Source organism: Ranitomeya variabilis, chromosome 6 (assembly GCF_051348905.1).
Source record: "Ranitomeya variabilis isolate aRanVar5 chromosome 6, aRanVar5.hap1, whole genome shotgun sequence".
Classification (NCBI taxonomy): Eukaryota; Metazoa; Chordata; class Amphibia; order Anura; family Dendrobatidae; genus Ranitomeya; species Ranitomeya variabilis.
Window position 1 is genome coordinate 370508025 of NC_135237.1, and position 288358 is coordinate 370796382.

Consider the following 288358-nt stretch of genomic DNA (forward strand, 5'->3'; position numbering starts at 1 on the left):
ACACATTTGGTGACATCATGTCGGTAAGTTGGGCAGACAAACCCTTTACACTGGTCACCCCGATGTCTGACCCGTCAATTTTGGGACCCACAACTGACTTAACTTATGCCCCTGCAACAGTAATGAGACTTCCATCCTCCAGCTGTAGAGGAACCCCCTCCTCCCACAAGTATGAGGATAACTTACAGTCCGGCCTACTACCCAATGATGCATTCACCACCGCCTTTTTTCCACCATCCCTATTCGGGTTACCGCCCCTTTTTGGGACTCCACCCCCTTTTGGGTTACCGCCCCCTTTGGACTCCGCCCCTTTTTTTGGAAACCACCATTTCGCAGAACTCCACCCCTTTTCTTGGAAACCACCATTTGGCGGAACTCCACCCCTTTTCTTGGAAACCACCCCTTCCCTCGGGTACACCCTGTGGACTTCCCACAGTACTCTCAGGCCCCAGTTCGCACAGCACACCAATGTGACTCTGGCCCTTTAAGAGTCTGCACGCTCTAAACCAGCAATGTCTTTTTTTTTTTCTCTTTGCTGCAACTGCAGCTAGGCTTCACAAGGCTCTGCACCGCAAACTTCGTGGACCCGCCGATCCACAGCAAGCCGCTTGTCACCTTCGTGGACCCGCCGATCCACAGCAAGCCGCTTGTCACCTTCGTGACCCCACCGAGCCACAGCAAACTTCGTGACCTCACCGAGCCACAGCAAACTTCGTGACCTCACCGAGCCACAGCAAGCTGACTCTCAGGAAAAAAAAACTCAGTCTCTCACTGACCCCGGTCAGAACAACACAGATTTCAGTCTGTTACACACCCGGCTTTAACACAGCCCAAATAGAGTTTCTCACTGATCCCGATCAGCATAATACACGGTTTTCAGACCGTCACCCGTTGGCAAATTCACGGGTTCCTGGACACCCCTCGGCCTCAGAGGTGCCCAGACACAACAGTTTTCTCACTGACCCCGGTCAGTATTTATTCACGGTTTTCAAGTCCGTTACCTGTCATTACCACACAGGTTCCCGGATCCCTCTTCTCCTCAGAGGTATCCCACCAATAACAATTCTCACTGACCCCGGTCAGTATTTACTCACGGTTTTCAAGACCGTCTACTCTTCTGGCTCAGACCAGCCAGCGCTGCAACATGTGCTCTTCGGATCTTTGCCCGCATCCGAAACACCAATTGTAGCGTTTCACCCGCTACGGGTCTTGGGGATACTCACTTGGCAGCAGGATAAACACTTCAGGCACGATATCTCACACATATCAGTCCATATGGTTTATTCAAACTCCGCATAAACCAGACAGGGTACAGTCCATTTCATTACAGCCACGAAACATTAGACAGTTCACGTAGCAGATAGGCTTCTCTGCTGTATATTATAATCCCGTTGTCTGGGGTTACCTCTCAGTTTCCAATCCTCACACTGACTTCAGGTCAGTCCCAGGTCCTCAACACAGACCGTCCAGGTCTACGGTCTCCAGGTGCTTCCAGGATGACTCCACTCCCAGGAATCTCCAACACCAACCGTCCGTGCTATGTCCAGCACGCAGGCTCTCCAGCCTGAAATGGTCTCTGTGTGCTTCCAGGACGTCCCCACTTGGAACCGTCCAACACACAGGCCATTCTGCAGTGTCCTGCCAGGACACAAGGAAGTGTGTCCACCCTGACAGACACTCACTCACTCTCTCCCACCATGTGCTACACACACCTCCTTTACATAGGTGTAACCACACCCAGGTACCTGTCACATGGCTAGTCAGGTGAGCGTGACATCACCACAGGTCCTTACACACAAAACCATCTTACGTGTTCAGACACGCCTCTTTGGCTGGGTTTGTAGGTGACGGAACCTACCCATCTCTCCAATCACCTGGAAGCCTTCCCAATGTAAACAAACCCCTCAGCAGTAGATCTGCTTGAGCAAAACATACCCAGGCTTCCATCATAGGGCCACCCACCTCTGCGATACATACCATCCATCATTCACATGACCAGTCGCTATGCTACAATATATATATATATATATATATATATATATATATATATATATATATATATATATATATATATATACACACACACAATTTCTTTTATTGTTCGTGGTGTGCCTGTGTTTTAAACCATTGGGGACAGTGCTGAAAATGTGAGAAGTGAAATGTGCCTTCCCTGTAATCTCTGCAGCCGAGTCCTGGTTGGAAGTTGTCATGTCAGTTTGGGCCAGATGGAAAAGACGTGAAAAGTGAACGATTCCTTCAGAAAGAAGGTCACCCGTAAGTCACCATCTGTAACTGTACTGTGATCTCTTGTATGTTCTGTAGGACTGGTATCTACCACTGACCATATCAATATTGGTCTTTATATAGAAATTATTTTCAGCAACAGCGTAGTCATCAGCTGAGGTTCTCCTCCATTATTAGGGTGCGTCACCGAGTTGTAATCAAGGTTACCTGGTTAGGGGCCCGCTGAGAAGTTTCACCTCACTTGAACCAAAACCCTAGTTACGCCACTGCATTCAGACTGGCAGACCATTCCTCGTGGAAACAATTAATAAGTTCATTGATTGTATGCCAAGGCATGTGTGTATACTTCCGTGTGTGACGCTCATACACAATACTGAATAAATCAAGTTTTGAAAACTTTGTTTCCAATTATTATTTACATATCATGAACATGTCTATCATTCCTATGATTACTATAATTCCACAAATTTTCCTTCTTGGTGTTGCAATTTCAATTTTGTGAATACACATAAGCCAAGTAATACAGCAGCACACTGAACTCTGATGGAACCTTGACCTTTGTCTCCAATAAAAACATTTTTATTTTAAAAAACACCACATTTCGGCTGCTAACAGCCTTCCTCAGGTTTTTGCAGATAAAATGAGGTCAGTTCCTCATTTTATCTGCAGACACCTGAGGAAAGTAGCTAGCAGCCAAAACGTGTTTTTAAGCATTTTTTCCTCATGTTCTCTCCCTCTACTAACCTACATTTGCCTGACATTGCCATCTCCGTGTGCGGTTCCACCATTACTCCAAAGCAACATGCCCGCTGCCTTGGGGTCATCCTTGATTCAGAGCTTTCATTCACCCCCCACATCCGATCACTGGCTCGCTCTTCTTATCTGCATCTCAAAAACATTTCTAGAATTCGCCCTTTTCTTACTTTCGACTCTGCAAAAACTCTTACTGTTTCACTTATTCATTCCCGTCTGGACTATTGTAACTCTCTACTAATCGGCCTCCCTCTTACCAAACTCTCCCCGCTCCAATCTGTCCTGAATGCTGCAGCCAGGATCATATTCCTCATCAACCGTTACACCGATGCCTCTACCCTGTGCCAGTCATTACACTGGCTACCCATCCACTCCAGAATCCAGTACAAAACCACCCTACATTTCCTCTCTGGTCTCAGTCTACCACCCTACCCGTGCCCTCCGCTCTGCTAATGACCTCACGTTAGCATCCTCAATAATCAGAACCTCCCACTCCCGTCTCCAAGACTTTACACGTGCTGCGCCGATTCTTTGGAATGCACTACCTAGGTTAATACGATTAATCCTCAATCCCCACAGTTTTAAGCGTGCCCTAAAAACTAATTTGTTCAGATTGGCCTACCGCCTCAACGCATTAACCTAACTATCCCCGTGTGGCCTATCATAAGAAAAAACCAAAAAAAAACACCATAATCAGGTTCCTCGTATCATGTTCTCATACACTTTATGCAGTTAATAGCCCTCTGTGTCTGTACTGTTACATACTTAGGCAGTTAACTGGTTCATGCAGCTTTACATGAACACCCAAGACTTACACTATGGCTGGTCCAAATAACTAAAGCAATTGTTACCATCCACCTCTCGTGTCTCCCCTTTTCCTCATAGTTTGTAAGCTTGCGAGCAGGGCCCTCATTCCTCCTGGTATCTATTTTGAACTGTGATTTCTGTTATGCTGTAATGTCTATTGTCTGTACAAGTCCCCTCTATAATTTGTAAAGCGCTGCGGAATATGTTGGCGCTATATAAAAAAATTATTATTATTATTATTATTATTATTATTAAATAAAAAACCTTTTTATTGGAGACAAATTTTTGTCATGATGTTATCACCACTTGTCTTGGGAGTGCCACATACCTGGATCATGGAACTCTACTGGAAAAACTTCCTGCAGCGCACCAGGTCGGCTGCACCCCATATTATCTTGAACAGACCATTCCTAGAGTTGTGCCTCAGCTAGCACAACCCATTCAGGTGAGCACTTCCCATGTATTTCATGTGATGAATTAACCTGTACTTACTACGCTTAGATAGGGAAAGGAGATAAATGTTGGCGCTAAGGGAATTCCATTCATCTCAAATGAAAGAAGAAATTATCAAAAATTAGAAGTGGAAGTCTGCATGGTTAGAATAGCTGTTCTTATGCAGAGGATCATACTATGCTAGAGTTTTTCTTGAGTTGGATAATGCAATAAACTTTGCATTGCAGACCTCCTGTATCTGGCCAACGTTACACTAATGATTTAATCGTATACCTCACCAATTGTTAAACTGATGCCTCTACCTTATGCCAGTCATTACACTGGTTACCCATCCACTCCAGAATCCAATATAAACCTACTACCCTCACCCACAAAGCACTCCATGGCTCAGCACCACCCTACATCTCTCTCGTCTCAGTCTACCACCCTACCCGTGCCCTCCGTTCTAATGACCTGAGGTTAACGTTTCAATAATCAGAACCTCCCACTCCTGTCGCCAAGACGTTTCACGTGCTGCGCCAATTTTTTGGAATGCACTACCCAGATTAATTTGATTAATCCCCAATACCCACAGCTTTATGTGTGCCCGAAAAACGCATTTCTTCAGACTGGCCTACCACCTCAACGCATTAGCCTAACTATCCCGGTGTTGCCCATTCAAAATTTTTACCATAACCAGGTTCCTTGTATCATGTTCTCACACGCTTTCTGCATTTAATAGCCCTCAGTGTCTGTACGGTTACATACTTAAGGCTCCTTTCCACTTGCAAGATAAACGTCCGTGTCTCGCATGTGAAAACCAAGCTGTGGTGCCGGCACTCCAGAGTGGAGAGTGTGGCTGCATAGCAACACATGTAGCCGAACACTCCGCTCCCAAGTGCCGGCGCCACAGCTTGGTTTTAACATGCGAGACACGGACGAATTTCTCGCTAGTGAAAAGGAGCCCTTAGGCTGATAACCGGTTCATGCAGCATTACATGAACACCAGATTCATACACTATGGCTGGTCCTAACAATGAAAGCAATTGTTACCATCCACCTCTCGTCTTCCTCATTTCATCCTTACAGAAGATTGTATGTTGCGAGTAGGGCCCTCATTCCTCTTGGTATCTGTTGATTTATGTGATTATTGTTATGCTGTAATGTCTTTTATTGTCTGTAAAGTCCCCTCTAAAATGTAAAGCGCTGCGGAATATGCTGGCGCTATAGAAAAAAATATTATTATTATTATACCAATTATGCTCATTTTTATAATCATGTAGCTGGTAAAGTATCAGTTATTTCATTTGTTATGTCAGGGGATCAAATGTATTTTCAGAGGTGTGGAAGAAAGATGAACGTCAATGTTTATTAAAGACACAGAACACTTACGGTACCTTGTGAACCATTACTTTGGATACATGCTCTGCATAAAGGAAAACGCAAAGCAAGTACCACGTATCTTTCATTGCATAACCGAAACCATAACTGCAATTTTACTAAAATATTTGACATTGGTATGGGTCCATTAACAATCTGCAAACACTAAAACAAAATAAGCACAAGTACTTAGCTGAGTGCTGCTCTCCTTCAAGACTGAATACAGAGTCAGACTTTATCAAACCAGACAAGTCTCAGCTTATCCTCTAACAACTGATCTCAATAGTCAAACTCCCACAGATCAAGATATCTGGCATGTCAAAAGTTGTCTAAACATGTAGTACAAAGTGGTGCATCATTTCTTAAAAAGGGTGACAAGAGTCTCAAAATTTGCAAAGACATAAAAGAGCAGTCATCTAACTACACGAACCACCTTTGAGAATAGTACTATTTGCCTATGATGAACAAAAGTCTTTTTTGACATAAAACAAATAGTAACACACACCAATATATACAAAATGATCTGTTTTATTAAATGAAAGAAAATCTGTTTTGAGGGTCAGATATGAAATAGAATATACAAAAACTTTACATTAGTCCTCTCATTATGAATAAAACCCTATTGCAAGTTAAGCTATAGCAATGAATTCATCTGCCTAAAGAACATCCAATTTCATAAATTTCCCTGTCCTTGAAGCACCAGAACAGAGAGTCAAGCGTAAAAAAAGCTAAACACTGCTTTTCTAGCAATTCCAAACTAATGCACAGAGGAACGTGTAAAAACAGGAGATTTACTCAGTGAAATTAGTTAGAGGCAAGTGACAAGTCAAGTTTACAATTTCTCATATCACATTTTCTACATCTATACAAATATATATATATATTGTATATATTTAAAAAAAGTTTTATTTTGATATATAAGGAAAGAATGTGTTTCCTTCCATGTGATGGAACTTCAGCCGCCAGTGGACAGCTCCTGCTCTACTTCTCTGACTAAAGTCAGAAAAGCAAGAGACACATAAAAATGTAAAACAAAAACAAAAACCCAAATCTCTCAAAATCTACAAAGCTTTGACAAAAGCATTATGTCTTTGGCATAGCACAAATTTCCCAGTTAATACTTGTTTCCTTTGCCTTAAAGAAGATGAAATAGTATCCTTATGTAAAAACACCCTTAAAATAATTAGCTCAAAATGTGTAAACCAAGTTGTGTCCCCAGCAAAATATACAAATATGCTACTGTCAAGAAAAAAGAAAGTGAAAACAAAAAATAGACAAAACTGAAGTAGCAACACAACAATTGGTTTCAGTTATGTGTGCAATTACACAATTTCCTAAGGTTTTCCTTTCGGCAGATGTGTCAAATGAAGTCGTTGAGCTCTGCTTCAATGGCTGCTGCCATTTCATCTGCCTCCGAACTGCTTCCCTCTTCATTACTGGATTCTTCTTCATCAGCATCATCTTCATCCTCCTCCTCCTCTGCATCCATCTTTCTCTTCTGACCTCTATAAAAAAAAACAAATGACCTGATCAATTACGGTTTATCAATCGGTATGATCACAAAGCAGGAATCTGGATAGAAAACAGGCTTATTAGCTCTAATGTTAGAAACCAATTTCAATAAGCCACATGGAACTTAATAAAGCAGGTAAACAATTAAAACAAAAAAAAATACTGGCATGGTGCAGATGCGGAAACTTTGGAATAAAACAAAACAAAGCACATAAGGAAGACTACTTTAAATTTACAATATATCTTGACCTAACATAATAACGTCATTTCAAGAGGCGAAATTACTTCACCCAGTTAAATATGGCAGCCTACTTACTAACTGACATATGGGATATGTCAAACTCTGATAACTAGCCCTCAGCTGTACCAGGGGGCTTCATTAAATCACTTACCTTGTCCCAGTCTATACAGCAAAGTTAACCAGTGAGCAGAAGAAGAAATAGTGGTCTTTTGCTGCTCAATGGCTCTTTGCTGTATAGACTGGGACTGAATGGGAGATTTAATGAAGCCTCCTGGACACGGCTGAAAACCTAGATAAGGCACTGCATATGCACATACATACACATTGCTCAGCATAAATGAGTACACCCACTTTGAAAAGTACAATTTTAATTAATACCCAATTAAAAACAATGTCCAACATTTTGACTTTTTTTAACCCATAACATGAAATCAAGGTTATTTTAACTCATTACAAAATCTTGAGTTTTACCCAAAATTGTTAATGCAAACATTAAACCCTTCACGACATGTCTCCCCCTTTGATGTGGGCTCTGGTGCTGAGCCCACATCAGCTGACATGTGCCCCTAACAGCTGAGGGTGGAATAGTGTTCCACCTATGGCTGTTAACATGATAAATGCCACTGTCAATCTCCAACAGCGGCATTTAACATGCTCGCACCGGAAGCGCATCACATGACCGCGGGTCGTCGAAGGGTTGGCATGACAACCCGGGGTCTGCGAGAGACCACTGTGGTTGTTATAGCCAGATAGCTATGATCGCCACCCAGCGGTCGGCACTCATAGCAAGTATCATTTTAGCATAGCCAAATCTAGTTATTTAGCCAAATCTAGTTTAGCATAGCCAAGCTAGTACAAAAAAAGTTAAAAAATAAAATAAATTGTAAATATACATACATACTGTATATGTGTGTATATATATATATATATACACACATATATATATATATATATATATATATATACATACACACACACTGTATATGTATATATACATACTGTATATATATATATATATATATATATATATATATATATATATATATATATACACACTCACCGGCCACTTTATTAGGTACACCTGTCCATCTTCTTGTTAACACTTAATTTCTAATCAGCCAATCACATGGCGGCAACTCAGTGCATTTAGGCATGTAGACATGGTCAAGACAATCTCCTGCAGTTCAAACCGAGCATCAGTATGGGGAAGAAAGGTGATTTGAGTGCCTTTGAACGTGGCATGGTTGTTGGTGCCAGAAGGGCTGGTCTGAGTATTTCAGAAACTGCTGATCTACTGGGATTTTCACGCACAACCATCTCTAGGGTTTACAGAGAATGGTCCGAAAAAGAAAAAAAATCCAGTGAACGGCAGTTCTGTGGGCGGAAATGCCTTGTTGATGCCAGAGGTCAGAGGAGAATGGGCAGACTGGTTCGAGCTGATAGAAAGGCAACAGTGACTCAAATCGCCACCCGTTACTACCAAGGTAGGCCTAAGAGCATCTCTGAACGCACAGTGCGTCGAACTTTGAGGCAGATGGGCTACAGCAGCAGAAGACCACACCGGGTACCACTCCTTTCAGCTAAGAACAGGAAACTGAGGCTACAATTTGTACAAGCTCATCGAAATTGGACAGTAGAAGATTGGAAAAACGTTGCTTGGTCTGATGAGTCTCGATTTCTGCTGCGACATTCGGATGGTAGGGTCAGAATTTGGCGTAAACAACATGAAAGCATGGATCCATCCTGCCTTGTATGGAGCATCTTTGGGATGTGCAGCCGACAAATCTGCGGCAACTGTGTGATGCCATCATGTCAATATGGACCAAAATCTCTGAGGAATGCTTCCAGCACCTTGTTGAATCTATGCCACGAAGAATTGAGGCAGTTCCGAAGGCAAAAGGGGGTCCAACCCGTTACTAGCATGGTGTACCTAATAAAGTGGCCGGTGAGTGTATATATATATATATATATATATATATATATATATATATATATATATATATATATATATATATATATATATATATATATATATATATACCGTATTTTCCGGCGTATAAGACGACTTTTTAACCCCCGAAAATCTTCTTAAAAGTCGGGGGTCGTCTTATACGCCGGGAATCGTCTTGTACGCCGGTGTATATGGTGGGTGGGGAGGGGGAGTGATCCTGATGACGAGGGGGCGTCTCACAGGAAAGTGAGTAATCCCCATTACCTTATCCTAGCGGTGCAGCGTGGGGGTGTCAGTGCTGGGAGCGGCGGCGGCTGCTGTGTTCTGGTGCGGCGGCTCCTCTTCTGTGTGGGGCCTCTGTGCTGTGGGGTGGCGGCGGCAGCGGCGTATCTTTATCTAGTTGGGGCTCCTCCGGCATCTCCTTAGCCCTGGAGGCCCCGCCGCAACTCCATCGGTGCAATGTGGTGGCCTCCGGGAAAATGGCCGCTGCTCAGATTCAGATCTCGTGTCCCGAGATTTCGGGACGAGATCTGAATCTGAGCAGCGGCCATTTTCCCGGAGGCCACCGCATCGCACCTATTGAGCTGCCTCCGGGAAAATGGCCGCTGCATTGCACCGATGGAGTTGCGGCGGGGCCTCCAGGGCTAAGGAGATGCCGGAGGAGCCCCAACTGGATAAAGATATGCCGCCGCCACCGCCACCTCACAGCACAGAGGCCCCACACAGAAGAGGAGCCGCCGCACCAGAGCACAGCAGCCGCCGCACCAGAGCACAGCAGCCGCCGCCGCCACTCCCAGCACTGAGACCCCCACGCTGCACCGCTACGATAAGGTAATGGGGGATACTCACTTTCCTGTGAGACGCCCCCTCGTCATCAGGATCACTCCCCACCCCCCAAAAGGCACATATTCACCGGCCCTATAAGACGACATAGGGTGTATAAGAAGACCCCCGACTTTTAAGAAGATTTTATATTTTAACTGGTAAAGTTGGGGGGTCGTCTTATACGCCCAGTCGTCTTATACGCCGGAAAATACGGTATATATATATATATATATATATATATATATATATATATATATATATATATATATATATATATATATATATATATATCTTTAAATCACCCCCCCATTCAACTTAAAACAAAAAAAAATTACATTTTGGTATCCCCAAGTTCACAGACGTCCAATCTATCAAAATATAAAAAAATGAATTAGATCAGCAAACGTCATAACGAGAGAAAAAAATCTAAACGCCAGAATTATAGCTGTTTGGTCACTGCAACATTGCATTAAAATGCAATAACAGGAGATCAAAACATCATATAAACACCAAAATGGTATCAATACAAATGCCAGCTCGGTGCGCAAAAAATTATCCCTCACCCAGCCCCAGATCCTGAAAAATGGAGATGCTACGAGTCTCTAAAAATTCTGCAATTTCTGTTTTTATTTTTAACAAACTTTGCAATAAAAAAAAGAACCTAGACATGTTTGATGTTTGTGAACTCGTAATGACCTGAAGAATCATAGTGGCAGCTCAGTTTTAGCATTTGGTGAACATGATAGAAAAAAATCCCCAAAACAATTGTGTAATTGCATTTTTTTTTTTGCAATTTCATGGCACTTGGAATTCCCCCCCCGTTTTCTAGTACATTATATGGTAAAATCAATGGTGTCGTTCAAGAGTACAACTTGTCCCGCCAAAAAAAAAAAAAGTCCTCACATGGTCATATTGATGGAAAAATAAAACCGTTATGGCTCTGGGAAGAAGGTGACAAAAAACAAACGCAAAAAACGAAAATGGCCTGGGGTGAAGGGGTTAATACACCCCCACCAAAAACTACTACAGCTAGTATTTTGCATGACCTCCAAGAACAGAACAAAGTCTTCTAGGCATGGAATAAACAATATTGCAATATTTTTTCCATTCTTCAAGAACAATCTCTTTCAGAGCCTGAATCCTGAATGAGAGTGATGCTCAACTTGTCTCTCTAGATAAATGAACGGGTTAATGTGGATATAACCTGCGCTGCTGAATGATCGTATGTCCAGACGCATTTCACAAAGAAAGGTGGTTTATTCATCGCGTTTCAAAGTGTAAGTGACTTCTTCATCAGGAAATACCACACGAATACGGAGTCAGAGCTCAATTTAGCTCAATTGTGGAATTTGCAGCATTAGGAGGTCACATTCACTGAACAAAAAAGCTATTTAAATCCAAAACATCCTAACAGGCCAAGTTACATATTAACATAGGAACCCTTCTTTGATATCACCTTCACAATTCTTGCATCCATTGAACTTGTGAGTTTTTGGAGAGTTACTTTTTGTATTTCTTTGCATGACGTCAGAATAGCCTCCCAGAGCTGCTGTTTTGATGTGAACTGCCTCCCATCCTCATAGATCTTTTGCTTGATGATACTCCAAAGGTTCTCTATAGGGTTGGGGTCAGGGGAAGATGGTGGCCGCACCATGAGTTTATCTCCTTTTATGGCCATAGCAGCCAATGACTCAGAGGTATTCTTTGCAGCATGAGATGGAGCATTGTCATGCATGAAGAAGATTTTGCTCCTGAAGGCATGTTTCTGTTTTTTATACCACGGAAGAAAGTGGTCAGTCAGAAACTCAATATACTTTGCAGAGGTCATTTTCACACCTTCAGAAACCTTAAAGGGCCCTACCAGCTGTTTCCCCATGATTCCGGCCAAAAACAAGACTCCTCCACCTCCTTGCTGCCTTGTTGGGACATGGTGGCCATCCACTACTCCATCCATCTGGACCACCCAGGGTTGCTCGACACTCATCAGTAAACAAGACGGTTTGAAAATTAGTCTTCATGTATGTCTGGGCCCACTGCAACCGTTTCTGCTTGTGAACACTGTTTAGGGATGGCCGAATAGTAGGTTTATGCACCACAGCAAGCCTTTGAAGGATCCTACACCTTGAGGTTCGAGGGACTCCAGATGCACCAGCAGCTTCAAATAACTGTTTGCTGCTTTGTAATGGTATTTTGGCAGCTGCTCTCTTAATCCAATGAATTTGTCTGGCAGAAACCTTCCTCATTATGCCTTTATCTGCATGAACTCTGTGCTGTTTCAGTCACAAATCTCTTTACAGTACGATGATCACTCAAGTTTTCGTGAAATATCAAATGTTTTCATACCTTGTCCAAGGCATTGCACTATTTAACGCTTTTCAGCAGCAGAGAGATCCTTTTTATTTCCCATATTGCTTGAAACCTGTGGCCTGCTTAATAATGTGGAACATCATTTTTACGCAGTTTTCCTTTAATTAGAAAAACCTGGAAAACTAATTATCACATGTGTTTAAGATTGATTTCAGTGATCCATTGAGCCCTGAGACACAATACCATCCACGAGTTTATTAGAAAATCAATTAAATCTTTATGACACAAATCCAAATTGCATAATAATTTGGAACACAGTGTACTTCCTGTCCATAGTAGTCCATTTAATAACGAGTGTCCCACGGCGATCTCACTTGTAGAACAGTCACATCGGGCTATGTCTGGTGTCACATCGGACTACCCCTCCCATCCGGCTATATTTGGTGTCACATATAACAGTGAGAGCATGAGCCGATGATGGGAGAGTAGTAGTCCTATCATCCGGTGACTGTGTTCAATTGTAAAACAAACAAAAAAAACACATTCATACTTACCAAACACCTAATTCCTGGACGCCCTCGATTTCCCGCAATAAAAATAAAATAATAAAACCAACAGACATACTCCCTGTCCGCCGTAGTCCATTTAATAATGAGTGCCCCATGGCGATCTCACTTGTAGAACAGTCACATCGGGAGACATGACCGCACTACCAAACTTCCGGTGATACAGTGACAGAAGGTATCCTCCTGCAGTGTATCACAGCGCTGCCGTGGAGGTCACTGGAGCTCGTGCTGTCACTTGCAGAACCGCTGCATGAGAAAATTCTCAAAGAGCGGCAGTGCCGCGCGTGAGAGCATGAACTATGGTGAACTCTGTGTATCACCGGAGGCCGTGTAGTCCATGTGACTATTCTACACGTGAGATCGTCGTGGGACACTCGGTAAATGGACTATGGCGGACAGGGAGTATGTGTGTTAGTTTATTGTTTTATTTTTGTTGCAGGAGATTGAGGCATTCGGGGATTAGGCGTTCAGTAATTATGGTTTAATTAAGATTAATAAAGGACTTTATTCTGGTTGTGTCTTTATTTACTAAATAACTACAGGATTAGTAATGTATAGGCGTCTTATTGACTCTTCTAAATTACTAAGCCGTGGGCTTGATGTCACAGACAATACACAGGTGACATCAACCCCACAGATATTACCCACATGCCACCGCTACAGGGCACGTGGGAAGAGAGAGGCTAAGTGCCAGAATTGGTGCATCTTAGAGATGCACCTTTTCTGGGGCAGATGAGAGCTGATGTTTTTAGCCTGGGAGTGCCATTATAAATGGCCCCTTCCCAGGCTATTAATATCAGCCCGCAGCTGTCTGCCTAGCCTTTGCTGGTTTGATTTTATAGGGGGGACTCCATGTCAATCTCTTTCTGGGGTTCCCCTGTAAACTAGCCAGTAAAGGCTAAGCAAACATCTGTGAACGGATATTAACAGCCTGGGAACCTTTATGGCTATTGGCTTCTTCCCAGAATATTAACATCAGCCCTCGGCTTTCCCTCTGCTGGTTATGGAAATTACACGGGAGCCCACGCAATTTTTTTGAAAAAACAGATATTGAGTTTCACACAAATTGTGTGTGTGTGTGTGTGTCTTATTTAACTCTTTATGTACCATTTTATTAATGAGGGTATCTGGCTATATATATATATATATATATATATATATATATATATATATATATATATATATAAAGAAAAAAACTTTTTGTTTATCCAGCGATCAGTCAAATGGTAGAGTAAAATATACCTTTTATTTATCCCCCCCCCAAAAAAAGTTCCAGATTTCTTCAATAACAGTATTGCATACATTCAATCCCTTATGGATGACATGTTTCGACACCACGTTTCTTCCTCCACATGGACCTGGAGGAACATGTCATCCATAAGGGATTGAATGTGTGCAATACTGTTATTGAAGAAAACTGGAACGTTTTAAAGGATAAATAAAAGGTATACTTTACTATTATTGAAGAAATCTGAAACTTTTTAATGGATAAATAAAAGGTATATTTTACTCTACCATTGGACTGATCGCTGGAGAAACAAAAGGTTTTTTCTTTACATGTGTGGATTCATCCCAATCCGTGCGAACTGTAACCACAGGTTGGATGTATTACTGTTTTTTCAAAGCGGTGAGCTGGCTTTGACAAAAACTCTTTTGTGTGTAATATATATATTATATATAATCACTTAAACTTGTTTTGTGTGTAAACATATTTGAACATGAAATGTAACGATATTATGGTCTTCAATGAAGAATGTAAAAGAAGAGGTTGGACAAGGAAATTACATAAATTTTTTTTGTTAAATAATATATTTTTTTAGCTTGCAAATCCGCAGAGAAAACCGCATGAAAATCCACATCAAAACCGCGCAGATTATCTGCCAAGAGAGGCAGAATCTGCGCAGATTTTTACAAAGGCAAATCCGCAACGTGTGCACATACCCTAATATGTACAATGTATCAGAGCAGGTAAAGTATCAGCCTGGATATCAGACGACTATTTTAACTCAAGGAATTCTACTGAAGCAAAAACTTAGCTGTGGGAAGCTTAGGTATTCTGGCTACATTTTCTTTTTACAGCCAACAATAAAAACAGACATAAACCCAAAAAATGCATAGAAATTGCATAATTTCGCTGCGTAGACCTAGCTAGTGTGGAATCGACCCATAATACGGGCTGTTTGGTAACTATTACCAAAGTATTTTCCATTGTTGCTACATTTCAATTTACGGTATATTCAGATTCTCTTTCCCTTGTTATATAATATCACAAGGTCACAAATCAAAGTAATAATACAAGTACAAATATTGTGTCACATTGGTGCAGACAAAATTCTTTGTTATCAAAACAAAAAAAATAAGAAAAGGTAAAGTAAAAGATATCTCTCCATCATTGTATGTATTAAAAAAGGCATATGGTGCAGAGGAAGTGAAGTGTGACTGCCGTTTAATTCCAATTAATGCTCTATGTTTGCTGGTATTTTTGTTAAGAGCTGTGTGTATACTCTATAGTGGGATGATGCTGCTCTAAACAAGAGCAAGGTGCACTGTAAACACTTTAATTACCATTCCAATTAACATTTGCAGCAGGAATCCAATTAGTCAACATACTGCAACAGTCCGCCTTTCCTTACTACAAATTATCTTGGCTTTTAGTCACAAGAAAATAATATATATATTAATGTTCATTGGCCTGGTCACCTGTGAACTGCACAGTGTGATCCGATCATCTAAATCTACTGAACAGATTGAAACAATGTAGAATTCCTCATGAATACAAAAGCTGTTGCACAAAAAGGACAACCAGAGCAATCCAAGAGCAATGCTCTCCGGCATCTCATGACATTGTCTATGACTATGTTATGTGAGTATTGGATCCTATCAGCAGCCACTGATGAATTGCAGCATTCACATGGCATCGTTATGAGATTGTGAGACAATGCGGAGCCAACCCAGGGAAAAAGTATGCTTTTCTTATTTTATTAAGCACACTAGGGCATTCATAATAGGTATGAGTCATGATTATTGCTGTTAAGTGCTACCTGCTAAAGGTAGAATTTAAAGACGTTGTCCGGTCTAAGGGTATGGGCACACGATGTAGATTTAGTGCAGAATTGGAGCAGATCTGCAGCAGATTTTTCTGCAGCAGAAACGCTGCAGAACTGCACTGTGATTTACAGTACAATGTAAGGCTACTTTCACATTAGCGTCGTGCACTGCACGTCGCAATGCGACGTTACGGCGCACCGACGCATACTGTGGAAGTGCCGCACAACGGGGGCAGCGGATGCTGTTTTTCAACGCATCCGCTGCCCCTTTGTGAGGTGCGGGGAGGAGGGGGCGGAGTTCCGGCCGCGCATGCGCGGTCGGAAATGCTGGACACGACGCACCAAAAAACGTTACATGCAACGTTTTTTGGTGGCGACAGTCCGACGCAACCGTCGCATGAAGGTTGCGACATGTGGCAATGCGTCGCTAATGCAAGTCTATGGAGAAAAAACGCATCCTGCAAGCACTTTTGTAGGATGCGTTTTTTCTACAAAACGACGCATAGCGACGTGCAGTGCACGACGCTAGTGTGAAAGTAGCCTAAATCAATGTGAAAAAAAAAATCTGTGCACATGGTGCAGAAAAATCTGCGCAGAAACGCTGCAGATTTCAAAGAAGTGCATGTCACTTCTTTTGTGCAGTTCTGCATCGTTTCTGCACCCCTCCATTATAGAAATAAAATCTGCACAAAAAACGCACTAAAAAACGCACTAAAAACGCGCTAAAAACACACCTGCGGATTCTGTCAGGAGATGCAGATTTAGTGCAGAAAATTCTGCACCACATTTCCTACGTGTGCACATAGCCTTAAGCTACCCGTCTACAGTAACTATGTGACTGCAGACTTGTGAATCTTCACATCATGTGCACTGTGAGGATTCTCTAGTGCCGACGCTCAATGTAAGTGTATTGAGCAAAGCAGGAAACCGTCTACTCAGAATGTGGCCGGGGGTCTTTACATTGCATACTTGCAGTCACATGACTGCCCATATTCCTGGCGCCGGAGACTCCTCACAGTGTGCAAGTCACGTCATGTGAAGATTCACAAGTCTGCAGTCACAGAGACTGACTGCAGACTTGTAGCTTAAGACTGGACAACCCCATTAGGAACATTTTTGTTAAAGAGAACCTGACAGCTGGGTCCTGACCTGTAAACTAATTATATGCTGCAACGGTCTTTAAATGTTAATTAACGACAACCTCATTATGTAAGGAAACTTTACAGTACATAGTGATACTCACTTTATCAAACTTCATTTGACGCAAATCCAAATGACTGACAAGTTGAAAAGGTGCGCACTACACATCAGCCAATAACACATCCACTGAGGCATGACCAAGATCCCTGACGCAGCTGCACACTTTCCTCCCTGAACATTACATCTTGTGGCTCCTTGTAAATGCCACAATTTCAGGCTCGCGCAGTAATACACAACCTCACAACGTAATGTATACAAAAAAAATCCAAGAAAAACAAATATTCCTACCCCACCCGCAAACCCTCCACCCAGCCCAACTGCATAATGAAAATCTTGGAGGCAGGAAAAAAAGTGTTACATAAATATAGCAATGTGAACTGCGCAATAAAAGGAAAATTGCACAACAAATCAATTGTCTCTCGTTTGTTTAAGTTGGAGATAAAGTCCAGAACGGTTTAGGCCGAATACACCATGTTTAAAGTCACACCTTCAACCGTAAGGCAAAAGTCATTACAAACCAAACCATGGAGACCACAATTTTTCAAAATAGGCACATAATTGCTTTTAAGAAATATTCCTTATTCCATTTGAATAAGAGAATTTACTTGGTTAATGTATTCACTGTGAGATGGAGGACTTTCAGAGATTCAATATTTAGCAATTAATAGTGTTGTGAACCTGCCTGGCGCCGGCACTTAGAGCCATGCTGACAGGAGGAAACTAGCTTTATTCCTCCAGGCAGCATTCCTGACCTGACTGACAGAAGCCCTAATGCTGAGGTTCTGTCAGTGTGGGGGGCATAGTTACAGCGGCCACGCTGTACACATAGAGCGGTGACTGAACCCATGCTGGCATCGCCCCCGACTGACAGCAATACACTGCCGGGTGGTATAAAGTTTATTTCCTCCCGGCAGCATGAGACTAAGAGTGAGTGCCAAACAGGTTCACAACACTATTAACCTGCAGATTAACCCTATATCTGCAGGTTAATAGCTTTTTTCGGGTGACAGGTTCACTTTAAGTTTCTCCTATTGAGCATTTAGTATCCAGGACAACATCCTTCGAAATTCACATTTTCCCCAACTTAAAGGGTGTTCTCACAAACAAAAGTTAATTTTAATTAATAGATCTTAGAATAATAATCAGTTCCACAATTGGATGTGTTTAAATAAAATGTTCCTGTGCTGAGATAATCTTATAAATGTGTCCCTGCTGTGTACTGTGTAATGGCTGTGTCTGACTGTACAGGAACAGCTCCTGGAAAAAGGAGGATGCAAAAGAATATACAGAGAGGATAGCAGGGGTTCAACAGCTGATTATTTCTCTGAAGTAAAACATTGTTTAAAAATAGGCGGGGAGATGTTTTACCTAAAAAATAAAAAAAAAATCAGCTGGGATCCCGTGCTGTAATGTCTGTATACTCTCTTTTGCTTCCTCCCCTGCCCAGGAGCTGTAGAATGATCAGACCATGTTCCTGCACGGTTAGACACGGCCATTACACAGTATACAGCAAGGACACATTTATAAGATTATCTCAGCACAGAACATTTTATTTAACACATCCAATTGTGGAAATTATTATTATTCCAAGATCTGTTGATTAAAATTAACTTTGATTCATGGGAAAAGTCCTTTAACCCCTTAATCCCATATGAAGTACTATCCCATCGAGGAGACCTGGGACTAAGGGTATGTGCACACGTCAGGATTTCTTGCAGAAATTTCCTGACAAAAAACGGACATTTCTGCCAGAAATCCACATGCGTTTTTTATGCATTTTTGCGTATTTTTTGTGCATTCTAAATGATAGGATACATATGTATGTGTTTTTATAGCATTTTTATCGCGAAAAAACGAGAAAATTCCTGAATGTGTGCACATACCCTTAATTCCCAGTGAAGGGAAAGTACGTCATATGCAATCGGCCGCGCTCCCCCCGTGACTATCGCAGCTGACATCCGGCACTGTGCTAGGAGCGGTCACGGACCACCCCTGGCACATTAACCCCCGGAACACTGCGATCAAACATGATCACAGCGTTCCAGGGGCATAGGGAAGCATCGCGCAGGGAGGGGGCTCCCTGAGACCCTCGGTAAAAGGCGATGTGCTCACCTTGTACCGAGCGTCTCCTCCTTGCAGGCCCCGGATCCAAAATGGCCGCAGAGCTACTTCCGGGTCCTGCAGGGAGGTGGCTTACAAGCGCCTGCCCCGGGACGATGTGATAACGTTAAAAAAAAAAATTTAGATGTGTAAAAAAAAAAAAAAATCCTAAATAAAGAAAGAAAAAAAATATTGTTCCCATAAATACATTTCTTTATCTAAATAATAATAAAAAAGCAATAAAAGTACACATATTTAGTGTGAAGGAACAAATTATGAAAGGTTCTCCATTTTGTGCTAGATTCTCCATTTTGTGTTTTGACTCCATTTTCTTGTTGCTTAAAGATAAATTCTGTTATTTAATTAGGTAAAAGGTTACAGCTGCCATAAAGTAATTTTATTTTGTTGTTCACAAGCCTGGTATGCAACTAGGCTATGGTTCATAATTGGTATAAAGACCTTGAGTCTTCTGACTCGAGCCAGATAATAGATTCGGGGGTGTATCACTATACAAGACTGAGGCATCTGTTAGAAAAACACATACTATGCCAAAAAGACATGACCATATCTGTAGTTTCCATTTTTCCTGTATCCTCATGGGTTAAGTTTTTCCTGCATTCTTATAGGTTAAGAACTGTGAGCGTGTTCTTATGCTGATTGGTTGAAGTATAATTTCTATGACTATGAAAACTCATACACAATAAAACGGGGGCCAGAGATCTGCTCGATCCCCCATACAGAGGCACAAGTCTCCGTCTGGTCATTTTCAGTTGCCGGCAACGCCCTGTAGATTAATTTGGAAATCACTGAGTTAACCGTGAAGGATCAATTTAGATCCTCCCTCAACAGTTGGCGCCCGAGAACGTGGGGCCCCAAGCAGGAACGCCTCTGCCCCCCCCCCCCCCCGGAGGACAACAAGACAAATGACCCTCGGACCGGACACAGGCACTGGAAAATTGGGACTGATCATCCCCCACAACAACCACGGTAAGTTGGCAGTTATACTGTCCAGACTGACCGTTTGGTGTGGTTTTCCTGTGTTTGTTGCTGCAAAGAGGATCTGAGGTTTGTCCCCGAAGGTGGGATGATTTTTGGGTGGAATCATATAGAGGTGTAGTTCCGTTGGGAGCCCAGTGCTCGAACCGTACCTCATAAGGGACGGACACCCCGGATTGACCAGTGATGTAATTCTCTTTACAGTCAAAATATCCTGAATTCCTGATCACTGTTAGAATCAGGCGCGGTGAGGTGATCGAAGATTGGGTAGGATACGTAACTCAGGTATATATTGATTTAAATATATCCAGAGGTGTCCGGAGGGAAGTCTAAGACGCCTTCCTCCTTTCACTGAATACCGCGTTTTTGGGTTGTTTCAGCGGGGGACAGAGAGACCCAGTGGAATAAAACCGTAAGGCCGTCGGTATTATGCACGACTAAGTAAGGGTATTTAGCTCTAAAGGAGAATCAGTTTCCGTGGAAAAAGATTTTGAATTGTGTGATGAATTTGATATTGTTAGCTCAAAGATGGGGAAAGAAATCTGTCAGGAATGCAGGGAAAATATTCTCAATTATTGTTTTTTTTTTCCTAAGGTGTTCTGGTATGTGAATTGTGCGATGAAGATTTTGTACAAATTAATTAAGTCTGAGAACTGATGTAATCCGTTTCTGTGTTTATCTCTAAAATATCCGATGGGAGGGGTCGAGCAGCTGCGCTGTTGCTTTCTCCCTTCTGCGCTGAGGAATGCTGTGATTTTCTTATCTATGCTGTGTTTCTGGTGTGGAGGGGGCACGCACGTGGCTGCGCTCTTGAGTTTCACTGGATTTTCTTGGTGTAGTACGCGCTGGTAGATCTGTGTTTTGTTTAAAGTGACAATATTGTTTTGAAGTACAAAGAAATATTGTAAATTGAAAGTGAAATCTAGTGCCTAGTTCTAGAAGGAAACTAGTAAGTGATTGTTTGATTAACAGTGTAATTGAAAGATTGGTAAAAGATTCACCTGTTTCAAGTTGAGTGGTTGATATATAGCAAATTGAGGATCAACAGAGGAAGTGAATTCTGATTGTTTTGTCACGTTGGAAAGGGAAAGTTGTCTATTACTATGACAAAAAACTGGATGTTTTGTGGTGCAGGAAGGAATTGAGAAAGTGATTAAGGGTAATGTGTTAGAAAGACAAATAATTAAAAATAATAATCTGAAACAGGGGGGCTCCCTGTTAGATGATATGGTCCCTCCCCAGGAAATTAAGCCTCTACTCCCGACTGTAAGCCCTATGTCCCTTAAAGCCAAGGCACCAATATATCCTGGACTGCCGAGAAGTTCTATGGGCGTTTTATGGTAGTATTTAAAGATCTGAGATTCTTATTGTAACAAAAAGCCCATTCTGTATCAGCAGGGAAATTGAAGGTTAAATCAGCAGCTCGCTCTCTAGCCCCCACCGCAGTACAAGGACGAAGCTTCATTCCTTATCAGTGGCCCATGTAACAGATTCCAGTTTCTGCCCTCCTCCCACCTTACACAAATTCAGTTCTCCAATACGCTTTTTAACCCTATGTATGGATCTCACTCCCTCCCAAGCCCCGTCATGTCAATTCTCAGACCAAGAGTTTGTTTTAATCGGTGTAGATGGCAGACCTAATAAATATACTCTTATAAAACCTATCCCTGTGGGACCCTTTCCCTGAAGTTACTGCTCAGTTCATAATCTCTCCTATATGTCCGGTAAACTTACTGGGGGCAGATTTATTATCACAGTTCCGCTCCAGAATATAATTCCAAGATGATGGTCAGATGGTCCTTACGTTATATAACCCCTATGCAGATGAATATAATGTGGCTGATCTTTTGTGTGTGCACAAACAGAGCAGGAAGCCATTGCTGCCACTGTTAGGGTACCGTCACACATTGAAATTTCCATCGCTACGACGTTTCGATTCGTGACGTTCTAGCGATATCGTTACGATATCGCTGTGTCTGACACGCTACTGCGATCAGACACCCTGCTGAGAATCGTACGTCGTAGCAGATCGTTTGGAACTTTCTTTCGTCGCTTGATCACCCACTGACATCGCTGGATCGTTGTGTGTGACAGCGATCCAGCGGTGTCTTCGCTTGTAACCAGGGTAAACATCGGGTAACTAAGCGCAGGGCCGCGCTTAGTAACCCGATGTTTACCCTGGTTACAAGCGTAAACGTAAAAAAACAAACCGTACATACTCACCCGTCGGTGTCCTTCAGGTCCCTTGCCGTCTGCTTCCTGCTCTGAGTGCCGGCCGGAAAGTGAGAGCAGAGCGCAGCGGTGCTGCGCTCTGCTCTCACTGTACGGCTGCACTCAGAGCAGGAAGCAGACGGCAAGGGACCTGAAGGACACCGATGGGTGAGTATGTACTGTTTGTTTTTTTACGTTTACGCTGGTAACCAGGGTAAACATCGGGTTACTAAGCGCGGCCCTGCGCTTAGTTACCCGATGTTTACCCTGGTTACCCGGGGACTTCGGCATCGCTCCAGCGCCGTGATTGCAACGTGTGACCGCAGTCTACGACGCTGGAGCGATGATTATACGACGCTGCGACGTCACGAATCGTGCCGTCGCAGCGATGAAAATTTCAATGTGTGACGGTACCCTTAGTCTTCTCAAGTATCTGGCAGATCTGAACTGTCGGGTTTCGGCCTCGAAGCTTCAGTTCTGCCTTGGTAAAGTGATATTTTTGGGTCACTGTCTCCTTCAGGGTGTCAGACACCTCTCAAAAGAAAGAAAAGTAGCCATCAGCTCCCTTCCTTTTCCAAAAGATGAGACTGAACTCCAGCGTTTTCTTGGACTATGTACTTATTGTTGTCAGTGGATACCGGACGCATCCCGCATAATGCAATCTCTCTATAATGTCCTGAAAGATGGTTCAAGATATGCTGATGATTTTGGCAGATTCCACACCGGATACGCTGTTACTACGGAAGATACTGTAGTGCACGGAGCTGCACTCCCTCCCTCCCTCACTGTCAGCATAAGAAGCAGAACTTCAGGCTCTGTCTACTGCATGTGTTCTGGCCAAAGACAGGCGGACTAATATTTACACAGACTCACAGTATGCATTTGGTATTGCTCATGATTTCGGAGCCCTATGGGCCAATCGAGGGTTTATTACCACCGCCGGGACTCCAGTGAAGAATGCTGAAGCTGATAAAACCCTCATGGACTCAATCAAATTACCTACCCAGGTGGCCATTATCAAAGTTAAGGCGCATGGTTCTAAGAACAGTCCACAGACTGTTGGTGACGCCTTTGTGGATATGCAAGCAAAGGCTGCTGCTTTCCTACCCGTTGAACTGAACATACCGACTATGGTGACCACACGCTCTCAGCGTAAACAGTTACAAGAAACACTGACTCTACAGGAACCTGATGATCGACGACATACTGAGGTTTTCTGTCGGACCCCGCGAGACCGCTTAATGACGATGCAGAGAATGTCCCCAAAAGGAAGAAGTGAAGCAGTGGAAGGCTGATGGAGCACGTATGGACAATGGTCTCTGGAAAAAGGACCAACTTGTGTGTCTCCCTAAGCGGATGTACCCCGCTATTGCCATGTGGGCACATGGGCCCACACATCGAGGAAAAAAACAGGCCCTAGCCCTGGTACAAAAATTCTACTGGGCTCCAGGTATTTCTACAGTCTTGACAGCACTCAATCGTGCATGTAATATCTGTCAGACCTGCAATCCCGGTCAACTTCAACATGTACCCCCGAAGCACCTTGCTAAGCCCGACTATCTGTTCCAAAGGCTCCAGGTGGACCACATCACGTTGCCCAAGTTTGGAAGGTATGAATATTGTCTGGTGGTTGTCGACATGTTCTCCAGTTGGCCTGAAGCGTTCCCCATTACCAACGTGACTGCAAAGACTACAGCGAAGAAACTGGTGATGGAAGTTATATGCAGATATGGTGTTCCAGAAGTCGTCGAAAGTGACCAAGTTCCGGCCTTTTCTTCTCATGTGTATCAGGAGGTTCTGACAAGGTTTGGATCCACTGTAACCCTCCATACTCTATACTATCCACAATCCAGTGGGAAAGTTGAGAGGCTGAATGGCACACTGAAGGGACAACTGACCAAAAAGATGCAGGAGACTACGGCTCCATGGCCAGAGCTCCTACCCATTGTACTGTACCACATTCGTACTACCCCTAAGGCAAAACATGGCCTGTCCCCATATGAGATATTGTTTAGTGCTAGGCCCTGCAAATTTCTAGCCTCAGTAGTTATCAGAAGAAACTGACAGTGCTGTTCAATATGTTATTCAGCTTAGTAAAAATCTTGCTAACATCTATGTTTTAGTTTTTTCCTTCCCTTCCAGATTCAGCAGAAACCGAACACTTGTCACAATTTAAAGTCTGGTGGTTTCGTGGTCGTGAAAAGCCATGTCAGAAAACTCGGACTAGAACCCTTGTATGACGGTCCCTACCAAGTCCTCAGTATCACTCCTATGTCAGTAAAGCTGGAGGGAAGGTCGACGTGGATCCACGTATCGCACTGCAAGCTGGTCAAACACACTAGTAGCAAATAAGGGGACAATGTTCAAACGGTGGTTCCCCCCACATATGGTGTATCGGCGTACTCAGGACAAATTGGACAACAACTTTTGGGGTCCAATTTCTCCTGTTAACCTTGGAAAAATACAAACCTGGGGGCTAAAAATAATTTTTGTGGAAAAAAAATTATTTTTTATTTTTACGGCTCTGCGTTATAAACTGTAGTGAAACACTTGGGGGTTCAAAGCTCTCACAACACATCTAGATAAGTTCCTTAGGGGGTCTACTTTCCAAAATGTTGTCACTTCTGGGGGAGTTCAATGTTTAGGCACATCAGGGGCTCGCCAAATGAAACATGGTGTCCCATCTCAATTCCAGTCAATTTTGCATTGAAAAGTCAAACGGCGCTCCTTCCCCTCCGAGCTCTGCCATGCGCCCAAACAGTGGTTTACCCACACATATGGGGTATCAGCGTACTCGGGACAAATTGCACAACAACTTTTGGGGTCCAATTTCTTCTCTTACCCTTGGAAAAATAAAAAATTGGGGGCAAAAAGATCATTTTTGTGAAAAATGATTTTTTTATTTTTACGGCTCTGCATTATAAACTTCTGTGAAGCATTTGGTGGGTCAAAGTGCTCACCACACATCTAGATAAGTTCCTTCGGGGGTCTACTTTCCAAAATGGTGTCACTTGTGGGGGTTTTCCATGTTTAGGCACATCAGGGGCTCTCCAAACGCAACATGGCGTCCCATCTCAATTTCAGTCAATTTTGCATTGAAAAGTCAAATGGCGCTCCTTCCCTTCCGAGCTCTGCCATGCGCCCAAACAGTGGTTTACCCCCACATATGGGGTATCGGCGTACTCAGGACAAATTGTACAACAACTTTTGGCGTCCATTTTCTCCTGTTACCCTTGGTAAAATAAAACAAATTGGAGCTGAAGTAAATGTTTTGTGAAAAAAAGTTAAATGTTCCTTTTTGTTTTTAAACATTCCAAAAATTCCTGTGAAACACCTGAAGGGTTAATAAACTTCTTGAATGTGGTTTTGAGCACCTTGAGGGGTGCAGTTTATAGAATGGTGTCACACTTGGTTATTTTCTATCATATAGACCCCTCAAAACATGACTTCAAATGTGATGTGGTCCCTAAAAAAAAATGGTGCTGTAAAAATGAGAAATTGTTGGTCAACTTTTAACCCTTATAGCTCCCTAACAAAAAAAAAAATTGGTTCCAAAAATGTGCTGATGTAAAGTAGACATGTGGGAAATGTTACTTATTAAGTATTTTGTGTGACATATCTCTGTGATTTAAGGGCATAAAAATTCAAAGTTGGAAAATTGCGAAATTTTCAAAATTTTCGCCAACTTTCCGTTTTTTTCACAAATAAATGCAGGTAATATCAAATAAATGTTACCACTATCATGAAGCCCAATATGTCACGAGAAAATGTCAGAATCACCGGGATCCGTTTAAGCGTTCCAGAGTTATAACCTCATAAAGGGACAGTGGTCAGAATTGTAAAAATTGGCCCGGTCATTAACGTGCAAACCACCCTTGGGGCTTAAGGGGTTAAAGCACCTATAGAGCTCAGCGTAATTTGAAAGTATTGAAAGAGGCTAATATTAAGCAGAAGGTAGTCATCTTGAAAAGTTTTAAAGGTTTTAAGTATATCATTACTAACCAAGTGACTGACATAATACCAGCACTGACAAAATAAATACCAGCACTCCTCCAATTTTCGAAGTCTGTCAGTTGCAAAAACTCAGATATACAGGTTGATACACCCAATGGGTGGATAAACTGTCAGGTGATCCACCCCTCTAATTTGTTTTACCTTTGACTATACTCCGAATTAGATTTATTGTGGGAAATAGAGATGCTAGACCCATAAACCTATCCATCTCAAGTGGTCCTTTTCCAAAAAACTGAATAGCAGCATATGATGAACCTCCTAATGTATCTTCCTTCCATCTCTTCAAATGGTGACATTCAGCTGACAGAAAATATAACTGAGTTGGGGAGTAGTAGGCAGACTTCTCCTTGGGTCTCTGTAATGTCTCCAACCTAATCTTTGGCTGCCCCTTTTGCCAGATTAAATCAAATTAAATAAAGTATTAATTTTATGAAACCTATTTAATCGTAACCAAATGGGGGTGTTCTCAAGGCTATATTAGATCCGAGGCATAAGTACCATTATAATGAGAATCAGCCTACCAACCATGGATAACTGTAATTTAGACATTTCCAATAGGGGAAATAGGTTTAGTTTTTCAAAATCTTTCATCAAAGACACGAGTAGACTCAAGTAGTATTTAAATTGTTCGACAACCTCAAGTGGAATATGCTGAATATCATAATAAGCAATAGAGCCATCTTGTGAAAATAGCACTGATTTTCCCCAGTTTTCTTGTAGTTTGTTTTTTGTGAAATTAAGCTTAACCCCTCTGTGACCTTTGACGTACTATCCCGTCGAGGTGACCTGGGCCTATCTGACCCTTGACGGGATAGTACGTCATAGCCGATCGGCCGCGCTCACGGGGGGAGCGCGGCCGATCGCGGCCGGGTGTCAGCTGCATATCGCAGCTGACATCCGGCACTATGTGCCAGGAGCGGTCACGGACCGCCCCCGGCACATTAACCCCCGGCACACCGCGATCAAACATGATCGCGATGTGCCGGCGATGCAGGGAAGCATCGCGCAGGGAGAGGGCTCCCTGCGGGCTTCCCTGAGCCCCCCGCAGCAACGCGATGTGATCGCGTTGCTGCGAGGGTCTTACCTCCCTCCCTGCCTGCTCCAGACCCGGATCCAAGATGGCCGCGGATCCGGGTCCTGCAGGGAGGGAGGTGGCTTCACAGAAGCCTGCTCAGAGCAGGCACTGTGAAGCAGCCTGCACCTCTCGCAGATCGGTGATCTGTCAGAGTGCTATGCAAACTGACAGATCACCGATCTGTATTGTCCCCCCCTGGGGCAAAGTAAAAAAGTAAAAAAAAAAATTTCCAAATGTGTAAAAAAAAATAAAAAAAAATATTCCAAAATAATGAAAAAAAAAAAAAATATTATTCCCATAAATACATTTCTTTACCTAAATATAAAAAAAACAAAACAATAAAAGTACACATATTTAGTATCGCCGCGTCCGTAACGACCCGACCTATAAAACTGGCCCACTCGTTAACCCCTTCAGTAAACACCGTAAGAAAAAAAAAAAAAAAACGAGGCAAAAAACAACGCTTTATTATCATACCGCCGAACAAAAAGTGGAATAACACGCGATCAAAAAGACAGATATAAATAACCATGGTACCGCTGAAAGCGTCATCTTGTCCCGCAAATAACGAGCCACCATACAGCATCAGCAGAAAAATAAAAAAGTTATAGTCCTGAGAATAAAGCGATGCAAAAATAATTATTTTTTCCATAAAATAGTTTTTATCGTATAAAAGCGCCAAAACATAAAAAAAATAATATAAATGAGATATCGCTGTAATCGTACTGACCCGAAGAATAAAACTGCTTTATCAATTTTACCAAACGCTGAACGGTATAAACGCCTCCCCCAAAAGAAATTCATGAATAGCTGGTTTTTGGTCATTCTGCCTCACAAAAATCGGAATAAAAAGCGATCAAAAAATGTGACGTGCCCAAAAATGTTACCAATAAAAACGTCAACTCGTCCCGCAAAAAACAAGACCTCACATGACTCTGTGGACCAAAATATGGAAAATTTATAGCTCTCAAAATGTGGTAACGCAAAAAATATTTTTTGCAATAAAAAGCGTCTTTCAGTGTGGGACGGCTGCCAATCATAAAAATCCGCTAAATAACCCGCTATAAAAGTAAATCAAATCCCCCTTCATCACCCCCTTAGTTAGGGAAAAATAAAAAAAAAGTATTTATTTCCATTTTCCCATTAGGGCTAGGGTTAGGGCTAGGGTTGGGGCTAGGGTTAAGGCTACAGTTAGGGTTGGGGCTAAAGTTAGGGTTAGGGTTGGGGCTAAAGTTACGGTTAGGGTTTAGATTACATTTACGGTTGGGAATAGGGTTGGGATTAGGGTTAGGGGTGTGTCAGGGTTAGAGGTGTGGTTAGGGTTACTGTTGGGATTAGGGTTAGGGGTGTGTTTGGATTAGGGTTTCAGTTATAATTGGGGGGTTTCCACTGTTTCGGCACATCAGGGGCTCTCCAAACGCGACATGGCGTCCGATCTCAATTCCAGCCAATTCTGCGTTGAAAAATTAAAACAGTGCTCCTTCCCTTCCGAGCTCTCCCGTGTGCCCAAACAGGGGTTTACCCCAACATATGGGGTATCAGCGTACTCAGGACGAATAGAACAACAACCTTTGGGGTCCAATTTCTCCTGTTACCCCTAGGAAAATACAAAACTGGGGGCTAAAAAATAATTTTTGTGGGAAAAAAAAGGATTTTTTATTTTCACGGCTCTGCGTTATAAACTGTAGTGAAACACTTGGGGGTTCAAAGTTCTTACAACACATCTAGATAAGTTCCTTGGGGGGTCTAGTTTCCAAAATGGGGTCACTTGTGCGGGGCTTCTACTGTTTAGGTACATTAGGGGCTCTGCAAACGCAATGTGACGCCTGCAGACCATTCCATCTAAGTCTGCATTCCAAATGGCGCTCCTTCCCTTCCGAGCCCTCCCATGCATCCAAACGGTGATTCCCCCCACATATGGGGTATCAGCGCACTCAGGACAAATTGGACAACAACTTTTAGGGTCCAATTTCTCCTGTTACCCTCGGGAAAATACAAAACTGGGGGCTGAAAAATAATTTTTGTAGGAAAAAATTTTTGTTTTATTTTTACGGCTCTGCATTATAAACTTCTGTGAAGCCCTTGGTGGGTCAAAGCGCTCACCACACATCTAGATAAGTTCCTTAGGGGGTCTACTTTCCAACATGGTGTCACTTGTGGGGGATTTCTACTGTTTAAGTACATTAGGGCTCTGCAAACGCAATGTGACGCCTGCAGACCATTCCATCTAAGTCTGCATTCCAAATGGCGCTCCTTCACTTCCGAGCCCTTCCATGCGTCCAAACGGTGGTTTCCCCCCACATATGGGGTATCAGCGCACTCAGGACAAATTGGACAACAACTTTTGGGGTCCAATTTCTCTTGTTACCCTCGGAAAAATACAAAACTGGGGGCTGAAAAATAATTTTTGTGGGAAAAAATTTTTGTTTTATTTTTACGGCTCTGCATTATTAACTTCTGTGAAGCCCTTGGTGGGTCAAAGCGCTCAAAACACATCTAGATAAGTTCCTTAGGGGGTCTACTTTCCAAAATGGTGTCACTTGTGGGGGGTTTCAATGTTTAGGCACATCAGTGGCTCTCCAAACGCAACATGGCGTCCCATCTCAATTCCTGTCAATTTTGCATTGAAAAGTCAAACGGTGCTACTTCCCTTCCGAGCTCTCCCATGCGCCCAAACAGTGGTTTATCGCCACATATGGGGTATCAGCGTACTCAGGACAAATTGTGCAACAACTGTTGGGGTCCAATTTCTTCTCTTACCCTTGGGAAAATAAAAAATTGGGGGCGAAAAATAATTTTTGTGAAAAAATATGATTTTTTATTTTTACGGTTCTGCATTATAAACTTCTGTGAAGTACTTGGTGGGTCAAAGTGCTCACCACACCTCTAGATAAGTTCCTTAGGGGGTCTACTTTCCAAAATGGTGTCACTTGTGGGCGGTTTCAATGTTTAGGCACATCAGGGGCTCCCCAAACGCAACATGGCGTCCCATCTCAATTCCAGTCAATTTTGCATTGAAAAGTCAAACGGTGCTACTTCCCTTCCGAGCTCTCCCATGCGCCCAAACAGTGGTTTATCGCCACATATGGGGTATCAGCGTACTCAGGACAAATTGTACAACAACTTTTGGGGTCCAATTTCTTCTCTTACCCTTGGGAAAATAAAAAATTGGGGGCGAAAAATAATTTTTGTGAAAAATATGATTTTTTATTTTTACGGTTCTGCATTATAAACTTCTGTGAAGTACTTGGTGGGTCAAAGTGCTCACCACACCTCTAGATAAGTTCCTTATGGGGTCTACTTTCCAAAATGGTATCACTTGTGGGAGGTTTCAATGTTTAGGCACATCAGGGGCTCCCCAAACGCAACATGGCGTCCCATCTCAATTCCAGTCAATTTTGCATTGAAAAGTCAAATGGCGCTCCTTCGCTTCCGAGCTCTGTCATGCGCCCAAACAGTGGTTTACCCCCACATATGGGGTATCAGCGTACTCAGGAGAAATTGTACAACAAATTTTGGGGTCCATTTTCTCCTGTTACCCTTGGTAAAATAAAACAAATTGGAGCTGAAGTAAATTTTTTGTGAAAAAAAGTTAAATGTTCATTTTTATTTAAACATTCCAAAAATTCCTGTGAAGCACCAGAAGGGTTAATAAACTTCTTGAATATGGTTTTGAGCACCTTGAGGGGTGCAGTTTTTAGAATGGTGTCACACATGGGTATTTTCTATCATATAGACCCCTCAAAATGACTTCAAATGAGATGTGGTCCCTAAAAAAAAATGGTGTTGTAAAAATGAGAAATTGCTGGTCAACTTTTAACCCTTATAACTCCCTAACAAAAAAAAATTTTGGTTCCAAAATTGTGCTGATGTAAAGTAGGCATGTGGGAAATGTTACTTATTAAGTATTTTGCATGACATATCTCTGTGATTTAAGGGCATAAAAATTCAAAGTTGGAAAATTGCAAAATTTTCAAAATTTTCGCCAAATTTCCATTTTTTCTGCAAATAAACGCAGGTAATATCAAAGAAATTTTACCACTATCATGAAGTACAATATGTCACGAGAAAACAATGTCAGAATCGCCAAGATCCGTTGAAGCGTTCCAGAGTTATAACCTCATAAAGGGACAGTGGTCAGAATTGTAAAAATTGGCCCGGTCATTAACGTGCAAACCACCCTTGGGGGTGAAGGGGTTAAAATAGTAATTAAAATGTATTAATGCAATGTTTGCAAAAATTTCTATATGAAAAAAAAAATATATTATATATATTATATATATTTTCTTACAAATATATGTATTTGCCACTAGGGGGAGCATTTTCCATTTTAGACCTCAAGCAGCTATAGTAAGACTTACCAGCTTTACTGTTAGCAGCAAAATTGGGGCAGTAACTGCTGACATCACCATTTCCCTCCCCTTTTGGGTGGTCTAGTATCCCTGGGGCAGAATGAAGAGTAACATCACAGTGCAGCGCCATTTTGTGGGTGACTGCCCTGTGATCTGCTATCACCAGCAGGTACTGTCTCTCTCACCCAGATTACATGATTCTCTCACCCCCCCTCCACAATGCCTGTTGACATAATCTAAGCTATTTTCTAATATACTTGCATTAAAAATTCTCTACCGTTCCTTACTAACAATGTCTAAGTGCCATTTTATTTTTTTTGTTCACTTCCTGTGTAACGACTATTCGTTTGGGTATCCCATTGCATGCTGGGAATGGAGCAACATCAGAGCAGCGGGCTGCGGTCACAGTAATTGCCCCTCTCTGAAATGAAGTGTCATCAGTCACGTTTGTTGCGGGGGCAGTGCTCGTCCCTGCTGTGTCCCTCCCTGTGCGCTGTGCTATCTGCACAGTGACTATGTCGACTCTGTTGCTGGCTCAGATCAGTAATAATCAGCCAGCACTTAGAATGAAATTTAGTTTGACTTCGGACCACGTCATTAACTTTTGGAAAGTTCTTTTCCCTTCCGCTTTTTGCAGGAGCAGTTGATTGGCAAGAGATCGAGGGCATGTCAGACGATTTTGACCAGCTAGTACAGGGTTTTCAACCAAATTATTTTTGGCGTTTCTAAGTAATGGAAAAATTGCCTGATCCGTTTTAGTTTTACAGCTAGATATTTCTCTGATGAATAGGTCCGGTAAATACACTTTGTAAAGATGTTCAGATTACATGATGAATAAAACTCCCTTTATTAACAATGTAGAGAAATCAGACATACAACATGACTGAAAAAATGTAGCAAAAAAACACAGCAAAATATTTAGCTATTTCTTGCATTTTACACGTAACGTTCTTACTGCAAAGAGTAAAGGTACTGGTTGCAAAAATGCCAAGTGTGAACATAGCCCTGATTGTACTAACACTGTAAAATAACTAGGGACAGCAGCACCTAGCTTCTTTCTCTGCAGGGCAATAAATTATATTTGTAGAACACTATAGTTTTTACTTATAAATTGCAGGCCTTATATTTTGCTATAATTTTCAGTTCAACCACTTTGCTAGGTAAAACGAAGGAGGAATTTTCTATCATAGCATACCTTATGTATTGGTAAGCGTGCCTATGCTGAGCGAAACATGACTCGGGGGCAACAGAGCAGATATCAATATTCTATTGAAATGGCAGTGACTACAGCGCCTTGGCCTTTGCTATAAAGAGAAGGGCAGCTCTTAAGCACAATCTGCTGTTCTAACAAGTGACATGCTGTGCCTACAAACACTGTACAGCACTCTGATGAGTACCGATACTAACAAATCGCTCAAGGACCAAACTGTTATATAGAGCAGATTGCTATGTCAGAGGACTTCTCGCACTCGCTTCAATTAATTATTTGTGAGTCTCCGGGAATCCCTTTAACCAGCTTTATTCACTGTTAAGTGAAAAATGCTCTCATTCAATAATTACAAGCAGAAATGATGCTTAATACTGCTACCTTGACTAAAGAACAAAAAAAAACCTTTAACAGGCAGAACAATGACCTTATTAGCTCATATAGTTATAGACTGGAAATGGTGAAACAAGAGACCCCTTTTCTATCAGTTATCACTGGGACTAATTACTTCTAATTGTTATCCTGAAAATTGGAAAGACAGCATTGACAGCTAGCTGTTCCGACATTTAACAATGTCAACAAATCCATAGCACTTGTCAAGGCTTCCCGTCAGCAAGCCAAACATACATTTACAGATGTCAAAATTCTAACTAATCCATTATGCGGATCATGCAAATAGATGTTTATTGCTCAGTGTATAATTTAGAAAAATGATGCAAAAACCGTTTCCTAATCTGTTGGATGTGCGGACCTTCGTGGCATTATTTAAATACAACCATGGCGATAAATGCTCATAACTACAGCTTTTCACTACGATACCTGTCCAAAGCGGTCCTAGGATCTTCATTAAGTCAATAAATTAAGACTCTTAAGCTGGTAATTGCAACACAGTGAAGTCAAAAAGACAAAGCAATTCAAGCAGAAGCATATTATTAAATATAATTGCACGAAAATTCTGTCTGCTGTGTATGAAAACTTTTTTCCTCCACTAAAAGTACCAATCCCTAATATATCATTACTTCCACCAGTTCTGTGTTTTGTTAGCAAAGGCCAAGCTATAGCGCTGAAACGGTAGGGGGAGGCACATTTTGTTAAGCACACTTCACAGTAAAGAGCTATTTTAGGGAAGTCAACCAGAAATTTGTCTCGCATTGCAAACACGAATATTTTGAACATATTAATTAATTTTTGGAAATTACACTTCCATATTCAGAAACTGAATTGCTTAAATGCCTTATTCTTACTTGCAAGACAATGGAATTTTTATTTGCTACTTTGACAAGTCACAAAATAAAAAAAAAATTAACGTATACAAAAAAGAAAATATTGAAAGGTATTGGGAAAAAAGAAATTCAGAGGTAGTTAAGGTATTATATTTATTGACATAAATTGATATATATCTTTATATACCAAAGGCAGCACTGTGCGCTGCCGAGATTTGCCGGTTTCTGAGCCGGGACTGCAGGGTCGGCATGCGTTACATATACTCCCGGCCAGAGCCTGTCTAGTGGACTTGGCCTCACCTATTAGATGGCCACGTCACTAGTCGGTGCGTGGCTTCGCGCTATACAAGTATATGGAGAGAGGCCGCTCCCACTGGACAGGCTCTGACCGGGTGTATGTATAACTCATACATACCCTTCGATGCAATCTCAGAAACCATTGAATCGCCGCAGAGAACAGTATGTGCGCTTGGGTGATTCATAAGTGTGCTGGGGACAACCTCTTAAAGGGAACCTGTCACCCCGTTTTTTCGATATGAGATGAGGGAACCTGTCACCCCGTTCTTTCGATATATGAGAAGAGATATGAGACACCTTTAGGCTGTGTGCACACGATGCAGATTTTTCGCTTTTTTTCCCTTTTTTTGCTATAAAAACATGAAAAAAAACACATACATTATGCATCCCATCATTTAGAATGCATTCCGCAATTTTTGTGCACATAATGTGTTTTTTTCCGCGAAAAAAAAACGCATCGCGGTAAAAAAACGCAGAATGTTTATTAATTTTGCGGATTTCCCACTATATTATTGCATTGGCAACCTCCGGAAAAATCCACAAAAAAACAGCAGCTCACTTGTCTACGGGTTGCAGCTTGGACTCTCTATGGCACCAGCATTGCCCTCCAACTTCTATCACCCCCATCCAAAATGAATAGCCAGCAGGGCGTGGCGATAGAAGCAGGGCAAGTGACACTTCCTGATGACAAGCTATACAGTGCCACTAGTGTCACCCTGCGTCTATCAACGCCCCTGATGATGGAGTCTCCTTTCACAGCAGAAGCAGAGTGCCAGCGCGTGAGTGACTTCTCCTACAGCTTATGTAATCACCATGGATCCAGGACATCTTCAGAGGGTGGCAATGAAAAACTGTAGCAAAGGACTGCAGTGATGCCCCCTAATGACAACCTGATAGACGCTGCCAAGAAGTGAGTGCAGCCCTAGCCAAATTATGTAAAAAACAAACAAAAACATTTAGGTAATAAATTAGCAGGATAGGGAGAAGTGAAGGGAATTTTTTAATAAAGCAAATGACAAAGTGCTTAGGGTGTAAAAATAGATATTTATAAAGGACATTTTAAGTACCAGACAACCCCTATAAGTCTCCTTGAACATGGGAATAATGAAAACATTATTTTTAAATATTTGTGTTAATAAAATAATATATGTAGAAAAAACACAAAAAAACAACCCAAATACCAGTTTTCCAAAAAATGGTCTCATCTGGAAAAAAAAGCAAATGCTTCCTCCCAAAATATTAACACATATTTGCTAGTACTGTATTTGTAACAACCCATAGTATAAAACTATCAATACTTATCCTGGAAAACAGAAGCCAAAACATTTAAGAAACTCTGAAAAACACTGCAAGAATTGCTGCTTTGTTTATCCTGCTGCACAAAAACAAAGATCAAAAACTTGTATGCATCCCAAAATGGTACCAATAAAATCTATTATTCGTGATGCAAAGAACAATCCTTAAATGAAAAAGTTATGGCTATCACAATATGTCCAAAAACAAAAGCTATTTTCTTAAACGTGTTGTTCAGGCAAAGAATAAAGTTCCCCAAGGTCTAGGAGCTGTTAAAAAATAAAGTACTGTATATACATGAGTATAAGCAGAGATTTTCAGCCCAATTTTTTAGGCTGAAAGTGCCCCTCTCGGCTTATACTAGAGTCATTGTCCCAGGGGGTCGGCAGGGGAGCTGCAGGAGTGACGGCTGTCACATCAAACTCACCCTCCCAGATGGGTCTCTGCCCTTATCTGCTTCTCAGATGGTCTCTGGCGCCGGCAGCTCTTCCTGTGTTCAGCGGTCACGTGGTACCACTCATTACAGTAATGAATATGGACGCGACTCCACTCCCATAGGCGGAGCGCATATTCTGTAATTCTCATTACTTTAATGAGTAGTACATTGTGACCGCTGAACACAGGAAGAGCTGCAGGCGCCAGAGACAATCTGAGAAGCAGAGACTGCGCCAGGATGGGGTGAGTATTACGGGGGAGGGTGACCCAGCGATATTCACCTGTCCCCGTTCCACCACAGGGCTGTCTTCCGCATCCTCTGGCTGTTAGGTTCAAGTCAGAGGGTGTGATGACGTGATTAGTGCGCACTCTCTGCCTGAACAGTCAATGCAGAGACCCGGAAGACACCTGGCCCCCATACAGCGCTGGTGTCCCCGCCTGCTCGGGACAACGGCACCAGGCCCCCCAGCGATGAGAGGTGAGTATGTCATTTTTTATTTATTTTTTTTTAAATCAAAGCAGCAGCATATGGGGCATATTATTTTATGGAGCATCTTATGGGGCATATTTTTCTAGGGCGCATCTTATGGGGCCATCATTAACCTTTGTGCAGCATTATATGGGGCATATTTTAATATGGAGCATCTCATGAGGCCATTATTAACCTTTGTGCAGCATTATATGGGGCGTATTTTGTATGGAGCATTTTATGGGGCACATCACGAACTGTATGGAGCATTATATGGGGCGTATTTTGTATGGAGCATCTTATGGGGCCCATCATGAACTGTATGGAGCATTTCATGGGGCGTATTTTGTATGGAGCATCTTATGGGGCCCATCATGAACTGTATGGGCTCCTGATTCAATATGGATGTTCAAAAACATTTAACCTACTGATGTCTCAATTTTATTTTTATTGGTATCTATTTTTATTTTTGAAATTTACCAGTAGCTGCTGCTGCATTTCCCACCCTAGGCTTACACTCGCGTCAATAACTTTTCACAGTTTTTTGCGGTTGTGGCAAAAGTAGGGGTCTCTGCTTATACTCGAGTATATACGGTGCGTGAAAAACTATTAGCACTATCCCTGATGCAGGACAAGATGCTGCATGGTCTCGGCAGACACAGAAAGAGGAGATATCACCATTCCAGCAAAAGGACTGCATCAATCCATACTTTAACTATATCATTATTTATCATGCAAGATGAACGCTGTAGAATTAAGTAAAACCATGGCAGAATTGGGAGATTTTGTTCATCTTGCTTCCTTGGTTCCATAATGCAATTACTATTACTTTTGTAAATAAGACAAAATACTAAGGCCAGGGATAGGGTGCAGCATCAAATCAACAAAAGTGGAACAAGAGAAAGAATGCATAGCTGGATCCCAATAAGGTGAGTAAAAACAATGTTTTATTTCACAGACCTGCAACAATTTTTTTTTTTTACTGGTGACCTTTAAAGGGAACCTCTAAGCAGGATTGCGCATAGTAATCTACAGACAGTGTCAGGTTGGCGCCGGTGTACTGATTTACATTTATTATGTAAACTAGGGGGCAGGTCAGTGAGGGATCAGTGACCTGTCAGAAGCCATACTGATGAATACATAAGCAGAGCACCACATGAAGACCCCCCTCCTAACCCCAACATGCCGCCCAGACGCACGAGCATATCATTAACTCAAAACTGAAAATAAAGATTACACAACAACTACAAGTGAACCTGTCAGAAGGATCGTGCTCAGTAACCTACAGACACTATCAGGATGACGCTGTTGTACTGATTAAAATGAAACCTTGGTTGATGAAATCCATCTTGTGGTTATTTAATCTTTATTTGCAGTTTTCAGTTAATAAGATTCTCGTGCTCCGGGGCGGCCTGGAGTGGGGTTTTATGTGCTGCTCTGATTAGGTATTTATCAGTATGGTTTCCTCAGTGACCTGCCCCCTATTTTGCATATCAGATTGTTATTACTGTTCATAATATTCTTCATATGTAATATAGTTGGTAATGCATATAATATTGTGGCTATTGCGAGGCTTAGAAAAAAAAAATTACATCCAGAAAAATGGCACCAGCAGTGGCACCTTTGCAGAAGCATCTATCTCTTACCAATAGATTCTACTGCACAAGCGCCACTGCCATTTCTCAGCAAGCAATAGATGCTGCTGTGCATGTAACACTGCCATTTTGCGGCAGCCAATTTTTTTTTTTCACTCCAGCAAAATGGCACTGGCACATGCGCAGCAGCATCTATTCCTTGGCGATACATTCTACTGTGCAAGCCCCACCATTTTGCTGCAGCCAAATTTGTTTTTCCTTTCATCACCCCAGGTATCACTTTAATCAGTATAACGGCACAGACCTGACACTGTCTGTAGTGTATTGAGCACAATCCTGCTGACAGGTTCACTTTAAGAAAGCACACCAGTTTAAATCGCAGTCACTTTTACCCACTAAAATTAAGATTAAACCTGAAATAACACTGAGAAATGGAAAATTCTTGATAGTATGAATGAATGAAATATTAATGACTGCACTTAGCATTATGAATATTGAATGGTGTTTCTAACAAACATTCCCACAAATTGCATTATTTTACAGATCATCAATCAACATTTAAACTGTTCTTGAAAGATGACACAAAACAAAGACAAATCTACAATCTAAATACCCATCCCAGCATTTTGTCAGATTCACAAGTTTGCTAACCGTGATTTCATTATATTATGTATAGGTGAATGACACAAATAAAAATATGTGCAATAACATTTATTAGTGATTGATTAATAGACACCTGAGACAGAATCAACGATTATTGTTAAAAGAATATCCCAATGCACGTTATGGAAGTGTGGCACTTTTGATAAAAAGTAGATTAGTAGGGTATATATATATATATATATATATATATATATATATATATATATGTGTATATATATATATATATATATATATATATATATATATATATATATATATATATATATATAAAAATTGGAACAGCACAATGCTCACCAGTGGGTGCCCAGCCTCCTGGGTAGAATGGTCCACTCATCTACCCAACAGGCTTGAAAAAGGCTTAGTGTGATCACTATTTTCTCCTCATACAGAGGAGGTGGGCAAGTTGAGAGGTCATATCGTGCCACTGCAGGAGACCTCATTTTTTAGCCAGTATAAACTTCCCCTGATGAACCCCCCAAACGCGGAGGGGAAACGCGTAGGGAAGACACCTTTTGTTGGGGTGGCTATATTTGATCATGGGCATCACTAAACAGGCTCACACTTGGGTACTGCCCTTGTAAGGGCGGGAGTTGGTTACAGAGGGCACGACAGGGAAAATAGGCCCTTTTCTCCCCCCCCCCCCTTTTTTTTTTTGCGGTCCTTTATTCTCCCAAGTTCCTGGTCGCAGACTTCATTACGTTACAGAAAACTTCTGAGTACCAGGAAACAACAACTTGGGTGAGATTGTGCCATTTTATTACAGTACACTGGTAATCATGAGCACTTTTTATATGGTTATTTATGTCTTTTAGGTATACATAATAAATGTTAAGTTTTAATGTTTAATTTGTACTGGCTTTGCTGGATTTGGTTGTTTATAGAGTCAGTTAGATTCAGGTTGTATCCTCTGAATTTTTTTTGGAACTGCTGCAGATCCCGTTAATATTTTGTGGAATAACCTTTGTTTGCAATTACAGCTAATAATCGTCTTTTATAAGACCTGATCAGGCCGGCACAGGTCTCTGGAGTTATCTTGGCCCACTCCTCCATGCAGATCTTCTCCAAGTTATCTAGGTTCTTTGGGTGTCTCATGTGGACTTTAATCTTGAGCTCCTTGCACAAGTTTTCAATTGGGTTAAGGTCAGGAGACTGACTAGGCCACTGCAACACCTTGATTTTTTGCCTCTTGAACCAGGCCTTGGTTTTCTTGGCTGTGTGCTTTGGGTCGTTGTCTTGTTGGAAGATGAAATGACGACCCATCTTAAGATCCTTGATGGAGGAGCGGAGGTTCTTGGCCAAAATCTCCAGGTAGGCCGTGCTATCCATCTTCCCATGGATGCGGACCAGATGGCCAGGCCCCTTGGCTGAGAAACAGCCCCACAGCATGATGCTGCCACCACCATGCTTGATTGTAGGGATGGTATTCTTGGGGTCGTATGCAGTGCCATCCAGTATCCAAACGTCACGTGTGTGGTTGGCACCAAAGATCTCGATCTTGGTCTCATCAGACCAGAGAACCTTGAACCAGTCAGTCTCAGAGTCCTCCAAGTGATCATGAGCAAACTGTAGACGAGCCTTGACATGACGCTTTGAAAGTAAAGGTACCTTACGGGCTCGTCTGGAACGGAGACCATTGCGGTGGAGTACGTTACTTATGGTATTGACTGAAACCAATGTCCCCACTGCCATGAGATCTTCCCGGAGCTCCTTCCTTGTTGTCCTTGGGTTAGCCTTGACTCTTCGCACAAGCCTGGCCTCGGCACGGGAGGAAACTTTCAAAGGCTGTCCAGGCCGTGGAAGGCTAACAGTAGTTCCATAAGCCTTCCACTTCCGGATGATGCTCCCAACAGTGGAGACAGGTAGGCCCAACTCCTTGGAAAGGGTTTTGTACCCCTTGCTAGGATTGTGACCCTCCACGATCTTGTCTCTGATGGCCTTGGAATGCTCCTTTGTCTTTCCCATGTTGACCATGTATGAGTGCTGTTCACAAGTTTGGGGAGGGTCTTAAATAGTCAGAAAAGGCTGGAAAAAGAGATAATTAATCCAAACATGTGAAGCTCATTGTTCTTTGTGCCTGAATTACTGCTTAATACTTTAGGGGAACCAAACAGAATTCTGGTGGGTTGAGGGGTTGAATAATAAATGACCCTCTGAAAAGACTTTTCACAATAAAAAAAAAAATAAACAAAGAAATAACATTCTTTTTTGCTGCAGTGCATTTCACACTTCCAGGCTGATCTACTGTCCAAATGTCACAATGCCAAGTTAATTCCAAATGTGTAAACCTGTTAAATCTGCAGGGGGTTGAATACTACTTGTAGGCAATGTATGTATGTATGTATGTATGTATGTATGTATGTATGTATGTATGTATGTATGTATGTGTGTGTGTGTGTGTGTGTGTGTGTGTGTGTGTGTGTGTGTGTATGTATATATATATACACACATATATATATATATATATATATATATATATATATATATATATATATATATATATATATATATATATATATATATTTATATCTATATTACACACACTTGTATGGTGCAATTTCTCCTGTTGTGAAAAAATAAAAAATTTGGTGGGAAATTTTTTTTTTTTTTTTTTCATAGTTCAACGTTACAAACTTCTCTGAAGTACCTTAGGGTTCAAAGTTCTCACAACACATCTAGCTACACTCCTTGAGGATTCTAGTTTTCAGAATGGCACCACTTGTGGGGGGTTTCCACTGTTTAGGCACATCAAAAGCTCTTCAAACATGACATGGTGTCTGTTAATGATTCCAGCAAATTTTGCGTTCAAAAAGTCAAATGGAGCTACTTCCTTCCGAGACCTGACTTGCGCCCAAACTGTAGTTTTCCTCCACATATTGGGTATCAGTGTAGTCAGGAGAAACTGCACAACAAGCTGTAAGCTGCATTTTCTCCTGTCACCCATGTGAAAATGCAAAATTTTGCGCTAAAAGTTTTCTGTCGGAAAATGTGACTTTTTATTTTCATAGCTGTGAAGCACTTGGGGTTCAAGGTGCTCACTATTGATGAGCACAAGTGCTTATTACTTGAGTTTGCAGAGTATCCGAGTGACGTGTGTGGTCAAATGACATGTTTGAGTCCCTGTGGCCTCATGTTTCGCGACTGTTAAGACACTGGTCAGAATTGTAAAATTTGGCCTAGTCATAAAGGTGAAAACTAGCTTGGAGGGTGGAGGAGTTACCGTATTTTTTGGATTACAAGACACGCTTTTTTCCTCAAAAAATGTGGAGGAAAATGAGGGGTGCGTCTCATAGTCTGGATGTACTGGCTCTGGTGTGTAGGTGGGGTAGCGGCAACGGGGGAGGAGCGAGCCAACTCCTGTGCCCGCTGCTAAAGATAAATGAATATTTACTGCATTCTGCGCCCTGGTATGCATGGCCCTATCCTTATGATTGGCCCCCACCCACCCCCATCCTGGTATGTATAGCCCCATCAGAAAACATAAAAAAAAAAATCATTACACTTACCTTCTTGGCGCTCCCTCGCAGCATCTTGTTTTCAGCAGCTGCTTTATGCTTGTAAGCAGCACATGGCAAGGACGTCACACACTGCTTGCAAACCGAAGAGCAGTTGCCAGAATACTCACCGCTCTGCACGCTGGGACCGTGTGTGCGGAGAGCAGTGAGTATTCATTGCTCTTCAGTACAGTGTCAGCCAACGGCTTCCTGCAGCTGCCAGCGGTCACGTGTGAAGCTCCTTAAGAGAAATGAATATTCACCTCTCTCCACGCCCAGAGAGGTGAATATTCATTTCACTTAAGTAGTGGCAAACCTGACTGTCCTGCATGGGGGTCCTGCATACTAGGATGAAATGGAGCCCTGCATACCAGTTTAGGAATGGGGCCATGCATACTAGGACGAGATGGGGGCCCTGCATACCAGGATAGGGGTGAGGGCGTTCTTTCCTTCCAGGATAGGGATAAGGGGGCCATGCACACCAGGATAGGGATGAGGGGGCCCATGCATACCAAGGTAGGGATGAGGGGGTCATGTTTATCAGGATGGGGATGAGGGGACCATATATACAAGGATGCATTTTATGTAGGTTGCAATACAAGGAAATTGAAACGCTACATAAGCTGAACACGCTGGTGAGCTGGAATGTTTGTTATAGTCACAGAATAGTTATAGTAACAGCCTGTTAAAATAGTTCGCCTGGGCATTAGGTATTTTATGACATACACACAGGAAAAGTCATCGATCGCAGATTGGTATGGGTCTGACACCTGGCGCTCCCACCAATAAACTGATTTTTGCTCTGAAAGCAGCTATAGTTTAGAGGTGACTTCTAGGTTCTGCAGTACAGCTTCGATTCAGAAGAACAGCAGCTTTGCCGCAGTAGCTGGCAACGGTCAGCAGCGACTGCTAAACTTGGTATGGTAGACAGGTCATCAAATATCTGAGCCTGAACAACTATTTTAATCTTTTGCAATCACTTCTATATGGGAATAAAAAAAATAATTACATTTTCTCAATTGACATGCATACAAAAAAGACAGCATGTCTCTTTCAATACATTTTAAACAGGCAGTCATAAAACCTGAAGTCATTGCAAGAAGTGACTTCGGATGAATAAAAGGGATTATTAACAATAATTTTTATACAGTGACACCTTTTGATCTCTTATTATGCTGATTTTGCCTATCATTAAAAGCATAAAACTGGTAAATTAAGAGTTTAAGGTTATTTTATTACTGAAATAAGATGCAGGAATAAAAAAATGTAAAAAGGCAAAACAACTTACAATTTTTAATGTTGGAGGAACGTTTTGATTATATAAAGGCAAGTCGAGAAATACAAGAAATAATATTTTGTATAACTTTTGCAAAGAATAGCCTTAAAGCTTCAATATTCTTAAAGGGGGTTGCACATATTTTAAAAATTGAATGAGTGCACAAAAGCCAAATATAAGTCTATATTATAATCACACACGTATATATACCCATTGAGAAACTAAAAGTGCTCAGGGAAGAAGAAGCTGCTCACACTGCTGTACAATCTATCTAGCTGATCTAATACAGCCATAGTGGTGAAAAGCTTAGAGATTGACAAATTTAGTTTTCAAAAAGTTTACTGCTTCAATTTTTAGGCTGTGTGCACACTTTCAAGATTTTTAGCGTTTTTTTTCGCTATAAAAACGCGATAAAACCGCGAAAAAAACACATACATTAAGCATCCTATTATTAGAATGCAATCTGCACTTTTTGTGCACATGCTGCATTTTTTTCCGCGGCGGAAACACATTCCGGAAAAATACGCAGCATGTTCATTCTTTGTGCGGAATTGCGGGGATTCCGCACACATAGGAATGCATTGATCCGCTTACTTTCCGCATGTGGCTATGCCCACCATGGGGGAAGTAAGCGGATCATGTGCGGTTGGTATTCAGGGTGGAGGAGAGGAGACTCTCCTCCAGGCCCTGGGAACCATAGAAATGTAAAAAAAAAAAAAAAAAAAAAAAAGAATTAAAATAAAAAATCATGATATTCTTCCAGCTACTCGCGATGCTTCCGTTAACAATAATGCATTGAAAAAATGACCTGTGATGACGTAGTGGTATCACGAGACCACTATGTCACGTCATCTGGGGGTTTTGCCTCATTGCATCATTGGGACTGAAGCATCGCGAGGAGCGGGAAGACTGCCGGGGACGCCGGAAGGTGAGAATATCACAATTTTTTTTTTTTTTAATTATTATTTTTAACGTTCTATCTTTTTACAATTGATGTTGCATAGGCAGCATCAATAGTAAAAAGTTGGTCACACTTGTCAAACACTGTTTGACAAGTGTGACCAACCTGTCAATCAGTTTTCCAAGCGATGCTACAGATCTCTTGGAAAACACTAGCATTCTGCAAGCTAATTACGCTTGCAAAACGCTAGTGTTTACCGGGAATACGCATGCCAATTCCGCATGCGATATCACAGCTGCAGGAGTTGCGGAATTGCCGCGGCAATTCTGCAACGTGTGCACTTAGCCTAATAGTGGCAATTTGTATTAACATTAGATAATAACGAACAGTGGTCAGGTTGAATAGCAAATAATTGCAGTCATTGCTTGCCATAAAAATTAACAGCATCACAAAACCCCCATTTCCACTTGACTCCAAGCCAAGCCATATAATTTCAGTGATCTTTTTAGCACAGGAGAAAGTAAAGGGAATCTGTCACTATCCTGTCGTACCTGTGTGCCTCATATTAACGGTCTTGTTGCTGAGAAATGTTATATTCTTTCTGTATGCTAATGATTTCTTCCAGGCTCCGGGGCGTAAAGTGCCTGGAAGAAATCCCTACTTCCCCTCTACATTATACTATCCACCTCCCATGCACATCAGTTATGTCCCCGGAATCCCTCAGGTGCGCCCTCCACTCCCTCAAAAATCCATACTGCTTCCTCTCTTCTATTGGCACTGCATTCAGGGATAATCTGCGCAGGCGGCAGCAAGTCACTGTGATCCACCAATTCTGGGGTGGCTGATGGCTGGTATTTTTAGGCTGGGAAGGGCCCAATAATCATGGGCAGCTACCTGCTTGCCCTTAGCTGGTTATTAAAAATGCGGGGGATCCCATGCTGTTTTTTTATTAGAGTACAAATACACAGAAAGCACTCTCTCAGTATCTATCATTTATCTATCTATCTATCTCTGAAAGAAAAATTAGAGAGGAGACAAGGTGCAAATAGGGCTTATCTGGGTAACAGTGTTGGAGGATACACACAATTGTGCTCACATAGTTGTGTTGTGTGCACACAACCATCGATAGGGCTTAAGGCTGCTGTAGACCCACGAGGAGAGAAGAGCATAAAAACTAGAAAAATAAATGGGCTATTCTGCACTGCTGTAGAAGAAAGGATGAAAGATACCAATCCAATTGCAGGTGGTTTATTTACCAAAATGTTTCGAAGTATACAACTTCTTCATCAGGACAAACCACAATCTGAGGTAGATACTGTTGTATGTAATTAATTAAATAAATATATATTAAAAAACGGAGAGGGGTCCCCCCTACTTTAAAAAAAAAAAAACCAAAAAAACCCAGCGCAGATAAAGCAGACAGGTGCAGGCTTCTATTATCAGGCTGGTACAGTTCATGGTTATTGGACAGTCCCAGCCAAAAAAAAATTAGAAGAATGCCGCTGCCCCAGAATTGGTGCATGACATTAGATGTGCCAATTCTGGCACTTTACCTGGCTCATCACGAGTACCCTGGTGCGGTGCCAATCAGGGTAATATATAGGATTGATGACAGCTGTGATTTGTCAAAAATCACAGGACCTATGAAGCCCTGGGGTTAGTAATGAAGAGGCGTCGGTCTGACACCCCCATTACTAACCTTATAAATAAAAATCAATAAACACACACAGAGGAGTAATTTTTATTTTTTTTTTTTTTTCTTCTTTCTTTAAATAAAGACACCCTCTTTCACCAATTTGGTCCTGGATCCATTAGACTACGGCAGACCGACGGAGGATTTTTTTGGGGGAAATAGATTGGTGAAATACTTTAAAAAAAAAAATAAAGGACTTTTCTGTATGGTTTTATTGATTTTTACTTACAGGGTTCGTAATGGGGGTATCTGACTGACACCTCTTCATTACTAAGGGCTTGGTGTCAGTGCCAGCTGCTGAAATCAACCCCTAATCCCCTCACCCCGATTGCCCCCACAAGGCTAAGCGCCAGAACTGGGGAGACAGGGATGCGCCCAGGGGTCTCCCTCATGCGTTTACATTCCATTTCAGAGGTGTTTCCATACAATTCGGTGATCCCCCTCCCCCCCAATAGGGAAAAGTGAACAATAAAGTTTAGTTAGGCCATGTGCACACGTTCAGTATTTTTCGCGTTTTTTCGCTATAAAAGCATGATAAAAACACGAAAAAAATGCTAACATATGCCTCCCATTATTTTCAGTGTATTCCGCATTTTTTGTGCAAATGTAGCCTTTTTTTCCGCGAAAAAAACGCATCGCGGAAAAAAAAGCAACATGTTCATTAAAATGCAGAATTGCAGGGGATTCCGCACACCTAGGAGTGCATTGATCTGCTTACTTCCCGCACGGGGCTGTGCCCACCATGTGGGAAGTAAGCAGATTATGTGCGGTTGGTACCCAGGGTGGAGGAGAGGAGACTCTCCTCCACGGACTGGGCACCATATAATTGGTCAAAAAAAAATAATTAAAATAAAAAATAGTCCTATACTCACCTTAGATGTCTTGTAGAAGCGCAAAGCACAGCGCGAAACAGCTGTCGTCTCTCGCTTGCTCACACGGGCTTCGGCTCTCTCTCTTCCCCGGCCATGTGTTTTAACTGGATCGTGTTGCAATAAAGGACTAAGAACGTGAAAGATTGGTGAGTGCCCTCATTTTCTTCTTTTTCATTGCTACATATTTATGGACACATTTTCATTGAGGTGCACCACCAAGTCACCACTGTATGGTTTGTCCATCCGAAGTCTGCACAAATGCACCTTGACTAGAGCCTATGAGAAGTCGTTAAGACACATGCAGTGCCGCTCTTCTCCTTTTTTCTTTTGATTTTGGATATTTCACCTTAGATGTCTTCCCGCCTCTCCGCTGCATGTTGCCGCTTCAGTTTCTATAGCTGGTGTGCGGTGAAGGACCTGCGATGACGTCACTGTCTTGTGATTGGTCGAGACCGGTCATGTGACCGCTCACGTGACCGCGACGTCATGGAAGGTCCTGAACCACTCCGGCATCTATAGGAACGGACGCCTGCAGGTGAGTATAACCATTTTTTTAATTTTTTTCATTATTTTTAAACATTCTATCTTTTACTATAGATGCTGCATAGGCAGCATCTATAGTAAAAAGATGGTCACACTTGTCAAACGCTATGTTTGACAAGTGTGACCAAGCTGTCAGTCAGTTTTCCAAGCGATGCTACAGATCGCTTGGAAAACTTTAGCATTCTGCAAGCTAATTACGCTTGCAGAATGCTAAAAAAACGCGAAAAAAACGCGAAAAAAAAAGAAACGCAAAAAAAAAAATGCGGATTTCTTGCAGAAAATTTCCGGTTTTCTTCAGGAAATTTCTGTAAGAAATCCGGACGTGTGCACATACCCTTACTCTTTAACAACTTGAGACAAGGCCTTTAAACAAGGACAAGCAATTATGCTGTCCAATTGTGGCAGCTGACAAACTGCAAATCGAGGCCACCAACTGTTTTCAGTTTCAGTTAATTGCTGGGATGTAATGTTTAGAGGGGGATGGCAAAGTTTTGAATATAAGGGTCTCATTTTAGATTCCATATTTTGGTCAATATAGAACCCTATGGCTACGTAGAACTGTAAAACGGAACGTATTGTATTTCAAATGCAACTTCACACACCTTAAGAATAAATAATGGTCCTTGGTCTATGAAATTGCCAACTCTTTAGTCTTTCTCCTCACCGCTGGAAAAAAAATTGCAGCATAAACAAGCAAAAAAACAAGCAACACAAAACGCAAAGGGAAAATTGTCTTAAAACCTGAAAGTTTGTGTTTCTAGAACAAAACAGATAATCCTACCGGCAGTGATTTACCAAGAAACAACGCTGCACACGGCTACGGTTTTGCTTCTAGTAATGAGCAACAACTGGTACTACTAATTAAGCCATCACTTCAGTAAAACTGCACTGCCTCCAAACATCTATTAATCAAAAAGCAATCCAAAGAAATGGAAGGATTCTCTCACTACTTATAAGAATCAAGAGTGCTCATGGACATCCAGAACATACATTCATTCCCAATCTGCTTAAGTTTTTTTTTCTCGGGTCTGCAAGACAGTTATTGCAAAAACTGAGAAAAAGCAAGAAAACCCTGCAGAAACTGAATATAAATAGCATCAGCTGCAACTTCTATTGGATGGCTTAGGGACCTTTGTACTGATTGTTTGCCATCTTCTATTCATGGAGTAATTTTCAGTGCCATAATGAAGTGCACATCCCCAAGATGGAAACACTATACAATGCCCAACATAAAAGAAAGTCTTCCTGGGCATGCGCACTGCACTGTGCTGTTCAGGCCCTCCCCCATCTCGGACGTTCTCCCTTGTCTGACGTTCCCCCTGCTCCCCCGCCTTCCGGCATTGTTATTTTAGGCTGCCAGAATACAGAATGCCAGCCCCGCAATGTGCATAATGAATAACACAGTGCGGGGCGGGGATTCAGTAACAGGGCGGCCGCACTGCCCGCACAGGCGCAGTCAGGCACCCTGCGTCTGTGCTGTGACTCACAATAAACACTGCGCAGGCCCCAGGCAGGAAAGAACAGCGCAGGCGCCGGATTTCAGACGATAACAGCGCTCAGGGGGCGGGGACCATCGGCCCTGAAGAGATGAGTGACGGCAGTTGGGGGATTCATACAGGACGCTTCGGACCGCCTCCCGGTATAATATCTGGTATGTGTGGCCAATTTTTAAAACGCTTTTTTGAGGTAATAAATGAATCAAAAACTAAAAGAGCCACCTTGTTAGACTGCAGCATTACTGCTGCACAAGGTGGCTCTTTTAGTTTATAACGGCTGGGGGGGGGGGGGGGGTGACAGTGGCCCTTTAACCCTCTAATGCTGCAATCGATATTGAGCTCAACATTCAAGAAGCCAGACGAGAGGGCTACCTCTTTCTTCTGATCGGTGCACCCAAGACGTCATCGCTAGGGTCCGATCATAGCAACTTGGTCATTATGACAACCTGCAGGTCTGCCGGCTATGGCACGCCTGTAAGACCATGCTGAGAGTATGGTCTAAGAGGCTACTGTCAGTGTGGCACTGACAGATATAATACACTACAATGCTGGGGTACTGCAATGCATTATACCAGCAAACACAGTAATGAAAGTTAAAGTTCCATATGGGGATTATATAAAAAAGTTTAAAAAAAACAAAAAAACAGTTTAAAAAAATATATATTCTACACACACACACACACACACACACACACACACACACACACAATAAAATAATTATACCAATAAATGCATATATATGTAAAAACAGATACAACTGAAAAAGTACACATATTTGGTATTGCCACATCTGGAATGACCCAATCTACAAACCTGTCACACTAATTCACCTCTTTGTGAACACCGTAAAAAGAAATTAAAAAAAAAAGACAAAAACCTATGGTTATTCTTCATACCAGCGAACAAAAAGTGGAATGAAACGCAATCAAAATGTTGAATGTAAATAAAAATGGTATAGCTGAAAACGTCACCACGTCCCGCAAAAAACAAGCCGCCATACAGCCACATAATTGCCAAAACACAAAAAATTATAGAAATGTGTAATCGTACTGACCAGAAGAATAAAGTAGTCTCATCACTGTGAAAGGCATAAAAAAATGAATTCCTGAATTGTCTCTGTGTAATCACATGCACCTTTGTTATCTAACCCTCTGAAAAGACCTTTCCTGTCTTAATTACCTGTCCAATCTATAAACCTTTGTCTACATACAATAGACAGCCTCGTTGGCACTGCCGGGGTCTATCACTTCAAAAAGGAGCTGCCTGCATGTTAATGAAGATTGTCACATCTCAACTATATGTATTTTTTTTACTTTTTTATGTCCATGGTACCAGTCTAATTCTACGAAACTCAGACTGTCGGCTATTTTTGCTACTGCAATTCCGTGTGAGAGGAGGAGTGAGGGTGAATGCCCCCCTCGCTAGTGGCTCGAGTGATTTTAATATTTTCTATGACAACCTAGTATTGATTTTTTCATTCTGCCTACCAAAAATCGCAGGCTTGGTTAACTTTTCCTGCGCTATAAGCTGAGCATTTACACTGAGGTTTCAATGTAAAACTCTGAAATAGATTCAGAAAGAAGATTCCCTATAATGATGGAGACGGTGTGGATTCCATCTGGCCCATAATTCAGCAGTGTCTGTCTTTTTAGGCACACACAAAAGTGCAGTCAGACACCATTTTGTGCACCTCTGAAATGAGGAACACAGCTGAGCAGAAGCCAGATTGAGTCCAGAGCAACTCTGCTGCCTAATTATAGTGAATGGATCCCACGGGGCTTTATCCGAGTCATGTCATTCGGAGATTTAGATGGAAACACCAACGTAAGTGCTCAGCTCAGACCACAGCTTGAATGTGATAGAAAATGTATGTAAAATATTCCCAATAAAAGCTTCAACTCAATCTACAAAAAAGCAAGTCCTCACTCGATCATTTGTCAATAGCAATGTAGGAGGCTTCCACATTACTGGTAGCACAAAGGCTCTAGGAAAACGAAATGGCTCCTCGCCCCCAAAATAGGAATCCAGCAATTTCCGCACTTCCAAATCCTAATGCCTCTCTCCATCCAGAGCCCCGCAGTGTGCCTAATCGCAGTTAGCATTCACGTTTTGGCATTTCTGTAGTAATGAGAGCCTGCCTAATTTATGGGGTCTATGTCTCCAGAAGAAAAAGTTGGGCACTACGACGGCAGATTTGCAATATCACTCAGCAACATCCATTGCTACTTGCTTCTGGAAAACACCAATTGGTCAAAATTGTCACTACACCTATAGATAAATTCCTAGAGGGGTGTAATTTCCAAAACGTGGTCACTGAGGCAGGGATTCTGCTCTTCTAACATTTAAAGGCTCTGCATATGTGGTTTGCAAACTACAGTCAGGGTGAAAAAAGTGTTGGCACCCTTGAAATTGTTCCAGGAAATTAAGTATTTCTCACAGAAAATTATTGCAATTACACATGTTTTGTTATACACGTTACATCATTTTTCTGTGTATTGGAAAAAAAAAACAAAGAAAAAAGTCAAATTGGACATAATAATACACAAATCCTTGAAATGAGATGGACAAAATTGTTGGCCCCTGTCCAATATTGTGGGTAAACAACTGTTTCAAGCATGTGATGCTTGTTCAAAGCAACCCGTGGCAAGTAACAGGAATGGGCAATATGAAAATCACACCTAAAATCAGATAAAAAGAGGAGAAGCTGACTTAATCTTTGTATTACTTGTCTGTGTGTGCCACACTAAAGGTACCTTCACACGAAACGACTTTGTAACGATATCGCTAGCGATCCGTGACGTTGCAGCGTCCTGGCTAGCGATATCGCTTAGTTTGACACGCAGCAGCGATCAGGATCCTGCTGTGATGTCGCTGGTCGCTGAATAAAGTTCAGAACTTTATTTGGTCGTCCGATCGCCGTGTATCGTTGTGTCAGACAGCAAAAGCAACGATACCTGCGATATTTTACACTGGTAACCAGGGAAAACATCGGGTTACTAAGCGCAGGGCCGCGCTTAGTAACCCGATGTTTACCCTGGTTACCAGTGTAAAATGTAAAAAAACCAAACAGTACATACTTACATCCGCATCCCCCGCCGTCTTCTTCCCACACTGACTGAGCGCCGCAAAGTGAAAGTGAAAGCACAGCACAGCGGTGACGTCACCGCTGTGCCCTGCTACTGCCGGCGCTCAGTCAGTGCGGGAAGCGGACGCCGCGAATGTAAGTATGTAGTGTTTGTTTTTTTTACATTTTACGCTGGTAACCAGGGTAAACATCGGGTTACTAAGCGCGGCCCTGCGCTTAGCAACCCGATGTTTACCCTGGTTACCCGGGGACCTCGGCATCGTTGGTCGCTGGAGAGCGGTCTGTGTGACAGCTCTCCAGCGATCAAACAGCGACGCTGCAGCGATCGGCATCGTTGTCGCTATCGCTGCAGCGTCGTTTCGTGTGAAGGTACCTTAAGAATGGAGAACAGAGAGAAGATAACTAAGGACTTGAGAACAAAAATTTTTGAGCAGTATCAACAATCTCAAGGTTACAAATCCATCTACAGAGATCTTTATTGTGCCATTGTCCATGGTGTGCAACATAATCAAGACATTTGCAACCCATGGCACAGTAGCTAATCTCCCTGGACAGCAGAGAAAAATAGATAAAAGGTTGCAATGCAGGATAGTTTGGATGTAAATAAGCAGTCCCAATCAAGTTCCAAAAAAATTCAAGCTGTCCTGCAGGTTCAGGGTGTATCAGGGTCAGCGTGGACTATCCGTCAACATTTGAATAAAAGGAAATGGTACGGCAGGAGACGCAGCAGGACTTCACTGAGGACACAGACATAAAAAAGCTAGACTGCAGTTTGCCAAAATGTACGTGAGAAAGCAAAAATCCTTCTGGGTGACTTGACTGCGTGCAAGGGCATCATGAAACCTGAAGATAAATTAATTGATAGGTGTAGTTTGTAAAATAGGGTCACTTAAGGGAAGTTGTCCTGTTCTGGTACCTCAGGGGCTCTGCCAATCTGACATGGCAAAAGCAACCATAACAACAAAAGTTGCACTACAATATGGCGCTCCTTGCCTTCTACACTTTGCATTGTGTCTCAGAATTATTTTTCAACCACATATGGACTATTGGCGTACTCAGGATTGCGTAACAAACTGTACAGTTTATTGCCTCAGATTATCCCTTTTGAGAATGAAAAACTTGAGCCAAAGTTTTTCATTCTCAAAAGGGATAAAAAAAATGGCAATTTTCCATTGATTCTGTCCAATATTAAAGAAATACACCCCTATATAGATTTCTTAAGAGGTATAGTTTACAAAATGGGGTCACTTGTGGGTGGGGGGGACTCTGCTGTTTTGGCACATCCGAGGCTCTTCAAATGCGACATGGCATCTGCCTTCTATTCCAGTCAAATTTGCAATCAATAATTCAATAGGCACACCAATCCTTTAGATATTTTTCTGCTTCACCTCTTTCCTTCGCTTCAGCTCCCTCCATCCAGCTTACAAATACTCCCCTCCTTCTATGACGTGTATTATTGCTATACAGATTACTGGCTCTACTTCATTATATCCGGTATGTTTTCTAGGTCCTCCTTGACATAAAAGATCTTACGATTTACGTTATTGCTCTACTAGATTTCTGCCTACTTGCACTCGCAACAGGTGATAGCAATTAAGTCTTCACTGGACCTCTTGCTTATTGTTCCCTTCCCCCTCTCTATTTGATCCATGTACTTACTTTTGCATATTCATTTTGCATATTTTTTTTTTAAACATATTCTTATGTATATATATCATCTGATAATACGATTTTATTTTGTAATTTCATGCACTTCAGATGTCCATGATAGAGACCACTTCCGGGTCAAACATTGGACCACAACTGTTTTTGACTCCTTGAAGGATCAAACTAAAATTTACACTGCAGCAAGACCTAGTGTTTCATTTTATTCTGTGGTGCTGAAGGTCCTACCTCAACCAAGTACATGTCATAAAAAAACAAGTCTCTGAATCACTGGGATATGTTGAAGAGTTCCAGAGTTATTACCTCAAAGTGACACTGGTCAGAATCTAAAAATGGCTTGGTCAGGAAGGTGAAAACAGGCTTTGGGGTGAAGGGGTTAAACCCATGATATATTAAAGTCTCAAATATTGTTCACGATGAAATAAATTGTGATTAATATCAGTGGGAGGACTTCAGTCCTCCAAGAAAAGAACAATCTTTTCTATTAGAAAATGTTAAGTTCTGCCTTAAAAATTAGAATATTCCTTGTGAGCAAAGTCATATCAATCATACCTAGGGCACCATTTCAATAAATATAACACAATTGTCGCAGACGGGAAATACATATATCCTACAACACAGCTGATGAATATTTATATGGAAATCTGTATATATTATACAATGTACCGTACTCACCGTGATGTACCATCTAAGATGCTCTGTTCACTCGAAGACGACGATTCAGTTTGCGATTCTGGGATTTTCTCTGGGCTATTTTGTGTTGTATTTGTTGATTTTTTAACTTTCACAGACTTCTTTTTCTCACTATCGCTCTCATCACTGCCTTCACCCAAAATGTCGTCAACCTGAAAAACATGAGGTTTTAAAGAGGCTTATAAACAAGGCTGCTTCTCAAAGGAAAAAAAAAAAAAGCACAGAGGGGACTAGACCTTAACATCAAAGGCAAGTTTGCATGTCAATAATGAGACTCCGTGAGTAAAGTTCTCTATATTACCTCTGTGGACAATATGTTGTGACACTCACATAATATCTGATCCTCCTCGACCTACTTTTACCTTCTCCAATACCCTGTAAATTATAAGCCTGTGATTGTTGGGTCCTCTACCCCACTGCACCTGTCAGTCACTGTTTGTTTTAACAACACTTTGTATATTATATAGTATTATATGTATGTAACCCTTTAAGTGTACCGCACAATGGAATTAATGGAGCGTTAAAAATAAATAATTGTTAACAAAAGAGCCAGCGGATTCAAATGTAGCTAGTACTGATGACTGAGCGTGCTTTGATAAGGTGTTATCCAAGTGCGCTTGTGTCTTAATTAGAGTTGAGCTAATTTTTCAATATTCTGCTCTGGTTATGATTGTTTTTGCAATATTCGACAAACGCAGCCGAATGTCATTGGGTCAATGGGAGTTGAATGACCGAATATGTTCGGAACCAATCATCAAACATAAATTTGGCACAAATAAGGTAACAATATGGCACGAATCTGGCAAATTCAGATTCGGTGACCGAGTCTGAACATATTCGAACTCTAGTTTTAATAGAGCATCTTCGACGTGCTTGAATACGATGTTCGAGTCACCACGTCTGCATGTGTTGCGGCTATCAAGCAGCCACGATGACTCAAACATAGTATTAGAGCACGCTGAAGATACTCTATTAAGACACGTGTGTACTTGGACAACACCTTATCAGAGCACGCTCGCTCATCACTAATAGCTTGTTAATAATTAAAAAAAAAAAAAATTACAATGTAATTAGACCATATAAGTTTATGGAAATGTAGTTCGATAATGTAGGTCATTTCCATCTGAATATTTTTGCAAAAACTAAGGAAATTAGCCAAAATATGAATAATTTCCTGCATTTTTCCTTTCATGAGAACGTCCTTCTGTATACCTGACTAATGAAACCTTTGTAAGAGTATGTAATAAGATGCTCAGCACCCTGCTGGATGAGAAGAATCATCTCAGTTGGATTTGCAGATGTGAAACTTGTAGTCTGAGGACATTTTAATCTAATTCTGTACTTTTTGTAATGGATTAAATACACATTAATGAGTTATACATCACTGTTAGAAAAATGTGGCAAGAAAGACATGGTCAGTCAAGTGTATACATGTATCAAATGAAAATAAATGGAAATGGAATAAGTATGTAAAAAGCAATATTTAGGTACCGTATTTGTCCTTAAAGGGAATCTGTCAGTAAGATCACCCCTCCTAAGCAGTCTAAATGGGCATGTAGGTCATAGGAAGCTGAATAAAGTGATACTTTGGTAACTGCGATCCGATGTCTTATTCCAGAGAAATCCACGTTTTTCTTATATGGGAAGGCCACTGATCTGCATGAGAATCTGCCTCCTGCGCTTGTTTTTAGCCCCTTCATCCTGGGCGATTTTCCGTTTCTTCCTCCCCATTTTTTAAGAGCCATAACCTTTATTTTTCTGTCAATATAGCCATAAGAGGGCCTGATTTTTTGTTTACTATGTACAGCAAAACTGACCATGAACATGAGTCTCCAGGGCAGCACAAAAACGCAGATAACAAACATGTATTAGTTTTTTGTTTTTATTATTGAAGTGGCGAAAAAAAATTGGAAATTTTTATTAAATAAAAACACCTTCTGTTGCCATTTTCCGAGACCCGTAACGTTTTCAAAGTTAGTGCTATAGTGCTGTGTGATGGTTTATATTTTGCGCCCTGAGCTGACGTTTTTACTGCTACCACTTTGGGGTAGATCAATGTTTTGATGGCCTCTTATTGCATTTTACTGCAATGTTGCGGTGGTCAAAAAAAAAAGGAATTCCGATACCTCAATTTTTTTTTCTTCTAACGTTTATCGATCTGATTTATTATCTTGATAGATCGGGCTTTTATGATACAGCGATACCAAATGTGTATTTTTTTTTAATGATTTTATTTTTAATGGGTCAAACTGAGATGTACTTGTCTTTGTTCATTTATTTTCTTCTTTTACTTTGTACTGTATTTAATAGTCGTCTGATTGCTTGTGATATTATGTATGTATGTATGTGTGTGTGTGTATATATATATATATATATATATATATATATATATATATATATATATATATATATATATATATATATATATATATATATATATATATATATATATATATATGTGTGTGTGTAAGCATTGCCATGTATAGGTAAAACCACGATCTCCTATGAATGCCAGCTACAGGCTGGCTTTCACAGGAGATTCATGATGACAAGCATGGAGGTCATCAGCAGACCTCCAGCTAATATGGCAACCCAGAAGCGTCCAGTGATAGCATGAATCTGTAAGAGATTGATTGGTGGATTCAACAGGTTAACAGCTTAATCCGCCATCATCTGCCAGGAAAGAAGTAGGCTCTGTGGGCACAACATATGAAGTACATGTACAACATATTGTCGTAAAGGGGTTAAATGAAAGAGTGATATGTAATGACTGCTCTTATATGGACACACAACTCTACAGTGAAATCAGAACCAACACTGTAATGAGACAATGTTCACTTCTGTTGTACCAACACATTAGCATTGCAGGTTCCTCTCACATTGCTTCAGCTTCCAACTCACAAGCAGTCAGCATAGAGAAAGGGGGGAGCAGAGCAGAGGTGACATCACTGCAAATGTGTTTGCTATGAGAAGGTTCAAATCTGCTGTACTGTGTTAGTTATTATCAGGCACAGCTCTGCAGCAGAGCTCACAGCACTGACAGAACAACTGCTGCAAATATTTGTAGTAAGACAAGTTCACTCCTGCTGTACTGTGTTCCTTCTGATCTCACTGCAGAACGGTGTGTGATTGAGAGCAAAGTGTCAGTCATTATTTGGTTCACACTGGTAACCCCCCATTCATTTAAAATAAGCTCCAGAGGCAGATTCTTATGCAGATCTGTGTCCGGTCCATAGAGCTTAAGAGCTCATTTAGATATTAAGAAATACATGCATTTCTCTGTGATAAGACATCGGATTGCAGATATCAAGAGGCCATTTTATTCAACTTTCTATGACCTACGTGCCTATACAGACTGTTTAGAAGAAATTACAGACTCCCTTTAAAGAATTCCAATAGGAAAATGATTAGGGTTCACTTGATCCATAGATAAATGTAACATTTAATAACAGGGCAACCCCTCAATATTGCATCAATGGCTTTATATAATACATAAATTCACTTCAAGTAAAGCAACCCACAACCACTCGACATTAAAACATCAAGGAACTCCAGGTCGTCTTAAACCAACTTAATGTTAAAAAAAAAAGTAAAACAACAGACGATTAAATTTCTATGGAATATTATAATTCCATATAAATGCACACACAAAGCAATTAGAAGATAAGTTCAATATTATTCAAGCGTGGCATCTATAAAACCTCATGCTTTAACGCTCAAAACAATGCTAATATACTGCATTAGAAAACCACATATATAGAAATAAATTAGAAGCGAGATTATATCATTTTATGAATTATCAATATTCCAATCTAACACATCATCTACAAAAATCAGTTACCAAAATACCTTAAAATTACAGGTCTCATTTAATTCTCCTTGACTAACTGTGACTAGTGTATAAATCCAAAACTTTTCACATTGAAATAATCAAGTCTTAAATTTCTGAACTGCTCATCTTTACCAGTCACTTCCTCAACTATAATCCATCTATGATTGCACATTCAATGTCTTGCTTCATGTAAATCTTTTCTTTAATTCAGCACGTTTTAGTTTTATCTTTTTCTTCATCCATCCGGATTGTTATACAATTTTCAGTTACCGTAATCTAATCTTACTTTGTTTTGAAGTTTGTCCCACATCTTCATTTTAATACACAAATTACATCTGAAATATAACTAGTTATTTTATTTTGATTCTATTGAACACTCTTATTTTTTTATATCGACTAAAAAGTCACAGACCTCCGGGCCATGCAAACAACATGAGCCATAAGAAGGCAAAGTATGTATTTAATGCTGTGGAGGGAACAAAAAAGTCTCTTTTTTTTGCCACTGCCACGGCAGGAGACCTTAAAATCCACGATTGGCTGCAGCACCAGTTGTACTTGTGAAATCATCTCTGCTACCTGTCAATAAAGACAGGGACAGCTGAGAAGCATCACTGGAGCAGCCATGCCTGTATAACCTTTCCTACAACACCTGGGCATGCTCCAGATGAGGCGGTGGATGTTTTCCTGAGGGATCTCCTCCCAGACCTGGATTAGAGCATCAGTCAACTCCTGGACAGTCTGTGGTGCAACGTGGCTTGGTGGATGGAACAAGACATGATGACACAGATGTGCTCGATTGGATTCAGATCTGGTGAACAGGCAGGCCATTCCATAGCATCAATGCCTTCATTATGCAGCAACTGATGACACTTCAGCGACATGGGGTCTAACATTGTCATGCATCAGAAGGAACCCAGGGACCACTGCACCTGCATATGGTCTCACAATGGGTCTGAGAATCTCATCCTGATACCTAATGGCAGTCAGGGTACCTCTGACTAGCACATGGAGGGCTGTATGGCCCGCCAAAGAAATGCCACCCCACACCATTACTGACCCACTGGTCATGCTGAAGGATGTTGCAGGTATCAGAATGTTCTCCATGTCATCTCCAGACTCTGTCACATCTGTCACATGTGCTCAGTGTGAACCTGCTTTCATCCGTGAAGAGCACAGGGCACCAATGTCGAATCGGTCAATCTTGATGTTCTCTGTCAAATGCCAATTGCCCTGGATGGTGTTGGGCTGTAAGCACAACACCCACTTGAGGTGTGTGTCTCTGAGGCCGGCGTCACACTAGCGAGTTTTACGGACGTATGAGAGGTGCAGAAAATAAGGATTGCATACGGTACAATGATTCTCTATGGCCCAGCTCCTATCTGCCGTATTTTACTGATCCGTATTATACGGTCTTGTACGGCCGTAGAAAATTGCAGCATGCTGCGTTTGTCACCGTATTGGGCAAAAAAAAAAAAATCGCCAATGAAAGTCTATGGGGCGAGAAAAATACGGATTACACACGGACCATGCGTGTGACTTGCAAGAAATACGCACCGGTGTTCTCTAGAAAAGCCGGCAATTCAGTGCGGTATACAGTAGAATAGGTAGAATAAATGTCTACACATAGAATAGGTATATATGTGTATATATATATATATATATATATATATATATATATATATATATATATATATATATATATATATATATATATATATATATATATATATATATATATATATATATATATTACCCACGCTAGAGTTCATGAGGACATCCAGCAGAGGGCGCATCGCCGCGACTCAAGGTAACTACAGGTCACCCTGCTTTCCATTCACTCACTGTATTTTTACAACCACAAGCACAGCTGCTTTAGCAGAGCTCCTGGGTGTAAAATGATTTAACCCCTTCAGATGGATTTACATCGTGGGACTTGCCAGAACGCCGGAAGGTATGGGATATTGTTGATTTTTTATTTTTCCTTTTTAACAGAACGAGGGTCTTCAGGTGGATTAAGAGAATAATAAAATATTACAACACCCTGTGTCTTTATTTCATTAAAGTACTTTGTAATAATGTGTGTGTGTGTTTTATTAACCATTTCGTACTATTGGATTAATAATGGATAGGTGTCATAATTGACGCCTCTCCATTATTAATCTGGCTTAATGTCACCTTACAATAGCAAGGTGACATTAACTCTTCATTACCCCATATCCCACTGCTACACGGGAGTGGGAAGAGAGTGGCCAAGTGCCAGAATAGGCGCATCTTCCAGATGTGCCTTTTCTGGGGTGGCTGGGGGCAGATGTTTTTAGCCAGGGGGGTCCTATAACCATGGTCCCTCTCTAGGCTATTAATATCTACTCTCAGTCACTGGTTTTACCACTCTGGCGGAGAAAATTGCACGGGAGCGCACACCAATTTTTTCCGCGATTTAACCCTTTAATTTAATAGCTAGTGAGCCCAAATTTTGCACATACACACTACTAACATTAGTAGTGTGGAATATGCAAAAAAAAAAAAAGGGATATGAGATGGTTTACTGTATGTAAACCATGTCTCATATCATGTCGGGTTTGGGAAGGAGAAAGCAAAAGCCGGCAATAGAATTACCGGCCTTTATGCTATCTAGCGCTGAATTAAATATAAATACAGTGTATATATATATATATATATATATATATATATATATATATATATATATATATATATATATATATATATATATATATATATATATATATATATATATATATATATATATACACATACACACACACACATATACACACACACACTGTATTTGAGCACATACCGTATATACTCAAGTATAAGCCGAGATTTTCAGCCCAAATTTTTGGGCTGAAAGTGCCCCTCTCGGCTTATACTCGAGTCACGGTCTGTGGCAGGGTCGGCGGGTGAGGGGGAGAGGGCGCTGAGGCATACTCACCTAGTCCCGGCGATCCTGACGCTACCCCTGCCCGTCACACTGTCTTCGGGTGCCGCAGCTCTTCCCCTGTACAGCGGTCACGTGGGACCGCTCATTAGAGAAATGAATATGGACTCCACTCCCATAGGGGTGGAGCCGCATATTTCTCTAATCAGCGGTGCCGGTGACCGCTGATAGAGGAAGAGGCTGCGGCACCCGGAGACCAGCTGTCCGGGGGAAGGAGCGGGACGCCGGGAGCAGGTAAGTATCGCATATTTACCTGTCCACGATCCACACGCCGGGCGCCGCTCCATCTTCCCGGCATCTCTCTCTCCGCTCTGACTGTTCAGGTCAGAGGGTGCGATGACGCATATAGTGTGCGACTCGGGTCGGCTTATACTCGAGTATATACGGTAAATCCATTAGATGTCGGTTTTGCAAGCCTGCGAGAAAATATCGCAGTACAGATGCCATACGGATTACATACGGAGGATGACATGCGCAAAATACGCTGCCACACCCTGCCTACGGATGACATACGAATCACTATTTTGGGAACATTTCTGCGTATTACGGCCGTAAAAAACGGACCGTATTTTCATGCGCTGAGTGTGACGCCGGCCTGACAGTTTGAGCAAACACATGGAAGTTACTGGCCTGCTTGAGGTAATTTTGCAGGGCTTTGGCACTGCTCCTCCTGTTCTTCCTTGCACGAAGTAGGAGGTTGCGGTCCTGCTGCTGTGTTGTTGCCCTCCTATGTCCCCATCCACGTCTCCTGGTATCTGCTCCATGCTCTGGACACTGCTAACAGATACAGCTGCCCTTTTTGCATGCAAAAAGATTGAAGCATATATTCCAAAAAGAGAACAAGAAATCTTTAACAGATAATTAAATACATACAAGGCAATACATTAGTAAAAGACCATCAATAACAGAGCTGTGTAAAAAAGAGATCGTGTGCACAAGAAAAAAAAATGTGGTGTAACACCACAGATAGACTGGAGTCACACTAGTGAGGAATACGGATGAGTGCTATGAGACAAAAAAAATTGCATAGCACTCGGACGACTGTTAGTCTATGGGGCAGCTCTCCACCGTTTTTTTCTCGGCTGTTTTACACGTGCGAGTGAAATCGGAGCATGTTGCAATGTGCAGCGTACATCGGCCGAGACTCGCCGCCAATACAAGTCTACAGGTGCGAGGAAAAAAAAAAAAAAAAAAAAAATCGCACCTCACACGGATCATCAGTGTGACTTGCGAGAAATACACACCGGTGCCCTTTGAAAATCTGACAATTCATGTGCGGTGTATAGTAAAGTCACAGGGCAATGGGGCTACTCGATACCGGGTCCTTCGGTTCGGGGTATGTCAGGGGATGTCACGGTGGCCTGACCCGGTCCGTGGCCCTTTGAGGGGCGTCCAATTAAAGGTGTAGTTTGTATAAGGTTCGTGACGCCACCTGTGGTATTCGGTCAGGATGACCTGCTTAGATGTTATGGCAGCTAGATGGTATACCTTCCCACAGGTGAAGTGTATCCCCAGGGCTTCCCACAAGTCTAGGTGGTGATAGCAGACGATGTAAGGCGCGGTGAATCACGAGGACACAAGGTTGCAGTCTCTTTACCTTTTACTGGAAGCTGCAGCATCCACAGTCCAGGGTGTGGATCACAGGGCAGGCAGAGTGCGGCCGGTCCGAAAGCAAATCCAGAGTTCCCTTATCCAGGTGGAAATCAGTAACCTTCCTACTAGCGCCTGTGTGTTGTAGTACCTCCCTGCTGAGCAACTCGGTAAGCTCCTCACAACTTTCGTGGATGTTCTAGATGTTCTTTCTTCCTCTCTGTCCCCCAGATGGTATGGATAGGACAAACCCATATGACTGATGGCCTGAGGCTTGTTTATAGGGACCCTAGAGACGCCCCGACCCCCACAATTTGCCACTGTGTCTTCATAGGTATTTAGGTTGGGCAGCCAACTTGGAATTGACTGTCCTGCCGGTCTCTGAAGTAAAACGTAGAGTCAATTACTCCCTCGGTGTTACGGCCACCGGCTACGCGCATCAGAAGGAGGCAGCCTTTACAGGGCAGAACTCCTCCCGGTGTTTTCTCCTTGTGCTGTGACTTCGTTTCTCACTCTTTACAATACACTTCTCTTCGTGTCCTTTCTTAGGATACTGCCGCATAGCTTTCTATCCCTCTAGGCCTCTGTCAGGATCCCACCTCTGACAGAGACCCTCTGTCTGCAGCTCCGATGTTCCTCCTTTCTCCGTCTGCCTGACAGGTGTTGTCTGGGCAAAGCCCAGCCAGCGTCTCTCTAACTTTCTACCCAAACCACCAGTTTTACCCTTCTGTGAGGAGTGCCCTACTAGATTGGAGCATAGCTCCCCCTGGTGGATTGGAGTGTGAAGTGTGGTGTATGTTTGGTGATACCTGGAAGGATGAACTCCTTTATTACCTTCAGACGTAATATCACTCCCCCTGGTGGAAGAATAATATTACTGCAGCAACCAGGACTCTGGGGCGCTGCACGTGTATGTCCGGGATTGGCATCTGCACTGTCGCAGCTACAGCCACAAAATTTTGCAGAGTCACACGTCTGGACCCCGAGAGCGTCATAGGCTATGTTGTGAGGCGAAATTTTAACCCCGCGCTTTCCAATTCAGCAAACAATTTTGCACCTATCTACATAATGGGGAAAAAGTGAAAGGAAAAGTGTTGGAGGCGAATTGACAGCTGCCAGATGTGAATAAGGGGGACTTAAAGAATGAGAGCGATGGCGCCAAAGAGTATATACCATACAGTTACTAAGGTGGGGCCCCGACATGGGATACTCACCACACACGGGGATATGAACACACACACACAAAATGCGCCACACACTACCACGTGCTTGAACACATATTACCCTCAGCACACATTTCACCACACATACACCAACCTCGCCACATAAAAGTCGAAACACAAAAGTCACCGCTCAAAACTCACCTCACGCAAAACTTGCACACGTGGAAAAATTGCCACATGCACAAAAGTTGCCTCACACAAAACTTGCACATACTCAAAACGCACCACACATAAAACTCGCCACGCGCAAAACTCTCCATGCGCAAAACTTGCTGCACACAACTTGCTACACTAACCTGTCACATGCAACTCGACACATAAAAAGTTGCTACTCACGTCGCCACACAAAACTCATCTCACAAAAGTCGCTACATGCATGTCGCCACACGCAACTCAACACACACGAAACTCGCCCTAAAACACACACAAGTCTGGTATTATCCTTCAAAAATAAATTATTAATAAGCAGACAAACTACAAGAGCAACAAATGTACCATATAGGAAATACGGCAGTTGTCAGTCACATGACCTGTCTATTATGTGTATGTGTGAGCTAATATATACTGCCAGGGGGGAGGGCTTCCTGTTGGCTGGGGATTTATCAGGCTGCCAATTTAGCTTACAAATACTGAGGTAAAAATACTGACCACATAACATGCGAACGAGGTCTAATACAGGAGGAGAGGACATACAGGTATATACAGGAGCAGATGACACAGGTATATACTATATACAAGAGGAGATGACACACAGGTATATACTATATATAGGAGGAGATGACATACAGGTATATACTATATATATATATATAGGAGGACATGACACAGGTATATACTACATACAGAAGAGATGACATACAGGCACATACTATATACAGGAGGAGATGACATAGGTATATACAATACACAGGAGGAGATGACATACAGCAGATATATACTATTTACAGGGGAGATAACATACAGTTATATACTGTATACAGGGGAGATGACATACATGTATATACTATATATAAGTGAGATGACAAACATGTATATACTGGGAGGAAAATGAGAGGTGAAAATGAGAGGTGTGAGGGAAAATAGTGGAGTGATCGGAAAACGACAGATGTGAGGTTGAAATTACAAGTGTTAGGGGGGAATGAGAGGAGTGAGGGGGGAATGAGAGGCGTGATGGGAAAATAAGAGAAGTGAGGTGCTATAAGTCTACATTCACATTTGCGGTCTGCGCCGCAGCGTCGGGCGCCGCAGCGTCACCGCATGCGTCATGCGCCCCTATATTTAACATGGGGGCGCATGGACATGCGTTGCACTTGCGCTTTGCGACGCATGCGTCACTGCGGCGCACGCGTCCGGGCGCAGAGGACGCAGCAAGTTGCATTTTTGCTGCGTCCAAAATCAACCAAAAAAAGGACGCATGCGTCGCAAAACGCAGCATTGTGCATGCGTTTTGCTGCGTTTTTGTTTGCGTTGTGCGTTGCGTCGCCGACGCTGCGGCGCACAACGCAAATGTGAACGTAGCCTAACTAACCACAGATTTATATATATAATCGTCTAAGGGGCACTTCTGTCTGTCTGTCACGGAAATCCCGCATCGCTGACCAATCAGCGATGCGCACAGCCCGGCCGAGAATTAGTCCTCTCCCTACTTCCAACCAGTCAGTGCCCGGCGCCCGCTCCATACTCCCCTCCAGTCAGCGCTCACTCAGGGTTAATGGCAGCGTTAACGGACCGCTTTATGCCGCGATGTAACGCACTCCGTTAACGCTGCTATTAACCCTGTGTGACTAACTTTTTTACTATTGATGCTGCCTATACAGCATCAATAGTAAAAAATCTAATGTTAAAAATAATAAAAAAACAAAAAACCTGCTATTCTCACCTTCTGTTGTCTGCCGATGCGCGTGCGGCTGCTGCCGCCAGTTTCCGTTCCCAGAGATGCATTGCGAAATTACCCAGAAGACTTAGCGTTCTCGCGAGACCGAAATGACTAAGTCATTTTTACTATCGGGACAGCTTCGCTGGACGCCGGAGGGTGAGTATATAACTTTTTTATTTTAATTTTTTTTTTTTTAACAGGGATATGGTGCCCACACTGCTATATACTACGTAGGCTGTGTTACCTACTGCGTGGCCAGTGTTACCTACTGCGTGGCCAGTGTTACCTACTGCGTGGCCAGTGTTACCTACTGCGTGGCCAGTGTTACCTACTGCGTGGCCAGTGTTACCTACTGCGTGGCCAGTGTTACCTACTGCGTGGCCAGTGTTACCTACTGCGTGGCCAGTGTTACCTACTGCGTGGCCAGTGTTACCTACTGCGTGGCCAGTGTTACCTACTGCGTGGCCAGTGTTACCTACTGCGTGGCCAGTGTTACCTACTGCGTGGCCAGTGTTACCTACTGCGTGGCCAGTGTTACCTACTGCGTGGCCAGTGTTACCTACTGCGTGGCCAGTGTTACATACTGCGTGGCCAGTGTTACATACTGCGTGGCCTGTGTTCTATATTGCGTGGGCTGTGCTACATATTGTGGGCTGTGTTACATACTGCGTGGGCTGTGTTACATACTGCGTGGGCTGTGTTACATACTGCGTGGGCTGTGCTATATACTGCGTGGGCTGTGCTATATACTGCGTGGGCTGTGCTATATACTGCGTGGGCTGTTATATACTGCGTGACCTGTGCTATACATTACGTGGGCTGTGTTATATACAGCGTGGCTGCTATATACTACGTGGCTCCTATATACTACGTGGCTCCTATATACTACGTGGCCTGTGCTATATACTATGTGGCTGCTATATACATACATACATATTCTAGAATACCCGATGCGTTAGAATCGGGCCACCATCTAGTATATATATATTTATTCTCTATGTGTATATATGTCTTTATGTTTCACAGACAGATAGAAGATTAGCCTTTAATTCATTTGTCGGCTTCTGTAAAATCAATGCAGGAGCCAACAGGATGGGAGACATGGTTTACATACAGTAAATCCATGCAGAATAGTTAGATATATAGATGTGTGTGATCAATACAATTAGTACAGTGTGTGTGCAAATTAGGGGACATTAATTTATTTAATAAAATATTATTTTCGGGGGGAAAAAAAGGCGTGGGCTCCCATGCAATTTTCTGCGCCAGAGAGGGAAAGCCAGTGATTGGGGGCAGATATTATTAGCCTAGGAAGGGACCATGGTTATTGACCCCCCCCCCCCTTTATTAAAAACATCTGCCCCCAGCCACCCCACATGGCAATGTCAAGATGTTAGCATTAAGATGCAAAGCTGCATTTAGTTTCTTCAATATGCAGGTGACCTTTGAAATAGTATGATACCACTATATAGTAAATAAATTATAGCTACAAATCCAATATAGTCTCAATATAAAACCAAGCCCATTGAAAACCCTGTGTAACATGACAATATCGCCTCCTATAAAATACATCTTCAAGTGCGCACAGACAGGTAGTGAATATATTAATGTCAAATACCTAGACTACAGAAACAAGCATTTCCACTCACGCTGAAAAATCTATTGAAGCACTTCATGTAACGTGAAATACAGAATATAATCAACAGCAGATGAAGCATTAGTTGCACAATGAAAAAGTAACTCGTATGTGGGTATACATACACATCTAAATATTTTCCAGTATGTGCCCTGCGTGACGTAAAATAAAATGTGGCAGAAGACTGGAGAAGTGTTAGAAAAGCGGTTCCCTCTTCGTTTTATCCCACCAAAAATCCCCATAAAACATCCACATTTGAACATTCCACACTCCTCTGATGGCCTAACATGCCCGAAACCCGATTTTGAGTGACCCTTAACATAAGGCCTTTCCAATTGACACCCTTTAAAATAGGTACAACCAATTACAGCATACTGTTGAGTGTGCTTCTCTGCTATGGAAAATAGTTTTTGGAACTGTAATGTGTTTAAAGGGATTGCCTTATTTCAGAAAATGTTTTACCATATGCTCAGATTGTTGTAAAAAAAACAAAAAAAAAACAAAACAACCCCCTACCTCCCAAAAAAAATAATTTGGGCTTATTGACCCTCTTTTAGTCCTGCATTGTGTCTCTGCAACTGCTCAGGTCTCTTGATTGTCTGCAGCGGTGACATGACTGACAGATGTGCAGCCAATCATTGAACTCAGCAGTGTGTGTAGTCTACATTGGTAGCTAGAAATTGGCTGCAGCACTCAAGATATTGCGGCAGTCAAACAGCCTCTGGAGACACAGAACTGGACTCAGGGAGAGCAAGTACAGCAAAAGTGTGTTTTAATTTGGCTCAAAATGAAGGATGCACAAACTTTCCATCAACACCAAGGCTATGTGCACACGTTACGGATTAGGCTTAGGAATTTCTGGTGCGGATTCTGCCTCTCCTGGCAGAAAACGCACCTGCGGATTTATTGCGTTTTTTGTGCGGTTCCGCAGCATTTGTGCGTTTTTGCTGCGGTTTTCTTGCGGATTTGCGGCGTTTTTTACCCCTGCGGTTTTCTATAATGGAATGGGTACAAAAACAAAAACGCTGCAGATTCACAAAAAAGAAGTGACATGCTTCTTCTTTTAAACCGCAGCGTTTCCGCAGCGGATTTTCCGCAAAGTGTGCACAGCATTTTTTTTTCTCATTGATTTACATTGTACTGTAAATCAATTGCAGATCTGCAGCGTTTCTGCACCGCAAAAAACGCTGCGGATCCGCAGAGAATCCGCAACGTGTGCACATAGCCTAAGTGGGATGGTGCACTTGTTTGGCCACGCCAATGGTTTGAACAGTCACTTTGACCTGCCAAACTCCCTTTTAAGTTCAACAATAAGAACACATGGAACAATGTTCCAAGATTCATTAACTAAAACTAATGTTTAATTTTTGCCATCCCATTAAAACCACCTATTTTTAGCACATATAAAACCTCATCTCCACTTTTTCATGCAGGGTTGAGATATATTTATACACCGGTATATATCATGTAAAAATATAAGCTAAGAAATGAGATGGTGGGAGTAGAACAGTGGAGAGGAGAAAGCAGAATAAAAAGCCATTAATTATTTTGTGAAAGCATTAAAATACTGTAAACCAATTTCAATAACAAGGTTATGCTTTAAAATGAAACCTGCTGTTCCTTCGGTTATTCAGCTATTTTTAGGTTCTTTATGAGTGTACGTGCTCAAAAGTGCCACCACAGGGTACAGAAGTAGTTCTCATTATTACCCACTCGATGCGTGGTCAAATGTTCTGTACTGCGCACCCAGAGCGGAACGTGCCCCCCGCTGCGCCCTCTTTGTTCACAGCACACAGGTGAACTGTTAAGACAGGCAGATAAAAATACTCGGAAATCACAGGGAGAGAGAGGAAAAAAACAACATTAAGCCCAAAGGGCTCAGCCTTCTAAATGACACATTAAAATTGTGAAGGCTAATTGCTCAAAATCATAGGCATATACACATCTATTTCTCCCTTTCATTCTACGAACAATTACTTTCTTAGGAATGTAACTAGCATGTACGCCAGCGCTTACATTATAGAAGCCTGCAGAATTACACAGGCAGGCAAGAGCTGTCATTCAGCTTTGACTCTGCTGGTTTTGACAGAACAGCGGTATGACTACAGCAAGGAACTTCTGAAATGTTTTATACGTAAAACTTCTAACACAGTAAAACGCAAGATTAATTTATATTCAAGCAGCCTCTCCCAACTCTTCAATATTCTTAATTGGGAGGGTAATTACATTTCTTTTTCATTAATAATGTTGCTTCCTAGTGATATCATTAACGACTATATATTTGTCGCTTTCAACATTGGAGATTTCAGAACTACGTATAAATTATAAATAAAGCGCCCCAAACATTTCTGTTTCTAGGTTAAGGAGCCAGTTTGTCGTCAAAATGTAATTACTGCCCTAATTGGGAATGCTGAAGTCCCCACTTGTAAATGACGGAATTGGAGCTACCTTCTTAGAAACAGAAATGTTTAGGGTGTAATACAAGTTCGGAAATCTAGTGTTTAGGTGTGTTCACACATTGAGCTTTTGCAGTATTTTTCCCTGCCCTGAAAACACATCTCTTAGCAGGAAAAACACAGTGTTCAAGATCTGTATTTTTTTAGATGAGTTTTCTCCAGCATTTTTCACCCATTCAAATTAATAAAAACGCTAAAAGCATTGACATGCTGCAAACTTAGAAGTAGAAAAAAACCCCAAAAAACATGGCTAAATAAAAATTACGCGTGTGTGTAATACCCATAAAGGGAGGAAAATTATATAAAAAGGGTCTAAAAAATAAAACCCACACCTTGCATTCATTTTTTTTTCCAATTTATATACATACAAGAGAAGGAAAATATTGGACATGAATTCCATACAGTCAGGACGCATAGTACACGGTAGATCTCCCTGCAGCATGTACATATCAAATTTATACTTGGTTCATGATAAGAAGTAGAGAAAATATCCCTACAACAAATCCCCTCCTCTCCCTATACAGAAACAATGTTTTTCCTATTAGTTGAGATTTTAACCTTCCTTATAATAAACGTGGCCAGCGGTTGGGCAAAAAGCTGAAGACAATTATTTCTCTCAGCTGGTAGTCTATCAGAAATGTGTGGCTGGGTCTGGTCCTGTCTAATAAAGCAGTTTAATAGCAGATGTGCAGATCCAGGAGCACTAGAAGGGGCAGTTCACACTAAGTATACTTAATAAGGGTTAGCAGCACAGCATACCACTGTTTCCTACATTTCTGTATGGATATCCCCCATTTAAGCCCACAATCTCCCCCGTTAACCACCTTCTCCTTCCTGCCCAGTCTATGCCATCCTTGCCACCCTTACTCTGAATGAATACAGCTTGTGTGATATGCCATCCCGAAGACTTAGGTGCCTTTCTCCCTCTACACACAACCTCATCTCCCTCCCTGCTGCGGTCTCAAACACTTAAGGTACCTTCACACTAAACGATAACGATAGCGATCCGTGACGTTGCAGCGTCCTGGTTAGCGATATCGTTGTGTTTGACACGCAGCAGCGATCAGGATCCTGCTGTGATATCGCTGGTCGTTGATTAAAGTTCAGAACTTTATTTGGTCGTCAGATCGCCGTGTATCGTTGTGTTTGACAGCAAAAGCAACGATACCAGCGACGTTTTACAATGGTAACCAGGGTAAATATCGGGTTACTAAGCGCAGGGCCGTGCTTAGTAACCCGATGTTTACCCTGGTTACCAGTGTAAAATGTAAAAAAACAAACAGTACATACTCACCTTCGCGTCCCCCGCCGTCCGCTTCCTGCACTGACTGAGCGCTGGCCGTAAAGTGAAAGCACAGCACAGCGGTGACGTCACCGCTCTGCTGTTAGGGCGGGCACTCACAGTCAGTGCAGGAAGCGGACGGCGGGGGACGCGAAGGTGAGTATGCACTGTTTGTTTTTTTACATTTTACACTGGTAACCAGGGTAAACATCGGGTTACTAAGCGCGGCCCTGCGCTTAGCAACTCGATGTTTACCCTGGTTACCCAGGGACCTCGGCATCGTTGGTCGCTGGAGAGCGGTCTGTGTGACAGCTCTCCAGCGACCAAACAGCGACGCTGCAGCGACCGGCATCGTTGTCTGTATCGCTGCAGAGTCGCTTATGTGACGGTACCTTTAGACTAGGTTAGTTACAGAAAGTGTATAGGCTTTAGAGCTATGTCAGAAGCAGCACAGCCCACTATATAGAGGGAGTTGCACAGATTCTACTTTAGCAAGAAAAAAAAAAAAAGGATTGGTCTATTTAGCCTAATTTGTAAGATAGTAAAAAAAGTGAATAACACAATACAGTGTTGTAAAGGTGTCCACTGCTTTAAAAGCAGTTTTTCTTGAGCAATTATAATTTGCCAATGAGGCATGTGAATCTCATAAAAAGTACCATCACATGGGTATTAAAGAGGTACACAAAATGCAATATCCAATAAATGTTGATATTAACCCCTTAATGACAGCCAATACATCTTAACGGACCTGAGATATATGAGAATAGCGTCCCCATGCAGGTCACAATCCAGCAGATGTCGGCTGCCCACTATAGCTGACAACTTGCTGCATTAGCCACGATCAGTGTTGGCACTGTCCAAATCTGTTTAACCCCTTAGATGCTTCTGTCAATAGTGACTACATCATATAAATGGTTAACAGAGTGTGGGGGCTCCCTCTTTAACCCCATCGACACCCTCAGATCATGATTGTGTGGTCCTCATGTTTGCCATGGCAATTCATAACCAAATACCGGCCTTAGGCTGTGTGCACACGTTGCTTTTTTTAGCGTTTTTTCACTACAAAAACGCGATAAAAACGCAAAAAAAAGCATACATATGCATCCTATAATTTAGAATGCATTCTGCAATTTTTGTTCACATGATGCGCTTTTTCCGTGAAAAAACGCATCGCGGTAAAAAACGCAGCATGTTCATTAATTTTGCATTTTTTTCGTGTTTTTCCCGCTATATAATGCATTGGAAAAGCTCCGGAAAAAAAACGCGAAAAAAAACTCATGTGGTTTTCTTGCAGAAAATGTCCAGTTTTCTTCAGGAATTTTCTGCAAGAAATTCTTACGTGTGCACATACCCTTAGAGTCTGTCGGCTGTTGTAACGTGTTCAGAAGTTAACGGCATTTAGGTGGTATAAATACACATTTTCATTTCTGTCAGGGGGTGCCGTTTTTAAAATGGTATCACTTTTGGGGGTTTCCCAATATATAGGACCCCTATACGCACTTCAAACCTGTATAGGTCCCTAAAAAAATAAATGTTGCAAATTTTGTTGAAAAAAAAAGAAAAATTGCTGCTACATTTTTAAACCTCCTAAAAGGCTAACAAAAAAAAAAAAAAACATTTTACAAATGATGCTTATGTAAAGCAGACATGAGGGAAATGTTATTTATTAATGTTTTTCTGTGGTATGACTATCTGAATTAAAGAGATAATCAAAGTTTGAAAATTGCACATTTTTTTTTTTTTTAACATTTTTTCTCAAATTTCAGATTTTTTTAGAAAATCAACACAACATATCAACCTAAATTTACCATTATCATAAAGTATAATGTGTCACGAAAAAAATAATCTCAAAACCACTGGGATATGTTGAAGCGTTCCAGAGTTATTACCTCATAAAGTCACACTGGTCAGATTTTAAAAATGTGGCCCCGTCACTAAGGGGTTAAATGTAATTGACTTGTTACGGTAACCATTTCTTTTGGGGGGGTAATTGAAAGTTAGCCCTCTTCTACAGTGAAAAGTTCATAATTTTTTTTTTTTTTCTTAGAAATGCAACTTCCGTATGAGCTTGTTGAAATGGTATCAATAGACCGAGAAATAAAAACATTACAGGTCTCGGGGGTAAAAAATGGCATCAGAAACCGTAATATATACATACTGATGAGGAGAATCATATTGTGAGGTTATTTTTACAACAAAAATGAACACAGTAAAAACAATTCCCAAAAAAACAATGTACTGTCAGAATTGCTTTTTTTCCCACAATTTCTCCCCTATTGGAATTTTTGCTCAGTTTATCGAGTATACTATGTGGTAATATGAATGGGGTCATCCAAAAATACAACTCATCCAGCAAAAATACAAGCCCACTCATGTCTATGTGGACAGAAAAGTAAAATTCATAACTCTGGGGAAAAGGGGGAGGGGGGAAAAGGGGGAGGGGGGAAAAAACAGGCTAAAACAGAAGTGGGTTAAAGGAGCAAATTAAAGGTGGGAAAAAAATGAGAACCGTCTACAGACATGTGGCAAATACATAAGAGATTTCATTTTGTTCACAGACCGACAATTCTTACAGCAAGTTGCAGGTCTATAGAATTTACAATTTTTGCATGACTGTGCATAAATGCCATGGAATATTAGTTATATATTGCATTAAAAAAAAAAAAAACAGGAGGGAAAAAAAATCTCAAAACACGTATTTTCTTTCAGCACCACTGAGGAATAAGTGATCTTTTTAAGATGGGGATTAGTGTTTGCTGCACTGGACAGTACAGCTGAATTAACATTTCCTCTAAAATAACTCCACTCTTGGAGGGGCTGGTACTTCTAATTAGTTTGGACCGTTTCACCTACCACAGCTTGTGCAGGTCACGTTCCTTTCCATTCCTGGTAGTTAAGTAAATATTGAGTGCACCGGCGCAAATCAATACAAGACAGGCAGAATTACTCATACAAATTAATAAGCACGGCTCCCGATGTCTCATGACACGCACATCAATACTTACCGTCCAGAAAAAGTAAGCATACAACACTTGAAAATGTCAGCCATTCTGGTTAGTATTCACATGTGCACACATCCACAGAAGGAAAGGCAAGATTTAAGATATTTTTCTTGAACAGTATAAGCTGCTGTGAATCAGCCGCATTTTCAAAGGAAAACAAACAGGCGAAAAGGCAGATCTTTTCTTAGCAGAATGCTATGTGAACAGATAGTCCTTTGCGTGGCTAACTACCTTATGGATTCTCTTGTTCTCAGATTTTGCCTTGTAAAAGAAAATATTCTGACTTTAAAAGGACGGGGCCGTTTAGATCTAAATAAATTCAGAGACATCTGGGGAAATTTATCAAACCTAATTCCCCATATACAAGCAACATCATTCCAATCCTTGCTTCTGAGAGGTCTTTTTTTTTTTTTCTTTTCAATGTTCTTTTTATTAATTTTTATAAAAGAGCAGATATACAAACATACGTGAAGTAAAAGAAATAATTAACAGAATATCAAAAACGAGTCTTCGAATAAGGTCTCTTAAAATAAGTATAAAGCTTTGAAGCTACTCGAAGTGTATAAAGGTAAGACCAATATAATGTATGAACAACAAGCAGAAATCAATTGAAGGGTATAAAAATCCAGTTTTAAACTAAACGATAGGTAATATATTCTGCTATCAATCATTTTTTGAAATCAGTCTAATTTCTATTTAAAGGGATAGAATAAAGAGAAGAAGAGAGAATAGAGAAGGAGGGGTCAGGGTTGAGGGAAGTAGATGGGGAGGGGAGCACCTTATTTTGCAGTTGACTTTGTTTAATGTAAGTCTTCAAGTATCGGATGGTTGTTGGATTTATAGAGAACCCAAGGGCTCCATGTTTCTTTAAACGAAAAGGTTGTGTGGTTCACGGAGGCTGCTAATTCAGCTATTCTGTAAAGTTGGTCAATTTTGGCTAATAGTTGTGAGAGTGAGGGGATTTTTGTTGATTTCCAATGTAACGGCACCAGTAGCTTTGCAGCCGCTATGATGTTGTAGACTAAGGTGGAAGTGCGCCGAGGTAGATTAGGGCAAATGGGGAGATTCAAAAGAGCAGATTCTGGTGTCAGTTTCAGTTTTTCCCCTGTGGTGTTTAGAATGGTCGCCTCAACAAGAGACCAAAATTGTTTTAGAGTGGGGCATGACCACCATAGATGTAGATAGTCACCTGTTCCTTTTTTACATCTCCAACACAAAGTAGTAGCATCTGATTTCCAGATCCGTATTTGAGTTTGTGAGATATACCACCTGGATACTATTTTAAAGGAGTTTTCTTGTGTTTTCACACAGCTTGTGGGGCCATGTGAGTGTTTGTAGATATGTTGGACTTGAGATTTATTAAAAGTATAACCCAAGTCCTTTTCCCAGCTTGTTATATATGCTCTTTTTAAACAAAGGTCTTCAGTTAAAAGGGTTTGATATAAAGTGGATAGTGTCTTCAGTGGTTTGGATACTCTTGCGCATTGAGTTTCGAAGGTTGTGAGGTTGCGGGTAGTGTCAGGGTTGTAATGCATTATTCTCAGTGATTCTTTGAGGGCAGAGTACTGTATAAAGTTGAAATTCGATAGGCCCATTAATTTTTTAATTTCAGAGAGCAGCAAGAGCACTCCATCTTCAAACAGTTGGTCTATGGGTGTGTTTGGACCTTGCTGGCTGTTATGTATTTTATTATCAATTTTGAATGTGTGGGTTAGGATGTCTGAAAGTTTGAGTAATGGAGATGAGGGAGGTATTAGCATGTTATGTACTTTCGCCCAGATCCTAATGAGTGTTTGACTGATTGGGTTGGATTGTGAAGGAGGAGGTCGCTTCTCGACATAAGTCATCAGGAGCGATCTGATAGGTAGAGATGAAAGTTCATTCTCCAACCTAAGCCATTGCTTACTCTGAGAGCCACGAATTAGGTCTTGAGCGTGTCAATATTGCAGCGTAATAGTATTTCCTAGCATCAGGTGCACCCATTCCGCCATTAGACTTAGCTAATACTAGTGTGCGGTAAGTTATTCGTGGTTTGATATTTTTCCAGATATATCTGAGGAACAATGAGTTTACCTTAGCCAGGTAAGATTCTGAGACGTGGATAGGCAGCATTTGGAATAGGTACACAAACTTGGGGAGTATTAAGCTTTTTAATAAATTTTTCCTCCCTGTCCACGATAGGAATTGGTCTCTCCAAGATTGTATGGTAGACTTAGCTTTTTCAATTAGTGGGTCGTAATTAAGTTTAAATAAATCTTTGTGGTTTCTGGGAATCTTAATTCCAAGGTATGTGATATATTGTTTGGGCCAGGTATAAGGATATAGTTTTTTCAGTTTAACAAGGGTGCGAGTGGGTATGTTGAGGTCCAAAGCTTCTGATTTGGAAAGATTGACTTTAAAGTTTGTCAGAGTACTATATTCCTCTAGTAATGACATCAAAGCTGGAAAGCCTTTGAGTGGTCTAGTCATCAGTACGAGAAGGTCGTCGGCAAAGGCCGCCGTTTTGTACTGCGTTTTCCTTAACTCAATGCCCTCAATTTGAGGATTCTGTTGTATGGCACTTAGTAGAGGTTCCATCGCTAACACGAAGAGTAACGGCGATAGGGGGCAGCCTTGGCGAGTGCCGTTTGAGATTGTAAATGTGTCTGTTAAGGAGCCATTTATTCTAATACGAGCCTTGGGTTCTCGATACATACTCATTATTGAGGAAGTTAGTTGATGTGGGAATCCAAAGCAAGTCAGGGTCTCTCCTAAGTACATCCAGTCCACCCTGTCAAAGGCTTTCTCCGCGTCTGTCCCCAGGAGAACTAAAGGTAGTTTTCTTTCTTTAGCATAGTGCATAAGATGCAATATTTTATAAGCGTTATCCTTTCCCTCCCTTCCCATAACGAAGCCTGTTTGGTTTAAAGATATCAATGATGGCAAAAATCCAGCTATTCTGCGTGCTATCATGCTTGCAAATAATTTCAGATCTACGTTTAATAACGAGATTGGTCTGTAGCTACTGCATTGCTCTGGATCCTTGCCCTCCTTGTAAATTAGTGAAATCTTAGCTTCCAAGGCTTGCGTAGGGAATTGTTCGCCGTTCAATACTGAGTTACACATGTTTAATAGATGTGGAAGTAGTATTTGGGAAAAGGACTTATAGTATATTGCAGGTAAACCATCAGGACCGGGGGCTTTTCCGGGAGGGCTCCTTGACAGGGCGGACCGGAGTTCATCTGGCTGGAATGATTTGATTAAGAGGTGTTGCTGAGAGGTTGTCAACTGAGGGAGGTTCAAGCGAGTCAGAAAGGTTTTAATATTTAGTAATCTTTTAGATTTGTCAGTATCATTCTCTTTTGGGCGTAGATTGTAAAGTTGTTTATAATAATTTAAGAATTCAGATTCAATTTGTTTATAGTTTTGGGTGCACTGACCATTTGAGGATTTAATGGTATGGATATATGTGCGTGCTTGGCGTCGTTTTAGTCTAGATACCATTAGTTTTGAAGCTCTATCACCATGTATGAACATTTTGTTTCGCCAGGAGGCGTACCATTTGGCAGAGTTTAAGTTTAAAATTTCTTTCAATTGTTGCCTTTTTTTTATAAGTTCATTTAGAGTGTGTTGTTCCTGTTGTTTTTTGTGTTGTGTTTCTAGCTCATATATCTCGTCATATAAGGCTCTCAACTCTTGTTGTCTTCGTTTGTTGAAGTACGAAGAAATAGAGATCAGTTCTCCTCTAATTACCGACTTATGTGCTTCCCATAGAGTAGGAATCGAGACCTCATCGGTATCGTTTTGTTCAAAATATTGGTTAAGTTTTTTTGTAACACGTGCGACGACTTCTGGGGAATTTAAGATGGACTCATTCAGTTGCCAGGATCTAATAACGGAGAGGGGTCTGAGTAGTTTTGTTTGGAGTAGTACTATGGAGTGATCTGAGTGAACATTAGGGAGGATTGTAGAGCTTATTACATTTGGCAACAGTTGTCTGGGTACAAAAATGTAATCGAGTCTGTGGTAAGATCTTCTTCTGAGAGGTCAATCGCACATGGTTTCCTTGAAAATAAGACCTACCCCGAACATAAGCCCTAGCTGAGGTTCAATAATAAAGTGTCCAGGTAGGTAAAAAAGTTAAAGAATAGTCAACCCTTCATCAAAGAGAGCAGACACCCCCAAATGAATTGCACTCACCAGACCCTAAACAATTAGAGTTGGCAAGTGCCGATGGAGGATGGGCTGTCACACCGAGATCTTCGTCCTTGTCCGGTTTCTCGCCGTTCCAGCAGCATTACACTGCAGCTCTTGTACAAAGATCAAGTTCCATTATCACTTCACTACTGAGTGTTCTTTCTGCTTCTGGTCAGAGTGCCAAACACAGTCAGGGGGACCTGACCATGAAGCAAATTTGTGTGAGGACACTCATCCAGTTGCCAACTCTACCGTAATTGGTGTCTGGTGAGTGTCTTTCTTTTGGGGGTAAAGCAATATTAGCAATCAGTCTCAGAGAATAAGAATTGTAAGGCAATTTAAACCATAATCAATACAGTATCTAGTCTCCTTATGTACCTGTGTGCCTTGTTTTTTGCTCATGTTTAGTTGTATTTGTCTATATTTGCCCCCTTTTCACATGTAAAGCGCCATGGAACAAATGGCGCTATAAAAATGTACAATAATAATAATATCTGGTTCTCCACCATTAGAACAGCAGATCAGATTAAAAAAAAGGTGACAACCAGTATTAGGATTAATATGGAATTTAGATAAAATACATATTTACTGGAAAATGCAAACTAAAATACAAAAAAAAAAAGGAGATTTTTGTGTACTCACCGTAAAATCTCTTTCTCTTAGCCTCTAATTGGGGGACACAGGACCATGGGTGTTATGCTGCTGTCCACTAGGAGGCGACACTATGCATAATCTGAAAAAGATTAACTGTGGCTCCTCCTCTGCAGTATACACCCCTGGACGGCATCAGCCTTCTCCAGGTTTGTGCAAAAGCAGCAGGAGGAACGTAACATGAATAACATAATTATGCCTGTAAGAAGGCAACTATGTAACACGAATAACATAATTATGCCTGTAAGAAGGCAACTATGTACGAGCTCAAGTAAACAATATGAGAACTCAACAGTTACAACGGCCTGGAAAGGGCAACAGGGTGGGAGCTGTGTCCCCCAATTAGAGGCTAAGAGAAAGAGATTTTACGGTGAGTACACAAAAATCTCCTTTACTCAGTCGCCTCATTGGGGGACACAGGACCATGGGACGTCCTAAAGCAGTCCCTGGGTGGGAAGCAATGGACGAATATTGTGCAGACAGGCCCCTATACTTAGGGCACCGCCGCCTGCAGGACACATCTACCCAGGCTCGCGTCCACTGAGGACTGGGTATGAACCCTGTAGTGTTTAGTAAACGTGTGTAAGCTAGTCCAAGTGGCCGCCTTACACACTTGTTGTGCCGAAGCCTGGTGCCGAATGGCCCAGGAGGCCCCTACCGCCCGTGTAGAGTGTGCCGTAATACCGGCTGGAAGGGGAGAATTCTTAAGGCGGTAGGCCTCTTGTATGGTGGATTTGATCCACCTGGCAAGGGTAGCTTTGGAAGCTGGCAGACCCTTGTGGCCGCCTTCCGGAAGGAGGAAAAGAGAATCAGACCTCCAGAAGGATGCAGTCCTAGATACATATATACGCAATGCCCTGACAAGGTCAAGCGTATGCAGAGCCTTCTCCACTCTATGAACCGGAACAAAGGGATGGTAGTGAAATTTCCTCATTGAGGTGGAAGTTGGACACAACCTTCGGAAGGAAGGATGGGACCATACGAAGAACTACCTTGTCTTGGTGAAAAGCCAGGAAGGGCCGTCTGCAGGAGAGTGCTGTCAGTTCAGACACCCTGCGTAGCGAGGTGATTGCCACCAGGAAAACCATCTTCTGGGAAAGAAGGCGGAGCGGGACCTCCTTAAGGGGTTCGAAGGGTGGTTCCTGCAATGCTGTCAGGACCAGGTTGAGGTCCCACGTTTCTAGTGGTCGTCTGTAGGGGGGAACCAATCGGGAAACCCCCTGAAGGAAAGTCCTTACTTGCGGCTTGGTAGCAATGCGCCTTTGAAAAAGCACTGAGAGGGCTGACACCTGGCTCTTAAGTGAGCCCAATGACAGCCTGGCCTCCAGACCCGATTGGAGAAAACCAAGTACTTTGGGTAGGGAATAAGGGAGTGGGATCTGGCCACGAGATTCGCACCAGGTAAAGAAAGCTTTCCAGGTACGGTAATAAATCTTGGCAGAGGCTGGGTTTCCGTGTCCTGATCATGGTTCCAATGACGTCCGTCGAGAGCCCTGCCTGGGTTAGAACCCAGGTCTCAAGGGCCACGCCGTCAAATTGAGAGCCCCTGATTTCTGGTGGTAGAACGGGCCTTGTGATAGAAGATCGTGGCGGTCGGGGAGACGCCAGGGGGCGTCTGCTGTGAGTTGTACGACGTCGGCGTACTATGTGCGTCTGGGCCAGTCCGGTGCAATTAGGATGGTTGGAACTCCCTCTTGTTTGATCTTCCTCACCACTCTGGATATCAGGGGGAGAGGTGGAAAAATATACAGAAGCTGGAACTGGGTCCAGTCCTGAACCAGAGCGTCTGCTCCGAGCGACCGCGGATCGTGTGTTCTGGCCATGAAGTTGGAGACCTTGGCATTGAAGTGGGATGCCATTAGGTCCACATCCGGGGTCCCCCAGCGGAGACAGATCTGGTGAAAAATTTCGGGATGGAGAGACCACTCTCCCGAGTCTATTCCTTGTCGGCTGAGGAAGTCTGCTTCCCAGTTGTCCACACCCGGAAGTGGACCGCCGAAAGAACCGACCCCGTGTCCTCCGCCCAGCGGAGGATGTGTGACACTTCTCGCATCGCCTGGGTACTGCGGGTCCCCCCTTGGTGATTCACATATGCCACAGCCGTGGCATTGTCCGACTGTATTCTGATGTGAGGCTGCCAGTAAGTGATGGAAGGCCCTCAATGCCAGAAGGATGGCACGAATTTCCAGGATGTTGATGGGCGTGGTCGCTTTCACTGGGGACCACTTGCCCTGTGGTGTAGGTGCACCACACCCCAACCCGTCAGGCTCGCGTCGGTGGTCAGAACCTTCCATTGACCTGTGAGGAAGGATTTCCCCTTTGCTAGCAAGGTTGGCTTGAGCCACCAGTGCAGGGACCTCCTGGTTGACGACGTAAGCTGGAACTCCCTGTCGAGAGAAAAGGGATTCCTGTCCCAGGACTTGAGAATAGCTAGTTGGAGAGGTCTGAGGTGAAACTGGGCAAATGGGACAGCTTCTATTGCTGCTGCCATCTTGCCGAGGACTCTCATGGCAAACCGTAGAGATCGAGGGGGTTTGCGGAGGAGGGTGCGAACTGCTAGTCGGAGAGCCAGTGCCTTGTCCTTGGGAAGGAGCACTAGACCCCTGGAGGTGTTGAATAACATTCCCAGGAAGTTCAGGGACTGACTCGGGGTTGGTGATGACTTTTGTAGGTTGATTAACCAGCCCATGCGACAGAGTATCGGTTGTGATTGAGACACTGAGCTCGAAGTCCTTGAAGGTGGGAGCCTTGATGAGTAGATCGTCCAGGTATGGAACGACTACTATGCCTCTGGAGTGCAGGACGTCCATGGTGGCTGTCATGACCTTGGTGAACACTCTGGGAGCCGTGGCGAGTCCGAAAGGGAGAGCCACGAATTGGTAGTGGTCCTGGCCTATTGCGAACCTGAGAAACCTCTGATGGGCAGGTGCAATGGGTATGCAGGTATGCGTCTTGTATGTCTATGGAGGCGAGATATTCTCCCTTCTCCATGGACGCAATGATGGACCGAAGGGACTCCATGCGGAAATGACGGACCTGTACATATTTGTTGAGCTGTTTTAGGTCTAGTATGGGCCGTACGCTGCCTCCTTTCTTGGGAACTACGAACAGATTGGAGTAGAACCCTTGGAAGCGGTCAGTCGTGGGTACCGGTGCTATGACTCCTGCTTGAAAAAGCGAGACCGCTTGGTGGTAGGCACGAGCCTTGGCTGGCGGTTTTGGGGGGACAGAGAGGAAGAATCGGTCCGGTGGGTTGGAGGTGAAGTCTATTTTGTATCCGGAAGACACTAGTTCCCTGACCCACCTGTCTTCTGTAATAGGCAGCCAGACTTGATGAAAGAGCAAAAGTCGGCCGCCTACTGGTGTGGTGTCTTCCGGAGTCCGTGAGTCATGATGAGGAGAAAGTCTGAGATTTACCTCCTCTGGGCTTAGGCTGGCCTGCTTTTGACTGCCAGGTCTTGTCCGACCTTTGTGTCGATCGTGAGTTGTCCCTGCGTGGGGAACGGTTACGATTTTGTGCTGGACGCGAGACGGACCAGCCAGAGGAATTCCGAAAGGATCGGAATCGAGTTTGGTTACGCTTCTTGTAAGTGCGTTTAGGTTTCAGTTGGGGAAGAGAAGTACTCTTACCCCCGGTGGCGCTGGATATCATAGTGTCCAAGTGTTCACCGAAAAGTCTCCCACTGAGGTAGGGGAGGTGCGTGAGGGACTTCTTTGAGGCTGCGTCCGCTTTCCATTCCCGCAGCCAGAGGATACGCCGAATCGTGATGGCGTTTGATGCTATCCCCGCTACTCCCCTTGCTGAATCCAGAGCTGCATGGAGCATGTAGTCTGCTACAACTGCTATTTGAACCGCTTGGTCCGACAGCTCAGGAGCGGATGCTTGGAGAGCTTGTAAATTCTTTGCCCAGGCCAGAATGGCCTTGGCAGCCCAAACTGAGGCGAACGCGGGAGCCAGGGATGCCCCTGCTGCCTGCTGCCTCGAAAATTGAACGAACCATGCGTTCTACCTGCCGGTCTGCTGCGTCCCTGAGGGTTGAGCTATCTGGCAGTGAAAGGAGGGTCTGTGCTGCCAGCCTAGAGACAGGGGGGTCCACTTCAGGTGGATCTGTCCATTCCTTGGTGTCTTTCTGTGGGAAGGGGTACCTCGCCTCCAGATATTTGCGATTAGCGAATTTTTTCTCAGGCTGTGAGAGCTGCTTTTTAAGGATCGCCTTAAACTCTGGGTGGTTAGAGAAAACCTTAGGCGGCTTCAGAGGTCCTTCAAAGGAAATCTTATGTTCTGGGGCCTCTGGTGGCAGATCAGAAATGTCCAGCACCCGATGGATGGATGAAATTATGTCCTCAACTAGCGCTGTATTGCTAAGAGGGATTGGGATCATGGACCCCTCCGTTTCTCTGTCTGAGTCAGTCGCAGATGCCTTCCGAATCCTGTGTATCACTGAGGCGTCCCCTGCTGAGTGGGCCGGGGAGGAGGCCTTCTCTGGTCGGGGATTGCGGAGATCTGTATGGTCTGTCCCTGGAATGGGACGGTCTAGATGACCTGGAGATACGGTGTCTATCCCTAGAGGGGGATGACCGTGTGCTATGGGATGACGCAGATGGACTTGATCTATGGGTCAGCTTGCGTCTGGATGTGCCAGGGTCATCTTGCTCCTGAGTCAAGCTCTCCCTTTGCTGGGTAACGGTCATAGCCGGGGCATGACCCTGCAGAGCCTGAAGCAATGTGGAGGTTAGGTTATCTATAGACAGCGTCATAGATTGCGATATCAGAGTAGCCCATTCCGGCGTGGCATTAGACACCGAGGCATTGGCAGGGGCTTTTTGGGGCTCTGACACATTAGTTTGTATACAGTTCTGACAATGCGGGTACGTGCTACTACTGGGGAGAGCGGTCCCGCAGGCTGTGCAGAATGCATAATAGCAGTTCTGCCTGGTTCTCTTGGACCTTGAGCCCGGCATAGTGCACAGAGTGCAGAAGGGCTGCCAGCAGAGGACCTTACAGGGGTAGAGAAACCTATAGGGGAGCCTTATAGGTAATATGGATTCACAGCTGAGTAAAAAACCCAGCTGTGATCTTACCCCACCAGTGTGCCCCTAGGTCCAGCGCCGAAGATCCACAGTCCTGTGCCCCTCGGAGACTGGCTGCCTGGCCCTGGTCCTGCAGACCGGGAGATGCAGGGTTAATCTGCAGCAGAAAAATGGCTGCTGAGAAGGGAGAAGGGGGCGGAGAGCTGGAAAAAGGTGGCAAGGCTGTGTAAAAACGTGCCCTTTCTGTCTCAATCCACCCCCTTTATGACACTGTAGAGTCATATTTGTCATCCGGGGGGCGGGCCGGGGGGCGGAGAGGAGGCGGCAGCTTCAGCTAGGCTGAAGCCGGGGCCTAAATTAAATGCCTGAGGCCCAGAAGGGCTCCAGGCCGGCGCGAAAGTCCGGGAGGGGGTCGGATCTGAACCGGACCCCTCCGGATTTAAAGGCAGGATGGCGGTGGGGCTATAAGCGGAAGGGGGAGCCCGGTTGGGGTCTCCCTGAGGCAATATAGAGCTGGTGCTGCCGCAGAGACAGGGGTGCAGGGGACCCTGTGTCTGTATGTGCCATGCCTGCCTGCACTCCCCCCGGCCCCAACAGGAGCCCGCAGCAGGGCTGGGGTCCCTGGATGCAGGCGCAGTGTGCTGGCCCATTGCTGGGAGCTGTAGAATGCTGCCTGTACAGGCCCTACCTGAGGTGTCTCAACCTAATACCCCCCCAGAGGGGGATAGGGAGGGTGCTGTTGTCACCTTCAGGGGCCTTTATCCTCGCCTCAACCTCAACCCAGAAACCAAAAGGAATTGGGGAAGGAGGGGGGGGGTCTCGACTTCGAACCAGCACCCGAGGGACTGGGGAAGGAGAAACATGGGGAATAGCCATCTCTACTTCAACTGGGCACCCCATAATAGGGGGCCGAGGAAGGAGCCCCTCTTTTCTTCATCTGTAATCCCGTCGGAAAAAACGGAGTAAAAATCTTTTAGGTGTGCCTCCTATGCGACACTAAGCAAAAACTGGAGAAGGCTGATGCCGTCCAGGGGTGTATACTGCAGAGGAGGAGCCACAGTTAATCTTTTTCAGATTATGCATAGTGTCGCCTCCTAGTGGACAGCAGCATAACACCCATGGTCCTGTGTCCCCCAATGAGGCGACAGAGTAAATATATAAATTAGCCAATAGATGGCATCACGTAACAAATAATTCATGAAATGCTAAGACCTACAATTTCCAAAATGAATGGTTACCTATTTGTCACATACATGTTAGGTAAAATTCCTTTTGGAAATTGTATCACTTGAGGAATACTCCACTCAGGGTTACTCTAGGGTAATTTTATGTTCATACCTTTCCCTATTTATTTGTTATGTGGTGCCATCTACTGGCTTATTGATCTATATAGATTTTAATTAGCATTTTTCAATAATTTGTATTTTATCTCAATTTTGCTCATTTTCTTTTTGGGATTGTTTTTCATGAAATAGAAGACATCCCCTGAAAATAAGCCCTAGGGTATCTTTCGGGGCCAAAAATAATGTAAAAAAAATCCTTGTCTTATGTTTGGAGCAACATGGTACCACCAGCGTCATCTAAATGGTTAGACATCTGAAGGAGTAGATTGCAAGGTTCAAATCGGTTGTCATGTCACCCAGGGAAAGAGGGGGTTTCTGACATTCTGTAGTATATGACTATTGCGATGACGCAAATTTGTGCAGCTTACTGGTAATTACTTTAACCCCTTCATGACCCAGCCTATTTTGGCCTTAATGACCTTGCCGTTTTTTGCAATTCTGACCAGTGTCCCTTTATGAGGCAATAACTCAGCAACGCTTCAACGGATCCTAGCGATTCTGAGACTGTTTTTTCGTGACATATTGGGCTTCATGTTAGTGGTAAATTTAGGTCGATAATTTCTGAGTTTATTTGTGAAAAAAACGGAAATTTGGCAAAAATTTTGAAAATTTCGCAATTTTCACATTTTTAATTTTTATTCTGTTAAACCAGAGAGTTATGTGACACAAAATAGTTAATAAATAACATTTCCCACATTGTCTACTTTTTTTTTTTTTTTGCTAGGAAGTTATAAAAGGGTTAAAATTTGACCAGTGATTTCTCATTTTTACAACAAAATTTACAAAACCATTTTTTTAGGGACCGCCTCACATTTGAAGTCAGTTTGAGGGTTCTATATGGCTGAAAACCACTGTTTGGGCGCACGGCAGGGCTCGGAAGGGAAGGAGCGCCATTTGACTTTTTCAATGAAAAATTGGCTCCAATCTTTAGCGGACACCATGTCGGGTTTGGAGAGCCCCCGTGTGCCTAAACATTGGAGCTCCCCCACAAGTGACCCCATTTTGGAAACTAGACCCCCCAAGGAACTTATCTAGAAGCATAGTGAGCACTTTAAACCCTCAGGTGCTTCACAAATTGATCCGTAAAAATGAAAAAGTACTTTTTTTCACACAAAATTTCTTTTAGCCTCAATTTTTTCATTTTCACATGGGCAACAGGATAAATGGATCCTAAAATTTGTTGGGCAATTTCTCCTGAGTACGCCGATACCTCATATGTGGGGGTAAACCACTGTTTGGGTGCACGGCAAAGCTCGGAAGGGGAGGCGTGCCATTTGACTTTTTGAATGGAAAATTTGCTCCAATCGTTAGCGGACACCATGTCGCGTTTGGAGAGCCCCTGTGTGCCTAAACATTGGAGCTCCCCTACAAGTGACCCCATTTTGGAAACTAGACCCCCCAAGGAACTTATCTAGATGCATAGTGAGCACTTATAACCCCCAGGTGCTTCACAGAAGTTTATAACGCAGAGCCGTGAAAATAAAAAAATAATTTTTATTTCCTCAAAAATGATTTTTAGCCCAGAATTTTTTATTTTCCCAAGGGTAATAGGAGAAATTGGACCCCAAATGTTGTTGTCCAGTTTGTCCTGAGTACGAGATGATACCCCATATGTGGGGGTAAACCACTGTTTGGGCACATGCCGGGGCTCGGAAGGGAAGGCACGCCATTTGGCTTTTTGAATGGAAAATTAGCTCCAATCATTAGCGGACACCATGTCGCGTTTGGAGAGCCCCTGTGTGCCTAAACATTGGAGCTCCCGCACAAGTGACCCCATTTTGGAAACAAGACCTCCCAAGGAACTAATCTAGATGTGTGGTGAGCACTTTGAACCCCCAAGTGCTTCACAGAAGTTTATAACGCAGAGCCATGAAAATAAAAAATAATTTTTCTTTTCTCAAAAATGATTTTTTAGCCAACAATTTTTTATTTTCCCAAGGGTAACAGGAGAAATGGGACCCCAAAAGTTGTTGTCCAGTTTCTCCTGAGTACGCTGATACCCCATATGTGGGGGTAAACCACTGTTTGGGCACATGCCGGGGCTCGGAAGGGAAGCAGTGACGTTTTGGAATGCAGACTTTGATGGAATGGTCTGCGGGCATCATGTTACGTTTGCAGAGCCCCTGATATGCCTAAACAGTAGAAACCCCCCACAAGTGACCCCATTTTGGAAACTAGACCCCCCAAGGAACTTATCTAGATGTGTGGTGAGCACGTTCAACCCCCAAGTGCTTCACAGAAGTTTACAACGCAGAGCCGTGAAAATAAAAAATCATTTTTCTTTCCTCAAAAAAGATGTTTTAGCAAGCAATTTTTTATTTTCACAAGGGTAACAGGAGAAATTGGGCCCCAATATTTGTTGCCCAGTTTGTTGTAAGTGTGCTGGTACCCCATATGTGGGGGTAAACCACTGTTTGGGCACACGTCAGGGCTCGGAAGGGAAGTAGTGACATTTGAAATGCAGACTTTGATGGAATGGTCTGCGGGCGTCACATTGCATTTGCAGAGCCCCTGATGTGCCTAAACAGTAGAAACATCCCACAAGTGACCCCATTTTGGAAACTAGACCCCCCAAGGAACTTATCTAGATGTGTGATGAGCACGTTCAACCCCCAAGTGCTTCACAGAAGTTTACAACGCAGAGCCGTGAAAATAAAAAATAACTGTTCTTTCCTCAAAAATTATGTTTTAGCAAGTAATTTTTTTTTTTTGCAAGGGTAACAGGAGAAATTGGACCCCAACAGTTGTTGCCCAGTTTGTCCTGAGTACGCTGGTACCCCAAATGTGGGGGTAAACCACTGTTTGGGCGCACGTCGGGGCTTGGAAGGGAGGGATCATTATTTGACTTTTTGAACGCAAGATTGGCTGGAATCAATGGTGGCGCCATGTTGCGTTTGGAGACCCCTGATGTGCCTAAACAGTGGAAACCCCTCAATTCTAACTTCAACACTAACCCCGACACACCCCTAATCCTAATCCCAACTGTAGCCATAACCCTAATCACAACCCTAACCCCAACACACCCCTAACCACAACCCTAATTCCAACCCTAATCCCAACCCTAACCCTAATCCCAACCCTAACCCTAATCCCAACCCTAACCACAACTGTAACCCCAACACACCCCTAACCCTATCCGTAACCCTAACCACAAGCCTAATCTTAACCCTATTTCCAACCCTAGCCCTAATTCCAACCCTAACTCTAATTCCAACCCTAACCCTAAGGCTATGTGCCCACGTTGTGGATTCATGTGAGATTCTTCCGCACGATTTTTGAAAAATCTGCAGGTAAAAGGCACTGCGTTTTACCTGCGGATTTACAGCAGATTTCCAGTGTTTTTTTGTGCAGATTTCACCTGCGGATTCCTATTGAGGAACAGGTGTAAAACGCTGCGGAATCCGCACAAAGAATTGACATGCTGCGGAAAATACAACGCAGCGTTTCTGCACGGAATTTTCCGCACCATGGGCACAGCGGATTTGGTTTTCCATAGGTGTACATGGTACTGTAAACCTGATGGAAAACTGCTACGAATTTGCAGCGGCCAATCCGCTGTGGATCCGCAGCCAATCCGCTGCGGATCCGCAGCCAAATCCGCACTGTGTGCACATGCCATAACCCTAACCCTACCTGTAACCCTACCCCTAACCCTACCCCTAGTTCTAACCCTAGTTGAAACCCTAACCCTAGTGGAAAAAGAAAAAAAAATAATTTATTTATTTTATTATTGTCCCTACCTATGGGGGTGATAAAGGGGGGGGTTTATTTATTATTTTTTTTTTATTTTGATCGCTGTGATAGAACCTACCACAGCGATCAAAATGTACTTGTAACGAATCTGCCGAACGGCAGATTAGGCGGGCGCACTGAGCATGCGCCCGCCATTTTGGAAGATGGCGGCGCCCATGGAGAAGACGGACCGACACCGGGAGCCTCGGTAAGTATAAGGGGGGGGGGGGGGGGGGAGATCGGGGCACGGGGGGGCGTCGGAGCACGGGGGGGGTGACATAGGAGCACGGGGGGAGCGGACAGGAGGACGGGGGAGCGGAGCACAGGACGGAGGGGACTACGGGACAGATCGGTGGCTTGGGGGGGGCAATCGGTGGGGTGGGGGGGGTCACTTCAGTATTTCCAGCCATGGCCGATGATATTGCAGCATCGGCCATGGCTGGATTGTAACATTTCACCATTTTTTTAGGTGAAATATTACAAATCGCTCTGATTGGCTGTTGAAAGTGAAACTGCCAATCAGAGCGATCGTAGCCACGGGGGGGGGGGGGTGAAGCCACCCCCCCTGGGCTGAAGTACCACTCCCCCTGTCCCTGCAGATCGGGTGAAATTGGAGTTAACCCTTTCACCCGATCTGCAGGGACGCGATCATTCCATGATGCATACGCTGCGTCACAGGTCGGATTGGCACCGACTTTCATGACGCAGCGTATGCGTCAAAGGTCGGGAAGGGGTTAAAGGACAAAAGCAATGAACTGGTATGAGACATTAAAAATTGCACATGTGAATAGTGACAAAGTGGATTTTTACAGCCTACTCAGGAAGACAATCGATAGTTTCAATAGCAGTGACTTTTTGGTTTTATGTTAGATAGGTATGTCAGTTATTAGGCTTACTTCTTTATCCATGCTCTCCAGGTCCTCTTTACACAGTGTGTATAAAGGCATCGTTTCAGACATGCTTGGCTGACGTTTTCTCCGTACCGGGCCAGACTGCTCCTCTCCTGTACTTTCCGTAGGCAGCTCTTCATCATCAAACATTTGCTCTTCATGAGGCTGAACTACTCTGTCAATAGAAACATATTCCCATACTTAGATGATATGGTGCATGCCGTAAACTTAACACACTGCATGTGCTTCCTGTGTATTGTCCTCCCCACTGGGAGGAATCTTAGACTACCCTTACAGCGCCATTTCAGTCAGTCATGGCTTTCATTACTCAGATCAAAATTCTTTATTAAACTTCATCAAACTAGAAAGCCCCAGAGAACTTTTCTTTCTTTTACACTGTTACTTTAGAATATACCAAGTGCGGGCTGCAATCACATATCCCCATATTAATTCTAATGGACCGTTAAAAAAATAATAATAAAAAAAAAAAAAAAAAGACGGCAAGAAAATTATGGCTTTTAATAAAGTGCCTGTGACCATATAGTGGAGCCATCATTTCATATAAAAGAGAGAACGCAAAAGTATTATAGAAAAATTAAAGATGTAATTCTTTGAAAAATCCGTATATTTCATCATCCAGTAATAGCCGTCCTCATGCCGCACTTCCACAGATGTCACCAGCCTGTTTTTAGCCCTAGCGCTGCAGTGCTTGACTGCATTTTCTTGACCTTATTCATCATGCTTCTTGAAGTCCCAAAAGATGAATATGATCAGCAAAGCTAGCAATGTCCTTATCTCTCCAAAGACCAAGAACTCCCACAACAGTTGGTGGAAAGAAAAGGTTACTATTGAGTGTTAATCTGGACTAGCTAATCATCAATCATTTAGGATCCCCAGTGGGTTCAGGGAGTGAATCATTACTGGCCGAATCAATGAAGAAGCAAGCAACATAGCATGCCGTGGGATGGCGGGTGACAGGATCAGATGTTTTCTCTATTGGGTGGACAACTCCTACAATACAAGGCAGGCCATTCATTTATTCTATATTGCCGACAGAAGCCTCCCCTCCCGTTATACCAGCATCTGAGAAAATTGCTTGCCTGGTCATCATTCAGGCAAAAAGGGGCTGGCAGCACAGTGGCTCAAATCATCTGCAAGGAGTTTGTATGTTCTCCCCATGTTTGCGTGGGTTTCCTCTGGGTACTCAAGTTTCCTCCCACACTGCAAAGACATACTGATGGGGAATCTAGATTGTGAGCCCTGATGGGGACAGCGATGTTGTCTGTAATGCGCTGTGGAATTAACAACGCCTCATAAGGGAGTGCCATCAATTTCATGAGACAATCACAGGATGAATTCACAAATGTGCAGAGTTTCTTTCTCAGACAGCATGTGGACCTATAACGTTTTATCCATGTGTCGGATCTGTGAGACTGAGCATATGCTCTGGGCGAACAAAAAAAGGACATCAGCGCATGTCCTATTCTTAGTTGTTTTGCGGTTCAGACTTGTTCACTTCAGTCTATGAGGATCCAGATAAAACGGATAAAACATGGAAGACCTACTGGTACTTCACTGTTCCTTACGTGTTTCACCTCTATTCCACCAATCCATTTTTAAGGGTCAATGAATAAAAATAAAAAAATTACTTCAGACACTACTTGCTTCAGTTTTTTTTTTAATCAAATTAAAAGAACAAAAAAAAACCAAAAAAACACATGCAACTCTGATGAAAAACAGATGCCACATGGAAAAAATGATGTTTTGTACAAATGTAAAAATATATACAGATTTGTGAATGTAGCTTTAATGGAAGGAAGCACAAGTGGCAACTTGTTAACAGTGGTGCCACAGAAAACGGATCTGAGTTACAAAAATGTTATAAATTGTTTGCATGTAAACTTGCACAAGGCTGACGCAGCTTCAGTCACCGCTCAGTAAGAAGAGAGCGGCTATAGCACTGCCTCTGGTGTGCTTAGACTGACTGACAGCCAGCTGTAATACTGAACTTGCTGTCAGTTAGTGTTGGGGGCTCTGTTACAGCAGCAGCTTACTACGTACTGAGCAGTGAATGAAGCTGCACCAGTCCAGGCACATGTCTGAAAACCCGAGGCAGCCAGGAGGAATAAATTAAAATACCTCCCAGCAGCCTGGCTTTCAGTGCGTGAACTGGGCAGCTTCAGAGCACTATTAATCTTCAGATTAACCCAAGATCCACAGGGTAATATTTTTTTACGTGACAGGTTCCTTTTAAATACCTCTTACAGTGAATGATTAGTGAAGAAGTTTGCTTTAGAGACCCTACAATCAAGGGCATCTGTTACTAGGTTTTTGTTACCCCATCTGAGAGCAGCATGATGTAGGGACAGAGACCCTGATTCCACTGATGTGTCTCTTACTGGGCTGCTTGTTACAGTTTTATTTAAAAACGTTTTTATCTGCTGCAGCTCAACAAGTGCTCCGAATGTGGAGCTCTGTATAACCCGGCCCACAACACTGATTAGGAGATTTATTTGCATGTACAGTGTACACAATCAGAGGTGTGGGCGGGGTTATATCACTGGAATCAGGGTCTCTGCACTTACATTATGCTGCTCTCAGATGAAGTGGAAAAAACTTGGTGACAAATTCCCTTAAAGCAAACTTCCCCATATTTGCACTTCACTTCACTTTAATTCCGTCTGTAAGAAAGATTTTAGGAAACAAAACGTTTCCTCATTTAGTGGATTCGCTATACTCATCACAATGCCCACCCACCTGGTACATACAGAAATCTAGGTATACAGCACACAATGAATACATCGTTATTTCCTTTACAATGTTTATTAAGTTACACTTTCTGACAAAAATCTAAACAAAAGAAAAACACAAAATACAGGCCAGCATCATGTTTAACTGCGGCCCTGCCTTACAGATTCTTGTACCTGAAGGATGAATGCTCTCCGTGGACAGGTACATTTAGTGACGGACAAGGTGCTTGTATATATGGGGACTGACTGGAACTTTGGGATGCTTTCCGGATGAGTTTCCCAGTTACTGGGTCATACTGCCGCACTTCCGGACCAGGCTGCGTCTTCGGATGGATTGGGGTCGGGTGAAACAGAGGTGTTTGAAACGCACTGTGAAATTCTGGAAAAGTGGTTGGACTAATGGCTCTGTTGGAAGGAAATAAATGGCAGACATTAAAAGAAGAGTATTAGGCCACATCACTTTAAATACAATATCCAAACTAAGGTGCACATTTTACAGAGTATTATTTTTCCATATACAGGCCCTTGATATATATTTTCTGTCAAGTCTCCTTTTACAAAACTCAATTGGTCTTCTAATTTCTCAGTCATTTCAATGAAGGCTAACCGGGGGAGGAGGGGAACTTCTACTGAGCCCCCTTGTTGTGTTGCGAAGGGACACCTTTGCTGTGTGGGGGGGTAGGGAGTGCTTGGCTCATGTGGGAGACTCATGCTGTGAGGGCTAGGGGGTGCTTACCTTGTGCAGGAGGACGTGTGTGTGTGTTTTGTGTAAGAGGACATCACTGATGTTTGTCTCTAAAGGGAGGACATTGCTGTGGCGGTGTTTGTGTCATGCGGGAGATCCTTGCTGTGAAAAGTAGGGGTACTCATCTTATTCGGGAGGATATCACCGAGCCGCTTTGTCTCATAAGGGAGGCCCTGACTGTGAGGCCGGGTGCACATGATCTGGAAGTGGCAGCACTTTTGACGCAGATTTGCTGCGGCCAAAATGTTGCAGTCTATTGAACGCAGGTGATTTCGCATGTGTTCACTGAACATTCTATTGGTGACACTTCTCTTGCGGAGACTAACGCCCACAAGAGAAATGGACATGGTGCTGACTGGAGAGATGCGCCGCATGTCCTTCTCCACAGGTGATCTGCGGGGAGTCTGTGGATGCATAGTGGACATGAGACTTTTTGAGATGCCGACCACTATGCTGTAACATCTGGACGCTGCGAGTTGGACGTTGCACAAGTACATAGCATCCAAATCGCAGCGTTTACTGCCAGCCTGCACATACCCTGAGGGGTCGGGGGTGCTTGTCTTAAATGGGAGGCCCTCGCTGTGAGGGGTGGAGGATGTTTGTCTCTGCGGGGGGGTCTTCGCTGTGAGGGGTGGGAGGCGCCTGTCTCATGTAGGAGAACATCACTGTTTTACTGTATGTCTATGTATATGATATTTTAAGAAGATCCACACCAAGTTTGTTTTCTCCGAGGACGAAGCTGCATTTTCTGGAGAGTCAGTCAGCAATTGACTATAATAACACACCAAACTTAGAACGTCCATAAACAAATGTGGTATTAAAAGAGGATGAAGTAGCACAGAGCTATAGTACTATTACACTACCACTTCAGAGTAGTAATGAGCCGTATTCAGAGCAGTCAGACCTCCACCAATCACAGCTGCCAATACTTTGAATTGTGTATTACCAATATACAGCCCTACGCACTAGCCATTCATTTCTCAGGACCAACACATAACATATACTATCAGAATAGTTTCATGCTCACCCTCAATATACACAGCACTTTGTCTAAATGTCTAATCATTTCTTACTGCTTTTTTGTGAAGATGAACAATTATTTTAACCCCTTTCTGACCTCGGACGGGATAGTACGTCCGAGGTCAGAACCCCCGCTTTGATGCGGGCTCCGGCGGTGAGCCCGCATCAAAGTCGGGACATGTCAGCTGTTTTGAACAGCTGACATGTGACCGCAATAGCGACGGGTGGAATCGTGATCCACCCGCCGCTATTAACTAGTTAAATGCCACTGTCAAACGCTGACAGCGGAATTTAACTGGCGCTTCCGGCCATCGGGCCGGAAATGAGCGCATCGCCGACCCCCGTCACATGATCGGGGGTCAGCGATGAGTCTGCATAGTGACAATAGAGGTCCTTGAGACCTCTATGGTTGCTGATGCCGGATTGCTGTGAGCGCCACCCTGTGGTCGGCGCTCATAGCAATGCAGGAATTCAGCTACATAGGAGCGATCTGATGATCGCTCCCATGTAGCTGAGCCGATCTAGTTGTGCCAGCTTCTAGCCTCCCATGGAGGCTATTGAAGCATGGCAAAAGTAAAAAAAAAAAAAAAAAAAAAGTTAAAAAAAATGTGAAAAAAATAAAAAAAAATATAAAAGTTTAAATCACCCCCCTTTCACCCCATTCAAAATAAAACAATTAAAAAAAAGAAATCAAACCTACACATTTAGTATCGCCGTGTTCAGAATCGCCCGATCTATCAATAAAAAGGATTAACTTGATTGCTAAATGGCGTAGCGAGAAAAAAATTTGAAACGCCAGAATTACTTTTTTTTTGTCGCCGCGACATTGCATTAAAATGCAGTAACGGGCGATCAAAAGAACGTATCTGCACAAAAGTGGTATCAATAAAGACGTCAGCTTGGAACTCAAAAAATAAGCCCTCAACCAACCCCAGATCATGAAAAATGGAGACGCTACAAGTATCGGAAAATGGCGCAATTTTTTTTTTTTTTAGCAAAGTTTGGAATTTTTTTCACCACTTAGATAAAAAAGAACCTAGACATGTTTGGTGTCTATGAACTCGTAATGACTTGGAGAATCATAATGGCAGGTCAGTTTTAGCATTTAGTGAACCTAGCAAAAAAGCCAAACAAAAAACAGTGTGGGATTGCACTTTTTTTTGCAATTTCACCGCACTTGGAATTTATTTCCCGTTTTCTAGTACACAACATGGTAAAACCAATGGTGTCGTTCAAAAGTACAACTCGTTTCACAAAAAATAAGCCCTCACATGGCCATATTGACAGAAAAATAAAAAAGTTATGGCTCTGGGAAGGAGGGGAGCGAAAAACAAACACGGAAAAACGGAAAATCCCAAGGTCATTAAGGGGTTAATGGCTAACAGAATATTGGTCAAAAAAGAAAAAAAAAATAAGATTAGGCCCAATTTATCATGAAAAAAAATATGCAAACATTAGAATTTCTGAAAAATACTTTTTTTTTTTTTTTTTTTTTTTTTTTTTACAGCTCTTCATATTGTGTACACATACAGAAAAAAAATAAAAATGTGACTTGTCAGGAATGGGGGTAAATGGCTTAAACCTGTCAAGTTCAGCAGAGAAAAAAAAAATGATGAGAAGATTTTTCTTCAGCAAATTCTCCCAGTCATATATATTTTTTCTTGACTTGCAGCATCCTGTATTGCAGGCCAGAGCTATATTTCCAATCCTGCAGGTCGATCTCCCTGGCTGGCTCAATGACGCTACAAACTGCCCTGTATAATAATAACATTAATTCTAATAATAATATTATAATTATTATTATCATTCAGTATAGGATTCAGACAGAGGAAACATGGTTTTATGTTCCACATTACCAAATGATACTGGCTGCACTTACCTCTGAGATTTCAAATAGTCTTCCTTTAGTGGAAACAGCTGTTCTTCTACCTTTTCCCACCTTTCCAGACAGCTCCAAAGCCAGTCAGGGTTGACCACATGAAGGCTTTTACAATTCATAGCCTGTCTGACCTTCTCAGTCCCTAGAAATTAAACACGAGGGACGGTAAACACACACAAATAAACATACAACGTTAAGAAGTCTACCCGCCAGAAGTAGTGCGGAGGCAGGAGCTCCTGGTGACAGATCTACTCCTAGTCCTCAGGACCTTCACACAAGCCAGATTGGGGCATTAGGGAGCTGCCAGTACAACTTATCTCATAAGCGCCTGCATGACTGTAAACAGGTCATTTGCATACAACATGAAAAATCTAACTAATAAATAGAAATTCCCTGAATGGAAATGTTTTCTAAATTAGACAACCGCTTCCACTTCCCTTTATTTTGCACTGAATATTACTGATATTATGAGAATGAACCTCAAAAGCACACAAAGTGTACATGAATTGTACGTTACAGAGGTGGAAACATTACTAAAGCAAGAATTTATACCGCATGAAAGATGGATGCATGAGCCAGCTTATGGAATCAATGGTTTTAGCCTTTATGATTGTTTTAGCTCTTGTGAAACAAGTTTTCCTACCTGCTCGTGCTGCAATCAGATGTGTCACCTTGTTTGATTCCTCCTCATTTAAAGCCAGGTTTTTGCTGATTTTCGCACCTAAGGATCTGGCGTGATAACATTCCCTTGTCCTCTCAATGGGAAAGTTTGTGGGATGAAGGCCACTGAATGCAATAATTGTGTTTTCCAGGACTTTACTCTTCAGCTCTGGCACAATTTTCCGGATATCTGGAACGTCTTCCAACTCCTTCTTGAGGTATCGTTCATACTTTGCATAGTAATCTGTGTGTACCCTGACAAGGATCTCCTCTAGGTATATTAAGTGATCGTCTTCATCTAGGTCTTCACTGTCATCGTCATCTTCTTCCATACTCTGATCTAGAGATTCTCCTACTGTTATTCCAGACTGCTCACTATTCTGGGATTCAGTTTCTACCTCCTTCTTATCCGTGCATCCATTTCCTAAGTCAATAAGCGTATCTGTTTCTTCTCCTTGAATCTCCATCGCTTCATCCTGTAATAATAGCTTATCTTTACTTTCCGATACTAGTCTGATATCACTATTGTGATTCTCAGTCCATGGTTTGCCAGGTACAGACTCAACTGAAGATTCCCGAGAGACCTTTTCTGGCTTTTTAGACTTCCTCCAACTTCTTTTACATTCACTTTCACTCCCAGAGGAGGAGGGGGGTGGTGATTTTTTATCATCCGCCTCGCTGTCGCTATCACTAGAGAGGTCAAAGTCTAAATCTTTTGCAGTACCAGTCTTTGTTTGAGATTTGGCAACCTCTGTCTTATCATCTTGTTCTATAGATCGTTTAGCTTCTGACAGCGTTAAGTTTTTACCATCATAGGTACAAGATTCCTGACCGATGACAGGGTCCTGCTCCACTAGTCCGTGGCTAGCATCACAGTCCTTTTTATAGGCCTCACTGCCAGAAGGGTTGCCATTAACCCCCTTCACACTTTTCTCAAGTCCATTACTGTGCTCCTCCACGGGAAGGCTTTTAGACTGATCAGGATCCTGCGGAAGTGCCTCGGACTGCTGGGCTGCCACTGATGCCTTGGAGTTGCCTAAGGCTAAAAGAAAAAGAATCTCTTAAAAATGAAACCGTGATGCCAACCTTAGTAGCTCTCAAAAGAAATTATGGGGAATCTTCCACTGATACACACTGAGTGGTAAAACTATGGAGTAAAAAGTGGCAATGAAAATCAATCTTTACAAAAATAAACTTCTGCACTCAAATCTGAGAAAGTTAAACAGGGTTTACCAAAATTGAAAGTTATCCTACAACCATAGGAAAATGGGCACTTTACTTACAGCTGCAGTCTGGTGGGACTCGCACTGACCTGGAGAACAAGGTTCTGCGGAGGTCAAGCACCTGCACCTACTGTCTAGTTTCTCTGCCAGTCCCATAGACTAACAAAAAAATTGAGTACAGCCCATCAAAATATGAATGGTTATAGGAAAAAACTTCCAGTCTTTAAAACCCCTTTAAAAAAAAAAAGTTGTCCACTACTAGAAAAACCCCTTCTTGATCCAGCGTATGCTAGTTCTAATTGGTAGCTGGTAAACATAGTAGCGCTGAAGATGACACTCCAAGGAAAATTGAACCTATGATAGCGTTTCTTATAACACATAAGGTGTTTCGATTGCTGGTAAGCGCCATCATCGCTTGTAGTTGTCCGAGTTATACCCAAGTTACTTCTTGCAGTAAGACACATGTAATTGCATTGGCTCTAGTATGCATTACAAAGGCTATAAATATATAAATAATATATAATTTTCTCTTTTTTTGGCAGTCCGCCATTCTAGCTGTAGTTGCAACCCCTGATTACGCTGCATCTGTGGTGAAACACATTGGGGGGACATGTGCTCTAGGAAAAATGGTCCTGTTTGCCCCACAATGTTGAAACCCCGGGAGGGGGGGGGGGGGGGGGGGGGGTCGCTAAGTGATATTTGGCAATCAGCTCTACATTAAGCTGGTAACCAGGGTAAACATCGGGTTACTAAGCGCGGCCCTGCGCTTAGCAACCCGATGTTTACCCTGGTTACCCGGGGACCTCGGCATCGTTGGTCGCTGGAGAGCGGTCTGTGTGACAGCTCTCCAGCGATCAAACAGCGACGCTGCAGCGATCGACATCGTTGTCGCTATCGCTGCAGCGTCGCTTAATGTGACGGTACCTTTACATGTGATACACAGATTTGCTTATCAAGGCAAATTACTGAGGCAATGATCCGATGTGGAATACGCTTTCTGGAACATCCAGAGCAAAGAGAAAAAAAAAGAAAGCGCTGCTATATTTGTCCAGCAAAGAAGGAAAGAAAATTGGAGCGTTTCTGTTCTACTTGCGGACAAAATGTATGCAAGGAACATTCAGCCGAAAAAATAATATGCGAGAATTGTCGGGGGAATATGTAAAGTTACAAATAAATATTCCTGCACCAAGTTTGTTTTCATAAAAATGTTTTCATAAAAGAATTGCATATAGAATGCCTATATTTGGCGTGCCCGTTTACTTACTTTTTTGTTGTTTTATGCACATAATTATGTTTTGAAATATACACATCTTAGGCTGTGTTCCCAGTAGCGCTGGGGTTCGCCAGAAGGGGATCCATAATGGATCTGACCTCCTGGTAACTCCAGCTAAGGCTGCCGGAATGGCGGGATTCCGCCAGCCTTAGCTGGGGTCACCAGGAGGTCAGATCCATTATGGATCCCCTCCTGGCGGTAGTTGGAATGCATCCTTACCTTGCAATTGTAAAATAAATTTTTTAAAGTATTTTTATTTGAGTTATTCCGTGTTATTTGCACACAGGGTCTTCTGCAGTTCCCCAATTGTCATGCCAACCCATCGGTGTCCCGCAATCATGTGACATGGGTGCCGGCGTTTGTGATGTACTTCCATTGTGCGCGCGTTAACCCCTTAATCCCATATGATGTACTATCCCGTCGTGGTGACCTGGGACTTAATTCCCAGGGACGGGATAGCACGGCACAGGCGATCGGCCACGCTCACGGGGGGGGGGGGGGTTGTGCGCGGCCAATCGCCGCCGGGTGTCAGCTGATTATTACAGCTGACAACCGGCACTACGTGCCAGGAGCGGTCACGGAACGCTCCCGGCACATTAACCCCTGGGCCACTGCGATCAAACATGATCACAGCGTTCCCCAGCTGCATAGGGAAGCATAGCACAGGGAGGGGGCTCCCTGCGTGCTTCCCTGAGACCCTCGGAACAACGCGATGTGATGTCCCACCCTGGGACAAAGTAAAAAAGTTAAACAAATTTACGTGTAAAAAAAAAAATTCCTAAATAAAGAAAAAAAAATTTTGTTCCAATAAATACATTTCTTTATCTAAATAAAGAAAACAACAATAAAAGTACACATATTTAGTATCGCCGCGTCCGTAACGACCCTGCCTATAAAATTGTCCCACTAGTTAACCCCTTCAGTGAACACCGTTAAAAAACAAACAAACAAACAAAAACAACGGCAAAAACAATGCTTTATTATCATACCGCCGAACAAAAAGTGGAATAACACGCGATAACAAAGACTGATATAAATAACCATGGTACCGCCAAAAATGTCATCTTGTCCCGCAAAAAAACGAGCCACCATACAGCATCATCAGCGAAAAAATAAAAAAAAAGTTATAGTCCTCAGAAGAAAGCGAGGTAAATAAGTATTTTTTTTATATAAAATAGTTTTTATCGTATAAAAGCGCCAAAACGTAAAAAATGATATACATGAGGTATCGCTGTAGTCGTACTGACCCGAAGAATAAAACTGCTTTATCAATTTTACTAAGCGCGTAACAGTATAAACGCCCCCCACCAAAAGAAATTCATGAATTGCTGGTTTTTGGTCATTCTGCCTCACAAAAATCGGAATAAAAAGCGATCAAAAAAATGTCATGTGCAATGTTACCAATAAAAACGTCAACTCGTCCCGCAAAAAACAAGAGCTCACATGACTCTGTGGACTAAAATATGGAAAAATTATAGCTCTCAAAATGTGGAGACTCAAAAACTATTTTTTGCAATAAAAAGCGTCTTTTAGTGTGTGATAGCTGCCAATCATAAAAATCCGCTAAAAAAACAGCTATGAATAGTAAACCAAACTCCCCTTTATCACCCCCTTAGTTAGGGAAAAATAATAAAATTACAAAAATGTATTTATTTCTATTTTCCAGTTGGGGCTACAGTTAGGGTTGGGGCTACAGTTAGCATTAGAGATGGGGCTAAAATTAGGGTTAGAGTTGGGGCTAAAGTTAGGATTAGGGTTGGGGCTAAAGTTACGGTTAGGGTTTGGATTACATTTACGGTTGGGATTAAAGGTGTGTCAGGGTTAGGGGTGTGTTCGGGTTAGGGTTGGAGTTGGAATTGAGGGGTTTCCACTGTTTAGGCACATCAGGGGCTCTCCAAACGCGACATGGCGTCGGATCTCAATTCCAGCCCATTCTGCGTTGAAAAAGTAAAACAGTGCTCCGTCCTTTCCGAGCTCTGCCATGCGCCCAAACAGGGGTTTACCCCAACATTTTGGGGTCAAATTTCTCTTGGTACCCTTGGGAAAATAAAAAATTGGGGGTTAAAAAATCATTTTTGTGGGAAAAAAAATGATTTTTTTACTTTCACGGCTCTGTGTTATAAACTGTAGTGAAACACTTGGGGATTCAAAGTTCTCACAACACATCTAGATAAGTTCCTTGGGGGGTCTAGTTTCCAATATGGGGTCACTTGTGGGGGTTTTCCACTGTTTAGGCACATCAGGGGCTCTCAAAACGCGACATGGTGTCCTATCTCAATTCCAGTCAATTTTGCATTGAAAAGTCAAACAGCACTCCTTCCCTTCCAAGTTCTGCCATGCGCCCAAACAGTAGTTTACCCCCACATATGGGGTATCAGCATACTCAGGACAAATTGCACAACAACTTTTGGGGTCCACTTTCTTCTGTTACCCTTGGGAAAATAAAAAATTGAGGCGAAAAGTTCATTTTTGTGAAAAAAATATGATTGTTTATTTTTACGGCTCTACATTATAAACTTCTGTAAAGCACTTGGTGGGTCAAAGTGCTCACCACACATCTAGATAAGTTCCTGAGGGTGTCTACTTTCCAAAATGGTGTCACTTGTGGGGGGGTTTCAATGTATAGGCACATCAGGGACTCTCCAAACGCGACATGGCGTCCTCTCTCAATTTCAGTCTATTTTGCATTGAAAAGTCAAACGGCGCTCCTTCCCTTCTAAGCTCTGCCATGCTCCCAAACAGTGGTTTACCCCCACATATAGGGTATCCAATTTCTCCTGTTACCCTTGGTAAAATAAAACAAATTGGAGCTAAAGTAAATTTTTTGTGAAAAAAAGTTAAAAATGTTCATTTTTATTTTTTCTTTTAAATATTCCAAAAATTCCTCCTGTAAAACACCTGAAGGGTTAATAAAATTCTTGAATGTGGTTTTGAGCACCTTGAGGGGTGCAGTTTTTGGAATGGTGTCACACTTGGGTATTTTCTATCATATAGACCCTTCAAAGTTACTTCAAATGTGATGTAGTCGCTAAAAAAAAAATGGTGTTGTAAAAATAAGAAATTGCTGTTCAAATTTTAACCCTTTTAACTCCGTAACAAAAAAAAATGTTTGGTTCCAAAATTGTCCTGATGTAAAGTAGATGTGGGAAACTTATTAAGTATTTTGTGTGACATATCTCTGTGATTTAAGGGCATAGAAATTCAAAGTTGGAAAATTGCGAAATTTTCAAAATATTCGCCAAATTTCTGTTTTTCTCACAAATAAACGTAGGTAATATCAAAGAAATGTTACCACTATCATGAAGTACAATAGGTCCCGAGAAAACAATGTCAGAATCATCAGGATCCGTTGAAGCATTTTAGAGTTTTAACCTCATAAAGGGACAGTGGCCAGCATTGTTAAAATTGGCCCAGTCATTAACGTGCAAACCACCCTTGGGGATTAAACGATGCCATCAGACTGACCGCGTCACTTAACATGTCAATAGCTGCGAGTAGATCGCAAATTCACCAGCGGCTGTAAGGGGCACATGACAGCTAATCAAACCAGCTGTCATGTCCCAAAAAAGATGCGAGCCCAGCACTGGAGCCTACATCAAAGAGGGGGAGGGGACCTATGACATACCTATACGTCATAGGTCGCAAAAGGGTTAATTCCAGAAAAGCATTAACAAACATTGATTCAGAGAAGAAATCTCCTAACATTCTCCGCCTCTTAGTGGCTTTCTAGGCACTTACCTCTAAAGACCTGCGTTTAGTTAATTGTACATAGGCAGTAAATGATGTTCAGAAGGGGACATACGTTATGGACTCTGGAGAGGGACATTTAAGGGTAACGATTCACAGCTTCCTTATTACTAACCTCTGTTCCTTATCTGGGCTTCCCTTGAACCGGGGGGTGCATTGATGTCACCAGTACCTTGAAAGTAGACATACTTTTTAACTGTAATCAAATTAGGAGCAAATTTCCAAACATCTTCTCGATCATCAATGATGCAGACCATAGAGTCCCCACACGGAAAAAGATTCCTTAAAATCACAAGATAAAGCATAAAAAGAAATACGAAAAATTGAAAAGTGCTATATAAAAAAAAAAAAAAAAAGATGCTGAACACAAACCTAGTAGGCTCAAAATTCACCGACAACATTCAAACACATTCTAAAATATTTACTTGTTGTGACTGTTCAAGCAAGATGATAAGACTGCGCTCCATCCAGTTCTGCACACATACATCTGCGCAGTTATATTCATTATTACTTACAGATGACTTCTAGTGATTACTGAACGTGCTCCAATAAGGTGTTAGCGGAGCATACTCGAGTGATAAGAGTGTCTTCGGAGTGCTCGAATCCCGTGGCTGCATGTCTCATGGCTGTTCTACAACACATGTAGAGATTGCCTAACAAACAGGCAAGCTCTGCCAAAATGGGATTAGAGCACGGCAAAGATATCCTATTAGCACTCGAGCATACTCTGATAATACTAATGGCATTATCCTATCATTCAGCTACTACAGAAACCATGTTCCTCTGTACAGGTAACACCAGTGCCCCAACAGCCTTTGGTACAGAATGATTCATAAAAACAAGCTGGAAGCCATTAATAAAATTCATCACATGCATATTTATTTTAAAAAATAAATAAAAAATAAAAAAAGGACAAACCTAAGGTTTCCCGTTTTGGAAAAAGGATCTATACATTCATCCCTTGATAAGATTCGATGTGAGAAAAGCTTCTTCTCAGGATCCAAAAATCCTAAAAAAGAAAACAAAACAGGTATATTAATACATTGTAAAGTCCAAAGTTCATGAGCCCATAAAATCAACAGACCTCCAATTAAGCTAATGTTATACCCCTCTTAGGCCAGATTCACATGGGATTTTTAAAGACTTATATGCAATTTGCTAGTATTTGTTTTCAGCTATATTTTTTTTAAGTGTTATTCCCATCTTCATAAATGGACATTGTCGGATAGTGCTTGTAAATGCAAGCAACTTTGTAATTTACTGTATATTAATTATTTCAGCAGGTCTCTAGATATTACTACTTTTTTGTTTTTTGAGACCAACTCATTGCATTGGAGATAGACCACCACTGCTAGACAGCAGAACCTGCAGAGTGCTTACAAGCTAGACAGCAACAGTGGTCAATCTTCATGGCAACGGCCTGTAAACAAAATAAAAGATAACATAATAAGCAGTACATTTCAAAAGTTTTTTTTTTTTTACATTAACTATCTGACAATCTTCATCTATAAAGATGGACATACTCTTTTAATGCACCGACAGGAATGGGTGAAAGCATATACCGTATTTGGAATTGTCTAAAAATATGTTACTATATATATTTTTACACCCAAGACACTGGTCTCAACGGCTGCACAATTTTGAATGCGATACTGAGGTATATGGAGGTTTTTTCTTTTCTATATTGCACCCATGGGTGTCTGATATTGGCCACAATGGCAGCTGCTGCAGAGGTCAGAGCCAACTTAAAATAGAAAAAAATGTGGAGTGAAAGTAGATTTAAGTGTAATAGGTACTGACAACAGAGATATGGGCACGTGGTCACCCTCATCTTACTGCAAATATCATTATGGACAATTCCTCACAACACAGATATAATTCGATCAGGCGGCAGAACCATCGACAGACTGCAAATCACATCCCAGCCACATACTAGACACAGCAGGGCCAGAGGACAGACTGGCCATAGTGCAAATGCCAAATGGGCCAATATGATAGTGGGCAGTATTGGCGGAGCAGCGAGCCAATAGCAGCCATTTTAATTGAATATATATGTGTACATGTGTGTATCTATTTTTTTTCTCGCTAATGCAACATTTTACATTTCTGTGGCCCTTTACTGCCCTCTTGTGTTAAAAGCAGAAATTTAGCTAAAGTAATGCATACTTTTTGCTATGAAAAATTGTATTTAATGGAAACTTTTGGTATTAACAATTTTCATGAATTTACCATTAACAGCAATCCATGTCTGCGGTACTACAATAGCAATGGGAACAATTATTGGTGAGGAAGAAGAACAGCCTGTAGGTCCTGCTGGTTTTTAAACGACAAATGCTTACTGTTCCCTCTAAACATATATATAATATTCTTTTATGACCTAAATACTCTTAAAAGCTCAGTATATGTCATCATTTTAGCATAATCTATTAAGGATTTTCAATTTTAACCTTAAAAATCCTTAAAGGGGTTGTCCACTACTCTGACAACCCCTTCCAAATCTGTATGTTTGCCCCCAGTAAAATAACCATTCTACTCGCGTGCCGGCATTTTTCAAGCGGTGTGTGCATGGTTTCTCCCAGGGCTCTCATAACATTGTTACCTCACGTGATCCCTGCGGTCAATCAGTGCTGGTTGCACTCTCCCAGCATTCAGACACATGACATACATCAGCAGGAAATGAGACGGCAGCAGCTCTTCCTCCTGATGATGCGATACGTCCGAAAGTGGGGAGAGAGTGCAGCCAGCACTGATTGACTGCAGGGATCACGAGAGGTAACAATGTTATGAGAACCTCGGGAGGCACCCTGCAGACACTGGAGGAAAGTAGAAGTGTTATTTTACTGGGGGCCAACATTGAGATGGGGTTGTCAGAGTAGTGGACAACCTCATTAAGGATCAAGAGCTTTCGTGCTTTTATTTAACACACTTCTTCCATGAAGCATAACTTTTTTATTTTCCATCGACATGGCCATATGAGGGGCTTGCTTTCTTGTGAAATAAATTGCTCCGCTGCTGTTTTCTTGGATTTTACTGACTTTAATCACTTTGTTGTATAAAAAAAAATAAAAAAAAAATGACCTTTTACATTTGTTCCACAAAATTTAGTTTCATTTTTAAAGTTTTACTGCTACTAAAATATACTTGGCATCAGTTAAGCCTTAACTATTTTGTTTTTTGTTGGACAAGCTGCAGTTTTGAACCATATCATTTTGGGCTACATACAAGTTTTTCATTTTTTTTATTCTAATTTTTGAGGGGGAAGGGGGGGGGGGGGGGGATGACCAATATGCAGCCACTCTGCCATTGTGATTTTTTTATTACAATTTCTATACGTCCCCCTTGGGGACTTGAACCTGAGAACACTAGACCTCCTATACAATACACTGAAGGACTGTAGTACTGCAGATTATTGCACACTCAAACGTCAAGAGAAGCATTACAGTATTTGAAGGAACTAATTAATGTTATAACACAAAGCGTAACAAAATGTTTATATGAGTAAAAGAAAATATATCTTAAAGTATAGAGGTCGATAAACGCATTTCAAGACTGGGGTACAAAAGAGTCTGTCTTGATGAATTTCTCCCAATCTGTTTAGATCCAGAAATCTGTGGTAACTGCATTATAATAACACTACTGTATATATTATATTATTATAATATATTATATTATAAAAAATCCCTGTGCATAGACAGTGGCGGGATGAAATGGTATTCTGGAAATCATTCTATAACAGTGTGCAGAACACGCCCTCTAGTGGTGGCATCCAGAATGCCATATGCATGAACACATATCGTCTGTGCATTCTTGATTATAACGAGAGCGTGCATTTTCTATATATTCTGGCTGCATGAGTTTACCAGACACCTCAGAAGAGCAGTATACAGTGAGCTCCAGAACTACTGCTAGTAGTGGCTACTTACAAGTAGAATTCGCCAAGCAGCCATGATGCAAAACCCAAGGTTTAAATTGCACCGCTTAGGAAAATGGCAAAATGTGCTGCAGCCAATCAGTTCTAATCAAGGCCATTCTATATATTGTCTCCCATTCATTGTGGGCCTTAAATGGCAGTATGGAGACTTCGTTGGTGATGACAGCTGATGCGATTCACAAATTTGTGTGTCATGGTCCGTTCCTCACACATGTCAAGTTCAGGTCAGGAGACTCGAAGTCTGTCCGTGATCAGACCACGACAAAGTATGAAGCACATTTAGAACAAGATTTGGCAGAATACTGACCAGCAATAGTATGTGCATAAAGCCTGCTTCCAAAGGTGAAAACGTGCAGCTCATATAGTTTGGCAATTTTCTCTAAAAATTCTTTACAATGTGGACGCAAACGTGTGTGCAGCATTGGTTCTCCTCGGCCCAACTGGAAATGGAATATACCCTGTAAGAAAAGGAAATCAAAAATAAAAAGTAATAAGTAATAAAAGAGTAATGTCAAGTGCAGTGTTTAAATGGAATCTGTCAGTAGGTTTTTGCCACCTAAACAGAGAGCAGCATACTGTAGAGACAGAGACACTGATTCCAGTGATGTATTTTTTTTTTTTTAATTTATTTTTTTTTTTTATTTATAAATGAACACAAAACATCAACCTACATTTACCATTATCATAAAGTATAAATAGCTGTTTCCAGCCAGCTAACGCTCGGCACGCTCATTGCTATCTAATTAACGCTGCTGGTGATTAACCTAAAGTAAATAATTACAACATTCAATAGCGCTTACGCAGGTGGTAAATTAACTTAAAATGAATTTAATAATAATAATAATCATTAAAAATCTGAATAATACTAAAAATACATTTTATTCACAGTGTAAAATCAAAAACAAACTGGATTCAGTAAGATGTGCGTTTTTTATTCATTCCAGCATCTAAACAAATTTCATAACGAAACATAAATTAAGTAAAAATTTCTCTGTAAACACAATTAAATGTATAGTCATTTTCGTCATTTTCAAAGATCTTTCCTTGACTTCTACCAGGTACAATTTAATGTGTGGGGACGGGATAGTGTGTCATAATGTGGTGGGGGGCGGGATTATGTGTACTAATGTGGTGGGGGGCGGGATTATGTGTGGTAATGTGGGGGGGGCGGGATTATGTGTGGTAATGTGGGGGGGGCGGGATTATGTGTGCTAATGTGGTGGGGGGGCGGGATTGTGTGTGCTAATGTGGTGGAGGGGCGGGATTATGTGCTAATGTGGTGGGGGGGCGGGATTATGTGCGCTAATGTGGTGGGGGGCGGGATTGTGTGCGCTAATGTGGTGGGGGGGCGGGATTATGTGCGCTAATGTGGTGGGGGGACGGGATTGTGTGTGCTAATGTGGTGGGGGGACGGGATTGTGTGTGCTCATGTGGTGGGGGGGCGGGATTATGTGTGCTAATGTGGTGGGGGGGCGGGATTATGTGTGCTAATGTGGTGGGGGGGCGGGATTATGTGTGCTAATATGGTGGGGGGGGCGGGATTGTGTGTGCTCATGTGGTGGGGGGCGGGATTATGTGTGCTAATGTGGTGGGGGGGCGGGCTTATGTGTGCTAATGTGGTGGGGGGGCGGGATTGTGTGTGCTCATGTGGTGGGGGGCGGGATTATGTGTGGTAATGTGGTGGGGGGCGGGATTATGTGTGGTAATGTGGTGGGGGGCGGGATTATATGTGGTAATGTGGTGGGGGGCGGGATTATGTGTGGTGATGTGGTGGGGGGGCGGGATTGTGTGTGGTAATGTGGTGGGGGGCGGGATTATGTGTGGTGATGTGGTGGGGCGGAGCTACTGTGCAGGGGGCGGGATTAGCGAGTAATCACGATATATATATATATATATATATATATATATATATATATATATATATATATATATATATATATATATATATATATATATATACACACATACACTCACTGGCCACTTTATTAGGTACACCTGTCCAACTTCTTGTTAACACTTAATTTCTAATCAGCCAATCACATGGCGGCAACTCAGTGCATTTAGGCATGTAGACATGGTCAAGACAATCTCCTGCAGTTCAAACCGAGCATCAGTATGGGGAAGAAAGGTGATTTGAGTGCCTTTGAACGTGGCATGGTTGTTGGTGCCAGAAGGGCTGGTCTGAGTATTTCAGAAACTGCTGATCTACTGGGATTTTCACGCACAACCATCTCTAGGGTTTACAGAGAATGGTCCGAAAAAGAAAAAAAATCCAGTGAGCGGCAGTTCTGTGGGCGGAAATGCCTTGTTGATGCCAGAGGTCAGAGGAGAATGGGCAGACTGGTTCGAGCTGATAGAAAGGCAAGAGTGACTCAAATCGCCACCCGTTACAACCAAGGTAGGCCTAAGAGCATCTCTGAACGCACAGTGCGTCGAACTTTGAGGCAGATGGGCTACAGCAGCAGAAGACCACACCGGGTACCACTCCTTTCAGCTAAGAACAGGAAACTGAGGCTACAATTTGTACAAGCTCATCGAAATTGGACAGTAGAAGATTGGAAAAACGTTGCTTGGTCTGATGAGTCTCGATTTCTGCTGCGACATTCGGATGGTAGGGTCAGAATTTGGCGTAAACAACATGAAAGCATGGATCCATCCTGCCTTGTATGGAGCATCTTTGGGATGTGCAGCCGACAAATCTGCGGCAACTGTGTGATGCCATCATGTCAATATGGACCAAAATCTCTGAGGAATGCTTCCAGCACCTTGTTGAATCTATGCCACGAAGAATTGAGGCAGTTCTGAAGGCAAAAGGGGGTCCAACCCGTTACTAGCATGGTGTACCTAATAAAGTGGCCGGTGAGTGTATATATATATATATATATATATATATATATATATATATATATATATATATATATATATATATATATATATAGATGTGTCATGAAAAAAAATCTCAAAATCACTGGAATTTGTCAAAGCGTTCCAGAGTTATTACCACAAAGTGACACTGGTCAGATTTTTTTTAATTTGGCTCTGTCACTAAATGGTTAATATAAATGGGTTATGGATTACCAAGGCCTGCTATCCATTCATGTGTCTTTTCCTATATACATGGATATTGGACTGTAACTACATTTTCAGAAAGCTTTTAATTAAAGTATCGGTGTATAATACCTGTGGGGTTTTCAAGGTCCTTGCCCACGGCAGTGGCCAATGATGGGCAAGTGACAGCAATGTCACATCACCCGCCCGGTACAGCAGAGCTCGCATCGCTGCAGTGCACTGCTGCAGGAGAGTATACATTGCTCTCATTTTCTACGGGGTCCTGAAAGGATAAAAGTAAACCTGTCCGCTGACACATGCTGCCCATACTTTGAGGAATGGCTGTGTGAACTTAGCCAGGCATACTTTTAAAGCAGCGAAGGGACAGGGACTGCGCTATACACTGGTCAGACAGGTGGTTGGTTCCCGGAGCTTCTCCCACCCGCTGCCCTGGGTTGACAGGTCTATGCGCAGACTGGGCAGCATTTATCAGCTGACCGGTTCACTTTAAGCACGGGTTGTCAGGAACAACCCTTTAGATATTTCTATTTAAAAAAAACAACAAAAACACAACACTACACATGTCATTCTTGTCACACAATGAACCTCAGAAAATCAACACAAAACAAAAAATAATGGGTTTATTGTCTTATCACTGCACTTGAGGGGCACTTGACTTTGCACAGCACAGCGAGTCGCTCTTCCGATCGCCCCCGCGCACCGTACAGGCTCCATTCCCCGGTCCGAGGGTTGGCCCCATGCCCTTCCAGTACATAAAAAGGCGTCATTCTAAACTAAAACTGGTCCCACAAAAAACAAGCCCTTACTTTAACCCCTTTCCGACATTGGGAGTAATAGTAAGCTGATGTCAAACACCCTCCCTTTGATGTAGGCTCCGGCGGTGAGCCCACATTTTTTCCGGTAAATGTCAGCTGTTTTGAACAGCTGACATGTGCTGCTAACAGTCACGGAAGGAATCGTGATCCTCCTGCGGTTGTTAATCCAATAAATGCCACTGTCCAACTCTTGACAGCGGCATTTAACACGCGCTTTCGGCAAGCACGTCAGAAATCCGCCCGTCGGTGGCCCCAGTGATCGTGGGTCACTGATGAGTTGGTATGACAACCAGAGGTCTCCAGCAGATCTCTATGGATGTCACTGCCGGATTGCTATGAGTGCCGCCCGGTGGTCGGCGCTCATAGCAAGTGAGTAATTCTGCTACATACAGGCGATCTGCTCATCGCCTGTATGTAGCAGAGGCAATCGAGTTATGGCAGGCTATTGAGGCATGCAAAAAGTAAAAAAAAAAAATGTTTTCAAAAATATAAAAAAAATAAAAAAAGTTCAAATCACCCCCCCCTTCGCCCCCATTCAAATAAAAACAATAGAAAAAAAAAATCAAACATACACATATTTGGTATTGCCACGTTCAGAATCGCCTGGTCTATAAATAAACAAAAAGGATTAATCTGATTGCTAAACGGCGTATAGCGAAAAAAAAGTCAAAATGCCAGAATTACCTTTTTTTGGTCGCCGCGACAGTGCGTTAAAATGCAATAATGATTAAAAGATCATATCTGCACCAAAATTGTATCATTTAAAAAAGTTAGCTCGGCACGCAAAAAAATAAGTCCTCAACCAACCATAGATCACGAAAAATGGAGATGATACGGTTAATCGAAAAAAAAATGCACCATTTTCCAACAAACTTTGGAATTTTTTTTCACCACTTCGATTAAAAAAAACCAAAAAAAAAACCTAGACATGTTTGGCATCTATGAACTCGTAATGACCTGGAGAATCATAATGGCAGGTAATATTAGCATTTAGTGAACCTAGGAAAAAAGCCAAACAAAAACAAATGTGGGATTGCACTTTTTTTTACAATTTCACGGCAATTGGATTTTATTTTTTGTTTTCAAGTAAATGACATGGTAAAACTAATTGTGTCGTTCAAAAGTACAACTCGCCCTGCAAAAAACAAGCCCTCACATGGCCATATTGCCGGAAAAATAAAAAATGTTAAAAAAAGTTATCGCTTTGGGAAGAAGGGGAGCAAAAAATGAAAACGCAAAAACAAATATACCTCTGGTAATTAAGAGGTTAAAATCTGAAGTGCAAAAAAAAGTGTCAGGAACATACCTTTCTGGACATATGCTGGCAGTGCTGTTCTGTGGTATGGATTAATGTCTGATCTAAATCCACCATGAGGACAAGCTTCTTGTTTCGATGCAGTCGATGTTGGTCTTCCCGGCCCAGTTGTTCAGCTTGCTAGAAGAAAATTAAGAACACCCTCGTAAACCATAAATTATATCTCAGAACAAACAAAGAGCCCTGAAGTGACAAAATCCACAGAATGTAAAGCTATACCTATAGTGGTAAAAACAGTAGCCATTATGTACAAGTGTGAAATTGGATATCATTATTTTCCAGCATGTAGTCAAACTGTTTACTGGCTAAAAAAAAATAATATATAGAAAAGGTGCCTTGTTAGCAAACTTCCTATTGCCCTGGTATAAGTCCCATATTTAAGACAGTGGAGGAGAAAACACAGACCTAGATTGTAGCTTCCATTGTCTTATATGGCTGAAGGCTGGTAGGCAAATCTGCAAAACAAAAACAAATTTGCACCTCTGAATCGCCCAATTTATATGGTCCCTGCGCCAAGCTCTCAAACGGATATAGTAACAAAGTCGCTCTGAGTCAGCGGTTTTGGCCATATATTGGTAACTCACCAGTAATATTCTAGCAGTATAATTTGTTTTATCCCAGATCAGTTGAATCAATACGCTTTGAGTCCTTCTTCACAGCAGTGGCATGTGATCTGCAGCCCAACTACTAGCCCAGTGCATTTTCTCCTGTGTGGCCAACTAGTCAATCACTAACTTACTGTGAACTACTGGATGACATAATCACGGATGAAATCGCACCCAGCAGTTCTCGGTCCTTCCCCACACAGCCCTTGTTCCTCTGGACATGCCATATGCAGCAGAGTCAGCCTTATATAGAGAGCAGTGATATAGTAGGCAAATCCACAAAATTAGCCAGTTATAAAAGTTGCCTGAATCGTGCTGCATGTCTATACTGTGTGTGCATAATCTCCAGTGCATTTGTATTAGATTCAGAATCATATAGTCCCCCCCCACACTTCTATAAGAACTAACAGGGAGAAACCCATCATAAGCAGGAGGCAGAGATGGAGGCACTGTTACTATTGGACAGGACTCAGGGAAGAGCAATTATTGAAAAGCCAAACACATTAATAATAACTGTAGTCAGCATTAGGGGAATCATGTCAACTGGGAAGTACGAATGAATGAGTATGGCAAAAAAAAAAAATGCAACATCTATACTATTTAATACAAAAAAAAAAAAAAAAATGGACACAGAGCAATAATAAATATTAAAATATCACAATTTTTATTACCAGATGATTCTTTGTTCACTATTTTCCTTATCACTTATTCTAGGCACTTTTTCTTTTCCACTTTGGAATGATTTCCACACATCACCTAAGGTATGTGCACTTATTTGTAATCCCTTATATTCCTTTAGCTTTATACTCTTTCTATCCATGTGCGATTTTCGCCTATACTCTGCATACCTGCAGCTTGTTATGCGGTGTGCGCTTCATGTGACTGGCGTGGTTCCGTTGCCCGGGTGATGCGTCCTTCAGGCGTCGCACTTCCGGCCTGCCCTGGTGGGCAGGAGGCTGTGACGTTGGATGCCGATTCCATGGCTTCCGGTCCCCTCTGTGTCACCGGAAGCACCGCTATAGCCGCCGGAGCCATGTACTGGATAGGGTATATATACCTGCTCCCCTCCATCCCTGACATTACGCCCCCCCTGAAGAAGCATTAAGCGTTGGGGTCCCTTCCTCCCACATCTACAACAGCAGGTCGGTTTCATAAACCTCTCTCCCCTCTAATGTCCTTGCTATTCCAGCCCGCTCACATGCAGTTTTCTATCTAATTGGGGAGTCTCTTGTTCACTAGGTTCCTATATCTGCATATTTTTACATACATTGTGGTATCTTGCACCTTATTGTTTGGTCCTCTGCTTCACAGTTTACTGTGAGTTAAATAATATTCTGTTTGGCACTGATCTTTTATGGTAGTTTGTATTTAAGCTGTATTAAAGCACTATGCACTTTACTGTATTATTTCCAATACTGCTGAAATATTGATAATGATTGAATTAATGCAATTTTTTGCACATATGTGCATTCTCTTCATTTAGTATTTTATATAATCAATTGGTCACCACATTGGACCATACGGTATTTATTGACTTTACTAGTTCTTACTTATGTATTCGTGCAATATCCTTTATACCTCCTGCTTTGACGTGGCACTTGGATGTCGTCATTCACTTTTAATTGTTTGTATTCTACGTCTATGTATTCATTTTAGGTTTTTGTAATCTGGTAATAAAAATTGTGATATTTTAATATTTATTATTGCTCTGTCCATTCTCTTTTGGTTTTTCTACCCATATTTATGGCTGAGTTTGTATAATTTACGGCCCCCTCTCTTTGGTATTTTTTATTATTTAATACAAGCTTATGATGCATTACATAAGCAAAAAATTGCTGACACACAGCTGTAAATAAAATTCGGTATTGTCGCACCATGCACTCCCCTCCAAGGAGACACTAAGATTAAGGTGCAACATTATGGGGCTGTATTGCCATCTAATGTGATTGTGATGTGGTGTCACTAACTTGATTTTCTGTCACTGGGTGCGAGTCGCACACAACTCACTTGCCTCATGATTTGTCTCTAATTTGGCTAAAATACTCATGAAACAGCAAGTTGCACAAATATCTTGTCTGAGGGACACCGTTGTATCATACGCTTCGCCATGTAGTCTAAGCCTAACAATGATTAAATGCAGTTGTAAAATAGGTTTAAAACCTTTGTTTAATACACAGAATACATATTCAAGATGAATTTACACTGCTCCCAGTGTCAAACATATCAATGGCCTCAGATGAGTTGGTATAAATGGAATATCTCAGGCTGCTCCACCATACTATAAATATAAAGGATCTTACGAGCGACATTTACCACCATATGTACCTATAATGATACTACAAATGCGGCGTAAATCAATGAGGCTGCAAGAGGCCATCAATCCCAAACTTCAGGTGTAGAGGAGTCAATGCTTGTGCCTGGTTTCTCACCATCAACATAAGGGTGCTCCAGTAATAACTAATTCTACCGATTTCTCCCATACAGTTCTTTGGAGAGTGGTTATCCTAGTGTGGCTAAACCGTAGTTGAAAATGAATTTCACTGCAGATGCCATCAGTGATCTGTGCAGGTAGTACTGCTAGGACCCGTGCTGTTTTCAGGACTAGTAGAGGTCCCAGCAGTTGATTCGTTACCAATCAGACACCGGTGGTATAACCTAAGGAATGCCACCACCTTTTGGAACGTAAAAACGCTTAGCCGAATGCTAAACAGAAGAGCTTACCTCCGAGCTAACCATCAGCTCTGGAACACTGTGCACCATAGAGACCGTAGCTGTTGATAATGGCACCTGTTGCTTTCCGTTCTTGCTTTGTAGCCTGGACAAATGCAGGACATCATTTTAGTTCACAACAAAATCACATTAGGCCTCATTCAGGTGTCAGATTTCCATGAACAAATCTCCTTTTTTCACAGACAGACTATAATAGGTATGGGTTCTATGGGGCTGTTCACGTGTCCATGTGTATTTTCCAGTCCCAGTGGTTTACACCAAAACATGGACACGGCTCCAATTTTGATCTGGGTCATTAGATTACAAGTGAACCAATGCAATTTTACTCTGTTTTTATTTCTTTTGAAAGTTTGTTCTTTGTTAATACTGTGTTAGAGAATGGAAAATGTGAAGAAAAACATTTTCTTCTATATACTTTACTTTTCTTAAAATTTTTAGTTTTGAAAAAAAAATGCAAATTTCTGTATTCCATGCCTTGATATTTCTCATCGCGCAGGCCAGAACCAAGATAGAGAAACAGAAGAATAGGGATTTTTGTGTACTGACCGTAAAATCCTTTTCTCCGAGCCACTCATTGAGGGACACAGCGGTCCTGTGTCCCCCAATGTGGCGAAGGAGAAAACACTATTACACTCAGAAATGTACAGGCTTCCACCAGACACTTCACAAGAGTATATCTGATGATATTTTACCCATGCAGACTCAAAGGCAAAATTTTGAAAAACATTTCCAAAAGATCAATATGATATAAAAACTTTTCAAAAAATTCACATGTGCCTCCTATGCACCTAGCCACATCTGTACTAAAATTCAAGTTGATATCTCAAAGGGATCATACTTCAAAAAATAACTACCGTATATGAAGTGTGTCAATTTGAAAATCTCGAATTTAGATGTTTTCAGCCTGTGGTCTAAAAGTGTAGGGGCCATATTTTCGAAATTAAAAAAAAAGGTTTCAGATCTTGTCCTGATCCTAAACCAGGGAAATTAGATAAATCTATAGTGGATAGAGTGAAAGGGTATTACAATAGTGATAAGGTGAATCGAACTATACCTGCCAAGAAAGACTGTCTATGAAAGTGAAGGATAAGAAAACTCATGTCCATAAGAGGCTGGCTCTAGCCAATTTGAAAGAGACTTTGACTATTTACCAAAATAAATAAATAATTTAACTTCTGCCCAAACAGAATTTTCAAAATGTGCTACCATGCGAGCTAAGAATTGTGTCCTGGCTGGTGTTAGTGGTACACCAGAACACGGAGCTTATGATTGAAGGAGGTAAGCTGAAAGATTCACATTGGCGAGTCCAACCTTGCTGATTACAAAGTATGTGTCTCCCATAATGTGTCCAGAAAAAAAGTTCAATCTGTTACCTAAGAATCAGCAAAATATGTCCCCCAGTAATGGCTCCCCACAAAAAAAAAATATTAAATCATTCCAAAAGAGTCTATGGTAGATAGTAAAACTTATGAACAGTGGATATCTGGTGACAGCTGGACTTTGGACACGGTTTCTAAAATTGCAGAAGACTTTGTAGAATGTTTTTGTGACCAGCTATGACCAGTAGATAAAGGGTTAGTCCAAAGCCCAAAAGTAAATTTCAATTAATAAATTAAAAATATTTAGTTTTTAAAAATTTAAGTGATGATAAAATTCTGTACCATCCACTCTATGCTGCAACTTCGGGTTCTGTCTATATAGGCTACTTTCACACATCAGCTTTTTGCCGTCAGGCACAATCTGGCGAATTATGAAAAAAACGGATCAGGCAAAAGTTGGAGCCGGATCCGTTTTTTCTCAGACTTGTATTAGCGCCGGATGGCCTCACGTTTCATCCATTTTTAAGCCAGATCCGTTCTGTCCAAAATTTGTATTCCGGCGGCCGGAGAAAACTGACATAGGAACGTTTTGGGTTTTTTTTGTCAGTCGAAAAAAGTGACAGATCCGGCGAAAAACGGATTCCGTTTTTTTAAACAAATCATGCATTTTCCAGTCTCTCTCTGATTCGAAAATAGCCAGCAGATCCACAAACTCTGATCCGGTGAAAAAAAGGATCCGTCGCATCAGTTTTTCCCTACTTCAGACGGTTCAGTTTTTTTTCAAAATTCACCGGATTGAGCCTGACACCAAAAAACTGATGTGTGAAACCAGCCTTACCCACTTCCTATAACAATTCCCAGTGCATGATGGGATACTCAAACAAGTCATCTGCTGGCTGAAACTGCTGTCACCCCTCTTTCCTCCCTGAAATGAAGCATCATTGGGAGGGCTGGACATCCTAACACTCCCCTTGCTTCATTCGCTACCATGAAATGAAGAGTCATCAGGTGGGGAGGAGGTTGACTGGAGATCCCTCCCCTCGTGTTCGCCAACATGAAAAAGAGTCATCAGTGAGGCTCGTTTCAGGAGCTGGCTGGCCCCTGCGGCGTCTCCCCCTGTGCGATGAGTCCAGTTTGCTGTCTGCTTAGATGAACAGTAATATGCTGGCAGCAGTGCCACTATACCGGGTGTACAGGAGGACTAGCGCCGCTCCTGCACAGTAGCAGCTATCGGTGTATATAGAGGTGATCCAATAGCTGCTACTGCGCATTCGCTGACTACGACATTTTGCTAGAGAAGAAAAAAAAAAAAAAACGTCCTCCTACAAGATGGCGCCGCCCGAGCCTGCACAGTAGCAGTTATTGGCGATCGCCTCTATATGCACCAATAACTGCTACTGTGCAGGCTCGGGCGGCGCCATCTTGGAGGACTTTTTTTCTTCTCCTCTAGCAAAATGGCATCGTTACCGCAAGCGCAGTAGCAGCTATTGGATCACCTCAATATCCACCGATAGCTGCTACTGCTAATGCGTGGCGGGCACCATTTTAAAATGGATTTTTTTGTTTTTTAACTCAAAACTGCAAATAAAGATTAAACAACAACCACAAGATGGATTTCATCAACCAATATACCATTTTAATCAGCATAACGGCGCCGACCTGACACTGTACATAGGTAAGCTGTGCACAATCCTACTGACAGGTTCCCTTCTACTATATAATTGTCTAAGGGTCACTTCCGTCTGTCTGTCTCGGATATTCATTGGTCGCGGCCTCAGTCTGTCATGGAAATCCAAGTCGCTGATTGGTTGTGGCAATAGTCGTGGGCGTTTTGCCACGACCAATCAGCGACGGCCGTAGTCTGGCAGCAAAATGACCGCTGCTTTACTACCCTGCAGTCAGCGCTGAGCGCTCACACAGGGTTAATGCCAGCATTAACAGACCGCGGTGTTACGCACTCCGTTAACGCAGCTATTAACCCTGTGTGACAAACTTTTTACTATTGATGCTGTGTATGCAGCATCAATAGTAAAAAGATCTAATGTTACAAATAATAATAATTTAAAAAAAAAAGGTTATTCTCACCCTCCGACGTCGCACGCTGTCCTCGGCAGTGCAAGCAGCGGGTTCCGATGCCAAGGATACTATGCGAGAAGGAACTGCCATGACGTCACGGTCATGTGACCGCGACGTCATCACACGTCCTGCGCTCATACCAACCCTCGGACCGGAAGCTGCCGCGTGCACCGCACACAGGCGCCAGGACTTCAAGGGGCCTACGGATGGTGAGTATATGTTTATTTTTTATTTTAAGTCTTTTTTAACCACACATATAGTGGCCACATAGCTATATACTACGTGGGCTGTGTTACATACTGCTTGTGCTCTATTGCTAAATTTTCCAGATTTCCATTTTTTTCACACAAACAAGTCATATCGAATAACTTTAACCACTATCATGAAGTACAATATGTCACGAAAAAAAATAATCTTCGTGTCAGTGGGATCTGTTGAAGCGTTCCAGAGTTACTACCACATAAAGTGACACTGGTAAGAATTGTAAAAATTGGCCTGGTCATTAGCATGCATAACCACCTTGCGCAGTAATTCTAGCCTGAGATGTGACAAAAAAAAAAAAAAAAACGCAAAATTGTACAAGTCCAAAATTCAGGCTCTCAAAACTTTATCTAAATTAGTTATTTTTAATAGATTTCTAAAGATTCAAAAATTATAATTTTTAATTCAGTAAAGTAGCACTTTAAAAAAAAAAAAAAAAAAAAACCACCAAAGAGAATACATATCCTAAAATGCCAGGTTTAAAAAAAAAAAGATCATAATCATATTTTGATCACTTGAAATTGTATAACCCATCTGAGTCACAGATCATAGTCACCAATGCAAGTCTATAGGTCTGTGGAAGAAAAAAAAAAAAAAAAAAGTCAGCACTTGAACACCATACGTGTTTAGTGTGATTTTCAGGTCTGTTTGATGGGAGAAGCTTGAGAGAACTTTGGATGGAAAAAACACTGATGAAACAGATGGAAAAAACTGACACTGACCAAATATTGATGAAAATCGGTCAAGAAAAAAAAAAAATCACTGGCTTGTGAATGAGGCCTTAGACTATGTGCACATGTTGTGGATTTTGATGCGGATCCACAGCATTTTTGGAGGCGCGGAACTGCATAAAATCTGCAGTGTAGTGCACAACCAATTTTAGTCAAATTGGTGTGCACATGTTACAGAAAAATCCACGCGGATTCGCAGCATTTTATTTTGCGCAGCATGTCAATTCTTTTTGTGGATCTGCAGCGTTTCTGCACCCATTGACTTCCATTGAATCAGTCAAATCTGCAGCAAAATCGCCTTTGTAAAAAGATTTGCGGTTTTGCTGCTGAGTAGTGTGCGAAAAACGCTGCAGATCGGGAGGAGAAAGAGTGTGTGGGGGAGACCATGTATGTGGGCACCAGCCGCCGGGGAACTGCGCTTACTGTAGCGCTTCTTCCCCGGTGGCCATCCGTGTCACAGGGAGGACATCAAAGTGTGTTCTCCGTGTGCAGGACGTTTTGCCGTGCTGACAGCAAAAAACGTACATGTCAGCATGTTTAGCTCACAGACACGGTCCGTGGAAACCACACTGACATGTGCACAGACCCATTCATTTGAATAGGTCTACATGTGTATGTGTCTCCGGTACATGTGAAAAAACTGTCACCACACGAACCGGAGACACGGACATGTGAAAGGGGCGTTAGAGAGGTGGTCATGCTTGCTGATGAGCAATTAAGGGTATCTGATTAGGACCACCTGGCTGATACTTACCCCTTTAATTCCTGTGGAAGAAGTAAAGATGTACTTAATTTTTCACACACTGCTTCTGCATTTTGGCTTAGTTTTTGCTAAGTAAGTGATACACGGTAATTTATCATGTATAGCTCATCTCAGGTATTTTTCTTATTTTAAGATCTTCTAAGAACCAGATATTTACACTTGGTATCTTTATGTTTGAAGCATATGATGTGAGAAAAGGTTGAAAAGTTCCAGGGAGCCGAATACTTTCGCAAGGCACTATATTATCTATTGATAAGCAAAACCAAAGAATTGTACTATGACTATGTAATATATTTCATGCAGTAACTGGTCTTATATTTTTTTTTATTGAAGGATATTGTATATGGGCATCGCGGTCCGGCGCCCCCCATCTTCATACGATGACATTCTCTTCTTGTCTTCCTGCCGCGGCTCTGGCACAGGCGTACTTTGTCTGCCCTGAGGGCAGAGCAAAGTACTGCAGTGCGCAGGCGCCGGGAAAGGTCAGAGAGGCCCGATGCCTGCGCACTCCAATACTTTGCTCTGCCCTCAACAGGGCAGACAAAGTACACCTGCGCCGGAGCCGCAGCGTGAAGACAAGAAGAGGACGTCATCGGAAGAAGATAGGAGGCCCCGGACCGGACTGCAGCAGGACCGCCCCTGGGTGAGTATAATATAACCTGTTTTTCTTACCTTTCAGGTTACATCGGGGGCTTATCGTCAGCATTACAGAATGCTGTAGATAAGCCCCTGATGCCAGTGGTCTTATCTCATACGATTTTTGGGGTGACAGATTCCCTTTAAAGACTTTGTTTAGCTTTGATTTTAGCATAGCAGTTGGACTATGCAGCAGCTGCAATTGACTGGCACTCTCAGGAGTAAGGGTATGTGCACACATTGCGGATTCTTCCGCGTGGATTTCGCCTGCATTTTTACACCTGCGGATTCCAATTATGGCATACTGATAGGGAATTTATATTGTGAGCCCCATCAGGGACTGCGATGATAATGTGGGCAAACTGTAAAGCGCTGCGGAATATGTTAGCGCTATACAAAAAAAATAAATAAAGATTATTATTATTATTATGGAACAGGTGTAAAACGCTGCAGAATCCGCACAAAGAATTGACATGCTGCGGAAAATAAACCGCGGAATTTTCCGCAGCATGCGCACTGCGGATTTGGTTTTCCATAGGTTTACATGGTACTGTACACCGCATGGATCCGCAACGTGTGCACATACCTTTAAAACAGTCAGGACAAAAGTAAACATTTTGTGCCAATTGTGTTGGCAGATCTGCGGCACCATGGGGTGTTTTTTGCAGTTTTGCCAATAAAAACATTTTATTAAAAATTCATGCTTGTGTTGTCGCATATTAAGAGTCATAGCGCCTAGGCCCGCCACGATGCACAGAGATACCATGAGGGCACGTTCACATGTTCAGTATTTTACATCGGTATTTGTAAGCCAAAACAAGGAGTGGGTGATAAATACAGAAGTGGTGCATATGTTTCTATTATACTTTTCCTCTGACTGTTCCTCTCCTCGTTTTGGCTTACAAATACTGATGTAACCGTGACCTTAGAAGAGAACTTTAGAGGCTAATTAAACAATAACCAGTGATCGGATTCCTTCACTGCAAATATCAATTTAATCAGCATAACGGCGCCATTATGGCTATGCCTTTACTTTACAGTGCTAAATCCTGTTGACAAGTCCTTCAAGCAAGTGAAGCTGATGATTTTCTGTGACTGTGCATGAGATTTCTGAATTGTCATTGATTTTGCCGATACTGTAAGAAAGCTGCATTTTTACAGACCAAATACGGCACAAAAATGCAATTATTGCGCATGCGATCATACCCTTAAACACAACATAATAAATGAGTTTAGTGGCTATACTAGGGACAGTGTCTTACTGCAGCTCACCTGGGTAGTACTACATTTTATATGCATTCCTTTTAAACCTTATGTTCTAAATGTAGGAATGCATTTTTCCAAATGGAGACTGATCTTATTTGATTTTGCAGTTATTACAGACTTCAGATCATACATCTGGGTATTCACACTCCTAGGGTTGCTAAAAACCACACGTCCAATTTAGTCCACAGGTCATTACGATTGCAATGATATTAAATACGCTTTTCATTTTATGGTGAATTCTATTTTTCTGGGGTGTAATGTGGGAATTTTGCCCAAATTGTACTGTTTTGAGCACTCGGAAACTTGAAGCAACTCTGCTATGTCGGGCAAATACCTGGTGACGCGAGCGATATTCAACATGGAAACCACATAAGTTGTGGGGATCTGACCTTATCCTCCTTGGCTGATCTGACAGCTCAGGACCGCATTTGCTCCAGCTAGATTGCTGGCAGGGTAAATACAGCGATGTTAGTCGCAAGTCGTAAAGAATACTGTTTTTGCACAGTGTCCTTAAGTCAATGTTTTACTTACTGTGTCAAGTCTTGGCCACATTCAGCACACAAGCCCTTCATAACCACTGGATGGTTACAACTGGATAACCTTACCAAAACACCCCTGTAAGAAAATCACACAAAAGAGAAAGACATTAAACATGTGTAACATGTAGAGATCTATAGGCTAATCTTTCTGCGGAAGGGTCATTCCATATCAAGTGATCCAAATATGAATATTTTTTTTACCTGACGTCTTTAGATTTTTTTTATTTTTTGTTTTTATGAAGTACAACTTTAGTTAATTACAAATTAAAAGTTTAGAATTTTTTTCTTCATCAGTTAATTTTTTACAGATTTTTAAAGTTTTGAAAAAGTGCGGATTTTGGCCTGGTATGGCTTTACATTTTTTATCATATCTCGGGGTAGAATTAAGATAAAGAGGTGGGAGATGCATCATTTTTCTCAGAACGGTACCGGCTTTCATTTGATTTGTCACAAGACTATGTTTCTTTATATTTTGTTTTGGAGAAATCAAATTAAACATTTTGATGCGCAATTCTGAAAAAAACTTATATTTTAAAATTGTGAAAACATGCATGTGTGTTACTTGTGTCCTTGTTTATATTTGTACAGGGATTCAACTTGGGATCTATCACATTTGTATTTTTTTTTTTAAGCCTTGAATCATCTGATTTTATGTTTTACCTTTTTCTTTTCAAATTACAACTTATTGCATTCAACATTTATATGTAACAATAAAGAAACACAAAAAAACAAATACCAAAGTGCCAGAATAAATACATCTTAATCATCATAACACAACTTGCTCAGCATTTTCAACCTGAATTCATTGAACAAGCCAAAAGAAAAAATGTGATCATATCCTCAAGTGTGATTTTCTAAATACAGTCTGATCCTAATTATATGTTAAAAACAAGATTAAAAGAACCAATATTTTTACCACCTATTTATACATGGAACAATTTTTTTTCTACTATATCATTAAACATGTAATTTATGAAGTGTTTAAGAATAGTCCAGTAGTTAAATCCTCGTACTATAAAATATGAACTAATCAAACAATTAAAGGGCCACTGTCACCCCCTCCAGCCGTTATAAACTAAAAGAGCCATCTTGTGCAGCAGTAATGCTGCATTCTAACAAGGTGGCTCTTTTAGTTATTGGTGCATGTATTCCCAAAATAATGCGTTTTATAAATTCTCCAAAATACCTTTCTTTCACCAGGGAGGCAGGTCCTCACCCCCCTGCTTGAAACGCCACACTGCAGTCACTCAAATCTTCAGGAGCGCCCCCTCCGCTCTGTTTTTGCATGAAATCCGGCGCCTGCGCTGTGTATTAATGTCTGGTGCAGGCGCAGTGAGCTCTGGCCGTCTGACCTCACATGCAGTCTTGCAGACTGCGCCTGTGCGGCCACCCACCTTGGTAATCCCAGCCCCGCAGTGTGTTATGCATTATGCAGAGTGCGGGGCTGGGATTCACAAGCAGGGCGGCCGCACAGGCGCAGTCTGCAAGCCTGGCTGTGACGTCAGACAGCCAGAGCTCTCTGCGCCTGCACCAAACAGCGATACACAGCGCAGGCGCCGGATTTCATACGAACACATCGCGGAGGGGGCGGCGCCCAGCGCCCCTGAAGATTTGAGTGACTGCAGTGTAGCGTTTCAAGCTGGGGGGTGAGGACCTGCCTCCCTGGTGAAAGAAAGGTATTTTGGAGAATTTATAAAACGCATTATTTTGGGAATACATGCACCAAAAACTAAAAGAGCCACCTTGTTAGAATGCAGCATTACTGCTGCACAAGGTGGCTCTTTTAGTTTATAACGGCTGGAGGGGGTGACAGTGGCCCTTTAATAGTAGGTTTTTACACTGGCCTTCTATCACCAATGTGTCCCTTCTAGAGGATGAAATGTCATCTTGTCCATAAGCGCTAACTAGCAATGGCCGTTTCCTTTTGTGTCAGAGTATGTATGGCTGTCATGGTGCTCGGCTCCACCTGAGTTATATCTGTTTTTTGTTCACTTTTACAATGTCTGATTTTCTTGGATACACAAAGGACGGCGCTGGACCAGAAGGTGCAGAAGAGTCACTTCTTCATTTTCACAATCTTTGGAGAGTCCAGTAGCCGCCACAAGCGCCAATCATATTCACAGGTCATATAGCCAGTTGTGTCATCCATTGCCGATCTTGTGCCGCCTTCTACCACTTCATGGACGTCACTGTCTTTATTTCCACTACCTGGGATGACAGTCCGGTATTGCTGAGTCCCTGTGATGGGTTCTGCTTCCTGTAACCGATATAACAAACTCTCCTCCTCTTCGTAGTCCTGGTTTGTACAATACATGAACTGAATGTTAAGAATATTTTTCTCCCTCCATTTGAGGAGTTGCCTGGGTGATAAGATTTGGTGTGAATACGGCCTCTGGAGGCCCGAGCTGCCGGCCTGTCATCTGCTCTGCAGTCACCGTCTACCCCTGTTCAATCTCAGGTTGGGCCCTAACAAAGCTTTCTCTTCTGTCCTCTCCTGCTTCTAACTCTAAATAAAATAAATAAAATAATACAGGAATAGCTAACAATCTTGGATTATTTGGTAAATACAGACCCCACACTTCTACACCACAGGCTGAACAGACCTGAAATCAAGATTTTTGAACTGACACTGTAATAGTTTTATTTTTTAAAATATGATCCCATCACGATCCCAGCTTGTATTTTGGTGCAGAAGTGGATAGGAGCATAGCAGGCACATGTGCAGTTTTTGAAATATTTAAATTAAACGTTTTTTTCGGAAATGGGTTTTAAAGTTTTGCGCTTGCGTTCGCATAGGTAAATTATTATCAAAGATACTCTTGTGACATATCTGGTGAAAGCATGTACAGTTCTGAGTAGAATTGTGTTTATTTTGTTTCTCTATCTCTTTTCTAGCCTGAGTTATGAGGAGAAATGTAAAAGGCAAGCAACACCAAAATTCACACTTTTTCCGAACTTTGAAAATCAATAAAAAATAAAAAAAAATTATCTAGAATTTTTTTTCCTTCACATTTTGCATTCTCTGACACACTATTACCAAATAACAAAATCGCAAAAGAATTAAAACTATAGAGGTAAAAATCATTGGTTCACTTGACATGGAATGACCCGGAAGTAACCCCCCAAAATACAAACTAACATACTGTAACACTAAAAGTAATTTAATATGATAATTTTTATACTATGTAATCAGAAAATTAACAAATTAAGGCGGTTCTTCAGCCCCTTGAAGTTTCATCAAAAGCTTAGAATTGTATACAAAAAAACAACAACTGATTAATACGCACCTTTCTAATCCCTAATGATTCATTTGCAGAGGTATGACTGGTGCCGCTGTGACTTTAATGTGTCTGCTGCAGCAGCCAGGCATCCATGTAATAAAATCATGGCTAAGGGTACGGTCACACAGTGCAACTTTCCAACGATCACGACCAGCGATACGACCTGGCCGTGATCGTTGGAAAGTCGTTGTGTGGTCGCTGGGGAGCTGTCACACAGACGGCTGTCCAGCGACCAACGATGCCGAGGTCCCAGGTAACCAGGGTAAACATCGGGTTACTAAGCGCAGGGCCGCGCTTAGTAACCCGATGTTTACCCTGGTTAACAGCGTAAAAGTAAAAAAAACAAACCGTACATACTCACATTCCGGTGTCCTTCAGGTCCCTTGCCGTCTGCTTCCCGCTCTGACTGAGTGCCGCCGTAAAGTGAAAGCAGATCACAGCGGTGTCGTCACCGCTGTGCTCTGCTCCGGCCGGCAGTCAGTCAGAGCGGGAAGCAGACGGCAAGGGACCTGAAGGACACCGGAATGTGAGTATGTACGGTTTTTTTTTTGTTTACTTTTACGCTGGTAACCACGGTAAACATCGGGTTACTAAGCGCGGCCCTGCGCTTAGTAACCCGATGTTTACCCTGGTTACAAGCGAACGCATCGTTGGATCGCTGTCACACACAACGATCCAGCGATGACAGCGGGAGATCCAGCGACGAAAGAAAGTTCCAAACGATCTGCTACGACGTACGATTCTCAGCAGGGTCCCTGATCGCTGCTGCGTGTCAGACACAGCGATATCGTATGGATATCGCTGGAACGTCACGGATCGTACCATCGTAGCGACCAAAGTGCCACTGTGTGACAGTACCCTAAGGCCAGCAGAGACCGGAAGGGGAAGACTGGAGAAGAAGTGGGAACAAATTACGGTATTATGTGATAGATTTTCCAATGTCTGAAAATCGCTCATTCATCTCATTAAGGTGATTCAGAAAAAAAAGGGACAGTTGCTGCTTTCTGCAGCAAATCTGCAATCACATATCGTACCTGCAGTCATGCACCCGACTCCTCACAGAGTGAAGTGCGTGTGATATGATGATTCACAAGTCTGCAGTCACAAAGTGACAGAGTACTTTGCAGTAAAAATAAATAAATAAAAAGTGTAGTGCCGTATATACTCGAGCATAAGCCGACCCGAGTATAAGCCGGGACCCCTAATTTTGCCACAAAAAACTGGGAAAACTTAACGACTCGAGTATAAGCCTAGGTGGGGGAACACAGCAGCTACTGGTAAATTTAAAAAATAAAGCTAGATACCAATAAAAGTAAACTTAATTGAGACATCAGTAGGTTATCGTATATACTCGAGTATAAGCCGAGATTTTCAGCCCAAATTTTTGGGCTGAAAGTGCCCCTCTCGGCTTATACTCGAGTCACGGTCTGTGGCAGGGTCGGCGGGTGAGGGGGAGAGGGCGCTGAGGCATACTTACCTAGTCCCGGCGATCCTGACGCTCCCCCTGACCGTCACACTGTCTCCTGGTGTCGCAGCTCTTCCCCTGTACAGCGGTCACGTGGGACCGCTCATTAAACTTATGAATATGTACTCCACTCCCATAGGGGTGGAGCCCCATATTTATTTCTCTAATCAGCGGTGCCGGTGACCGCTGATAGAGGAAGAGGCTGCGGCACCCGGAGACCAGCTGTCCGGGGGAAGGAGCGGGACGCCGGGAGCAGGTAAGTATCGTATATTTACCTGTCCTCGTTCCACACGCCGGGCGCCGCTCTGTCTTCCCGGCATCTCTCCGCTCTGACTGTTCAGGTCAGAGGGCGCGATGACGCATATAGTGTGCGCGCCGCCCTCTGCCTGATCAGTCAGTGCTGAGAGACGCCGGGACCGGACGCTGGGGAGCTGCAAGCAAGAAAGGTGAGTGTGTGTTGTTTTTTTTTTATTGCAGCAGCAGCACCACCATCGTTATATACGGCACAGATTTATGTGGAGCATCTATGGGGCCAAACTGAACGCTGCAGAGCATTCCATATGGGGCAGCTTTATAATGAGCATCTATGGGGCCAAACTGAACGGTGCAGAGCATATAGGGCACAGCTTTATAAGGAGCATCTATGGGGCCATAATGAACGGTGCAGAGCATATATGGCACAGCTTTATAAGGAGCATCTATGGGGCCATAATGAACGGTGCAGAGCATATATGGCACAGCTTTATAAGGAGCATCTATGGGGCCATAATGAACGGTGCAGAGCATATATGGCACAGCTTTATAAGGAGCATCTATGGGGCCATAATGAACGGTGCAGAGCATATATGGCACAGCTTTATAAGGAGCATCTATGGGGCCATAATGAACGGTGCAGAGCATATATGGCACAGCTTTATATGGAGCATCTATAGGGCCATAATGAACGGTGCAGAGCATATAGGGCACAGCTTTATGTGGAGCATCTATAGGGCCATAATGAACGGTGCAGAGCATATAGGGCACAGCTTTATGTGGAGCATCTATGGGCCATAATGAACGGTGCAGAGCATATAGGGCACAGCTTTATGTGGAGCATCTATGGGCCATAATGAACGGTGCAGAGCATATATGGCACAGCTTTACATGGAGCATCTATAGGGCCATAATGAACGGTGCAGAGCATTCTATATGGCACAGCTATATATGGATAATATATGGGGCAATAATCAATGGTATGGAGCATTATATATGGCACAGCTTTATATGGAGCATCTATTTTTATTTTTGAAATCTGCATTTTCCACCCTACGCTTATACTCGAGTCAATAAGTTTTCCCAGTTTTTTGTGGCAAAATTGGGGGGGGGGGGGGTCGGCTTATACTCGAGTATATACGGTAAGTGTTTTTGAATAGCCATATTGAATCAGGAGCCCCATATAATGCTCCATACAGTCCATGATGGCCCCATAAGATGATCCATACAAAATACGCCCCATATAATGCTGCACAAAGATTGATTATGGCCCAATAAGATGCTCCATAGAAACATTTGCCCCATACAATGCTGCATAAAAGGTTGATTATGGCCCCATAAGATGCTCCATAGAATATTATGCCCCATATGCTGCGATTAAAAAAAAAAAAAAAAAAAAGACATACTCGCCTCTCGTTCATCAGATGACTCGAGTATTAGCCGAGAGGGGCACTTTCAGCCTAAAAAAAAATGGGCTTAAAATCTCGGCTTATACTCGAGTATAAACGGTAATTAGTTTATACTCTAGCAGCGGCAGGCAATACATTTTCACAAGGGGCCTCATGAGATGCCATGACTTTGTGGAAGCCGAACTAATAGGCTGAAATTAATTCTGCTCACAATTAACATTGACATTTTAAAATTATGTTATATTAACCCCTTTACCCCCAAGGGTGGTTTGCACGTTAATGACTGGGCCAATTTTTACAATTCTGACCACAGTCTCTTTATGAGGTTATAACTCTGGAACGCTTCAACAGATCCCGGTGATTCTGACAGTTTTCTCGTGACATATTGTATTTCATGATAGTGGTAACATTTCTTTGATATTACTTGTGTTTATTTGTGAAAAAAATGGAAACTTGGTGAAAATTTTGAAAATTTAGCTATTTTCCAACTTCGAATTTTCATGCCCTGTAGGGTATGTGCACACGTTGTGGTTTTTGCTGCGGATTCGCAGCAGTTTTCCATGCGGTGTACAGTACAATGTTAACCTATGGAAAACAAAAACCGCTGTGCATATGCTGCGGAAAAAAACGTGCGGAAACGCAGCGGTTTATTTTCCGCAGCATGTCAATTCTTTGTGCGGAATCCGCAGCGCTTTTTCACCTGCTCCAATAGGAAACTGCAGGTGAAAAACCGCAGCGGAACCAGCAATAAAAACCGCAGCGGTTTTGCACTGCGGATTTATCAAAACCGCTGCGGAAAATTCCGCAATGGAATTCGCAGCGTGTGCACATGGCCTTACCCCTTTCTGACATTAGACGTACTATCCCGTCGAGGTGGTATGGGCCCGTATGACCAGCGACAGGATAGTACGTCTAACGGGATCAGCCGCGCTCACGGGGAGAGCGTGGCCGATCGCGGCCGGGTGTCAGCTTACTATCGCAGCCGACATCCGGCACTATGTGCCAGGAGCGGTCACAGACCTTTCCTGGCACATTAACCCCCGGCACACTGCAATCAAAAATGATTGCAGCGTTCTGGCGGCATAGGGAAGCACTGCGCAGGGAGGGGGCTCCCTGCGTGCTTCCCTGAGGCCCTCGGAGCAACGCGATGTGATTGCGTTGCTCGGAGGGTCTCCTACTTCCTCCTCCCTGCAGACCCGTATCCAAAATGGCCTTCAGGGTCCTACAGGGAGGTGGCTTTCAAGCGCCTGCTCAGAGCAGGAGCCGGGAAGCCTCCCTGCAGTGCCTGTGTGATCGCTGATCTGACACAGTGCATTGCAAAGTGTCAGATCAGCGATCTGTCACTTTACTGTGATGTTCTCCCCTGGGGAAATGTAAAAAAAAAAATATATATATTTACATGTGTAAAAAAAAAAAAAATCCTAAATAAAGAAAAAAAAAAAAAATTATTGTTCCAATAAATACATTTCTTTATCTAAATAAAAACGATAAAGTACACATATTTAGTATTGCCGCGTCCGTAACGACCCGACCTATAAAACTGTCCCACTAGTTAACCCCTTCAGTGAACACCGTAAAAAAAAAGGCAAAAAACGACGCTTTATTATCATACTGCCAAATAAAAATCAGACCACCACGTGGTCCGTGACAGCTTCTGGTACATAGTGCCAATGTCAGCTGTCATAATCAGCTGACACCCGGACGCCATCGGCCGCGATCCTCCGGTGAGCTCGGTTGATCGCATATGACTCCCCGTCGATATACAATCCCGTCAATGGTCATACGGCCCCAGGTCACCTCGACGGAATAGTACGTCTTATGTCAGAAAGGGGTTAACATTAATTGTAGCACTTACGGTAATATTGAGCAAAATTATGTATGCTGACGCCCCCTACATACAGTATGAGCCCACACACAGCCCCCTACATACACCATGAGTCCGCACACAGACCCCCTATGCACAGTGTGAGCGCCTACATAGCCCTACTTAGTATGGTGTTTTTGGGGCGACATGCAGTGCATTTTGGCTTCCAAACATGGTGTGTATTATTGCATCCAAAGAGTTACATTTTGGTCTCATCTGACCAGCTTAAATTCTCCCAGTATTTCACAGGCTTGTCTAAATGTTATTGATCAAACTGTAAACGTGCTTGAACATGCTTCAGCAATGGAGTCTAGGGTGATGAGTGTGAATACAGGCCATGGAGGTTGTGTGCATTACCTCTATGAAACAATTGTACCTGCTGATCACTGTCTTTCTGTAGTCTCCACAAGTGGTCCTTGGCTCTTGGACAGCCTGTCTGATAATTCATCTCACTCCTATGTGTGAAATCTTGCGGAGAGCACATGGCTGTCACTGGTTTATGGTGAAACAGTGTTCTTTCCACTTCCACATTATGGCACCATCAGTGCTCACTGGAACCTTCAGTAGTTTAGAAATTCTTCTATAACTAAAGCCATCAGTATGTTTTGCAACAATAAGGTTGCAAAGGTCTTGAGACAGAGCATTGGTTTTCCCCATCATGAGAGGTTTCTCGTGTGGCACCTTTTTATATGCCATCACTTCAACCAGCTAATATTTTTCACTTATTGGCAGGATTGTTTTCTAATTACTGATATATTTTATCTGGTGTCATGAATTTCCATGGCTTTTTGCACCTCTTTTCTTCAAGTGTTCAATACCTTTTCCCTGTATCATTTCTCATTATTACACATAACTTCAATTTATGGACATCTATGGTTTGATTTATTTGCCTCTGTGGATTGGATGGGTTGTTAGTTACAGACATCTGGTGAGAATTGCATGTCAATAGCACCTTTAGAAATATATTTGCTTAGCAAATTGGTAACTTGTTCAATACTTATTTCACCCTCTGAATCGGAATAATTAAATAATGATCTCAGATGTGACCTCATTTTGGAAACTATATCCTCAAGGCATATAATAAAGGGGTGTGGTGACCACTTTTACCGCCAAAGTGTCTTCCAGAAATTAATATGCAACAGAAAGCGAAGTGGAAGTTTTAAAGGGAACCTGCCACCCCAAAAGCACCAATTTAAACTAAGCCCATAGTCATGTCACTTGAGCACCCACGATGCTCGGTGCATATCCGAACACCATAGGCAAACTCAAGTGAGAAGAGGCAAACTCAAGTGAGAAGCACTTGGGCTCATCACTAAACATGACGTTATGCAAGTACGACTTGCAAGTGGACCTTTTCAAGCGACATTTGGGACCGAAACGTTGCACATAGGCACGTTAATCTCTACCTACTGGTGTGCTGCCTTTGATTTTTTGGAAATTATATTATCTATTTATATAATTGCCTTGTAATGTTTTCATTTCCTGTTCTGTCCAGATGTCACCGTATCCCAGAATTCCAAGTGGAGGAAGTTCAGTGACCGCCATATTGGGACACCCACGTGATGGTGTCTCAATATGGAAACTGCTGATGGTACCAACCTCTTGCGCGGTACCACAAGCAGAACACCGTCGCCACACACACACACATTCTATATGCCATACGCACCACACACACATGCAGCCACTTGCGTGGTTCCACCAGCTGAACACCATCGCAAACACGCCGCCGCCGGGATCAACAGAATGATTCACTGACTGTCCCCATCTTTGTACAGGAGGAGTGCATGCGAAGTTTTAATGTGACCGCCGCTATCTGCTCAAAGATGGTGGCGGTCTGATTTACTGCTCCTGCGCGAATTAGGCTACTTTCACACTTACGTTTTTAACATGTCGCAATGCGTTGTTCTGTGAAAAAAACGCATCCTGCAAAGTTGCCAGCAGGATGCGTTTTTTTCACACAGACTTGTATTACCGACGCATCGCGACGTATGGACACATGTTCCATATGTCGTGCACTGGATGCGTCGGTATTTGGCGGACCATCGTAGCAAAAAAACGTTCAAGGTAACGTTTTTTCGTACGTCGGGCCCTGCATTTTTCACATGCCTGGCCGTAACTCCTCCCTGGGACTTTACTATGGGCAGCGGACGTGTTGAAACACTGCGTCCGCTGCCCACGTTGTGCTAAAAAAAACTCCAACGTCCGTCGGTACGTCGCACAGCGACGGCCGCGTACCGACGGAAGTCTGAAACAAGCCTTACACGCAGGTGCAGAGGAAGCCGGTCACATTAAAGGGGTTTTCCCACGAACGAAAGTTCATTTTAAAAATTTACTGTGTCTGACCGTGTACGGAGCATACCACATCTCCTGGGTAGGGGAGGAGGCAAAAGACAATACTGACATTACAGCTGGGGATCACAGAGGAATCATTTTGGGAGGTAAAATATTTCACTGACTGTTTATAAAAAATATTTTACCTCACAAAATGTATCCTCTGCGATCTCCTGCTGTAATGTCAGTATTGTCTTTGAGGGGAGAACACAGCACAGGAAGGAGAGAGACAGGGGAGGCTATAGCACATGGGGTAGACAGGTCAAAGAAGAGAGCACAGACGGGAGAGATCAGCACATGGGGAAAGAGAGAGTGGATAGGAGGGGGAGCACTGGGGGGGGAAGAGATTCTCAATGCTGCAAAGCCTGCCGCCATCGCGACATCACCGCCCTTCCGAGCATCGGGCCTCCATCAAGTATAATGATATTTGTCTGTTCGCTTTCTGAGAATAGTAATATTCTTACAAACTTTAAGGCTATGTGCACACGTCAGGATTCTTTGCAGAAATTTTCTGAACAAAACCGGACTTTTTCTGCAGGAAATCCAAATGCATTTTTATCGCGTTTTTTGTGCAGATTTTTCGCATTTTTTCCAGAGCTTCCCAATGCATTAAATAGCGGGAAATCCACGAAAAATCCGCAAAATCAATGATCATGCTGCTTTTTTTTACTGCGATGCGTTTTTTTCACGGAAAAAAACGCAACATGTGCACAAAAATTGCGGATTACATTCTATTACTAGGATGCTTAATGGATGCGTTTTTTTTCACGGTTTTATCGCGTTTTTATAGCAAAAAAAAAAAACATGAAAAAAAACGCAAAAAATCCGGAATGTGCCCACACAGCCTAAATGATTATGCTACAGTTGCAGGCAGATGCTGCTGTGCAATACAGCCGACATTTAGCTATCATATGGGCTCATACCCCATATATAAGATAGAAGATAACTTACTAATCTCTGATGGTCAGACCACCTGGTCACCCAGTGATTACAAGGAAGAGGTTCTGCAGAGCTCCGCTTGAATGGAGTAAAGGTGGAACATGGCTGACCTCCAATGCATTAGTTTTAAATAGAGTTGCAGGAAAAAGTCTAGCGTTGTACTCTGAACTCTCCAGCAGTCCCATACACAATTAATGGAACTGCACACCTACACTACATTCAAACGGGACACTACAGCACTGAACTTTCCTCTGGACTGAAAGTGATGACGTCCTGATCACGTGATCTGCAAGAAATCAACGGCCTCAAAAGGACATGTCACAGGATGGTCATGACATCACTCATTAACCCCTTCCCGACCTTTGACGCCACGTAGGCGTCATGAAAGTCGGTGCCAATCCGACCCATGACGCCTATGTGGCGTCATGGAATGATCGCGTCCCTGCAGATCGGGTGAAAGGGTTAACTCCTATTTCACCCGATCTGCAGGGAGAGGGGGAGTTGTACTTCAGCCCAGGGGGGGGTGGCTTTGCCCCCACGTGGCTACGATCGCTCTGATTGGCTGTTGAAAGTGCAACAGCCAATCAGAGCAATTTGCAATATTTCACCTATGAAAATGGTGAAATATTGCAATCCAGCCATGGCCGATGCTGCAATAGCATCTGCCATGGCTGGAAATCATGTTCTGCCCCCCCCCCCCACCACCCCCGATCTCCTCCCCAGTCCTCCGTTCTGTCCGGTACCCCCCTCCGTCCCCCTGTCCGCTCCCCCGTGCTCCTGTCCGCTCCCCCCGTCCTCCGATCCCCCCATCCTGTGCTCCGATTAACCCCCCCCACCCCCGCTTCATACTTACCGAGCCTCCCAAAGTCGGTCCGTCTTCTCCCTGGGCGCCGCCATCTTTCAAAATGGCGGGCGCATGCGCAGTGCGCCCGCCGAATCTGCCGTCCGGCAGGCAGATGCGTTCCATGTACATTTTGATCACTGTGGTAAACTTATCACAGTGATCAAAATAAAAAAAATAGTAAATGACCCCCCCCCTTTATCACCCCCATAGGTAGGGACAATAATAAAATAAAGAAAATATTTTTTTTTCCCACTAGGGTTAGAACTAGGGTTAGGGGTAGGGTTAGGGGTAGGGTTAGGGTTAGAACTAGGGTTAGCGTTAGAATTAGGCTATGTGCACACGGTGCGGATTTGGCTGCGCATCCGCAGCGGATTGGCAGTGTTCCATCAGGTTTACAGTTCCATGTAAACCTATGGAAAACCAAATCCGCTGTGCCCATGGTGCGGAAAATACCGCGCGGAAATGCTGCGCTGTATTTTCCGCAGCATGTCAATTCTTTGTGCGGATTTCGCAGCTTTTACAGCTGTTCCTCAATAGGAATCTGCAGGTGAAATCCGCATAAAAAACACTGGAAATCCGCAGTAAATCAGCAGGTAAAACGCAGTGCCTTTTACTTGCGGATTTTTCAAAAATGGTGCGGAAAAATCTCACACGAATCCGCAACGTGGGCACATAGCCTTAGGGTTAGGGTTGGAATTAGGGCTAGGGTTGGAAATAGGATTAAGAATAGGCTTGTGGTTAGGGTTATGGTTAGGGTTAGGGGTTTGTTAGGGTTAAAGTTGTGGTTAGGGTTGTGGTTAGGGTTGGGATTAGGGTTGGGATTAGGGTTAGGGTTGGGATTAGGGTTGTGGTTAGGGGTGTGTTGGGGTTGGGTTGTGATTAGGGTTATGGCTAGAGTTGGGATTAGGGTTAGGGGTGTGTTGGGGTTAGTGTTGAAGTTAGAATTGAGGGGTTTCCACTGTTTAGGCACATCAGGGGTCTCCAAACGCAACGTGGCGCCACCATTGATTCCAGCCAATCTTGCGTTCAAAAAGTCAAATGGTGCTCCCTCCCTTCCGAGCCCCGACGTGTGCCCAAACAGTGGTTTACCCCCACATATGGGGTACCAGCATACTCAGGACAAACTGGGCAACAATTATTGGGGTCCAATTTCTCCTGTTACCCTTGCAAAAATAAAACATTGCTTGCTAAAACATAATTTTAGAGGACTGAAAAATGATTTTTTATTTTCACGGCTCTGCGTTGTAAACTTCTGTGAAGCACTTGGGGGTTCAAAGTGCTCACTATACATCTAGATAAGTTCCTTGGGGGGGGGGTCTAGTTTCCAAAATAGGGTCACTTGTGGGGGGTTTCTACTGTTTAGGCACATCAGGGGCTCTGCAAATGGAATGTGACGCACGCAGAAGACTCCATCAAAGCCTGCATTTCAAAACGTCACTACCTCCCTTCCGAGCCCCGACTTGTGCCCAAACAGTGGTTTACCCCCACATATTGGGTATCAGCGTACTCAGGAGAAACTGGGCAACAACTTTTGTGGTCCAATTTCTCCTGTTACCCTTGGGAAAATAAAAAATTGTGGGCTAAAAATCATTTTTGAGAAAAGAATAATTATTTTTTATTTTCATGGCTCTGCGTTATAAACTTCTGTGAAGCACTTGGGGGTTCAAAGTGCTCACCACACATCTAGATTAGTTCCTTGGGAGGTCTAGTTTCCAAAATGGGGTCACTTGTGGGGGAGCTCCAATGTTTAGGCACACAGGGGTTCTCCAAACGCGACATGGTGTCCGCTAACGATTGGAGCTAATTTTCCATTCAAAAAGTCAAATGGCGCTCCTTCCCTTCCGAGCCTTGCCGTGCACCCAAACAGTGGTTTACCCCCACATATGAGGCATCGGCGTACTCAGGAGAAATTGCCCGACAAATTTTAGGATCCATTTTATCCTGTTGCCCATGTGAAAATGAAAGAATTGAGGCTAAAAGAAATTTTGTGTGAAAAAAAAAGTACTTTTTCATTTTTGCGGATCAATTTGTGAAGCACCTGAGGGTTTAAAGTGCTCACTATGCCTCTAGATAAGTTCCTTGGGGGGTCTAGTTTCCAAAATGAGGTCACTTGTGGAGGAGCTCCAATGTTTAGGCACACAGGGGCTTTCCAAACGCGACATGGTGTCCGCTAACGATGGAGATTATTTTTGATTCAAAAAGTCAAATGGCGCTCCTTCCCTTCTGAGCCTTGCCATGTGCCCAAACAGTGGTTTACCCCCACATGTGAGGTATCAGTGTACTCAGGAGAAATTGCCCAACAAATTTTAAGATCCATTTTGTCCTGTTGCCCATGTGAAAATGAAAAAATTGAGGCTAAAATAAGTTTTTTGTGAAAAAAAAGTACTTTTTCATTTTTACGGATCAATTTGTGAAGCACCTGGGGGTTTAAAGTGCTCACTATGCTTCTAGATAAGTTCCTTGGGGGGTCTAGTTTCCAAAATGGGGTCACTTGTGGGGGAGCTCCAATGTTTAGGCACACGGGGGCTCTCCAAACGCGACATGGTGTCCGCTAAAGATTGAAGCCAATTTTTCATTCAAAAAGTCAAATGGCGCTCCTTCCCTTCCGAGCCCTGCCATGCGCCCATTGGTTTACCCCCACATATGAGGTATCAGCATACTCAGGACAAATTGGACAACATCGTCCGTGGTCCAGTTTCTCCTTTTACCCTTGGGAAAATAAAAAAATTGTTGCTAAAAGATCATTTTTGTGACTAAAAAGTTAAATATTCATTTTTTACTTCCATGTTGCTTCTGCTGCTGTGAAACACCTGAAGGGTTAATAAACTTCTTGAATGTGGTTTTGAGCACCTTGAGGGGTGCAGTTTTTAGAATGGTGTCACTTTTGGGTATTTTCAGCCATATAGAACCCTCAAAATGACTTCAAATGTGAGGTGGTCTCTAAAAAAAATGGTTTTGTAAATTTTGTTGTAAAAATGAGAAATCACTGGTCAAATTTTAACCCTTATAACTTCCTAGCAAAAAAAAAATTTGTTTCCAAAATTGTGCTGATGTAAAGTAGACATGTGGGAAACGTTATTTATTAACTATTTTGTGTCACATATCTCTCTGGTTTAACAGAATAAAAATTCAAAATGTGAAAATTGCTAAATTTTCAAAATTTTCGCCAAATTTCCGTTTTTTTCACAAATAAACTCAGAAATTATCGACCTAAATTTACCACTAACATGAAGCCCAATATGTCACGAAAAAACAATCTCAGAATCGCTAGGATCCGTTGAAGCGTTCCTGAGTTATTACCTCATAAAGGGACACTGGTCAGAATTGCAAAAAACGGCAAGGTCATTAAGGGCAAAATAGGCTGGGTCATGAAGGGGTTAAGGTCCGCCAAACAAAGAGCAGCAGCTGATTCCAGTGACTAATTTGGCTTTTTTGTAAAGATTAAAGGGAACCTGTCACCCACTCAGTCGTTTCAAACTAAAAGAGCCACCTTGTGCAGCAGTAATGCTGCATTCTGACAAGGTGGCTCTTAGTTCTGGGTGCTGTAACTAGAGAAATAATCAGTTTTAGGCCATGTTCACACTTTGCGGTTTTTACCGCGGAACCGCGGCGATTTTGATGCTGCGGGTCCGCAGCAGTTTCCATAGCGTTTCGATTTACATGTAAACCCTATGGAAACCGCAAACCGCTGTGCACATGCTGCGGGAAAAAACGCGCAGAAACGCAGCGGTTTAAAACCCGCAGCATGTCACTTCTTTGTGCAGAATCGCTGCGATTCTGCACCCATAGGAATGCATTGAACCGCTTACTTCCCGCATGGGGCTGTGCCCACGTTGCGAGAAGTAAGCGGTTAATGTGTGGGTGGTACCCGGGGTGGAGGAGAGGAGACTCTCCTCCAGGCCCTGGGAACCATATTTGGGGTAAAAAAAAGAATAAAAATAAAAAATAATGCTATACTCACCTCTCAGCGCTGCACGCGGCCGACCGGTCAGAGTTGATGTGCGAACAGGACCTGCGGTGACGTCGCGGTCACACGACCGTGATGACGCCCGGGTCACATGACCGTGACGTCATGAAGGTCCTTCTCGGCACAGCATCTTTGGAACCGGAGCGCCGCGTGCAGCGCCGAGGAGATCCGGACATCGGAGGGTGAGTATAACCAATTTTTATTATTTTTAACATTACTATTGATGCTGCATATTGCTGCATATGCAGCATCAATAGTATAGGAGTAATCCCGCAGCGGAAACCGCGGAACAAACCGCGATAAATCTGCAGGGATAACCGCAGCGGTTTTGCCCTGCAGATTTATCAATTCCGCTGCGGGAGAACCCGCAGAGGGACGCCGCAAAGTGTGAACGTGGCCTTATAATTTGTGTGAAGTACCTGGTCTTCAGTCAAGGAGGCCGGCGTTTCCCCCCTGCTTCAGACAGCACACAGCTGTCACTCACATCTTCTTGGCGCCGCCTCCTCCTCACCGCTGTTTTGAAAATAGCCGGCACCTGTGCTCTTATCCCCTGCCTGGTGCAAGCGCAGTGAGCGCTGCCCGTCTTTCCTCATATGCAGCCCAGCTGACTGCGCCTGCGCGGCCGCCCTGCCTGTGATTCCCAGCCCCGCAGTGACTTATGATTTATTCACATTGCGGGGCTGGGATTCACAGGCAGGGCGGCCGCGCAGGCGTAGTCAGCTGGGCTGCATATGAGGAAAGACGGGCAGCGCTCACTGCGCCTGCACCAGGCAGGGGAAAAGAGCGCAGGCGCCGCTTACTTTTGAAAACAGCGGTGAGGAGGAGGCGGCGCCCGGCGCCAAGAAGATGTGAGTGACAGCTGTGTGCTGTCTGAAGCAGGGGGGAAACGCCGGCCTCCTTGACTGAAGACCAGGTATTTAGGACAAATTATAAAACTGATTATTTCTCTAGTTACAGCACCAATAACTAAAAGAGCGACCTTGTCAGAATGCAGCATTACCGTCACACAGTACCATTTTCATCGCTACGACGGCATGATCTGTGACTTCGCAGCGTCGTATGATTATCGCTCCAGCGTCGTAGACTGCGGTCATACTTTGCAATCACGGCGCTGGAGCGATGCCGAAGTCCCCGGGTAACCAGGGTAAACATCGGGTTAATAAGCGCAGGGCCACGCTTAGTAACCCGATGTTTACCCTGGTTACCAGCGTAAACGTAAAAAAAAAAAAACAGTACATACTTACATTCCGGTGTCTGTCCCCCGGCGTTCTGCTTCTCTGCACTGTGTAAGCACCATAGCCGGAAAGCAGAGCGGTGACGTCACCGCGTCACCGCTGTGCTCGCTTTCCGGCTGGCCGGCGCTCACAGTGCAGAGAAGCTGAGACGCCAGAGGACAGACACCGGAATGTGAGTATGTACTGTTTGTTTTTTTTACGTTTACGCTGGTAACCACGGTAAACATCGGGTTACTAAGCGCGGCCCTGCGCTTAGTTACCCGATGTTTACCCTGGTTACAAGCGAACACATCGCTGGATCGCTGTCACACACAACGATCCAGCGATGTCAGCGGGTGATCAAGCGACGAAAGAAAGTTCCAAACGATCTGCTACGACGTACGATTCTCAGCAGGATCCCTGATCGCTGCTGCGTGTCAGACACTGCGATATCGTAACGATATCGCTAGAACGTCACGAATCGTACCGTCGTAGCGATCAAAATGGCACTGTGTGACGGTACCCTTAGTTTGAAACGACTGGGGGGGGGGGGGGGGGTGACAGGTTCCCTTTAAGTATATAAACAGAATAGAAAACCAACAACTAAAAACTTTGCTAGATTCCAAAGCACTTTTCTCCAAAACACTATACAGAATAAGGCCTATTGTACATGGCGGAGTAGAGTTTCCATGGACCCGCACTACCCATCTGTAGCCATATTACTGGCATATACTCCTCAAACATTGCAATAATGGGGTGTTTAACAAGGTACTTTTTCCTAGCTCAATTTAGAATGCCCCATGTAAAAATCATATCAGTAAAGACATCCTCTTCAGACTTTTCAAGCAGGATATATGACCATTTTGCATAATTACACAGCACCATCACAGCCCGCAGCACTTTACAGACATGATCAACACAGTCCCCTTTGGGATCTGAACCCAGGACCCCAGCAATGCAAAGCAACAATGCTAACCACTGAGCCGCCGTGAGAGTGAACAATTTGCCAGAGGTTAAAAAATAATGGATGATGTAAGATTATGTATGAATACTTATGTTTTTCTAAAATATCAAGTGTCTAATATTACAAAACACAATTTAGCGCCAGCTGCTTTTATGCATCACTGTATCAGCTGGCTGTAAAATGCCAGTCACAGGGAATGGGTCAGCTGCAAGGTCTCCAGCGGCCCCTGTGTAGCTCAATTTAATTAGTAATAATAGCAACATATACAAACATTTTTTTTTTTTTTTTTTAAACTTGGAGAAATGTCTACAAGTTAATTTTCATCGACTTCATCTCATTCACTTATTAACTGTCCGGTCCTAATCTTCCATCATAAGTAAATATACTTGTAGTAGCTCAGAAAATCAGATACTGAGTTTTCCAATTGTATGTGCCTTGCCTGGCGCTCAGCTTCCCTCCTGAGGGCTAGACACCCTCCTCCCTGGAGTAGCACATGGCAATGTTCAGCTGCGGGCACACCCCTTCCTTACGAAGCAATTGTTTACCACCTATTCTCAAAGGCAGTCATGGAAAACAAAAATGGCCCTTTTTCCCTTCTCTCCAGAGACTGCAGCTACACAGATGGGAACAGACAGATGTGTTTTGCAAAGTATAGCAAGCTGCTTTGCTGGATAAAAGCTGTTACCAAACAGTCAGCCTATCCTATTCTGTACCCACACAAACGCAGCTCTTCCCACTACTATCTGCAGACTAATTTCATTATAGATCCTTTGTTGGAGGCTTCTCGCTCCTAACAGTCTGAGCCTGGGGGCAGCACAGATACTCCGTAGCACTGCGCTAAGGAGAGATGAGGTGCAGTCCTGCTGTAAGCACACTAGAACGCTTCTCAACAGCTTAGTGCACTGCCGATTACCAGAAAAAATATAGGAACATTAATCATCAACTCAAAAACCATGCTGATTTTCAGAAAAAAAAATATGAGGCATGTCGGCACAGTTTTCAGACGTGCGATGGTCGCTACACGTTCATACTCTTAATGTTGCTCTTTATTAGGGTATAATCATACACAGTCCATGACTGATTGCACACGTCCAAGCATATGATGCCGAAAAATACATTTACATGTCAGAGTTGAATTTGCCAGGTAGAATCATGCCCTTATACAGTGTCATTGGAAAGTTACCTGTTGTGTAAATCAGATTTGTCTGTTTAAGGGAATCTGTCAGCAGGTTTTTTAATTTGAGAACAGCATGATGTAGGGGCAGAGACCCTGATTCCCGCAATGTATCACTAACTGGGATCCTTAGAGAAGATCACTAGAGGTCTAGCAAACCTGCTGCCATGTATAGTCCTCCGTATTCATACGCTCTGTGCAACTCCACCTACATCACCGATTGGCAACTTTCTGTGTACACTCTGCACAGGGTGGATAAAAATCAATGTTTTTTAAAAAAAATCAAAAAAATCGGATTTTTTTGATTTAAATCGGATTTTTTTGATTTAAATCGGATTTTTTTCAATAAACTGCTTTTTGAGGAAAATATTTTACCATCCAAAGGTTCTTCCATCATGAGATAAAGCTGAGTTGTTTAACTCAGTAGAATAAAGGCTGTATATGTGTAACATTCACAATGCCATGCTCTTCCAGAGGTTTCTGTAGGCTTAGTGGGCAGTTTCTCTCCTATATTATCACAGACGCTCGCTTTACTTACGCAGTTCTCAAAACTGAATTTGACTCCGCAGAGGTCCCAGCCTCTTCTTCATGGCAAAAATGTTACAACATGAACAGAGTTGAGAAAAAGACCTTAATCCTATTGTTCTACAAACCTATGAATACAGAATCAACCCCTTCAGTGCCAAGTCCAAGAAGTTAGACAATATGTTTCTGATTGTTTGGAGTGGAATAGATCTGCACAACACAAGAAGAATGTGAATCTAAGTGTTTTGAGGAGGAAGGGCAAGCAGACAAAAAAATGAAAGTGAAACTTTGAGCACAATACTGCAGCATAGCCACAGACAGACAAGTCTGGATCTGTTTGTGTGTACGATCTGAGGTTTATTACATTCTTTCCTTATAATGGCAGCAGGCCGTAAAAGAGACCCAGTTTGGGAATATTTTAATGAAGCTCCTTCGCCTATCGGTAAGGCAGGCATGCGTGCAAAATGCAAACGATGCAACAAAGAGATGCAAGGCCTGGTGGCGTGAATGAGGCAACATCATGAGAAGTGCGGTGATGAAGATGACCAAAGAAACACTTCACTATCAACATCTTCATTTCCCTTCTGGTTGCAGTTTTCATAATGTGATTTCAAACGGCAAACAAGTCCTTGGATATCCTTTTGACAGTATTTGCACTTTGCTCTTGCACCTTTCTTTCCAAGATCTGCTGCTGGCATCTCAACAAAATGAACCCAAATAGGGTCTCTCTTACGACCTGCCATTGCTCACACAGATCACTTATGAAGTTTGATTGTTACTACAGCCAAGTACTGCTGACTATCCAACAAGTTTGGGCATGTCAACTGAATGGAAAAAGAAACTAAACCAAAAGTGAAACCAAGCTAGAAGTGTGGAATTAAAGGGGCAGTATGAACAAAATGTGGAGGCTATTAATAGTTTATACAATTAAGACATGCTGCTTTTAAACACCTACCTATTGCCATATAGTAAAACAAAAAAGATTTTTACTTACTTTGGGGTCCCCCCTTCACCCTGGCGTTAGATCGTTGCCCCTAGTTTCGTCCGTGTAACTATGGGCGCACATGCGCACTGCTCTCACTTCTCATTTTAATCGTGATTTATATAAAAAAAAACCTTTTGATTTAAATCAGTGATTTAAATCATGATTAAAATCATGATTTAAATCGATCCGATTTAAATAGAAAAAAATCTTTTGATTTAAATCGTGATTTAAATCATGATTTAAATCATGATTTAAATCGGCGTGATTTAAATCAATCCACCCTGACTCTGCATAGGCAGAAAGCTGCCAATCAGTTGTGTGGGTGGGGTTATACAGAGCTCAACATTCAGAAAACCTGGTAGATCTGCAGCAGAGAAAACTGACTGATCAGAAGTGAAGCAAGCAGCCCAGTGATAAATGCAGGATCTCTGCCCCTACACCATGCTGCTCTCAGATGAAAAAGAAAATAACTGGTGACAGACCCCCTTTACCTGTACTTTCTATATTGCATTTCAAATATACGGTATATTGAAAGTGGCAAGAGATACATGTACATGCTTGCCACTTTCAACTTGGCCACTAAGCCTAACAGTAGACTCATACTTCCCATTATGGCCACAGGCAAGGTTACAAGAAAAAGTAACAGCTTTATATACAGTATACGACATAGGATCCACCATTCACAATATGAAGTCACAGCTCACCTCCTCCCCTCCATTCACAAAGAGTAAATCAGAGCACGCATGACAGTTCTCCTGGTCCAAAGGCACTATAAGTGACCAGATGGTGTTATCCTTTTCTCAATCCTGTGGTCCCAAGTAGGGATGTTCCCCTTGTGGGAGATGAGTCGCATGCCCCAATATTGAGCATGCTACAGTATTCTACTCTTCAGATGCTAGCAAGGAATTTAAAATCACACAATTACATGCTCCGCAGCATTATAGAATGCTGTATATCAGGCCTGGAAGGTGGTGGCCGTATCTCACACCGGCCAAACCTGGCGACAGGTTCACTTTGACAAAACTTTACTGATACAGTCATGTGTGAATAACATGCGTTCTTAACCTACGGACTATGCACAGTTAATGTCATTCTATGGGGAAAATTTTCACATAAAACACCACAAGTCAATTTATGCTACAAGAAAAAAAAAAAAAAAAAAAAAGGGGAAAGCAGCACAGTGGGCATCAGAATTCTATTAAGTCAGTCCACTATACAGGAACTGCAAGATGCTGCATTTTTGACTCAGCAAAGATTTACCCACTTACCCTAAAATAACCTCAGAGACTGCTCCCTGCCACAGCTCCAGTCCCGATGTTTTGGTTGCAGCAATTGCGTCACATCAACAGAACGTGTCACAGTTCTAACCAGTCACTGACATCAATACACGGACACCGAGCTCAGCGGCAGTACCCAAGTTGTCAGCCCGCGGTGACATGCACACTGTTGATGTGGCACCACCACTGCAGCCAAAAGACTGGGACCAGAGCATTGGCGGGGAACAGCCTCTGGAGCCAGAGAGGGTGAGCATCTATTGAGGTTTGTTATTTTAGGTATTTTGCACAGTATGGCTATGAGCACACTTTGCGGATTTTGCTGCGGATTGGGAAACAAAAAACGCTGCGCACATGCTGCGGAAAAAGCCGCACGGAAACGCAGCGGATTACATTCCGCAGCATGTCACTTCTTTTCTGCGGATTTTCACCTGCTCCAATAGGAAAATGCAGATGAAAAATCGCATAAGAATCCGCAGTAAAAACCGCGATAAATCCACAGTAAAAACCGCAACGGGTTTTCACTGCGGATTTTGGAATTCCGCTGCGGAAAAATCCACAGTAGAATCCGCAAAGTGTGCCCATAGCCTATCAGGCCCACTTTCCTGACAATTGACAACCCTTTAACTCATGGACATAAAACAAGGCTCATCAGTAATAGAGCACCATTGCTTTTAGGCTATGTGCACACGTAGGAAATGTGGTGCAGAATTTTCTGCACTAAATCTGCATCTCCTGGCAGAAAACGCAGGTGCAGATTTTACCAGTGCAGATTTTTATCATGGAGGGGTGCAGAAACGCTGCAGAACTGCACAAAAGAAGCGACATGCACTTCTTTGAAATCCGCAGCGTTTCTGCGCAGATTTTTCTGCACCATGTGCACAGCTTTTTTTTTTTTTTTCACATTGATTTACATTGTACTGTAAATCACAGTGCAGTTCTGCAGCAGAAAAATCTGCTGCAGTTCTGCACCAATTCTGCACTAATCTGCTTAGGTCTAATTTGGAGACTTGCAAAGCAATGGCTCGACTAAAGGGGTTGTCCACTATTAGGACAACTCCTTCTTGATCAAAATATTTTGTCCCCATAAAATAATAAAGCTTATACTTCTTCCCTCCCGTGCCAGCAACATTCCTGCGGTATAGGCAGTCGTTCTCCCCGAGGCTCTCGTGCGATTGTTGTAATACATGACGCTGGCGCCCAATCAGAGCTGGCGTCACTGTCCCCGACTTCGGACAAATCGATAGTGAAGATGAAGTCCGGGCTGCATCTGGGGTATGACAAGAAGTTGTCCAAGTAGCGGATAACTTCTTTAAGTTGAACAAATTAAAGAAACTCAAAAATGTGGCCTTACTTGGGAAAGTACACTCATCTAGATTGTAAGCATTATGTGAAATGACAATTTTTCTTAGTGGAAAACAAATGAAAGTGGGTCAGAAAGGAAACTTCTCCAAAGTTGGCATGGTACAATCAAAAGGCTATAATAAAAAAAAAAATTGTTCAAAACCTCTTCAAAAACAAAATGCTTCAGGAAGGGAAAAACTCAAAACTATTCTCAAAGATGGAGTTTCCTGAATTGGTTTCTGCGTGAAAGCCTCAAAAACTATCTACACATAAGATTCTAGCATGTTCACACAACTTTTTTTTGCTGACTGATTTGGAGCTGGGTCTTTTCTGAAAATCACCTGAAAATGTGTGCAGAAAATGCTCAAAAGAATGAACATTAATTTCTGTGTTAGGGCTCTTTCTGAAGTCAGTGTGCCCAATACGTGTGGTGACAGTTTTCTCACGTAAGGAAGACACTTACACAGGTAGACCAATTCAAATGAATGGGTCTGTGCATGTCAGTGTGTTTCCAGGGACTGTGTGTCTTGGGCAAAATAGGCTGACATGTCAATTTCATCCTTCAGACGTTTTTTCTATGGGTGTTTTTGGCCACCTGAAAAGTGTGTGTGCACATACCTAAGTGTCAGAACACTTTACTTTTTACATTACTGCAGCCCTAAGAGAAGTCTGCATATGTATTAGATATTTCTTTTTGAAATAATTTGTATTAGTTTTTATACTAACACAGGGAAATAGGTGAAAACAAGGGAAATCTTATAAAACAGAAATTAAAATTTGTAAAATATTTTTTTTACAGCTTAATTTGTAAGTTCATGGGATATTTCTGATCATCAGCTGATCTGATCATCTGACCTGGGTTCACATAAGACCCTGCAAATTGTGGCACAATAAAGGGATCTACCGTATATGAACAATCAGGTTGTAATCAGTGGAAATGCTGGAGGAATTACCACATTTTATACACAGCGCTCAAACAATGCAATAGAGTTGCCAAAGAACCGAATTTGCCCAATATTTCATAACTTTTTTTGCATCGTTCACTTGGTAGAACTTGCAGGAAGGGGCTTGGTCTCTAAAGGACAAACTAATCACTATAATTTACACCGGGATACGATGTAGTCATCTTGTGCCAGCTACTTTTCACTAAAGGGAACCCGTCAGCAGATTAATGCTGCCCAACACCGCGGGCAGCGCGCATCGCCCCCCAACACCGCGGGCAGCGCGCATCGCCCCCCAACACCACGGGTAGCGCGCATAGCCCCCAACACCACGGGTAGCGCGCATAGCCCCCAACACCACGGGCAGCACACATCGCTCCCTAAAACCAAGGGCAGCTCGCATCGCTCCCTAAAACCACGGGCAGCTCGCATCGCTCCCTAAAACCACGGGCAGCTCGCATCGCTCCCTAAAACCACGGGCAGCTCGCATCGCTCCCTAAAACCACGGGCAGCTCGCATCGCTCCCAAATACCACGGGCAGAGCGCATCGCTCCCAAATACCACGGGCAGAGCGCATCGCTCCCAAATACCACGGGCAGAGCGCATCGCTCCCAAATACCACGGGCAGAGCGCATCGCTCCCAAATACCACGGGCAGAGCGCATCGCTCCCAAATACCACGGGCAGAGCGCATCGCTCCCAAATACCACGGGCAGAGCGCATCGCTCCCAAATACCACGGGCAGAGCGCATCGCTCCCAAATACCACGGGCAGAGCGCATCGCTCCCAAATACCACGGGCAGAGCGCATCGCTCCCAAATACCACGGGCAGAGCGCATCGCTCCCAAATACCACGGGCAGAGCGCATCGCTCCCAAATACCACGGGCAGAGCGCATCGCTCCCAAATACCACGGGCAGAGCGCATCGCTCCCAAATACCACGGGCAGAGCGCATCGCTCCCAAATACCACGGGCAGAGCGCATCACCCCCAAATACCACGGGCAGAGCGCATCACTCCCAAATACCACGGGCAGAGCGCATCACTCCCAAATACCACGGGCAGAGCGCATCACTCCCAAATACCACGGGCAGAGCGCATCACTCCCAAATACCACGGGCAGGGCGCATCACTCCCAAATACCACGGGCAGGGCGCATCACTCCAAAATACCACGGGCAGAGCGCATCACTCCAAAATACCACGGGCAGGGCGCATCACTCCCAAATACCACGGGCAGGGCGCATCACTCCCAAATACCACGGGCAGGGCGCATCACTCCCAAATACCACGGGCAGGGCGCATCACTCCCAAATACCACGGGCAGAGCGCATCACTCCCAAATACCACGGGCAGAGCGCATCACTCCCAAATACCACGGGCAGAGCGCATCACTCCCAAATACCACGGGCAGAGCGCATCACTCCAAAATACCACGGGCAGGGCGCATCACTCCAAAATACCACGGGCAGAGCGCATCACTCCAAAATACCACGGGCAGGGCGCATCACTCCCAAATACCACGGGCAGGGCGCATCACTCCCAAATACCACGGGCAGGGCGCATCACTCCAAAATACCACGGGCAGAGCGCATCACTCCAAAATACCACGGGCAGGGCGCATCACTCCCAAATACCACGGGCAGGGCGCATCACTCCCAAATACCACGGGCAGGGCGCATCACTCCCAAATACCACGGGCAGGGCGCATCACTCCCAAATACCACGGGCAGAGCGCATCACTCCCAAATACCACGGGCAGAGCGCATCACTCCCAAATACCACGGGCAGAGCGCATCACTCCCAAATACCACGGGCAGAGCGCATCACTCCCAAATACCACGGGCAGAGCGCATCACTCCCAAATACCACGGGCAGAGCGCATCACCCCCAAATACCACGGGCAGAGCGCATCACCCCCAAATACCACGGGCAGAGCGCATCACTCCCAAATACCACGGGCAGAGCGCATCACTCCCAAATACCACGGGCAGAGCGCATCACTCCCAAATACCACAGGCAGAGCGCATCACTCCCAAATACCACGGGCAGAGCGCATCACTCCCAAATACCACGGGCAGAGCGCATCACTCCCAAATACCACGGGCAGAGCGCATCACCCCCAAATACCACGGGCAGAGCGCATCACTCCCAAATACCACGGGCAGAGCGCATCACTCCAAAATACCACGGGCAGAGCGCATCACTCCCAAATACCACGGGCAGAGCGCATCACTCCCAAATACCACGGGCAGAGCGCATCACTCCCAAATACCACGGGCAGAGCGCATCACTCCCAAATACCACGGGCAGAGCGCATCACTCCCAAATACCACGGGCAGAGCGCATCACTCTCAAATACCACGGGCAGAGCGCATCACTCCAAAATACCACGGGCAGAGCGCATCACTCCAAAATACCACGGGCAGGGCGCATCACTCCCAAATACCACGGGCAGAGCGCATCACTCCCAAATACCACGGGCAGAGCGCATCACTCCCAAATACCACGGGCAGAGCGCATCACTCCCAAATACCACGGGCAGAGCGCATCACTCCCAAATACCACGGGCAGAGCGCATCACCCCCAAATACCACGGGCAGAGCGCATCACTCCCAAATACCACGGGCAGAGCGCATCACTCCCAAATACCACGGGCAGAGCGCATCACTCCCAAATACCACAGGCAGAGCGCATCACTCCCAAATACCACGGGCAGAGCGCATCACTCCCAAATACCACGGGCAGAGCGCATCACTCCCAAATACCACGGGCAGAGCGCATCACTCCCAAATACCACGGGCAGAGCGCATCACTCCCAAATACCACGGGCAGAGCGCATCACTCTCAAATACCACGGGCAGAGCGCATCACTCCAAAATACCACGGGCAGAGCGCATCACTCCAAAATACCACGGGCAGGGCGCATCACTCCCAAATACCACGGGCAGGGCGCATCACTCCCAAATACCACGGGCAGAGCGCATCACTCCAAAATACCACGGGCAGGGCGCATCACTCCCAAATACCACGGGCAGAGCGCATCGCTCCCAAATACCACGGGCAGAGCGCATCGCTCCCAAATACCACGGGCAGAGCGCATCACTCCCAAATACCACGGGCAGAGCGCATCACTCCCAAATACCACGGGCAGAGCGCATCACTCCCAAATACCACGGGCAGAGCGCATCACTCCCAAATACCACGGGCAGAGCGCATCATTCCCAAATACCACGGGCAGAGCGCATCACTCCCAAATACCACGGGCAGAGCGCATCACTCCCAAATACCACGGGCAGAGCGCATCACTCCCAAATACCACGGGCAGAGCGCATCACTCCCAAATACCACGGGCAGAGCGCATCACTCCCAAATACCACGGGCAGAGCGCATCACTCCCAAATACCACGGGCAGAGCGCATCACTCCCAAATACCACGGGCAGAGCGCATCACTCTCAAATACCACGGGCAGAGCGCATCACTCCAAAATACCACGGGCAGAGCGCATCACTCCAAAATACCACGGGCAGGGCGCATCACTCCCAAATACCACGGGCAGGGCGCATCACTCCCAAATACCACGGGCAGGGCGCATCACTCCCAAATACCACGGGCAGGGCGCATCACTCCCAAATACCACGGGCAGAGCGCATCACTCCCAAATACCACGGGCAGAGCGCATCACTCCCAAATACCACGGGCAGAGCGCATCACTCCCAAATACCACGGGCAGAGCGCATCACTCCCAAATACCACGGGCAGAGCGCATCACTCCCAAATACCACGGGCAGAGCGCATCACTCCCAAATACCACGGGCAGAGCGCATCACCCCCAAATACCACGGGCAGAGCGCATCACTCCCAAATACCACGGGCAGAGCGCATCACTCCCAAATACCACGGGCAGAGCGCATCACTCCCAAATACCACAGGCAGAGCGCATCACTCCCAAATACCACGGGCAGAGCGCATCACTCCCAAATACCACGGGCAGAGCGCATCCCTCTGGGTTGTATGACTGCAGCCAGGTATATTTATCACTGAAATAATCTGACATTTTATGGATATTATGCATAAAAGATCTGGCTGGGGACCATATCCAGAGAGGAGACTAATCAAGCGCTGCCATCTAGACTAGTCCGCAATATGTATTCCTATAGCCCCTAGCCTGATCTTCAAACTATATATTCAAAGAAAAATATACCTGGCTGCAATCATGCAGCTTAAAGAATAAAGTAAATGGACACCACTTGTAACGAGTCCAGTGGGCGGTCCTGATCTCCTCAGGAGTCAGGCAGTCCCGTCCCTATCACATCCTCACAGGACATGTTTCGTCCCTTTGCTTCCTTGTGACAACAGAGTTACCAGCAAATTCAGAGACAAAAAATTTCCAGAGCAGCAGAGATGATTATATTCCTTTATTCATCCAAAATACATCATAAAAGTAAGCTTCATTTGCCATTTTGTTTATGATTAAAAAAGGCTGCTTGTTGACCGGAATGTTGCCTTTACAATGCATTATGCATTTTAGATGAATAAAGGAATAGAATCATCTCTCTGGTGCCTTGGAAATGAGTTGTCTCAGGACATGCCACAGTCTGATATACCATTATAAGACATTTTCGGCAGCCCATGTGCAGAAAAAGCCAAGACCAGAACACACCAGATCATGGCCACTGCAGCGAGTGTCTCAAGAGTGACTTGTAATGACAACCACAAGCCTGTGTGACGACAGCGGGCTGTCCAGGAAGATGGACTAATACCTAAAAACCCAATTTTATTTCAATCGTTAAAAAGACAAATGGTCAAACGCCTGCAACAGCAAATCCACCAAAGGTTATTACTATAGATAACAGCCTAGAGGCCCTGCTGGACCCTATATGCACACTTCCTAGCAGCGGAGGTTGGCACCCTAGCTTGGTCGCAATTTGGCGCCACTGCTCACTGTCAGCACCCCCTGGATGTCACTTAGAAGTCCCTGTTTTATCATGACCACAAACAATAAAAAAAAAAAAAAAACGATATAAAAAAATAACAGGGGAGATGCCGTAGTGATCAGAAGGAAAGAGGGGGTGTAAATCAAAGCCAATAAACCAAAGTAGGATGTGTCCTGAATAATTCTCCCAGGGAACCCAGACAATCAAATCCCAAAAATTATGTAATAACAACAAAAATTGACAACAGATACCCAGCAATTGATACAGTCGAGGTTGTAGGGGAGGAATCAGGAAAAAGCCTGAACTAGCTTACCCTGATTCATTAACCCTACCTTACAGCGGAGGTTGGCGCCCTAACTGCTGACGCAAAGTGGCGCCCCCGCTCAACGCCAGCTTACCCTCCCTTAATTACTCTCAAACGATAAGAGAGATAGTAAGAGGAGCAAGGGAAATAGAGGTGTGAGGGGCTCTAGGGTTCTATATATGATGACAAACAAAAACATTCAGATCCCACAGCCGCTAGTGAGTGCACTCAGGAGATACAAGTGCTACGGTGCTTGATATTTGTCCTAATCAAAAGTGCAACACACGGCAAGCAGGTATATTTACAAACACGACACCTGGGTCCAACAACAAGAATCATACACTTGGAGTGATCTAGAAACCAAGGATTATCACTACTACATGGAAATGTCAGCCCTGTATACTGTGAACAGCGGGTCTCTAAAGTTACTATGTCACCAAATAACAAGTGAGATCTTGTCTGGGATCCGAGCAGCCTAATGGCCTCATCAGAAGGGGAATGGTGTGTCCCGTGCCCAGAGATGAAGGACACCGGGAGAGTAGGACATCCTGGACCCACCAGCCGCCTCCTGATGAACGGACACTTCCTATTCTCCAGTTACCTCACAATATCCTAAAAACAAAAGCCGCCCCTAAAATGGGAAACAACTACATGTCACAAAAGACGCAGCAGAAGAAGCCCCCCACAGAGAAGCAGCGGGCGCATCAGGGGCTTCCTCCCGCATGAGGCCTCGGACACGGTCCCGCCATCACCGCTGGCAGGTGGAGATGCGACATTTCTGGGCAGCAGCACAGCGCCGCGGCCGTGAATGGGTTAACCCGCCCGGTCCCGCGGCCTGATGTAAACAGCCGCACCACGAGGACGCAGCACCCGGCTGTCAGCCCGCACTCCCGCGCTCTTACCCCGCACACACCACCTGGCCCGGCTTCGCACACAGCTCCAGCACCACTCCGGCCCGGTCCGACTTGACTTTTCTCTCGGGCGCTCTGTAAGGCCTCCCGGCCTCGTCCTGCGAGCCTCGGCGCTCCTTCACGTCAGCCCCCGGGATAGTAACTCCGAGGGCCAGCACGGAGCCGATCTGCACCGACGTCCCGGCAGACACCTTCCATTCCAGCAGGCGCATGGGTCGGGGCCCCGGGAGGCGGACGTCGTTGCATTGGCTCGGCTTGGACACTTCCCCGTCCTCCTGCGCTCTCATGCTGAGTAGGTCCCGGCCCACACTCCGCCAGGCTGGGCGTCCGCTCGCTGTAGATGCTGAATCCTAGTGGGCGCAAGGACCTACGATGACGTCACGCACATGTGACCGAACTCTCTTGTGGGAGGAGCCTGTGTACAGTATACAGGAAGTGTAGGGACTCCGAGGGAGAACTGCCGCCTGCCAGAGTCAGACAGAGAGAGTCCTACGGGCGGTGTGAGAGAGGTGTGACAGAGAGACACATGGGGGGTGAGGGAGGTGTGAGAGAAGGGGACATGGGGGTGAGAGAGGGGTGCATGGGGGTTAGAGAGAAGTGTGATAAAGGGGGACATGGAGGTGAGAGAGATGTGATAGACACATGGGGGGTGAGGGAGGTGTGAGAGAAGGGGACATGGGGGTGAGAGAGGGGTGCATGGGGGTTAGAGAGAGGTGTGATAGACACATGGTGTGAGAGAAGGGGACATGGGGGTGAGAGGGAGACATGGGGATGAGAGGTGTGATAGAGACACATGGGAGGTGTGAGAGAGGGACATGGGGGTGAGAGAGGTGATAGAGACACACGGGAGGTGTGAGGGGGACATGAGGGTGAGAGAGGTGTGATAAAGGGGGACATGGGGTTGAGAGAGGTGTGATAGAGAGACACATGGGGTGAGGGAGGTGTGAGAGAGGGGGACATGGGGGTGAGAGAGGTGTGATAGACACATGGTGTGAGAGAAGGGGACATGGGGGTGAGAGGGAGACATGGGGATGAGAGGTGTGATAGAGACACACGGGAGGTGTGAGGGGGACATGAGGGTGAGAGAGGTGTGATAAAGGGGGACATGGGGTTGAGAGAGGTGTGATAGAGAGACACATGGGGTGAGGGAGGTGTGAGAGAGGGGGACATGGGGGTGAGAGAGGTGTGATAGACACATGGTGTGAGAGAAGGGGACATGGGGGTGAGAGGGAGACATGGGGATGAGAGGTGTGATAGAGACACATGGGAGGTGTGAGAGAGGGACATGAGGGTGAGAGAGGTGTGATAAAGGGGGACATGGGGTTGAGAGAGGTGTGATAGAGAGACACATGGGGTGAGAGAGGGGGACATGGGGGTGAGAGAGGTGTGATAGACACATGGTGTGAGAGAAGGGGACATGGGGGTGAGAGGGAGACATGGGGATGAGAGGTGTGATAGAGACACATGGGAGGTGTGAGAGAGGGACATGAGGGTGAGAGAGGTGTGATAAAGGGGGACATGGGGTTGAGAGAGGTGTGATAGAGAGACACATGGGGTGAGGGAGGTGTGAGAGAGGTGTGATAGACACATGGTGTGAGAGAAGGGGACATGGGGGTGAGAGGGAGACATGGGGATGAGAGGTGTGATAGAGACACATGGGAGGTGTGAGAGAGGGACATGAGGGTGAGAGAGGTGTGATAAAGGGGGACATGGGGTTGAGAGAGGTGTGATAGAGACACATGGGGTGAGGGAGGTGTGAGAGAGGGGGACATGGGGGTGAGAGAGGTGTGATAGACACATGGTGTGAGAGAAGGGGACATGGGGGTGAGAGGGAGACATGGGGATGAGAGGTGTGATAGAGACACATGAGAGGTGTGATAAAGGGGGACATGGGGTTGAGAGAGGTGTGATAGACACATGGGGTGAGGGAGGTGTGAGAGAGGGGGACATGGGGGTGAGAGAGGTGTGATAGAGACACATGGGGGTGAGAGGTGTGACAGGGGGACATGGGGGTGAGAGGTGTGACGGGGATATGGGGGTGAGAGGTGTGACATAGGGGTGAGAGGTGTGACAGAGGGGGACATGGGGGTGAGAGAGGTGTGATAGAGGGAGACATGGGGTGAGTGAGGTGTGACAGAGAGACATGGGGGTGAGAGATGTGATAGAGGGGGACATGGGGGTCGAGAGAGGTGTGATAGAGGGGGGACATGGGGGTGTGAGAGGTGTGACAGAGAGACATAGGGGTGAGAGAGGTCTGATAGAGAGACATTGGGGTGTGAGAGGTGTGATAGCGAGGGACATGGTTGAGAGAAGTGTGATAGAGAGGGACATGGGGGTGAGAGGTATGAGACATGGGTGAGAGGTGTGATAGAGGGGGACATGGGTGAGAGAGGTGTGATAGAGAGGGACACGGGGAATGAGAGGCGTGATAGATGGGGGCATGGGGGTGAGAGGTGTGACGGGATATGTAGAATGAGAGGGACATGGGGTGAGAGAGATGTGATAAATATGGGGGTGAGAGGTGTGATAGAGGGAGACATGGGTTGAGTGAGATGTGACAGAAGACATGGGGGTGAGTGAGGTGTGACAGACATGGGGGTGAGAGAGGTGTGATAGAGGGACATGGGGTGACTGAGGTGTGACAGAGACATGGTGGGTGAGAGGGATATTGGGGGTGAGGGGGATATGGAGGATGAGAGGTGTGACAGACACGGGGGTGAGAGGTCTGATGGAGAGGGACATGGGGGTGAGAGGTGTGATAGCGAGGGACATGGAGGTGAGTGAGGTGTGACAGAGAGACATGGGGGTGAGAGAGATGTGACAGAGACACGGGGGTGAGAAAGGTCTGATAGACGTGGGGGTGATAGAGGGGGACTTGGGGGTGAGAGGTGTGACAGACATGGGGGTGAGAGAGAGGTCTGATAGAGACGTGGGGGTGAGAGAGTTGTGATAGCGAGGGACATGGGGTGTGAGAAAGGTGTGACAGAGACATGAGGAGTGAGAGGTGTGATAGAGGAGGACATGGGGGTGAGAGGTGTGATAGAGGGGGACATGGGTGTGAAAGAGGTGATAAAAGGGGACATGGGGGTGAGAGGTGTGCTAGTTGTGGACTGGTTGAGAGGTGACAGACATGGGGGGTGAGAGATGTGATAGAGGGGGCATGGGGGTGAGAGGTGTGACAGAGAGAGACATGGGGGCTGAGAGGTGTGATAGAGGGGGCATGGGGGTGAGAGGTGTGACAGAGAGACATGGGGGGCGAGAGGTGTGATAGAGGGGGCATGGGGGTGAGAGAGGTGCGATAGAAGGGGACATGGGGGTGAGAGGTGTGATAGAAAGGGACATTGGGGTGAGAGGTGAGATATGTGTGATAGAAAGGGACATGTGGGATGAGAGGTGTGATAGAGAGGGACATGGGGGTTAAAGGGGTGATAGAGGGGGACAGGGGTGAGAGGTGTGATTGAGAGGGACATGGGGTGAGAGGTGTGATAGAGGGGGACATGGGGGTGAGAGGTGTGATTGAGTGGGACATGGGGGGGTGAGAGGTGTGATTGAGAGGGACATGGGGGGTGAGAAAAGTGTGACAGAGACGGGGATGAAACAGGTGTGATAGCGAGGGACATGGGGGTGAGAGGTGTGATAGAGGGGGACATGTGGGGGTGATAGAGAGGTGTGATAGAGGGAGACATGGGTCAGTGGTGTGATAGGGGGGACATGCGGGGTGAGGGAGGTGTGATAGCGAGGGACATGGTGAGAGGTCCTCGACTCGCGTCGACGACTGCAACATACTCCTCTGTGGCCTACCTTCTAACACTCTCGCACCCCTCCAGTCCATCCTCTGCTGCCCGACTAATTAATCTCTCTCCTCGCTACACTCCTGCTTCACCTCTTTGCAAATCCCTTCACTGGCTCCCAATTTCCCAGCGTATCCGGTTTAAATTACTAACACTGACCTACAAAGCCATCCATAACCTTTCTCCTCCGTATATTTCCACACTAATCTCTCAATATCTTCCCTCACGTAATCTCCGGTCCTCCCAAGACCTCCTTCCTCTCCTCCACACTTATTCGCTCCTCACCCAATCGCCTCAAAGACTTCTCCCGAATATCACCCATCCTCTGGAATTCAGTGCCCCAACACATCCGGTTATCCACTTTTGGATCATTTAAAAGAAACCTGAAAACCCACCTCTTCAAAGAAGCTTACAGCCTGTAAAGACCACACGGCCACCTCAACACCATTGGAGCTACTGCAACCCTCAACCTATTGTCTCCTTCCCCATAATCCTGTAGAATGTAAGCCCGCAAGGGCAGGGTCCTCTTCCCTCTGTACCAGTCTGTCATTCTTAGATTTGTTTACTGTAAGTGATATTTGTATTTTGATGTAACCCCTTCTCATGTATAGCACCATGGAATTAATGGTGCTATATAAATAAATAATAATGTGAGGTGTGATAGAGACATGGGGAGTGAGATAGGTGTGATAGAGGGGGACATGGGGATGAGAGAGGTGTGATAGATGGGGACATGGGGGTGAGAGAGGTGTGATTGAAAGGGACATGGGGGGTGAGAGGTGTGATAGCGAGGGACATGGGGGTGAGAGGTGTGACAGACGGGGGGTGAGAGTTGTGATAGAGGGAGACATGGGGGTGAGAGGTGTGATAGAGGGAGACATGGGTCAGAGGTGTGATAGAGGGGGACAAGTGGGGTGAGGGAGGTGTGATAGCGAGGGACATGGTGAGAGGTGTGATGGAGGGTGACGTGAGGTGTGATAGAGACATGGGGAGTGTGATAGAGGGGGACATGGGAAGTGAGAGAGGTGTGATAGGGGGACATGGGGATGAGAGGTGTGATAGATGGGGACATGGGGGTGAGAGGTGATTGAGAGGGACATGGGGTAAGAGGTGTGATTGAAAGGGACATGGGGGTGAGAGGTGTGACAGACGGTGAGAGGTGTGATAGCAAGGGACATGGGTGAGAGGTGTGATAGCAAGGGACATGGGTTAGAGGTGTGATAGACATGGGGAGTGAGATGTGTAATAGAGAGACATGGGGAGTGAGATAGGTGTGATAGAGGGGGACATGGGAAGTGATAGAGGGGGACATGGGAAGTGAGAGGTGATAGAAGGGGACATGGGGAGTGAGAGGTGTGATAGAGGGAGACGTGTGAGAGGTGATAGAGGGGGACATGTGGGGTGAGAGGTATGATAGCGAGGGACATGGGGTGAGACGTGTGATAGAGGGGGACATGCAGGGTGAGAGGTGTGATAGAGAGACATGGGTGAGGTGTGATAGAAAGGGACATGGGGGTGAGAGGTGTGACAGACATGGGTGAGAGGTGTGATAGAGGGGCATGTGGGGGTGAGAAGTGTGACAGAGAGGGACATGGGTGAGAGAGGCGTACAAGAGGGGGACATGAGAGAGCCGTGATAGAGTGGGACATGGGGTGATAGGGAGGTGTGATAGAGGGAGACATGGGTGAGAGGTGTGATAGCGAGGGACATGGGGTGATAGAGGGGGACATGCGGGGTGAGAGTTGTGATAGACATGGGAAGTAAGAGGTGTGATAGAGTGGGACATGGGAAGTGAGAGAGGTGTGATAGAGGGGGACATGGGAAGTGAGAGAGGTGTGATAGAGGGGGACATGGGGAGAACATGAGGTGTTATAGAGGGGTCATCTGTGTGCATTTGTGAGGGACGTTGTGTTGGCCGTGCTGCCTTTAAAAAAAACGGACATGTCAGTACGTTTTCCCACAGACACACAGTCCGTGGAAATACACTGACATATTCACCACACGTACCTGAAACACTGATGTATAAAAGAGCCCTGAAAAAAAAGTCTCACTGTGCAGTGGTAAGTTCACCAAGAGAAATCATGGTGAACTCACCGCTGCACCATGAGTCTTTTTCTCATGGTGTTAGCATTTCTGGGGCCCAGGTGGGAACACAGCCTCAGTGTGGAAGTGAGGGAGGTGTGATAGAGGGGGACATGGGAAGTGAGAGAGATGTGATAGAAGGGGACATGGGGAGTGAGAGGTGTGATAGAGGGAAACATGGGTGAGAGAGGTGTGATAGAGGGGGGACATGCGGGATGAGAGAGGTGTGATAGTGAGGGACATGGGGGTGAGAGGTGTGATAGAGGGGGACATGCGGGGTGAGAGGTGTGACAGACATCACACCTCTCACCCCCCAAGTCCCTCGCTATCACACCTCACCCCGCATGTCCAACTCTATCACACCTCTCACCCATGTCTCCCTCTATAACACCTCTCTATCACCCCCACATGTCCGCCTCTCTCATCCCTCATGTCCCCCTCTATCACACCTCTCTCACTTCCCATGTCCCCCTCTATCACACCTCTCTCACTTCCCATGTCCCCCTCTTACCAGCCTGAGAATACCAGTCCCCAATTGTCTGCTTTAGCTTGGCTGGTTGTCAGAAATGGGAGGTTCTCCACGCCGTGTTTTTTAATTTAAATTAAAAAAAAAAAGTGGGGACCCCTCTATTTTTGATAACCAGCCTTGCCAAAGCTGAGAATTGCAGCCCGCAGTTGTCAGTTTACCTGGCTATCAAATATACTGGAGAACTGACGCCATTTTTTTTTTTTTTTTTTAATTTAAAGCGCAGTTGCTGGCTGATGAATGCTATAAACTGCTCCTGTTCTCGCTGTTATTAGCGGCAGCAGGTGTAGGCTGATGGGACAGTAGTCCCCGAAGCCAGTGAGCGGAGGTAAACTTTTTACCCCCAATCACAGCTGCATGCTTATGCAGTCATTTGACAGTATGGGAGCCGTGGCCATCGGACCTGCGGTAATGATTTTACTCCCTATCATAGGCAGTGTTTGCGGCACTGTCATGCACTTGACATCGTGGTAAACACTGGATATTCTGGACCCCTCCATTCAAGTAAATGGGTTTGGATACTGTTCTGGTACCTGAACCAAACCTTTTTTTAACTTCACTGAACCCAAACATGCAGTGGTTTGTTCATCTCTAGTTATATCCTATCATCTGTTCATGCAATATTTTTATATCTGATTAGTAGATTACATTTCTGTTAAATGATAGTTACCCTAATGGATAGAGAGAGTACGCATTCTGCTTGTCTTGCTTTAGTTACTATGATTGTATTTTTTCTTGTATGTACAGTAATATTCAAAATAATAGCAGTCCAATATGACTAACCAGATTGATCACTATTTTTGGAAAACCAACAGACTCCGCATTCATGATCTGCACCTAGATGTTCGGGTCCTGGAATCAATGGAATGGGGAGTTAGGCAAGTATAACTGTGTTTCCTATTTTTAAATAAAAAAAGTAAAAGTGTGCTTTGTTTTGTTTCAAATAAAAGATTTTATTCTGGCTGTGTCTTTATTTACCATATACAATACAGACCAAAAGTTTGGACACACCTTCTTATTCAAAGATTTTTCTGTATTTTCATGACTAAGAAAACTGTAGATTCAAACTGAAGGCATCAAAACTATGAATTAACACATGTGGAATTATATACTTAACAAAAAAGTGTGAAACAACTGAAAATATGTCTTCATCTCGCGAGACCGCAATGCATGGAGCGGTCACCGGGGCGTCACGAGGAGTGGGAAAGGCCGGTTCCGGACCCGAGGGGCTGACGGACGGTGAGTATATAACTTTTTTATTATTTTTAACATTAGATCTTTTTACTATTGATGCCGCATAGGCAGCATCAATAGTAAAAAGTTGGTCACACAGGGTTAATAGCAGTGGTAACGGAGTGCATTACCGCAGCATAACACGGTTCGTTACCGCTGCCATTAACCCTGTGTGAGCGCTGAGTGGAGGGGAGTATGGAGTGGGCACTGACTGCGGGGAGTAAGGAGCGTCCATTTTGCCACCGGACTGTGCCCATCGCTGATTGGTTGTGGCCGTTTTGCTGCGACCAGCGACTTGGGATTTCCATGACAGAGGCCGCGACTAATGAATATCCGTGACAGACAGAAGGACAGACGGAAGTGACCCTTAGACAATTATATAGTAGATTACTGGGGGCCTCACCACTGATCATTAGGGTGGAATTGAATGGAGCCTCAGTGAATACACGCTGTCACTCTATGCATTGTCTGACACTGCCACAGGAAGCCATGCCCCGTAGTCGGCTATTTCCACCTGACCCATAGAGGATGAATTGGGACAAATCGTGTATCTGCAGCCAAAAGAACTTACAAAGCCATTGTGCCAGGGTAGAAATATCAGCGGATTTTCATACCGTGATTAATATTTTATGAGCATAGAAATGATGGAACAATAGAAAATCATCTTGTATGTACCAAATAATAGGGTCATCGATCACACCAAAGAGACATATTTGGGGGCACAGGACTTTTGGAGATTAAAAGTGCTTAAAAAGGTAAAGAAGGACCACAAAGGTGATACCTTATCAGTGGACCCGACTGCTTGTACGTGCCTTGTTCCAACACAATTCCAGAAAAGCAATAGGCTATGTGTCAAGACCCAACAGGGGTCTGTCCAGCGGATGTCACAACACACAATGGGATGGTAGAGGGGAGAAGGCCCTAGCAATAGGGAACGAGGAATGGGACACCTCATGAGCTCCAACCTGAGTCTGTCCCTGCTCTCCCCTAACGCCTTCATCTTCGCGAGATGATGACGTAGCGGTCTCGCGAGACCGCTACGTCATCATCTCGTGAGATCGCAATGCACTCTTGGGACTGGAGCACGCGAGGAGCATCGGTAAACGCTTTGCCTGGATCCGGGGCCAATGGAAGGTGAGTATTTAACTATTATTTTAATTCTTTTTTTTAACAGGGATATGATGCCCACATTGCTATATACTGCGTGGGCTGTGCAATATACTACGTGGGCTGTGCAATATACTGCTTGGGCTGTGCAATATACTGCTTGGGCTGTGTAATATACTGCATGGGCTGTGCTATATACTGCGTGGGCTGTGCCATATACTACGTGGGCTGTGCTATATACTGCGTGGGCTGTGCAATATACTATGTGGGCTGTGCAATATACTACGTGGGCTGTGCAATGTACTACATGGGCTGTGCAATATACTGCGTGGGCTGTGCAATATACTACGTGGGCTGTGCAGTGTACTATGTGGGCTGTGCAGTGTACTATGTGGGCTGTGCAATGTACTACGTGGGCTGTGCAGTATACCGCGTGGGTTGTGCTATATACTACGTGGGCTGTGCAATATAATACGTGGGCTGTGGTATACACTGTGGCCTGTGTTATACACTACGTGGGCTGTGTTATACACTACTTGGGCTGTGTTATATACCGCATGCGTGGGCTGTTAAATACTATGTGAGCTATGTTATATGCTACGTGGCCTGTTATAAACTACGTGGCTGTGTTATATGCTATGTGGGCTGTTATACACTCCATGGGCTGTGATATATACTACGTGGCTGTGCTATATACTCCGTGGGCTGTGTTATATACTCCGTGGCTGTGCTATATACTCCGTGGGCTGTGCTATATACTACGTGGCTGTGCTATATACTATGTGGCTGTGCAATATACTACGTGGCTGTGCAATATACTACGTGGCTGTGCTATTTACCACGTGGGCTGTTATATACTACATGGCCGGCCGCGAACAATCAGCGACAGGCGCGAATCCTGTGTATTCAATGTATTATTCTAAAATCTTCATAAATAAACTACATACATATTCTAGAATACCCGATGCGTTAGAATCGGGCTACCATCTAGTCAGATAATAATTGCCTACTCTAAGAATAGGTGATAAAGATCATTAATTAGATTACACCTTAAATTCAGGCACTAGAAAAAACCCATAAAGGACCCAGATCTCAAAATTTATTTAGAGCAAGTAAAAAAAATAATAATGTAATGTGCTCTAACCATTTTTAGCTGTAATCTCTTTAATCATCTGCTGTAGGTGCCAATGGAGTCCTGATATAATAATAATCTTTATTTTTATATAGCGCTAACATATTCCGCAGCGCTTTACAGTTTGCACACATTATCATCACTGTCCCCAATGGGGCTCACAATCTAAATTCCCTATCAGTATGTCTGATATCATCTGGGTTACTATATGCTCACAGCCTGCTAAGGATGAACTATGTGTCTCTAGCATGACAGGCTTGACCGACATAGACATTTCTGCTATAGATTTATTAAGAACGGCACATCTACATTGCTAAAAAATGAAAAAAATATCAAATCTTCATTAGAATTCCATTAAAAAGACGTAAGAGATATCAACCATGGGTAACAGACAATCGTCCCGATTCACTTACCTTTTTGTCACTTTTCTTTTTCTGTCTTGTGATATTAGTTGCAATTTTGCATGCCAAATTCATGAAAATAAACAACTCATGGGATTCATGAATTTTGCACAAACTGAAAAAAAAAATTATCTTTCTCTCAATCTTGAACTGTTTTTGCGACTCTTGTGTACAAAAATTGTGCTATAATACTATTGTACTTAAAACAATACCAGGAGGAGTGGTGTGAAGTTGCACCAAATTTTGTGACAAAGTTGCAACTGATAAATCAGGCAAAGACATCTAGAACCACTGAAATAACTCCATCCACAAAGAGGAAAACAAAAAATGAGCAGGTGATCAAATATAAAGTAGACTTTAAAGAAGCATAGATAGAATAATGAATTGGATGAAAACAAAAAAGATGCAAAAGGACAAAGCTGGACAAAAAACAGGCGCAAAATCCGTGATAAATCAGGGCCATGGGGAGTATTTCTTACATCTTTTCATCAGAATTATATATATATATATATATATATATATATATATATATATATATATATATATATATATATATATATATATATATATATTATATATAGAAACCTTGCACACCCAGACATTCTCAGACTCTCTTCTACCCCTGTCCTCCATATCTTCACTTCTTGACACTGATAGTGGCACCGCTTTCTATAACTCCAACCTCACATCAGCCATAGACTCAGTTGCCCCTCTCATGCATGGCAAAGTGCAACAAATCAATAGGCAACCGTGGCATAACAACCTCACCAAAAAACTCCGACAAGCATCCAGGGTCGCGGAGCGGCGTTGGAAATAAACACGCCTGACAGACGACTTCACCGCTTTCAAACAAGCTACACTTGCCTTCAAACTAGCCCTCACTTCTGCTAAACAGACCTATTTCACTAACCTTGTATCTTCACTATCCTACAACCCAAAACAACTGTTCAGCACATTTAACTCTCTCCTCCGCCCCCCACTGCCACCTCCAACTCCCCTCATCTCTTCTGAGGACTTTGCCACCTACTCCAAAAACAAGATCGACCAAAAAAGGCAAACCTTTACTGTTCCACCACCCCAACCACTCCATATACCAGACCTTTGCCTTTCCCCAATAACTTCCCTCTCCAGCATCACTGAATGAGAATTTGCCTCCTTTCCAAATCACTCCTCACCACCTGTGCACTTGACCCCATCCCTTCCCACCTGCTCTCCAACCTCACTAACACGCTCATTCCAGCCCTAACCCATCTCTTCAACCTATCACTATCTTCTGGTACTTTCCCCTCTGCCTTCAAACATGCCACCATCACGCCCATCCTCAAAAAAGCTAACCTTGACCCAACTGCTATGCCCTGCTATCGCCCCATATGACTGCTCCTGTTTGCTTCCAAACTCCTTGAGCAGCATGTCCATGGTCAACTTTCCTCCCACCTCTCATCTAACTCTCCTTGACAACCTCCAATCTGGCTTCCGCCCCCACCACTCCACCAAAACTGCTCTGACCAAAATTACTAATGATGACTTACAGCCAAAGCTAACAGACAGTTCTCCATCCTCCTCCTTCTCGACTTGTCCTCTGCTTTCGACACAGTCGACCACTGCCTACTGCTACAGATTCTTTCTTCCCTCGGCATTAAAGGCCTTGCCCTGTCCTGGATTGCCTCATACCTTTCCGACCGCACATTTAGCATTTCCCACTCCCACACTACCTCCTCACCCCACCCCCTCTCTGTTGGAGTCCCTCAAGGCTTTGTCCTAGGGCCTCTACTTTTTTCCATCTATACCCTTAGCCTAGGACAACTCATAAAGTCTCATGACTTCCAGTACCACCTGTATGCAGACGACACTCAGATCTACCTCGGGCTCAGATGTCGCCTCTTTTCTGTCCAGAATCTCAGAGTGTCTGTCAGACATATCCTCCTTCTTCAACTCTCCCTTCTTAAAACTAAATGTAGACAAAACCGAACTCATCATCTTTCCCCCATCTCGCGTATCCCCCCTACCTGATCTATCTATTATGGTAAATGGCATCATGCTCTCTCCTGCACCTGATATCCACTGCCTCGGGGTAACTCTCGATGCTGCCCTGTCCTTCAATCCGCACGTCCAAACTCTTGCCACCTCCTGTCGCCTCCATCTCAAAAATATTGCCAGAATCCGTCCCTTCCACAATCTACTAAAACTCTTGTGCATGCCCTCATCATCTCCCGCCTCGATTACTACAACACCCTCCTCTGTGGCCTCCCCGCTAACTCCCTCCAGTCTGTCCTCAACTCTGCCGCTTGGCTAATCCACCTCTCTGCTCGCTACTCCCCTGCTTCACCCCCCTGCAAATCCCTCCACTGGCTCCAAATTCCCCAACGAATCCAGTTCAAACTACTAACACTGATCTACAAAGCCATCCACAACCTGTCCCCTCCCTATATATCTGAACTAATCTCCCACTATCTTCCCTCACGTAATCTTCGATCCTCCCAAGACCTCCTTCTCTACTCCACACTTATTCATTCCTCACACAACCGCCTCCAAGATTTCTTCCAAATATCCCCCATCCTCTGGAATTCCACGCCTCAACACGTCCGATTATCCACCACCCTCAGATCCTTCAGACGGAACCTGAAAACCCATCTCTTCAGGAAAGCCTACAGCCTGCAATAACCATTCTGCCGCCTCACCAACCACCCGAGCTGCCGCCTCGTCACCAAACACCCGAGCTGCCGCCACGTCACCAACCACCCGAGCTGCCGTGTCGCCACCGCCAGAGGTGCCGCCCCACCAACCACCCGAGCTGCCGCCTCACCACCACCAGTGCTGCAGCACACTGACCTTCTGTCTCTTCCCCATTATCCCAAAGAATGTAAGTCCGCAAGGACAGGGTCCTCTCCCCTCTGTACCAGTCTGTCACTGTAAATTTGTTTACTGCTAACGATATTTATAACCCTGTATGTAACCCCTTTTCACATGTACAGTACCATGGAATTAATGGTGCTATATAAATAAATAATAATATATAAGAGTGCTGATATATAAACTCAACACCCTGAAAGCACAAGGGCTGAATGAAATATTAGAAGTATTTCTATAGTGTTCTATAACGTTTTTATAATTAACCAGATGGAGGCCCGATGCTATCACATCGAGAGGGTGGTAATGTCACGATGGGAGTAGGCATGCGACGCTGTTGTTGCCTAATGGCATCCTGTGATAATCTAATGACTTTTGCATCAGGGGAATCATGTGCTTGACGCCTACACTTATATGCATTGATATTGTCCCAGTAATGCTGTTGCTCTTCAAGAGTCTCATTTGCCCTTTGTTGTCTTCGACGTTGTGCCTTTGCTGCTTTCCTTTCATTGTCATTGGCGTACTTTTTAGGAGGAGCCATGTTGGCGTTGATATTTGCTTTTTAAAGGGGATTTTCCCACGAACAAAGGTTCATTTTAAAAACTGTCTGTGTCTGACCGTGTACTGAACATACCACAGCTTCTGGGCAGGGGAGGAAGCAAAAGACAATACTGACATTACAGCAGAAGATCGCAGAGGATACATTTTGTGAGGTAAAATATTTTTTAAAAACAGTTAAATATTTTGCCTCACAAAATGATTCCTCTTTGATCCCAGGCTGTAATGTCAGTATTGTCTTTTGCTTCCTCCCCTGCCCAGGAGATGTGGTATGCTCCGTACACGGTCAGACATGGACAATTTTTAAAATGAACTTTCGTTCGTGGGAAAACGCCTTTAATGTGACTGGCTTCCTCTGCCTGTAGACACATCGCGCATCTGTCACCGGGATCAGCTGAATGATTCACTGCACCTGTGCATAATTCACGCAGGCGCAGTTAATCAGACCACTGCCATCTTTGTGCAGACAGAGGCGATCACATTAAAACTGCGCATGTGCACTGTTATGACCCCAATGGCGAGGGTCTCAGAGGAACGTGGAAGTCTGCAGAATACAAAAATCCAGCTCATAGGGCAGTGGTAACTGGGTTGACCATATATCTACTCCTAACGCCAACACTAGAAGTAGCCGGGGATCATACCTACGTTGATTCTAGATGACACGCGCCAGCCGGAGAATCTAGCTACCCCTAGTAGAGGAAAACAAAGACCTTTCTTGCCTCCAGAGAAGGGGACCCCAAAGCTGGATAGAAGCCCCCCACAAATAATGACGGTGAGGTAAGAGGAAATGACAAACACAGAAATGAACCAGGTTTAGCACAGAGAGGCCCGCTTACTGATAGCAGAATAAAGAAAGGTAACTTATATGGTCAACAAAAACCCTATCAAAATCCACACTGGAAATTCAAGAACCCCCGAACCGTCTAACGGTCCGGGGGGAGAACACCAGCCCCCTAGAGCTTCCAGAAAAGGTCAGGATATAGATTTGGAACAAGCTGGACAAAAATACAAAACAAATAGCAAAAAGCAAAAGGCAGACTTAGCTGATATAACTGGAACCAGGATCAGTAGACAAGAGCACAGCAGACTAGCTCTGATAACTACGTTGCCAGGCATTGAACTGAAGGTCCAGGGAGCTTATATAGCAACACCCCTAACTAACGACCCAGGTGCGGATAAAAGGAATGACAGAAAAACCAGAGTCAAAAAACTAGTAACCACTAGAGGGAGCAAAAAGCAAATTCACAACAGTAACCCCCCCTTAGTGAGGGGTCACCGAACCCTCACCACGACCACGAGGGCGATCAGGATGAGCGGCATGAAAGGCACGAACTAAATCGGCCGCATGAACATCAGAGGCGACCACCCAGGAATTATCCTCCTGACCATAGCCCTTCCACTTGACCAGGTACTGAAGCCTCCGCCTGGAGAGGCGAGAATCCAAGATCTTCTCCACCACGTACTCCAACTCGCCCTCAACCAACACCGGAGCAGGAGGCTCAGCAGAAGGAACTACAGGCACAATGTACCGCCGCAACAAGGACCTATGAAATACATTGTGAATAGCAAACGACACAGGAAGATCCAGACGAAAAGATACAGGATTAAGGATTTCCAATATCTTGTAAGGCCCAATAAAACGAGGTTTAAATTTGGGAGAGGAGACCTTCATAGGAACAAAGCGGGAAGAAAGCCATACCAAATCCCCAACGCGTAGTCGGGGACCCACACCGCGGCGGCGGTTGGCAAAGCGCTGAGCCTTCTCCTGTGACAACTTCAAGTTGTCCACCACATGATTCCAGATCTGCTGCAACCTATCCACCACAGAATCCACCCCAGGACAGTCAGAAGGCTCCACATGACCCGAAGAAAAGCGAGGATGGAAACCAGAGTTGCAGAAAAAAGGCGAAACCAAGGTGGCGGAACTAGCCCGATTATTAAGGGCAAACTCAGCCAACGGCAAGAATGTCACCCAATCGTCCTGATCAGCAGAGACAAAACACCTCAAATAAGCCTCCAAAGTCTGATTGGTTCGCTCCGTCTGTCCATTAGTCTGAGGATGGAAAGCAGACGAAAACGACAAATCAATGCCCATCCTACTACAAAAGGATCGCCAGAACCTGGAAACGAACTGGGATCCTCTGTCTGACACAATATTCTCAGGGATGCCGTGCAAACGAACCACGTTCTGGAAAAACACAGGAACCAGATCGGAAGAGGAAGGCAGATTAGGCAAGGGAACCAAATGGACCATCTTGGAGAAGCGATCACATATCACCCAGATAACGGACATGCCCTGAGATAGCGGAAGATCAGAAATGAAATCCATGGAGATATGTGTCCAAGGTCTCTTCGGGACAGGCAAGGGCAAGAGCAAACCGCTGGCACGAGAACAGCAAGGCTTAGCTCGAGCACAAGTCCCACAGGACTGCACAAATGACCGCACATCCCTTGACAAGGAAGGCCACCAAAAGGACCTGGCCACCAGATCTCTGGTGCCAAAAATTCCCGGGTGACCTGCCAACACCGAGGAATGAACCTCGGAAATGACTCTGCTGGTCCACTTATCCGGAACAAACAGTCTGTCAGGTGGACAAGACTCAGGCCTATCAGCCTGAAATCTCTGCAACACACGTCGCAGATCCGGAGAAATAGCTGACAAGATAACTCCATCTTTAAGAATACCAACAGGATCAGCGACTCCAGGAGCATCAGGCACAAAGCTCCTAGAAAGAGCATCGGCCTTCACATTCTTTGAACCTGGTAAATACGAGACAACAAAATCAAAGCGGGAGAAAAACAATGACCAGCGGGCCTGTCTCGGATTAAGGCGTTTAGCAGACTCGAGATACATCAGATTTTTGTGATCAGTCAAGACCACCACACGATGCTTAGCACCCTCGAGCCAATGACGCCACTCCTCAAATGCCCATTTCATGGCCAACAACTCCCGATTGCCCACATCATAATTTCGCTCGGCAGGCGAAAACTTCCTAGAGAAAAAGGCACAAGGTTTCATAACAGAGCAACCAGGGCCTCTCTGCGACAAAACGGCCCCTGCCCCAATCTCCGAAGCATCCACCTCAACCTGAAAGGGAAGTGAGACGTCAGGCTGGCACAAAACAGGCGCCGAAGTAAACCGGCGTTTCAACTCCTGGAAAGCCTCCACGGCAGCAGGAGCCCAGTTAGCTACATCGGAGCCCTTCTTGGTCATATCCGTCAAAGGTTTCACAATGCTAGAAAAATTAGCGATAAAACGACGGTAGAAGTTAGCGAAGCCCAAGAACTTCTGAAGACTCTTAACTGACGAGGGCTGAGTCCAATCAAGAATAGCTCGGACCTTGACTGGGTCCATCTCCACAGCAGAAGGGGAAAAAATGAACCCCAAAAAGGGAACCTTCTGCACACCAAAGAGACACTTTGAGCCCTTGACAAACAAAGAATTTTCACGCAAAATTTTAAAGACCAACCTGACCTGCTCCACATGCGAATCCCAACTATCAGAAAAAACCAAAATATCATCCAGATAAACAATCAAAAATTTATCCAGATACTTCCGGAAAATGTCATGCATAAAGGACTGAAAAACTGAAGGCGCATTGGAGAGCCCAAGAGGCATCACCAAGTACTCAAAATGACCTTCGGGCGTATTGAATGCGGTTTTCCATTCATCACCTTGCTTAATGCGCACAAGGTTGTACGCACCACGAAGGTCTATCTTGGTGAACCACTTGGCACCCTTAATCCGGGCAAACAAGTCAGACAACAGCGGTAAAGGATACTGAAATTTGACAGTGATCTTATTTAAAAGCCGATAATCAATACAAGGTCTCAAAGATCCGTCCTTTTTTGCCACAAAAAAGAATCCCGCACCAAGAGGGGAAGAAGACGGACGAATATGTCCCTTCTCCAGAGACTCCCTGATATATGAACGCATAGCGGTATGTTCAGGTACCGACAGATTAAACAGTCTTCCCTTAGGAAATTTACTGCCTGGGATCAAATCTATAGCACAGTCACAGTCCCTATGAGGAGGCAGTGCACTGGACTCAGACTCACTGAAGACATCCTGATAATCAGACAAATACTCCGGAACTTCCGAAGGCGTAGAAGAAGCAATAGACACAGGCAGGGAATCCCCATGAATACCACGACAGCCCCAACTTGAGACTGACATAGCCTTCCAGTCCAGGACTGGATTATGGGTCTGTAACCATGGCAGCCCTAAAACAACCAAATCATGCATTTTATGTAAAACCAGGAAACGTATCACCTCGCGGTGTTCAGGAGTCATGCACATGGTAACCTGTGTCCAATACTGCGGTTTATTAGCTGCCAATGGTGTAGCATCAATACCCCTAAGAGGAATAGGATTTTCTAATGGTTCAAGAGTAAAACCACAGCGCTTAGCAAATGAGAGATCCATGAGACTCAGGGCAGCACCTGAATCTACAAACGCCATGACAGGATAAGATGACAGTGAGCAAATCAAAGTTACAGACAGAATAAATTTAGGTTGCAAATTACCAACGGTGACAGGACTAACAACCTTAGCTATACGTTTAGAGCATGCTGAGATAACATGTGTAGAATCACCACAGTAGTAGCACAAGCCATTCCGGCGTCTATGAATTTTCCGCTCATTTCTAGTCAGGATTCTATCACATTGCATTAAATCAGATGTCTGTTCAGACAACACCATGAGGGAATTTGCGGTTTTTCTATCACATTGCACCGAATTAGGTGTCTGTTCAGACAACACCATGAGGGAATTTGCGGTTTTGCGCTCCCGCAACCGCCGGTCAATTTGAATAGCCAGTGCCATAGTATCATTCAGACCTGTGGGAATGGGAAAACCCACCATAACATTCTTAATGGCCTCAGAAAGGCCATTTCTAAAATTAGCGGCCAGTGCACACTCGTTCCAATGTGTCAGCACGGACCATTTCCGAAATTTTTGGCAATAAACTTCAGCCTCGTCCTGCCCCTGAGACATAGCCAGCAAGGCCTTTTCTGCCTGAATCTCAAGATTGGGTTCCTCATAAAGTAAACCGAGCGCCAGAAAAAACGCATCAAGATCAGCCAATGCCGGATCTCCTGGCGCCAGCGAAAAAGCCCAATCCTGAGGGTCGCCCCGTAAGAACGAAATAACAATTTTTACTTGCTGAGCAGAATCTCCAGATGAACAGGGTCTCAGGGACAAAAACAATTTACAATTATTCACGAAATTCCTAAACTTAAACCTGTCTCCGGAAAACAGTTGAGGAATCGGTATTTTAGGTTCTGACCTAGGATTTCTGATAACATAGTCTTGTATGCCCTGCACACGAGTAGCCAGCTGGTCCACACTTGTAATCAAGGTCTGGACATTCATGTCTGCAGCAAGCATAGCCACTCTGAGGTAAAGGGGAAGAAGAAAAAAAAAAAAAAAAAAAAACTCAGAATCTTCTTTCTTATAATCCCTCTTCTGCAATGCATTAAACATTTAATACGGGCCTGGCAAACTGTTATGACCCCAATGGCGAGGGTCTCAGAGGAACGTGGAAGTCTGCAGAATACAAAAATCCAGCTCATAGGGCAGTGGTAACTGGGTTGACCATATATCTACTCCTAACGCCAACACTAGAAGTAGCCGGGGATCATACCTACGTTGATTCTAGATGACACGCGCCAGCCGGAGAATCTAGCTACCCCTAGTAGAGGAAAACAAAGACCTTTCTTGCCTCCAGAGAAGGGGACCCCAAAGCTGGATAGAAGCCCCCCACAAATAATGACGGTGAGGTAAGAGGAAATGACAAACACAGAAATGAACCAGGTTTAGCACAGAGAGGCCCGCTTACTGATAGCAGAATAAAGAAAGGTAACTTATATGGTCAACAAAAACCCTATCAAAATCCACACTGGAAATTCAAGAACCCCCGAACCGTCTAACGGTCCGGGGGGAGAACACCAGCCCCCTAGAGCTTCCAGAAAAGGTCAGGATATAGATTTGGAACAAGCTGGACAAAAATACAAAACCAAAACAAATAGCAAAAAGCAAAAGGCAGACTTAGCTGATATAACTGGAACCAGGATCAGTAGACAAGAGCACAGCAGACTAGCTCTGATAACTACGTTGCCAGGCATTGAACTGAAGGTCCAGGGAGCTTATATAGCAACACCCCTAACTAACGACCCAGGTGCGGATAAAAGGAATGACAGAAAAACCAGAGTCAAAAAACTAGTAACCACTAGAGGGAGCAAAAAGCAAATTCACAACAGTGCACCTCCTGTACAAAGATGGTGGCAGTGAATCATTCAGTTGATCCCGTGTTCTGCTGTTCGCGACGGTGTTCCGCTGGTGGTACCGCGCAAATGGCTGCGTGAGTGTGAATGTGTGTGTGAGTGTTAGGGCTCATAATGTGTGCAACCTGTAAAGCGCTGCGGAATATGTTAGTGCTATATAAAAATAAAGATTATTATTATACTCACCTGCGAGAAACTCGGATAAGTCTCGCACGTCAATACCCGGCACTGCACCCGGCACTCAGGAGCAGAGCGTGCGGCTGCATGTATTGCTATGCGGCCGCACGCTCTGCTCCTGAGTGCCGGGTGCAGTGCCGGGCATTGACGTGCGAGACTCATCCGAGTTTCTTGCAGGTGAGTATGAGCCCTAAGTGTGAGAGTGAGTGTGTGTGTGAAAGTGTGTGTGTGTGTGGTGCGTACAACATATAGAGTGTGTGTGTAGTGCGAACGAGGTATAGAGTGTGTGTGATGCGACGTTGTTCCACTTATGGTACCGCGCAATAGGTTGGTACCAGCAGCAGTTACCATATTGAGACACCCATCACTTGGGTGTCCCAATATGGCGGTCGGTGAATTTCCTCCACTTGGAATTCTGGGATACGGTGACATCTGGACAGAACAGGAAATAAAAACATTATAAGGCAATTATATAAATAGGGCAAAACTCACAAAAATTAAAAAAAATAAATAATTCACAATAACCCCTTTACCCCCAAGGGTGGTTTGCACGTTAATGACCGGGCCAATTTTTACAATTCTGACCACTGTCCCTTTATGAGGTTATAACTCTGGAACGCTTCAACGGATCCCGGTGATTCTGATGCTGTTTTCTCGTGACATATTGTTCTTCATGACAGTGATAAAATTTATTTGATATTACCTGCGTTTATTTGTGAAAAAAATGGAAATTTGGCGAAAATTTTGAAAATTTCGCAATTTTCCAACTTTGAATTTTTATGCAATTGAATCACAGAGATATGTCATACAAAATACTTAATAAGTAACATTTCCCACATGTTTACTTTACATCAGCACAATTTTGGAACCAACATTTTTTTTTGTTAGGGAGTTATAAGGGTTAAAATTTGACCAGCAATTTCTCATTTTTACAACACCATTTTTTTTAGGGACCACATCTCATTTGAAGTCATTTTGAGGGGTCTATATGATAGAAAATAACCAAGTGTGACACCATTCTAAAAACTGCACCCCTCAAGGTGCTCAAAACCATATTCAAGAAGTTTATTAATCCTTCAGGTGTTTCACAGGAATTTTTGGAATGTTTAAATAAAAATGAACATTTAACTTTATTTCACAAAAAAATTACTTCAGCTCCAATTTGTTTTATTTTACCAAGGGTAACAGGAGAAAATGGACCCCAAAAGTTGTCATACAATTTGTCCTGAGTACGCAGATACCCCATATGTGGGGGTAAACCACAGTTTGGGCGCATGGCAGAGCTCGGAAGCGAAGGAGCACCATTTGACTTTTCAATGCAAAATTGACTGGAATTGAGATGGGAAGCCATGTTGCGTTTGGAGAGCCCCTGATGTGCCTAAACATTGAAATCCCCCACAAGTGACACCATTTTGGAAAGTAGACACCCTAAGGAACTTATCTAGATGGGTGGTGAGCACTTTGACCCACCAAGTGCTTCACATAAGTTTATAATGCAGAGCCGTAAAAAAAAAAATCATATTTTTTCACAAAAATTATCTTTTTGCTCCCAATTCTTTATTTTCACAAGGGTAACAGAAGAAATTGGACCCCAAAAGTTATTGTACAATTTGTCCTGAAAACGCTGATACCCCATATGTGGGGGGTAAACCACTGTTTGGGTGCATGGCAGAACTCGGAAGGGAAGGAGTGCCGCCTGACATTCAATGCAAAATTGACTGGAATTGAGATGGGACGCCATGTCGTGTTTGGAGAGCCCCTGATGTGCCTAAACATTAAAAGCCCCCACAAGTGACACCATTTTGGAAAACTACTGTTTGGGCGTATGGCAGAGCTTGGAAGGGAAGGAGCGCCGTTTGGAATGCAGACTTATATGGCAAGGTCTGCAGGAGTCACATTGCGTTTGCAGAACCCCTGATGTACCTAAACAGTTGAAACCCCCAACAAGTGACCCCATATTGGAAACTAGACCCCCCCAAGAAACTTATCTAGATGTGTTGTGAGAACTTTGAACCCCCAAGTGTTTCACTGCAGTTTATAACGCAGAGCCGTGAAAATAAAAAATCATTTTTTCCCACAAAAATGATTTTTTAGCCCCCCAAATTTTATTTTCCCAAGGGTAACCAGAGAAATTGGACCCCAAAAGTTGTTGCCCAATTTGTCCTGAGTACACTGATACCCTATATGTTGGTGTGAACCCTTGTTTTGGCGCACGGGAGAGCTCGGAAGGGAAGGAGCACTGTTTTATTGTTGGCTGGAGTTGAGATGGGACGCCATGTGGTGTTTGGAGAGCCCCTGATGTGCCTAAATAGTGGAAACCTCCCAATTCTAACTGAAACCCTAACCCAAACACACCCCTAACCCTAATCCCAACCCTAACCATAACCCTAATCACACCCCTAACCCGAACATGCCCCTAACCCTAATCCCAACCACATCCCTAACCCCAACACACCCCTATCCCTAATCCCAACCCTAACCACACACCAAACTCTAATCTCAAACATAGCCCTAACCACACCCCTAACCCTGACACACCCCTAACCCTATTCCCAACCCTAATCCCAACCCTAAATGTAATCCAAACCCTACTTTAGCCCCAACCCTAACTGTAGCCCCAACCCTAACTTTAGCCCCAACCCTAACCCTTACTGTAGCCACAACCCTAACTGTAGCCCCAACCCTAACTGTAGCCCTAACCCTAACTTTAGCCCCAACCCTAACTCTAACTTTAGCCCTAACCCTAGCCCTAACCCTAATGGGAAAATGGAAATAAATACATTTTTTAAATTTTATTATTTTTCCCTAACTAAGGGGGTGATGAAGGGGTTTTTGATTTACTTTTATAGCGTTTTTTTTAGCGTATTGTTATGTTTGCCAGCTGTCACACACTAAAAGACGCTTTTTATTGCAAAAAATAGTTTTTGCGTCTCCACATTTTGAGAGCTATAATTTTTCCATATTTTGATCCACAGAGTCATGTGAGGTCTTGTTTTTTGTGGGACGAGTTGCCGTTTTTATTGATACTATTTTCGGGAACATGACATTTTTTGATCGCTTTTTATTCTGATTTTTGTGAGGCAGAATGAACAAAACCCAGCTATTCATGAATTTCTTTTTTTTTTTTTGGGGGGGGGGGCGCTTATACCGTTCCGCGTTTGGTAAAATTGATAAAGCAGTTTTATTTTTTGGGTCAGTACGATTACAGCATTTTTTTATGTTTTGGCGCTTTTATACGATAAAATCTATTTTATATAAAAAATAATCATTTTTGCATCGCTTCATTCTGAGGACTATAACTTTTTTATTTTTTCGTTGATGATGCTGAATGGTGGCTCATTTTTTGCGGGACAAGATGACGTTTTCAGCGGTACCATGGTTATTTATATCTGTCTTTTTGATCGTGTGTTATTCCACTTTTTGTTTGGCGGTATGATAACTGAGATGAGATTTGACATTTTCAGCAATGAGGATGTGCCGATTTCCCTGTATTGAGTGCTGGTGGTCTAGGACTGTCACCTCCAGATCTAGGACTGAGACATGGTAAGCCCTGTTACAGACTTTGTTATTCTCGGCTCGGTTCTGGTAGAGTCCTCTACTTCTCCATTGGTGGTGAAGACCCTGGAACTCTGCACTATTATACTGTCCTACTACTGTATTATACTGTCTGAAAGCGTCAAGTTATTCTTGAATTTTTTATATTCCATTTGCTTGATTTTTCTTAACTGCATTTAGTTAAAAGTGAGACTTAGGCTGTACAGTAACTAAGCAGTAGCTCGATGCTGAATAACTGGAACTGCCTGCAGATGCTCAATGGAATGTTATGAGACTGTCTCCATCTAGTGGCTAAATGTAACACATGCAGCGTTCGGGCATTCAGGTTATTGTTACAGATTAATAAAATGGTAATATATAAAATTTTAATGTCAATGATTCTGTCAATTTGGCTTGTACTTTTACATCATCTGTTAGTATAGTATCAGCGCTGTCATTTTTGTAGTTTCCATTAGTGTTTAAATATTAAAGGGATTTTCCAGTCTGAGAAGAAAAAATGCAGTCATCTGCAAATTGCCGAATCGGGACAGTGTGCGATGTGCACACGGATACAATTCCCATGATAGATGGCGGTCACGTGACTGCATGTATGCGACTTCCATAGCTGCGCTACTTGCTGATTTGACTCTCCTCCCAATGATCTAATAAGAGGACCCTGGCTGTGTACCCGATTTTGACTGCCATTGCTTTAAGGATGTTGGGTTACATTTCACCTGTTTGGATAGTTGTTTCTCCCCCTCTTCCGAATAGGCATACTTGGACTTTGTAGCTGGTTCTCTACCCCTTCCCTTACATTTCGATTGGGGTGTATGTGCACACGTGTACCTGTGGCTTCCCTTCTCGTATGGCATACCTGGACTAGACTCCTTGCCTTACTTGGTCAAATTGGGTGTATATGTACATAATTACAGGTATTTGAATTTATATGTTTGGCTGTATTTTGTGAACCTTTAGGCTATGTACACACGTTGCGTTTTTGCAGCGTTTTTTTTTCTGCGGGCAAAACCTGCTCTCTTTGCAGTAAAGAAGCTGCCTAGAAAAATCAGGTTTTGCTGAGTTTTTGCTGCTTCCTTATTGCTGTATTTTTCTATTCTTTTGTACATGCAGATGAAGTTTAGTGCCCCCCCCCAAAAAAAAAAAACGCATGATGCAACTCCCTTAGGTTTTTGCACCAAAAATTCAGCAATAACTGATACCTGCATTTTTTGTTGTGTTTTTGCACTTACACATTACTTTCTATAGGTGACAAAACGCTGCAAATATGCTCAGAAAACACTGTAAGAAGTGACATGCTGCAGTTTGCAAAAACACAGTGGTTTTCCAGTCAGGAAAATAACAAAACAATGTGTGTGCATGAGATTTCTAAAATTTCATAGACTTTGCTAAGACTGTAAAACGCCGCGTAAAAAAAAATGCAGCAAAAAAAAAAAAAAAAGGTGCGAAAACACAACATGTAAACATAGCCTGTGTATGCAACGTACAGTACAGACCAAAAGTTTGGCCACACCTTCTCATTTAAAGATTTTTCTGTATTTTCATGACTATGAAAATTGTACATTCCCACTGAAGGCATCAAAACTATGAATTAACACATGTGGAATTATATACTTAGCAAAAAAGTGTGAAACAACTGAAATTATGTCTTATATTCTAGGTTCTTCAAAGTAGCCACCTTTTGCTTTGATGACTGCTTTGCACACTCTTGGCATTCTCTTGATGAGCTTCAAGAGGTAGTCACCTGGAATGGTCAGCAGTAAGTGGAAAGGGCTTAGATATGTGGCTTGAAGGAGAGATCAGTGTCAAAAACTACCCCAAGGGAGCAATCTTGTGGGACTGTGGAGAGTGAGCAGCCATTTACTTTAGTGGATAGGTCCATTGGGGGGGGGGTCGAGTGAGATGGGGAAAAGATGATGAATTCTGTTATGTCCATGTTAAGTTTTAGAAATCTAGTGGAGAAGAAGGATGAAATAGCAGACAGAGATGTAGATCTTTGTGTCAACAGCATAGAGGTGATACTAAAAGTCATGAGATTCTATGAGCTGTCCCAGGCCGAAGTTGTAAATAGAGAAGGCAGGGACCCTAGAACTGAACCTTGCGGGACTCCGACAGATAGGGGGCGAGGTGAGGAGGTGGTGTGTGAGTGAGAGACACTGAATGACCGGTCTGTTAGGTATGACGAGATCCAAGATAGGGCAAAGTCAGTGATGCCAAGAGATGAGAGGGTCTGTAGTAATAGGGAATGGTCCACTGTGTCAAAGGCAGATGACAGGTCCAGGAGGAGGAGGACAGAGTAGTGTCGCTTGGCTTTGGCGGTTAATAGGTCATTGGGGCCTTTAGTTAGGGAAGTTTCAGTGGAGTGATGCAGCCGGAAGCCAGATTGAAAGCGGTCGAAGAGGGAGCAAGAAGAGAGGTGGGAGGACAGTTCAAGATGGACGTGTTGTTCCAGAAGTTTGGAGGCATAGGGAATAAGTGATATGGGACAATAGCTAGATACAGAGGATGGTCAAGAGAGGGCTTTTTGAGGATAGGCGTGATTGAGGCATGTTTAAAGCTTGAGGTGAAAACACCAGTTATTAGTGATAGGTTGAAAAGATGGGTAAGAGTTGGGATGAAGACTGTGGTGAGGTTTGGGATGAAGTTGGATAGGATTGGGTTTTAATAGTGTTGAGCATTCCGATACCGCAAGTATCGGGTATCGGCCGATATTTGCGGTATCGGAATTCCGATACCGAGTTCCGATATTTTTGCGATATCGGGAATCGGGATCGGAATGCATATTCATGTGTAAAATAAAGAATAAAAAAAAAAAATAGGGATATACTCACCCTCTGACGCGCCCTGGTTGTAACCGCTGCAACCGGCAGCCTCCGTTCCTAAGAATGAGCGAGTGAAGGACCTGCGATGATGTCGCGGTCTTGTGATTGGTCATGTGAGCGGTCACATGAGCGGTCACGCGACCAATCACAAGCCGCCACGTCATCGAAGGTCCTTCACTCGCTCATTCTTAGGAACAGAGGCTGCCGGTTAACACCGCTAGGTCCAGGGTCCGCAGGAGGGGTGAGTATATCCATATTTTTTATTTTTATTCTTTATTTTTTACATGAATATGGATCCCAGGGCCTGAAGGAGAGTTTCCTCTCCTTCAGGCCCTGGGAACCATCCAGGATAGCTTCCGATACTTGTGTCCCATTGACTTGTATTGGTATCGGGTATCGGTATCGGCGATATCCGATATTTTTCGGGTATCGGCCGATACTATCCGATTCCGATACTTTCAAGTATCGGAAGGTATCGCTCAACACTAGGTTTTAAGTGCACAAGTGGTAAGATGTGATCTTGAGAATAGAGTGGAGAGTCGATCTTCTGTAATGGTGGAGAAGTTGGTTTTGGAGGAGGAGGGCTGAGCAGTTATGACAGCTGACACCTTGCAACAATGCCCACAATCGATGCTAGCACCGATCGCGGGCCTTTAGCCCCTCTGCTGCCTTTCTGCTCCCATTGTGATTGCCGATAGTCTCCATAGTGACCCTGGGCCGAAAGATGGTCGCGGAGTCACCCAGGTATGGTCGCTCGTAAGCTCAATGCCTGTGATGCACAGATCTAATGCCCTGCAATGCAAAAGAAGATAAGAAACATAAAATTGAAAAAATATTAGTCCAACAAATACATGTATTTATGTGAAAACGAAAATAACGAAAAAAAGGCACATATACTTGGTATTACCGAGTCTGGAACAACCCAACCTATAAAACTGTTACACTAGTTAAACCCTTCAGCGAACACTGTAAAAAATATAAAATGAGGCAAAAAACTATGCTATATCATCATACCGCCAAGCAAAAATAGGAATAAAATGCGATCAAAAAGATGAATGTTAATAAAAATGGTATCCATCCGCAAAAAACAAGCCACCATACAGTTCAGTCAGCGGGAAAATAAAAAAGGTATAGCTCTCAGAATAAAGCGATGCAAAAAATAATTATTTTTACTATAAAATAGTTTTTATTGTGTAAAAGTGCAAAACATAAACAATTATACATGTGGCATTGCTGTAATTGCACAGACCTGAAGAATTAAGTTGTCTTATCAATTTTACCACATGCGGAACGTAAAAATAAAAGCTATTCCTGAATTGCTGTTTTTTGTTCATTCAAAAACCCAAAAATCGGAATAGAAAGTTCTGAAAAAATTTCATGTGAAATGTCAACTCATCACGCAAATAACAAACCCTCAAACGACTCTGTCGGCCGAAATATGGAAAAGTTATATGTCTCAAACTATGGTGATGCAATAACTTGTTTTTGCAATGAAAAGTGTCTTTTAGTGTGTGACAGCATCCACACATGAAAAAAACTATAGAAATCTGGTAATGCTGTAATTGCACCAACCCGAAAAATAAAGTCGTCTAATCACTTATTCGCACGAGAAAAGGCATAAAATATAAATGGAACCAATTCTTCACCTGCTGTTGTTTTTTTCATTCTGCCTCCCAAAGATCGCAGTAAGGCTCAGAGCACATTTATCCTGCGCTCTAAACGGAGCGCTTACACCGGGGTTTCTGTGTAAATCTCTGAAATATGTAATTCAGACAGAACCCTCAGCAGAAGATTCCCTATAATGAGGCAGATGGAAGCACTGTGGATGCCGTCTGACCTGTGATCTGGCATTGTCTGTCTTTTTAGATGTGCATAAAAGCATGGTCCGCCACATTTTTGTGCACCAGTAAAAAGAACAACACAACTAAACAGAAGCCAGATGGAGTCCAGAGTAACTCTGCTGCCTCATTATAGTGAGTGGCTCCCTCGGGGCTTTTATCCGAATCATGCCACTCAGATATTTAGATGGAAACCCCTATATAAGTGCTTCGAATAGAGCGCAGGATAAATAATAATAATAATAATATTAATCCATGTGCAAGAAAAAGAAGAGAAGGCACTCACCGATCTCATGTGTAACCCATGTGTAACCACTTTATTCCATCTTCAAAACATGATTCATGGCCGGGGGAGTAGGAATGCGTGTGAGCAGGGGAGGATGACGGCCGTTTCGCGCTGTGCTTGCGCTTCCACAGGTCAGTAAGTGTGAGGGCAAGGTGACGGAAGTGATATGCCGGCCATAGCACACTCCCCCCACCTGAACACCTACCATGAAATACACCACAATTAAAATTGCACAGATTAAAATACATTACTAGTGTTGAGCGATACCGTCCGATACTTGAAAGTATCGGTATCGGAAAGTATCGGCCGATACCGGCAAAGTATCGGATCTAATCCGATACCGATACCCGATACCAATACAAGTCAATGGGACACCAAGTATCGGACGGTATCCTGTATGGTTCCCAGGGTCTGAAGGAGAGGAAACTCTCCTTCAGGCCCTGGGATCCATATCAATGTGTAAAAGAAAAAATTAAAATAAAAAATAGGGATATACTCACCCTCTGACGCAGCCTGGACTTTACCGCCGTAACCGGGAGCCGTTGTACCTAAGAATGCGCGCTTGAAGGGCCTTAGATGAGGTCACGGCGCTCTGATTGGTCCGTAGCGGTCGCGTGACCGCTACGCGACCAATCACAAACCCGTGACGTCACCTAAGGTCTTTCAAGCGCTTGAAATACCTTAGAAGACGTCCGCAGCTTCTGATTGGTCGCGTAGTAGAGGTCCAGGAGGGGAATATCTGTACATCGCTATATCGAAAAACAGTAGCAACTAACACTTTGATGCACTTCGATAGTTTTCACCCCATGCATGTTAAGCAGTCGTTACCCTATAGCCAATTTTTAAGAGTGAGAAGGGTTAATAATACAGAAGAGGGGTACTTAAGACAGGTGACAGAAATGAAAGGTAGATTCAGACAGAGAGGGTATCCCGAGGCATTATTACAATCAGCTTTAAAAAGATACTAATCTTGGAGAACAACGAGTCAAAAAATGGCCAAAAAAAATAGCTTTAAAAATATCTTTATTCGTATTTTAGTTTTACATGTATGCGTATAGATAATACATATAGAAAAACTTCATATGAAAAAGTAGTAAATTGTGACTGTGTCCTTAGGTGCAACCAAAAAACACCCGGTTCACAGATCAGGGCACGGATGTAGTGATGGTATAAATTATATGGTGCAGCAATATATGGAGATAAACTCCATATCAACTCCATATAGGTAAGGAGAATTGTATCCGACGCATGGCAGCTAAAGACAAATATTGGCAGCTAATAGTAATGCCGATCATGTGCCCATGCATATAAATGTGTCTTGCAACATATAAAGCATGAAGAAATAAGAGCTAATTACCCATGAGAGTTCAGATGTGCCCGACTGGATCCGGGATGTAGACCCCAACGCGCGTTTCGCGTCTATGTGTAGCCGCTTCCTCAGGGGGCGTGGCTAATACGGAATCTTGATCCAATAAATAGTGACCAAGTCCGGTCATGTGACTACCCGGTGTGCTGCCGTGGAACGCAGAAACTACTTCCCTGCTGCATTCCAAGCCTCAGACCCAGCGGCAGAGCCCGGTCATGTGAGCGGGCGGGCGCCACGCCCACAACACACAACACAGGATCGCCGCCGGGAAGGAAGCTCAGAGCAGCAGGGACTGCGCCTCCACGTATAAAGTGACATAGTGCTCGTGAGGTAATTGGTTCTGTGCTTTAAAATAATATTAAGAGCCTAATTTATTTAGGCATTATATCAAAGTGCAAATGCATGGGCAGTGATACTAAAGATATATAAAATAGATTACTAAGTTCCCAGGTTAAACCCGTGTCCACCAAATCGAGATACACAGAATCATCCCTGGGAACATCGCATGCATAACACAAAGTGCAAAAAGTGCGTGACAGGAAACATGCTTATTCAGTGAAGTATTATAAGCTACTTAATATACACTATACATCACAAAGAGAAGCAAAAACAAAGACAAAAAACAAAAGACAGAACCAAAAAATTACATAACGGTCATGATCATACGAATCTGCCCAAACAATTAATAAGGCAATCCATACCTAAATATGAGGATGTTTAAACGCATAAATGCCTATAAATAGATATACTAATATAATACTATAGAGGAAAATTTAATATTATTGTTTTCAATATATAAATATCATAGTTCATTTTTGAGTTATCGATCTTCTCCTCTTCTAGGCAATGAGTGTTATCTTCATCCGTATATCTTCACTCCTCCACATATGTCCCTACGGCATGGATAATCGCATGAAACAAGATCGAAGGTATGAACACGCTAAAAGTAACAGATCAAAAAAAGAAACCGAATTAAAAACTGGCAAGCAAATACCAGAAACAACAGGAGAACTAATATTAATAGTTATACCGGGCATAGTATTTAGAGAAAGGAAGAGAATCCATGTGCCTCATTTAGGCCCATGGGTACCATGGTTCCGAGAGTGTTGATCCAGCGGCACTCTTTCTGTGCCAGGATGCGCTTGACATCACCACCTCTAATGCCACAGGCAACATGATCGATCCCACGTGCCATAAAGGATTTGGGGTTGCAATCATGAAACTGTTTATAATGTCGCGGTATGGTCTTCAATTTCAAAAATTCTTTCTCACCTCTGGCCGCCAGTATGTCACGCACATGTTCGCGTATCCGCGTGCCCAGGCGGCGAGAGGTGAGCCCAACATATACTTTGGGACAACTACACACAGCATAGTATATAACCTGCGTAGTATTGCAGGTTATATGTGAGTTGATTTTGAAGACTCTTGTACCGTCAACAGTTTCAAAAGTGGTGGTGCGGCTAATATTAGAGCATGTGATGCAACCACCACATGGAAAGCACCCCTTTGGTGGTCCGCCAGATCCGAAATTATATCCCCTAGCCTTAGGAGCATAATGACTAGGTACCAAGATGTCCCGCAAGTTTCTGCTTCTTCGGGCCGTCATTGAGGGATATTCTTTAAGATATTTAGAGAGTGATGGGTCACTCGTGAGGATCCCCCAATGTTTTTGGAGACAACTCCTCATCGAGGCCCATTCGCCATTAAAGGTAGAGATGAAGCGCACTATCCCTTGTTGTTCAGATGCTTTTTTGAAATTTCCTCTAGGGCACAGTAATTCATCACGTGTCATAAATTTGGCTCTACGGTATCCCTTTCTTATATTGCGATTACTGTATCCCCTATTTTGGAACCTGACCCTGAGGTCAGCTGCCTGTGCCTCAAATTTTGTAGCTGAGGAGCAGATCCGCCTCATCCTCAGATGTTGGCCAACTGGGATGGCTGCGATGGTACTATATGGGTGACCGGAACTAGCATGTAACAGGGAGTTGACCGACGTGGACTTTCTAAAAACATCAGTCTGTAAATAAAGTTGACCATCCACCTGAATCTTGATGTCAAGGAAGTCCACCTCGGTCTTACTCACCTGATATGTTAATTTGATATTAAGTGTGTTGTCATTCAACTGTTGCATGAACTGATGAAGAGTGTCCTCGGACCCCTGCCATATAATGAACAAGTCATCGATGTAGCGCAGCCAGCACTGCACATGGTCAGCGGCCTGCGGCCCACCCCCACCAAAGACACCCCTCTCCCAAAATCCTAGGAAGAGGTTGGCGAAGGAAGGCGCACAGGCCGCGCCCATGGCAGTGCCACGCTGCTGCAGGTAAAAAATGTCCTTGAACACAAAAAAATTTTTGGTCAGTATGAATGACAACAGTTCCATAATCAGGTCACAGATAGCGCCATCCCAGTTGCTGCCATCCAGGAAGAAGCGGACCGCCTCCAAACCATCACTGTGGCCAATGCAAGTATACAAAGATTGTATATCCGCTGTGACCAGGTACATATCAGGTTCCAATTGGATCCCATTGATCCGACAAAGGACGTCCGATGTATCTCTAGCATAGGAGGGGAGCGATTCAACCAAAGGTTTTAAATAGTAGTCCACAAATTTGCAAATGGGATCGCTCAAACCTCCTATGCCAGAGACAATGGGACGGCCCGGTGGGTCAATGGGGTCCTTATGTACATGACCGTTATGTAATTTTTTGGTTCTGTCTTTTGTTTTTTGTCTTTGTTTTTGCTTCTCTTTGTGATGTATAGTGTATATTAAGTAGCTTATAATACTTCACTGAATAAGCATGTTTCCTGTCACGCACTTTTTGCACTTTGTGTTATGCATGCGATGTTCCCAGGGATGATTCTGTGTATCTCGATTTGGTGGACACGGGTTTAACCTGGGAACTTAGTAATCTATTTTATATATCTTTAGTATCACTGCCCATGCATTTGCACTTTGATATAATGCCTAAATAAATTAGGCTCTTAATATTATTTTAAAGCACAGAACCAATTACCTCACGAGCACTATGTCACTTTATACGTGGAGGCGCAGTCCCTGCTGCTCTGAGCTTCCTTCCCGGCGGCGATCCTGTGTTGTGTGTTGTGGGCGTGGCGCCCGCCCGCTCACATGACCGGGCTCTGCCGCTGGGTCTGAGGCTTGGAATGCAGCAGGGAAGTAGTTTCTGCGTTCCACGGCAGCACACCGGGTAGTCACATGACCGGACTTGGTCACTATTTATTGGATCAAGATTCCGTATTAGCCACGCCCCCTGAGGAAGCGGCTACACATAGACGCGAAACGCGCGTTGGGGTCTACATCCCGGATCCAGTCGGGCACATCTGAACTCTCATGGGTAATTAGCTCTTATTTCTTCATGCTTTATATGTTGCAAGACACATTTATATGCATGGGCACATGATCGGCATTACTATTAGCTGCCAATATTTGTCTTTAGCTGCCATGCGTCGGATACAATTCTCCTTACCTATATGGAGTTGATATGGAGTTTATCTCCATATATTGCTGCACCATATAATTTATACCATCACTACATCCGTGCCCTGATCTGTGAACCGGGTGTTTTTTGGTTGCACCTAAGGACACAGTCACAATTTACTACTTTTTCATATGAAGTTTTTCTATATGTATTATCTATACGCATACATGTAAAACTAAAATACGAATAAAGATATTTTTAAAGCTATTTTTTTTGGCCATTTTTTGACTCGTTGTTCTCCAAGATTAGTATCATGATTGTGAGTCGGCTTATTCTTATATACTTACTGACGACCGTGTTAATACAGCTTTAAAAAGAGTGGAAACCGAAGGGATAAGGATAAATGAAGGTGTGATGACTGCCCAGAGGGATGACAAAGGAAAGCGATTTACCTTCTGCTTCAAGTACAGTACGATGGACCGACATATACGCCTAGTGATTAGAAAAAATTGTCATATGTTAGAGCGAGATAAGGACTTAGCGGATGTCACAGCGAGAGGTCCTCTGATTGCCAATAGACGTAGTGTGAGGCAAAGGGACAAATTAGTCAGGAATCGTGTCCTGAAATCCAATAAGAATTGGCTTAATGTGGGTATACCAAAAGGGAACCACAAATGTGGACATTGCCCTTTTTACAGTCAGCGTAATACAGAGCGGGTGCTGCACATGGGATCAGTGGAACACATGGTTAATGATTTCATTACATGTAAAACGGACCATGTTGTTTATGTAGTTTTTTGCCCGTGCAAATATTTTTATATAGGGAAAACAATACGTCCAATGTATGTCCGTTTTCGGGAACACTGTAAGTCCATTTCGTTGGGAAAAGGTGTCCCACGTCTGATCTCCCATGTCAGGGAGAAACATGATGGGAATCCTGGAGTACTCACATTTGCTGGGATTGAGAAGGTTAATTTACCTGTGTAAGGAGGAAATTTGGGAAACTTACTTCTGAGATGTGAAGCGAGATGGATTATGCACACGAGCGCAATGGGGCCGTTGGGCTTCAATGACAGGATAGACATGTCAGTGTTTCTGTAATATTTATCTGGATCCGCATATAGAGTAAAATTGTTGTAAGGTTATAGGTCTGTGGTAGGAGCGTGAACTATGGTGAATAGCTAATTGACATTTTTATGGTCATAATTAGGCATATATAATACTCTAGTAATTTTCGCTTTCTGAATATTGTGGAAGAGATGTAATGTTTTTTAATCTGTGCAATTTTAATTGTGGTGTATTTCATGGTAGGTGGGAGGGGTTCAGGTGGGGGGAGTGTGCTATGGCCGGCATATCACTTCTGTCACCTTGCCCTCACACTTACTGACCCGTGGAAGCGCAAGCACAGCGCGAAACGGCCGTCGTCCTCCCCTGCTCACACGCATTCCTACTCCCCCGGCCATGAATCATGTTTTGAAGATGGAATAAAGTGGTTACACATGAGATCGGTGAGTGCCTTCTCTTCTTTTTCTTGCACATGGATTGTAAATATGGATGTTTTTTCAGAAGAGCACCAGCGATGAGATTTAGTGGCTGCCTTATATATGTTGTTCACATGACACCCTGATTGTGATCTCAAAAGAACTTGTCAAGTTACCAGACAGTGCCGTCCTGGCTTTTTTAATTTTTTGCTTTTTTATAATAATATTAATATTTATTTTTATATAGCACTAACGTATTCCGCAGCACTTTACAGTTTGCACACAATATTTGTGATCCCAAACGTTATGTAAAATGTTCCCAATAAAAACTTCAACTCAATCCACAAAAAAAGCAAGTCCCCACACAGGTCCGTAATCTGTTAATGGAAATATGGGGGGCTTCCACGTTACTGGTACTACAACGGCGCTATGGTTCCTTGCCCACCAAAAGAAATTCAGCAAATTCTGCACTCCCAAATCCAAATGCCCCTCTCCCTTCTAAGCCAACCAGTGTGTTTAAATTACATAGAAGAGAATTCTCAGTGAGAATCTGGAATTCCTTGTCTGAGGAGGTGGTGATGGCGAACTCAGTCGAGGGGTTAAAGAGAGGCCTGGATGTCTTCCTGGAGCGTAACAACATTGTTTCTTACAGTTATTAGGTTCTTTAGAAGGACGTAGATCTGGGGATTTATTCTGACGGAATATATACTGAACTGGATGGACAAATGTCTTTTTTTGGCCTTTCTAACTATGTTACTATGTTACGTTCAACATACACGTTTGGTATTTCTGTAGCGATTACAGTCCGGCTAATTTACAAGGACATGTCTACAGAAGCATGAGCTGGGCACTATAACATACTGGGCACTACAACATACTGGGCACTATTGTGAGTGGAGCCAGGGCCGTAGTTGTGACTAACATATACTGCTCAATCACGCCCTGGTCTCCTGCCACATACATACAATGTCCCCTTTTCAGCGTACCTGTCTCTCCTTTCTCCAAACCATCAGGGTCACCTCTGGTCTGTTACAGGCTCACTCCTGACGATTGCACACAAAGAGAGACAGAATCCAGTTCCAACTTTAAATTAGTAGCTTTACTGGTTTCCTTCCTCAGCATGTCCAAATCAGTTACAGAATTGACATAGGGTTCCACACAGTTTGCATTCTTCACTTTCCCTGTACTCTCCCTATTGTCCTTCAGCATATTTCCGGGTCGTGCTGTCTTGTCTGGGACTTCACTACTTTTAGGAATTCCCCTGGCCATTTAGCCCCAGACATAAGGGCTTCTGCCCACATAGTAAGCTGCCACATGTTAGAGCCACCTGCGTTCCTGTGCTGCTGTAATTTCTGGTCTACTGGCCTTGGACTACTGGGCTTCTAGCTTAAACATTATGGAGCTCTAGGGCCCTACAGGACTGACTGGGCTCTCTGGCCCACTGGGCTGTCTGGGCTCCCTGGCCCACTGGGCTGTCTGGGCTCCCTGGCCCTACTGAACCCCAATAAGGAAATACTCCTATCTTACCCACAGCTGGCCCCTTCTATGTTAATTAATTGTTATATTAAACTCCTATTCATATGCTACTATGCCTCCCTCTGGTGGCTAATTCTATAACTGCACTGTCCCTTTCTACACAATACATAGATATACAGTATATACACATAGCAGCATCATGAAATTCTATTTGCAATCATACGAACAATGTAATATCAACATGAGGAAAGGGAGTGGAGCAACATGCGGTCTCTGTACACCCCTTACACTATAATGGTAGTTTGCAATTTTCATTCAGCAACATCAACTACTGCTTGCTTCTGGAAAACACCCATGGAGTCAAAATCGTCACTCTACCTGAATATAAATTCCCAAAGGAGTATAATTTCCGAAATGGGGTCACTTGAAGAGGGATTGTGCTCTTCTAGCACTTAGGAGCTCTGTATATGGAGTTTGCAAACTATTCTAGGAAAGTCTGTGCTCCATGAGTCAAATAGTGCTCTGTCCCTCCTGAATCTCGACATATGAATAAGCAGTATAGTACAGACACATATGTGGTTTTTCAACATTCAGAATAAATTGTGTGACAAATTTTGGTGCCAGTTTTACCCATTTCTTCGATGTGAAAATGTAAAATCTGGGGCTAAAATAAAATTTTGGTGCTAAAAATGTAATTATTTTTTCTTCACTACCCAATGATATAAAATTCTGTGACACACCTGTGGTGTCGCTATGATCACTGCACCACTAGATGAATTAATTGAGAGGTGTAGTTTGTAAAATGTGGTCACTTATGGGGGGATCTGATGTTCTAGCCTGAACTACAATATGACACTTCTTCCCTTCTGAGCTTTGCACTGTATCTTAAAAGTAGTTTTCTACCAGATATGAGGTATCCGTGTACTCAGGAGAAATTGCACAACAAATTTTATGGTCCATTATCTCCTGATTCCCTTATGAAAATGAAAAAAATAAGTCTAAAACAGCATTTTTGTGAGAATTTTTTTTTTTCATTTTCACAAATCAGTGTTGAAAAAATCTGCAAAGGACGTGTGGGTTCAAGGTGCTCACCACACATCTAGATAAATTCCTTGAGGGGTCTAGTTTCCAAAATGGGGTCAATTGTGGGGGGTGTCACAGGTGATGTATGAGGTAATAGACCCACTGTGCTGTCAACTGAGGAGAGCCTGGAGGGGCCTAGTTAAGCGAACACTCGACTCTTCGCCCCTGGTGATGGGGTTAGACTTGGCTACGGATGGATGCCAGATGCTACTCCAGGACAGACATCAGACCCATGGCTGCTGACTCCAAAGGGACAGGATACTGTAACGGCAGGTGCAGGCAGGTTCTGCAGGTATACTGACTGGCACAGCTGATTCACAGACAGGCAGGTACTGGCAGCCACAGGCAGGTACTGGCAGTCACAGCTGGTATACAAACAGGTGCTAGCGGGTACAGCTGATATACAGTACATGCTGACGTGTACTGGCAGACATGGCTGGTATGCAGGCAGTCAGGTGCTGGCAGGCACAGACAGACAAGTAACAGCAGCTGTGGACAGTCAGGGAACCGCAGGTTTGGAATCAGGTACCGTTACAGACACTGTGGATTTTAGGGATAGGTACTGGTACAGACACAGCAGGTTTAGAGATAGGTACTGGTACAGGCACTGCAGGTTTAGAGATAGGTACTGGTACAGACACTGCAGGTTTAAAGAGAGGAATAGATAGACACTGCAGGATTAGAGATCAGCACTGGTACAGACACTGCAGGTTAAGAGATAGGTACTAGTACAGACACAGGAGCCACAGGAGCTTTTAGAAAAGCTCCAGATTTAGATACAAACAGTTTCAGGGATAGGTCCAAATTCAGACTAGATCAGACACATGTACAGGTTCAGGGCACAGGCCCGGACATACTAACCTAGGGAAACAGGTTTACACAAGAACAGATACAGGTACAGGCTCAGGGTATAGGCCTGGGCATACTGACCCAAAAACATAGGTCAGAGAACAATGTTGCTCAGGCACCTTCCGAAAGGAGGAGGTGCCTTAAGTACTGAGTGCCTACCAGCATTTGGTTGAGGACACATTAGAAGCGCATGCACTGTCTCTTGAAGAACCAGAAAGTGCATGCATGTGCACCCTAAGCATGCTGCTAGTAAACATGCACAGCAAGCAGAGCTACAAGGAGCCTACAGCACGGCCAGTGGTGGTGAGTAAGTCGGTGTCTTTGCATAGTGAAGGATGGGAAGCCATGCAGGGATGCAGGCAGTGGTGTTACAGGGGGTTTCCAAACACATCAGTGGCTCTCCAAACACGACATGACACCGCAGACCATTCCATCAAAGTTTATGTTCCAAATGTCACTCCTTTTCTGAGCACTGCCATGCGCCTAAACAGTAGTTTTCCTGCATATATTGCATATAGGCATACTATATAATTGTACAACAAATTATACAGTGCCTTTTCTCCTGTTAATCTTGGAAAGTAAAAAAATTGAGGCTAAAAGAACATTTTTTGGGGAAAATATAATTTTCTTTCATATTCACGGCTCTACGTTATAAACTTCTGTGAAGCATCTGAGGATTGAAGGTGCTCACCACACATCTAGATAAGTTCCTTGAGGGGACTAGCTTTCAAAATGTGTTACTTGTGGGGGATTTCTACTGATTAGGCACATCAGAAGCTCTCCAAATGGGATATGCTGTCCGCTAATGATTCCAGCAATTTTGAATTCAAAAAGTCAAATGAGCCCCTTCCCTTTCCAGGCCCTGCTATGCACGCAAACAGTAGTTTTCCCCCACATATGGGGTATCGGAATACTCGGGGTATCGGCATACTCAGGAGAAATTGCACAACAAATTGTATGGTGCAATTTCTCCTGTTAACCTTGTTAAAATGCAAAATTTGGGGCTAAAAGAATGTTTTTGTGGGAAAATTGTGATTTTCTTTTTTTCACAGCACTACATTATAAACATTTGTGCTGCACCTGGGGATTCAAGGTGCTCACCATACATCTAGATAGGTTCATTTAAGGGTCTTGCTTCCATAATGGGGTCAATTGTGTGGGGTTTTTCCACAGCAGGGCTCAGCGGCCCTCCAAATGTGACATGGCGTCCGCTAATGACTCCAGCAAATTTTGCATTCCAAAAGTCAAATGGAGCCCTTTCCTTCCGAGCCCTGCTGTGTTTCCAAACAGTAGTTTTCCTCCACATATAGGATATTGAAATGCTCATGAGAAATTGCACAACATATTTTATTGTCTATTTTGTCCTGTTACCCTTGTCAAAATAAAAAATTAAAGCTAAAGTAACATTTTTGTGAAAAAAGTTAAATGCTCAATTTTTCTTTCCACATTTCTTCAGTTCCTGTGAAGTTCCTAAAGGTTTAATAAACTTCCTGAATGTGGCTTTGAGCACCTTGAAGGGAGTTTTTAGAATGGTGTCACTCTTGGTTATTTTTTTGTCATATAGACCCCTCAAAGTCAGCTCAAATGTGACGTGGTCCCTAAAAAAAGTGTTTTTGTACATTATGTTGTGAAAATTAGAAATCGCTGGTCAACGCTTATACCTTCTGACTTCCTAACAAAAAATTACATATAAGTTATGTTTCAAAAATTGGGCTGATGTAATGTAGACATGTGGAAAATGCTATTTAGTAACTATTTTCTGTGAATTAACTCTCTGATTTAAGGGCATAAAAATTGAAAGTTTAAAAATTGCTAAATTTTCACCAAATTTCCTCTTTTTCACAAATAAACACAAGTCATATTGACAAAGTTTTAGGACTATCATCAAGTACAATATGTCATGAAAAAGCAGTCTCAGAATCAGTGGGATCCGTTGAAGCGTTCCAGAGTTATTACCTCATAAAGTGACACTAGTCAGAATTGTAAAATTCCTCTGACCTCATCCATCAGTGATGTTTATTCCTCACAGATGATTTTCTCCATACATGGCTGACATAAAACTTTTTTTATGGGCAGATAGGAGTTTCTTACTGTAGATGCCACATTTGCAATTTGCAGATTTTAATTTTGGAGCAGGATCCTTGTCTCCCTAAAAGAGTGGAGAGGGGAAATCTATAATGATGGATCCTGTACCAAAAGGGGCCATCATCTAACCTTACCTGGCATACTCACTGGGCCAGGGTTAGCGCTGGGGTCTGCAGATGCAGATGTAAGCAAGGACACATCCATCTTATGAACCTCAGTCCTACCTTATGGAGTCTTCAGTCAGGGTCCTTTTATGCAGGAACCAAGACCTAGCGCTTTCTCTCCTCCAATGGGATGAGATCTCCCCTCCTCTGGTAAGGTCCTATCTTCTGGACAACTTTCCCAATTTGAGATTTAAAATTTGCTGCCAAAATTGGGGTGTGTTCCAACGTGGAACGCATGCCGGATGTGACGTTGCGCCTTACTGACTCGGTGGTGTGCATCACTTCCTATGCGCTTCCAGTTTTGCCGGCGAAGCATCGGAAGACACTGCCAGCTTCAATGGAGTGAGGGGAGATAACCTAGTCTGCTGGGGAGCTACGGAATGCCCTCAGCCACTCCTCACCACCTAGCATTGCTTGACAGTCCCCGGAGGATGGTGCGGTCCAGCTCTGGGGCAGGAGCAGCTCAGGGAGGAAGGTGCAGGATGATCAACCCAGGCTGCCCGGCTAAAGGTACATTTACAAGAGAGGGTGCTTGCCGGCCCAGCCCTCAGGAAGAAAAAAACGTCATCCATTAGGGACAGGATTATAGGATAGTGGATAGAGGGAAGTGGAGGGCTATTTAAACCTCTTGTCTTTCCTGTCCCTAATTAGGATGGGGAGGCAACCTACTGTGTGCTGTCCTGGATGGGATTAGAGAAAATGCCATTTGCATATTAATTTGGAGGGCGGTATACATACACCCATGCAGACATATTTCTCCTAATAAAGCTCATTAGTGTCAACACAAAGTATAGTACCCCTTTCATGGCCCCGACAGTACCCTCCATACAATATGACATGCCTACAGTACATTCCCCCACACACAGTATGATGTTCCCATAGTACGTTACCACCTATACACAGTATAATTTCAACTCAGTACATTCCTCCAGCGCTGTCTGATACCCTGAAAGAACACCGTCAGAGAGCCCCTTATAGTATGATATCTCTCGACAAACAAGGCTAGACAAAATCAGTAAACACACAGCTCTACTACATCAACACTCTCAACTCTGTGACTTTAACAGACTCATGCAAATGAAAAAGGGGGCTGCAAATAATGAAAAGGGCTGCAAATAATGGAGGGGGCTGAAAATGATGAAGGGGCCTGAAAATTTTGCCAGTATGGGGCCCTGAAGTTCCTAGCGGCAGCCTTGACTGCAATCAATCGCTTCCTATTATCATCCACAAGCTTCTTGCAAGTCTCAAATGGAATTTTTGACCACTCTTTTTTTACAAACTGCTCCAGGTCTCTCATATTTGACAGGCATCTTTTCCCAACAGCAATTTTAAGATCTCTCCACAGGTGTTCAATAGAATTTAGATCCGGACTCATTGCTGGCCACTTCCAATGCATACAAAGGAAATAAGTATGTGAATCACTAAATGTGTAATTGCAACAATAATAGTAATAATAATTTCCTTGGAGAAATACTTCATTTTCTGGAATAATTTCAAGGGTGCCAACAATTTAGGCCATGATTGCATGTTTAATTTATTACACTGAGTTCACAAGTAACCACTGATATCATCTTCTGTTTTAAGGATTTTTTTCTATGCAACTTGCCTCTTCAGAGAGGAAGAGAACTTTAACCTATTTTTAAATAACGTAACATGCATGGTCTATACATTTCCACTCTCTTTCACTCCCCATAAGGCCAGAAGGTAAGACATTACCCCTTATACCCCAGTCAGAGGTCTCCCATATAGTCAAAAAAGATCTTTTACTTTGCACTGAAGAGGGGCAACACACCCTCGATACACGTCTGCAAATAGAGATTACGGTTTGGTTTTTATCCCAAGTTATGTGGAAAGGCATGTTAAAGCATCGATATTGACTTTTAGGATTGCTACTTCCAATAGGTAGCTCTTGAGCTCAGGTTCTCTTATTTCTGAAAAGGCAATTTACATATTTATTTTCCCAGAGGAGCACTGCATGGCTTTTAAGTCTACTGACATTGGCATGTCAGGCTTGTCACTCTTCACAAGGAGATATGTTACCCTTTGGACCCAAGAATTTTTCCAGTAAAGCCCTGTTTTGGATGCTGCAAGGTAATACAAAAGTTGCTTGCTGATAGAGTTGAGCGACTTTTACTTTTTTCGGATCGAGTCGGGTTTCGCGAAACCCAACTTTGTCAAAAGTCGGGTCGGGTGAAATCGGCCGATTATTGCAAAAAGTTGGGGGCCGACTAAAACACGAAACCCAATGCAAGTCAATGGGGAATCAAAGTCGGCAGTGAGTGGAGGACAGGAAAACACCTACAGTGCCCATTTTAATGCCAAAAACATCAATTCTTATTACTGAAGCTTGTCAATCTTAATTTACTTTATAATAATAGTTAGGCGTTGAAAACTGGGGGTCATTTGGCTAAAGTTGTGGGGGGGTAGGGCTGGCTCAAGATTTTTGTGGGCCCAGGAAACGCGGAATACGTCACGGCGGTGGAGCAGGGAGAGGTAAGTATTTCAACTTTGCAAGTGCTGTGATCCTGAGCAAGCAGGGGGGGCCCACTCGTTGGCACTGGCACAGAGCCCCTCATAGTACGGTGGTGTGTTTGATGGCGGGTGGCGCCTCCCACCGGCAGAGACACTTTTGCGTACTATGAGGGGCCCTGTGCCAGTGACGTTGCCAACGAGTATGCCCCCCCACTTGATGAAGGAACCTGCACTTTTATCTGCACCTTCCTCTTTGTCCCCGTGTAAGGTGGTATAGTATGCGGGAAGGGGAACCTGACTTTCAGCAGGGTCAGATTCTGGCTGTGTAGAGTGCAAGGGGAATGTAGTGGTCTGGGTCAATGTACCAGCAGACTCATCTAGCAGTGGCTGGGCGATGGGCAGGATAAGGAGGAAACACAGATATAGGCTCAAATAATAAAGTGGGCTAAATGCAGTTCAAAATTGGTAACAGGACTAAACAGGCGGCATTGCTTTGTTCAGTGGAGGACAACTGTAATGAGAGGCTGACACAGTTAGTAGGCCCAAATAATAAAGTAGGCTAAATGCAGTTCAAATGTGGTAACAGAACTTCACAGGCGGCATTGCTTTGTTCAGTGGAGGAAAACTGTAATGAGTGGCAGACACAGTTAGTAGGCCCAAATAATAAAGTAGGCTAAATGCAGTTCAAATGTGGTAACAGAACTACACAGGCGGCATTGCTTTGTTCAGTGGAGGAAAACTGTAATGAGTGGCAGACACAGTTAGTAGGCCCAAATAATAAAGTGGGCTAAATGTCTGCCAAAAAATTGTTCATAAATAAACAGGCGACATTGCTTTGCTCAGTGTTGGAAAATTGTAATGAGTGGCAGACTAAGTTAGTAGGCCCAAATAATAAAGTGGGCTAAATGTCTGCCAAAAAATTGTTCATAAATAAACAGGTGGCATAGCTAGGTACAGGGGTGGGCTCCTCTGCTGAGTAGCAGACAGTGGTAGTAGGCGCAAAGTATTAACTGGTCTAAATGGAGGCCAGGGCCCCTGTATATTTTAACTATCATCTATCATTTCAACAAATTTGTATTGGCAGTGCAATTGAAGGATTTAACAGCACAGACTACACAGTGGTGGAGCAGGGAGAGGTAAGTACTGCAAGTGGTAGAGCACTGTTCGAGCTGGGGGGAACACTCTCTCGTGGGCGGCGGTACTGGCACAGGGCCCCTCATATTACGACGGTGTGTCTGACGTTGGTTGTGCACCACCACCGTCAGAGACACTTCATTGTACTATGAGGGACCCTGTGCCAGTGCCGTCGCCCAAGAGTGGGCCCACCCACCTGTCCAGGCAAACGGCACTCGCACGGGTGCTTGTGCCAGCTGGCAACCACCGCCCACGGGCTCTTCCACCAGACTCCTCATTTTTTGGAAAATCTAACCAAAATAACAACCGTTATGGTACTGTAAAACAACGCTAAGATCGGCAGAAGATGGCGGTCGGTGTGCACACCCCTTTATAGCCCCTGTGACGCCGCAGAAAGCAAGCCAATCACTGTCATGCCCTTCTCTAAGATGGTGGGGACCGAGACCTATGTCATCACGCTGCCCACACTCTGCGTCCTCCTTCATTGGCTGAAAAATGGCGCTGAAAGCGTCATATGAAACGCGACTTTTGCACGCAGATCGGTGACCTCATGGCCGATCCCACACTAGGATCCTGAAACCCGACTTTGCCGAAAGTCGGCGATTTTTGAATTTGTCCGATCTGTTTTGCTCAACCCTACTTGCTGATGCACATTCAGTTTTTATAACCTATGTACAGGATTTGCCTTCTGGGTACCTCCCCTACTGGGGACAATGAGGCTCGTGTGACACTGGCTCCCAAATTTACAGAAGCAATATTCTTGTTAGACTGCAATGGAAAGGAGGCCATGCATGGATTACAGTCATGGGTGAAGGTCCCAGAGGTGGAACCCGGACATGTTGCACATTTATATATACAGTGGGGCAAAAAAGTATTTAGTCAGTCAGCAATAGTGCAAGTTCCACCACTTAAAAAGATGAGAGGTGTCTGTAATTTACATCATAGGTAGACCGCAACTATGGGAGACAAACTGAGAAAAAAAAATCCAGAAAATCACATTGTCTGTTTTTTTATCATTTTATTTGCATATTATGGTGGAAAATAAGTATTTGGTCAGAAACAAAATTTCATCTCAATACTTTGTAATATATCCTTTGTTGGCAATGACAGAGGTCAAACGTTTTCTGTAAGTCTTCACAAGGTTGCCACACACTGTTGTTGGTATGTTGGCCCATTCCTACATGCAGATCTCCTCTAGAGCAGTGATGTTTTTGGCTTTTCGCTTGGCAACACGGACTTTCAACTCCCTCCAAAGGTTTTCTATAGGGTTGAGATCTGGAGACTGGCTAGGCCACTCCAGGACCTTGAAATGCTTCTTACGAAGCCACTCCTTCGTTGCCCTGGCGGTGTGCTTTGGATCATTGTCATGTTGAAAGACCCAGCCACGTTTCATCTTCAATGCCCTTGCTGATGGAAGGAGGTTTGCACTCAAAATCTCACGATTCATGGCCCCATTCATTCTTTCATGTACCCGGATCAGTCGTCCTGGCCCCTTTGCAGAGAAACAGCCCCAAAGCATGATGTTTCCACCACCATGCTTTACAGTAGGTATGGTGTTTGATGGATGCAACTCAGTATTCTTTTTCCTCCAAACATGACAAGTTGTGTTTCTACCAAACAGTTCCAGTTTGGTTTCATCAGACCAAAGGACATTCTCCCAAAACTCCTCTGGATCATCCAAATTCTCTCTAGCAAACTTCAGACGGGCCCGGACATGTACTGGCTTAAGCAGTGGGACACGTCTGGCACTGCAGGATCTGAGTCCATGGTGGCGTAGTGTGTTACTTATGGTAGGCCTTGTTACATTGGTCCCAGCTCTCTGCAGTTCATTCACTAGGTCCCCCCCGCGTGGTTCTGGGATTTTTGCTCACCGTTCTTGTGATCATTCTGACCCCACGGGGTGGGATTTTGCGTGGAGCCCCAGATCGAGGGAGATTATCAGTGGTCTTGAATGTCTTCCATTTTCTAATTATTGCTCCCACTGTTGATTTCTTCACTCCAAGCTGGTTGGCTATTGCAGATTCAGTCTTCCCAGCCTGGTGCAGGGCTACAATTTTGTTTCTGGTGTCCTTTGACAGCTCTTTGGTCTTCACCATAGTGGAGTTTGGAGTCAGACTGTTTGAGGGTGTGCACAGGTGTCTTTTTATACTGATAACAAGTTTAAACAGGTGCCATTACTACAGGTAATGAGTGGAGGAAAGAGGAGACTCTTAAAGAAGAAGTTACAGGTCTGTGAGAGCCAGAAATCTTGATTGTTTGTTTCTGACCAAATACTTATTTTCCACCATAATATGCAAATAAAATGATAAAAAAACAGACAATGTGATTTTCTGGATTTTTTTTTCTCAGTTTGTCTCCCATAGTTGAGGTCTACCTATGATGTAAATTACAGACGCCTCTCATCTTTTTAAGTGGTGGAACTTGCACTATTGCTGACTGACTAAATACTTTTTTGCCCCACTGTATATTGTTGAAATGGGAACATTTGCTTAAAATGCTTTTGCCTAACCATGCATTACAGTAATGGAAACCTGTTTAAAAGAGGTTATCCAAAATCAACTTCCATAGCTTCAATTCTGAAATATTCCAAAATATTAATGTATGTGTATGTGAACTAAGAGCTTATGTTTGTTAACCAATCCACATCTTAGAATTAGTGGGGTAAATAATCTCACTAAGTACTGGACATTGGACAATAAACATTTTCTGTACGATACAGAATAATTAGGAATACGCAGACTTGCTAATTGTGAAATGTGAAAGGCTAGGTCTGGTAACTCGTAACGTGTCATAAAACAGATGGATGAAAAAATGCTCATGTGGAATAAGGGGACTCATATGGCTGCAAATCTTTTTTTGTTTAAACAGCTAACTTGCTGATTTCCTCACTTTCACAGTGTTATTTGGATACAAGTTGAATATCATACTTGATTAAATTACCGTAGAGTGATCCAAAGAAGACTGGCATGCCACCAAACCATATGGACACTTTCATTAATAGCAGAAATTCAATAGTTTACATTTAACAACTTGATCTCTTTGGATCTGCATCAAATTTGTTAAAATATTTTTCACAAAAAGTGTTTGATATTTGCAATAGTGAAATAAATGTATCAAACTTAGGTTCTTAAAAAACATTGTTTCCCACTTACCCCACCATAGCACCAGAAATAGTAAAGTTAATGCTTTTTACATTGCGCATAGCAGGATATACACTGTGTACTTCAGGAAAGCTAACCTTGGCTTCAAAAATAAGAATATAGGCATACTAATGGGCTTTGGAAAGACTTTTTAGAACCCAGCAATTAATGGATAGCATATATTTTCCAGATGGTTCTCTAAACACTTCAACGGATCCCACTGATTCTGAGATGGTTTCTTACATGACATATTTTACTTCATGATGGTGGTAAAAAAATTCGATATGACTTGCGTTTGTTTATGAAAAAAACAGAAATTTGGCAAAAAATTGGAAATTTTTGCAATTTTCAAACTTAATTTTTGTGCCCTTAAATCAGAGAGTCATATTGCACAAAATAGCTAATAAATAACTTTTCCCACATGTCTACTTTACATCAGCACAGTTTTGGAAGCGTAATTATCTTTTTGTTAGGATGTTACAAGGATTAAAAGTTGACCAGCAATTTCTAATTTTTCCAACAAAGTTTGCAAAACCATTTTTTTAGGGACCACCTCATAGTTGATGTGAGTTTGGGGTTCAATATAACACAAAATACCTAAAAGTGACACCATTCTTAAAACTGCACCCTTCAAGGTTCACAAAACCACATTCAAGAAGTTTATTAACCCTTCAGGTGCTTCACGAGAACTAAAGCAATGTGGAAGGAAAAAATGAACTTTTACTTTTTCTATTTTCACAAAGGTATCAGGAGAAAATGGACTGCAAAATTTGTAGTGCAATTTCTCCTGAGTACGCCGATACCTCGTATCTGGGGGAAAGTCACTATTTGGACGCATGGCAGGGCTCAGAAGGGAGGGAGCACCGTTTCACTTTTTGAACGCAAAATTGGCTGGAATCAATGGCGGGCGCCATGTCGTGTTTGGAGACCACCTGATATACCTAAACAGGGGAAACACCTCAAATTCTAAGTCCAACCCTATCATAACCCTAACTCCAACCCTAACCCCAACACACCCCTAACCCTAATTTCAACTCTAATCATAACCCTAACCACAACCCTAATCCCAACACCACCCTAACCCCAACCCTAACACAACCCTAACCCCAATCCTAGCTCCAACCCTAACCCTATCCCCTACCTTAACCCTAGCCCAACCCTAACCCTAGTTCTAACCCTAGTTCCAACCCTAACCCTAGCACAACCCTAGCTCTAACCCCAACCCTAACCCTAGCCTCAACCCTAGCCATAATCCCAAGATCCAAATAAGATCAGACATCTAGTGCCCTCACTTTCTCTGGAGCAGATTCCTCAGATTCTGAAGTAATTCATAAATCCTCCTGACATTTTTAGTCTTGTGTGGATGGAATCAATGACTCTAATAAGTTTGTATTCCCGAACCCTGTAATGTTTTTGTGATTTAAAATTCCCTTTTATTATGACAAGCCAGAGCTGGTATGCCACTCTCCATAAGGAGAAACGTTACCCCTTAGACCCCAGTCCAGAGCCTCTCACCTAGCCAAATTAGTTCTCATGCTTCACACTGATGAGGGCCAACAGCCCGAAACACCGTGTCTGCGAATTGAGATACTGATTTGGCTTTTGTCCTAAGTCATATTGCACGACTCGTTAAAGGGTTGATTGTGACTTGTAGGATCGCTACTTCCAACAGGTGGCGCTATAGAGTTTAAGTCCTCTTTTTCTCAGAAGAGGCAATTTGCATATTGCCTTTTAATATGACAACTTTCATATTGTTTATGTTGTGTCCTGGATCATAGAATGCTATCTCATCGCCACATGATTGCAGATTAAAAAAAAAACATTTACCGGTAATCAAACATTTCTGCAGTCCAGGACATAGCATAAACAATATGAAAGTTGTCATAATAAAAGGGAATTTTAAATCACAAAAACCATGCAGGGTTTGGGAATACAAACTTATTACAGCGTTTTATTCCCTTTGCACAGGACTAAATCTGTTAGGAGAATTTATGACTTACTACAGAATCTGAGGAATCTGCTCCAGAGAAAGTGAGGAAATCAGGCCTTTTATCTTAGGCTGGTTTCACATTTGCGTTTAAAAATGCAGCGTTTTTTAAAAAAAATGCATGTGGTGAAAAAACGCATGTAAACGCATGCAAACGCTGCGTTTTTTAGACGCATGTGTTTTTGCATGCAGAAAAAAAACTGCGGCGTTTTGCCGCGTTTACATGCGTTTTTTCCTGCGTTTGCGTTTTTTAAACGCATGCTTTGAAGTGTGTGACAGCTGCCAATCATCAAAATCAACTCGAAAACCCACTATAAACAGAAATAGCTAGGGTTAGGGTTAGGGTTAGGATCCCTAGTAACACTAGGGATCCTAACCCTAACCCTAGGGATCTTAACCCTAACCCTAACCCTAACCCTAGGGATCCTAACCCTAACCCTAGGGATCCTAACCCTAACCCTAAGGGTTAGGATCCTAACCCTATCCCTAAGGGTTAGGGTTAGGGTTAGGATCCCTAGGGTTAGGATCCCTAGGGTTACTAGGGATCCTAACCTTAGGGTTAGGGTTAGGGATAGGGTTAAGGTTAGGATCCCTAGTAACCCTAGGGTTAGGGTTAGGGTTAGGGTTTTCTTGTTTTTTCTTGTGTTTTCTTGTGTTTTTCTATAGAAATGCATGCGTTTAAAAACGCATGCAAACGCATGTGCTTAAAAACGCATGCGTTTACATAGACAGCAATGAATTTTTTTGCCGCGAAAAAACGCATGCGTTTTTTTGTGGCAAAAAAACGCCGCTAGAAATTACTACAGGTTGCATTTCTGCAACAAAACGCAAGCATAAAAAAACGCATGCGTTGCCAAAAACGCGTCAAAACGCATAAAAAGCGCATGCGTTTTTAATGTTAAGTATAGAAAAAAAACGCATGCGTTTTTTTAGCGCTAAATCTCAGCGGCAAAAAACGCAAGTGTGAAACCAGCCTTACTTGGATATTATGACTATAAAACTTTCACACCACTGATGTAATCAAATTTTGGATTCATTCTCTGATGGCAGTTTGTTTATTTAAATGTCCATTTATTATTATACAATGTCTCTGTTTTTATTTTTTGTTTGTTTGTGCATAAATTTGTGATTCTTCAGAAACTTTGTTCTACCATGCCTGAGGAAGGGATCTAAGAAGTCTCGAAAGCTTGTTTTGTAATATCACGTATTTTAATTTTGTTAGCCATTAAAAGGTATCATAGCTACAAGATTATCTTGTTTTTTTCACTGAGAACATTCTTTATATAGAAGGACGACATGGTGTTAGAAACAAGAGCTATAATTCACCGCACACTCTCTTTGATAAGTTGCAAAAGTATGTAAAAAATGTATTCAAAAAAATAAATCCAAGATGCCACAAGCAATAGAGTTCATAATAACACAATGTGACTGAAACACCTAACATTTCGACCCTCTTGGGTCTTAGTCATGGGGTTACTTGGTTTCAGGTATATATATATATAATATATACAAAGAGAGGCAGAGAGAGGGGATAAAGAGACCCCTAATGTATATTTCACAGGTGCTTTAAGCATATAATGAATTCCTAATGCTGGTGGCCGTCTGCACAATAGGGAACCTGAGGGAAACAGTAGGTGGTAGCTGAAGAGCGGCGCTCCCGCGACCTGCTAGGCAAGCATCCCCTATTGTGCAGATGGCCACCAGCATTAGGAATTCATTTTATGCTTAAAGCACTTGGGAAATATACATTAGGGGTCTCTTTATCCCCTCTCTCTGCCTCTCGTTGTATATATGTACCTGAAACCAAGTAACCCCATGACTAAGACCCAGGAGGGGTTTTGCAACTTATCAAAGAGAGTGTGTGGTGAATTATAGCTCTTATTTCTGGGACTTCAATAGTCCGTTCCACCAGCACCTCACTCTTCAGACCTGAGTGCACACCATTTTTTCTTATCATGGTGTTATAAACCACAGACAGTCAATCCTTGGTATTTTATATTAAGGTGAGGGAGATGTCAGGAGAAGAGGTGTATAATTGGGTGTCATCAGCATATAGATGGTACTGGAAACCAGATCTGCCAATGGTTTGTCTGATAGGGACAATATATCGAGAGAAGAGGTGGGAGCCTAGGACTGAACCTTGAGGAACCTCAACATTAAGGGGAAGAGGAGGGGAAGAAGAGACATAGGCTTGAGCTACACAAAAGAATGGATGACCTTACTATAAGTCATTTTACGTGTACTGTTAAAAATGTATTTTGTAAGGAAAACAAAATCCTTTGGTGATAGCTGGCTCCCATAGAATGTCATTATTGGAGGACTTGTCTTCTTCTCTGGTTACAGGCCTTGGTGGGTGAGGAGAGACTGGGAGAGAAGGGAACGTGAAGTGCTGAAAGACACAATACCTCTACCAGCTTTCTGGTGGGAGCATGAATAAGACTGATCATATATGCTTTGTTTTCTTGGTAACAGAAGATTGAAAATATACATAAGTCTGCAGCTAGTGCACAAGTTCATGACCTTGAGCTAAATGGAAACTTATTGGAGCTAAAATGACTGATCTTGTTGTAGGTAAAAAAATAGATTGAGTGGAATGCAATTTTGTGGATTGCAATAGATCACTCAATAGTAAAAATCAATCAGAGAGCATCAAAAAAGTCTCAATTTAGTCCTAGTTTTATCGCTCTTGCAACAATAAAATATATAACCACAAGTGAGGGTGACAAAAACAACTGGTGGAATAAATTATTGAATGATGGCCCTTTAAATCTCTGAGATTGCACACATGATAGACCAGCAGATGGCAGCAGAAAGTAAAAGCAGTAGGCAACAGCAAAATTTACAAATGCCGCTGCTAATGGAGAAATCAGTTTTTAAGGCTATACTCTGACAAAAACAATTGTTATAATGCCGGTGTCACGTGTTTACTGCTACAGAGAGGAGCCGGAAGACCACAGGGTCTGATTTCTCCTACTCCTCTACTGATTAGAAGCACTTCACCTTCATATTAAATGCATACCTCCCAACCATCCCGGATCCAGCGGGACTGTCCAGATTTTGACAGTCAGCCCCGCAATCCCGGGCGGGACATTAGTTGTCCCGCACTGGTTGAGAGGTGTGCAGGGCCGGCGTTCAAACCCCTCTCCCAGCCAGGTCTCGGAGCCTGGCGGAGCACATCCATCATCCCCGCCGCGCCGGCGCCCTGGCAGCAGGTGGCACAGAGCTCTCTGAGGGTTTCACAGGCGCTGCGCAGCTGCAATACTCACCTCCGCCGTTACCATGGATACGAAGAGAGTCACTTCCGGGCCGGCGGTCATCTGTCCTGTGTCACTTCCGGTCAGTGAGAGTGTCTAGAGCTCAGAGAAGAATTCCACGTCCACCGTCCAGGACAGGTCCAGCGGCAGCGCCAAGCAGAAGATGAGCTGCAGTCAGGTGCGGACGGTGCACGGTCGGTGCATGCACCCAGTGTCCCTGTGTCCACAACGGGGGCAGCAGCGCCGCGTGAAGCAGTGAGTGAGTCTTCAGTCCCAACACATTGCAGGGGCAGGGGGGATGCAGCCTGCTATGGTATTGGTATGTTAGCAATGCTGGGAGTGGGACTTGTAGTTATAGTCATAGACTACTCACTACTGTATATATATGGCTGGCTGTATTATATACAACATCACGGGGCTGTGCTATACTACGTGCGCTGTGCTGTATACTACTGTGTTATATACTACTGGGCTGTGCTGTATACTGCATGGGGCCATGGGCTGTGCTATATGCTGCGCGGGCTGTGCTATATACTGCGCGGGCTGTGCTATATACTGCGTGGGCTGTGCTATATACTGCGCGGGCTGTGCTATATACTGCGCGGGCTGTGCTATATACTGCGCGGGCTGTACTATATACTGTGCGGGCTGTGCTATATACTGCGCGGGCTGTACTATATACTGTGCGGGCTGTGTTAAAGGGGGGGGCCACTGAGACTCTTTCGCCCGGGGCCCTCAAAAACCTGGAGCCGGCCCTGGAGGTGTGTATATCACCCGGTCAGCTCCCTGAGCCCCTGCACCCGCAGAGCAGCATATTGGCTGCTCTGTGCGCACAGGACCTGTGATGAAGTCACAGGATGGGAGGAGTCAGGGGGTCACATGATCGGGAGGACCTCCATGTACAGGACCCTGCTGGTTGTCATGGCGCTGGAGGAAGGTAAGCGTATGTGTGAGGTTAGGAGGTGTTTACAGTGTGGATGTAGCAGAGCCATGTGTGTATGAGGTGTATGGATTGGAGCAGCGTGTGAAAGGTGTATGGAGCAGAGTCGTGTGTGTAAGACGTGTACGGAGCCGAGCCACATGTGTACGAGGTGTACAGAGCGGAGCCACATGTGTACGAGGTATACGGAGTGGAGCAGCATGTGCAATGTGTATGGAGTGGAGCCGTGTGTGTACGAGGTGTATGGAGCGGAGCCATGTGTGTACGAGGTGTATGGAGCGGAGCTGTGTGTGTACGAGGTGTATGGAGCGGAGCCGTGTGTGTACGAAGTGTACGGAGTGGAGCCGTGTGTGTACGAGATGTATGGGGAGGAGCCATGTGTGTATGAGGTGTACGGAGTGGAGCCGTGTGTGTATAAGGTGTATGGAGCGGAGCCGTGTGTGTACGGAGTGGAGCCGTGTGTGTACGAGGTGTATGGGGAGGAGCCGTGTGTGTATGAGGTGTACAGAGCGGAGCCTGTTGTGAATTGAACTTTTTGGCTCCCTCTTGTGGTCACTAGCGACATGACACTTTGATTTTCTTTCCTCAGCTTGGTACCCACCTGGTTCGTTAGTCCAGGGGTGTTGCTATTTAAACTCCCTGGATTCTCAGTCTGGTGCCTGGCATCGTTGTAATCAGTTCCTTTCTGTTTGCTCCTGTCTGCTGGTCCTGGTTCTTGCAAAATAAGCTAAGTCCTGCTTCCTTATTTTTTGGTTATTTGCATTGCTCTTATTTTTGTCCAGCTTGTACTAAATGTGATTCCTGATATTGCTGGAAGCTCTAGGGGGCTGATATTCTCCCCCCGTGCCGTTAGACGGTTCGGGGGTTCTTGAATATTCAGCGTGGAAATTTTGATAGGGTTTTTGCTGACCGTATAAGTCATCTTCCTATATTCTGCTATTAGTCAGTGGGCCTCTCTTTGCTAAAACCTAGTTCATTCTTACGTTTGTCTTTTCTTCTTACCTCACCGTTATTATTTGTTGGGGGCTTGTATCCAACTTTTGGGGTCTTTTCTCTGGAGGCAAGAAAGGTCTATTGTTTCCCTTCTAGGGTTAGTTAGTTCTCCGGCTGGCGCGAGACGTCTAGAACCAATGTAGGTACGTTCCCCGGCTACTGCTATTTGTTGTGCTAGGATCAGTTATACGGTCAGCCTAGTTACCACTGCCCTATGAGCTGGTTTTTTGTGTGTGCAGACTTGGTAATAACCTCTGAGACCCTCTGCCATTGGGGTCATAACAGGAGCCATGTGTGTGCAAGGTATACGGAGTGGAGCAGTGTCTGCAATGTGTATGGAGCGGAGCTGTGTGTGTACGAGGTGTATGGAGTGGAGCCGTGTGTGTATGAGGTGTACGGAGTGGAGCCGCATGTGCAAGGTGTATGGAGCTGAGTCGTGTGTGTACGAGGTGTATGGAGCGGAGTCGCATGTGTACGAGGTGTACGGAGCGGACGCTGGCTGTGTCGGATCGGAGCAGATATTGCTTCTCGCTCTGACACTGACTGGCACAGGAGACACGGAGGTCTTTATCAGTGGCGTATCACAGCAACAGCGACGTGAGCAGTCAGCGGTGCAGCTGGATGACACCATTCAGTGCCGTGGGAGTGGAAGCTGCCGGCTGCTGCGAGGGAGCGCGGTGAAAGGTGTGTGTGTGTAGTGATGGAGAAGGCAATGATGGGGGTGGGGTAACCATGTGTGGCCATTATACTGCACCCAGCATTGTGTGGGGCCATTATACTGTATGGAGCATCATGAGGGGCCATTATACTATACCCAGCATTATGTGTGGCCATTATACTGTACCCAGCATCAGGTGGGGCCATTATACTGTACAAAGCATCATGAGGGGCCATTATACTGTATGGACCATCAGGTGGGGCAAGTATACTGTACGCAGCATCATTTGGGGCCATTATACAGTATGGAGCACAATGTGGCCATTATAAAGTATGGAGCATTATGTGTGGCCATTATACAGTATGGGGCACTGTGTGGCCATTATACAGTATAGAGCATCATGTGGAGCCATTATACAGTAAGGAGCATCATGTGTGGCCATTATACAGTATGGAGCATCATGTGTGGCCATTATACAGTACGCAGCATCATGTGTGGCCATTATAAAGTACGAAGCATCATGTGGGGCTATTATACAGTATGGAGCATAATGTGGCCAATGGCCATTATACAGTATGGAGCACTGTGTGGCCAATATACATGTATGGAGCATCATTTGGAGCCATTATACAGTATGGAGCATCATGTGTGGCCATTATACAGTATGCAGCATCATGTTGGCCCATTATACTGTATGGAGCATCACGTGGGGCCAGTACACTGCTGTACGCAGCATCATGTGTGGCCATTATACAGTACGAAGCATCATGTGGGGCTATTATACAGTATGGAGCATAATGTGGCCAATGGCCATTATACAGTATGGAGCACTGTGTGGCCAATATACAGTATGGAGCATCATGTGGAGCCATTACACAGTATGGAGCATCATGTGTGGCCATTATACAGTATGGGGCACTGCGTGGCCAATATACAGTATGGAGCATCATGTGTGGCCATTATACAGTATGGAGCATCATGTGGAGCCATTATACAGTATGGAGCATCATGTGTGGCCATTATACAGTATGGGGCATCATGTGGAGTCATTATACAGTATGGAGCATCATGTGTGGCCATTATACAGTATGGAGCATATTGTGGCCATTATACAGTATGGAGCGTCATGTGTGGCCATTGTTTTTTTGTTTATAATTATTGTTTACGAAACATTGTGATCAGAAGTGCTAAATGGGTGTGGTTGGGGTGTGACTAGTTGTGAAATGGGTGTGGTCAGAGGTGTGGCCTAAAATTTGCCGTGGCGCGCTACGCTGACTTTGTCCCTCTTTCCCTTCCTCAAAAGTTGGGAGGTATGTTAAATGGTGTAAATTTCCTTTAGCAATGCAGAGGTTAATCTGCTCAGTTGAGAGCTCCTGGAGTGTTTAGACTCTCAGCTGTGCACTGTTAGCCACGCTCATCTCCTATATAAACTGGGTCACAGGTTCATTGGTCCTTATAGGATTGTGGCTGTCGTCAATCCCAGTGCATTCCACCTTGCTTTGTCACTCACGTTTAGGATCCATAATCTGTTTCATCGATCTCTACTCAAAAAATATGTGTACCATCACTGTTACTGCCATCTCAAGTCATTCTGGATGGAAATTTTGAGTTTCAAATAGCCAAGATCGCTGATTCTCATTTAGTTTGAAGGTATATGGTCCTGAAGAGTGGATGTAGCATCTGACGTCCGTGCGGCCAGGCTGATCCGGTGTTTTCACGTGGCATACCCTGATAAATATGGTTCTGAAGTTCTGGAGGTACCTCTTAGGGTTACTATCACAGGTTTACCATCACAGAGAGGAGCCAGAAGACTGTAGCATCTGATTTCTCCTACTCCTGCACTAATTAGAAGAACTTCACCTTTATATTGAACTGTGTAAATTTCTTTTAGCAATACACGGGTTAATATGCTCAGTTGAGAGCTCCTAGAGTGCTAAAGCTCTCAGCTGTGTAGTGTTAGTCACTCCCCTCTCCTATATAAAATGGTTCCTGGCTAGCATTCTTTGTCAGGAAGAGCTTTTGTTGCATGATGGGAGGTTGTTGTTAGTTATTACCGGAGAAGGTGCTTGGTGGATTTATCTGTGACTGTTGCTAGGTTTTGAGTGTGTGATAATCCCCTTTCTTCTCCTACTTTGATTTAACCCATCCTTCACTCCCCAATGCATTCCTCTGTTATATGTGTGAGTATATTTGTATGTTTGGTATTTTTCATTACCCCTGTTCTTATTACCTTGTTAGTCTGGTTGGTGTACTATGGTACACTACTACTCCCCTCTTCTCTGGGTGTGTGAAGGGTACAGACTGAGGGCGGTCTCAGGAGCCAAGGCTAGTTACCTGGCCCCGGCATCTTCACCATCAGAAGTATTCCGGGGAGCAGGGCAAGATAAGGTGCCCCTAGTGTTGAGGAGAGGGAAGAAGCCCCTGGTCCCAGTACACCTGACAACTGAGCCGTGACAGCCAGATTCTGTAGTATTATCATTTTTCTAAATCAGTCTTTTGGTGGTTTTTGCAGATAACCAGCAGTATGGACCACCAGAAATCTGTGCTGCCGACCACACTATATTAAGCAGCATTCTACTACTAAGAGATCACCTTCAGTGCAGGAACAAGCATCGTGCGAATTTTTAGCGCTCACTCCCCTTTTGAAAATGGTAGCCTAGCAGCTGGAAAAAGACTGCTTAGTTTAGTGTAACCTGCAGCATTGACTTCTGATGGCCTGTGTAGCAGGTTATCAGCAAAATCAATATAGAGTCTTGCAATATATGGTGCCATGCAAAAATGTGGTCACCCCTGGCCAAAATGACTGTTATTGCGAACAGTTAAGCAAGTTGAAGATTAAATAATCTCTAAAAGGATTAAAGTAAAAAATTACACATTTCCTTAGTATTCGAGGCAAATATCTATCTATATATATGTGTCATTTTTTTCATTTAAAAATTACAAAAAGGAAAATGGGCTAATGCAAAAGTTTGGAAGTTTGGGCACTGTTGGAGATTTGTGTGCTCAGATAACTTTGACCAAGGTTTCAGACTTTACTTAGCCATTAAGGTTATGGCTTGTTCACTATCATCGTTAGAAAACCTAGCCTCCTCTAACCTTGTGCCCATAATCAGCAGCCATGGGTTCTTCTAAGCAGCTGCCTAGCACTCTGAAAATGAAAATGGTGGTTGCACATAAAGCAGGAGAAGGCTACAAGAAAATAGCAAATCATTTTCAAGTTGCCTTTTCCTCAGCTCGAAATGTAATTAAGAAATGGCAGTTAACAGAAACAGTGGAGGTCAAGATAAGATCTGGAAGACCAAGCAAAATTTCACTGACAGATGCTAGTAGAATTGCTATAGAGGCAAATCAGAACCCCCGCTTGACTGCAAAACACCTTTAGAAAGATTTAGCAGATTTTGGAGTTGTGGTACACTGTTCTACTGTTCAGAGACATTTGCACAAATATGGCCTTCATGAAAGAGTCATCAGAAGAAAACCTCTCCAGCATCCTCACCATAAAATTCAGAGTCAGAAGTATTGTCACACTGGATGAGGGAGAAGCTAGGTGCACAACAATGGGAAGAGGGAGGGGGAGCCCAAACACTAGTGAAGGGGGGAGTGGAGACCCCTCAGCATATCTAACAACACCCTGTGTTGCCTGACATCCCTAAATTGGTTCCACACTTATCGCCAAGCAGGAACCTAATCCCTGCCTGGCCGTAGCGATAGGCCCTGGAAAGGGAGGGGACGAGGTATGCACTAGTCAGCCCCCACTATAACTAAAGGCAGAGAGGGTGGACAAACTAGGGGATACACTTAGCTTGAGAAGACCACTGAGATATCATGCCAGCAATCCTCCAAGAGTACTCCAAGAAGACACTAGCCAACTGCTAGCACTTACAACCAGGCCAGGGAAATTGAGTTAACACTAGCACCTTGCTGAAAAGACTGAAGGTATTTATACCTTCAGCAAAGGTGTGTTAATTAGCAGCAGAAGGTGGAGGTAACTGTTAGGTACCAGAGGGGAAGGATATCACTCCATAACAGAGGTGCAAAAATTAAGAAGTTCCTAGCAGAGCTAATCCCAATGACCTTCTAAAGCTGGATCCAGGATGACTGTGTGTCACACCTGACACACCCAAGACTAATATGCAAAAGAACATCTTAAGAAGCCTGTTTCATTTTGGAAACAAGACATGTGGACCAATGAGGTTAAAATACAACTCTTTGGTCACAATGATCAAAAGTATGTGTGGAGAAAAAAGGGCACATAATTCAGGAAAAGAACATCTCGCCAACCATTAAGCTTTGGGGTGAATCAATCATGCATTGGGGTTTGTGTTGCAGCCAATGGCATGGGGAACATTTCATGGGTAGAGGGAAGAATGGATTCAATAGAATTTCAACAAATTCTTTTCACTGTCTGTTGCTCCTAACCTGTATGGCAGACAGCATGAGCTTATTATGAGTACTGCCTGTTCACTGGCAGCCCTGGGCTCTTGGCCTGCTGTGGTGCCTCCGGGTGTTCGGTGTGGCCATGGAGTTTGCAGTTCCCTGCCCTCCAGATTCAGCTGTTGGGGCGTACAGCACCCAGACAGCCAAGGACTCTGGCGTCCTCTTTGTCAGCGCTCTGTCCTGGGGTGAGCTTGGCTACAGCTCCACTCCCCAGGTTTTTCTTGACTTTCCTCTTCTCTCAGACTCAGACTACTTACTGACTAACTCCGCCTCCAGGCCAGAACTTAGGGAAGCTCCCCTGAAACCGGGTGTTAGAGCTCCCCCTTCTGGTCTGGAGTAGGAAAGGTGTTGGATGCTGATATTACCTGGTAAGGGGACCCCTCCTTGCTTCCAGGCATGACATCACTCCATGTGAGGGAGGCAATGCCACTCTGGCAACCGGACTCCTGGGGTGCCACAAATCTTTCACCTTATTTGTGATACCTAATCTTAAAAAATTGCTTCTTTTCCATCCAATATAATCTAAAAAAATTACATGCGAGAGATGAATTTGGCAAAAAAAGGAAGGAAATGTGTCATTAGAAAATTATATGTTTAAATCAGATTTGTATGTCATAGGAAATTTGACACCATGTTTTTGCTACCTAATTTGTGAGCAGCATTATACAGAGACAGAGACTCTGATTTTATCGAAATTGCAGGAAGCAACCCAGTAAGTGACACATCACTGGTATCAGCGACTCTGCCCCTGCATCGTGCTGGTCTATTGGGATGGCAAAAATCTGGTGACAGATTCCCTTTTTAGTATTTTTCTTGTTTAAGTAATTGAATTGCTATTTCTTGTTGGCTGTCCAGGTACAGATTGTTTTCATGATAGCTGTTTAAATGTAAAATAGGTGAAAGCTAATACGAACATAATTAGTACATGGCTGTAAACCTATCCAGAGAACAGTCTTCAGAGAGAGGTAAATTACAGGTAGCACGAACGTAAAAATCTTATGTATGCTATAAAACATACATAGAATGTCGACATTTTCATTACCTTGAATTATTTGACAAATTGCTGCTCAACGGTAACACGTTTTATAATACTGTATGTTTTTTTGGCTTTTGGCTGATAGTTACATGGAATATTGGTTTCATTGACATCATGTTACAGAGATACGCATCTACTTCCTTCCAGTCGCTTTTATAGCACCTATATATTCTGCAGTGATGTACAGATCTCAGACACTCACATATGAACCCAATAAACCTACAGTATTAGTATGTTTTTGGAGTGTGAGGGTGTGTTCAAACAATGCGCTCACTTCACAACTTTGTGTCTTGATCTTACAAAATTGCAGTCAAATTTTACATAGAAACATAAAACTATGTAACCACGTCCCACCAATGACTGACAGCTGACTCAGCACTAATGCACTTTTGAACTGGCTGTCAGTCAGTGCAGGGCATGGTTTCATCCTATGACTGAAAGCCTGAGCCTGTTGGAAGCAGGGCCGGTGTTAGGGGCAGGCAGACCAGGCTGCTGCCTAGGGTCCCCGCTCCTACAGGGGCCCCCAACCAGTGGCGTGCTGCTAATATCCGCACACCAAGCAGCCACTATGGGGACAGTGAGTAAGAGGGGCCCTGCACTGCACCCCACCCACACATTCAACTTATTAGCATCATAGATGCTGATACAGTTGAAAGCAGTGATGGAGGAGATAGCTTCAGATGATGCTCCCTCTCTCATCACTCCCCCTTTGCCTCTGACTCAGCCTGTGCCAGCAGTGGAGCTGATGAGATGAGTCTCCAGAAGCTAGAGTAGTGGGGAACGAGGAGGAGAGGTAAGTATTGTGCGTATGCATTGTAGTGTGTGTGTGGAATGCATTAAACTGTGTGTGGTGGGGCTGCATTATACTGTGTATGGGGAAACTGCACTATACTGTGTATGGGGGTCTGCACTATACTGTGTATGTGGGAAGGCTGCAATATATGTGTGTAGTGGCTGCATTATGCTATGTGTGGGGGTTGCACTATACTGTGTGTGGGGGAACTGTACCATACTGTGTATGTGGGGGGTTGCATTATACTGTGTGTGGGGGGGATGCATTATACTGTGTGTATGGGCTGCGCTATACTGTGTGTGGGGGGGCTGCATTATGCTGTGTGTGGGGGCTGCACTATATTGTGTGTATGGGGGATGCATTATACTGTGTGTGGTGGGACTGCATTATACTGTGTATGTGGGGAGCTGCATGATACTGTGTGTAGGAGCTGCACTATACTGTGTGTGGGAGGCTGCACTATACTGTGTGTGGGAGGCTGCACTATACTGTGTTTGTGGGGGCTGCATTATACTATGAGTGGGGGGCTGCTTATTCTGTGTGTGGGGGTCCTGAATTATACTATGTGTGTGTGAGGGCTGCATTATACTGTGTTTGGGGTGCTGCTTTATACTGTGTGTGAGGGGGCTGCATTATACTGTGTGTGGGGAAATTGCACTATACTGTCATTGGGGAACTGCACTATACTGTGTGTTAGGGGACTACACTATACTGTGTGTGGGGGGCTGCATTATACTGTATGTGGGGGGCTGCATTATATTGTGTCTGGGGGCTACAGTATACTGTGTGTGGGAGGCTGCACTATACTGTGTTTGTGGGGGCTGCATTATACTGTGAGTGGGGGGAGGGTTGCATTATATTGTGTGGGGCTGAATTATACTGTGTGTGTGGGGGGCTGCATTATTCTGTCTTTGTATGAGAGGTTTGCATTATACTATGTGGGGAAGCTGCATTATACTGTGTGGGGGGCTGCATTCTACTGTGTGTGGGGGGGCTGCATCATACTGTGTGTGGGGAGCTGCATCACACTGCATTATACTCTATGAGGGAAGCTGCAGTATACTCTATGAGGGAGGCTGCAGTATACTCTATGAGGGGGGCTGCAGTATACTATGAGGGGGCTGCAGTACACTCTATCAAGGATCATGAGGAGTGCATTATACTATATGTACTATATGGGACTTGCATTATACTATTTTGAGGAAAATCTGTACCCATCATTATTCCTCAGCTGGTGTAAAGAGGTTGGGAAAAAAACTTTGAACGACTTCAATATTGTTGATCACACTCATTTAACGGCCTGAACTCAGCCCATGTAAATACAACAGAAATGTTTCTTTGTAAGGATGTAATAGGTTAGCATTTGGGGCCCCACTTTAAATTTTTGTCCAGGGCCCCACTTTGTCTAAAACCAGCCCTGGATGGCCCACATAGCCCCCCACACATGATGATGGCCTCTACATAGTATAGTGACAAATAAAGTCACCCACTCGCAGTTTGATTTTCTCACTCTCCCTCACACAGTTTGATGGCCCATACAGCCCTCCTACAATGCATGATGGTCCCTTCAGTCCATCCAAATAGTACAATTGTGAATGCAGATCTGGCGTATAATGTTGACTGTATATTATCAGGGTTTACTACCACTAAAGGCGTCATGTTAAAAGTGTGCTCTATAGTTACATTCTATGTCCTCAGTCAGTAAGCTTTATATATTTGTTATGCATCTTCTTCTTTTTCTTCTTCAAGACAAAAAATATAAATGTATCTAGAAATGATAGCCTTTTTCAGTGTAGCAATTCCAGATGGATCACTTCTGCCTGGACAGTAATGCAGTGTTCCTTGGACAATCTTATCTGGAGTCTTACATAATACACTCCATGTTTAAACACCATACCAATAGTGAAGCTTGGAGGTGGGAACATCATAGTGTGGGGCTGTTTTTTTTTTTAATACGGCACTGGCAAACTTCATGCAATTGAAGGAATGATGAAAGAACAAATGTACAGAGAAATTCTTCATAAAAAAATTTGATAAAAATCTGCTGCCATCTACCAGGATGACGAAGATGAAATGAGTGTGGATATTTCAGCAAGAAAATGATACCAAACACACAGCAAAGGAAACTCTCAATTGGTTTAAAAGAAAATAAAGCTGCTGGAATGGCTCACCAATCACCTAAAAGGGCTAAAACCACACATGAGCAATGTACAGGTACTGCTCACAAAATTAGAATATCATCTAAAAGTTAATTTATTTCAGTTCTTCAATACAAAAGTGAAACTCATATATTATATAGAGTCAATACAAACTGAGTGATCTATTTCAAGTGTTTACTTTTGCTACTGTTTATGATTATGGCTTATAGTCCATTCAGCCCATACAAGGCAAGTTGATCCGAGGATCATAACCTGGCTTCATCTTCCAGGGTCAGTTACTCCACCTGTGGCACGCACACAGAGAGGAGGTAACAACAAGCGTAGAAAGATGACAGTCCATTGAGTCCATACAAGGTACAAGGCCAGTTGATCCGAGGATCACAACCTGGCTTCTCCAAATGTATCCATGGTTCAGCGATGGTCAATGGAGCCGATCTGTATTCTGCCGCTCTTTTCCATTTTGGGCTGTTTCGCTCCATTGCAGAGATATTAACTTTTGTCTCTTTAGGAGTGCAGTATGTGAAATCTCTGCTTGCAGTTCAACTGGGTGTTTCTTCAGAGCCTTCTCTGTGCACTTTCACCCCTCCCAGTGGAGCAGTGCGCCTGCTCCCAATGATGAATTGTACTCACATATTTCAGACGCTAATGCAATTGAAGCCCTGACCGCCTGGTCAGTGCAACATCAGCAGTGTATTCAGGTCACGTGATCACGTTGCTGATGTCACTCGCCGATGCTACAGAGGTGCACATTTGTGGTCAGTGCTCCAGTGGAGCTGAAGACACCAAAGATTTAGTGTAATGGAGGGGAGGGAGAGGATTTGAGGACACAGTGTTGGGAGCAAGAAAGGGGCAGATGCAGACACAATATAGGAAGCGTGAGAAATTTGAAGACACAGTATGAGGAGCAAAGGGGGCAGATGGAGGCATGAATGAGGAAACATTATGGGGGATGGGTGCTGGCATAGTATGGTGAGTGGGGGGATGAGTGTGGACTCAGAATGGGGAGGATCGGTGCAGATGCAGTATGGGTAGCGAAGGCAGGGAATGTAAGCAGACACAGTATGGTGAGTGGGGGATGGGTGCTGACAGAATGAGGTGGATGAGAGTGGACATAGTATGAGTGAGGGGAAGAATGTATGCAGACACAGTATTGTGAATTGGGGGATAGGTGCAGACACAGAATGGGGAAGATAGGAGTGGAGTATGGGGAGCGAAGAGAGGGAGTGTACGCAGACAGAATGGGGAGAAAGAGGTTGGGTGATGGGTGCAGACACAGTATGGTGAGTGGGAGGATGGGTGCAGACACAGAATGGCAATTATGAGTGCGGAAATAGTATGAGTAGCGGGGGGATGTTTGCAGACACAGTATGAGAAGAGATGGGAAAAATGTATGCGAACACAGTATGGGGAGCAGGGGTGATGGGATGTGTGCGGACACAGTATGGGGAGTCGGCCGTATGTGAGGAGGCAGTATGGAGAGCAAGGGGGTAAATATATGAGGAGACAATATGGTTAGCAGGATGGACATGAGAAGAGACAATGTGAGGTGGGAGGGGAAAATGTGTGAGGAGACTATTGAGGAGATTAATGTAAGGAGACAGTAATGGGAGAAAAGTGTGAGTAGGCTCAGTAAGAGTCTGAGTTGGGTGGGAGGATAGCATGGGGGGGCAGTGTAAGGGCACAGCCAGTAGGGGGCTGTAATCCAAGGTGGGGGAGTGTGATGAGGGGGCACAGTATAGCGACTGGGCCCTATAGGGGGACACAGTATGAGATGACCGTGTGAAAAGCGGACCCATAATGGAAAGGAGGGGGTAGTGTAGAGGGCATGTACCATAGGAGGTAAATAGCATGGGTCATATTTTGTGCAGGGAATCTAGTGAGGGGCAATTATTTATGCATGGGCTCAGCATAGGGCAGATAATTTAATTCAGGTGCATTATAATGACACTGCTATTTTTAAAGGTATCTGTCATGGTTGTGGACTGGGTTCTCCCAGTCCTCACGGGGTTAATTATCTTTGGCCTCCTTTTAGATCCAGGAGGGACATATATACCTACACCAGGCTTAGGTTCCCTGTCAGTTATAGTTACGCCCTCGGCTGAGTGTGTTGACCCTTCAGTGTCTGTGCCTTGTGCCTGCTCTTGTGCTTGATCTTTTGGCTCTGACCCGGTTTGCCCCTTTGTTGTGATTTGGTATTCTGTCTTGGTACTGTTTTCTTGCTTGTTTGGTATATCGACTTCTGCCTGGCTTCCTGACTACTCGCTCTGTCTTTCCCCTCTGGTACCTCGACGATATATCTGGTTCTGACCCCTGCCTGGCCCTGATTATGTCCCTGACTGTCCCCTCTGTACCTGTGTTATCCTCTGTCTGTGACCCTTGCCTGTCCAACAGCTCTCCTTCTTTCCCTGTCGGAGCTTAGCTCTTTAGAGCTCTGGCAGTGGTCTCCACCCCCAACCACTCCCCCTGGCAGTCACGTGTGTTATGATCCTGGTGGTAGGATCTCAAACTGACCTGACAAATATACCCTGAGTATATAGGACAAGTTCTGGGAATGTGGAAGCTATACTGACCGCAATCCTGATCCTATCCAAACACACTAAAAGCAGCTGTGGAACGTTACCTGAAAACCTAGACGTCTCGTCACAGCCTGAGAAACTGACTACCCCTAGAAAGAAAGCAAAGACCTCACTTGCCTCAGAGAAATATACCCCAAAGTTTTAGATAGCCCTCCACAAATAATAACGGTGAGTCAAGGGGAAAACACAAACGTAGAGATGAAACAGATTTAGCAAATGAGGCCCGCTAATACTAGATAGGCAGAAAATAGATAGGTGTCTGTGCGGTCAGTACAAAAACTATCAAAAGTAAACCACGCAGAGAATACAAGAACCCCCACACCGACTCACGATGTGAGGGGCGCACTCTGCACCCCAGAACTAACCAGCAAGCAAAAAATCACATAAAAGCAAGCTGGGCTGAACTCATAATATAATGAGAAACGTTTTCAAGGAAATAATGAGAAACTGAACAAGCAAACTTAGCTTCTCATAGCAGGAGACTGGTCACAAGGAATATTCAGGAGAGCACAGGATCAGGACTGAATACACCGACAGCAGGCGACAAGTAAAGGTCCAGGTGAGCTAAATAGGCCCAGCCTAGCAGGAGATGAAACAGCTGAGCCAGCCAAGACCAGCCATATCGCTAAAGGCCACCAGAGGGAGCCCAAGACCAAACTCACACAGTACCACTCATGACCACAGGAGGGAGCCCGAGAACAGAATTCACAACAGTACCCCCCCCTTGAGGAGAGGTCACCGAACCCTCAACAGAGCTCCCAGGCCGATCAGGACGAGCCAAATGAAAGGCACGAACCAAATCGGCCGCATGGACATCGGAGGCGACAACCCAGGAATTATCCTCCTGCCCATAACCCTTCCATTTCACTAAGTACTGAAGCCTCCGTCTCGAAATACGAGAATCCAAGATCTTCTCCACCACATATTCCAACTCCCCCTCGACCAAGACCGGAGCAGGAGGATCAACAGAAGGGACCACAGGCACCACATATCTCCGCAACAATGACCTATGGAACACATTATGAATGGCAAACGATGTTGGGAGGTCCAAACGAAAAGACACAGGGTTGAGGATTTCCAAAATCTTATAAGGACTGAAGAAACGAGGCTTGAACTTAGGAGAGGAAACCTTCATCGGGACATAACGAGAAGACAACCATACCAAATCCCCCACACGAAGTCGGGGACCCACACAGCGACGGCAGTTAGCAAAGCGCTGAGCCTTCTCTTGGGACAAAGTCAAATAGTCCACCACATGGTTCCAAATCTGCTGCAACCTATCCACCACAGAATCCACCCCAGGACAGTCAGAAGACTCAAGCTGACCCGAGGAGAAACAAGGATGAAAACCAGAATTGCAAAAGAAAGGTGAAACCAAAGTAGCAGAACTAGCCCGATTATTGAGGGCAAACTCAGCCAATGGCAAAAAAGGTCACCCAATCATCCTGGTCAGCAGAAACAAAACATCTCAAATAAGTTTCCAAGGTCTGATTAGTTCGTTCGGTTTGACCATTCGTCTGAGGATGGAAGGCTGACGAAAAAGACAATTCAATGCCCATCTTAGCACAAAAGGATCGCCAAAATCTGGACACAAACTGGGATCCTCTGTCGGACACAATATTCTCCGGAATACTATGTAAACGAACCACATTCTGAAAAAACAGTGGCACCAAATCGGAGGAGGAAGGCAACTTAGGCAAGGGTACTAAATGGACCATTTTGGAAAAACGATCACAAACCACCCAGATGACAGACATCTTCTGAGAGACAGGAAGATCCGAAATAAAATCCATGGAAATATGCGTCCAAGGCCTCTTCGGGACAGGCAAAGGCAAAAGCAATCCACTGGCACGAGAACACGAAGGCTTGGCCCGAGCACAAATCCCACAGGACTGCACAAAGGAACGCACATCCCGCGACAAGGAAGGCCACCAAAAGGATCTCGCCACCAAATCCCTGGTACCAAAAATCCCAGGATGACCCGCCAACACCGAAGAATGAACCTCGGAAATAACTCTACTGGTCCATCTGTCTGGGACAAACAGTCTCTCCGGTGGACAACGGTCAGGTCTATTGGCCTGAAACTCCTGCAACACCCGTCGCAGATCAGGAGAGATAGCAGACAAAATCACCCCCTCTTTGAGAACACCAGTCGGTTCAGAAACTTCCGGGGAGTCAGGTACAAAACTCCTAGAAAGGGCATCAGCCTTCACGTTTTTCGAACCCGGAACATATGAAACCACGAAATTGAAACGAGAGAAAAACAGCGACCATCGAGCCTGTCTCGGATTCAACCGTTTGGCAGACTCGAGATAAGTCAAATTCTTGTTATCCGTCAAGACCACCACACGATGCTTGGCTCCCTCAAGCCAATGTCGCCACTCCTCAAATGCCCACTTCATTGCCAACAACTCTCGATTACCAACATCATAATTCCGCTCGGCAGGCGAAAACTTTCTTGAAAAGAAAGCACATGGTCTCATCACAGAGCCATCAGAGCTTCTCTGCGACAAAACAGCCCCTGCTCCAATCTCTGAAGCATCAACCTCGACCTGAAAGGGAAGAGAGACATCGGGCTGGTGCAAGACAGGAGCCGAAGAAAACCGACGTTTCAACTCCTGAAAGGCCTCCACGGCCGCAGGAGACCAATTCGTCACATCAGAACCCTTCTTGGTCAAATCCGTCAAAGGCTTCACCACACTAGAAAAATTAGTGATGAAGCGACGGTAAAAATTAGCAAAACCCAAGAACTTCTGAAGACTCTTCACAGATGTAGGTTGAGTCCAGTCATGAATAGCATGGACCTTGACTGGATCCATCTCGATAGTAGAAGGAGAAAAAATAAAGCCCAAAAAGGAAACCTTCTGGACTCCGAAGAGACATTTAGAGCCCTTCACAAACAAGGCATTGGCACGCAGGACCTGAAATACCATCCTGACCTGCTTCACATGAGACTCCCAATCATCAGAAAAGACCAAAATATCATCCAGGTACACAATCATAAATCTTTCCAGGTACTCTCGGAAGATATCGTGCATGAAGGACTGAAACACAGAGGGGGCATTAGAAAGCCCAAAAGGCATCACCAAGTACTCAAAATGGCCTTCGGGCGTATTAAATGCTGTTTTCCATTCATCGCCCTGCTTTATGCGCACAAGATTATACGCTCCACGAAGATCTATCTTGGTGAACCAACTGGCCCCCCTAATCCAGGCAAACAGATCGGACAACAGTGGCAAGGGATACTGAAATTTGACCGTGATGTTATTTAGAAGGCGATAATCTATACAGGGTCTCAGAGAACCATCCTTCTTGGCCACAAAAAAGAACCCCGCACCCAAAGGGGATGAGGACGGGCGAATATGTCCCTTCTCCAAGGACTCCTTTATATAACTCCGCATAGCGGTATGTTCTGGTACAGACAAATTAAAAAGTCGTCCCTTAGGGAACTTACTACCAGGAATCAGATTTATGGCACAATCACAATCCCTATGAGGAGGTAGGGCACTGGATTTGGGCTCATCAAATACATCCTGGTAGTCCGACAAAAATTCAGGGACTTCAGAAGGAGTAGAAGAAGCAATTGACACCAAAGGAGCATCGCCATGAATCCCCTGGCACCCCCAACTTGACACAGACATTGCTTTCCAATCCAGGACTGGATTCTGAGCCTGCAGCCATGGCAGACCCAACACGACAACATCATGCAAATTATGTAGCACCAGAAAGCGAATTACCTCCTGATGTACAGGAGCCATGAACATGGTCAATTGAGTCCAGTACTGAGGTTTATTCTTGGCCAATGGTGTAGCATCAATTCCCTTTAGCGGAATAGGGAATTGTAAAGGCTCCAAGATAAAACCACAGCGCCTGGCAAATGACAAATCCATCAAATTCAGGGCAGCACCTGAATCCACAAAAGCCATAACTGGGTAGGATGACAGAGAGCAAATCAAAGTAACAGACAAAATGAATTTAGGTTGTACAGTACCAATGGTGACAAACTTGGCAACCCTTTTTGTGCGCTTAGAGCATGCTGAGATAACATGAGCAGAATCACCACAGTAAAAGCACAACCCATTCTGACGTCTGTGGTTTTGCCGTTCAACTCTGGTCAGAATCCTGTCACATTGCATAGGCTCAGGTTTCTGCTCAGAAAATACTGCCAGAGGGTGCACAGGTTTGTGCTCCCGCAAATGCCGATCAATCTGAATGGCCAAAGACATTGACTCATTCAGACCCGTCAGCGTGGGGAACCCCACCATAACATCTTTAAGGGCTTCAGAAAGACCCTTTCTGAAAATCGCCGCCAGGGCGCACTCATTCCACTGAGTGAGCACTGACCACTTCCTAAACTTCTGACAATAAACCTCTGCTTCATCCCGACCCTGAGAGAGAGCCAGCAAAACCTTCTCTGCTTGGTCTACCAGATTTGGTTCCTCATAAAGCACTCCAAGCGCCAGAAAAAACGCATCAACATTTAGCAGTGCCGGATCTCCTGGCGCCAAAGAGAATGCCCAATCTTGAGGGTCACCTCGCAACAAAGAAATAACAATTTTAACTTGCTGAACAGAATCACCAGAGGAGCGAGGTCTTAGAGAAAGGAATAACTTACAATTATTCTTAAAGTTCAAAAACCTAGATCTATCTTCGGAGAACAGCTCAGGAATAGGTATTTTAGGCTCTGACATAGGACTGCGGACTACATAATCCTGAATGCCCTGTACCCTTGCAGTGAGATGATCCACACTAGAAGACAGACTCTGAATGTCCATATTAGTAGCTGTATACAGAACCACCCAGAGATTAAGGGGAGGAGAGAGGCAAAACACAGTGCAGAGGAAAAAAAAAAAAAAAAAAAAATGACCCTAAGATTTCTCTTCTCCCTCTTTAGCTGCATTAACACTTTCGGGCCTGCTGTACTGTTATGATCCTGGTGGTAGGATCTCAAACTGACCTGACAAATATACCCTGAGTATATAGGACAAGTTCTGGGAATGTGGAAGCTATACTGACCGAAATCCTGATCCTATCCAAACACACTAAAGGCAGCTGTGGAACGTTACCTGAAAACCTAGACGTCTCGTCACAGCCTGAGAAACTGACTACCCCTAGAAAGAAAGCAAAGACCTCACTTGCCTCAGAGAAATATATCCCAAAGTTTTAGATAGCCCCCCACAAATAACGGTGAGTCAAGGGGAAAGCACAAACGTAGAGATGAAACAGATTTAGCAAATGAGGCCCGCTAATACTAGATAGGCAGAAAATAGATAGGTGTCTGTGCGGTCAGTACAAAAACTATCAAAAGTAAACCACGCAGAGAATACAAGAACCCCCACACCGACTCACGATGTGAGGGGCGCACTCTGCACCCCAGAACTAACCAGCAAGCAAAAAATCACATAAAAGCAAGCTGGGCTGAACTCATAATATAATGAGAAACGTTTTCAAGGAAATAATGAGAAACTGAACAAGCAAACTTAGCTTCTCATAGCAGGAGACTGGTCACAAGGAATATTCAGGAGAGCACAGGATCAGGACTGAATACACCGACAGCAGGCGACAAGTAAAGGTCCAGGTGAGTTAAATAGGCCCAGCCTAGCAGGAGATGAAACAGCTGAGCCAGCCAAGACCAGCCATATCGCTAAAGGCCACCAGAGGGAGCCCAAGACCAAACTCACACAGTACCACTCATGACCACAGGAGGGAGCCCGAGAACGGAATTCACAACACACGTGCTTCAGGTCCTGCACGCCTGAAACACATCTCTTCGCCACCGTCGCTCCACATCTCTGGGATCCTTACCTGTTCCTGGACTCTGTCATTCAGAGCCCTTGCACCGGGCTAATATGTAAATACCATGTGGAGTGCATGACAGTATCGTGTGGAGATATAATGTAGAAGATTGGAGAGGATGGAAGTCTGCAGAGATGAGCTGTGGCTGTGAAAAGTAATCATGGCAATCTGAAAAAGATGAAGGAAGAAAAGAAAGTGTAACAACCCTGCCGGCATCACTGCATGGCCTTCCATTCCCCACCTGCCTGTTACATCAACTCACTCACCCAGTGCCATGCTGTGAGATCTGTCTGCTGCCGGCTCCATGCCATGTGCTTCATGGTCGCTTGCTCTGTGTACACTTCCTGACTGTGTGCATAGGGGGGCGGCGCCAGCCACTCTGGATTCTTATTGAGACTGTGTGCACCTCCCTAGAGTGTTCCTGGCCAATAGCCTTGTGGCCTCTGATACTTAAGGCATCCTCACCCATTGGAGGATGCCTGAGCAAACTATTTCCCTCAGTTAGCTCTTGCTACTGAGCTGCCAGGTCGTGTCTGTTTCCTGTCTCAGAGGGCTGCAATTAGCAGGCCTTCATCTGTGTTCTGTTTGTGTATCCGTGTCCGTTCCTGTCTGTACTCTGGTCTATGTCCGTTCCTGTTCCTTCTTTGTCATTTGTCATTTCCCACTCTGCTGTGTGTACCTCCGCCTTATCTTTCTGCTCTGCTTGCCACTATCAGTGGTTCTGCATCTCTCTACTCTGATCGCCACTACCCGTGGTTCTGTGCTACTCTGCTCAGTTCTGCTACAACCTGTGGTTCTGTGCCTCTCAGCTTTCTTCGCCACAACCTGTGGTTCTGCACTCTCTGGCTCTTGGCATTACCTCCTGCAGTTCTGCTCTTGGCTGCGTCTCTGCTCTTGGCTCCGCCTCTAGCATCTCCGCTCTTGGCTCCGCCCCCTGCAGCTCCGTTCTTGGCTCTGCCTTCTCCTTCTCTGCCCTTAGGTCTGCCTTCTCCTTCTCTGCTCTTAGCTCTACCTTCTCCTTCTCTGCTCTTAGCTCTACCTTCTCCTTCTCTGCTCTTAGCTCTACCTTCTCCTTCTCTACTCTTAGCTCCACCTCCTGCTCATACTCCGCCTCCTGTGATTCTACTTTGCATCCACTCTTGCTTTACCTTTATTCAGCAACTTGCCGTACGGGTCTCTACCTGTTTCTTTATGTTCACCAGTCTGAACAGGTTCTTACCTGTTTCCATACATCCGCCTGTATACCAGTTCCTACCAGAGTATGAGCCCAGTCTGCCAGTGCCAGCCGTGCCCGCCTGTCTGCCTGAGTGCCAGCCGCACCCGTCTGCCTGCCTGTATCTCCGTCAAGCCAGTCTGCCCTTCAGGGCCTCTGCCATACCCGTCCGTCAGCCAGTGTCACAGCCGTGCCTGCCTGCCTGTGTCTTGTCCCTGGTGGGATCAGCATCCACAGTCTGACTCCACCCTGGAATGGTACCTGGTAGCTTCCTATTGCACAAGTCTGACCTCACCATCAGAGGCTCCAGCGAACACCTAGGAAGCTACTTAGTTACGCCCCTTCCAGGGAAGTTTGGTCTGTGGTCCAGTGGGGCCACACCCCCAGGCGCCCGCGCCAACCAGTCTCGGCGCGAGCATTACAGAAAGACTCCAGAAACAGCGTATTCTATAAGCTACCTGGATGTAATTTTTTTTGTGATTCTGACTGATTATCATGTTTTATTTATGTTAGGAGCATTAAAGGGTTTTCCCAAGTGTGTGATGAGTCTGCAGTTATTCTATGTGACTGCAAACTTCTGAATTCTCACAGTGCGTACTCAACACTGTCAGGATTTTCTAGTGCCGACGATTTGCATCCATGCGTTCACGTGCTGACTGGACATGCGTGGTGTCAGTCAATGAAAATCAATTAAGTGAGGCAGGACACGATTTTCATACTTACGGTCACGTGTCAGCTAGCTTTTGTTCCTTCTTCTCTCACTTTTTCAGTAAACATTGAGAGAATTAGGAAGAGTAACTTGTCGACACGTGCATATGCTCTTGGAATAGGGGAGCGACAAACTGAATTCTTGCCACGGTTGCCGAAAAACCAAGATACACCTCTGCTTATGTAATGTGTATACAGCAGTCTAAGTGTCTCCTATGTGATGTGTATAGAGCAGTCTCTGTGTCTCCTATGTGATATATACTGCAGAGCTCCCATTGCTTGAATTCTATAAATGTAACATGAGCATATGTGCTTGGGATGTGGGAATGGGTGCATCAAACTGAATTCTTGCCCCGGGTGCCGAAAAATCTAGATACACCTCTACGGTATGTAGACAGCAGTCTAGGTGTCTACTAGGTGATGTAAATACAGCAGTCTTGGTGTCTATGTGATGTATTGGTGCTTCTCACAAAATTAGAATATCATCAAAAGTACCAATACCTGGTTTAAAAACAACATTATCACTGTGTTTGATTGGCAGGAAACTCGCCTGACCTTAACCCCATACAGAATCTATGGGGTATTGTCAAGAGGATGGTCAGAGAAACCAGACCCAACAATGAAGACGAGCTGAAGCTTCCATTAAACTTCAGCAGTGCCACAGGCTGATCGCCTCCATGCCACGTCGCATTGATGCAGTGACTGATGCAAAAGGAGCCCCGACCAAGTATTGAGTGCATTTACAGAACATACATTTCAGTAGGCAAACATTCCAGATTTTAAAATCATTTTTCAAGCTGGTGTTATAAAGTATTCTAATTTACTGAGATAATGATTTTTCAGTTTTCATTGGCTGTAAGCCATAATCATCAACATTAACAGGAATAAACACTTGAAATAGATCTTTCTGTTTGTAATGACTCTATATAATATATGAGATTCACTTTTCGTATTGAAGAACTGAAATAAATTTACTTTTTGATATTTTAATTCTGTGAGAAGCACCTGTATATACAATAGATTTGGTGTCTCCTACGTCACATTTATTCAGCAGTTTCTGTATATGCTATGTGATGTATATGGCGGTCTAGGTGTCTCTATGATCACATAGAGTATGTACATCATGTATGTATGTACATCAGTCTAAGTGCCTCCTATGTAATATGTTTACAGCAGTCTTGGTGTCAACAGTGGTTTTGTTAGTGATCAGCATGATGGTACAGTATTATTCCATCGCTATATGGTAGTAATATGTGGTCAGTAATGTGGTGTGTCAGTAATATCTATTGCTTCTATAACGGTATTGTTGGTAGTCCATCCTGATGAAGCCACGGCGGTGAAACGCGCGTCGAGGCCCCTCTGTTCTGACAGCACGCCTGCATTATCTTGCAAAATGTCCCAAGGTAATAACGCCTTTATTTCATTCATGGGGATTGTTCCTTAATAGCCTAGGGATCGTGCAATATGCTTTTTACTCATTCAGTAGTAGGCTCTTCAGGGTAATTTCTTAAGTCACTTTATACACAAAAAATCCCTTTTGTACCATGATTTCTGACTACTTAGGCCGGCCTCACACTAGCGAGTTTTACGGACGTATGAGCGCATAAACTACGTCCGTAAAATACGCATTACACACGGCCCAATGATTCTCTATGGCCCAGCTCCTATCTGCCGTATATTACGCATCTGTAATATACAGTCTTGTACGGCCGTAGAAAATCGCAGCATGCTGCATTTGTCACCGTATTGCGCAAAAAAAATCGCCAATGAAAGTCTATGGGGGCGAGAAAAATACGGATTCCACACGGACCAGCAGTGTGACTTGCGAGAAATACGCAGCGGTGTTAGTGAAAAGCCGGTAATTCAATTGCCGGCTTTTCATTTCTCCTTCCCAAACCCGACATGATATGAGACATGGTTTACATACAGTAAACCATCTCATATCCCTTTTTTTTTTTGCATATTCCACACTACTAATGTTAACACACTTCATGAAGAAAAATATCACAGGATGTTTTTAACAATAGATGCAATCATAATAGTGCTGTGATGAATATAACTGAGGACATAAGACTGAGAACAGTCGCAAAAACCAATGACCAAACACAGAAACAACACGACTAAAAAACTCCAAAAATGTTTAAATAAATTCAACGTTATATTTTATTAAGGGAACAGGTAAGGATGACAAAAAGGAAAAGGAAGGGGTACAACAACTAGCACATGCCAGAAATGGACGCTCAGCAAGACATATAGTGATATGAGAGGCTAGAAAAATAATGATATTCAGTATATCTATTGCACTATTGCCACCTAGCCTAACATAATATCAACCCAGCACAAGAAATAAATAGGTAGAGAGCATAACACACTAACGTGGCATATTACCCGTATTTATGACCAGGAAATGTCCAGGAGCATTGAGGATTAACCTGTCTGACATAAGACTGTTTACCTGTTGTTCCTGTTGCCATGTGGTTTATGGAGCAATAAACCTGTGAACTTTTAAGGAAACGTGTCTCCTGAGTGTCATCCGCCGCACCTAAGCGAGTGTCCCCTAGACCCGTAGCGGGTGAAACGCTACAATATATATATATATATATATATATATATATATATATATATATATATACACTGTATATATGTTTTAACAAACATTTGAGCACATAAATCCATTAGATATCGGTTTTGCAAGCCTGCGAGAAAATATCGCAGTACGGATGCCATACGGATTACATACGGAGGATGCCAAGCGCAAAATACGCTGACACACCCTGCCTACGGATGACATACGGATCACTTTTTTGGGGACTTTTCTGCGTATTACGGCCGTAAAAAACGGACCGTATTTACATACGCTGAGGTGAGGCCGGCCTTATTGTGACGTTTTGGCAGTGCAGTGCTACAGCAGGATTCTTTTGTGTCGTTTACCAGTGCATTTGTTACCATCTGTTGTCATCTTTGCACATTAGTTATTTTTAGCTGCTGTCTCCTATTCATTTTTGTCTATTTATGTATGTATTTTTGAATAATAAATTTTGCATTGATTATATATACCTCTATTTCTGGCATGGTTCTTGTGCACAATTACATTGTACACAATTATTAATATAGATTTTATGTATATCTGTTTAGGTATCCATAGTCGGGTTTTTTCTTGTAGGTGTAAATGTTGTGGCATAGAGGTTGTGGCATAGAGGTATGTTCTCTGTTGGCCAAGAGGAAGTTTTTGTATAGGTCTATTTGTTAAGTAATAGTGTGGTAGTGTGTTTATTTTTATAGTGGTATGATTTTTTTGTTTGTGAGTTTTTCATTTGTGTGTTTTTAGAGGGAGGAAACACATATGTCCTTACAGATGTTAGCAGACTGACCGGAGCCCACACATCAAGGCGACGACTTTGTGGTTATGGGGGTGTGGGCATGTTCAAAACTTGCCCCAGGGTCCTAAGACTCTAGTTACGCCCTGCTGCAGACTTATAGGATGAGCATAAAGAATGGAGAGTGGATGATGGACGGGGACCAGTCAAGTTGTGCTCCAGATCTTCATAGAATATGGAGAAGTAGCATCTATAATCATCTCAAGTAATTGTGTGATCTAATGATCCCAGAGAAGAACGACAGCAGAACCAGTTGTGGTTACATTGTATTTATTACCAAAGATAAGACTTATAATACATGTCATGGAATATTAATGTAAACACGAGTGATTGCATGCCCTTTGGGCGCGTGCTGTGATTACGACCCACACAATGGGGTGTAACCATACAGCAGACCGACCTCGCAATGGGGTGTACCCACGCACCAGACTGGTGTATGTGCAAACATAAATACCTGGTGTACCTCTCCTGCCACTCCTACCTTGTGTATGAAAAAGCTCTGCCGTTAATACTGTTCGGGTAGAGCTATCCGATAGTGCTATCGATGAAGAAAGTGAATGGTTAGAGCTATCCCATAGCCCTATTCCTAAAGGAAATTAACAGGTAGAGCTACCCTATAGAGCTATTCCTCAATGTTCCTGAGCGTAAGCTATTTCACATGGTTGAGCGCACTTGGGATCTGCCCCCAAGGCTCTGCCCATGCCCAATGTTTGGTCCATAGACCGCGGCTAGGAGTTAGTCCGGCTTTTGTGTACAAAAGTTTTTGGCTTTTACAATTGTTAAAAAGCTTAATGAAAGACTTCCTTGTACACACAGTTGACAGTAAACCATTTGTCAACGTTAGGAATAAGGGTACCGTCACACCGTGCAATTTTCATCGCTACGACGGCACGATCCGTGACGTCGCAGCGTCGTATGAGTATCGCTCCAGCGTCGTAGACTGTGGTCACACTTTGCAATCACGGCGCTGGAGCGATGCCGAGGTTCGCTGGTAACCAGGGTAAACATCGGGTTACTAAGCGCAGGGCCGCGCTTAGTAACCCGATGTTTACCGTGGTTACCAGCGTAAAAGTTAAAAAAAACAAACCGTACATACTCACCATGTGATGTCCGTCAGGTCCCTTGCAGTCTGCTTCCTGCTCTGACTGAGTGCAGCCGTACAGTGAGAGCAGAGCGCAGCGGTGATCACCGCTGTGATCTGCTCTCACTTTCCGGCCGGCGCTCACAGTCAGAGCAGGAAGCAGACTGCAAGGGACCTGACGGACATCACATGGTGAGTATGTACGGTTTGTTTGTTTTTTACTTTTACGCTGGTAACCACGGTAAACATCGGGTTACTAAGCGCGGCCCTGCGCTTAGTAACCCGATGTTTACCCTGGTTACAAGCGAACACATCACTGGATCGCTGTCACACACAACGATCCAGCGATGTCAGCGGGTGATCAAGCGACGAAAGAAAGTTCCAAACGATCTGCTACGACGTACGATTCTCAGCAGGGTCCCTGATCGCTGCTGCGTGTCAGACACTGCGATATCGTAACGATATCGCTAGAACGTCACGAATCGTACCGTCGTAGCGATCGTAATTGCACTGTGTGACAGTACCCTAAGTTTACCTTGCTGCTGTGTCTCAAATATTTTGGCCCTTATATTTGTTGGCTTTTCCTTCTCCTGAAGAAAGCCACATATAACTGCCCGTGTGAAAACACTGGGAGAGGCAAATAAATTCCTACAATATCCATGTACTGTCCCTGAGATTTATTGATGGTCATTGCAAAAGCCAACATGACAGGAAACTGGCGCCGTCACATCTGGACTGGCAAGTTTTTACCTTTGAAAATCAGGTCAATTCTTGGAATAAGAACTGTCTCACCCTTTGCTTTTCCATTTAAAGCAACGGCATGAATAACGTTTGATTTCAAGCTTTTCACAAAAAGCCTTGTGCCATTACAAAGGCCACACTTTCAGTTAAGATTATGCTGGAGCATAATTACAGCTCCTGGTTTCAGCTTTACTTCATGAGGAGGCATCCCAGTGGGATTCAAAGAGTTAAGAAACTCTACAGGGTAATCTGTGAGAATCACACCCTCCTCTTCCGCAATTGTGTCGACAGAGCGATATGTTGAGTGTTCACCTTGAACTTGACTAAGAATTTTGTCATTCAAGGCGTGAACGTCATCATTCAATGGCGTAAGAATTGCTTTATTGGCAATTGCTTCTACTGTTGCATCGGTAATCTCAATTGAGTCGCCAAAAATAGCTGTAATTAAATCACCCTCTTCAATAAAAGAATTTGGGATTTCAATTGTGTCTTCTGGTAGACCATATACATTTGACAACTCTCCATTGCCAAGTTTCAGTAACCATGAGTTGTACTCAACCTCGTCCTGAGACATTCTCATATTCTGCTGTAACTGGAACCGTGAAAACTGATTTCAGGATTTTGAGTATTTAATGGTGGACCGTGCAATTTGGGCTCTTTTTCCACCTTCCACTATTGGTAGGGTGATGAAAAATATGGTCTTTTTTTCCACATATGTCTTTTAACATATTATCCACAGCGTTCATATTAAAACAGGGAGTCATTGTTACTTTGTCCCAAATATCGACAGATGACTCCCTAAGCTCCTTTGTTTGAAGTGAAGTTGGCTTAATTTTTGACACTGTGGTCTCATTTTGTCAGTATTCCGGGTTTTCCAAGTCACCTTGTGAATGATCTTGCCCTTTGTTAAGATGGAGTTTGCTGTTTTTGTCTGCTCGACTTTCTGCTCATTTGTTTAAAACCCGGCTCAGGTGTCAGCTTCCTTGCTGGAGTATTCTGCTTCCGTTCCCCTTCAGCTCAGCTGCTTGTTCTTAGTGTGCTTCTACCCATGGCTCTAGACATTCTCTGCATGTTATCTTTAGACTGTTGACTTTGGAATTTAACCCTTGGTTCACTCCTCCTGGTAAGAACTGTGTTTTTGAACTGTGTTTCTGGACTGTGTTTCTGGACTGTGTGTTGCTACTTAATCCTTCATTACTCCCCTGGTGGGAGCTGCTGAAACCAACACCAGTATAATACTTTAATGTGAACCTCTTTCTGGACTTACCGTGTTCCTGCCACATCTGAGATCAACTTATGAACTAGTTTCTGGACTTACCCGTGTTCATGTCATACCTGGGAATAACCTGAGGACTTGTTCTGGACTTCCCTGTGTTTACTACATACCTGGATTTGACTCTTTCTGCACTGCCAGTGCTTTGATCCGCACCATGTCACCAGTCACACTCACCTATTAATCACCTTACTGAGGACTGTTGTGAAATTGGATTTTGGGCTCCCCCGGTGGCCACTGGTGGAATTGAACTGGTGTGCATCATCCTCTCTGTTCACCTGTTTCCATCAGGATGTGGGAGTCGCTATTTAGCCTTGCTCCTCTGTCACTTCCATGCCGGTCAACATTGTAATCAGAAGCCTTTCTGTGCATGTTCCTGCTGCTAGACAACTCCCAGCTAAGTTGGACTTTAGTCCTTGTTTGTTTTTGCATTTTGTTCCAGTTCACAGCTGTAGTTTCGTTTCTGTGTCTGGAAAGCTCTTGTGATCTGAAATTGCCACTCTGATGTTATGAGTTAATACTAGAGTCTTAAAGTAATTTCAGGATGGTGTTTTGATAGGGTTTTCAGCTGACCATGAAAGTGTCCTTTCTGTCTTCCTGCTATCTAGTAAGCGGACCTTTTAAATGGGGGTTCACCCATTGCATTTTGATAAATTATAGCTTCTTCATTGCACCTTGGTGCATTGTAGCACCTCTGGTCATCATTGTAGTCATTTATAATTGACATTGTTATTTCGAGTGGATCATGATTTTCTAATTCAGCAATCCTCTCTTCCTCTATTTCAAATTCCCTCATCATTGTGAAGGCTCTGGCGAGTGGGTTAATTGCTTTCATTTTCTCTCCAAGAGATGATAGCAGTGCTGGGAGGCACTTTTTATTTGCTTAACGTCTTGTACTTAATGCTTCTTCACTGTCCAAGATATACATCTGTGCAAATTTGGAAGTACTACCCACAGCGAGATGCAATGGAGCAGTTCTGTGGTAAATTTGTCCATGAATTCAAAAACATTATGGACCATGCCCAGGAGGTGGCGCTACTTGTGCTCCCATTGATGCCAAAGCAAGCGAGCTAGTGTATTGCCTTATATTAGCCGTAAAGTTATTGGAGTGCTGATTCTCTCCTTACTTCAACTTGACTAATTGATCATCCATACGAATGGGATGTAATTGGATTTTGCCCTCTCTTGCAGCAGAAAGGGAATGTTTTGTCCTGCGCCATTTCGTCTTTGAAATTTTTAGATTGGCAGAACTGACATCGAAATGTCAGTTCGCCAGCATAGTGCTTTTCAATACATGTCTCATCAATTTGATTGAGATGTCCTCTAGCGACACATGTAACTTGCCGTCGTCGAGTGGCTATCTTTTGTGAAATATGTGCATCACTTTGTGCATAGCGTGTTGCTCGTTGTCATGCAGCATTAGATGCTCTACGTGATTCAGTTACGTCTTTCGTCTCTCTTACTCTGGCCGCCCTCTGTCGGGCTGCATCAGCAGTTCTTTGACAATATAATTTGTTTTCTGTTTCATTAAGATGCAGGTTACGCATACGTATGTGATTTGCTTCCCTACGTGCAGCAGCGCGCTCAATTTGATCCATCTTTGCAATGTTGCCTCTCACTGTTGCCTCAGTGTTGCCTGAGTATTGCCTCACAATGGTGCCTCACAGTGTTGCCTCACAGGCTAACGTTCAAAAAGAGGCTTATGCCTTAACTTGCCACCAGGGAGAGCTTCTTTCCTTAGGTATCTATCGTTATGCCCACACAGTTAGCTGCTAGTGGTAGTAACTATGGATACCTAAGTTACTGTTCAGTTGTGGATGACTCATTGCGCACAGACATGCGCTTGAGCTGTGGATGACTCATTGTGCACAGACACACAGACATGTCCAAATTAGGTATATTGATAATAGATGTTCCGGAATATTAAATAACAATAACTATAAAAATCCAAATAATTTGTCCCGGTAAAAAAAAAAAAAAAACAAGTCCTCACATGGCCACATTGATGGAAAAATAAAAAAGTTATGGTTCTTGGAAGAAAAAAAGGAAAAAAAATGGCTAAGACAGGAAATAGTTAAAGGGGTTGTCCACTACTGGGACAACCTCTTCTTCATCAAAATGTTTGGCCCCCATAAAATAATAAAGCCTATACTCGCCTCCCATGCCAGCGCCGTTCCCGCGGTGTCAGTACTCGCTCTCCCTGGGGCTCTCCTGCAGTGTTGTGACATGTGACCCCGGTGCCCAATCTGAGCTGACGTCACTAGCCCCGCCTTTAGACCAATCGAACATGCAGAGGAAGTTCGGGATGCAGCTGATCTCTAACTTCCTCTTCATGTTCGATTTGTGCGAATGTGGGGACAGTGACTCCAGCACTGATTGGGCACCGGGCACCACATTTTACAACAACAGCACGGGAGCCCCGGGGAGAGTGAGTGCCGACATTGGGGTAACGGCGAGGGCACGTGAGGTGAGTATAGGCTTTATTATTTTATGGGGGCCAAGCGAGGATTATGACAAGAAATTGTCCAAGTAGTGGACAACTTCTTTAACCCCTTAACGACCGCCGATACGCCTTTTAACGGCGGCCGCTAAGGGTACTTAAACCACAGCGCCGTTAATTAACGGCGCTGTGGAAAAAGTGAATAGCGCCCCCCAGAGTCGGATTTTCTCTGGGGTCTCGGTTGCCGAGGGTAGCCGAGACCCCAGAGAACATGATTCGGGGGTTTTTTACCGACCCCCGAGTTGCGATCGCCGGTAATTAACCGTTTACCGGCGGTCGCAACAACAACAAAAAACGCGATATGCCGTTTAATTTCTCTGTCCTCCGATGTGATCGCACATCGGAGGACAGAGAAATAGGGTCCCCGATGGCCTCCGGTAGCCCCCCAATACTCACCTATCTCCCTCGGTGCTCCTCGTGGGTCCCCATGGGCGCCGCCATCTTTTTTCCGGGAAAAAATGGCGGGCGCACGCGCAGTACGCCCGCCGCCCGGCACCCGGAAGATCTTTGGGGTCTCGGCTGCCGGGGGTAGCCGAGACCCCAAAGAACATGATCGGGGTCGGTTTGCACCGACCCCTGTTTTGCGATCGCCGGTAATTAACAGTTTACCGGCGACCGCAAAAAAAAAAAAAAAAAAAAGCGATCTGTAATTCTCTGTCCTCTGATGTGATCACACATCAGAGGACAGAGAAATAGGGGGATTCGGGGACCCTAACATACTCACCCGGTGTCCCTGGGTCCTCTTCTGTCTTCTCCTGCCAGCCGGCTTTTTCCTTATGGCGGGCGCATGCGCAGTGCACCAGCCATCTGCTGCCATCTGCCGGCCGGCAGGAGAAGACGAGTTGGGGCTAAAATTAGGGTTAGGGTTAGAGTTAGGGTTAGGGTTAGGGTTAGGGCTAGGGTTAGAGTTAGGGTTAGGGTTAGGGTTAGGGCTAGGGTTAGGGCTAGGGTTAGGGTTAGGGTTAGGGTTAGGGCTAGGGTTAGAGTTAGGGTTAGGGCTAGAGTTAGGGTTAGGGTTAGGGCTAGGGTTAGGGTTGGGGCTAAATTTAGGGTTAGGGTTAGGGCTAGGGTTAGGGTTAGGCTACTTTCACACTAGCGTTTTTTGGCTTCCGTCGCAATGCGTCGGAGAAAAAACGCATCCTGCAAAAGTGCTTGCAGGATGCGTTTTTTCTCCATTGGCTTGCATTAGCGACGCATTGCCACATGTCGCATCCGTCGTGCGATGGATGCGTCGTGCTTTGGCGGACCGTCGGCACAAAAAAAGCTACATGTAACTTTTTTGTGCGACGTGTCCGCCATTTCCGACCGCGCATGCGCGGCCGGAACTCCGCCCCGCCTCCCCTCACAATGGGGCAGCGGATGCGTTGAAAAAACAGCATCCGCTGCACCCGTTGTGCGGCGCTTACAACGCTAGCGTCGGTACGTCGGCCCGGCACACTGCGATGGGCCGAGTACGACGCTAGTGTGAAAGTAGCCTTAGGCTTCTATCACACTTGCGTCGGTACAGGGCGGTCGCAATGTGTCGGCCCGACGTACCGACGCACGTTGTGAAAATTGTGCACAACGTGGGCAGCGGATGCAGTTTTTCAACGCATCCGCTGCCCAGTCTATGTCCTGGGGAGGAGGGGGCAGAGTTACGGCCACGCTTGCGCGGAAATGGCGGACGCGACGTACAAAAAAAAGGTTACATTGAACTTTTTTTGTGACGACAGGGCTAAAGTTATGGTTAGGGTTGGGGCTAAAGTTAGGGTTAGGGTTGGGGCTAAAGTTAGGGTTAGAGTTGGGATTAGGGTTTGGATTAGGGTTGGGATTAGGGTTACGTTTGGGATTAGGGTTAGGGGTGTGTTGGATTTAGGGTTTTGATTAGGGTTATGGTTAGGGTTGAGATTAGGGCTGTTTTGGGGTTAGGGTTGTGATTATCGTTAGGGTTGTGATTAGGATTATGGATCGGGTTAAGATTAGGGTTAGGGGTGTGTTGGAGTTAGGGTTGGAGTTATAATTTGGGGGTTTCCACTGTTTAGGTACATCAGGGGGGTCTCCAAACACGACAGCCAATTTTGCGCTAAAAAAGTCAAATGGTGCTCCCTCCCTTCTGAGCTCTGCCGTGCACCCAAACAGTGGTTTACCCCCACATATGGGGCATCAGCATACTCGGGATAAATTGGACAACAACTTTTGGGGTCCAATTTCTCCTGTTACCCTTGTGAAAAAAAAAACTTGGGGGCTAAAAATCTTTTTTGTGGGAAAAAAAATATTTTTTTATTTTCACTACTCTGCATTATAAACTTCTGTGAAGCACTTGAGCATTCAAAGTTCTCACCACATATCTAGATAAGTTCCTTAGGGGGTCTCGTTTCCAAAATTTGGTCACTTGTGGGGGGTTTCTACTGTTTAGGTACATCAGGGGCTCTGCAAACGCAACATAACACCCACAGACAATTCTATCAAAGTCTGAATTCCAAAATGGCGCTCCTCTTCCGAGCTCTGCCATGCGCCCAAACAGTGGTTTACCCCCACATATTGGGTACCAGCATACTCAGGACAAATTGGACAACAACTTTTGGGGTCCAATTTCTCCTGTTACCCTTGTGAAAATAAAAACTTGGGGGCTAAAAATCTTTTTTGTGGGAAAAAAAAATATTTTTTTATTTTCACTACTCTGCATTTTAAACTTCTGTGAAGCACTTGAGCATTCAAAGTTCTCACCACATATCTAGATAAGTTCCTTAGGGGGTCTAGTTTCCAAAATTTGGTCACTTGTGGGGGGTTTCTACTGTTTAGGTACATCAGGGGCTCTGCAAACGCAACATAACACCCACAGACAATTCTATCAAAGTCTGAATTCCAAAATGGTGCTCCTTCTCTTCCGAGCTCTGCCGTGCGCCCAAACAGTGGTTTACCCCAACATAGTGGGTACCAGCATACTCAGGACAAATTGGACAACAACTTTTGGGGTCCAATTTCTCTTGTTACCCTTGTGAAAATAAAAATTTGGGGGCTAAAAAAATCTTTTTTGTGGGAAAAAAAAATATTTTTTATTTTCACTACTATGCATTATAAACTTCTGTGAAGCACTTGGGCATTCAAAGTTCTCACCACATATCTAGATAAGTTCCTTTGGGGGTCTATTTCCAAAATGGGGTCACTTGTTGGGAGTTTCTACTGTTTAGGTACATTAGGGGTCTGCAAACGCAACATAACGCCCGCAGACAATTCTATCAAAGTATGCATTCCAAAATGGCGCTCCTTCCCTTCCGAGCTCTGCCGTGCGCCCAAGCAGTGGTTTACCCCCACATATGGGGTACCAGCATACTCAGGACAAATTGGACAACAACCTTTGGGGTCCAATTTCTCTTGTTACCCTTGTGAAAATAAAAACTTGGGGGCTAAAAAATCTTTATTGTTAAAAAAATAATATTTTTTATTTTCACGACTCTGCATTATAAACTTCTGTGATGCACTTGGGCATTCAAAGTTCTCACTACACATCTAGATAAGTTCCATGGGGGGTCTAGTTTCCAAAATGGGGTCACTCTTGGGGGGTTTCTACTGTTTAGGCATATCAGGGGCTGTCCAAACGCGACATGGCGTCCGATCTCAATTCCAGTCAATTTTGCATTGAAAAGTCAAATGGCGCTCCTTTGCTTCCGAGCTCAGCCATGCACCCAAACAGTGGTTTACCCCCACATACGGGGTGTCGGCGTACTCAAGACAAATTGTACAACAACTTCTGGTGTCCATTTTCTCCTGTTACCCTTGGTAAAATAAAAATTTGGAGGCAAAAAGATCATTTTTGTAGAAAAAATGCGATTTTTTTATTTTCACGGCTCTACGTTATAAACTTCTGTGAAGCACCTGGGGGTTTAAAGTGCTCACCACACATCTAGATAAGTTCCTTAAGGGGTCTAGTTTCCAAAATGGTGTCATTTGTGGGGGGTCTCCACTGTTTAGGCACATCAGCGGCTCTCCAAACGTGACATGGCGTCCGATCTCAATTCCAGCCAATTCTACATTGAAAAAGTAAAACGACACTCCTTCTCTTCCAAGCTCTGCGGTGCGCCCAAACAGTGGTTTACCCCCACATATGGGGTATTGACGTACTCAGGAGAAATTGCACAACAACTTTTGTGGTCTAATTTCTCCTGTTACCCTTGTGAAAATAAAAATTTGGGGGCAAAAAGATCATTTTTGTAGAAAAAATGTGATTTTTTATTTTCACGGCTTTACGTTATAAACTTCTGTGAAGCACTTGGGGGTTCAAAGTTCTCACCGCATATCTAGATAAGTTCCTTAAGGGGTCTAGTTTTCAAAATGGTATCACTTGTGGGGGGTTTCCACTGTTTAGACATATCAGGGGCTCTCCAAACGCGACATGGCATCCGATCTCAATTCCAGCCAATTCTGCATTGAAAAAGTCAAACGGTGCTCCTTCACTTCCAAGCTCTGCGGTGCGCCCAAACAGTGGTTTACCCCCACATATGGGGTATTGACGTACTCAGGAGAAATTGCACAACAACTTTTGTGGTCTAATTTCTCCTGTTACCCTTGTGAAAATAAGAATTTGTGGGCGAAAAAATCATTTTTGTGAAAACAAATGCGATTTTTTATTTTCACGGCTCTACGTTATAAACTTCTGTGAAGCACTTGGGGGTTCAAAGTGCTCACCACACATCTAGATAAGTTCCTTAAGGGGTCTTGTTTCCAAAATGGTATCACTTGTGTGGGGTTTCCACTGTTTAGGCACATTAGGGGCTCCCGAAACGCGACATGGCGTCTGATCTCAATTCCAGCCAATTCTGCATTGAAACAGTCAAACGGTGCTCCTTCACTTCCAAGCTCTGCGGTGCGCCCAAACAGTGGTTTACCTCCACATATGGGGTATCGGCGTACTCAGGAAAAATTGCACAACAAAATTTGTGGTTAAATTTCTGTTTTTACACTTGTGAAAATTAAAAAAAATGGTTCTGAAGTAAAATGTTTGCAAAAAAAAGTTAAATGTTCATTTTTTTCTTCCACATTGTTTCAGTTCCTGTGAAGTACGCAAAGGGTTAATAAACTTCTTGAATGTGGTTTTGAGCAGCTTGAGGGGTGCAGTTTTTAGAATGGTGTCACACTTGGTTATTTTCTATCATATAGACCCCTCAAAATGACTTCAAATGAGATGTGGTCCCTAAAAAAAAATGGTGTTGTAAAAATGAGAAATTGCTGGTCAACTTTTAACCCTTATAACTCCCTAACAAACAAAAAAATTGTTTCCAAAATTGTGCTAATGTAAAGTAGACATGTGGGAAATGTTATTTATTAACTATTTTTTGTGACATATCTCTCTGATTTAAGGGCATAAAAATACAAAGTTTGAAAATTGCAAAATTTTAAAAATTTTCGCCATATTTCCATTTTTTTCATAAATAATCGCAAGTAATATCGAAGAAATGTTACCACTAACTTGAAGTACAATATGTCACGAAAAAACATTCTCAGAATCAGTGGGATCCGATAAAGCATTCCAGAGTTATAACCTCTTAAAGTGACACTGGTCAGAATTGTAAAAATTGGCTCGGTCATTAAGTACCAAATTGGCTCTGTCACTAAGGGGTTAATAAACTCCTTGCAATAAATAATAATAATAACTGTTGTTGTTGTTGTTGTTGTTGTTGTTGTTATTATTATTATATTTCCAGGGCACACAATCCTGCTCCAATGAGCTCACAATCTAGGAATATTGTCTTTACTCCTTAATAACTTCATGACAATATTTATAGGGAAAATTAAGATGATATAAAATATTAATTATTATAAAGTCTATATCTATAAAAGGGCTAATACTAATATCATAAATGAATGATGAAAATTGAAAAATAAGTAAGTCTGGTCATTGAGGGTTAAAGGCTTACAGTGTAATATTACATAATTGATATCTAGAGAGGATTCCTGCTGGTCAAGGTTCACAATGTACTAAAATACCAGAATAAACCTTGCTCCTAAGAGCTTACAGTGTAAAGATTGGAATCCTCTCAATAAGCATAATGACAGAAGGGACAATCAATATAAGACACCTAGTACAATGTAACCTGTTATATTTAAGGGACATTTTGCTAAATGAGCTCAAGATCTAAAGAAGCCAATTCATGTTGATCCAGAGGAGGGCAAAAGGCCCCACATTAGGGGAAAAATTCCTTCCCGAGCCCATAAGTGGCGATCACTTCCCTGTATCAATGTCCATCAAAAGAATCAAGGATTATAATTAGTGATAAGCGAGCGTGCTCAGATGAGGCGATATCCCAACATGCTCGGGTGCTAATAGAGTGTCTTTGTTACTATGTTCTAGTCCCTGTGGCTGCATGTCTTGTGCCTGTTCGACAGCCGTAACACATGCATGGATAGGCTGTTTGATAGGCAATCCATGCATGTGTTGCGGCTGTCGAACAGCCACTTGACATGCAGCCGCGGGGACTAGAACATACTATTCGAGCACGCCGAAGACACTCTATTAGAGCACCCGAACATGTAGGGATAACACCTTATCTGAGCACGTCCGCTCATCACTAATTGTAACCAGAGCAGCAAAAAAGGTACAGACTGTAATCCATCATGGTAAAAGTTCAAATGTGAGTGGTCATAAGAAGGTTTGTACACTGTCATCATACATAGGGGCAGGATACCTGTATAAAATAGAACAAATAATCAAAAAGAAGGATGCACAGGAGACATAATCCTGCTCTAAGGAGCTCACAGTCTAGGAATATTGTCCTTACCCCTTAATGACTTTATGACAATATTTATAGGTACAAATAAAGATTACATAAAATATTAATGATCTGCCCAACAGAAAATCTGCTCTAGGGAAAAAAAAATTAAGGGCAGAAATATCATAGATGAAAAATGAAAATGGTCATTGAGGGGTGAAGGCTCACATTGTAATATTACATAATTAATATCTAGAGAGGATTCCTGCTAGTCAAGGCTCACAATGTACTAACATGATAGGATAAACCTCGCTCCTAAGAGCTTACAATCTAAAGAAAGGAATCCTCTCAATCATCACATATAAACAATAAGAAAAATAACCGGGACCTTTTATGACCAACAGCTTTTAGAAAAACCCTGCAGCTGCATGAAGCCATGAGTGGTTGAAGGCTCGGTATCTCCACGCACTTCACCAAGAAAAGAACAAATAAATGCTTAAGTGTGAAGCCAGAGAAGGCATGGGAATTCACAGCAAATAAGGTGCAGACTGTAAATCCATTCATGGGAAAAGATCAAGTGTGAGTGGCAGTAGATTAGCTACCGGGGGGGCAGAGGGGGACATCATCCCGGGCCCCGCGCTCTGAGGGGGCCCAACCGGAGCTACGCTACTGTAACTGAATGGGCGCGCGCAGCACGCCGATGCAGTTACATTCTGCGGAAGAGCAGGAAGAACTAGATGGGTATTTCCTGAAGGAACTACAGATAGTGCTTTGGAATGGTGCCCGGGCTGCCCCTGCAAGACTTTCACACTTGGGTGCCCCTCAGGTGCTGGTTTGGTAGTTGTAGCCCCTCGGGGGTCACTTTGACCCTTGGAGGTCCCTGGGGGTCAATTTGATCCTCAGGGGTCACTTTGTCCCTCGGGGTCCATGGGGGTCAATTTGATCCTTGGGGGTCACTTTGACCCTTCGGGGTCCCCAGGGGCCACTTTAACCCTCAGGGGTCAATTTGACCCTTGGGGGTCACTTTGACCCTTGAGGGTCGCTGGGGGTCAATTTCAGCATCGGGGTCCCTGGGGATCAATTTGACACTTGCTGGTCACTTTGAGCCTCGGGAGTCCCTGGGGGTCACTTTGACCCTCAGGGGTCAATTTGACCCTTAGGGGTCACTGGAGGTCAATTTGACCTGCGGGGGGTCACTTTGACCCTTAGGGGTCCTGGGGGGTCAATTCGATCCTTGGGGGTCACTTTGACCCTCAAGAGTCCCTGGGGGTCACTTTGACCCTCGGGGGTCACTTTGACCCTCGGCTCCACAGGGGTCAATTTGACTCTTAGGGGTCCCTGGGGGCCACTTTAACCCTTGAGGGTCGCTGGGGGTCAGTTTGAGCCTCATGGGTGTCTGAGGGCCACTTTGACCCCCGGGGGGTTTCTAGGGGTGACTGACCCTCGGGGGTCCCTGGGGGTCATTTTGACCTTTGGGGGTCACTTTGACACTCAGTCAGGGGTCCCTGAGGGGCAATTGACCCCCGGGGGTCACTTTGACAATTGGGGTCCCCGGAGGTCACTGATCCTCGGGGGTCACTTTGACCCTTGGGGGTCGCTAAGGGTCACTTTGAGCCTCAGGGGTCCCTGGGGTTCAATTTGACCCTCAGGGGTCACTGAGCCTCGGGGGTCCCTGGGGGTCAATTTGATGCTCAGGGCCACTTTGACCCTTGGGGGTCCCAGGGGTCTATTTGACCTTCAGGGGTCACTTTGACCCTCAGGGGTCCAGGGGATCACTTTGACCCTAGGGGTCAATTTGACCCTTGTGGGTTACTTTGACCATCGGGGGTCCCTGGGGGTCAATTTGACCTTCAAGGGTTACTTTGACCCTCAGGGCCCGATATGGTGGGTGGTGCCACCCTGGGTCCGATTTGGTGGGTGGGGCCACTCTGGGTCCGATTTGGTGGGTGGGGCTACTCTGGGTCTGATTTGGTGGGTGGGGCCACTCTGGGTCCGATTTGGTGGGCGGGGCCACTCTGGGTCCGATTTGGTGGGCGGGGTCACTCTGGGTCCGATTTGGTGGGCGGGGTCACTCTGGGTCCGATTTGGTGGGCGGGGTCACTCTGGGTCCGATTTGGTGGGCGGGGTCACTCTGGGTCCGATTTGGTGGGCGGGGTCACTCTGGGTCCGATTTGGTGGGCGGGGTCACTCGGGGTCCGATTTGGTGGGCTGGGCCACTCGGGGTCCGATTTGGTGGGCTGGGTCACTCAGGGTCCGATTTGGTGGGCGGGGGGTCACTCAGGGCCCGATTTGGTGGGCGGGGGGTCACTCTGGGTCCGATTTGGTGGGCGGGGTCACTCTGGGTCCGATTTGGTGGGTGGGCTCACTCTGGGTCCGATTTGGTGGGTGGGGTCACTGGGTCTGATTTGGTGGGCGGGGGTCACTCTGGGTCCGATTTGGTGGGCAGGGTCACTCTGGGTCCGATTTGGTGGGCGGGGTCACTCTGGGTCCGATTTGGTGGGCGGAGCCACTCTGGGTCCGATTTGGTGGGCGGGGCACCTCAGGGACCGATTTGGTGGGCGGGGTCACTCAGGGTTCGATTTGGTGGGCTGGGCACATCAGGGTCCGATTTGGTGGGCGGGGCACCTCAGGTGCCAATTTGGTAGGCGGGTCACTTTAAGAGCTGATATTATCTGGCAAAACCTGTTTCCTGGTGGGGTCATGTAGAGTTTGTAGGCGTTGGCATAGTAACTGGGACTGACTGCGCACATCAATGAGCTAATCAGCCCAGGTGGCAGTTACATTTGAAATTGCCTCAGAAATCAGACCAATATAACCCTATGGGAAAATTTCCCTATTGAAATACATTGAGACAATGCATTCCAATGACGGGAAAAAAAATTTTCAAATGCAAATTGCGCCAAAACTACAAATCCGATCGACACGAAAAATACTTAGCACACCTCTCGTGGACACTGGCTTCGAAATGACGCCTCACTGGAGTCTGTGCGTGCAGCGGTTCGGGCCACATTAATTGCGGAAAAAAGCCTATTAATAATAACTAGATGGGCATTTCCTGAAGGAACTACAGATAGTGCTTTGGAATGGTGCCCAGGTTGCCCCTGCAAGACTTTTACACTTGGGTGCCCCTCAGGTGCTGGTTTGGTAGTTGTAGCCACTCAGGGTTGAGGATTTGGTGGGCTGGGCACCTCAGGGTCCGAATTGGTGGGCGGGGCCACTCGGGGTCCGATTTGGTGGGCGGGGCCACTCAGGGTCCGATTTGGTGGGCGGGGCCACTCGGGGTCCGATTTGGTGGGCAGGGTCACTCGGGGTCCGATTTGGTGGGCGGGGCCACTCGGGGCCCGATTTGGTGGGTGGGGCCACTCGGGGTCTGATTTGGTGGGCGGGGCAATAATAATAATAAGACTACAGATAGTGCTTTGGAATTGTGCTGTGCTGTCACTTTCACTTTAAGAGCTGATATTATCTGGCAAAACCTGTGTCCTGGTGGGGTCATGTAGAGCTCGTAGGCGTTGGCATAGTAACTGGGTCTGACTGCGCACATCAATTTTCAAACGCAAATTGCACACAAGCTAGCTAGGAGAACACTTCTTTTCGAATATAAAACATAACCCTGCCATAGTCCGTACCTGCAATCAGGTGTAACGGACATAGGAAGGGGTTCCCTTCCACAAAGAAAATATCCCACACCTCTTTCATTTTTGTTCCCCTGATGAATCTCCCCTATGGGAGAGGAAATGCGTAGGGAAATACACATGGTTATGGTGGGTACAACATACTAGCCTGACTTGGGAACTGCCCTTGTCAGGGCAGGAGCAATACAGGGGCACGACTGGGTAGTACAGTTACTGTTTTCCCCCTCCCCCTTAATACATACGGACGCTCCTGCGAAGGAAACATCATATTTGGTGAGATCAAACCATCTTTTTATTGAGCACTGGTTACATGAGCACTATTTTTGCACTTTATCATTCCTGTTTTGTATTGTCCATAAAAATTTTATAGTTGTACCATTAAAGGTTATGTTTCATATTCAAAAAGTGTTCTCCTAGCTAGCTTGTATTCTTAATTCAGAGGACCTCTAGGGGTATCACATTGGATGTGCAGTGCCCGAGAGTCCTGGTCGTTGCAGTACTGTTGCTCCGCCACTAAGGGGGGCTATGGTACGTCTGATGGCACTGAAGGAGTTCATCTGACCAGGTATCACAGACACCAATACATTTCACAGTCTGGCCTCCAGGGGGAGCTAAGGGCACTGTGCATTAGGCCACTCCTCACAGTCTGGTAAAACTGGGGGTTGGATAGGAAGTTAGATGAGAAAGCTGACTGGGTTGGAACCAGGCAACACCTTGTGGCAGAGGGTGTTGTAGGGGAAGATTCAGAGGGGTCCCTGTCAGGGGTGGGATCCTGACAGAGGCCTAGCGAACAGAGAGAACGTTACGGGACCGCGCCTGCATGATACAGCGGCGGTACCCTAAGAAAGGACAAGAAGCGAGGTATATTGTGCTGAGTGAGAAACGAGATCAATGCAACAAGGAGAAATACCAGTGGGAGTCGTGCTGTAAGATCGAGGCAACATCCTACTGAGGCGCGTAGCCGGTGGCCGGAACGCCGAGGAAGTATCGGGCTCCAAGCAATACTTCAAATCTACGGCAGGACAGTCAGCTATAGGCGGGCTGTCTCACACCAATCACCTATGAAGACATGGGGGGCACACTAGGAGAAGGGCGACACTAGGGTCCAGGAAGAGCTCCGAGCCTACTCGTCATACTGGTGCGTCCTAGCCATATCATCTGGGGGACGAAGAAGAACATCATAATCCAGTTGTGAGGGAACACGAGAAACAGACACAACAGTTGTGGGGACTATCCCGTGAGCACAGCAGGGGAGGACCGCAACACACAAGCCCTAGAAGGTAGGTACAGATTTCCACCTGCAAAGGGAACTCTGGAGGTGCCATCGGACCGGCCGGACTTGCGCAGCCTGGTTGACCGTATTCCGGACTGAGGATCCTGAAGCCTTCAGTAAAGAGGTAAAGAGACTGCAAGCTGGTGTCCTCGTTATTTACTGTGACCAGCACTGCACCGCACTACCACCATCCACACCCTATTATTTGGGCGCCCCTCAGCAGGGTCACGGACCGGGCCTAGCCACCGTGACAACTCCCAGAGCAGAGACTCAGAGGCCCGGTACCGGGTACCCCTCGGCCCTGCAGCAGTGGGGGCGCTGCAAACTTGGTGTCACGAACAGGATCTACTTAAGCCTGAAGAATCAGGTCATGTGTGCCTTGGAACTGTGATTTATTATACTTGGACTGTGACTTATTGCAAAGACTGTGGATTGCCATTTGCCGCCAAAACCAGCCGCCATTACAGCGCTGAGGAGAGCGCAGGAGGAGAAGAGGGGCGTGGAGTAGGCGTGGACCAGCTGAAGAGCGCGAAAGACAATGGCCGCCCAGTCTAAATATTTCTGCATCCTGAGGCCGTGTCCGTCAGCAGCCGAGTTCCGCCTTCTCATCCTCTTTGGAGGGTGGAGACCATGGAGACGGGGCCGCCCATGAAAGAGACCGCGGGAAGAAGACACTGGAGAAGGAGCAAAGATGGCGACACCGGGAGTACCGCGTGGGAACGACCCGACCCAGCATGAGGCTGCACCACCCGACACAGCCCCAGATGCCCCATCGTTGCAGGGACTGGCCCTTACGGAGTTACCTACGGGCAGACCCAACTGGCCGCCGTCTGAGGAGTGTGTGGCCGCAGCCGAGGCCCGGCAGATAGCATGCCGCCTTGAGGCCAACGCTTGTGTGATCGCTCGGCTGGGTCAGCCTACGGAGGTCCGCCTAACTCCGGTGTCCCCTGCTTCCTCCATCCCGGCAGCGGCAGAGTGTGAGTTGCAGGTGCAGGGCCTGAGGATCCTGCCGGAGGCAGAACACCTGCGGTGCCTGATGACAGCATGGCGGAACAGACCCCAGCCTGCAGCCCAGGTCAATCTGACGAGCGTCGAAGAGACCCTGCCGTCACACTGGGGTGTTGTGGTGTCCTTCAACTCCCGGAAAGGAAGGGGAGTTATTCAAGAGATCGGGGAGCCACTACAGGTCCGTGTTGATCGAGAAGAAGTGGAGCCCTGCGGGGGAAGGTACGATTGCGACCTGGAGCCTGGCGACGCAGTGACCTATACCCGGTGGAGGAGGGAAGCTGGCGAAACTGGCTGGATAGCTCGAGGCGTCCAACGGTGCGTCGCACTCCAGTCTGCTGCCGGAACGTCGGAGGACGAGCCCCCTGCAGGGAAGGTGCCGGAGCCCATCCCCACGGAACCTCAGGAGGTCCAGGCCCACGGCGTGCCTCTGGGTCGTGCCCGCCCACAAGCAAGGAGGGAATCCCGAAGAGGGATCCTGTCGTTGCTGGAGCCGGGACCGGTCCTTGTCACGTCAACGCGACCCGTTGGCCGGGTGAGACCCGGAAGGAGACTGCCCCCTGCGCTGCTAGAAACTGAGTAAGCAAGAATGCTTTATCACATGTATATAGTTAACTGTTTGCCTTTCTGATGTTTTTGCTGCTACAACCCGATCAGGGTTAACTCTTAAAGGGATCCCTTTGTTTACCCGGGATCCCTTCCTCTGCTTTTTGTTTTTGGTTTCCTGTTTATTCATCATTGAAAGAACTGCTGAATCATGAACAATGCATGATTACAAACTTTTTGTACATAGTTTGCACCTTCTTAAAGGTGCTCTCTACTGGTTTTACACAAGGAAAGGACTCTTTGCAAAGACACTGGTCTTGGAACCAGCACCGGAGTCCTTACTGCGAACAGACTTGCAGCTTGAGAAGTTGCACTACCTCATAGAGACTTGGTCCCCTCTTAAAGGGGATGTTCACATATTGCACTTATGAACAGTGTTGCCTTAAGATGGTTAAATGGCAATAATGTCTTGAAAGAAGAAGTTAAATGTAGCTAACTAGTTGATTGTGAGAAATGTTTAATGATGTTGATAGAAGAATGAGGACAGAAAGTGAACCCGTACGGGGTTAGTCAGTGAGTCCTCCTAGGAGCCATACAGAGCTGGCTCAGTAGTCCTGAACTGAAAGATGGATGATAAGTTCTATACCGTGTATAGTAGTAGAAAGGCAGTAGGCCCGGGCAGAAAGGGACGGTCCTGTAACAGAAAGGAGAGGCAGTAGGCCTGGAGTAGATAGGACAGGCGGTCCTGCAGATGTAAAGAAGGAGAATGCAGAAAAGTTGATTAGCCTTATAATGTTCTATAAGAAGGTCTTTAGTGGATTCAGTGAGTAAGTCCTTAAAGGCAAAGTTAAATTATTGTTCGAAAATTTGCACTTAGTAGAATACCCGGTTGGGTAAAAGAAGTTATTTATAGTAAGTTATTCAAAGTATTTAACTATGTTTGTAACGTTCAAGTGTCCTCACCTCCCATAAAGGGAAGCTCTGTTCAAGTATACTTACTGTTATTGCATTTCAAAAATTGTATGTCTTTTTGCTGACATGTATTGTTGTTTTCTTCCCAGTCCAGGAGTACTGGATTTAACCGGGGGGGAGTGCAGCGCCCCAGAGTCCTGGTCGTTGCAGTACTGTTGCTCCGCCACTAAGGGGGGCTATGGTACGTCTGATGGCACTGAAGGAGTTCATCTGACCAGGTATCACAGACACCAATACATTTCACAGTCTGGCCTCCAGGGGGAGCTAAGGGCACTATGCATTAGGCCACTCCTCACAGTCTGGTAAAACTGGGGGTTGGATAGGAAGTTAGATGAGAAAGCTGACTGGGTTGGAACCAGGCAACACCTTGTGTCAGAGGGTGTTGTAGGGGAAGATTCAGAGGGGTCCCTGCCAGGGGTGGGATCCTGACAGAGGCCTAGCGAACAGAGAGAACGTTACGGGACCGCGCCTGCACGATATAGCGGCGGTACCCTAAGAAAGGACAAGAAGCGAGGTATATTGTGCTGAGTGAGAAACGAGATCAACGCAACAAGGAGAAATACCAGTGGGAGTTGTGCTGTAAGATCGAGGCAACATCCTACTGAGGCGCGTAGCCGGAACGCCGAGGAAGTATCGGGCTCCAAGCAATACTTCAAACCTACGGCAGGACAGTCAGCTATAGGCGGGCTGTCTCACACCAATCACCTATGAAGACATGGGGGGCACACTAGGAGAAGGGCGACACTAGGGTCCAGGAAGAGCTCCGAGCCTACTCGTCATACGGGTGCGTCCTAGCCATATCATCTGGGGGACGAAGAAGAACATCATAATCCAGTTGTGAGGGAACACGAGAAACAGACACAACAGTTGTGGGGACTATCCCGTGAGCACAGCAGGGGAGGACCGCAACACACAAGCGCTAGAAGGTAGGCACAGATTTCCACCTGCAAAGGGAACTCTGGAGGTGCCATCGGACCGGCCGGACTTGCGCAGCCTGGTTGACCGTATTCCGGACTGAGGATCCTGAAGCCTTCAGTAAAGAGGTAAAGAGACTGCAACCTGGTGTCCTCGTTATTTACTGTGACCAGCACTGCACCGCACTACCACCACCATCCACACCCTATTATTTGGGCGCCCCTCAGCAGGGTCACGGACCGGGCCTAGCCACCGTGATAACCCCCAGAGCAGAGACTCAGAGGCCCGGTACCGGGTACCCCTCGGCCCTGCGGCAGTGGGGGCGCTGCAGATACACCCTCTTTTTGGCTTTTTTGCAAACGCATATTGCACCAAAACTACAAATCCGATCGACACGAAAAATACTTAGCACACCTCTCGTGGACGCTGGCTTTGAAATGACGCCTCACTGGAGTCTGTGAGTGCAGCGGTTCGGGGGCACTATAATCAATCTCCCTGCTCTCCCACTATAGGGACCCTGAGCAGGCGGGCAGCCCGGAGCCAGCAGTGGGCCCCCCGCCCGTTATCGCAAGGTGAGCTGTATTGGCATCTAGCCGATACAGCTCACCGCATTGATGAGGGAAGGAGTGCTGCGCTCCTTCTCCCATTATCCCCCACACTGACAGCGGGCACAATGACGTCACCGCCCGGTGCCCGCTGTCAGTAGATGAGCGGGAGCAGGGAGCGCCGCTGGAACAAGGAGGAAGAGAGGTGAGTATTTATTGTTTATTTATAGGATCTGCCTATGGGGGGGTGCCTTACATACAGGATCTGCCTAATGGGGGGAGTGATGCCTTATATACAGGATCTGCCTATTGGGAGGTGCTGCCTTATATACAGGATCTGCCTAATGGGGGGTGCTGCCTTATATACAGGATCTGGCTATGGGGGGGCTGCCTTATATACAGGATCTGCCTATTGGTAGGGGGTGCTGCCTTATATACAGGATCTGCCTATTGGGGGGGTGCTGCCTTATATACAGGATCTGCCTATTGGGGGTGCTGCCTTATATACAGGATCTGCCTATTGGTGGAGAGGTGCTGCATTGTATACAGGATTTGCCTATTGGGGGGTGCTGCCTTATATACAGGATCTGCCTATTGGGGGGTGCTGCCTTATATACAGGATCTGCCTATTGGGGGGTGTTGCCTTATATTCAGGATCTGCCTTTTGGGGGGTGCTGCCTTATATACAGGATCTGCCTATTGGGGGGGGTGCTGCCTTATATACAAGATCTGGCTAGGGGGGGTGCTGCCTTATATACAGGATCTGCCTATTGGGGGGTGCTGCCTTATATACAGGATCTGGCTATGGGGGGTGCTGCCTTATATACAGGATCTGCCTATTGGTGGACAGGTGCTGCATTATATACAGGATTTGCCTATTGGGGGGTGCTGCCTTATATACAGGATCTGCCTATTGGGGGGTGCTGCCTTATATACAGGATCTGCCTATTGGGGGGTGCTGCCTTATATACAGGATTTGCCTATTGGGGGGTGCTTGCTTATATTCAGGATCTGCCTATTGGGGGGGTGCTGCCTTATATACAGGATCTGCCTATTGGGGGGGTGCTGCCTTATATACAGGATCTGGCTATGGGGGGGTGCTGCCTTATCTACAGGATCTGCCTATTGGGGGGTGCTGCCTTATATACAGGATCTGGCTATGGGGGGTGCTGCCTTATATACAGGATCTGCCTATTGGGGGGAGGGTGCTGCCATATATACAGGATCTGCCTATTGGGGGGAGGGTGCTGCCTTATATACAGGATCTGCCTATTGGGAGGGTGCTGCCTTATATACAGGATCTGCCTATGGGGGGGGTGCTGCCTTATATACAGGATCTGGCTATGGGGGGGGCTGCCTTATATACAGGATCTGCCTATTGGTGGGGGGGTGCTGCCTTATATACAGGATCTGCCTATTGGGGTGCTGCCTTATATACAGGATCTGCCTATTGGGGGGTGCTGCCTTATATACAGGATCTGGCTATAGGGGGTGCTGCCTTATATACAGAATCTGCCTATTGGTGGAGAGGTGCTGCATTGTATACAGGATTTGCCTATTGGGGGGTGCTGCCTTATATACAGGATCTGTCTATTGGGGGGGTGCTGCCTTATATACAGGATCTGCCTAATGGGGGGTGCTACCTTATATACAGGATCAGTCTATTGGGGGGTGCTGCCTTACATACAGGATCTGCCTAATGGGGGGTGCAGCCTTATATACAGGATCTGCCTATGGGGGGGTGCTGCCTTATATACAGGATCTGCCTATTGGGGGGTGCTGCCTTATATTCAGGATCTGGCTATGGGGATGCTGCCTTATATACAGGATCTACCTATTGGGGGGGGTGCTGCCTTATATTCAGGATCTGCCTATTGGGGGGAGGGCGCTGCCTTATATACAGGATCTGCCTATTGGGGGGTGCTGCCTTATATACAGGATGTGGCTATGGGGGGGGTGCTGCCTTATCTACAGGATCTGCCTATTGGGGGGGTGCTGCCTTATATACAGGATCTGGCTATGGGTTGTGCTGCCTTATATGCTGGATCTGCCTATTGGGGGGAGGGTGCTGCCTTATATACAGGATTTGCCTATTGGGGGTGCTGCCTTATATACAGGATGTGGCTATGGGGGGTGCTGCCTTATACACAGGATCTGCCTATTGGGGGGGTGCTGCCTTATATACAGGATCTGCCTATGGAGGGTGCTGCCTTATATATAGGATCTGCCGATGGGGGAGCTGCCTTTTATACAGGATCTGCCTATGGGGGGTGCTGCTTTATATACAGGATCTGCCTATTGGGGGAGGTGCTGCCTTATATATAGGATCTGCCTATGGGGGTGCTGCCTTATATACCGGATCTGCCTATGGGGGGCTGCCTTATACTACAGGGTCTGCCTATGGGGTGCTGCCTTATACTACAGGGTCTGCCTATGGGGGTGCTGCCTTATACTACAGGGTCTGCCTATGGGGGTGCTGCCTTATACTACAGGGTCTGCCTATGGGGTGCTGCCTTATACTACAGGGTCTGCCTATGGGGTGCTGCCTTATACTACAGCTTCTGCCTATGGGGTACTGTCTTATACTACAGGGCCTGCCGATAGGGATGCTGTCTTATACTACAGGGTCTGCCTATGGGGTGCTGCCTTATACTACAGGGTCTGCCTATGGGGTACTGTCTTATAATACAGGGTCTGCCGATATGGGTGCTGTCTTATACTACAGGGTCTGCCAATGGGGTGCTGCTTTATACTACAGGGTCTGCCTATAGGGGTACTGTCTTATACTACAGGGTCTGCCTATGAGGGTACTGCCTTGTACTATATTGAGGACTATCTTGCACATTATACTATACTAGATGGTATATACTAGTATACAGCACAGAGCCACGTAGTATGTTGCCCAGCCACGTAGTATATTGGCCAGTCACGTAGTATATTGCCCAGCCAAGTAGTATATTGCCCAGCCAAGTAGTATATTGCCCAGCCATGTATGTCACAGGTTAAAAAATAAAAAATAAACATATACTCACCTTCCCTTGTAGTTCTGTCGCCTCCTTCTCGCGCAGGCGCGCAGGACCTGTGACTACGTCGCGGTCACATGACTGACATCATGGCAGGTCCTTCTCGCAGACCATCCTTGCCAACGGAACCTGACGCTTGCATGGACCGGTCACCGGAGCGTCGCGAGGAGCAGGAAAGTGCGTATATAATGATTTTTTATTTTTTTTATTAGTTTTAACATTAGATGTTTTTACTATTGACGCTGCATAGGCAGCATCAATAGTAAAAACTTGGTCACACAGGGTTAATAGCGGCGATAACAGAGTGAGTTACCCGTGGCATAACGCGGTCCGTTACCGCTGGCACTGACTTTAGGGGAGTAGGGAGGGACTAATCGGACTGTGGCCGTCGCTGATTGGTTGCGGCAGCCATGACAGGAAGCTGGCGAGACCAATCAGCGACTTGGATTCCATGACAGACAGAGGCCGCGACCAATGAATATCCGTGACAGACAGAAAGACATGTATCGGGTATTCTAGAATATGCACAGTCCACGTAGTATATTGCCCAGCCAACGTAGTATATTGCCCAGCACACGTAGTATATTGACCAGCCACGTAGTATATTGCCCAGTGATGTAGTATATTGCCCAGCCACGTAGTATATTGCCCAGTAACGTAGTATATTGCCCAGTGACGTAGTATACAGCACAGAGCCACGTAGTATATTGCACAGCGACGTAGTATACAGCACAGAGCCACGTAGTATATTGCCCAGCCACATAGTATATTGGCCAGTCACATAGTATATTGCCCAGCCAAGTAGTATATTACCCAACCACGTAGTATATTGCACAGCGACGTAGTATACAGCACAGAGCCACGTAGTATATTGCCCAGTTACGTAGTATATTGCCCAGTGACGTAGCACATTGCCCAGCCACGTAGTATATTGCCCAGCCACGTAGTATATTGCCCAGTTACATAGTATATTGCCCAGTTACGTAGTATATTGCCCAGTGACGTAGTATATTGCCCAGTGACGTAGTATATTGCCCAGTGACGTAGTATACAGCACAGAGCCACGTAGTATATTGCCCAGCCACGTAGTATATTGGCCAGTCACGTACTATATTGCCCAGCTACGTAGTATATTGCCCAGCCACGTATGTCACAGGTTAAAAAATAAAAAATAAACATATACTCTCCTTCCGAGGGTACCCTTGTAGTTGTTGCCTCCTTCTCACGCCGGCGCGCAGGACCTGTGATGACTTCGCGGTCACATGACCGTGACGTCACGGCAGGTCCTTCTCGCGCAGGACCTGTGACGACGTCGTGGTCACATGACCGTGACGTCATGGCTGGTCCTTCTCGCAGACCATCCTTGCCAACGGAACCTGCCGTACCGGTCACCGGAGCGTCGCGAGGAGCACTGTTTTGCGGCGACCAATCAGCAACTTGGGTTCCATGACAGACAGAGGCCGCGACCAATGAATATCCGGGACAGACAGATGGAAGTACCCCTTAGACAATTATATAGTAGGATGGAGGTTATCTATGGGGCCATCATATAGTGTGGGGATTACAGTGAAGGGGCATCATACAGTGTGGGGATTACAGTGAGGGGGCCATCATACTGTGTTGGAGCCATCAAACAGTTTGGAGGCTAATAAGGGGTCAGTATACTGTGTGGATGGTACTATACAGTTAGGGGGCATTATACTGGGTATAGGGGGGAGACTCAGGACATTATTAAATGTAAAGTGGGCATTTATTGTTATAGGGGAACTCAGGTTACTGTGACTATCAAAGGTGCACACAGGGCAATATTACTTTCTAGGGGGCAAAATGTGGGCACTGTTTTCTAGGGCACTTGCACCCGGCATTACTTTAGAGGGTACAGAGAACCACACAGCAGGTGCAGTAATAGGGACACATAAGGCAGCAGCGGCTCAGTATTGGGGTATCAGGTGCAGTAATAGGGACACATACGGCAGCAGCGGCTCAGTATTGGGGTATCAGGTGCAGTAATAGGGACACATACGGCAGCAGCGGCTCAGTATTGGGGTATCAGGTGCAGTAATAGAGGCACATACGGCAGCAGTGGCTCAGTATTGGAGTATCAGCAGGATAAGGAGTTTGTGCAGGTTGGAGATAGATGTTGATGGGGCTGGAATATGAGAAGTGAAACGTTTCTTTGTTGTATTCTCTGCAGCCGAGTTGTGGCTGGAAGAAGTTGTCATGTCGGTCTGGGCCAGATGGAAAAGACGTGAAAAGTGACGACTCCATCATAAAGGACATCAGCGGTAAGACATTATCTGTAACTGTGCTGTGATCTCTTACATGTTCTGCAGGACTGGTATCTACCACTGACCATGTGGCGGTATTATCCATGTTGGTCTTTATATAGAGATTATCTTCAGTAATAGCGCGGTCATCCGCTGAGGTTCTCCTCCACTATTAGGGCGCGTCACCCAGTTATAATCAAGGTTACCTCATTAGGGGCCCACTCAGAAGCCTGGCCCCCCCCGAACCAAAATCCTAGCTACACCTCGGGTGAGTGGTGATAATAAGGTTTATACTGTCATCATACAGAAATATACAGGCACCCTGACACCTAAGAGCTTACAGTCAAAAAGGAGGATATCATAGAGGATGTTCAAATACCTTGAAATATGCAGAATTTTTGCACGACTCAAAATTGCACAAAAGTTTGCAACTTTTGCTATTTTTTATGCCACTCCTGGCCAACTCCACCAACTTTTAAACAAGTGAGTGTAGCTAGAGGAGGACAGGGCAGGACCAAGTGTTTCCATGTAATTCATAAAAATTACGCAATGAAGGTGGAATAAATTGCACCAAAAATGTACTCCAGTCCCTGACTAGAGTAACACTTCTGACGCAGGTGTACAGCTGTTAAAAGATGCGCCAAATTCATTAAAAGACACACGATTCTTAATGAATTAGGCACTCCTTACTGCAGTGCAGACGTCATCAAGAATGCCATACAAAACGCCAGTCCTGATGAATAGGGCCCATAATCTACATTTTTCACACAAAGATATCCAAGGCACCAAATTTCTTGCGCTATAAACTTCGTGATTAGTTACAGAATTGAAAAATGAAAAGACTAAAAATTTGTGATATTTCTATTATACGGCTTAATAGTAGTAGTAGTCTTGGTGCAGACTTGCCAACCCTCCCACTTCACCACCAACGTCGGCTTGTACAGCCACTGATTCATGCACAATGCTGCACTCTCCGGACCTATAGGAGCATATTGAGCGTCCTGCACCAGAGCTTAATTGTTATCCCTAATTAACGTGTACAACCATTGCTGTGCATACCACAACCTCAACACAGGCCTCATCCTGTGTGTTAAACCCAATTAGTTTTCGGACATGCCTATCAATATGCCTCTTTCCCTGATGGGAATGTACAAGTACGATTGTTGACGCACTATTTTAATGCGACACTGTGATCAAGGCCACGGCGTGGCCGAAACGTTTAATTGCCTGTCGCTATAAATAAATATTTTCACTTGAAGCAAAATCCTTCTAGCTAAGAGTGCAGTGATTATCGACTTTCTATGGAATGCTGTGATGTCATGGAATGCTGCGATGTCATGGAATGCTGTGATGTCATGTAATGGAATGTTGTGATGTCATGGAATGCTGCGATGTCATGGAATGCTGTGATGTCATGGAATGATGCGATATCATGGAATGCTACGATGTCATGGAATGCTACGATGTCATGGAATGCTACGATGTCATGGAATGCTGCGATGTCATGGAATGCTGTGATGTCATGGAATGCTGTGATGTCATGGAATGCTGGGATGTCATGGAATGCTGGGATGTCATGGAATGCTGCGATGTCATGGAATGCTGTGATGTCATGTAATGGAATGTTGTGATGTCATGGAATGCTGCGATGTCATGGAATGCTGCGATGTCATGGAATGCTGTGATGTCATGGAATGATGCGATATCATGGAATGCTACGATGTCATGGAATGCTGCGATGTCATGGAATGCTGTGATGTCATGGAATGCTGGGATGTCATGGAATGCTGGGATGTCATGTCATGGAATGCTGTGATGTCATGGAATGCTGCGATGTCATGGAATGCTGCGATGTCATGGAATGCTGCGATGTCATGGAATGCTGGGATGTCATGTCATGGAATGCTGTGATGTCATGGAATGCTGCGATGTCATGGAATGCTGCGATGTCACGGAATGCTGTGATGTCATGGAATGCTGCGATGTCATGGAATGCTGCGATGTCATGGAATGCTGTGATGTCATGTCATGGTAGCTAGAAGGAATATAGAGCGCAAATAGGGTCTTATCTGAGAAAAAAGGGAATATTTGTGAGAGATAGTATGAATTCACTCACCTATTATGGTTGTGTAAGACACAACCACTGCACTTAGCATTGGCTGCTGCTGCAAGCCCCGGTGTGATGATCCTTTGCTAGGTGAAGAGAATGGGGCATCAGACTGCGCTGCTCGCCTGTCAGGATAATGTACCAGAGAAGTCCAAGTAGATGTAATAGAAAATAGACTTTATTTCTACGCGTTTCGTGGTGATCACACCACTTCCTCAGGACAGTCTATACACATACACATACAGGGTCTTGTATTTATAGCAAAAGAAGGCACAAGGAGACGCCTTCTTTCAAAAAAACACCACACCCAGTGGGCGGGGAATCCGACTTAAACACATATTCAAACACATATGTACATTATAAAACATACGAAACTATCATGAAATATAATTGAGTATAGAACTTAAAACCATTGCTCATACATGTTAAAATATAAATACAAAAAAACACATTAAAAAGAGTAGTAAAGCAAACAAATACCTTTTGCAAGCTGGGGGAGTGCTAGAACCTACGGTGTTAAAACATTTAGTCTTTGTCAGGACCCTGCTACTGACGTTTATGAACCATTGAGCCATGGGTGGATTTGATTGGATTGTTTTGTTTGGTGGTAGTGCAGAGCCCCAGAGTCCTGGTCGTTGCAGTACTGTTGCTCCGCCACTAAGGGGGGCTATGGTACGTCTGATGGCACTGAAGGAGTTCATCTGACCAGGTATCACAGACACCAATACATTTCACAGTCTGGCCTCCAGGGGGAGCTAAGGGCACTATGCATTAGGCCACTCCTCACAGTCTGGTAAAACTGGGGGTTGGATAGGAAGTTAGATCAGAGAGCTGACTGGGTTGGAACCAGGCAACACCTTGGGCAGAGGGGGTTGTAGGGCAAGATTCAGAGGGGTCCCTGTCAGGGGTGGGATCCTAACAGAGGCCTAGCAACCAGAGAGAACGTTACGGGACCGCGCCTGCACGATATAGCGGCGGTACCCCAAGAAAGGACAAGAAGCGAGGTTTATTGTGCTGAGTGAGAAACGAGATCAACGCAACAAGGAGAATACCAGTAGGAGTCATGCTGTAAGACGAGGCAACATTCTACTGAGGCGCGTAACCGGTGGCCGGAACGCCGAGGAAGTATAGAGCTCCAGGCCAAACTTCAAACCTACGGCAGGACAGTCAGTTATAGGCGGGCTGTCTCACCCAATTGACCTAGGAAGACACAGGGGGGTAACAACAGGAGTGGGGCGACGCTAGAGTCCCGGAAGAGCTCCGAGCCTCCCCGTCATACGGGTGCGTCCTAACCATAAGATCTGGGGGACGTGGAAGAACATCAGAATCGAGTTGTGAGGGAACACGAGAAACAGACACAACAGTTGTGGGGACTATCCCGTGAGCACAGCAGGGGAGGACCGCAACACACAAGCGCTAGAAGGTAGGCACAGATTTCCACCTGCAAAGGGAACTCTGGAGGTGCCATCGGACCGGCCGGACTTGTGCAGCCTGGTTAACCGTATTCCGGACTGAGGATCCTGAAGCCTTCAGTAAAGAGGTAAAGAGACTGCAACCTGGTGTCCTCGTTATTTACTGTGACCAGCACTGCACCGCACTACCACCACCATCCACACCTTTCATTGGGCGCCCCTCAGCAGGGTCACGGACCGGTCTAGCCACCGTGACAACCCCAGAGCAGAGACCCAGAGGCCCGGTACCGGGTACCCCTCGGCCCTGCAGCAGTGGGGGCGCTGCAAATTTGGCGTCACGAACAGGATCTACTTAAGCCTGAAGAATCAGGTCATGTGTGCCTTGGAACTGTGATTTATTATACTTGGACTGTGACTTATTGCAAAGAATGTGGATTGCCATTTGCCGCCAAAACCAGCCGCCATTACAGCGCTAGGGAGAGCGCAGGAGAAGAAGAAGGGCGTGGAGTAGGCGTGGACCAGCTGAAGAGCGCGAAAGACAATGGCCGCCCAGTCTAAATATTTCTGCACTGTGAGGACGTGTCCGTCAGCAGCCGAGATCTGCCTCCTGATTCTCAATGGTGGGCGGAGACAGAGAAAATGAAACCGCCCACAAAGGAGAGAGCGGGAAAAGGACCAGGAAGTAGAAGTCAGCGACATGGAGGACGCCATGACCAGCCGCCCGGAGCCGGAGCGTGGGGTCGGAGCCGAGGACTCCCCCAGCTACCCGGAGAGGCACCGCAGCCAGACCTCCACAGTTGACGCTGACCTCCTGCAGACGGGAGCGGACGAGCTGATCCACCAACTCCTGCAGACACAGCTGAGCACTGAGGCCGGGTGGAAGAAGACCATCATCGGGAGCCTCACCAGACATTTGTCGGCAGCCTCGTCTGGTCCGGAGCAAGAAAGAAGTTCCAGCGCTCCAAAGCCAGAAAGCAAGGCCCTACCGGAAAGCGAGATGCTGCAAACGGAGATGACAACGCCGCAGCGCAAGGCCCTGCAACTAGCGTTCCAGACCCCAGCGGAGACGGAGCAGATCGGCACCGGAGGGACCGCATCTGAAGCAGGTATGAAGAACGACCCTGCCACGCCAACAGAGGACTTGCTGATAGGCCCCGTCGCGGTACCCCCTCTCCCTGGGACCTATAGACTCCAGCGCTTTACACCTTGGGATCAGGCCACGGGTATGGAGCACTTCTTAAAGGCCCCGAGCTCGCCGATCCCCTTGCCGGGCGAAGTCTATGCGGAGCTACGGCCGCCAGAGCAAGAGTAAACCTCGATGCCATGGATATGTATATAGTTCATTTAACTGTTTGTCCTCTTGCTGCTATGACCCGACTAGGGTTAACTCTTAAAGGGATCCCTTTGTTTACCCGAGATCCCTTCTTCTGCTTTTTGTTTTTGTTTCCTGTTTATTCATCATTGAAAGAACTGCTGAATCATGAACAATGCATGATTACAAACTTTTTGTACATAGTTTGCACCTTCTTAAAGGTGCTCTCTACTGGTTTTACACAAGGAAAGGACTCTTTGCGAAGACACTGGTCTTGGAACTAGCACCGGAGTCCTTACTGCGAACAGACTTGCAGCTTGAGAAGTTGCACTACCTCATAGAAACTTGGCCCCCTCTTAAAGGGGATGTTCACATATTGCACTTATGAACAGTGTTGCCTTAAGATGGTTAAATGGCAATAATGTCTTGAAAGAAGAAGTTAAATGTAGCTAACTAGTTGATTGTGAGAAATGTTTAATGATGTTGATAGAAGAATGAGGACAGAAAGTGAACCCGTACGGGGTTAGTTAGTGAGTCCTCCTAGGAGCCATACAGAGATGGCTCAGTAATCCTGAACTGAAAGATGGATGATAAGTTCTATACCGTGTATAGTAGTAGAAAGGCAGTAGGCCCGGGTGGAAAGGGGCGGTCCTGTAACAGAAAGGAGAGGCAGTAGGCCTGGAGCGGATAGGACAGGCGGTCCTGCAGATGTAAAGAAGGAGAATGCAGAAAAGTTGATGAGCCTTATAATGTTTTATAAGAAGGTCTTTAGTGGATTCAGCGAGTACGTCCTTAAAGGCAAAGTTAAATTATTGTTCAAAAATTTGCACCTAGTAGAATACCCGGTTGGGTAAAAGAAGTTATTTATAGTATGTTACTTAAATATTTAACCATGTTTGTAACGTTCAAGTGTCCTCACCTCCCATAAAGGGAAGCTCTGTTAAAGTTTACTTGCTATTGAATTTCAAAAATTGTATGTCTTTTTGCTGACATGTATTGTTGTTTTCTTCCCAGTCCAGGAGTACTGGATTTAACCGGGGGGGAGTGCAGCGCCCCAGAGTCCTGGTCGTTGCAGTACTGTTGTTCCGTCACTAAGGGGGGCTATGGTACATCTGATGGCACTGAAGGAGTTCATCTGACCAGGTATCACAGACACCAATACATTTCACAGTCTGGCCTCCAGGGGGAGCTAAGGGCACTATGCATTAGGCCACTCCTCACAGTCTGGTAAAACTGGGGGTTGGATAGGAAGTTAGATCAGAAAGCTGACTGGGTTGGAACCAGGCAACACCTTGGGCAGAGGGTGTTGTAGGGGAAGATTCAGAGGGGTCCCTGTCAGGGGTGGGATCCTGACAGAGGCCTAGCAACCAGAGAGAACGTTACGGGACCGCGCCTGCACGATATAGCGGCGGTACCCCAAGAAAGGACAAGAAGCGAGGTTTATTGTGCCGAGTGAGAAACGAGATCAACGCAACAAGGAGAATACCAGTAGGAGTCGTGCTGTAAGACGAGGCAACATCCTACTCAGGCGCGTAACCGGTGGCCGGAACGCCGAGGAAGTATAGAGCTCCAGGCCAAACTTCAAACCTACGGCAGGACAGTCAGTTATAGGCGGGCTGTCTCACCCAATTGACCTAGGAAGACACAGGGGGGTAACAACAGGAGTGGGGCGACGCTAGAGTCCCGGAAGAGCTCCGAGCCTCCCCATCATACGGGTGCGTCCTAACCATAAGATCTGGGGGACATGGAACAACATCAGAATCGAGTTGTGAGGGAACACGAGAAACAGACACAACAGTTGTGGGGACTATCCCGTGAGCACAGCAGGGGAGGACCGCAACACACAAGCGCTAGAAGGTAGGCACAGATTTCCACCTGCAAAGGGAACTCTGGAGGTGCCATCGGACTGGCCGGACTTGCGCAGCCTGGTTAACCGTATTCCGGACTGAGGATCCTGAAGCCTTCAGTAAAGAGGTAAAGAGACTGCAACCTGGTGTCCTCGTTATTTACTGTGACCAGCACTGCACCGCACCACCACCACCATCCACACCTTTCATTGGGCGCCCCTCAGCAGGGTCACGGACCGGGTCTAGCCACCGTGACAACCCCAGAGCAGAGACCCAGAGGCCCGGTACCGGGTACCCCTCGGCCCTGCGGCAGTGGGGGCGCTGCAGTAGTTTCACAAGAGTCTGTGAAATCAAAGAGATAACTGGAAAACAAAAAGAAAAAAAAATCCTTGATATCTCTTTTTTCTTTTTTTCCCCTTCTCCTCTTTTTTTTTTTCCTTTTTCTCTCCCTTCTCCTCTCTTATAACGTGCAGAGGAATAATGATCTTCTACAGGGGAACAGAGCAGAATCCATAGAAATATCCAAATCAATTGAACAAATCAGTTGTTTCGTTGAGTCCATGGGGATTTATAGTGTTCAGCTTGTGAATGCAGAAGATCTCTTTTCTGTTGAGAGTCTGGACTCGATTAGGATTATCAAGGGGGACATGGTCAATAGGGATCACCCTGAAGGAGATCCTTTTGTTGTGATATATTGCATAATGCCTGGAAAGGCCATGCTGTAAAAATCCTTCTTTTATATTATACCTGTGTGAGTTTATTCTTTTATGCAGCGGTTGCGTTGTCCTGCCCACATATAATTTCTTACATTCACATATAATCACATAGATGACAAAACTGGATTGGCAAGTCAAATGGTATTTGATTTGAAACTCATCTGAATTTCCACTGTCTGATGAAAAAGTTTTTGCATCATGAATGATGCTGGAGCAGCATAGGCATCTCGGGATGCCACATCTATAGGAGCCTTGCCTGGGCTTTTTTGTAGAGGGATTGAGATCCTCTTTTTTCTTTAGCCGGCTGGGGGCCAACATGTTTTTCAATGTTGGGGCCCTTCGAAACGTTATCAGGGGATTGCTGGGAAGAAGCTTCCCCAATATGGGATCATTAAGAAGTATGCCCCAATGTTTTTCCAGAACCAGACAAATTCTCTTGTTCTGGGCTGAAAAAGTAGTAATAAAATTGAAGCTGAACTTAGTATCAGATACTGATTTTTTTGTTTTTATATTATTAGAGATTAAGTCTATCTGTTCTATTTTTTTGCTTTCAGAGAAGGCTCTATGGATCAATTTTTTGGGGTAGCTTCTTTCAAGAAATCTATGTGATAAAACTTTTGATTGGTTAATGAAATCTATGTCCATACTGCAGTTCCTCTTGATTCTTTTGTATTGGTTGAGTGGAATATTTCTCAACCATTTGGTGTAGTGTCCACTTTGATAGTGAACATAACTGTTCGCATCCACAGGTTTGAAGTAGGTTCTTGTATGAATTTTTATATTGTCATGAAAAAAAGTGAGGTCAAGGAAGTCAACTGTGTCAGGGTTTACTACGGGGGTGAAACCCAAACCCCAGGTGTTATCTTCAATGCTCCTGAGGAATGACCCCACATCATCATTTGAATTATCATAAATAAAGAATAAATCATCTACAGTATGTAACGTTTGTAAATGATGATGTTGGGTGCATGCATACTGCTGTATATGAAGATGGATTCGAAGATGGCCATAAACAAATTTGCATAAGTTGGTGCCACCTTCGAGCCCATCGCGGTCCCAAGTATCTGATGGTATAGGGTATCTTGAAAGGTAAAGAAATTATTATGGAGTATGAACTGCATGCTTTCATATAAAAAATCTTTTTGTCTAGGTGTCAACTGTGGATCAATGTCTATGAAGGTTTTAAAACACACCAGTCCCAAATCATGTGGGATACTGGAGTAGAGAACGGATACATCCATGGAAATAAAAACAAAAGTGTTCTTTCATGGGATGTCCTTCGTCAGTCAGATTAGATGACTGGAGTCCCTCAAGTAACTGTGTAGTTGGTCTACATGTGTGTGCATCACTACATCCACATAATTAGCAAGGCTTGATGTCAGGGACCCTATCCCTGAAATTATGGGTCTCCCAGGGGGCCTTTTAGCATCCTTGTGGATTTTCGGAAGGTGATAGAAAAAGGCAATCGGGGGATTGACAACTCTTAAAAAAAATTTCTCTGATTTATTCAGAATGTTCTGTCTATCAGCTTTTGATATTAAAGCGTTATAAGCAATAACTGCATTATTATATTGAGTGTTATCAACCTTATTGTAAGTCTTGGGGTCTTTTTTCTTTTTGTTTTCCACTGTTATCTCTTTGATTTCACAGACTCTTGTGAAACTACCACCAATCCGCTGCGGATCCGCGGCCAATCCGCTGCGGATCCGCGGCCAATCCGCTGCGGATCCGCGGCCAATCCGCTGCGGATCCGCGGCCAATCCGCTGCGGATCCGCTGCCAATCCGCTGCGGATCCGCGGCCAATCCGCTGCGGATCCGCGGCCAATCCGCTGCGGATCCGCGGCCAATCCGCTGCAGATCCGCGGCCAATCCGCTGCGGATCCGCTGCGGATCCGCTGCCAATCCGCTGCGGATCCGCGGCCAATCCGCTGCGGATCCCCTGCCAATCCGCTGCGGATCCGCGGCCAATCCGCTGCGGATCCGCTGCCAATCCACTGCGGATCCGCGGCCAAATCCGCACTGTGTGCACATGCCATAACCCTACCCCTAACCCTAACCTACCCATAACCCTAACCCTACCCCTAACCCTACCCCTAGTTCTAACCCTAGTTCTAACCCTAACCCTAGTGGAAAAAGAAAAAAAAATATTTTCTTTATTTTATTATTGTCCCTACCTATGGGGGTGATAAAGGGGGGGGGTTTATTTATTATTTTTTTATTTTGATCGCTGCGATAGAACCTACCACAGCGATCAAAATGTACTTGTAATGAATCTGCCGGCTGGCAGATTCGGCGGGCGCACTGCGCATGCGCCCGCCATTTTCCAAGATGGCGGCGCCCATGGAGAAGGCGGCCGGACACCGGGAGGGACATCGAAGCTAGGTAAGTATGGGGGGTGGGATCGGAACACGGGGGGGGATCGGAGGACCGGGGGAGCGGACAAGAGGACCGGGGGAGCGGACAGGAGGGAGGAGGGGAGCGGACAGGAGATCGGGGCAGAAAGGACAACTGGGGGGGCGATCGGTGGCGGTGGGGGGGGCAGATCAGGGTCTCCAGCCATGGCAGATGCTATTGCAGCATCGGCCATGGCTGGATTGTAATATTTCACCATTTTCATAGGTGAAATATTACAAATCGCTCTGATTGGCTGTTTCACTTTCAACAGCCAATCAGAGCGATCGTAGCCACGGGGGGGTGAAGCCACCCCCCCTGGGCTGAGGTACCACTCCCCCTGTCTCTGCAGATCGGGTGAAAATGGAGTTAACCCTTTCACCCGATCTGCAGGGATGCGATCTTTCCATGACGCCACATAGGCATCACAGGTCGGATTGGCACCGACTTTCATGACGCCTACGTGGCGTCAAAGGTCGGGAAGGGGTTAAGTCGGATTCCCCGCCCACTGGGTGTGGTGTTTTTTTGAAAGAAGGCGTCTCCATGTGCCTTCTTTTGCTATAAATACAAGACCCTGTATGTGTATGTGTATAGACTGTCCTGAGGAAGTGGTGTGATCACCACGAAACGCGTAGAAATAAAGTCTATTTTCTATTACATCTACTTGGACTTCTCTGGTACATTATCCTGACAGGCGAGCAGCGCAGTCTGATGCCCCATTCTCTTCACCTAGCAAAGTGATGTCATGTCATGGAATGCTGGGATGTCATGGAATGCTGTGATGTCATGGAATGCTGCGATGTCATGGAATGCTGTGATGTCATGGAATGCTGCGATGTCATGGAATGCTGCGATGTCATGGAATGCTGGGATGTCATGGAATGCTGTGATGTCATGGAATGCTGTGATGTCATGGAATGCTGCGATGTCATGGAATGCTGCGATGTGGTGTGGCTTTGTGATGTCATCGATTATTGAGGCATTTTGTAATGTAATGTGATGTTTTGATTTTATATGTTGTCACAGCCCATAACAAATGTCCCAATTTCCTTTCAGCCACACTGCCGACATGCAAAAGTATCTTTTGCAGACTGGTTGCAGTCACAGTGCACTGGCACAGTCAGAGACGGTTGAGAGTGATGTATTGTGGCAGTTATACAATAATTTTGCCCCTACTGAAGTGCCTTAGTGTTCTCTCCCATTACAACATCCTTTTAATTTCCCCCATAGAGTATGATCCCCTCAAAAATCCCCTCTACACACAGTACGATACCCCCACACAGTATGATGTCAGCTCCCACCAAACACTATAAGTTGCCCCCACAGCAATCCCTCCACATTACAATTACTTTCCAGCAGCCCCACACACAATGTGAACCACCACAATATGATGATGTCCCCACAGAGATTGATTCCCCCATTTCAACCCCTCACAGTATGATGAACCCCCAGCTTCCTTCACCCAGTATGATGTCCTGACAGTCCTCCACACAGTATGTTTTCCCATACAACCCCTTTCAAAGGATGATGGCCCCAGGGCCGGCGTTAGGGGCAGGCAGACGAGGCAGCTGCCTTGGGCCCCCGCTCCTATAGGGGCCCCCAGCCAGTGCTTTGCCACTAATATCGGCACACCAAGTGGCCGCTATGGGGCCGGTGAATAAGAGGGGCCCGGTGCCGCCCCGCTTTCCCCACATTCAACTTATCGGCATCATAGATGCTGCTACAGTTTAAAGCAGTGATGGAGGAGAGAGTGTCAGATAATGGTCCCTCTCCCATCACTCCCCCTCTACAACTGACTCAGCGTGTGCCAGCAGTGGAGCTGATGAGATGCTGAGATGCTCTGCAGAATCAAAACCAAAAACAAGACTCCTGGTACTCCTAGTACACCCTAACCATACCACTAGATATACACAAAAAACACACACATGCATACAAAAAAGTACCCAAATAACTAAATAGATAAATATCTTGCAGTGAATTCTGCTATCAGGGAAATATTAAACCAAGCTTTATAATAACATCATAGGGCAAGAACAGAAAAAACTGAGAAGGGAACAAAGAAATTAATCACAGTATTGATAGCTAGATCCCACTAGGCTATATTCTGGATGGAAAATGGCATCCATTGCACAATGCCCATTATGATCATCAGCTCCTATAAATTAGATTGCTCGTGGAGCATTGGGTGTACACAAGAAGAAAAAATATGATAGCAGAAAATCTTAGACAATATAATGAAGCAGAAACATTATGTCAACTGGACAGATAGCAGTCAAAAAGTATATGTGCATAGCCAGATATCAAATGACAGCTAGCTGTGAAAAAATACATTTAATGTCCTGTTATTCCCCCCAAAAAACACTAATAAAGTGGGTACATAAACAAAACAGTCAATTGCTAATGAGAAAAATCCACATGGTTGTAGTAGTTATCGCCATTTAGCTCCCTTCTATTACCAATGCTTTTTCCCCTTCAGAGATATAAAGGTTCATGAGCAGATCCAGGATTTGGGAGCTGCAATGTTTCCCCGGCCAAAGTTAGTGCTGTTTGCGGCCTGCTGCGTTATACTGTGTGTGTGTGTGTTTAGGGGCTGCACTATGCTGTGTCTGTGTGAGGGGGTTGCATTATACTGTGTGGGGGCTGAATTAAACTGTGTGTATGTGTGGGGGGCTGCATTATATTGTGTGTATGTGAGGGGCTGCATTACACTGTGTGTGGGGGACTGCATTATACTGAGTGTGGGGGACTGCATTATACTGTGTGTGTGGGGGCTGTATTATACTGTGTGTATGTGTCTGTGAGGGGCTGAATTATACTCTGAAAGAGCTGTATTCTACTCCGAGGGGGCTGCATTATGCTCTATTAGGGGACTGCATTATATTGTGTGTCGGCTGAATTATTCTCTATGAGGGGGCTTCATTATGCTCTATGAGGGGGGCTGCAGTATACTCTATGAGGGGGGCTGCAGTATACTCTATGAGGGGGGCTGCAGTATACTCTATGAGGAGGGCTGCAGTATAGTATGAGGGGGACTGCAGTATAGTATGAGGGGGGCTGCATTATACTCTGAAGTATGGGACTGCAGTATACTCTGTGAGGGGGGCTGCAGTATACTCTCTCAAGCACCATGGGGAGTGCATTATACTACAGCTCTGGAAAAAATTAAGAGACCACTGAAAAATGTTCAGTTTGTCTGATTTTTCACTTTATAGGTATAATTTTGACTAAAATGTAAATTGTTCTTTTATTCTATAAACTTCTGAAAACATGACTCCGAATTTCCAAGCAATAAATTTTGTATTTGTTCTCTGACAAAGAAAAATGGTCAAAATTAAAAATAATAATCAAATAATGCAAAGAAAACAAGTTCATATAATTTAGAAACAACAATACTAATGTTTTAACTCAAGAAGAGTTCAGAAATCAATATTTTGTGGAATAACCATGATTTTTAATCACAGCTTTCATGCGTCTGGGCATGCTTTACACCAGTCTATCATACTGCTTCTGGCACAAAAATGTAAGCAGTTCTTTGTTTGACAGCTTGTGACTATTCATCATCCTCTTCAGGGGCCCGGCAGGTCAGAGCAGTGGCGTATCCGGGGGGGCAGCCGGGGCATGTGCCCCGGGCGCAGCCGACAGGGGGGTGCCAGCGGGCCGCCTGATGATGCGGTGGTCCAAGGAGGGGGTTGGCAGGGCCAGGGAGTGGGGCCTGTCTAATTATACTCACCTACTCCTGGCGCGGTCCCAGCAGGTCCCTGGCTGCCCAGCGCCCCCGCTTCTTCCTGTACTGAGCGGTCACACGGTACCGCTCATTACAGTAATGAATATGCGGCTCCACCTCCCATAGGGGTGGAGCCGCATATTCATTACTGTAATGAGCGGTAACGGTGACCGCTCAGTACAGGAAGAAGCAGCAGCGCCAGGAAGCAGGGACTGCACCGCGCCAGGAGCAGGTGAGTATAACCGGGAGGGGAGCGCTGTGCGATAGTCACCTCTCCTCGTTCCAGCCGCCGCTCCGTCTTCTGCAGTGACGCTGAGGTCAGAGTGCGCGATGACGTAGTTAGTGCGCTCCTGACCCGTCAGTGCAGAGGAGGCGAACAATGGAGCGGCGAATGGAATGAGGAGCGGTGAATATTGAAAGTGCCGGGGGCCTGAGCGACGGAGAGGTGAGTATGTGATTTTTTTTTTATCACAGCAACAGCAAATGGGGCAAGTGTCTGTATGGGGCCATAATGTTTGTGCAGCACTATATGGGGGCCATAATGTTTGTGCAGCACTATATGGGGGCCATAATGTTTGTGCAGCACTATATGGGGGCCATAATGTTTGTGCAGCACTATATGGGGGCCATAATGTTTGTGCAGCACTATATGGGGGCCATAATGTTTGTGCAGCACTATATGGGGGCCATAACGTTTGTGCAGCACTATATGGGGGCCATAACGCTTGTGCAGCACTATATGGGGGCCATAATGTTTGTGCAGCACTATATGGGGGCCATAACGTTTGTGCAGCACTATATGGGGGCCATAACATTTGTGCGGGCCATAACGTTTGTGTAGCACTATATGGGGGCCATAACGTTTGTGCAGCACTATATGGGGGCCATAACATTTGTGCGGGCCATAACGTTTGTGCAGCACTATATGGGGCCATAACTTTTGTGCAGCACTATATGGGGGCCATAACATTTGTGCAGCACTATAATGGGGCAAGTGTCTGTATGAGGTCACATTATACAACTTTGCAATAAAGCTATAGTGTGCAAAATGAATAGGGAAAATATGAATTTGGGAGGAAAATATTTTGGCGTGGGGGGGGGCCCATTTGAAAGTTCACACCGGGGCCCATAACTTTGTAGTTACGCCACTGACCCTCTTGATTACATTCCAGAGGTTTTCAATGGAGTTCAGGTCTGGAGATTGGGCTGCCCATGACAGGGTTTTGATGTGATGGTCTCTTATATTTTCCAGAGCTGTATATGTACTATATGGGACCTGCATTTTTCTGTATCTAGCTGTCCCCATCATTTTTCCTCAGCCAGTGGAAAGAGGCCAGGAAAAAAGCATTGAACGACTTCAATATAGTCAATCGCACTCATTTAACTGCCTGAACTCAGCGCATGTAAATACAATGGAAACGCTTCTTTGTAATGATGCAATATGTTAGCATTTGGGATGCCATTTTAAACTTTTGTCCAGTGCCCCACTTTGTCTATAACCGGCTCTGGTCGGAAGGGATAAAGTTAATTTCCCAGCTTTCAGTGCAGCAGTTGGGCAGCTTTGGAACCCTATTAAAATGCAGATCAATCCAATATCTGCAGGTTAATTGCGTTTTGGGACATGACAGGTTCTGTTTAAATGTGATTTTAGGAAATTATGCACAAAAGACCCAGCTCAATTGCATTGTGTGAGCATACGCTTACATTACCCAGAGGACACTCACAGTAGAACATACAATCTCCATGCCAATTTGAAGCTAGGACCTAAAGTAATTTCTTGTGTGTCTATAGTAACTTACTGTACTTTAGTAAAAGTGATACATTGTTAAACAATATATTTTATTGCTCCATTGGGTTCAAATCCCACCAAGGACAACATCTCCAAGGAGTTTGTATGTTCTCCTCGTGTTTGTGTGAGTTTCCTCCGGGTACTCCGGTTTCCCCCTACAGTCCAAAAATATACTGATATGGATTCTAGATTGGGAGCCCTATCGGGGACAGCGCTGATAATGTGTGCAAACAGTAAAGTGCTGCGGAATATGTTAGCGCTATATAATAATAAAGATGATTATTATTATTATTGCATCTAAACTAAATAATGAGGCAACTTTTTTTTTTTTTCCAAACTGTTTTTATTAAACATTTTCAATTAAACATTTTCAACATTAGCATATTAACATACAAACATAGGTACACGGAATTACCTCCCTCTTTCCGGTATTACAGAAGCCCATTATCAAAGACGGTAGCTATTTTAGCGTTACAATTTGCAAATTAAAGGCAAAGTACCTCTCAATCAAGATAAACATAAGGCTAAAAACATAGAATTCAACATGGAAATACAATACGAGTGGACTACCACTCTGTAACTAGATAACCCCAAATGGTGAGAGAGGGGAAGTTATAGCTGAAGAAAAAATGAAAAACAAAAAAGAGGGGGGAGGGGTCAACAAACAGAGCAACTTATTAGCAGCTTTAGGCCTCGCTCACACGAGCATACACACGTGGTCAAAATTGTTGGTACCCCTCGTTTAATGACAGAAAAACCCACAATGGTCACAGAAATAACTTGAATCTGACAGAAATGATGGTACCTTAACTTTATATTTTGTTGCACAACCTTTTGCAGAAATCACTGCAATCAAACGATTCCTGTAACTGTCAATGATACTTCAGCACCTCTCCACAGGTATTTTGGCCCACTCTTCAAGAGCAAACTGCTCCAGTTGTCTTGTGTTTGAAGGTTGCCTTTTCCAGACGGCGTGTTTCAGCTTTTTCCAAAGATGCTCAATAGGATTTAGGTCAGGGCTCATAGAAGGCCACTTCAGAATAGACCAATGTTTTCCTCTTAGCCATTCTTGGGTGTTTTTAGCTGTGTGTTTTGGGTCATTATCCTGTTGCAAGACCCATGATCTGCGACTGAGACCAAGCTTTCTCACACTGGGCAGCATATTTCTCTATAGAATCCCTTGATAGTCTTGAGATTTCATTGTACTCTGCACAGATTCTAGACCCCTGCGCCAGGTGCAGCAAAGCAGCCCCAGAACATAAGAGTCTCCTCCATGTTTCACAGTAGGGACAGTGTTCCTTTCTTGATATGCTTCGTTCTCCAGGCCTATTTCATGAGTTTTAATTTTTTTTTTTAAATACTGTGGAAGCATGGCTTTAAAGCAATGTCTGACGTTCATTAGTTCATTTTTATAGATTTTTAATTTATTATTACTTTTGTCAGATTCAAGTTATTTCTGTGACCATTGTGGGTTTTTCTGTCATTAAACAAGGGGTACCAACAATTAGGACCACGTGTGTATGCTCGTGTGAGCGAGGCCTAAAGCTGCTAATAAGTTGCCTCATTATTTAGTTTAGATGCAAAGGAGCAATAAAATATATTGTTTTACAATGCATCACTTTTACTAAAGTAAGCTATATGGAGCATCTTATGGGGCCAACTATATATGGAGCATTATATGAGGCCCATTCTGTTTAGAGTAATATATGGGGCCCTGTTGTGAATTCCGTTCTCGGGCTCCCTCCTGTGGTCATGAGCGGTATTGTGTGAGTTTGTTCTGTGGCTCCCTCTGGTGGCCTTTAGCGATATGGCTGGTCTTGGCTGGGCTCAGCTTTTTCATTTCCTGCTATGCTGAGGCCTATTTAATTCACCTGGCCCTTCATTTGTTGCCTGCTGTCGGTGTATTCAGTCCTGTTTCTGAGAGCTCCTGAATATTCCTTGTGACCAGTCTCCTGCTGGAGAAGTTAAGTTGTTTGTTCTTTTTGCTCATTATTTCCTTGAAAACGTTTCTTTGTTCATGATGAGTTCAGTCCAGCTTGCTTATATGTGAACTTGCGCTTGCTGGTTAGTTCTGGGGTGCAGAGTGCGCCCCTCACATCGTGAGTCGGTGTGGGGGTTCTTGTATTCTCTGCGTGGTTTATTTTTGTTAGTTTTTGTACTGACCGCACAGACTCCTATCTATTTTCAGTCTATCTAGTGTTAGCGGGCCTCATTTGCTTAACCTGTTTCATTTCTACGTTTGTCTTTTCCCCTTAACTCACCGTTATTATTTGTGGGGGGCTGACTAAATCTTTGGGGTTATTTCTCTGAGGCAAGTGAGGTCTTTGCTTTCTCTCTAGGGGTAGTCAGTTTCTCAAGCTGTGAACGTGGCGTCTAGGATTGTAGGAACGCTCCACGGCTGCCTTTAGTGTTTGTGGATAGGATCAGGATTGCGGTCAGTATAGCTTCCACCTCCCCAGAACTGGTCCTATATTCTGGTCACATGTGTCAGGTCAGTTTTGAGATCCTACCACCGGATCATAACAGGACAGCAGGCCAAAAAGTGTTAATGCAGCAGGAGAGGGAGAAGAGAAATCCTGAAGTCATTTTTTTTTTCCTCTGCACTGTGTTTAGCCTCTCCCCTCCCCTTAATCTCTGGGTGGTTCTGAATTCAGTTGCAGATATGGACATTCAGAGTCTGTCTTCTAGTGTGGATCATCTCACTGCAAGGGTGCAGGGCATTCAGGATTATGTAGTCTGCAGTCCTATGTCAGAGCCTAAAATACCAATTCCTGAACTGTTCTCCGGAGATAGATCTAGGTTTTTGAACTTTAAGAATAATTGTAAGTTATTCCTGTGTCTGAGACCTCGCTCCTCAGGTGACTCTGTTCAGCAAGTTAAGATTGTTATTTCTTTGTTACGTGGTGACCCTCAAGATTGGGCATTCTCTCTGGCGCCAGGAGATCCTGCATTGCTAAATGTGGATGCGTTTTTTCTGGCGCTAGGAGTGCTTTATGAGGAACCAAATCTGGTAGACCAAGCAGAGAAGGTTTTGCTGGCTCTCTCTCAGGGTCAAGATGAAGCAGAGGTTTACTGTCAGAAGTTTAGGAAGTGGTCTGTGCTCACTCAATGGAATGAGTGCGCCCTGGCGGCGATTTTCAGAAAGGGTCTTTCTGAAGCCCTTAAAGATGTTATGGTGGGGTTCCCCACACCTGCGGGTCTGAATGAGTCAATGTCTTTGGCCATTCAGATTGATCGGCGTTTGCGGGAACGCAAACCTGTGCACCATCTGGCGGTATTTTCTGAGCAGAAACCTGAGCCTGTGCAATGCGACAGGACTCTGACCAGAGTTGAACGGCAAAACCACAGACGTCAGAATGGGTTGTGCTTTTACTGTGGTGATTCTACTCATGTTATCTCAGCATGCTCTAAACGCACAAAAAGGTTCGCCAAGTCTGTCACCATTGGTACTGTACAACCTAAATTCATTTTGTCTGTTACTTTGATTTGCTCTCTGTCATCCTACTCAGTTATGGCTTTTGTGGATTCAGGTGCCGCCCTGAATTTGATGGATTTGTCATTTGCCAGGCGCTGTGGTTTTATCTTGGAGCCTTTACAATTCCCTATTCCACTAAGGGGAATTGATGCTACACCATTGGCCAAGAATAAACCTCAGTACTGGACTCAAGTGACTATGTGCATGGCTCCTGCACATCAGGAGGTGATTCGCTTTCTTGTGCTACATAATTTGCATGATGTTGTCGTGTTGGGTCTGCCATGGCTGCAAGCTCATAATCCAGTCCTGGACCTGGATTGGAAAGAAATGTCTGTGTCAAGTTGGGGTTGCCAGGGAATTCATGGCGATGCCCCTTTGGTGTCAATTGCTTCTTCTACTCCTTCTGAAGTCCCTGAATTTTTGTCGGACTACCAGGATGTATTTGATGAGCCCAAATCCAGTGCCCTACCTCCTCATAGGGATTGTGATTGTGCCATAAATCTGATTCCTGGTAGTAAGTTCCCTAAGGGACGACTTTTTAATTTATCTGTACCAGAACATGCCGCTATGCGGAGTTATATAAAGGAGTCCTTGGAGAAGGGGCATATTCGCCCGTCCTCGTCCCCTTTGGGTGCGGGGTTCTTTTTTGTGGCCAAGAAGGATGGTTCTCTGAGACCCTGTATAGATTATCGCCTTCTAAATAACATCACGGTCAAATTTCAGTACCCCTTGCCACTGTTGTCCGATCTGTTTGCCCGGATTAGGGGGGCCAGTTGGTTCACCAAGATAGATCTTCGAGGAGCGTATAATCTTGTGCGCATAAAGCAGGGTGATGAATGGAAAACAGCATTTAATACGCCCGAAGGCCATTTTGAGTACTTGGTGATGCCTTTTGGGCTTTCTAATGCCCCCTCTGTGTTTCAGTCCTTCATGCACGACATCTTCTGAGAGTATCTGGATAGATTTATGATTGTGTACCTGGATGATATTTTGGTCTTTTCTGATGATTGGGAGTCTCATGTGAAGCAGGTCAGGATGGTATTTCAGGTCCTGCGTGCCAATGCCTTGTTTGTGAAGGGCTCTAAATGTCTCTTCGGAGTCCAGAAAATTTCCTTTTTGGGCTTTATTTTTTCTCCTTCTACTATTGAGATGGATCCAGTCAAGGTCCAGGCTATTCATGACTGGACTCAACCTACATCTGTGAAGAGTCTTCAGAAGTTCTTGGGTTTTGCTAATTTTTACCGTCGCTTCATCGCTAATTTTTCTGGCGTGGTTAAGCCTTTGACGGATTTGACCAAGAAGGGTTCTGATGTTACGAATTGGTCTCCTGCGGCCGTGGAGGCCTTTCAGGAGCTGAAACATCGGTTTTCTTCGGCTCCTGTTTTGCGCAAGCCCGATGTCTCTCTTCCCTTTCAGGTCGAGGTTGATGCTTCTGAGATTGGAGCAGGGGCTGTCTTGTCGCAGAGAAGCTCTGATGGCTCTGTGATGAGACCATGTGCTTTCTTTTCTAGAAAGTTTTCGCCTGCCGAGCGGAATTATGATGTTGGTAATCGTGAGTTGTTAGCAATGAAGTGGGCATTTGAGGAGTGGCGACATTGGCTTGAGGGAGCCAAGCATCGTGTGGTGGTCTTGACTGATCACAAGAATTTGACTTATCTCGAGTCTGCCAAACGGTTGAATCCGAGACAGGCTCGGTGGTCGCTGTTTTTCTCTCGTTTCACTTTCGTGGTTTCATATCTTCTGGGTTCGAAGAACGTGAAGGCTGATGCCCTTTCTAGGAGTTTTGTACCTGACTCCTCGGAAGTTTCTGAATCTACTGTTGTCCTCAAAGAGGGGGTGATTTTGTCTGCCATCTCTCCTGATCTGCGACGGGTGTTGCAGGAGTTTGAGGCCAATAGACCTGACCGTTGTCCACCGGAGAGACTGTTTGTCCCGGACAGATGGACCAGTAGAGTTATTTCCGAAGTTCATTCTTCGGTGTTGGCAGGTCATCCTGGGATTTTTGGTACCAGGGATTTGGTGGCGAGGTCCTTTTGGTGGCCTTCCTTGTCGCGGGATGTGCGTTCCTTTGTGCAGTCCTGTGGGATTTGTGCTCGGGCCAAGCCTTGCTGTACTCGTGCCAGTGGATTGCTTTTGCCTTTGCCTGTCCCGAAGAGGCCTTGGACGCATATTTCCATGGATTTTATTTCGGATCTTCCTGTCTCTCAGAGGATGTCTGTCATCTGGGTGGTTTGTGATCGTTTTTCTAAAATGGTCCATTTGGTACCCTTTCCTAAGCTGCCTTCCTCCTCCGATTTGGTGCCACTGTTTTTTCAGAATGTGGTTCGTTTACATGGTATTCCGGAGAACATTGTGTCTGACAGAGGATCCCAGTTTGTGTCCAGATTTTGGCGGTCCTTTTGTGCTAAGATGGGCATTGAATTGTCTTTTTCGTCGGCCTTCCACCCTCAGACGAATGTCCAAACCGAACGAACTAATCAGACCTTGGAAACTTATTTGAGATGTTTTGTTTCTGCTGATCAGGATGATTGGGTGACTTTTCTGCCATTGGCTGAGTTTGCCCTTAATAATCGGGCCAGTTCTGCTACCTTGGTTTCACCGTTCTTTTGCAATTCTGGTTTTCATCCTCGGTTTTCCTCGGGTCAGGTTGAGTCCTCTGACTGTCCTGGGGTGGATTCTGTGGTGGATAGGTTGCAGCAGATTTGGAACCATGTGGTGGACAATTTGACGTTGTCCCAGGAGAAGGCTCAGCGCTTTGCTAACCGCCGTCGCTGTGTGGGTCCCCGACTTTGTGTTGGGGATTTGGTATGGTTGTCTTCTCGTTATGTCCCGATGAAGGTTTCCTCTCCTAAGTTCAAGCCTCGTTTCATCGGTCCTTATAAGATTTTGGAAATCCTCAACCCTGTGTCATTTCTTTGGACCTCCCAACATCGTTTGCCATTCATAATGTGTTCCATAGGTCATTGTTGCGGAGATACGTGGTGCCTGTGGTCCCTTCTGTTGATCCTCCTGCTCCGGTCTTGGTCAAGGGGGAGTTGGAGTATGTGGTGGAGAAGATCTTGGATTCTCGTATTTCGAGACGGAAGCTTCAGTACTTAGTTAAATGGAAGGGTTATGGTCAGGAGGATAATTCCTGAGTTGTCGCCTCCGATGTCCATGCGGCCGATTTGGTTCGTGCCTTTCATTTGGCTCGTCCTGATCGGCCTGGGAGCTCTGGTGAGGGTTCGGTGACCCCTTCTCAAGGGGGGGGGTACTGTTGTGAATTCCGTTCTCGGGCTCCCTCCTGTGGTCATGAGCGGTATTGTGTGAGTTTGTTCTGTGGCTCCCTCTGGTGGCCTTTAGCGATATGGCTGGTCTTGGCTGGGCTCAGCTTCTTCATTTCCTGCTATGCTGAGGCCTATTTAATTCACCTGGCCCTTCATTTGTTGCCTGCTGTCGGTGTATTCAGTCCTGTTTCTGAGAGCTCCTGAATATTCCTTGTGACCAGTCTCCTGCTGGAGAAGTTAAGTTGTTTGTTCTTTTTGCTCATTATTTCCTTGAAAACGTTTCTTTGTACATGATGAGTTCAGTCCAGCTTGCTTATATGTGAACTTGCGCTTGCTGGTTAGTTCTGGGGTGCAGAGTGCGCCCCTCCCATCGTGAGTCGGTGTGGGGGTTCTTGTATTCTCTGCGTGGTTTATTTTTGTTAGTTTTTGTACTGACCGCACAGACTCCTATCTATTTTCAGTCTATCTAGTGTTAGCGGGCCTCATTTGCTTAACCTGTTTCATTTCTACGTTTGTCTTTTCCCCTTAACTCACCGTTATTATTTGTGGGGGGCTGACTAAATCTTTGGGGTTATTTCTCTGAGGCAAGTGAGGTCTTTGCTTTCTCTCTAGGGGTAGTCAGTTTCTCAGGCTGTGAACGTGGCGTCTAGGATTGTAGGAACGCTCCACGGCTGCCTTTAGTGTTTGTGGATAGGATCAGGATTGCGGTCAGTATAGCTTCCACCTCCCCAGAACTGGTCCTATATTCTGGTCACATGTGTCAGGTCAGTTTTGAGATCCTACCACCGGATCATAACAGGGCCCATCATATACTCTAGCATTAAATGGTACCCTGTTGTGAATTCTGCTCTTGGGCTCCCTCCGGTGGTTGTAAGTGGTAGCGCTGCTGTCTCTGAATCACAGCATTTGTCAGGTGTGTTCACTTTTTGCAATTTTGACTGGGCTATTTAGTCTTGCTTCTCCCTTTAGTCAGTGCCAGTTGTCCATTGTTCCTGGAGGATTCACATCCCTGCTTGGTCTCTTCTGCTTTGCAGTTCATTTCAACAAAGATAAGTTCTGGCCTTGATTTTTGCTGTCCACATGCTGTGGCCTTATTGTTCAGTTCTTTTCCATGTTTTGTCTTGTCCAGCTTGGTCTGTATAAGGATTTGTTTAGCCAAGCTGGTATCTCTGGAGATGCAGATATACCCTCCATATCTTTAGTTAGCTGTGGAGATTTTGTATTTTCTGTGGTGGATATTTTCTAGTGTTTTAATACTGACCGCATAGTACTCTGTCCTATCCTTTCTATTTAGCTAGAAGTGGCCTCTTTGCTAAATTCTCATTTCAGTCTGTGTATGTTTTTTCCCTCTCCTCTCACAGTCAATATTTGTGGGGGGCTGTCTATCCTTTGGGGATTTTCTCTGAGGCAAGATAGTTTTCCCTTTTCTATCTCTAGGGGTAATTAGTCCTCCGGCTGTGACGAGATGTCTAGGGAGCGCTAGGTACATTCCACGGCTACTTCTAGTTGCGTTGTTAAGTTCAGGGTCTGCGGTCAGTACAGGTACCACCTTCTCCAGAGTACGTCTCATGCTGCTCTTAGGCCACCAGATCATAACAGTACCCATCACATACTGTAGGGAGCATTATATGGGGCCTATTTTGTATGAAGCATTATATGGGACCCAGTCTGTATGGAGCAATATATGTGGCCCATCATATCCTTTTTAGAGCATTATATGGGGCACATTATACTGTATAGGTCATTATATGGGGCTTATTATACTGTATGGAGCATTATATGGTGCTCAGTATACTGTATGGAGCAATATATGGGGCTCATTATTCTGTATGGAACAATATATGGGGCTCATTATTATGTATGGAACAATATATGGGGTCCATTATTCTATATGGAGCATTTTATGGGGCTCATTGCTCTGTATAGAGCACTATGTAGTGCCCATAATACTGTATGGAGCATTATATGGGGATTATTAATCTGTATAGATCACTATGTGATGCCAATAATACTGTATGGAGGACTATATTGGCCGGTTTCTGAGCTATTAGTATCTCTCATGTAATGTAAGAAGTAAGTGAAATCTTTGGCATTGTACTACACCTATATTTCTCTGCTGTATCTGTACATTATGAATTGTGGTATGTGTTAAAGGGGCCCACTGAGACTCTTTTACCCTGGGGCCAACGAAAACCTGGAGCCGGCCTTGCTCCCATGGTCTAAATATAAACTAAGGGGTTAGTATCTTAAACATTGTGGAATAAATCTATGCTTTGTCGCAACAATGTCATTAGTAGTGTTGAGCGATACTTTCCGATATCGGAAAGTATCGGTATCGGAAAGTATCGGCCGATACCGTCACAGTATCGGAATCCAATCCGATACCGATACCCGATCCCAATGCAAGTCAATGGGACGAAAATATCGGAATTAAAATAAACCCTTTCTTTCCTTGTAGGTTAATTCTACATGAAGGAAAACAACTAAGAATAATGTAGGATGTATTGGGGGAGGTGGCGGAGACATTAAAGGCACAGGGGTTTATCCCAATCAAATAGAATAGCAGTATTTTTAATTTTTTTATGACGTTCGGCGTTAGAAAGAATTTGACTATGTTAATTTTTTATTTATTTTGTCAGATATTGATGTTTCACTACTTCCACGCCCTTCACCCTATTTTTTACTTCTCCCACACTTTCTTCTTCATTATCCTCATCATCAGCTTCTGTGACATCAACTTCTTCACCTTATTCATCTTCTTCTTTTCTACGTATATATATATTTTTTTTTTTACATTGTTCATATTCTTTTTATTTAACTATTATCTTTTTTATATTCAACTTCTTCATCATATTCTTATTTGTGACAGGCATTCCCGTAGTTGTTATCTATAAAAGTTTGAAGATTACACCTTCCGTTCTGCCTGTCACAAAACAGTTACATTTGTCCGCGTTCAGTTTGGCCTGCAGCATCAGGCTTTATCCAGGGGCACCACGAGGAGGAACGGACTCACCCCCATACACTGCTTAGTCTTCTTCTGCTTATAATTTAGATAATATCTTTTGCTCTGATATTTAGTCTTATGCTTAATGTTCTTCTGCTCTTTGTTCTGCAGCCTCTTGTTCTTCTGCTTCTCGGTCTTCCAGGTTGTCGTCGTCATCTCCAGGGTCGTCATCTCCAGGGTCGTCGTCATCGGGGTCGTCGTCATCGGGGTCGTCGTCATCGGGGTCGTCTTCAGGGTCATCGTCTCCAGGGTCGTCGTCATCTCGGTGGTTGTCGTCTCTGGTGTCGTCATCATCTTAGGGGTGGTCTTCCGGGTCATCGTCTTTCGGGTCTTGAACTTGGAAATGTAGCAGAAGGTACAAGAAGGCTGAGAAAATGCCGAGAAACAGCTGATGGAACTGGAACTCGGATGGCTACCCGAAGGTCCAAGAGCCAATGGAACTACCGAGGACCAGCTGACGTTACTGGAACCCGGTTACTAAGCAGGAGGTACCCGTGCCTGAAAGCACTACCAAGGACCACCTGACGTTGGTGGAACTCGGATACCCAGAGGGAGGCACCTAAGCCAAAGGCTCTGCCCGGAACCAGCTGACGGTACTGGAACCAGGATGGGGAGCAGAAGGTACAAGAGCAAAAGACACTGCCGAGAACCAGCTGACGGTACTGGAACCCGGATGGGTAGCCGAAGGTCCAAGAGCCAATGGAACTACCGAGGACCAGCTGACGTTACTGGAACCCGGTTACTAAGCAGGAGGTACCCGTGCCTGAAAGCACTACCAAGGACCACCTGACGTTGGTGGAACTCGGATACCCAGAGGGAGGCACCTAAGCCAAAGGCTCTGCCCGGAACCAGCTGACGGTACTGAAACCAGGATGGGGAGCAGAAGGTACAAGAGCAAAAGACACTGCCGAGAACCAGCTGACGGTACTGGAACCCGGATGGGGACCTATTCAAGCTTGTCTTCCTAGGGCCCCAACTGGCGGTGTGTTAGAGCCCAGGGACAGCAGGAGGAGGAGCAGGGGGAGGGGAGTGTAGGCCGAAGCCTGCACTGGCGGCAGCTTTGGGTGTGTTGTGTCTGCGTGGCTTTTGCAGGACACGTTGCCGGCTACACAGCAGGGGAACAGCTGGCGGTGCTGGACCCCACTGACACATTGGCGAGGTGTTTGGCTCTGTGCAGCCAGCACTTCCGGACAGCAACTAGCGTTGTTGGAGCCCGGGCTCTGCAGGTGGAGCAGAGTGTAGGCCGAAGCCTAATTGAACCGATTTCAAAAGTCACCTTTAACCCCCCCTCAGGGGTTACAAAGTAGAAGAGCCACAGCTTATGCAGCAGCAGTGCTGCGCAAGTCAAAGGTTGCTCTTGTAATTTTTCTCCTTGCACACGCTGAATGGAACACGTATAACATTTAGCCCTTTATACAGTCAAACTGTGTAATGGAGGCGAGAGTTCCCTTTGTAATGAGACGCAGCACAGGTGTCAAGAATCCCACCTTGGTGCTGGGTGCAGCCTCCCGAGCGTTGTTATTTGCTGTACAGGAGTCTGCGCTGTCGTGTTATCCCCTGGCCTAGCGCCGTTAGCGCTGCCCATCTTCTGGCATCATGTAATGTCGGCCGGTGCGGTTCGCGATGCCCATGAATCCCAGCCCCGCAGTGTCTTAACATTGTTAAAACACTGCGGGGCTGGGATTCAGGGCCTGGCGCAGCACATATGTTCGCCTCTCACACTCGGGTCCTTACACCCGCTTCAGACTGTGCGGCGTCATCTGATCCCTTATCGCATGCCACGGCCATGAAGCCGCACAGTCCGAAGAAGGCGGAAGGAGAGGAGGGACAGGCGAACTGATGCACTGATCCTGCCCATGAATCACACCCTCGCAGTCCCAATAAATAAGACACCGAGGGGCGTTGTGTGGGTCAGGGCGGCCGCAGAGGCGCAGCCAGCCAAACAATGATGCCAGAAGACGGGCAGCGCTACCAAGGGGGTTGCAGCGTGTCATTACAAAGGAAAGTCACACCACCGGGACGGTTAAATGGTCACACAGAGGACACATTTCAGACGTGTTTTCAGTTCCACATGTGCGAGGAGAATACGTTTCTGAGCCACCTTGCACACATGCAGCATTACCGCTGTACAAGGTGGCTGGATAACGTAAAAACGCCTGGGGGAGGGGGGACAGGTTCCCTTCAATTTCAGTTCTTGTGTCTGCGTGGCTTTTGCAGGACACGTTGCCGGCTGCACAGCAGGGGAACAGCTGGCGGTGCTGGACCCCACTGACACATTGGCTGGTGTTTTTCTCTGTGCAGCTAGCACATCTGGGCCCCAACTGGCGGTGTGTTAGAGCCCAGGGACAGCAGGAGGAGGAGCAGGAGGAGGAGGAGCAGGGGGAGGGGAGTGTAGGCCGAAGCCTGCACAGGCGGCAGCTTTGGGTGTGTTGTGTCTGCGTGGCTTTTGCAGGACACGTTGCCGGCTACACAGCAGGGGAACAGCTGGCGGTGCTGGACCCCACTGACACATTGGCGAGGTGTTTGGCTCTGTGCAGCCAGCACTTCCGGACAGCAACTAGCGTTGTTGGAGCCCGGGCTCTGCAGGTGGAGCAGAGTGTAGGCCGAAGCCTAATTGAACCGATTTCAAAAGTCACCTTTAACCCCCCCTCAGGGGTTACAAAGTAGAAGAGCCACAGCTTATGCAGCAGCAGTGCTGCGCAAGTCAAAGGTTGCTCTTGTAATTTTTCTCCTTGCACACGCTGAATGGAACACGTATAACATTTAGCCCTTTATACAGTCAAACTGTGTAATGGAGGCGAGAGTTCCCTTTGTAATGAGACGCAGCACAGGTGTCAAGAATCCCACCTTGGTGCTGGGTGCAGCCTCCCGAGCGTTGTTATTTGCTGTACAGGAGTCTGCGCTGTCGTGTTATCCCCTGGCCTAGCACCGTTAGCGCTGCCCATCTTCTGGCATCATGTAATGTCGGCCGGTGCGGTTCGCGATGCCCATGAATCCCAGCCCCGCAGTGTCTTAACATTGTTAAAACACTGCGGGGCTGGGATTCAGGGCCTGGCGCAGCACATATGTTCGCCTCTCACACTCGGGTCCTTACACCCGCTTCAGACTGTGCGGCGTCATCTGATCCCTTATCGCATGCCACGGCCATGAAGCCGCACAGTCCGAAGAAGGCGGAAGGAGAGGAGGGACAGGCGAACTGATGCACTGATCCTGCCCATGAATCACACCCTCGCAGTCCCAATAAATAAGACACCGAGGGGCGTTGTGTGGGTCAGGGCGGCCGCAGAGGCGCAGCCAGCCAAACAATGATGCCAGAAGACGGGCAGCGCTACCAAGGGGGTTGCAGCGTGTCATTACAAAGGAAAGTCACACCACCGGGACGGTTAAATGGTCACACAGAGGACACATTTCAGACGTGTTTTCAGTTCCACATGTGCGAGGAGAATACGTTTCTGAGCCACCTTGCACACATGCAGCATTACCGCTGTACAAGGTGGCTGGATAACGTAAAAACGCCTGGGGGAGGGGGGACAGGTTCCCTTCAATTTCAGTTCTTGTGTCTGCGTGGCTTTTGCAGGACACGTTGCCGGCTGCACAGCAGGGGAACAGCTGGCGGTGCTGGACCCCACTGACACATTGGCTGGTGTTTTTCTCTGTGCAGCTAGCACATCTGGGCCCCAACTGGCGGTGTGTTAGAGCCCAGGGACAGCAGGAGGAGGAGCAGGAGGAGGAGGAGCAGGGGGAGGGGAGTGTAGGCCGAAGCCTGCACAGGCGGCAGCTTTGGGTGTGTTGTGTCTGCGTGGCTTTTGCAGGACACGTTGCCGGCTACACCAGGGGAACAGCTGGCGGTGCTGGACCCCACTGACACATTGGCGAGGTGTTTGGCTCTGTGCAGCCAGCACTTCCGGACAGCAACTAGCGTTGTTGGAGCCCGGGCTCTGCAGGTGGAGCAGAGTGTAGGCCGAAGCCTAATTGAACCGATTTCAAAAGTCACCTTTAACCCCCCCTCAGGGGTTACAAAGTAGAAGAGCCACAGCTTATGCAGCAGCAGTGCTGCGCAAGTCAAAGGTTGCTCTTGTAATTTTTCTCCTTGCACACGCTGAATGGAACACGTATAACATTTAGCCCTTTATACAGTCAAACTGTGTAATGGAGGCGAGAGTTCCCTTTGTAATGAGACGCAGCACAGGTGTCAAGAATCCCACCTTGGTGCTGGGTGCAGCCTCCCGAGCGTTGTTATTTGCTGTACAGGAGTCTGCGCTGTCGTGTTATCCCCTGGCCTAGCGCCGTTAGCGCTGCCCATCTTCTGGCATCATGTAATGTCGGCCGGTGCGGTTCGCGATGCCCATGAATCCCAGCCCCGCAGTGTCTTAACATTGTTAAAACACTGCGGGGCTGGGATTCAGGGCCTGGCGCAGCACATATGTTCGCCTCTCACACTCGGGTCCTTACACCCGCTTCAGACTGTGCGGCGTCATCTGATCCCTTATCGCATGCCACGGCCATGAAGCCGCACAGTCCGAAGAAGGCGGAAGGAGAGGAGGGACAGGCGAACTGATGCACTGATCCTGCCCATGAATCACACCCTCGCAGTCCCAATAAATAAGACACCGAGGGGCGTTGTGTGGGTCAGGGCGGCCGCAGAGGCGCAGCCAGCCAAACAATGATGCCAGAAGACGGGCAGCGCTACCAAGGGGGTTGCAGCGTGTCATTACAAAGGAAAGTCACACCAC

The 288358-nt window shown here is 44.6% G+C and overlaps 1 protein-coding gene across 3 annotated transcripts; it reads right to left on the reverse strand.

Annotated features, from left to right (window-relative positions):
* Window positions 1-6126: 6126 nt before the first annotated feature.
* CTDP1 (CTD phosphatase subunit 1) lies at window positions 6127-155246 on the reverse strand. 3 transcript variants are annotated; one of them, XM_077270046.1, is made up of 13 exons: window positions 154857-155246; window positions 123935-124018; window positions 116343-116436; window positions 113008-113136; window positions 108125-108275; window positions 104805-104895; window positions 104002-104168; window positions 97627-98685; window positions 96984-97125; window positions 93514-93744; window positions 90596-90764; window positions 54893-55062; window positions 6127-7121 (listed from the first exon to the last, which is right to left on the reverse strand). In XM_077270046.1, the coding sequence occupies exons 1-13, from the start codon at window positions 155150-155152 to the stop codon at window positions 6977-6979; spliced, it is 2928 nt and encodes a 975-aa protein (XP_077126161.1). In that variant the 5' UTR covers window positions 155153-155246; the 3' UTR covers window positions 6127-6976. The 3 variants fall into 3 exon arrangements, with proteins under 3 accessions (XP_077126161.1, XP_077126162.1, XP_077126164.1); XM_077270047.1 differs by lacking the exon at window positions 154857-155246 and adding an exon at window positions 154606-154642; XM_077270049.1 differs by lacking the exons at window positions 123935-124018; window positions 154857-155246 and adding an exon at window positions 113422-113471 and having other exon boundaries at window positions 116343-116408.
* Window positions 155247-288358: the final 133112 nt, after the last annotated feature.

Coding starts and splice junctions, on each gene's coding strand:
- CTDP1 (XM_077270046.1), bottom strand. CDS start 155,152: ATGAGAGCGCAGGAGGACGGGGAAGTGTCCAAGCCGAGCCAATGCAAC. Junction 124,019..154,856: donor GGCCAGGTGGTGTGTGCGGG/GTAAGAGCGCGG, acceptor ATTTTCTTACAG/GGGTGTTTTGGTAAGGTTAT. Junction 108,276..113,007: donor GCCAGCATATGTCCAGAAAG/GTATGTTCCTGA, acceptor CTTTTCTTACAG/GGTATATTCCATTTCCAGTT.